The 254,396-nt window shown below is 42.2% G+C and overlaps 1 protein-coding gene across 2 annotated transcripts; it reads left to right on the top strand.

The window, feature by feature from the left end:
- The first annotated feature begins 19,703 nt into the window (after positions 1-19,703).
- On the top strand, positions 19,704-111,899 carry LOC149457808 (solute carrier family 2, facilitated glucose transporter member 9-like). Of its 2 annotated transcripts, none has more exons than XM_089683274.1 (12): positions 19,704-19,944; positions 36,350-36,448; positions 48,819-48,979; positions 57,179-57,303; positions 61,210-61,355; positions 64,959-65,091; positions 77,497-77,684; positions 80,059-80,169; positions 95,602-95,703; positions 97,402-97,477; positions 106,245-106,348; positions 109,441-111,899. In XM_089683274.1, exons 1-12 carry the CDS (start codon positions 19,897-19,899, stop codon positions 109,666-109,668), a joined length of 1,521 nt encoding a protein of 506 aa, XP_089539400.1. In that variant the 5' UTR covers positions 19,704-19,896; the 3' UTR covers positions 109,669-111,899. The 2 variants fall into 2 exon arrangements, with proteins under 2 accessions (XP_089539400.1, XP_089539399.1); XM_089683273.1 differs by having other exon boundaries at positions 19,705-19,944; positions 106,221-106,348.
- The last annotated feature ends 142,497 nt before the right edge of the window (positions 111,900-254,396 follow it).

The following is a 254,396-nucleotide window of genomic DNA, read 5'->3' as shown; positions in this document are numbered from 1 at the left end:
TGTGTGTGTCACTTACTTGGGGAAGAGATGGCACCAGGATACTGTATGGAGAAAGGCAAGCCAGTGGAGACAGTGTGATGCTTTGGGCAATGTTCTGCTGAAAAACCCTGGGTCCTGCCATTCATGCGGATATTACTTTGACATGTACCACCTGCCTAAACATTGTTGCTAACAAAGTACACTCTTTCATGGAAACGTTATTCCCTGGTGACAGTGGCCTCTTTCAGCAAGATAATGCACCCTTCCACACTGCAAAAATAGTTGAAGAGTAATTTGATGAGCACAGCAATGGGTTTTAGGTGTTGATTTGTTCTCCAAATCTCAATGCAATTGAGCATCAGTGGGATGTGCTGGAAAAACAAGTCCGATCCATGGAGGCCCCACCTTGCAACTTACAGGACTTAAAGGATTTGCTACTGATGGCTTGGTTCCAGATACCACAGCATACCTTTAAAGGTCTAGTGACGTTAATGCCTCAATGGGTCAGGGCTGTTTTGGTGGCAAAAGTAGGACCTACTCAATGTTAGGTGGGTGTTCACAAAGTTAAGACTGATCACAGAATAGTGTAATACGCCTCCAATTGAATAAATGTTTGTTTGTTACGTACTCAAAACCTCCCTTGAACAGGTCCATTGATACAGGCAGGCTAATATATGCTTTGTGTGATCAACTTTAAAGTATAAGTCCAACAAAAACTTTTTGTCTTACATTGGACAGAGTAGCAAAGGAATAAACCTCCTATCAGGTTTTTGCTGCCTTAATAACATGGGACTTTTGCAAAATGTATTTAATATTTATTTCTATAGGACTTTTCTCCCAGGGGACCTAAAGCAGTTAGGAGGTGAGGCAGCCACCTGGGGTGCACTCAGTTGAACCCTTTAACATACCAGCATTCCTAACTTGGAAGAAAACCATGGAAGCGCAGGGAACATGCAAGCTCAATTCAAACAGTGTCCTGGATTTGAACTGAGGACCCCAGAGCTACAAAGGCCAAAATGCTAACCACTAAAAGAACAAAACTTTATTTCTGACAAAAAAAGATTCTTTAGTGATCTGCTCAACTAATACTGACCACTTAATATTAAAAACACTTAAAAAAGAAAAAGGATAAAGACTAGAGATGAGCGAATTATTCAAAAATTTGATTCGGCTGATTCGGCGAATTCGCGGAATAAATTTGATTCGAGTCAAATATATTCGCTGCGAATTTAACTTATAAAAAGGGTGTTTCTAGGCTTCAGAGAGCCTTTATATTAGTGCAGAACACTGTACCTTTAATTTAAATGCCCTTGGAGTCTGCTGGGGAAGAGAAATAATACTGTCAGTCAGTATGACATGCAGATGAGTGCCGTCGATCTTAGAATCACCGCACACTTCACTCATTTGGGCAGTCACGGGGCCAAAACCAGAGTGTGGAGCCACAGTGTGGCGGTGGAGGTAGCAGCAATGGGAGGCCATACAGCACCCTATGAAAAAATGGAACCCACCAGCAGTGTGAGGAGACCTGAAAGTGGCACATGGCAGAGTGTGGCGATGGAGACAGCAGCAATGGGAGGCCGTACAGGGACCCATGACACACTCTGGACGTGGCAGCAGCATGAGGAGGCGATACAGGGGCCCATGACAGATTACGGGCCTGGCAGCAGCATGAGGAGTCGGTACGGGGGCCCATGGCAGATTACGGGCCTGGCAGCAGCAATGGGAGGCCCGTAATCTGCCAGCACCCTATGACAAAATGGAACCCACCAGCAGTGTGAGGAGACCTGAAAGTGGCACATGGCTGAGTGTGGCAATGGAGACAGCAGCAATGGGAGGCCGTACAGGGACCCATGACACACTCTGGACCTGGCAGCAGCATGAGGAGGCGGTACAGGGGCCCATGACAGATTACGGGCCTGGCAGCAGCATGAGGAGTCGGTACGGGGGCCCATGGCAGATTACGGGCCTGGCAGCAGCAATGGGAGGCCCGTAATCTGCCAGCACCCTATGACAAAATGGAACCCACCAGCAGTGTGAGGAGACCTGAAAGTGGCACATGGCAGAGTGTGGCGATGGAGACAGCAGCAATGGGAGGCCGTACAGGGACCCATGACACACTCTGGACCTGGCAGCAGCATGAGGAGGCGGTACAGGGGCCCATGACAGATTACGGGCCTGGCAGCAGCATGAGGAGTCGGTACGGGGGCCCATGGCAGATTACGGGCCTGGCAGCAGCAATGGGAGGCCCGTAATCTGCCAGCACCCTATGACAAAATGGAACCCACCAGCAGTGTGAGGAGACCTGAAAGTGGCACATGGCAGAGTGTGGCGATGGAGACAGCAGCAATGGGAGGCCGTACAGGGACCCATGACACACTCTGGACCTGGCAGCAGCATGAGGAGGCGGTACAGGGGCCCATGACAGATTACGGGCCTGGCAGCAGCATGAGGAGTCGGTACGGGGGCCCATGGCAGATTACGGGCCTGGCAGCAGCAATGGGAGGCCCGTAATCTGCCAGCACCCTATGACAAAATGGAACCCACCAGCAGTGTGAGGAGACCTGAAAGTGGCACATGGCAGAGTGTGGCGATGGAGACAGCAGCAATGGGAGGCCGTACAGGGACCCATGACACACTCTGGACCTGGCAGCAGCATGAGGAGTCGGTACGGGGGCCCATGGCAGATTACGGGCCTGGCAGCAGCAATGGGAGGCCCGTAATCTGCCAGCACCCTATGACAAAATGGAACCCACCAGCAGTGTGAGGAGACCTGAAAGTGGCACATGGCAGAGTGTGGCGATGGAGACAGCAGCAATGGGAGGCCGTACAGGGACCCATGACACACTCTGGACCTGGCAGCAGCATGAGGAGTCGGTACGGGGGCCCATGGCAGATTACGGGCCTGGCAGATGACGACGAGGCTGCCAAGTGCGATCAGCCTCATCATCATCAATTAGGGTCTCCGCCTCACTACTAGCCCCCTCGGCTGCGTGTGGGTCAGGAGACAGACCTGTCTCTAGACCGGCTACCGAGCCACTCTCCTCACCAGTACTTCTTCGCCTGGCTGCTGAAGAGGCGGATGTCTCCCCCCGTTCCTGACCGTCCTCTGTTAGCTCTTCCTCACTGTACAGTGGGGCTAAGCCCACAGCATGCGATACTTTGCTTGGTGAGGGAACACCAAAGGACAGGGGCAGGTAGAGGACACGTGATTTCAGTGGGCTTGCTCCCGGGCCATGCCAACTAACGGTTGTGTCTGACGTACCCACCGACCGTTGGCTGTAGGTGTCAGAGGTGACCTGGGAAGAGGAAGACGACCGAGCCAACCAATCGATGACGGCAGGGTTGTCGGTGGAGACACGACCGCTGGATGACACCGGGAGCACTGGCCTCTGGCTGTGACTAGTGCTGCCTCGACTCCTTCCTCTGCTGCCACGTCTGCTCGCTCCTGAAACATTGCCTCCTCTGCCACTCCTCTGCGTGTTGTCTGACATACTCTTTAATTCAACGATTCTCTGTCCCTGAGTAACGATTCTGTGTCCCTGAGTAACAATTCTGTGTCCCTGAGTAACAATTCTGTGTCCCTGAGTAACGATTCTGTGTCCCTGAGTAACAATTCTGTGTCCCAGAGTAACGATTCTGTGTCCCTGAGTAACAATTCTGTGTCCCTGAGTAACGATTCTGTGTCCCTGAGTAACAATTCTGTGTCCCTCAGTAACGATTCTGTGTCCCTCAGTAACGATTCTGTGTCCCTCAGTAACGATTCTGTGTCCCTGAGTAACAATTCTGTGTCCCTGAGTAACGATTCTGTGTCCCTGAGTAACGATTCTGTGTCCCTCAGTAACGATTCTGTGTCCCTGAGTAACGATTCTGTGTCCCTGAGTAACAATTCTGTGTCCCTGAGTAACAATTCTGTGTCCCTGAGTAACGATTCTGTGTCCCTGAGTAACAATTCTGTGTCCCTGAGTAACGATTCTGTGTCCCTCAGTAACAATTCTGTGTCCCTGAGTAACAATTCTGTGTCCCTGAGTAACAATTCTGTGTCTGTCCCTGAATAACAATTCTGTGTCCCTGAGTAACAATTCTGTGTCCCTGAGTAACAATTCTGTGTCCCTCAGTAACGATTCTGTGTCCCTCAGTAATGATTCTGTGTCCCTGAGTAACAATTCTGTGTCCCTGAGTAACAATTCTGTGTCCCTGAGTAACGATTCTGTGTCCCTCAGTAACGATTCTGTGTCCCTCAGTAACGATTCTGTGTCCCTGAGTAACAATTCTGTGTCCCTGAGTAACGATTCTGTGTCCCTGAGTAACAATTCTGTGTCCCTGAGTAACAATTCTGTGTCCCTGAGTAACGATTCTGTGTCCCTGAGTAACAATTCTGTGTCCCTGAGTAACGATTCTGTGTCCCTCAGTAACAATTCTGTGTCCCTGAGTAACAATTCTGTGTCCCTGAGTAACAATTCTGTGTCTGTCCCTGAATAACAATTCTGTGTCCCTGAGTAACAATTCTGTGTCCCTGAGTAACAATTCTGTGTCCCTCAGTAACGATTCTGTGTCCCTCAGTAATGATTCTGTGTCCCTGAGTAACAATTCTGTGTCCCTGAGTAACAATTCTGTGTCCCTGAGTAACGATTCTGTGTCCCTCAGTAACGATTCTGTGTCCCTGAGTAACGATTCTGTGTCCCTGAGTAACAATTCTGTGTCCCTGAGTAACGATTCTGTGTCCCTGAGTAACAATTCTGTGTCCCTCAGTAACGATTCTGTGTCCCTGAGTAACAATTCTGTGTCCCTGAGTAACGATTCTGTTTCCCTGAGTAACAATTCTGTGTCCCTGAGTAACGATTCTGTGTCCCTCAGTAACGATTCTGTGTCCCTGAGTAACAATTCTGTGTCCCTCAGTAACGATTCTGTGTCCCTCAGTAACGATTCTGTGTCCCTCAGTAACGATTCTGTGTCCCTGAGTAACAATTCTGTGTCCCTGAGTAACGATTCTGTGTCCCAGAGTAACGATTCTGTGTCCCTCAATAACGATTCTGTGTCCCTGAGTAACGATTCTGTGTCCCTGAGTAACAATTCTGTGTCCCTGAGTAACAATTCTGTGTCCCTGAGTAACGATTCTGTGTCCCTGAGTAACAATTCTGTGTCCCTGAGTAACGATTCTGTGTCCCTCAGTAACAATTCTGTGTCCCTGAGTAACAATTCTGTGTCCCTGAGTAACAATTCTGTGTCTGTCCCTGAGTAACAATTCTGTGTCCCTGAGTAACAATTCTGTGTCCCTGAGTAACAATTCTGTGTCCCTCAGTAACGATTCTGTGTCCCTCAGTAATGATTCTGTGTCCCTGAGTAACAATTCTGTGTCCCTGAGTAACGATTCTGTGTCCCTCAGTAACGATTCTGTGTCCCTCAGTAACGATTCTGTGTCCCTGAGTAACAATTCTGTGTCCCTGAGTAACAATTCTGTGTCCCTGAGTAACGATTCTGTGTCCCTGAGTAACGATTCTGTGTCCCTCAGTAACAATTCTGTGTCCCTGAGTAACAATTCTGTGTCCCTCAGTAACGATTCTGTCTCCCTGAGTAACAATTCTGTGTCCCTGAGTAACAATTCTGTGTCTGTCCCTGAGTAACAATTCTGTGTCTGTCCCTGAGTAACAATTCTGTGTCTGTCCCTGAGTAACAATTCTGTGTCCCTGAGTAACGATTCTGTGTCCCTCAGTAACAATTCTGTGTCCCTGAGTAACGATTCTGTGTCCCTGAGTAACGATTCTGTGTCCCTCAGTAACAATTCTGTGTCCCTGAGTAACAATTCTGTGTCCCTGAGTAACGATTCTGTGTCCCTGAGTAACGATTCTGTGTCCCTGAGTAACAATTCTGTGTCCCTGAGTAACGATTCTGTGTCCCTCAGTAACAATTCTGTGTCCCTGAGTAACAATTCTGTGTCCCTGAGTAACAATTCTGTGTCCCTGAGTAACAATTCTGTGTCCCTGAGTAACAATTCTGTGTCCCTGAGTAACAATTCTGTGTCTGTCCATGAGTAACAATTCTGTGTCCCTGAGTAACAATTCTGTGTCCCTGAGTAACAATTCTGTGTCCCTGAGTAACGATTCTGTGTCCCTGAGTAACAATTCTGTGTCCCTGAGTAACGATTCTGTGTCCCTCAGTAACAATTCTGTGTCCCTGAGTAACAATTCTGTGTCTGTCCCTGAGTAACGAATCTGTGTCCCTGAGTAACAATTCTGTGTCCCTGAGTAACGATTCTGTGTCCCTAAGTAACGATTCTGTGTTCCTAAGTAACGATTCTGTGGCCCTAAAGTCTCTTTTGCCCTAACTCTGTCCCTAATACAGACAGGTCGGTCTCTCTTGAATGACCGGAGGTTAATGGAGAATTGTAAGATGGCCGCAATTTATAGCTCCACCATTACACAGTGCTGGCTGGCTGGCTGCTGATTGGCTAATGCGATCACATGTCATGAATGAATGCATTATGGGTCAGCGCGCCTTGTCTGTGCGCCTTCCCAGAGATCCCCGCTCCGTCGCTACACATGTCGCCGCCATTTTTGGGAAAATTTGATTCGTGCATCCGAAGTTTGCTAATTTTCGGATTCGGTGCGAATCGAATTTTTCCTGATCTTCGAAACGAATTCCACTTCGCCATGTTCGATTCGCTCATCTCTAATAAAGACCACACTTTAAGGAAACCCCTAATAAACTGTATCACAGTATAGTCCACATAAACATCAATGTGGATAAAGTCCAAAATATCTCTTCTAACTTTGCCATACAAGAGTCACCAAAACAAAGGTAACTCAGAATATCTATTCTGATCTTTATTCCCACCCTAGCAGCTTCTAATCTGATGTCAAACCAGACCTTTATCTCTCAGAAATGGTCATTGGATGTCTAATCTGGCTCTAAACTATGCTGGTTATTGAGCAATGGGTTAAAACTAGCTATAGAATTCCAGACCAGTAGAGACACGGTTAACTAAAATAACAAGAGCTGTATATAAACTCTTTTGCAATAAATAGATTTGCCTGCTAATGTATTGGAATGTGACCACTTCATACATACAGTAGCACAGACCTAGCTATCTGGCACTGTGCATGTGAGATTAAAACAATAGGAAAGATATATGCCTGTCACAAGGATTTAGATACACACTCAAGAAGCTATGGGCAACTGCAGTTAAGCTATCAGAGCATAGGATAACTTATCTAATAGTCTGTGCTTCTGGTCTGGGTGAAAATACAGCAACAGCTCCTGTTTGTATAAGGTCCTGTAGCTCCGTTCTCTGTCTTCCTTTCCACTTCCTCCATCTGGGGTTTCTGAGCCAGACACACAGAGACAGGAAGTGATGTACATAAACTCTGATCATTAAGCAGCAGAGCCAATTACCGACAGTAGAGGGAAGATCCCTAACAAGGTTAGTCCCTTGAGTCCCAATTGTCAACTGTGGCTGCAATAAAGTTGATCTGTGACAGAAAAGCTTAATGTGATTTGAGCCATATTAGAGCACTTGCAATAAAACAGTTGTACTTTCTGTGATACTTTTTGTTGTATTAACAGTTACATTTTCAAGACCAGCTTTTAGGGTGTAATCTCTCAGACCTTAGAAAAAGGAGATGTGCCCCAAACGCTTGTCTCAAATGTAATTGTTACTTGTTTCAGGTCAGTGGTTCACCACAATGTCCAGGCATCCAGCATTTGTAGACAGAATGGCAATGACAGCTACCATACCACTTTTATGACAAGTAGAACAAACCATCCAGAGCCTCTCACAATACTGGGACTGAGCTGTCAGTAATACCTGTTAAAGGCTGTTTGATTTTTCATGAGGGTCTGGAACCAGAACTGCTGGACATGCAAAGGCTTTAACATTGTAGCCAATTTCAGTAAACTTAGAGTAAGACATAAGTAGTGCTCAAGGTAACAGGAAATGTGGCATGCAAATTAGAAGTTTGTTTTAGGCCCCCCTCACATTGGTGCATTACATTAATTTGTGTTTTACCGCATGTTACTGCAACACATGGCAATTTGTTTGCTGTGTACCACGTTGCATTGAACTGCATTGTCATTAATTTTCAATTATATTAATTTTGAATGGTACCCCAACACACTGGTATAATAACAGGCAATACACCCACACACTGTGGTGCACTACAATGTTCATGTTTAATACCACACTAACAATTGCTGTTCGATGTGTTCCAAAAAAAATGATTAATATGCAATATTTATTGCATACACCGATGACACCCAAATCTATCTCTCTTCCCCTCAGCTCACTCCATCAGTATCCTCTCACACCACTTATTTACTAACAGATATCTCAGTCTGGATGTCACACCACTTCCTCAAACTCAATCTATCCAAAACCAAACTCATAATATTTTCTCCCCCACGTGCCCCTTCCCCTGGCTTCTCTGTCAGGATAGATGGCACAACTATCAACCTGTCCCCGGATTCCAGGCTGCTAGGTGGAATCCTGGACTCTGAACGCTCCTTTCAGCCCCACATCCAGTCAATCTCCAAAGCTTGCTGCCTCAAGCTCCGAAATATTCCCAAAATACACCCCTTCCTAACCAATGACACCACAGAGCTTCTTATTCCTTCCCTGGTTAACTCTCACCTCAATTACTGCAACTCCATCCTCATTGGCTTACCTTTAGACAGGCTATCCCACTCCAGTCCATCATAATTGTTGCTTCCAGAGTCATCGACTTTACCAACCGTTCAGTGTCTGCTACCCCTCTCTGCTATTCCCTTCACTGGCTTCCACTCTCCCAACGAATTCAATTCAAAATACTAACAACTTACAAAGCCATCCACAACTCTGCTCCCACCTACATCACTAACCTGGTCTCAAAATACCAACCAAATCGTTATTTTTGTTCCTCCCAAAACCTCCTGCTTTCTAGCTCCCTAGTTACCTCTTCCCATGCTCACCTCCTGGACTTCTTCCTGGAGCCTCTCCCATCCTATGGAACTCCCTACCACAATCCGTCTAACTATCTCCTACTCTGTCCTCTTTGTCTGAAACCCTTTTCTTTACAGAAGCCTGTTCTGCCCCCACCTAACAACTGTACTTTTATTTCTCCATCAGCTCATCCCCCACATTTATTGCCTTTTATAACTCTTGACCCTCCCTCTTAGACTGTAAGCTCTAACAAGCTGGGTCCTCTGATTCCTCCTGTATTGAATTGTATTGTAACTGTACTGTCTGCCCTTATATTGTAAAGCACTGCTGGCACTATATAAATCCTGTGTAATAATAATATTTAGCTTGGTGCGCTGTCAGCCCATTCAAGATGAATGGGTTACGTTAAAGTGGTTGCAAAGGCTCAAGGTTTTTATTACCTTCATGCATTCTATGCATGAAGGTAAAAAACCTTCTGTGTTCAGCAGCCCCACCAATATTCACCTGAACTCTATCACGATCCAGCAATGTGCACGAGAGTCTCAGTTCCCCTAATTGGCTGAGACAGCAGTGGGATCCGGAGTCAACTGCAGCCAGTGAGCCAATAAGGGGAGAGTGGAGGCAGGGCTGAGCCATGGTGTGTGAATGGACATGCAGAGCAGAGGCTCAGGAGCAAGCCTGCTTGGGTGTCCCCATAGCAAGCTGCTTGCTCTGGGGCACTAAGCAAGAGGGAGGGGCCAGGAGCGCTGAGGAGGACCTGAAAAGAGGAAGATTGGGGTTTCTCTGTACAAAACTACCACTAACATGTTTGGGTTTTTTTTACCTTTTAATATCACTTTAATACAGTTCATCTTGATGCAAGTGTTGCCTTAATGAAACGCATAATGTGAAGTGGAATTTTTGCATCTATCTTTGATTGCCTCAGTATTCAAATAAAGGGCACATGGCTTTTGAGGATGTGCAACAAATAGTTAAACAAATATTTAAGAACCTTTCTTTGTCATAATCAATAGTCACTCTCCGCTTCCTTGATTAGTTGGCTTCCCTGATTTTGCTAAGTGGGAAAATGTTTTTGGTGCCACACTGTCAGAAGAAAAAAGTTTAAAATATTGAGGATATCTCACACCTCTTCTATCATCTCACATACAGAGAAGCTGAACTTTAACCGTTTCAATACCGTGCAATTTTACACCTTCCTGCCCAGGCCAGTTTTCAGGTTTCAGCGCTCTCACACTTTGAATGACAATTGCACGGTCATACAACATTGTACCCAAACTAAAATTTGATCATTTTCTTCACACAACTAGAGCTTTCTTTTGGTGGTATTTAATCACTGCTGGGGTTTTTATTTTTTGCTAAATTAACAAAAAAAGACCAAAAATTTTGAAAAAAAAACACATTTTTCTTTGTTTCTGTTATAAAAGTTTACAAATAAATAATTGTTCTTCATAAATTTAGGCCGAGATGTATTCTGCTACATGTCTTTGGTGAAAATAACCCAAATTAGGATGTATTTTTTAGTTTGTAGGAAAGTTATAGAGTTCACAAACTATGGTATAGATCTGAATATTGATCAATCCTGAAGTACTGACAGCCAATCTAATATCTTGAGGTCCAAGAATGTCAGAACAGTACAGATATCCCACAAATGACCCCTTTTTGCAGAGTAGACAGTCCGACGTATTTCATAAGAGGCATGGCGAGTTTTTTGAAGTTGTATTTTTTTGTCATAATTTTTCAGAAAATTAAAAAATTAAAAAAATTATTTTCACTATTTTTTTTTTTACATACTGTCACCAGTGCAGTACAGCATCATCATATAACTGGCATGGTGGTGAACAGCGACACTGACTGGTGACAGTATGAAAAAAAAATATATATATATTTTTTTTAATTTTTTTTAATTTTTTTATTATATTTAATTTTTTATTACATTTTTTTTATTTTTTTTAAGATTTTTTTTCATATTTTACTATGACCAAAATAGTACAATGTTACCATAGTAACACTGTACTACTTTGGGGAAGTGATCAGTATTTTTTTTTTTTTTTTTTTTTTTACACAATTTGCTTATAGCAAAGAATTACTTTGCTATAAGCAAGCATTTACCTGAATGAAATCGATTTTTTTTTTTTTTTTTTTTTTGTGCTTAGCTGTGATTTGGTCACAGCTAATCACATGACATGTGCATGTGATTAGCTGTGACCATTCACAGCTAGGCACTAGTATACAATGGATGGCATCATGAATGAAGCCATCCATTGTATACAACTGTCATGTGACCTGCTGTGATTGGTCACAGCAGGTCACATGGTACCGGCAACGGGAGCCGGTACTCGGATCTGTCATCGGCCGTGTCCGAGGTGCACGGGCGGTGACAGATTGCACTGCTGCGTCGCTCTGCAACCGCGCAAACCGCGCATGTGCGGGAGCACGCCAAATGGCGTGCACCCGGAAAGCTGCAGCGCTTTTCAAGCCGCCAAACGGCCATTGGCCGGGCGGCTAATGGTTAAACTGGCTGCACAATGACATCTATTCCTTTCACATCTCTAACATGTATTCATTTAACTATTGGATATGTTATTGAGGGGTCTGTTGGGGGTATGTTGCACATACACTATATTGCCAAAAGTATTGGGACACCCCTCCAAATCATTGGATTCAGGTGTTCCAATCACCTCCATGGCCACAGGTCTATAAAATCAAGCACCTAGGCATGCAGACTGCTTCTACAAACACTTGTGAAAGAATGGGTTAATCTTAGGAGCTCAGTGCCTCCAAGTGTGGTACAGTGATTGGTTGCCACCTGTGCAATAAGTCCATCTGTGAAATTTCCTTCCTACTAAATATTCCACAGTCAACTGTTAGTGGTATTATAACAAAGTGAAAGCAACTGGAAACAACTGCAACTGAAGTGCACAGTGCGCAGAAGTAGCCAACTGTCTGCAGAGTCAATAGCTAAAGACCTCCAAACTTCATGTGGCCTTCAGGATTAGCACAACAACAGTGCATAGAGAGCTTAATAGAATGGGTTTCCATGGCCGAGCAGCTGCATCCAAGTCTTACATCACCAAGTGCAATGCAAAGCGTTGGATGCAGTGGTGTAAAACATGCCGCCACTGGACTCTAGAATACTGGAGACGTGTTCTCTGGGGTGACGAATCATGCTGCTCTGTCTGGCAATCTAATGGACATGTCTGGGTTTGGCAGTTGCCAGGAGAATGGTACTTGCCTGACTGCATTGTGCCAAGTGTAAAGTTTGGTGGAGGGAGGATTACGGTGTGGGGTTGTTTTTCAGGAGTTGGGCTTGGCCCCTTAGTTCCAGTGAAGGGAACTCTTAAGGTGTCAGCATGCCAAGACATTTTGGACAATTTCATGCTCTCAACTTTGTGGGAACAGTTTAGGGATTGCCCCCTCCTGTTCCAACATGACTGTGCACCAGTGCACAAAGCAAGGTCCATAAAGACATGGATGAGCGAGTTTGGGTGGAGGAACTTGACTGGCCTGCACAGAGTCCTGACCTCAACCTGACAGAATACCTTTGGGATGAATTAGAGCGGAGACTGTGAGCCAGGCATTCTCACCCAACATCAGTGCCTGACCTCACAAATGCGATTCTGGAAGAATGGTCAAACATTCCCATAGACACACTCCTAAACTTTGTGGACAGCCTTCCCAGAAGAGATGAAGCTGTCATAGCTGAAAAAGGTGGGCCAACTAAATATTGAACCCTACGGATTAAGACTAGTTCACGTGCATATAAAGACAGGCATCCCAATACTTTTGGTAATATAGTTTATATGGTGACTATATCCTATTGTTTAAACATACTGGAAGAATGTAGTGGGTATCATACAGGGGTGGACTGACCATTTGGCACTGCCCGGGGGCCCAGGGTCAGTAGGGGGCCCCATGAGATGCCCCTGGTACCTTTTTTATAGGCTTTTTTGAGTTTGGGCAAGGACATAGGGGCCCCATGATTCCCTATTGCCCGGGGGCCCCATGAGTTGTCAGTCCGCCCCTGGTATCATATCTAAATTTTCTGGATGGATGCCAATTTTGGACCCCTGGATCTATCTTTTCCATTGCTATGCTACCCTCTGGCCCATTATGAGATTTTATCCAACCCACAACTAGGGTAAGGCTAGGTAAGTGGTGTATCTTGAGACTGCCACCACAGACTATGGATTCAAGTTTGGTTTTCTCCTCTTCTTATGTGGACTCTGATGGAGACCCTAATGTAATGAGGAACTGCAATGGGAACTCTGATGTGAGGGGCCTTTTGAAATGTGAGAGGGGGGCTCTGATGCTATGGGAGCTTCTGATGTAAAAGAAAGACTCTAATGTGAAATGGGGGGTGGGCTTCTGATGTTAAAGGGGGGCTCTTATGTGATGAAGGGGTTTCTGATGTTAAAGGGGGGCTCTGATGTGTGAATGAAGGGGCTTCTGATGTGAAGGGGGATCTCTGCTTGTGTGATGTGAAGTGTACTTCAGATGTAATGGGTAGGCTGGTGAGGTAAAGAGGGGGACTTATGATGGGGGCTTCTGGTGTGAAGTTTTTTTTTTGGAGTGTGTTTATTCGTTTATTTAAATTTTATTAATTCATTTATAAAACGGATTTGTTTTCAGTCCATGAATGTTTGTAAAATATACAATGCGGCCCACATACTAAAATGTTTGGAGACCCCTATGATAGATCATACTTTGCTTTTGTAGGAACTAACGCAATGTAATCTTCTATGTTGGACTCCAATATTTGGAATCCTTGAAAATAATTTAAAGCCCTGTACGTATGGGCTGAACATCGGGCAGTATTGAGCAGTTCAACATTCATGCGTACAGCAGCCAATCTGTTCAGGGGCATGATCAAAAAAGGCCTGCCAATCAACTGTCTCAGCCAATAGCTGAAAGCGCTGACTAGCGTGTTCTGATGAGGGCTGTCCCCCCTATCAGAACACAACAGCACAGCGGGGGAGATCGCAGTAGTAACATTGCTTGTGTCAGTACAGCAATCTGTTGGGTTTTTTTTCATTCAGCCCACTAGGTTGAATGACAAAAAACTGATAGTGTGTATGGGGCATTAGAAATGTATGGACTACAGGCTGCTGTGTTCTCCTGACTTTGATTAATCTGACCTGATGTGGGGAATCAACCTTCTCTTCCCTTTTCATTTTTTTTTTCTCTCTTCTTTCTTCTGTATTTTTTTTCCCTTAACTCTTACAATGATAAAATAAAAGTGTAATTTTCTCTGGTGATTTTTGTTTTGATCTTAAAGTTAGATATATCTGTCTTATTATTTATGCATAAAAATGTTCTTTAAAAAATTGTAATGAGTATAAAAAACATATTTTAAAATATATAAAACTCAGTTTTGAGTGTCAGCATGTCGTAAACAGTGGAGATGTTATATATTCCAGTTTTCATGTATCATCCTCCATGGCTGATGTCAGAGCAGCATGTGACAACTGAAATAACACGCTATTAAAAGTTTTCAGTAGTTATGAGTCTGAGCTTTGTGGATCTACATGTCTAATTAAAGGAAACTTTTCAGGACAAAAAACAAATGCTGACCTCCTGCTCAAAATCCTATTAGCGTGGCTGTTTCTGGCTCACTGACCATGAACAAGCATGTAGATTACGGGTTCTGACTTCACTTGATGCACGCAAGTACAGTTTCAAGATCAGAGACAACTAGGAAAGCAGTGTTTTCTGAAGGAAATCAACATTGAGAGCCCTGGATTTCTCTGATGACATGGGACCTTTAAGATATAACTGCAACACTACCCCCTTAGGAGTCATGAGAAGATTTGGGTCCCGATATAGTCCTGAACAGCCAGACATCACACATTTCCACAAGAGCTTGCATCCAGAGTCAGAAATCAGTCCTTGAGCTTTGGTTTTGTTGTTTTATTTAGGGGATTTGAACTGGAATAGGGTTAGGGGTGTACAGGATGCCCAAGTGTACTGATAAACTGAGGACAACTTCCTGAAACTATTTACAAGCCTTCACTGCAACACAGTCTCTGTTGGAGAGCTAGCCAGTGTCTACTTAGTGTACTACCTCAGACCCTAGATGAACTTCTCTTCACCCAGCAATCTGGAGGTGTCCCTCAACAGGGGATCCAGTTCCTCTCACTTTAGGAGGTAAACAGTCACTGGTAGATGGCTAATCTGATTTCCCACCACTGCTCCTTCCCCTATCCGCTCAGGAGGTGTAAGTGTACTCACTCAGATCCTCTCCTGTACCTCTTGTGGGTTGGTGGCTGCTACCAGGCCTATCAGTTGGGCCGCTGCTTCCCTGCCGCACAGGTGGTCCTCTCTCATGGGGCCAATGAGCTCTGAGCTTTCCTTCTTTCCAGCTCCAGGCTTACAGGTAGGCCCCATCCTACTTGGCCTCCTCACAGCCTCCTTCCTTTAGCCTCACATCTTCCTCTCTATCTTCCACCTGATCTCCCCCGCTACTGGGCAGGTTACAAAGATTTTAAGGGTGTCCCAGCAAATTGCATACCTCCTGTTGGATTTTGGCTAGGAACCCTCAAAAGTGCAGCCAGTCACTCCTCAGATCCACCCACTGCCCCTAGGGCCTTCCTCCAAAGCCCTAGAGCAGAGGGAAATTCCAGAGAGGCTGGCCTGCAGAGCCTCTCAGCCCTGACCACAATTTGACCCCACTCTGGCTATTATACCTGGGCTGCTACTCAGCCCCTGTCTAACCATTAGAGTCTAGCTCCCCCTAGCTACCTAAGAGGGCAGTACATATCTAAAGGCAAAACGTTTTTGTGTGTGTAGAGTAGAGATAGTTTAGAACATCTGCCAGGTGCTGTCTGTGCCCCCTTTAGAGAGATTCGCTCTCACTATTTGTCCTGTTTACCATTATCTGCAAAAGTGAAAGTGATACAAAATTCTAAATTTTGGATTGTCACCAGAACAGGAATAGAGGGGGAAATCTTCCATTGGGGACACTAGTTATGGTGACCCTGGTGACAACCAGGGATTCCCTGACTTTTGAGGGATTTCCTCTCACTTCCTGTTTGGCTATGGGACAGGAAGTGAAGGGAAATCTCCCCAATGCAACACAGGTGTCAAAAAACTGATGGGATTAAATCCCTCCCTTATTCAATCCAAAATAAATAAAAATTTTTGCCTTTAGTTACATTTTAAGTAGGAGTGATTTGTGAAATTTAGTGCTGTTAGGCTGTAATCAGCCTAAGCTGAAGTCATATGGGGGTATGATGCATAATTTATGGTATGGATATTTTGTACATACAGTAATTACGTTGTTCCAGCTTGGATCATTGTATGTATATATATATATATATATATACATACATACATACATACATACATACATACCATACCTGACCAATGCCCCTGGCAGCTATAAATCGCTGAAGTAGACACTGCTACTCCAGTGATTTCCACTTGCTTCTGGGTCCCGTGCTGAGCTGCTGCCCTGCTGCATTGTGAATGAACAAGGTTGGCCACTTGACATGGGCACCATTCATAGAACTCTATGAAAGAATAGTAAGTGTTCTCTGATTGAAAGCTGTAGAGAGGCAGGGCAGTGTCTTCACACTCACCACCTCATCCAATCAAAGCATTCTCTGAATGGCGCCCATGCTCAGCAGCAGATTGTTCAGCACTGGACCCAGAAGCAAATGGAGATTACTGGAGTAGCGGTGTCTACCTCAGTGATTTCCACCTTCCAGGTGAATTGACCAGGTACTAAGTTGCATTTGTCAAAGCTAGATTAGTGTAATCATGCATAACATATACATACCTGCTTTAAAATGGACCTTATTTAGAAAAATAAGACCTGTTAAATCACTCCAGACTGGCCCCTTTTGCAGGTATAGCTATGTAAAACATTAAAAATAAATGCCTGTACTATTTAAATCCAGTACCACGCTGTCTCATCCTGCTCTGCACATGTGCAGTTGCTCTCTATTTGCCAAAACTGTGGAGGGCGTTCTGCTGACAGGTTAAAGATTTACTGCTGCTCATGGGTTCTGGGTTTCAGCAAAATGGCAGCCTCTGGCAAGAAGAAACAGAAGTAATGCTGGAGGCAATTTACACCTTAGGTTCACACCTAAGCGTTTTCTGCAGCATTTTGCAGAAATGCACTACAGTCCATTTAACATGATTTCCTATGGGACACATTCACATCTCTGTGTTTCACCCAGTGCGTTTTTTGGAAAGGGTCATGGCCTTTGTGAACACAAAAAGTAGCATTTTTGGTACTATAGACTTCAATTGAAATGCTGCAGAAAAGCATGTAGTGCGTTTTTGCTGCATTTTGCATTTTAAATCTGCCTAGAAACAAGAAAAAAACAAACCGCAAAACGCATAAAAAACACAGCAAAAAACACATAAAAGACGCAGGTGCAAAAAACACAAAACACAATGCAGAAACGGGTTGAATGCAAACTGCATAGGTGTGAACCTAACCTAATTTTGGTAGCATAATTGTTAATGTGTAATGTATGTTCATTGCTAAAGAACATTATTTTTTATCAAGTTGTTATAAGTAAGGTTCTGCTTTAAAGTGATTGTAAAGCCTCATGGTTTTTTACCTTCATGTATTCTATGCATAAAGGTAAAAAGCCTTCTGTGTGCAACAGCCCCCCCCAACCCCCTCAATACCTGAGCCCCATTGCGATCCATCAATGTGCACAACAGCCTCGGCTGTCCCGGGTCTCTGCCTCCTAATTGGCTGACAGCAATCGGGAGCCATTGGCACCCTCTGCTGTCAATCTCAGCCAGTCAGCCAATGAGGAAAGAGAGGGGGCAGGGCCAAGCCATGGCTCCATGTGTGAATGGACACACGGAGCAGTGGCTTGGGAACACGTCTGTTCGGGTACCCCCATAGCAAACTGCTTGCTATGGGGGCACCCGACACAGAGGAGCATCCAGGCTGTTCTTTGTAAAACCACTACACACAGCAGGTAAGTATAACATACTTGTTATTTTACAAAAAAAAAAAGAACCTTTAGTATCACTTTAAACCTTGAGTTGTGTGTAGAAGTGATTTGAAGGTCCCTTCACACTTGTATATAAAACCATAAGGCATGTGTTTTTATGCTTTGAGGTGTTCTGCTTTAAGGTGGCCCATTCATTTCTAGTGAGCTAGCATCACCTTGGCACACAAAGAAAACATCCGTGAACCATTTTGTCTACAGCACAGGTGTGTTGAGGTTTCATTCTTAGACCCCGGTCACACTGGGTGCGACTTGGCATGCGATTGCCTGAGGAAGTCACGTGTGGAGTGTGACGCAACGCGTAAATGCGCGGTGACGTAATTCCGGCAGACGCCATCTTGGTATACCCAATTCATGCAGAGTACACCCATTACATGTAGTGTGATTGCCTGTTTATATCTGCAATCAAGTGAGTGTAAATTTGGCGTTTTGTTTTGATATACACTTGGAATAAATAGTGTTACACTATGGAGGATCTCTCTTCTTCTTTTATGGCAATTATTGTGATCTGTGTGAGTAAGTTGGCTGTATTGCAGTACCTATCTCTGGAAGGGGAACCTTTGATGTTTGTGAGCCACCATTGATGGGGATTTTCTCTGGAGATCGTATATTGAGGAGTTTTTATGAAGGATCCTGGTGTGATCCGAAAGGCGTATTGGCCCATTGGGTCATGGTAAGGAGGTGAGGGGGCATTTTAGCCAATTAATGATTCACATCGACTTGTGTACACATGCACTGTATCACCTGCATGTCCTGGAATATTGAAGCACCTCTAGCAGTTTTGCACTATATTGGATGTTTTTTATATATATATTTTATATATTTTCACCATTTGATGTATATTTCATTATACAGTTTTTTCACATGCGAATTGTTGAGATTTTTACAGTGTTTCTCATTATGTTTTTCATGTGCATATTTTATTTTGGAGTTTGAGCACTTGTCACTTTATTTTAGGATTTATCCCGCATTTTGGGAAACACTGTTTATTGCATTCGTCTTATGTTTTTTAATCCCTTTTCTGGGATTTGGGGGTTTCATTCATTATTCACCATATATTGGGTCCAAGTTCAGGACCAAGTTGTCATATTCACAAATTCACAGTTTTGTGGCACATACCAGTATGTCCTAGATCCCTGGAGGATCTGATCACAATTTATTTATCATTTATTACTGATTTTATTTGCTTATGTGTTTATGTTGCATATTATAGTGCTACACCAATTTATTTATAATTTTAGGCTGGCCATACATTATACAATTTTGCTTTAGATTGACCAAAAACCATATAATAGGAGGTCAAACCTTGCACTACATAGTTGAAGGTAAATCTAAAGGAAATTGGGCAGAAATTGGACAGAAAATTGTATAGTGTATGGCCAGCCTTACTGCCCATCAGACAATCAATGAGCAATTCACACCAGTTATATATCCTTAAACACAATAAAAGTGGACATGTCATGTTCATACCCATAATCCTTTGCTCCGAAGGGGCCTTTGTGCTGCAATCACACAGTCATGGCAAAAGGAGCTCACCCAAAAGACTCCGTGTAATGGAATCCTTGTACTTCCAAACATGACATGTCAGCCTACGTCCCCCATAAACATTCCGATTTGGCTGCAGTTACTCCTGCAAACATTTATGTTTCCACTTATGCAAACAAGTGTGTCAACTAAAAAGAAAATTGTGTGCTGTGACATCTTCTCAGAAGATCTTCAGCCGAACATGTGATTCTCCCCGCATTACATACCGCAGCTACGTTTTTTAGGCTATCCCAGTTTAACAAATTGATTAGAATTTCCTTCATAAAAAGCCAGATCATGTGAGATCGTCCTTTCTCCGCAGCTCTCCCACCAGATAAAGACTGCTTACTAAACTAGACTTTTTTTTCTCAATGGACATAGACCTCACGTAACCTGCACTCAGAGGAACCATTTACATATTACTTGTTTCTTCTTTTAGAGTTTTGGAATTGTTCATTTTTGTTCTTTGTAAATCTACAATTAATCCTCACAAGTTCTGCATTATAGATGGATAATATTAAGAGGACAGCCTTCCCTGCGAAGCATATAACTGGGGTAAGTCTCTGTAATGCTGGGGAACAGTAAAGGGATTGTTCCCATGATTTATAGATGCCGTCTATCAATGTAACCATTTCTCTGTATATTGTCATTGTCAGCGATTAATCAAAGTTGTATCGAAGTTTTCTACCTGTATTAAGTTAGTCATTTTATACAATATCAAGCCATATATAGAAACAGACCTGCATTTTTTAGTGACACCAAGCTATATCTTTACTTCTAGGCTCCGTTCACACCAATGCGTTTTTTAGTGCTTTTTGCAGAAACGCACTACAGTCCATTTAACATGGTTTCCTATGGAACACGTTCACTTCTATGCTTTTTTGAGCTGTTGCGTTTCTGGAAAGGGTCAGGGTTTTTTTTTTTTTAAAGCAAAAAGCATTTTTTCTACAATAGAGAATCTGCTGAAATGCATGGTAGTGCGTTTTTGCTGTGTTTTTTGCATTTTTATTCTGCCCAGCAAAAAGAAAATTCCACTTAAAAAAAAAAAACTGAACAAAACGCAAAAACGCATGTAGAAAAACGCAAAACAAACTGCAAAAAGCACTGCGAAATGGACAAAAAGCAAACTGCATAGGTGTGAACGGAACCTTAGTCACATTTACACTGGTATTGACAACCTGATATTTCTTAAAACGTATACATGCATGTAATGATTTCAAATGGAGTAATTCACACTATGCATTTGTGCACATTTACATGTGGTTGGTTTATCCACATTAAGGGCTCGTTCACACTTGGCTGTTTTACCAACGCTTGCCAAACGCCCCTATAGCGTTTGGCAAGCATTGGTCCGGCATTTGCGGATCGTTTTTTAACACTCGGCAGATGCTTCGCAAACGCCGCATGCGCGGTTTAGCAGAAGTTGCTGAGCGTTAATAACACCCCACAAACGCCTATAATGCAGTTTGAGTGGTGTTACCGCTCTGCAAACGCCCCGCAACCGCGTCGCAACCGCCAGGCGTTTGCGGAGCGGCACCATACACAAGAATAGGAGGCTTCAACGTCTCCTGACTCGACCAGAGACGTCCATTTTGCCACGACACAAAGCGACGCGACGCAAACGCTCCCGTTAGAACAGCACCATGTGCTGTAATGTGCAGAATTGGAAGAGGCATTTGGGAAGCGGTAAAACCGCTTCCCAAATGCCTCTCTGCCGCCTGCACACAATGCTAGTGTGAACGTAGCCTTAGAGATATTAGAATTTCATGCATCCAGGGGCAGACTAGATACAGTGAATGCACATAAATTAAAGTAAACTCAGGAAAAGGCAAGTACCTGGCGGGTGCCATTAATTCTAATGGAAAGCCGCCCACACTGGAAAACGCAACCAAGGTTCCTGTGCGGGCTGAGTTTTCGGAAGAAGTGCAGGGACTTCTTCTCTGCATGGCACGGGAGTCCTTTCAAATGAATGGGCTCTTGTACCCGCGCAAAACGTGGCCCGCACGGCCGCATATATGTGAATCGGGGCTAAATAACCTGAACGCAGGAGTGCTGGTGTTAGGTGTGCAGTACACCAGATGCTATTGAATTTATTTTTAGGCCTCATGCACATTGGGCTAAAGAAATGCTTCTTTTACAGACATTTGGTGGCTTTTTTTTTCTTCAGCCTGTAAAATCACGTCTTTGTTAGTCTATGAGGTAGATGTACTAAACATTTGTGCACACCAAATCTGGTGCAGCTGCACATGGCAGCCAATCAGCTTCTAACTTCAGCTTGTCCAATTAAGCTTTAGCAATAAAACCTGGAAGCTGATTGGTTTCTATGCAGAGTTGCACCAGATTTTGCACTCTCCAGTTTTAGTAAATAACCCCCTAGGCATCCATGCACACATAGGTGTTCACAGGCATATTGGAAGAGGAGTATTTACAGGCTAAAAAAAAACAAAAAAAAAAAAACAATAGCGTGTTCAGGAGAGAAGCTGAAGAGCAGAAAAACACTGAGCGCATATTAAGGCGTCTAAGCGGTAGCCACGTTTAGGCATGCTTGAGCATTAATGCATTCCAATGGCCAGAATTAATTAACATTCCAGCCCATAGTATCCTATAATCCTCAAATGCTTCATGCCCCTAAACACATGTGCAGTATGTTTTTCCTGCCAGGAGTTCTGGCATTCAGAGGAGAAAAGCAAATTCCCTGTGTGCAAGACACCTTAAATGCATTATGAATGCATATACATGAAAAATTAATGCATTTTAGTGCGTCTAGTTTACACCATTATGGAGCTTTCATATATATTTATAAAGACAAATAAAAGTTCAGCATGCTGCATTTTTTTTGATTGTAAATGTACCAGAACAGGGGCAGGCAGACTGACAATTCATGGGGCCCCCGGGCAATATTGGATCGTGGGGCCCCTGTGTCCTCGCCCACACTCAAACCACACCCAAAAAGGCCTCTGAAAGGCACCAGGGGCATCTTATGGGGCCTCCTACTGACCCTTGGCCCTCGGGCAGTGCCCGAGTGCTCGAATGGTCAGTCCGCCCCTGTACCAGAATGCACATTAACACACAACAAATGCATGTAAATGCAACTCGGTTAAAAAAAAAAAAATTAATGAAGTGTGACATTTCCCCTATCTGGGAACATTTAAGGACCCTAGGTTCACACCTAAGCATTTTCCACAGAGTTTTGCAGAAATGCAGTACAGTCCATTTAACATGATTTCCTATGGGACATGTTCACATCTGTGCGTTTTCACCCGGTGCGTTTTTTGGAAAGGGTCAGGAAGTTTTTTGAAAGCAAAAAGTAGTGTTTTTGGTTTTATAGACTTCAATGGAAACACTGCAGAAAAGCATGTATTGCGTTTTTGCCATGTTTTTGATGCATTTTAAATGTGCCTAGGAACAAGAAAAAAGAAAAAGCAAAATGTGGCAAAAAACATTTAAAAAACACAACTCAAAAGGCAATGCAGAAACGGCTCAAATGCAACCTGCACATTAAAAACGCAGCAAGAACACAATACATGCTTTTCTGCAGCATTCCCTTTGAAGTCTATAGAGCCAAAAACTTAATGTTTTGCATTAAAAAAAAGTCCCTGACCCTTTCCAAAAAATACACCGGGTGAAAACACAGAGATGTGAACCTGTCCCTTAGGAAATCATGTTAAATGGACTGTATTGCGTTTCTGCAAAACGCTGCAGAAAACGCTTAGGTGTGAACCTAGGGTTAGGCTAGGGTCACATTGATGCGGCTCTGTGAGCCACGTTTAGCATGGGCATGGCAGCCCTTTCATTCAAATTTCCTAAAACACAGGGAAAGGTCCCTGTATCATTTCTGGAATATCAGTCCGCATGGGAACTGCAAGTGCAGTGCAATTGCCAGTGGCGTGCTATTAGGATAAATGGCACCCACACCCATCTCTTGAGTTTTTCTGTGTGGGTGTTGCGGCTGCTGGAACAGGTGGGGAGTTTAATAGACCCTAATATCTCCATAAAGAGTATCTGTCACTTCTCTAATGCTATCATATTGGGATTTATTAATCTCTTGTGTCAAAAATAATGTTAAATTACAAAAAAATAAATAAAAAAAAATAGAATTGAATAAAAACATATGTGGTGATTGAGAGCAATAATTCTAGCACCATAGCTTTCAGTTAACTCTAAACTGATGAATGGTAAAGGCTTTTAAAGCATCACCTATGAAAATATTTGGGTACCATATATTTTTTTTGATTATCACAGGCGCATGTAATTTTAAGACTTGACATGTTTGGTATCTATTTACCTGACGCAACCCAATCTTTTCTACTGTACCAAAAATTTGGGTTTGGTATTATTTGTGATTGCACTAAAATTAATTTTATTATATTTTATTGGGAAAAAATGTGTTTGATAACAGCTGTGCAACATAAATTAAAACTATCTTTTTATTATACGTCATCTGCTTTCAAAAAATATATAATATTTTAAAACATTTTATAGCCCGAAATGCAGATTTTTACATTTGTTCAAAAAATTTTAAAAAATTGCTCTAGAAAGTGTTTAAACGTGGTGGAGAGGCAGGGCAGTGACATCATAATCTCAACCATAAACAATATACATCGGTCTTCCTTAATAGGGTAACAGTCCAAACTTAAAGTAGAATTCTAGCTTTCCTATTGTAGCGGTATCCCATAGGAGCCAGCTTTTAAATGGATCCCTAGCAGGGGTGGACTGACAAGTCATGGGGCCCCCAGACAATAAGATATAATGTGTCCCAGGCAGGGGCGGACTGACCATTCAAGCACTCGGGCACTACCCGAGGGCCCAGGGTCAGTAGGGGGCCCCATGAAATGCCCCTGTTACCTTTTCATAGGCTTTTTTGGGTGTGCTTTGAGCATGGGCAAGGACACAGGGGCCCCATGGTCCCCTATTGCCTGGGGGCCCCATGAGTTTTCAGTCCACCCCTGGTCCCAGCCTACACTCATGCCACACCCGCACAACGCTCCACCTATATATTGCAGCTCAGCTGTATAGAAGGGACAATTAAATATTTACTGCAACAAAGACTGCATGAATGTTCCCGGCTTCTTTCCATAGAAGCCACTGGGAACTTCCAGGTTTAAAGATGGCTGCCATTTGGGGGAAGTGAGAGAGGGAGAGGTGGGGGGGTGAGAGAAAAGAGAGGAGGGGCGAGAGAGAGAGGGTATGTTTTTGAATTGCTAAAAAAAACTGGGTGTGGCTTAAAAGGTCTGTGGTTAAATAGTGTCTGAGATGACTTGCAGAGTGTGGTAATGTTAAATAGGGAAAGTACAGTGTGGAGTGTGTGACAGTGGGTAGTATGTACAGGGAGAGGAGTGCGGAGTGTATGGTGATGGGTAGTATGTGCAGGATGGTGTCAGATTTATTTATGTTTTTTTTTTTTACAATTTTAATGTTTTATTATTTTTATAATTTTTTCAAAATGCTTTTGGGTGGCCAGTGGATGATGTCAGTAGAGAAATGGTGTGGGTGTCAGAATTTTTTTTATTTATTTCATTTTTAAATTATGTTTTACATAATTTACATACACATTTACACGTAATTTACATACATGTGTTTATATTTGGAGTCACAATGATTTTGTGGGGGCAGTGGACAGCCTCAGTAGGGAATGAACAGGGAGCACTAGTATATGTGGGGCTGTCACTAGATTGGGAGTAAACAGTGAGCACTAGTATATCTTCGGCTGTCATTAGATTGGGATGAATAAACAGAACCTGTATCCCCTTATATCAGGAGGAAGGGAGGGAGGGAATGGATGGAGGAAGGAAAGGAAGGATGAAAATGGTGGGAATGGTTGGAGGAAGGAAGGAAGGAAATGGATGGAGGAAGGAATGAAGGAATGGGAGGAAGGAAGAAAAGAAGAAAAGGGGGGAGGGAATGGATGGAGGAAGGAAGGAAGAGGAAGGAAGAAAATGAAGGAAGGGGATGGAGGAAGTAAGGGAAGGAAGAAAAGGGAGGGAATGGATGGAGGAAGGAAGGAATAAAGGAAGGGGAGAGAAGGAAAGAATGAAGGGAATTAAGAAAAGGAAGGTAGGGAATGAATGGAGGAAGGAAGCAAGGAAACGGATGGAGGAATGGATGAAGGAAGAGGAGGAAATGGATGAAGGGAGAGAATGGATGGGGGAAGGAAGGAAATGAAAGGAGGGAAGGGAGGGGATGGAGGAAGGAAGGGAAGGAAGAAAAAGGAGGGAATGGATTAAGGATAGAAGGAAAAAGATGGAGGAAGGAATGAAAGGAGGGGAGGGGAGGGAAGAAGGAAGGAAGAAAAGGGAGAGAGAGAATGGAGGATGGAAGGAAGAAAAGGCAGGCAATGGATGGAGGAAATAAAGGAGGGAGGGAAGGAAGAAAAGGGAGGGAATGGATGGAGGAAGGGAGGGAGGAAAGGAAGAAGAGAGAGGGGATGAATGGAGGAATGAAGGAAGGGAAGGAAGAAAAGGGAGGGAGGAAATGCAGGAAGGAAGGAAGAAAGAAAAGGAAGGAAGGAATCACATGGATGGTTCTTGGCTTACTGGCACATTCAGAACATTCAGAAGCATCACAGAGCTTCCGGCTGATCGACACAATTTCCCCACACAGCCTCGTCTCAGAAGCTGCTTGGACTTCCAGTGTGGATGGGGACAGGGGAGGCTGAGCAGATCTGGGCTCTCTCCTCTGCTCTGCCATTATTGTGGAGGATGGGGGGAAAGGTCTGGGCACTGCCAGAGAAGATGAGGCACCAGAGACCTGCAGGGGGGAGGATGGAAATCTGGTGCACGGTTAGGGATGATCAGTGCAGCGGAGGGACAATAACAAGCACCGATCTCCCTGTATGGCTTTCAATGAAGCAGCTGGAAGCCGCATCTGTCCTATGCTTTCAGCTTCTTCACCGATCACCCCTGACTTTGCTCCTAACACATGTCATCCATGGGTGCAGGGTGAGTGCAGTGAACACCTTGCACCCATGGATGATACTCCACTGCTTCTCACCTTCTCACTTCCCACCGTCTCCATCACCAGCAGCATGTACAAGGCACTATCACTGCCCGGGACCCTGACTCACTCTGCCACTATGTGAAGTGAAAGGTGAGCTACTTCTGCGATCTGAGACTGCCTCCTCCTCTGCTCCCTGCACTGTCACCAGACAGCGAGCCTCTCATGGGGCTCCCTACTGATCCTGGGCCCTTGGGCACTGTCCGAATTGTCAGTCCACCCCTGGTCCCTAGGGTCTTTTCCCATCTTCTGCCCCGCAGACAGGCACATGATTACAGTCACTCTTTGGCTCAATAAGCCATCTAGGGGGATTTTTTTTTCTTTCTTTTTTAGGTAACTTGGATAGGAATTAGAGAAAAATGGGATGCTCCAAGGAATTATGTACAACTGAGCACAGAACAAGGTGGACTAGGCTCTTAAGAATACCAGCTGGTACCCCCTTTTTTTCTGCACTCACAGCTGACTCTCAAGCCCCAGAGGGTTGGGTGGAAGCAGCCCATAGACTTAATCTCTGGGATTTCCCACACAGTCTGTACTCACAAGGCCCTCATACAAATATATGCCTCCTTTCAATGTCTATTAGTAGTAGTCCCAGACCAGATCCACGATGAGACCGTCTCTCGGCTTCTAGACTTCTCGGCTTCTGGGCCTCTCAGTTAGCCCAGCTGAGGGCTCATGAACAACAAGCACATTGCAGGGTTGCTTGGGAGAGCAGTGTACCCTATAGGCTGGACTTCCCCTCTCCAGGACCAGACGTGAGTGCTCTAAAACCAGTAAGCTAAAGCTAAATTTACCTAGAGCAAAAAATACAGCCTCATTGGCTACAGCGAGCATTAGTCTTTCTACTTTTAGTACTTATCTAGGAGGGTGCTACAATATCACTTTAAATAGTTAGTTTAGACCAAGCTACTAAATGATATGGCCGCATTGCGTGCTGTAACATATTGGGGTAGCATTGGCTACACCAAGTAAGCAGCGGTAATATGGACAACTACTCATCTGCTGGCGAAACAGCAATTGTATCCCAGGAACAGGTATCATAAGGGGGTGCAGTGGTGCTCTTAGTCATACCACATCATAATTGCTGCTTTGTTATAAGGGCCTGAGGCCCTGTCACGTATGTTCCTCCAAGGAGGTGTGCTCCAGGTTGCGCTTCATTTAGCAGGCCCATGGCCATGGATGCAAACCCAACTCGTCCTTCACCACATATAATGTACGGGATACTCTTACACATCAGGTTGGTAGCATTACTCAAGAAGTACAGTGACCCCCAAGTTTTGTCCCTGTCTTTAAGTTGTGCTCCTCTACATGGCCACTGATAAAGGTTACAAGCTGCCATTTCAATACACATTACACATACATGGACCACTATTATCATCATCAGGAAACCCATCCTAAGAAATGCCATGCAGCCATCATTGGAGTACATATAGACAGGAAGTAAATGCAAACTGCTTCCAGGAAAACAGCTGTAAAGGATATGAAAAAGAAGAAAACCATAAAAAGGCAACAAACTTCATGTCATTCAGATGACTTTACCTATACTTTGTGGTTCTTTTAAGGTGTTTATATATTAAGCTGCTTTGAAATTTGTTAGGTCTCAGCAAGAGTTAATCTAATGTGCCCTAAATGCAGATAAATTCAAGCTGCATAATGCAATTTCTACTTTTATAAGAACCTTTCGTAGAAACATTTTGAAACAACTGGTGGATTTAGAATTATCAAATTGTACTTTTTTATCAAATGCATGTGATAAGTGGAGAGGATGTTCCAGAGTTAGTGCATAATGAAATTATTGTACTCAGGATAGAAAACGCGCCATCACTGATGAGACCCAAGTTGGTATTTGCTATCATTTATTCTACTATTTCTTGTCAAATTAAACTCCCATCAGGGCCCATTCACATTTGTTGGCACTGTTTTAATGCACACACAATGTGAATGGGCTGCCAATACACCACAACAGATGGGTACACTGCAGTGCATTGGACTTGTACTGTACTGGGGGTGCCATTCACAATGAAAAAGTGTGGGAATAAGTGTGTGTTGCCACAACACACAAATGTGAATGTTTGGGTGGGTAGAGTATGTAGCACTCACCCCCAAAAGGGCCCACTAATTTGCCACAGGTTCCTCTCCCAGGTTAGTTCAGCAACAGCAAAGCACACAGCAACAATCACTCTTTCTGGCTCAAAGAACAGTCTAAGAGTTTTTTTTGTTGTTATTGTTTTTTTGTGCACGTAAGAAATACCCCGGACCAAGCAAGCACTGGCACTGATGCACAAGGGGTGGTAGCAGCACACAGTCGCTAGGATCCTACACTCAGGTCTGTATTAAATGTCCCTATATGATTGGATGCCTCCTTTCTATATCAGACAGACATTTACTCAGTGAAATCTCTTAATTAGTTCTGGAGATTTTCAGCAAGACAGGCCCAACAGCTTAAGTAAAGCTGGAACCTCAATGAGCACATGTAGAACTTCAGTTGGGCTGCTTAGTAGGGCTGGGAACTTCTCCCCCTGGACAAGAACAGGGCAGCTCAATGTCCTCCCTAACCACCTACTGGACACCTTCCCCCCAGGAATTGGTCAAGGCAACATCAATATTCGGATTGTGGATCTACCTTTTTAGCCCACTACATTCTAGAATCCTCCAGAAGGCAGGGGGAAACAATCAAACCCACAAGTCCAGAAGAGCCCAAAGCAATTACACTCTGCTCCACTCATTACAGAGGAGCCAATGGAGCTAAATTTACCTAACCAACCTAGCAACCTATCTAGAAAGGTAATACGAGTATATCCTACAAAGCACATGGTGGTTATTTTAAGGAAGTGCTGGAAAAAAACTACCAATGAAACATACCAATGAAAACACCCTGCAGGTAGGAAGCACAGAGGAAGTCTTTGCATTTGATGGTACTAGTTTTCTGGCTGTTATGCTGCCTAGAAGCTCACTAGGGATAAGTATGCAGGTTAGGAGTTCACTCTGGAGCCAGAAACAGGCAGGCAATTGACATTTTTAGAAGAAGATATGCAGTGGTACTATATCTATCCCAATATATGTTTCCTTTTAGAAAAGTGTAAGGAGAAACTGTTATGAATGTTGTACAGTATAGGAAGTCTGAGAAATATTGCATTCATTTAGGGATCGGCATGGGATTATTATAAATAAAACAAATCTGTATAGAACTCCAAATATTTCTGTACCACTCTTCTAGTTTAGGTTTTGGATTTGGTATAGTTAGGTTAAGTATAGCTGTTGGGAAAATCTAGTTGGGCTGTCTGCCTAATGGAGTGCTGTGATGGATTAGTTGTGTCTGCTGTTGCTGAGTTTGCCTTGAGTTTTGCCTGCCTTCTGGAAACTGAGAGCCTTCCAGAACCTAGGAGGCAACTAGGAAAATGAGCAGCATGAATATGGATACAGCCCTGCCCAATTGTAGGGGAGGGCAGTCCCACTGCATGCTTGGAGTGGTATTTATGTTCTGTGAACACATGGGTTCAGTGGCTTTCCCAGGAGAGGATTGAACCAAAGCAGGCTGGAGGCAGGTTTGCCTCGCCTGGCACTGACTGCCATGCTGGCCTCAGGTGGTCGACCGAAGGGCCTGAACTTAAAGAGGGTGATCCTGGTTCTACAGTATGCTGACTGAAGGGGGCTATCTGCCAAAGCTCTGTCTGGAATCACTGGAGGGTTTCTCTTGGAAGTTTAGAAGGAGGCTACCATTCTGTCCTTGGGCCTTGTGGGTACTTTCATTAAAGGAATTTGGGGACTCTGTGTGCTTGTTACCCCCCCTGTACTTGATGTGTTCTGAAAAGCTAGTCTAATTGTCTGCTATCTACTGTCAGCCAGGACTTCAAAAATGCTTAACTAAGAGATCAGCTACAGTAGATGTCCTCAGTTTGAATAGTTCTAATTTTGGAGTATCCTATTAAATCCCCTATACCTATCCCCAGTTCTACAATCAAACTCCTAAAACAAACATCCCCTATACTAATCATTGAAGACAGCAATCGAACGTGTGTGTGTGTGTACCTGGCTGTGGAAAATACCTTCTGCCTGGCTGCAGGGCAAAAAAGGGGGAGATCTGGGCAGGAATACAAGCAGCCCTTACGAGGGTGGCGCTACATATCATTAACTAATTTACCTATCTTTTTTTTAAAGATACTATTGATGATTGATATATGTACAGTAGACTACCATTACAGACCACCTTCTAAAAATGCCAGGTTCCTGTTGATCCACTAACTTTAGTATGGAGTCACTGACCCAAAATAAGTATGTGATTAAGTTAGAATTCTTTATCTTCATACTAGTTCTGAGGCGATGACAAAAAGAATTGAAGTCAGAGGGTCAGTATGACAGGGGAAGTATTAGATTTGTTTTTTTCTCAGAAGGTCTCTAAAGACAGGCTGGCTCGCTTATCATTGCAACACAGTACATTGCCTTAGTACTTGGAGTACCATACAAAATGAATGACACAGGAATGCACCATTTGGAATGACAGGACCCTCTGAGAGGAAGTCAGATCACAACAGCAAAAAATGGATATTTAGAGGCTGATAGCAATAAAAGGGAATTTTTAAAGTTAGGAATACTTTTTTTTTTCTTCTTAAACCAGAGTTTGGTGTCACTCTTAGATTGTAAGCTCCAAGGAACAGGGCTCTCCTAACCCTCTTGTATTGAACTCTATTGTCTCCCTTTATATTGTAAAGCACTGAGCAAACTGTTGGCGCTTTATAAATCCTGTATAATAATAATAATTTTTAGCCCTTGCCATCAGACACATACTGGAGTCACAGCTGACAGTAACAAACTGCTTTACTGCTGGAAAAACTGCCAAGGAATATACCTTGGGATATCCATGAAGGGATGCACAGACCTCTACAGGCTAGATAATGGCACCCTGACTGCCATTAGGTATCGGAATGAAATCCTTGGACCCATTGTCAGACCCTACGCTGGGGCAGTGGGTCCTGGGTTCCTCCTGGTGCACGACAATGCCCGGCCTCATGTGGCAAGGGTATACAGGCAGTTCCTGGAGGATGAAGGAATTGATACCATTGAATGGCCCCCACACTTACCTGACTTAAATCCGATATAACAGCTCTGGGATATCATTTTATGGTCCATTTAACACCGTCAGGTTGCACCTCAGACTGTTCAGGAGCTCAGTGATGCCCTGGTCCAGAGCTGGAAGGAAAAACCTCAGGACACCATCCTCATCTTATCAGAAGCATGCCCTGACGTTGTCAGGCATGCATAAAGCACGTGGAGGCCATACAAACTACTGAGCACCATTTTTAGTTGCTGCAATGAAATTTCCGCAAAATGGACTAGCCTGCTGCATCATTTTTTCACTTTGATTTTCAGGGTGTCTTTGAATTCAGTCTTCTGTAGGTTGATTTATATTAATTTCCATCAAATGATGGGTCATCCTTATGTTCATAACACATTACCCAGTCCATATAAGTATAGATATCCAGCATGATATTTTAGAAAAAGAGAGGAAGGCGCCTCTAAGTGCAGTATTGACAATTTATTCAGTAAACAATGGATAAATTGCACTTACAAGATAAACGGTTAAAAAGACTCATCGTGTGGTAATTAGATCCAGGTGGTCTGAAGAAGGAGCCTATTGAGCATGCTCTGAAATGCATTACCGCCCCCTTCACCTGCTACATCTGACTCTGCCCCGCAAGCTTCATTTTTGATGCACAGGCACATCCTGGACTCTACTTCCTGATGCTATAGGCATAGTCTGCTGCTGGACGGCTGAATGTCCCACCTGGATCTAATTACCACACGATGAGTCTTTTTAACCGTTTATCTTGTAAGTGCAAATTTTCCATTGTTTACTGAATAAATTGTCAATACTGCACTTAGAGGTGCCTTTCTCTCTTTTTCTTGTTACTGCATTAGAGCTTTGCTTCCACTCTAAGAAGAGCTGCCTCAGTGTTACTGCTCCAATCCATGCATCCATCCAGCCATCACTGATATCCATCTGGCACCTTTATCTTACAGCTACAGAGGTTGGGCTCCAACAAGCGCACCTTATATAATATACATTTTCTAGCATGATATTTTAACCCATTGAGATCTGATGTGTTTTCACAGTGTTCCTTTAAATTTTTTGAGCTGTGTGTGTGCATATATATATATATATATATATATATATATATAAAATGTGTGTATATATATACATACATACATTCCACAGTTCTCTCCTCCAAATACTGCCTGCCAATACCCACATACTGGGGTAGATTTACTAAAACGAGAGCACTCAAAATCTGATGAAGCTGTGCATGGTAGTCAATCAGCTTCTAACTTCAGCTTGTTCAGTTAAGCTTTGGCTATAAAATCTAAAAGCTGATTGGTTTTCATGAAGAGTTGCACTAGATTTTGCACTCTCCAGTTTTAGTAAATACCCTCTACTGTCTACTGTAATATCCTCCCCACCCCTCTATACCCTCCTTACTGCTTACTTCCAAATGTAGCACTTACCCTGGAAGGTCACGTTCCCTGTTCCCAATTCCCACACTTCTCTAAGCAGCACTGCACTCTCTGACACACTAGGGCTGAAGTGTGGATATTTATTGCAACAATGCACAATAATTCAACATAGAATGGAAATTGGCAATAAACACTTCAACAAGTATGTGAAGCAACATAACCTGTACACTTGGTACTTGGTAATAAACAAGCAGACCTCTTATCCTTTGGGTGGTCTTGTCTAAGGGCAAGGCTAGGACCGTAAACTTTCCCCTACTAGCTAGTGCATTGGGCCCCAAACCTGGAGTTGGAGAGCTCAGAATTAAGTCGCTCCAAACCCTGGTGCAGGTGCCTGAACAGTGTCCCCAGCAAGCAATACTTTAAGTAGGTGTGGTAGGGTATGGCCAGTGACCTCTCAGCAGCTCCTAGGGTGATGACCTGTCTCCTTCATCTCTGTCCAGGATTTAATGATGTCAGCTGCAGTAATGTCCTCTTCTCCATCAAGCAGCGACACCAGGCTCAACAGTGACATTCCCACAAACCAGGAGCTGGTTTGCATCTTTTAAGCCATTCATGCTTTCACCGGTAATGTTTTTCTGATACTATGTGGACTAGTGTAATGGAGTTTAGCCTTTGTGGTGAAAGTTAATGGTCATAGGTGAGGCAAATCTGCCTGTCAGCTAAACAAATGCGTTCTGTTGTCCTGTTTATGCATTCTATGCATTACATTTGCTTATCCTTCATTTAATACTTTTACCTTTATTAATCCTCAAGTTGCTTGAGGCTTATTTTCTGTGTACTGTTACAGAGTGGTAGAATATTATCACTTAAGCAGGGCTTTTTTTCTCCGAGAATAGATGCAGGAACTCCCCCCCCCCTTTATAAGTCACCCCTTGTATTCACCCCCTACCTCATCTACGAGCACCATCCTTTGGTTCCATCACCTACCAGTACCACCCCTTTGAGAATAAAGAACCAAGTATCATTTTGTGCTCTTAAGTCATTTCTATAGAATGTGCTAAAGATAACAAAAAATAGATCCCCTGGTGCCAGCAACAAAATCACCCCCAGGAACAAAATACCCCCTCAGCAACAATAGACCCACTTCAGAAACAATAGATCTCCCAACAGCCAGTAACAACAGTCCCCTCCCTCAACAGTAGATCCCTCCTAGCAACAAATCACACTTCAGCAACAATAGACTCCTCCCTCATCAAGAGACCCCCCCCCTCAGCAACAATCGATCTCCCAACAGCCAGCATCAATAGACCTTCCTGCACACCCCTGCACCCTTTGCCATTACATACATTCAGTGCTGGAGATGCCAGAACTGTGTTCCCCCACGTTCCTGCTAAAAATGGCCATGCACTTAAGTAACATAGATGTAAGTAACTTATAACCGTGTGTGTCGGTGGGGACTGAGTGGGCTACAGAGTCGTGGCAGAGAACAGAGGACTCATTAAACCAAGCGGTTCCTGTGGGGGTAGCGCTACACTAAAATCCAGCCTGTAGGTCAATTATCTTGGCTCATTTTTCTACACCTTCATATGTCTCTTAACTCCTCCATTGGAAAATAGTGTGATGTTCAGAAGAGTTTAATAGCTCAAGCTAAAATGTACACAAATCAACTTTTTTTCATTTTTTTTTGTTTCTGTACTTTCAACATTTTGAAGTGATAAAACATGGGGAAATGTGCAAATATGGCAAAGATATATGAAATCTTTATATTTTTAATTTTTTTTATTTCGTCCTGACATACACTTTAATGTGAACCCATGAAAGATATAGGAGCTACTATCAACTTTGTTTTTAAAGGTCCAGGCTCTGGGACTGCTGATGTTCCTGATGCTGGCTCCACTACCTGTGGGTCACTAACAGTTCTTGAATAGCAGCAAGGGTCATCTCTGACATGCTCAAAAGTGCTTTTGCAGTACTGAGTCAATAAAAGGTTTGGTGTTCTATCCCTACAGGTGCCAAGTGATTTAAGAAGTGGGGAACTGACCAGTATGGAAAGTGATCAGTTACTATGCAATACATTCCCTTTCATGCCACATAGTGAAAATACATTGGGCAGTGTTACTTCTTGCTTGTATCACAGAAGTGATTACTACCCTCTATATAAGAGGAAACTGTATTGGCTGTTTGAGCATTTGTCAGAGCACAATGGGAGACAAAAAATGAAATGGCATTAATATTTTATTTGCAGACCTGTGTTCAGGGTGCCAGAACACCATAATGCTGTTCTTAGAAGGCCTCTTGAATCCGGATTACATCGAAAACATGAAAAATGGTCGTATTTGTTGTTGGTTGTTTGCCCAAGTCAGTTGCCTCTTTCTGAACAGAGTTTCAAGTTGTTGTTCAAAACTAAAGTTTCCCATAAATACCAGAGAGGAACTAGTGTGGCACAATGTGACTCAGCTAAAGCAGCATTTTATTGTCAAAGCCGAAAGGAGAGGAGCTAGAGATTAGCCAAAACCAATGTCCCTCTTGAGAGACACTGGCTGGCGAGTGCTATTTACCAACAAAGGCCTACAATTATTGCCCACTTTGGTTGAAAACAGGGGTGGACTGACCATTTGGAAACTCGGGCACTGCCCGAGGGCCCGGGGTCAGTAGAGGGCCCCATGAGATGCCCCTGGTACTTTTTTCATAGGCTTTTTTGAGTTTGGGCAAGGACACAGGGACCCCATGATCCCCTATTGCCCAGGGGCCCCATGAGTTGTCAGTCCGCCCCTGGTTCAAAATGGTTTTGTTAGCTGACTGTGACCAAATTGTTAATAGAACTTGTTATGCATGAAGAATATACTGTAATATCACTGGTTCTAGCCCTATTCTGACAAACCATTTTGGACAATTGGTCTTTTTAATATTGTATGGCAATTTAGTGCCTGGACGGGTTGCAAAGTGGATATACAATTGTTCTGCAAATGCGACCATGATCATCAATATTCGATGACAATCCCTCATGTTCCTAGCTGGTTGAGCAGTGCTTTCAATGATCCTGATAAAACACTGAGAGCTTTGCTCCCAATCAAAATAACATTGTAGCCCATTCATGAGGTGCCACTATGGGCACAGTTACCAAAATCCTGCATGTGAATGAAAGCTTTTAAATGGGAAGGCAACAGGAGCACAGAGTTTTAAATTGCTATAAACCTGTTTTCCCACCACTATCACTACTGTCTACATGCTTTTCCTCAGACTACCTTTACATTTCCTAATCTCAGCATTTTGATTTTATTATGGGAACAACCAGTCTTACTTCTGCTTTGTGATTCTCTGGTTTATTCAAGGGTTGGTGTCCCATGAAGTCTTGGAAGGCTTCAAGTTGTTCCTGAAAATAACTGTATATTTCTCAATCCAAATTGCTTAATCTGGTTATTTACCTGTATTCTTCATCTGTGATGTTAAATGCTGGATTGATGGATAAAACAGTTACTAATTTATGTAACACATATTTATTTTTTAATTTCTATAGCAATTAACGTTTCCTTTGCTGGCTGTGTCCCTGCTCTCCTCTGTTGGGTCCTCTATGTTGTATGGCTACAACCTAGCAGTGGTAAATTCTCCCTCTGAGGTATGTATGATGGTTATTAAAAATTAATTAATGTTTATGGCTTAAATAACAGTTTAGGTGGCAAGCACATAATATTGTAAAATGTAAAAAATTGTTGTAAAATGAATATTTTTAAAACTGAAAACTAGTCTGTACAGGTATTGTAGTGAGTGTTGTCCCCTCCAGCATCAACCAACATTTATGGGCAACTGAAGTTAAAGGTTTTTCATTCTTCTTGGGGTTCCCTGTATTGGTTAAATTGGGTGTTGTCTTGACACCATTCAGGGATAACAGTTAATTATTTTATCACAGTCTTGAAACACTATTCTCTATCCATGGCCCTTTTTCATTCTTTCAAATAATTAGAAAAGTAAAGGTTTGAGCCACCCTTTGCCAAACTAGGTATATATAGCAGCCCTGGAATACAGAATTACAGACAATATTTTCACATTTGACCAAACTCTGCTACATTTAGTGATGCTATAAAGTTTATGAATGCCCATCACGTTTGACTTCAGGAAGTACTTGGTTCTAGTGTTGGGGGTGTTTGCTTCTCAATTTTAAACTTTTTTTTAACATTTTCAAAAATACGAACAATAAACAGATTACAAAAACGGAGTCAGTAAAGATTTTCTTTGGAGAAAAAAATCATGTGATGAAAAATAAAATTCAAGAGTGTAATGGTGGCACAGGTAATTTTTCTGTGGCTAAACATGAGGACAGTAAACAGCTTGCTAAATAATAGGGTTTAATAGCATGCATTAAACTCTGGTAAAACATGGGATCATATCAGCATAATTTGATAGTGAGAGGCCTACAGGGGTCTATATTATGGTAATATGGTGCTCTACAAAACTGTGACAGACAACTAATGGACAATAGTTACAATATGTGGACAATGGGCAATTTTGAGAATATATTGCTAAAAAGTTCCCCCACCCAACGTCCATCAAGCACAATGAAGGAGATATTGAAAGGGTGCTAGCTTCATACTTTCCTCATATACACAACATATATTTCAAGCACTTAGTCTGTCATGATACATTAGAAAGGTATTATTAAGCATGTGAGCAGGTTTTAATGGGGAGAAGAAATATTTAAGTGCACACACCTTTATTGTGCTAACTCCCCATCATCACCATGTGTTAATTTTGAATTTCTTGGCTTGGCTCTGTGCAAAACTGCATGTGTTGCAGGGTGTAAGAGCTCAGATATTCTTCTGGTGCTGTCAGGGATCCCCTCGATCCCTGCCGCGATGGTCCCGGCGCAGGCGCACTGCTCCGCTTTGTACACGGGCACTAGGTCCGGGCCGGCCGGGGCGTTCGAGTTCGCGCATGCGCAGTAGAAGCCGTGGCCGCCCGCTGGGCACCAATGGCAGCGCAGGGCGGGATATTTAAAGCTCCCTGAGCTGTCATTTCGTTGCCTTCTGGTCTTACCTGCTTCCTGTGATTCTGTACCTGTGCCTTGTAAGTTTATTGACCCGGATTGTTCTTGACCTGCTGATTTCTCCTGCCCAGACCCTTGCTTGCCTGACCTCTCTCCCTGGATGCCCCTCATTAGATCTGACCTCCTGTTGCTGGCCTGGCATGTGACCCGACGATTCTCTGCCTGCTCCCTTGTACCTTACCGTCCTCTACGTTACCGACTCGGCCTGTCTGACTTCGCACTTGCTCAGCCATCCATCCATCCATCCCATCGGGGTCACCCGACCTCCTCACATCTGGCTCTCCCTGGTTGGAGCCCCTGGCGAACACCCCTACCACTGACAGGTGTGCTCAGTAGTGGCGACCTGGTCTCGGGGTACTACAAGTCCATCCCCACCATCAGGGGCCCTGGTGAACAAGTACCCTGGGGCTTAGACTCCGCGCTCTGGGCACGCCTGACCAGTGGAGTGCTAGTGGTGCCGCTCGGCGGTCCCTCACAGTACCAGAAGGCCATGACTGAGCCTCGAGGAGGACCCTCCCCGTTGGAGGAGGTTTGCAGGCACCTGGCTACCCTGACGCAAGCAGTAAACTCTTTGCAGGACAGATGTTTGCAGATTGAGAATCGGTTTCAGGCCTGCACCATATCTGCCCCTGTTTCACAGGCCCCGGCTCCTGCACCTCCGGTCGCAGCTGCCCACGAGCCGGCTCCTGGGCCTTCCACATCACTCCCTATGGCGGAACCCCGAGTACCCTTACCCGAGCGCTTCCACGGGGATCGCACACGCTTTCGGTCATTCCGTGACTCCTGTCTGCTCTACTTTGAACTGCAACCACGGACCTTTTTGACGGAATTGGTGAAAGTGGGGTTTGTTATCTCCCTGTTGCAGGGTGAACCCCAAGACTGGGCCCACCGACTAAGGGGAAATAATGATCCCCATCTGGTTACGGTTGACAACTTCTTTAACGCTATGGCCATCTTATACGATGACCCACAACGGGCGGCCTCGGCCGAGGCCACATTATACGCACTCCGACAAGGTCGGCGAGCGGCTGAGGAATACGCCTCTGACTTTAGGCGCTGGATGGGAGACACTCGCTGGAACGAGTTCGCACTTTTGCACCAGTTCCGTATGGGCCTATCTGAGGCTCTGAAAGACGAGCTCGCCCGGGTAGAGGTGCCCGAGACATTAGAGGACTTGATTGCACTCACCATTAAAATTGACCGTAGGCTACGGGAGCGCAGATTGGAGAGGTCTGGTCAGGGTCGCGGAAATACCTGGGGGTCATTCCAAGGATCCAGTCAACATACTGGGCCAAACATCCAGAACCTGCTATCTGAAGATGCTCCCGAACCCATGCAGCTAGGCCTGGCACGGCCTAAACTACCGCCAGAGGAACGCCAGCGCAGACGCTCCCAGAATCTGTGTCTCTACTGCGGTGAAGCAGGTCACATGGTACGTTCCTGCCCGCAGAAACTGAGTAAGTTCACCTCATCTTCTTTATCTATTGGCAATATGAATCCGTCCCAATACTTAGTTGTTCCCCTCTCCTTTCAGCTTTCAGAAAGGACCGTGGAGGTGACGGCCATAGTTGATTCGGGGGCATGCAGCTGTTTTGTGGATATCAATTTTGCTCACCAGCAGGGTATCCCCCTCCGTCCAAAGGAGAAGGGGTTTCACATCTTTTTGGCTGATGGGTCCCGGATAAAGTCAGGGGTGGTTAACCAGGAGACCCCTTCCATTGTGACTTCCATTGCCGGTCAGCACCGGGAACTCCTCCGCCTGGATGCTATTGCATCACCCCTTTTCCCAGTCATTCTGGGGCTCCCATGGTTGCGGGCCCATAACCCCCAAATTGACTGGGAAACTGGGGTTGTCTCGTTCCCTTCCCCATACTGTCGGGAACTGTGTCGAACTTCGGGCCCGGAGGTCCCCCAGGTCCTCCTGTGCTCTGAAGGGGATGCCAGCCTAAAACAAGTGATTCCTGCAGCCTATCATAAGTTTCTTGATGTGTTCAGTGAACGGGGAGCAGATGCTCTACCCCCCCACCGCCCATATGACTGTCCTATTGATCTGTTACCCGGTTCTGAAATTCCTTTCGGGCGAATTTTTCCCCTTTCTGAGCTAGAATTAGGGGCCCTGAAGGATTATATTGAGGACAGCCTCCGGAAGGGATTCATCCGTCCCTCCACTTCCCCAGCAGGTGCAGGGATCTTCTTTGTAGAAAAGAAGGACAAGACTTTGAGGCCGTGTATTGACTATCGGGAGCTGAATAGGGTCACAATTAAAAATCGTTACCCATTACCACTGGTACCTGAATTATTCCAGAGCTTAAAAGCTGCAGTAGTATTTACCAAGCTGGACTTAAGGGGAGCCTACAACTTGGTTCGCATAAGGGAGGGGGATGAGTGGAAAACGGCCTTCCGCACCCGTTTCGGCCATTTCGATTACCTGGTCATGCCTTTCGGGTTGTGCAATGCGCCGGCCACCTTCCAGCACTTTGTAAAGGACATCTTTAGGGACTTCCTGGACATCTTTGTCATCGTCTACTTAGACGACATTTTGATTTTCTCATCCTCCCTGGGGGAGCACAGGGTACATGTAACAAAGGTGTTGGGGCGGTTGCGGCAGCAAGGGTTGTACGCTAAAGCAGAGAAATGTTGCTTTGAACAGGCTAGTGTTACATTTCTGGGTCTGATTATCTCCACCACGGGGGTCGCAATGGACCCTCAGAAGGTCTCTGCGATCCTAGATTGGCCTGAACCCACGGACAGGAAAAGCGTCCAACGTTTTATTGGGTTCGCAAACTTCTACCGGAAGTTCATCAAGAACTTCTCGGGTCTGGTCTCCCCCATCACTCAGTTAACCAAGCTTGGGACGCGATTCAGATGGACGCCAGAGGCACAGGAAGCTTTTGAAGCACTAAAGAAGTTATTTACCTCGGCACCCATTCTGGGTCATCCCGACGCCTCCCTGCCCTACATCTTAGAAGTAGATGCCTCAGAAAACGCGGTTGGCTCCATCCTTTCCCAGCGAAAGGGCGCCAAGGAATTACTTCACCCAGTAGCATTTTTCTCACGGAAACTTACCCCTGCGGAGAGGAACTACGACATTGGGGATCGAGAGCTACTGGCTATCAAGACCGCATTAGAAGAATGGAGGTACCTGCTGGAAGGTGCCTCCCATCCCATCCTGATATTCACGGACCACAAGAACCTGGAATATCTGAGGACGGCCAAACGTCTGCGCCCACGACAAGCAAGATGGGCATTGTTCTTCTCGAGGTTCCAGTTCCACATCACATACAGGCCGGGTTAAAAAAACACGAAGCCAGACGCGTTGTCGCGCATGTACGAGGACACCAAGGAGATCCCAGTACCTGACACTATTCTTCCTGCAGGAAACTTCTTGGCCCTCCAGACGAACCTTCGCTTCGAGATCCTTAGAGCGTCCACAGCGATGTCTACCTCCGATGGGGCGCCCCTCCAGAACAAGGGGGGACTCCTATGGAGGGAGGACCGGATTGTGGTGCCGGAGGATGCCCGAACCTTAGTCTTGGGACATTGCCATGACCACCCGATGGCAGGACATTTTGGCCCGGTCAAGACCCTGGAACTTCTCCGACGTTCCTTCTGGTGGCCGGACATGGCCAAGGATTGTAAAAGTTACGTAGGCTCCTGTGCCATCTGCCAGCGGAACAAGCCTTCAAGAAATAAGGCGTGGGGCCTGCTACGTCCATTACCCATCCCTGAACGGCCCTGGCAGAAATCTCTATGGACTTTATAGTCGAGCTTCCACCTTCACTGGACCACACAGCAATTCTCGTGGTCGTGGACCGCTTATCCAAGATGGCCCATTTCATTCCTTTACGGAAGACTCCATCAGCAGCCGAGACGGCGCAAGTTTTTATTCGAGAGGTCGTTAGACTGCATGGGGTTCCCGAAGACATCGTCTCGGACCAAGGGGTGCAGTTTACCTCGAGATTTTGGAGGGCATTGTGCAAAGCCCTGGATATCAAGCTATCCCTTTCCTCGGCATTTCACCCTCAGACCAATGGTCAGACCGAAAGGACCAATCAGACCCTAGAGCAATACCTGCGATGCTACACATCATTCTCTCAGGACGAATGGGTGCCACTTCTCCCTTTGGCGGAATTCGCGTACAACAACGCTTGCCATTCAGCAACTGGGCAGTCCCCGTTCTTCTCCAACTATGGGTTTCATCCTGTCTTCCTCCCGGATTTAGTCCTGGAATGCCCAATTCCAGCGACACAGGATGCACTAACCTTTTTCACTTCAAACAATAAAAAACTACAGGAAGCCATCCGTCAAGCCCAAGAAGACTACAAGAGGGCTTTTAATAGGAAGCGAAGAGGGGATCTGGTGTTGCAGCCCGGAGAGAAGGTTTGGCTGGCTACATCGAACTTGAAGATGCTCTGCCCATCAAAAAAGTTGGGACCTAAATTTATAGGCCCTTTTTGCATCAAACGGATGGTCAATGAAGTGGCCTATGAACTTGTTCTCCCTGAGACACTCAAGATCCACCCTGTCTTCCACGTGTCCCTGTTGAAGCCGGTAGTCCCTGATGCCTTCCCGGAACGGGAATCCAGGCCCCCGGAGGCCGTAACGGTTGAAGAGGAAGAAGAATTCGAGGTGGAGGCAATCCTGAAGTGCCGACGAAGGGGGGGCCAGACCCAATTTCTCATCAAGTGGAAGGGCTACGGCCCTGAGGACAATTCGTGGGAACCAGCCCGTAATGTCCATGCACCTAGACTTGTCCGGAGGTTTCTTTGTGATCACCCGTGGTGGAGAGATCGGGTGGGCATCCGGAGGTTGCCCGTAGGGGGGGGGCAATGTCAGGGATCCCCTCGATCCCTGCCGTGATGGTCCCGGCGCAGGCGCACTGCTCCGCCCTGTACACGGGCACTAGGTCCGGGCCAGCCGCGGCGTTCAAGTTCGCGCATGCGCAGTAGAAGCCGCGGCTGCCCGCTGGGCACCAATGGCAGCGCAGGGTGGGATATTTAAAGGTCCCTGAGCTGTCATTTCGTTGCCTTCTGGTCTTACCTGCTTCCTGTGATTCTGTACCTGTGCCTTGTAAGTTTATTGACCCGGATTGTTCTTGACCTGCTGATTTCTCCTGCCCAGACCCTTGCTTGCCTGACCTCTCTCCCTGGATGCCCCTCATTAGATCTGACCTCCTGTTGCTGACCTGGCGTGTGACCCGACGATTCTCTGCCTGCTCCCTTGTACCTTACCGTCCTCTACGTTACCGACTCGGCCTGTCTGACTTCGCACTTGCTCAGCCATCCATCCATCCCATCGGGGTCACCCGACCTCCTCACATCTGGCTCTCCCTGGTTGGAGCCCCTGGCGAACACCCCTACCACTGACAGGTGTGCTCAGTAGTGGCGACCTGGTCTCGGGGTACTACAAGTCCATCCCCACCATCAGGGGCCCTGGTGAACAAGTACCCTGGGGCTTAGACTCCACGCTCTGGGCACGCCTGACTAGTGGAGTGCTAGTGGTGCCGCTCGGCGGTCCCTCACAGGTGCTACATAGTCACTCCAGGGGCTAAGGTGGCAGAAATATACAGACACACCATCTGGAGGCATATCCATCTGGCTAACGTAACCAGAACCAGTGTGCTATTTATTGGTTCATCTGGGCTCAATGATATGTGTTGAAACTCCATTGGAGACAGCAACCCTGCAAGTGGAGGTAACTGGTGAGGATCCCTCTTCCTTTTTTTTTTTTTTTTTTTTTTTTTTCCTTCCCTACAAGGTGTGCGACTGCATTGGAAATGGCAGCCTCTGTGTTTCTCTCATGGTAGTTGTCATTAGGGCTTTTTTTTCAGTGGGAACGTGGGTGAACGCAGTTCTGGCACCTTCAGCACTGAAGATATTTGATGGGGTGTGCTGGAGGGTCTATTGTTGCTGGGATGGACCTATTGTTGATGTTGAGGTTTGTTGTTGCTGGTGAGGGATTTATTGTTGCTGAGAGGGAGTGTAATGTTTATGACTGCTTGAAAGTCTATTGATGGTGGCTGCTGGGAGACCTATTGTTGCTGGGGTGGATCTATTGTTGCTGGCTGCAGGGGTTCTATTTTACGGTTTCTTTTTATCATTACCACATTCCATACAATTACTTTGCTCTAAAAAATAATACTTGGTTCTATAGTCTCTAAAAGGAGCGATACTGGGGGTTGGGTAGGGAGTAGAACCAAGGTATGGTGCTTGGAGGTGGGCAAGAGCAGAGTGACTAGGAATGGAGGAGTACCTGCACCTATTCTCCAAGGGAAAAACAAAATCCCTGGTTGTCATTTATAGCCTCAATCATAAGTGAAACTTAACAACTTGCCCTCCAGAGGATTTACACTCTTTCCTGACCAGGCCATTTTTTGCATTATGGCACTGTTACTTTAACTAACAATTGTGTGGTCATGCAACGCTGCACACAAATTAACTTTACATTCTTTTTTTCCCATGAATAGAGCTTTCTTCTGGTGGTATTTGACTGCCTGTGCATTTTTTTTGCTCTATAAAAAAAAGACAATTTTTTAGAACAAAACAATATTTTTGACTTTTTGCTCTTAAACATGTCCAGTAAAAAAAAAATGTAAAAAATAAAATCTTGGCATAAATTTAGACCAAAATGTATTCTGCTACATGTCTTTGCTAAAAAAAAATACCAATACATGTAAATTAATTGGTTTATGTGAAAGTTGTAGCGTTTCAAACAGCGGTATATATACCAGGTTTTTTGTTTTTTTTAGTAATGGCGGTGATCAGTGACTTATAGAGGGACTGCGAGGGGAATTGACATCCCTAGATACACCAATACAGTGATCAGTGCTAATAAAAAGCACTGACACTGTACTAATGGCACGGGGCAGGAAGGGGTTAACGTGGGGCAATCAAAGGGTTAACTGTGTGCCGTGTGTTGTTTTTCTGTGTGTTGTTTGTGTGCTTTCAACTGTAAGCACACTACTGTGCATGGCTCTGCTATGCAGAACCATGCAAAACAGTGTGCAGGAGCTGACAGGGGAGAGAACTGTATTGTTTACATACAGTTCTCTCCCTCCGTCGGTAATGCTCCTCAATCGCCGGCCGGGACCCGGTGATTGATAACCGAGGCCGCAAATACCTGGAAATGCAAAATCATATGTATATACGTGATTTTGCGCACCTGTGCCTGTATTATTGCTATAGGGCAGATGTGATGAAGTTAAAGTAGAACTAAAGGCAAACCTTTTTTATTTTGGCTAGAATTAGGGAGGATTAAAACCCCTATTAGTTTTCTCATAGCTAAAATGGGAAGTGAGAAGAAAAGCCTCCAAGTGAGGGGATCCTTAGTTTTCAGCACAGTCACCATAACTAGTGTCCCCATTGGAATATTCTTTCACATCACTCTTGGTGATAACAATAAACAGAACAATAGGGTGAATCTCCCCAATGGAGGCACAGACTATAGTGAAAACCTGAAAATTGTTCTAATCCCTCTGCACTCTATCCAGAACTAAAAAAAAAAAGAAATTACTTTAATTATACTTTAAAGGTGACCTCCAGCCCATATATTTTGTAGACCTTTTAGTGGCATTGAGAAGGGCTAGAATTTCCTTTTAGATTTTTTTTAGTTTGCTTAATCATCACTGGGGAGACATCTCTTTACAGACACTAACAACTCACTATGATTGCAAACCTTCCCTGCTGTAATTACTTGTTAGCAGGAGATGTTGCCTGTTATTGAGCTCTATCTAAGTTCAAATCATTGGATTGCAAGTAAATCTATATCCCAAAGCCAACATTTTTTGGGGGTAAAATGTGCTCAAGTTCAGATCAGAGTATTAAAAATAAACACTTTTCAATGATGAGTTAAAGCTTATCTGAAACCAAAGCTCTTTATTTTAGCCTGTTGATGGCTGGACCACACATTGGGAGGTAAGCGGCGAACATGGTCTGGACTGGGCTAACACAGACCGCAGTTGCTGCTTACCCCCCACTATGTGGCCATGCCTAAAGCAGGGCTGGCAGGAGGTGCAGAAGAAGACTGGAGAGATGGCTCCAGAGACTTGCAGGAAGCGCCTTCAGAGGACACATGTCTCATTGCTATATGGGGATGTCTCCTTGCTGGACTGGGCCATCTCTTTGCTGAATATATAGGGGTCACTGTGATTAGAGAGAAAAGGGGGGCATGATTGCAAGGGGCACTGTGATGGGGGGGCTGTGATTGCTAGGGGCACTGTAATGTAAAGAAGCACTGTGAAATAAAGGGAACTGCACTGTAAACAGGCACTGTAATAAATACAGAGCCAATTTACAGTGCAGTTCCCTTTATAGCACAGAAAGCCTTTACTTGAGTAAGATTAGGGAATGGATACCGCTAAGAACTAACACCAGGAATCAAATGTGTATGGTATATGGCGTGGCCTTAGCCACCGCTTTAGCCACGCCCTCGTATGTGTTTCATCCCGTCCGTCAGGGACTTGGTCACATAGGCAGGGTGACTTCTCTTCCTCCTATCCAGCTTCAGAGCGGCACCACCAAGCCTTATTCACGGTTCCCATGCCCCCTTTACATTAGAGTGTTGGGACCGACTCCGTGAATATCCCGTTAATAACTGCCCCTGTAAATCCCATCCCCCCGGTCTCTGGAAAAATTGGCTGCTCAGTCTAAAATGCCCGGGCCTATTGTTTGTTCCAGTCCAGACCTGGATTGGACCCCTATAAATTCTTTTTTTCCCCACTATCTGTGGGGAGATTTTTCAGACACAAAAGGCTCTTTCCAAAGTAAGAGAAATCCTTTCTGAAATTTCCACTGTAACATATATCCTCTTTGGAACACTTCCCATTCTCCTATTCAGCTGACAAACTAAAATGTTCGACTTCACTTTCAATCCTGGTGACACTGGTCACCAAAAACTTCAAAAATGAAAGTGTATGTCAAGCCAAAAATGTTTTTCCAGTTTTAGATAGAATGGGGAAAAAAACAACTGTATTTTTTTTTCTGCTACCCAGGGCTCCATAAGAGAGGATCAGGCTCACTTCCTGTCCTGCTGACAATGTATTACCAAACAGTAAGTGAGCGGAACTCTGAACAGGGAAAAAGGCAGAATTAAAAAGCTGACATGTTCTAGCCTTCCTCTACTCTATTAAATAAAAGCACACTTCTTTCTAACTGTGTTGCTGTTGGAGAGTTCCCATTACTTTTGGTTTGGTAAAATGGAGTCCGCAGGACAGGAAGTTAGGGTAATCTTTCTAATGGAACTCCAGATAGCAATAAAAACCTGACAGGGATACTTGCCTTTCCCCACTTTATTCAAAACTAAGAAAAAAAAGTTTTGACATATACTTTAACTACAGTATCTGTTATAGTTAGGTCTGGAAACCCAAATGTTTTTCATTTCAGAACAGTGGTTAAAAGACGCAATTGACTTGAGAATGCCTTACCAATATCAATGTCCTGAATAAAAAGCTTTGTTCCAGATCTGGCTGTAACAAATTGTTTTTTTCCGATCTCTACTGATGTGCATTTCATGGGTAGCTCCAGCCTTTAATCTATGCTTGAGGTTAACTATGACCTTTGGACCACCAAGTCATGTGTGGTCATGCACACTACATAAGCTTACCAGGTGATGATCATGCTTGTTGAAAGACCTCTAAACTTGCATGCTGGCTTTTCTAAGCAATATATAAAGAAAAAAGTGTTGCAGGATGTTGGTAATTAAATATAGTTACAATCAAAGAAATATTCTAGTATGCAGTTAACTTCTAGCATTTAAACCTAATGATGAATTATGCCAACTGACAGCTTTAATTTTCCTTTAGCTTAAGGGTTCGTTCACATCATACGTGCAAAAGAGTGGCAAGCACAGAACAAAAGCTATACAAAACTATATAACTATCAGCATTTCTGTTGAGGGCACAGAGATATTTTTACATACACTTGCAAATAAATGTTATCGGTATGCCTTTCCTATATAAGGTATCTTTTGTTCCTGTTTAGTGAACCTTTAAGTTCTGGATTTTTATCTGTCATTTTTTTCTTTTCGATTACATTTCTAAAGCTATTGCTTTCACATGTAAATTATGTATCTGGTCTGTTTTTGTTTAAAAACTAGGGAATACATATTACAAACGTGTCCTATAGTAACCAATTTTGATTGTTTTTTATTATACCTTTTCATTATGTTTAATATCTGGAGTATAATTTAAAAAATACCATTATGCATTATGTAGAATTAAAACATTGATCGTCTAAGGCTCCATGCACATTAGCATTTTTTTTTATTTGTTGTGGGGGTTTTTTAGCTGGGAAAAACGCTGGATAAAAAAATGCTGGTAATAGCTTTTTTGTAGCATTCAGAAGTGATTAGGAACATTAGCGTTTTATTAGCGTTTTTGCAGTACATGTAGAGGGGGGGGGAAAAAAGCTAGAAAAAAAAATCTGTTAGGAGCGTTCTAGTAGCGTTTTTATGTTTTTTTTTTTTTTGTTTTGTTTTGTTTTGTTTTTTTTTTTTTTTTTTTCCTGCTGGAAAAAAGCTCCAAAAACTCTACAAAAACAATTTTTTTTCTGCTTCTAGATGCGGAAGCTCAAAAATTCTAATAGCCTCAAGTTGTGTGCATGGACACATAAGATAACACTATTTAGCTTCTAGGAACAGAAAAAAATATGCTGATGATAACTTCTAGGAGCCTATAAAACGCTAGTGTGCATGGAGCCTAATAGAACATTACACATTTTTTGAATATTCCTATTACATCTAATTACATTCAATTCTGCATTTGTCTGTGCCGAGTGACTTAATGGGGATTCTTAGACAGTTATTAATTATAGCAATTGTCTTAATGAATTAATATTTTACTTTGTTTTAAGAGCAGCCATATACTAAAAAGAGGTTCTTCATCTAAGTAATTTGCACACCAATTACAATATCCTATAATCTTAATAATTCAGGGTTTTCTATTTTGCAGCATATTAAAGCATTTTACAACAGTACCTGGCACCAGCGATATGGAGAATTTCTTGAGCAAAGTCCATTAACCATTTTTTATTCCTTCACGGTGTCCGTGTTTGCGCTAGGTGGAATGTTGGGCTCTCTGTTTGTTGGAATTCTGGTATCAAGATTTGGAAGGTATGTACATGATAAAAAGATATCTGTGTGTTTTTAGTATCAGGTATGTGTTATGTATTTCTTGGGAACAATAACTTGTATGAATTTTGCAGCTCATGTCTTTTGTAAATTATTTTAAGATTTACAGGGTATGTCCTACAAAAATGTTTTTTTTTTTTTAAATTTTGGATAAAGTTGGGAAGGATTGGAGCCACTTCCAGCTTTGTATGTGTAGCACTACCCCCTTAAGGGTTGTTTAGTAATTTTCAGGTTCCCTGTCAATCTGAACCTCTTGTTGAAAGCCCAACTTTTGCTGACACCACCGTGCTCCCGTGCCCACAGTAAATCACAACTTTAAAATGGGCTCACACAAAAATTAGTGTAAACCAATATGAAGTTTTTATTGGAATTGAAGGTAACTTGGTCAAAAATAACAAAATGACACTGATATACGCAGAAAATATAATCACTCTTGGTAATTGTGAGCAAAATTAATGACAATCACCATAAAGCAACGATAACTGTTGGCAGGCCTGCTTTCTGAAATAACCCACTGCGTCCAATCTGAGGAGACTGCTGAATCCCCAGTGAGCAGAAACAAGTATCAAGAAACAGGTAAGCTCAGTGTGGGTCCCTAGAACTAGATAAGGATTAGATGTGAAGGAAAGAGAATTCTCATTTGAAATTGAGCACTGTTGCTTTAAGAACACTACAGTGTTTTCTACGTGCTTGTTGGGGACCAGTTGATATGAAGTTGAGATAAGGTGTGGAATATAGTTCCTTGGGATAGTAACACAAAAATAGTGAAGAAACTAGGGAGATTTAACACTTTTTCTCTTGATGGTAGCGAATTGGGGTGGGGTCCTCTTTAAAGCACTAAACATGGGCAGGCTTGAAGTAATGGATAGCAACAATTGGCATAATTGTCTATGGGCAAAGACAGCTCCCTCTGAATATCAAAGTAGGGGCCAGTAGGGAGTTGCACATAATCTGAAATCACCACAGAACCCTTCTCCAGCTCTCCTTGCACGAGCCATAAGCCATAGGCCCTGATGCAAGCAGTAAACTCACTCTTGGAACGAGTTATGCAAATATCAAAATGCCTTGAAGGGTGGATGCCATTCTGGAGGGATCCCTAGGCAGTGCCCACATGTGATGCTGAGCCTCCATGATAGAACTGAAATTCAGTGAATTAAAAGGGGCAGTAAGTCTGGGAAGGAAAGGGCTACATGACCTATCTGACTTGCTACAATTTCTAATGCACACTCCAAAAAACTAATGCACTGGGGTTCAGCTTTATTCACTTTCTACTAGTGCCAACACACTTTTAACTGCTATAGTAGCCAAGAGTTTAAATTTTTTCCACCAGCAACGGGCTTTCAGGTGGAATTGATTTGGGTGGCTGTAAAACCCAAGGATGTAGCTTGAAGCTTGTGAGCCCTGATACAAAAGTTGACCTTGGGCCCCCTACTACCACCCACCACATGCCAAGATACTCCCACCACGCAGCAAAATACTCCAAACGACTAAAGAGTTATAAGACATTAACTAACAAGGCCTAGCTAAGTAGTAAAGAAAACTTAGAAAATATTATAAAAGATAATACAAATATCACTATATAAATATAAACTTAGCCGACATTAACAGTGGACAGTGTCAGTTAGTAGGGCAAGGGACAGTAACAGTAGTTTTTGTTTATTTTTTTACAATTTTTTTTAGGATCCCCATTTGGGTCCTTTGGTGAAATATCAGTCTCAGTATGACATGGCCTTCAATCTCCATCTCAGGTGCTCAGAACGAATAAACATGAATAGCTCTGTACAGAACTTCCCATTCATTCACAAACCAAAGCACATTAAACACTGTTTATTGTACTTCAGTTATGAATGTACACAGGAATGACTGGTACTGATTGCTCACTGTGTTCATTCAGAAAAGGAAGAGGCTGGTAAATTACATATTTACCGGCCCCTTCCCTGCTTTCCATCCTGAAACATCCCTCTGTGTGCCTGCAGCAGCTGGCGGAGGAGAGAAGAGAGGGGGGGCTGGTAGTTCTGTGGGGGGGGGGGGGGAGCGAGCACACAGGAGACCTGGGCAGCAAAAATTAGAGTACGCTGGATAGGAGGGGTGGCATATAGAGGAAGTGATCCCCCTCCATTTTCCTCCTGCAGCCGCTGAATGCCTGCAGGAGAGATATGAGGAAAGTCCAGCTTTCAGCAGCTGCAGGAGGAAAATGGAGGGGATCGATTCCTGTATATGCCATCCCCACCGCCCCTCCTCTCCAAGTGTAGAATCGAATGTGACATGGAGGCAGTACAGGCACTGGCGCATAGGTGGGGTCACCATTGTGGCCCCTGTGAAACTTGATGCTACACCAGTATTGGGGTCTCTTCGTGCCAAACAGGGGTCCCCCTGATGCCTGCACACTACAAGTCCCAGAATGTCCAGGACTCACCCTCCCCCATGCTGGCTCCTGCCACTCCCTCATATATGGGATTTCCCCACTACAGGGGGAATCCTGGGAAGTCTCAGTCCCCCTCAATGTACAAGTCCCCCTGTCCTGTGTCTCGGACTGTAGAATGTTCACATCCCCCCACATGGCTTGATGAACTTACGGTCCCTATAGGATTTCCAGGGCACCTGGACCAGCTTCAGCTAGAGTGCATGTACATCCGCCCAGGCCCCGTCCGCTACAGAGGACAGGCGGGGGTGGGGGGTGCAGGATAAGAGAAGAGGGAGGCAAGGAGAGATCCACAGGGACTGACTTGGGGGCAGAGGTGAGCAGACAAGGGGGTGGGACCCGCTCACAGATGGGCAGGGACTTGAGAGGACTGGGAGACAGTGGAGAGAAGTCAGGATGACACACTCTGAGCATGCAGGAGGGAGGAAAGTTCCCTCATTGTTGCACTACTCTTATCATTCCCCTCCACATGTGACTTGCCTCCTCCACTCAGCAACCCCATCCTGCCTGACATCTGTGTGGAGGGGAATGATCTGTCCTAGCCCATGCTGGCCTCTCAGGTGACCCCGGTCCCTCACACACAGGAATGCTGTGCTCTATGATACAGTGACATAAAGTTCAATGTGAGAGTGGGAGCTGCACGGACCCCTTTGGATCAGGGGCGAGGTCGCAATTGCGACCCCTGTGACCCTGATGCTACACCAGTGATTAAATCAACCATTCACTCCCACAGCCCACCAGAAAACCAGACTCCACTGTCCCACATGCATATCTGGGACCAGAATGGTTGGGGGGAACAAAGGGAGACCAGTGAATGCCTGTTTGCTGATCTCCCTTTTGCTTAATGTTCTACATCACTTCTGGGTTCAGCTGTCACTTTTCCTGGCTGCTGTGGCAGAGGATGAAGCTAACGGAGCATAATATGTGCTTCATTAGCTTCACGTAGAGGGAAGAGGTAATTGTAAAAAAATGTAATTACATACTGTGAAAAAAATAATAAATTACATATTCCTGCAAACATTGGAGGGAAAGCAATGAATCTAGGGCCTTCATTCATGATTAACTCTACACTGATAACCTGTAAAAGCTTTTAAAGTAACACTTATGGACAAAATTTGTCACTGTTTTATGGGTGTCAACAAGACTTGACATGTTGGGTATCTATTTACTTATCACAACTTCATCTTTTTGTATTTTACCAAAAATTAGTTAACAAATTTTGTTTGTATGCGCTAAAATTATCTTTAGTGTATTTTTTACTAAACATTTGCATTTTAATAAACGTGAGCTTAAATTGTGTGACATAAAAAATTATAGTTAGCATCATTTTATTATCTAATTTTATTTCTTTCAGAAAATGTATATTTGAGAATGGGGTTAACTTTGGGTCTAAAATGTGCATTTTAACATGTGTGCAAAAACGGGCTCTGGTATGAAAGTGGCAAAGTCTTTGCACATGGCCAGTGAATGTGCTATTTAACTAGAGCAAATGATAGATGGTGAATGATTGGCAAACCAAACACTGCAGTTGAATACATATTCTCCTTTGAGACATCAAACATTCTCTAAAGGCAGTTTCATACTTCTGTGTTTTGGTGCAGGATTAAGAATTTAGCCAGACACACCTGTTTCCAGCAAAACCCACCTTTCCCAAGAATAAATGCATGTGTTGAAAATACAAGGAGCCTGCAGTAGGTGTGACTGAATTACAAACAGGTAAAGAATTGGGGTTCCCAGGTCACTAGATCACTGACAAAAAGATAGTGAGGTAGACTGATGCACTACCACAATGCATGGACCCATGTAGGGAAATTTCTGACAAAGTAGGCTCTATTACTTGAATGCAGTTCAAGAGTTAGTCCAAGAAAAGACTAACTATCTATTTTAACCACTTCAATACCAGACACTTTTACCCCCTTCCTGCCCAGGCCAATTTTCAGATTTCAGTGCTGTCACACTTTGAATGACAATTACTCAGTCATGCAACTCTGTACCCAAATTAAATTTTGGTGGTATTTAACCTCCCTGGCGGTATTCCCGAGTGTAGCTCGGGGTAACATTTCAGTACCAAAAGCGGTAACCCCGAGCTACACTCGCGAATACCATGCGGCGCTGCTCCGGCATGTGTTCTTCACTTACCTTACCCTGCACTCCCACGATGTGTCCCCTGCAGCGTCCCCGGCCATCTCCTCCGGCCGATGCCGGCATCCGGCTTCTGTGTCCTGTCCCTGTGACGTCGGGACGTACGGGCGCCGCCGCCGCTGGCTGCGGGAAATTTAAAAATTTTAAAAAATGTCTTTTTTTTCATTTTACACAGTAAAACATTGCTGTTTCAACCTATTTCACATACATATTGTCCCTAGTGCTTTGTCCTGCGCCCTGCCTGCATTTTGTCTGTTCTTTCTGCCTGGAAACTGAGAAATGTCCATGGCGTCCAAAAAGTGTCCCTTTAGGTCAAAAGCGGTTTAGATCAGCTAGAGAACAGCGATAGTAAATCAGAACCACTTACAGAATTGAGTGATAATGATTCGTGGGGGAAATTCGTCATCAGAAACTGAAAACAATTTTGCGACTGAGCTCAGCAATGTGCGAACTTGGCGCTCTATTTCACATTTCAGTGTTTTTGGTTTGATTATATTATGGAATTAAATTTTTTATTATTTTTATATTATTTTTATGATTATTTATTAAATTATAATTTATGATTTTGTGTTTCAAATTTTATCATACCCGGGATGTTTACTAGACTCTTGTTCGGACAGATTTCAGTGAGTTTTTCCTAAAAATTACAGCCTACAATAAAAAAAATACATATTTCCATGCAAAAAAATGGTACCGCTTTCAGCACCAAAAATCTGAAATAATCATACCGCCAGGGAGGTTAATCCCCACTGCTTTTTTTTATTTTTTTTTTGCTAAATAAACGAGAAAAGACCAAAGAGTTTGAAAAAAGTTTTGTTATAAAATTTTGCAAATACGTAATATTTTTTCTTCATTGATGTGTGCTGAGGCTGCACAGATGGGCTCTGATGATGCTGCACAGATGGAGCTGCAGTGATAAGCTGCACTAATAATCAGGGCACTGATGAGGCTGCACTGATGATCAAGGCATTGTGTATCACCTTAAATACTGTACTACCCTTCACAGATCTGGCTTTCCTACCCTAACACGCTGTATCTGTGTGAGGAAAGGAGAGCAGATAACAAACAGTGTTTGTTTACTCTGTGACAGCTGTGATTGGACATAGCTGATCACATGGCAAAGGGCCACTGTGATTGGCCCTTTACCCCGATCTGTGATCTGCTGTGTCCAAGGCGTACAGCGGACACAGAGCACTCCCAATGCACGCCCCAGGGAGAACTGGAGAGACACACTGTAGCCATTTATCCGCTATAGCACAGTGTTAAAGTGGTTAAAAAAATATACCCTTCACCTTGTTCATACCTATCTTATATATAATATATATATAAAAGATATGTATACTTACTATTTTAATCAACTGGTCCAATCATGCATTTACACCGTTTCAGCTTCCCTGTGTCAGTGAGCTCCGGCTACAGGGGAGAGGAAGCGCTGACAATGGCTGTGCTATGGGAGCCTATGGGTGGTGTCAAGGATCCCAGAATTTAAAGTTGTCAAGTGCTCCCATACACAGAGCTGCAAGATCATTTGACTGGACCAGAGGATTAAAAATAAGTACACAGATTTTCTTATACAGATTAGGCAGGATAGGTAGGAGTAGGGGGAGGGAACATTTTTAAGAATGCTTATAGTTAGGCTTTTCTTCCAATTTCATTTTCAATTCTGACTGCAGTGTACCTTGAAATCATGTTGTTATTCTGGGTAATGTGGAACTCTGGTTGTTTGCAAAAAGCCAACAGATTTTTATTCCAAACATGAGATGAAGATAGAAGAAATGCAAAGCCAGTGTTACTGCCCTCCAGCATCTGACTTATGTAAAGTTGAGTATTTGAGTAAATCTAGTAATTTATGATAATGCTCCTCAAATGCTGATAATTCAAGGGTTAATTGAAGGGTAAGACCTCATTGGATGCCACTTAAAAGTTAAAGTCCTTCATCTCTGTAGGATTTATTAGTTCAGTGCCATTCTCATTCACAGTAATGATCACACACAGACAATTAATATCCATGGGATAGCCAAGTTGCTCACATCAATAGCATGGCTGTGTATATGATGAGAACATATTGTGACTAGCCGAGCAGAATATAGTTTACTTCAAACCTCATCCAAGGCTGCCTGCTATCTTCCATTCCAGATTAACCACTTTCTCACACTATTAACCCAGGCCTTTTCATTTACATAATGGTTTTCTCTTAATGGCAGGAGCTTGCACTTCTACATAATAACACTTTATACTGCTTTACCCGATCAGGCCTTATGTTTGTCTAACACACATACATTCTAATTGTAGTACTACCCCCATAGGAGCTGCTGATAGATGATGAGGTTTCCTACAATTTCCAGTGATGACCATAACTAAAACTGGACCCAACAACCCACCAATACATCAATGCTGATAAATGGGCTCTTTATTAAAAACAGAACGGTGGTTAGCAGGCTTGACAATAGTAAATGCAGTGGTTTAATGAGAGTAGAAGAATTCCATATCCCATCAATTTGAAGAGTATTTGTGTTCATTTTCTGTATAGCTACTGAAAGGCCTTGCCCTAAATGCAGTGGGCAAGTGGAGAAGTACCATACAACAAAAATCCAAGGGCCTACCTGCAAGTTACTAGACCCTCACTTACTGCTGTCCAGTGGCTAAATCTGTCACAAAGTCTGCAAGTGTCTGTGCTATCATCTGGGCAACCATATATACAAAAAAAAGCCGCCTCCTTCCTTTTGTTTAACTTCCCAGTCTCCCAACATTTTGTGATACCTCCAATGGAAGAAACTTTACAATCATTTGAACTGTATCTTCTTTTTACAATAATGCACTTTCCACTATATTTTGGAACAAAATGGAGAAAAACTTTATCCCTACTTGGTGTACTGTAAATAATGCCCAAAGGATACTACTGTCAGAAAGTCTGCCCGTGGTGGGGCCCCTTTAAAGTTAACAGTGGAGTGCCCTGGGAGAAATGTAAGTATGGGTGAGAGACCAAGTACAGCTTCCTAGTATGGAGAACATACGAATCAATGTCACTGGGAGTAGGTGACAGATTATTTAGCTGGTGGAGTCTAGTACAGGCTCAGCAATGCTGCACAATACAGAGAGAAGAAATGTATGAAGTGTATTGAACAACTGTTATCCGTAGTGCATAGAGTGTAAAGAGAAACTGATATTCGGAGCGAACAATGTAAAGAGTATAGAAGTTGGTCCACAGGTTACAAGGAGTTAATTGTGTCCTTTCGGAGAAGCGTTGCTTTTCAGTTGGAGTGCTGCCCTAATGCCAACCTTGCGTTAGAGAGCAGCCTTAGCCCACATTAGGGGCACTAGTGAATACTTTCTCCGCAGTGAGCCCTGTCCATAACAGAGCCACCTAGGCTGCCTACAGCTAGGTCCAATGACCTGGAGAGGTAAGCACTAAAGTTACAGTATAGTAGAGTATGATTCCTAGTATGAGGGAAAGGGGGGGGTGTTTAGCAGGGTTATATAGAGGAAAAGTTCTCAGCGTTATTTTGACTTCACAGTTGCTGATCCATACTTTTATACATAACATCAATTGTTTCTGAAGCTCCTAGTATAAGTCCATTTGCTGGTTAATGGTCAGTACTGTTAATTATGTCCTGCAGGAAAGGAACAGTGATAAAGAGCTCCCCACTGGTCTTCATAGCCGGTGCTTTGATGGGTTTCAGCCGGATTTTAGGATCCCCAGAGATGGTGATCATTGGACGGTTTATCACCGGCATTCACTCAGGTAAGGTTTCCTAATTGCTTGTAGCACATACTCATAAAGCAAAAACATAACCATTTATTGTGTCCCTTCGCTGCAGTGATACTGTAGCATGGATTCTGAATGTCTAATAAAATTGCTTTTCAGTCCAGATACTGTCATCAAGTGTTATAACTCAAACTTGGCTGACTCCTGGACCTGTGCAACTTATTTGAGAAGGCAGAGAGCAGTGTGTAAGATGCAGCAGCCTATAGCCAGTGAAAATTCTCTTGGTCCATCAGTAGTAACCTAAAATTTAAATGGTTGATGTGGGTTATTCCATTTTACATTACTGCTCTGTGCAGTCCTTTTTTTAAAACAGATTATCTTTTCTTTTTTTAAAAGATGAAGCCTAAAGCCAATGAAAATGTTGATCGACTTTACAGTACAAAACATGTCTGTAAGAGTTGATTTACTGAAGGCAAATAGACTGTGCACTTTTCAAAATGCAGTTTCACTCTACAAGTGAAGTTGCTTCAGAGCTAAGTAAATGAGCAGAAGCTCTGCTGACTTCAATCACCCAATCATGTGTAAGCAAAATGCTGTTTTTTATTTTCCTTGCACATGATTGGGTATTCTTTGCAAATTGAATATTACTTGGTGTTCTTGTCTTTTAATGTCCCCAAAAGCAGAAGGAGAAATGCTGTGTATATATACTAATGTATAAACATTAGTTTATACATGTAGCACTTAGCCCTGAAGGGTCCTGAAAGAATGTATCCATGTCTTTCACAGTGGTACAGAGGCTATCAGTCACACAAACTAATGTGTAGGCAGGTGAGGTCTACTTTCTCCACTGCAGATGGCACTTAACCTCAGTGGCACTGCAGAGAGAGAGAGGAATCGAGAGGAACATGGCTCTTCTATGGTTTTCTGTGTCACTGGGGCAGTGATCCAGTTGGATGCTGGCAGCCCATGTGACTCTGGCAGCCATCTTAAGTCAGGCAGAGTCTATTTAAGACCCTGGCTCCTGGGATTGGCACGCAATTTGAGTGTGGGTAGTGTAGGGACAGGTCTCCCATCTGACAGGGACAGTGAACTGTGGTAGAAAGAGGTTCCAGATGAGTAGGGAAAGAATAGACATGCAATCCTTCCTAGAAGCCTTCCTACTTAGTTCCAGATTGGGCAGGTCCCATTCTTCCCTTAAAGACAGACACTATCAGTACATCTGAGACCTGCTCTGCTACACATTGCTGTCATGTTCCGTGAGTGTTCCTGATCAGCTGCCTTCCCACTGGGCCTATTATGGTTTACTTTACATCTTTAATGCAAGTTCTGTTCTTGCAACTGGACTCTGCGTGTTTACTGCCTCCGAACCATGCTGCACCTACCCACACAAGCACCCTGACAATTAAGGCTTATTCTAGGGGATGTCTTTTTAGGGTTTATTGCTGAAAAACTTTAAGAAGAGAGGGGTTTAGGGTCACAGAATACTCCAAAATGATCAGTAACAGTAGGAGGAAAAGCTTGTCTCTCTAATCTTCCTCTATGCAGTGTTTCTGGGGGTAGCAGAGAATGGTAAGTGTATATTAGGGCCCTACACCAGTAGTCCAAATAGCAACTTCTGAAAACTGGTTCCATTTTGACACTTGTACAACTATTAGTCCCCAGGAGCTGTCTGCCACCCAGCACCCACAGGTAGACCCCTAGTGAGATTGCTAACAACATCCTTCTCCAAACTGAAGATTTTAGTGCAGTGCCTTCTTGCAAATGTAATCCTCAGGCAATCTTCTCCTAGGCCCTCAGCCCAGCAGCTGCTGAGGCCTAAACTGCAGCTTCTTGTCTCTCTGGCTATCTCCCAGGGGCAACAGCCCCCCCAGGAGACTGAAACCCACCATGACTAGGAAAGAACAATCTGCTCAGGGCTCCTGTACATTTATCACCTCTCCAGCCACCTTCTGGATGCTTCCTTCCAGGGATTGCCTGGAGCATGATGAATAATCAACTGGTCATTTGAATCTCCCAGTCCTATGTTCTGGAAACCTCTTCCAGAGGCAGGAGGAAGTAACCAAACTCTCAGCTCAGGAAACCCGAAGGGGACCAACACAATCAATCAGTGCTTCATTCACTACAATGGAGCCAAAAACAAATTTTACCTAGAAACCTATCCAGAAGAGGGCACTACATACAATATTATTCTTTTCTCATTTTCCTCACATAAGCTACATTTTCCTCTGCTTCTCTATGAAGGGATTCCCTTCCCTTGTAATTGTTTACACATACTTACCCCATTGTTTATGCATGCCCCCCACTTCCCTCACTCTGTTTACTCTTGCCCCTCTCTTCTTTCCTCTTGTTTGTAAATTAAGCCTATAGTAATGACATTAAAGACCAAATCCTTGAGAATACCTAAAAACAGTTTACTCTTGGTTCACTTTTTTTGTTCTTAATAGTTAATGCAATTACCTGACGTTCGTGCCCCTATTGGGATCTCATAGGTTACTTAAGGTTGAATTCAGGCTTCTATTGGTAGTGCCTGAATTATGTTTTCCTGTAGGTGGCAGTAGGTATTTAGAAGAGAAGAGACAACAGTCATTTTGGTGATTCATACTAGTAGTTTCGATGATCAGGACAGTGGTGGCAGAATTTCAAGCTTGTAAAAGTTAACTTTTTACATGAATTTTGATATCCAGTTTACAAATTGTGGGTAGGTAGGGGTTTTTTAAGGGTTTTAGCAAATGTTATCTGTAAAGAGGCAACATCATTGCTTGGATACAGTATTTTGGTCTCGTGTAGGACCTGTTATAGTCCTAAAACCATGGATGGGTTTGAGTCTCTGTTAGATGTTTATTACAGCAAGCTTTCCTTTACTTCTGTTGGGAAATGAATGGAAATCTAGCAGGGATACAGACAAAAAAATATAGGTAGTAGACTGAGGAGGGTTTAGAACTTCTGACAAGGGTTTTCTTGTTCTTCGTGCCCCAGGAGGAACAGCTGTCTCCCTTATTTGTATGGGCATCACAGGACTAGGAAGTGAGGGAAAAATACCCAACAAGGTCACAGATGGGAAACCTGACCATTTTAATTCTTCCTCTCCGTCCATTCCCAAACTAAAAATCTTAGGAGGAACTGGGCTTTATTAATGCTCATCATCTTCTGTCCATATAATGTTCTAACATCTTAAACTCTACTGCAATAAAAATGATTTGTAGCCTGACTTGTATATTGTTGCTTGATCATTAGGAGAAATGGTTTTGGTTAGCCAAGTAAATAGCCATTGGAACAATTGTTTGCCATTGAGTCTATCTAAACCCAAGAATATTTAATATATTGCAGCTTACTAGTCCTTGCTGTGGCTTCATTAGTTTTCACATTTCAGGCTAAGTATATTCTCTACAGAAAAATAAAACCCGGTAATCTGCCTAAAATGCAGAAACTTTGTCACTTCTTGAAAGCTAAACTCAAATAATTCCAGACTTTCCCAGGTATCTTCTGAGAACTACAGACCCCCTCCCCCAAGTTCTAGATATGAACAGTTTGCTTAATTACATCTAAGAATTTATAAATTGCAATATACCACGTTTGTTCTTAGGTTATATATACAATTTCCACTAAAACTGTAATCTGTAAACTCTTCACACATGCACAAATAAGAACCCAAGGTGAAGGACTTGCTTGCAGACTCTGTCTGCACAGTAAAATGTATGTATTCCATTTTACAAGTTGTATAACTTACTGATGTCTAGACTCAGTATAGTAAGTGCTAGTGTGCTTCTTCCCTGTGTTACTAATACTTTAATCAGAAAAGCATGCATGGAATTCTACAAATACCTGCTAAGTGCAAACATTCAAATGACTCGATCTTGCCGATTCTACCAAACTTGCAACTTTGTTGGGTAATTGTTAGGTTTGTTTTTGTATTAACTTCTCATTGCATTATCTTGTTTGCAGGTATTTCCCTCAGTGTGGTTCCTATGTATTTAGGTGAAATTGCCCCAAAGAATCTTCGTGGATTTTTGGGTCTGATGCCAAGTATTTTCATCTGTTTGGGAGTGTTTGCTGCGCAGGTTCTTGGCCTACCAGAGATACTGGGTCAGGTTTGTTGGTCATGTGTATTTGTACTTTTAAAGGATTTGTAATTTTTCATGAGAAATATGGAACTTTGGTAATGGACGTCTTAAAAATAGGTTGTTTAGTTTAATGTGTTCACTTAAATTGAAGTCCAGGAATGGACTTTTCTTCATACTTGCAAATGTAAATATCCATGTCTGATATCTGTAGGGATGCTTGGGTTGCTGAAAATCGCTGTAGTAGTTCTGTGCTACCTATAGTGATATCCATGATCTTTTGGGTGCTGCTCAAGGAACTTCCCCTCTGCACACTAAACAGGGAATTGCTTGCTTGGCACTTCCGCCATTAGGAGCAGGCCTTGGAGAGGATGATGATGTTACAATCTCCACCTCTTCTATTCAGAGAATGACTTTTATCCATTAAGATAAATACAAGGCATTCTCTGTATGGCCATGGTGCCAATCCCTGCAGCTGGTGTGCGGATATCAGATATGGATACTTACATTGAACCAAGCTAGTTCAATATGAGTTTGCAAAATAAGAATACCTGGAGTTCTGCTTTATGCTACTTTACTTTCTAACTGTTTTGTTAAAGCTGTTGTTCTGTAAAGTAGATGTAAACCCTACTGAATGACTTTTAGTTTGCTAAAGCACTCTATCACAAACTATTGCCATTTTTTTTTCACTTAAAATACTTTTTTCACCATATATAATTTTAATGAAAGCTACAGATTTAGAAATATTGAAATTTCTTTTTCAAATTACAACATGTTGAGGGTCAACCAGAGATGGTGTCTAATTTCTTCTGTGATACTCACATTAAGGCTGTTGGTGAAGACACTCCATTTTTATTCTGCCATAACTACAAGTGCTAGAATAATTGTAATAATCAAGATCACAACACTCTCTTCCCAACCGCAGGAAGTAACAGGGCTTACTTTTCTTGTATTTGCCTGGGTTGCCATATTTTTGTGAAGACTTACGGAATAGTATACCGCTTCCTTTCTGGGGCGCGCATGTGAGCTCTGGTGGTAGAATGTGTATGCTTTCTAGCTGCTATAACTTTCTCCAGTTAGGAAAAGCCAAAGAAGTGGAACTGGCACAGGAACAGCTTGTGAATAATGGCCACCTTGCAGTGGTAGCAGAGACATGCTGATAGAGAGAATAGCACAACATACTCAAGGAGGCACTGGAGACTTTTAGACTTGCATGTGCAGTCAGATGAAGAATAACTTCAAAAAAGCCTAATAGCACTGGTGAGCCAAGGCTTCCGTGGGACACCCAACAATAGTTCAAACCATAAAATACAGAAAGAAGCACCAGATCAAAACCAGATGAAAGAGTACAAGATACTTTTTGGTAAAAAAATTATATAAAAACATCCAACACATTTCAGGGACAACACCGCTCCCCCTTTATCAGGGCTCAACACAGGATAAAACTTGGATGGAAAACAGTGACTTCACAGATCTGTATTACAACAACCAGTATTGAACTTTCCCCATGGAGTAACAATTTGACAGCAGTTGCCAAGCTGCTCCATAGCAATCATCTGGTTCTGGTCAGGTGCTAGTTTCTGTATTTCTATACTGATGATCAGAGATGCTGAGGTCCAAAGATTCTGAAAAGGGAACCATTAAAGCCAAAAAGAGGACTAATAATGCTGGAAATGAGAAAGTAAGTCTTCATTTAGTGAAGCAGAACAGTCAAAAGAGCTTCTACTCAGAGTTGAAGTAGTGTGTATAAAAATACAGCAAGATTACTGCAAATTTTTATTTAGAAGAACTAGTTTTGGAGTCTCTTTAGTTTGAAAGGGAATGTAATAGGACAGAAATATGGAAGCTACCATTGCTTATTTGTTTTGAAAGGTGCATGCTCTAGGCTCACAATCCCTACCCTTGCCCTATTGTCAATAAACCCTGGCTTACCTCCCCAAACTCTACCTCCCACTATGCCAAATAAACACTTTACTCAAAGAGGGATTCTGTGGCCGTAAGGCTTTTTATTATACATGACGTATGAATAAATAATGAAAACATAACATTACAGATCAACTTGGGGTGGAAGTCCTTGTACCATAATTTTGAAACATTGTGCCTGTGGCACCCACTAGCTAAGTTATGCCCCCAGATGCAAGATATCACCTTGGGGACAATCCCAGCTGACCTCAGACACATTACAGGTCCACCACCACCTGGTCACTATTATTATTCCACACTAACTAGAGGGCACCATACCAGTGATGGTTACCCACCTATTTTCCCAAAAAAACAGATTTTCAACTCTTTTAAGGACCCCATACAGCAACAACGTTATAACCTACCTCCAACACAAATTAACCAAAACAGATAGGGAGGGAGTTCTTCCTACAGCTTCAATCCCTCAACTGATTCTGTCACACCCTTCTCTGCAAACTATCCTCCTACACTCCTCCCCATCACCCTGTCTCTTCAGCCAACCCAGTAGACACTGTAACTTTCATACCACTTTAAACAATTAACCCCCACGCTGCCTGGTTCCCCTTCCACTTTGCCATGTATGCTCTGTGCCTATCCATTTCTTTCCTCCGGGCCTGCCTTTATTAAGTGTGTCTGAGACACAGTGCAAGCAAGTGTGTTCATCAAGCATTCCATTAGTTACCGTATCAGTCTCAGATAGCCTATATTGTCCTATAGCAACCAATCATGTTCTTTCTTTTGCTGTACTGGAAAATGAAAAGGTAAATCTGATTGCTTGCTGTATTGTAACACACACACTAAAAATGTCCTTTTACTGACTCGCTTTGATAAAAGGGGACCTGTATGAAAAGAGTTCAGGTGTCGTTGTGGAATGTAGTACCTGGCCTGCTTCCAGGTGTTGCAGCCTCAAAGATTTATGGAAGATAAATACAGGCAACAAAACCTTTCTCTAGACACAAAGCTAAGCAGGGTAATAACCTCAAAACAGAAGATAGCAACCTTACAGGAAGACCTTAAGTCCAGAAGAGGCTAGAGAAGAGCAACTAAGCTGATAAGGAAATTGGGGACCTCAGTTATGAGGAACAGCTGCAAACATTAAACCTATTCTCCCTGGAGAAGAAACACTTAAGAGAAGATATGATTGAAGTTTAAAAATATCTAAACAATGATTCTAGAATAGGGAGAAAACTATTCAGTCTCAGGTCACTTAAGAAGACACGTGGCCACTTAATGAAGTCGGAGAAAAAGCCGATTAACCCTAAACTATGTAGGGGGTTCTTTACTGTTTGAGCGGTAAGGATGTGGAACTCTCACATTTGGTAGTGTCAGCAGGGAGTGTTGAATAATTTAAAAAAACTTAGATGGGCATGTTAGTGAGCATAATATATAGGGATATGGGGATTGAAGAAGTCATAAATACATACACACTCATACATCCACACAGGTTGAACTGGATGTCTTTTTTCAGCCTTACCAACTATGTAACCCTCTTATGATCCAATGAGTAAAAATAGCTAACCAACTTATAAAGGAGTTAATTGTTAATTGCCATGGTTGGCAATACTGCTTTACTTCAGACTCCGTCTGCTTGTGATCTAGAAGGTATTTTTGCTTGCATGTAAAATACTCTGTGCAGTCCTTTCCTATTCTTATGAGATGTTGTCTCAACAGGATGCAAGCTGGCCCTTGTTTCTTTCCTTGGTGGTGATACCCACTTTTGTGCAGATCTCAGTGTTGCCTTTTTTCCCAGAAAGTCCTCGCTACCTTCTCATCGACAAGGGCAATGTGCACGCTACAATAGATGGTGAGAAACAAACCTTGTTACCCTCTGAAGAAACTGGGAGGGGGGGTCATTTGTTTGAAAGATGACATTTGCAAAAAATGTATTTGGCACCTCTATGTAATCTTTAATGTGTTACAGTTCAAAGATTGACAGATAATGAAAACTGCTGATATTAGGAGATCTAGATTCTGGAATTAACTTTTTGCTCATGTTGTCTTTCTAAAATTTCCCTTTTTGTACACTGGTTAGCTAAAAAAGAAAAAGACAAGAAAAGCAATTTTCTTAGGTCTGTAATCAGATATGCCACTGTTGATTTGTATTATACAAACTTGTGTGAAATTGTATTATGAAGTGTATGTTCATAAAAAAGCAGACCAAGCCTGGCCTTGAAGTGGATATGGTGGATGGTGCAGTGTTGGTGTTTGATTTCTGAGCTTTTAAAGTTGAGCTCCATCCAAAGGTCTTTTTTTTTTTTTTCAGGATTTCGATAGAGTTAGGATGTTAGAACCTGTTTCTGGTTGGGAACATATTGGATTTTATAATATAAGGAGATATTTTACTTATGTGGACACAAACCATAGAAATGAAGATGTTCTAACCCAGGGGTTGTCAACCTGTGGCCTGCGAGCCTCATGTGGCCCTCTGAGCCCTCTGTTGTGGCCCTCATCCTCAAAGCAGGGAAGTGCACTTCTATTATATCCTCTGGGTTTGGTGCTTTCTGAAAGTGCACCAAAACTCCTGAATGCAGGAGTCTTGGTGCATTTTCAGAAAGTGCACCACACTTGCTAGATATATTAGAAGTCTATGGCAAAATGCAGCTAACCCACAGGAAAGCCGCAGGTGCACTGCTCTGCACCTGCAGTGTGAGTAAACTGTAACGTATCTCTGTGAAAGCAACTTTATAGGGGGCTTAAGACAGTATGAGCGTGTGTACATTTACGGTTTGGGGATGGTAAAAACCCATAGTTGAGACATGTTTTTACCACACCCTCCAACCACTAGTGTAGCCCCAGGGGTTTTACACTTGGACAGGAGGAGCGGTGGGGGTGGCATATACAGGAACTGAACCTCTCCATTTTCATCCTGCAACCGATAAGTCAGCTTCTCCTCTTGTCCCTCCCAGGTGGCATTCAGCGGAAAGTGTTCGGAACCATTTAAATGTGGCTTGTGACCGGCTACCAAACCATTTAAGTGGCCTTCGTGCTTCAAAATGTTGAGCACCCATGTTCTAACCCTTATACACTCTGTGTGTAAGAGTGGCCTTTACAAGTCTGCCTGACTGAACAAACTTTCTGGCAATTTGTTTTGCAAAATTGCAATCTCCGATATCCAATTGCATCCCTAAGGCTAAGTTGATATTTGGAGATTTGAGGAGCTTTTGAAAAGTGATTCACTGTCTGGTGTTCAAGAGTCCAGCCACCTCCTAAATGCCAATTTTTTTGTTTGGCGGCATGGCCCATTAACTTGAATGAGTGAGTTTTGACAGGTAGTGTTGTGTTGCCTGTCAACTATAAATACATGTATGTCACCTTATAGGTGGCCGGTCAAGGGGTTGTTAAACTGTCCATTTTTACTGACCCCTGGCTGCCATGAAAGAGGTCTGATGGCGTAAATGGGGAACCTTCAAGAAGTTTGAATAGATATTTGTTAGGCTGCATTCAGCCTGTGGAATATCTGCCTATCTAATTTTCTGCTTTCAGAGACAGATAAACTCTGCCTCTGGACACAGCAACACTCTTTGCAATGGCTAAAAAAAATTTTTTTAAAAAGACTCGTGAGCCAATATAGTGACTTTCACCTTCAAAATGTGTAACTATTCTTTAAAAAATGAATAAAAACATAAAATAAACCAAAAATAAAATAAAAATAAAAACAACATGTGGCTTGCAAACACTTCACACCCAACTCATATAATAGTGTATATAATAGTAAATAAATAAATTATTGTGCTGCGCTCCCTAAAAACAAAAACAGCATGTGCATATATATCAATTTTCAGAAACATGCAATGACCCTCTTAATTGTGTTCCACTAAAAATCCACCCATGTAGCAAAAACATCCCAATATAATACACAAAAAATCCTCATAGAAAATCACCCATGCATCAAAAAACATCCCAGTGTAATAAACAAAAGTCCTCTTTCCCATAAATCAGCTTCAATCAAATGGATTAATTCCAGGTTTCCAAATTCCTTATAGCAACACTGCTGGTCTATTATGTGCTCACCTATATTCACAGCCTATCAGGCTAATAAACGCAGTTTATCCCACCCATGCATCAAAAATCATCACAGTATAATAAACATAAGTCCTCTTTCCCATAAGTCAGCTTCAATCAAATGGATTAATTCCAGGTTTCCAAGTTCCTTATAGCAACACTGCTGCTCTATTATGCGCTCACCTGAATTCATAGCCTATCAGGCTAATAAACGCAGTTTATCCCACATGAGGATGAAGAATCCCTTGGATGACCACCACCTTCTTTGGATCTCTCCACACTTCAGTGTTCCTAATTCACCACCTGGACACTTAATCCTCTTCTACGGACATACGGATAAATGGATATAATATGCCTCTTCCACCCCTCCCGGGGAACGATCCTCCTAAAGATTACTCCAGCATTCTCCACATGTATGGTTATAAAGGGAAACAAAGAATAGTGCTTTATCCTTTTAAAACACTTTATTGCAAAACTAAGTTTGCCACACTCACATTGTAACAGATAAAAACAAGCCCATCAGTAAAAATAACCATCAGTGTGTATCACACTCTCTCTCAGTACTCGCCGTATCACAGCAAAGCCGATCGAACGCGTTATATATATATGCACATGCTGTTTTTGTTTTTAGGGAGCGCAGCACAATAATTTATTTATTTACTCTTTGCAATGGCTGCATACAAACTGGCCAATCACCTAGGGCAAATTTGTGCGTGGCCAAAACTCTGCACAAATACTGACCTCAGACTCACACTGGCTGCGTCCAGGGTTGCACAGAGGCTCTATTCGCATGTGAAGAGCAATGGCGCTCGCCATTGATTTGTACGGAGCACAAATCTGAGAGCCACCACTGGTTTCACACAATGTGTGCAAGAAGTGTTTACAAAAGCTAGTAAGAATCTGCTGATTCTTGCTTACTGCTGTTCCTGGCAGCAAATATTTGGCCATTGGAATGTGGCCTTACTCCGCAGCACCATTGTCCACATAGCTGCCCAAGTGCTGCCGTATACAGACTTAACGCAGATTATGGGGTAATGTGTTACTCCTGACAATAACTGAACAGTGGGTTTTTTGCCCTTGTCTTTTTCTGGTGGCACCAATATCAGCAGATGCAATAATGGCACAATTGGAACCAGACTTGGGTGCTGTTCACACCAGGGGCGGACTGACCATTTGGGTACTCAGGCACTGCCCGAGGGCCCAGGGTCAGTAGGGGGCCCCACGAGATGTCCCTGGTACCTTTCATAGGCTTTTTTGGGTGTGGTTTGAGTGTGGGCGAGGACACAGGGGCCCCATGATCCGCTATTGCCCGGGGGCCCCATGAGTTGTCAGTCCGCCCCTGGTTCACACCATACTATACAGCATACAATAGAAATTACTAGTGGTCTCCTAGTACTGAGGGAATGTAAAGCATATGTTGAGGTAAATAAAAAAACAACAACATATTTTCTCATGTTGTATGCCTTAAAACATGCTGCAAATAGAAGAACGTAACTGATGTGCCAGAAATATAGTGTGCTCTTTCCTTCCTCTTTGACAGCTCTGAATTTGTAAGCATGTGGTTTCATCCCTGCCCACTTCATTTCTGATTGGTTACAAAGAACACAGACTCTCACCCCCCACCCCCCAACCTCATCTCCATAGGGAGGTCCAAATATTTCTGGCAAAGTCAACAGGTATTTTCTGCATTTATTGCACAGAAATAATAAACCGTGTTCAATGGTATAATTAAAAGAGCACATGGTAGAACATAGAGACATAAACCTTTCCTGAGGCCTTGCTCACACAAATAGAGATATATATATTGGAACAAAAGTGGGTACAGCAAGTTTTTGGAAGTTTTCAGCAACAGGACCACTGTCCCGTACAGTGGCCAAACTTTTCCAGACATTTCTAGAACATGTTCACTTTAGGCATTTAGTCTACTCAGCTAATCTCAGATTTCATCTGTGTGAAAAGCCATTCGATTTCTCGCTTGACAATAAAGAAGCTTTCACCTTACAACCTGGACATTGGCTGTCTTGTCCTCCTGACAGGACGTGTTCTAGTGCTACAGACCAACTCATGCTCTTAGGAAGATGGATGGGTGATGTCCCTCACAGTCTTGTCTGTCACTTTCATTGCTTCCCTCCGGTTACCAAAGATACCTGTGAATCTCTCCTCTCTCACTTGTCTTTCTGACTGCTTGTTGAATTGCCCAGCTCACACAAAAGCAATGATCATTTGATACGGAGACAACACTGTTGGCTATTATAATGACTCATAATCACCCGGCTGGAAGTATGAGACAAAATGAATGGGAGGGATTACATGCTCTTCTCATTCTGCTAGTAATAGCTGAAGCTTGTCGAAAATCAGTTTATCTTTATTTTTCCATGTACCTAATACACAGTACAGCATGATTTTCTATACTTATCATACAATACAAATTGTGTCTATTGTTCACTGCGCTATAATAATTAACATTCTTTTTGTTTTTTTGTTGCTTAATTTGGTATTAAACAGAGAGTATAAGGAATATGGGCACACATAACAAACAAGGCACTTTATGTAAAAGAGTTACCAGAACGATTTGCAAAATTATATGGAAAAAGACAACACCTAAAAATGTGCAATTTGAGAGTGTATTATTATGCAGCCTGCTGTTCTATATAGCAAGTTATTTTAGCTTTAAGGAAGCCTTCCAATGGCAGTTGGCAATATCCATGCATTACAGTGCTCTACTATGTTTTTTTTCTGTATATTTTCATTTAAATTGTAACAGCTATGTGATGTTTGTGTGCAGGGTCATCTCTTCTCAGTGCCACATCAACATGCTCGACTTCAGATCTAGGATAGTGTGAGCTTGATGTAGCTTACAGTAAAATAAAAACCTGTAATAAATATCAAGGCTGTTATTGCTGACCTGTGCTTCAGAAAATGTTAGTTGACTGGCGATCTTGCTGCGCTTTAGCACTGTCCATGTCCTGAAAGTATGCAGACCTGGAGTTTAGACTTGAATGGAAGCATATTTATTCCTGGTCAGTAATTCCAAGTAGTAAAACTACAGACAGACAAAGAACTACCGGTAGTTTATTTTAGAAACTCTGTGCATATCTGTTGGTGCAGATTTCCTTTAAAAGATAAGTTCACCTTTAATAAAAATAATACATGCACATTTTTATTGCAGGTAAATAAAAATGTGCATTTACTATATTTTTTTCTTAGGAGCATGTAAAGCATTACAGATCAGCAGATTGCAGGTGCAGTGTCAGGATCCTGCAGACTTTCAGTGTAGTGGTCTGCCTGTACCACCAATATGGGCAGGTAGTTACTTCACTTCAGGATGTCAGGTTCCTACAGACTTTCATTGTAGCAATCTGACCGTACCTCAAATATGAGCAGGTAGCTACCTCACTTCAGGAAGCTCAATGGACTACAAGAGCTCCCACAAGCACCCTCAAAGTTCATTGAGAACTACATCAACTACAGCAAAGGCTGATGGTACTTATAGGCATTCATTCACAGAACTCTTTTCAAACTGTGACCGCAGAAGTGGAGAGAGGATTCTCAGCTTGCCATCACAGAGAAGGGGCAGTCGGCTGGAGAGCTGCAAGAGCGTGAACATATTACATGTTCCACCCTAATAATGGGTCGAATATGTTCCCAAATGTGAACTTATCCTTTAAAGAATATCTGCGAAAGTACTTGAAAACCTAGCTCAACATTGAACAACATTGGGCTACCTTGCATACAGTAAATTTATAATCCGTGAATTAGGTATACCTTTGCACCAGTGTGCAGTGTTGATATCCTCCTTCTTGTTGTTTCAAGTGGGAAATGTTGGACCATGCACACAAGCTGCAGAAGAGTGGATGGGGTCCACCTCAAGCTGGTTCCTAGAGCTGGCCTAGAACTAGTAGAATTTTATTCAAAATTGTTTTTTTTATGAATGCTCATTTGATTTTCTAATCCATAGTAGAGTCAAATCAATATTTGTTTTCGGCTGTAGTGGCAAGAAAATTTAAAGAAGCAGGTTGGAAAAATATTCTTGAATTTCTAACCGTGAATGTGGTTTTCATTCCAGAAAGTCTATTCACTCTAAAATCAAATGTTAAAAGAAAAAATTTCTTAAGCACTTTTGAACAACATTCGTCAAGTCATCGAATGTACTGATGAGAATTTTTATATGAATGTTTGTACAAGAATACTTGTTCAAAAGTGTGTGAGTGTGTGTGTGTGTGTGTGTGTGTGTGTGTGTGTGTGTGTCAAACCTTACAAAACTGAATGTCTGACAACTTTGTATGAAGGGTAGCATAGGGGGGTTCTAAAACTCCATTCCTACCAGAAACCTGGCCAGTTGCAGTTTTTTTTTTCCTTTCTGTCACAACAAAATCAATTGAGCAAATGATCAAAGGCTTGAATGCAGTAGTGAAGAGAACAGCAAGTATTCAATTTGTAATTCACTAAATCTAACTCAACCTGGCCCCTATAGAATGAGTATTACAAAACTGACCATCCGATAACTCTGTATGAAGGGCAGCAGAGGGTTGTTCTTAATCTTCATTCCTACTACAAACTTGGCCAGTTGCAGGTTTTATTTCCCTTTCTGTCACACCAAAATAAACTGAGCAAATGATCAAAGGCCTGAGTCTGGTAGTGTAGAGAACTGCAAGTAATCAGTTTGTAATTCCCTAAATCTGAAAACCATAATTAGGCTACTGCCCAAAATCGCTGGCTGTCCATCAAACAAATATTATATCACAAGCTCATATGCTTTATGACTTATTGTTGTTTTTCTAGCATATGCGTTGCACCCATAAATGGTATAGTTAATGTAGTGCTACACCAGAAAGAGCTGCAGAATTTTGGGCCCTTCCCCCACACAGCACCCACAACCAGGCAACAGGAATTTTCCACACTCTCCAAATGGCTACAGAAAACAGTCTAGGGGTTTTAGTTTTTTTTGTTTTGTTTTATTTTTGGGTAGAACTTGGATAGGGATTAGGGGTGTATGGGATGCCCAGAACTGAGGAACTTGGATAACTCTTGAGGACTTGCTAATTTCTCTGGCTACTAGGAACTAACTTCAACGTTGCTGCCCACTCATGGGGATGATGATGCAGCTTAAAGAATATCAAAAAGGTTCAAAATTGAAGGTGCAGGTGCTGCTCCTGGGAGGAATACCAAAGCTGCAAAGCAAACCAAAAACAGAAAGCGCACCAACCTTGCGCATTACCTCAGTAAACCAAACTTTATTAAATACAGAATGATACTCACAAACAGCAAAGCAATTCAAGCATGTAAGTCCTCAAGGGAACTTTAAGATAGTAGAACCTGCACGAGTCCCATCATAGGGGTAGACACTCAGGATACAGCTCAGGATACAGCTGACATGTTTTGAAGGGGGTCCCTTCTTAATCAGAGCTGACTGAATACTGAGTACTCTCTCCCATACAGTTGTGACCAAAATTATTCAACCCCCAATGCTGTAAAGGGGTTTAGGGACTATAGTGTACATTTGGAATTGTATTCAGAATCAAATCCTACAAGGACGTTGTAACTACCCAAATGCAACTAAAATGACATCAATTGTTTATGTAATACAGTAGTAAATGGTTCTTATGTGGTTTCTTCATTGCCACAATTATTCAACCCCTTAAAGACTACCACTCTGAAGAACAGAGGTTCATACAGGTGCTTTCCATCAGGTATTGAAAACACCTGTGGATGTCACCGAGCAGCAATCAAGCATAATAAGCACCAATTAGGCAGCTTTAAAATGACTGTGATACTCAGCTCCTTCTAGACATTTACTGGTGTGGTTACAAACATGGTGAAGGCAAGAGAATGGTCCAGGAAGACAAGAGAAGAGGTGATTTCTCTTCACAGGAAGGGCAATGGCTATAAGAAGATTGCAAAGATGTTAAACATACCAAGAGACACCTTAGGAAGCATCATTCGCAAATTCAAGGCAAAGGGCACTGTTGAAACGCTACCTGGTCGTGGCAGAAAGAAGATGCTGACTTCGACTGCTGTGCGCTACCTGAAGCGTAGAGTGGAGAGAAGTCCCCGTGTGACTGCTGAGGAACTGAGAAAAGATTTGTCAGATGTGGGTACAGAAGTTTCAGCCCAGACAATAAGACGCACACTGCGTAATGAAGGCCTCCGTGCCAGAACTCCCAGGCGTACCCCCTTGCTGTCTCCAAAGAATAAGAAGAGTCGACTGCAGTATGCCAAAAGCCATGTGGACAAACCACAAAAGTTGTGGGATAGTGTTCTGTGGACTGATGAAACAAAATTAGAACTGTTTGGGCCCATGGATCAACGCTATGTTTGGAGGAGGAAGAACAAGGCCTATGATGAAAAGAACACCTTGCCTACTGTGAAGCATGGTGGAGGGTCAATCATGCTTTGGGGCTGTTTTGCTTCTGCAGGTACAGGGAAGCTTCAGCGTGTGCAAGGTACCATGAATTCTCTTCAGTACCAGGAGATATTGGATGGAAACGTGATGCAGTCCGTCACACACCTGAGGCTTGGGAGACGTTGGACCTTTCAACAGGACAATGATCCCAAGCATACCTCCAAGTCCACTAGAGCATGGTTGCAGAGGAAAGGCTGGAACATTTTGGAGTGGCCATCGCAGTCACCAGACTTAAATCCGATTGAGAACCTCTGGTGGGACTTAAAGAAAGCAGTTGCAGTGCGCAAGCCTAAGAATGTGACTGAACTGGAGGCCTTTGCCCATGAAGAATGGGCGAAGATACCCGTAGATCGCTGCAAGACACTTGTGTCAAGCTATGCTTCACGTTTAAAAGCTGTTATAACTGTAAAAGGATGCTGTACTAAGTACTAAGATTGAATGTCACTTGGGGGTTGAATAAAACTGATAATGCTGTGAGCACAGAAAAGACATTTGTGGTTATTTCATTATAACTGTTATGTTATATTTGTCTGACCTACAAGTGCCTCTTTAATGTAAATGTAAGCAAGATGACTGAATGATCAAAAGCAATGTCAAACTGGCCAAAACACTCAATTTCAGTGGGGGTTGAATAATTTTGGTCACAACTGTATATGCTCTAAAACTAAAGTAAGACCCTCCCTTCTGAGTTGGGTCATGTCAGGCCGGGAGGAGAGGCTACGGTGTCAACAGAATATCTCAATGGTGAACATTAGTTTTACAATCAATGGTAATAATACAGTACATATACATTTCCAAACTTGATAAAATGGCAAATATAAAAACATGAAAAATGCATGTAAAATCCATACTAAAAAACAATTAAAAAACCTTATAATAATATTATTATATTATTATTATACGAACATGCCTCAGATATGAATGATGACTGTTTAGTCATGGTATATGTATGTGAATTTATATCCGTGTAAAGTATTGGGGTCCCACTACAGGGAAGCCCCAGTGACTGCATCTCACGCGTATAGTCTCCCATCTCTTCTGCATATATTCCTCCTGAAAAGACAGTGACCCATGCAGGAGGAAGGTACACATGCCATTTAACAACATTTTTAAACATGCCATTAAAAAAAATATATAATAATAAGCAGCGCAAAACACAAAACCTCCTCCCCATATACTAACATCCATCAACATCAATAATAAATACATTTATTTATTTGTTTATTATTGATGTTGATGGATGTGAGTATATGGTGAGGAGGTTTTGTGTTTTGCGCTGCTTATTATATATTTTTTTAATTGGTGTATTGTACTGTGTTTGTGTGGGTTTCCTCAGGGTACCCTATTGTCCTCTCATACTCCAAATCATCCTAGTCAGGGCTTTTTTTCCTCAGAGAATAGGTGCAGGTACTACTTCTTTCTGAGTCACCCCTTGTCTAAGCCCCCTACCCACTTCCAAGCACCATCCCTTGGTTCCACCCCCTACCCACTTCCCAGTACTACCTCCTTTTAGAGAATGCAGAATCAGTTTGTAAGGAATTTATTAATGGTAACTAGAAAAGCAATAACATGCAGCCAGCAACAGACCCTCCCAGCAAATAATAGATTCCTCCCAGAGACACTAGATTCACCCCAGCAACACTAGACCACCACCAGCAACAATAAATTTCCCAGCAGGCAGCATCAATAGACCCTCCAGCACATGCCAGCAGCCCTTGCCATTACATACTTTCAGTGCAGGAGGTGCTGGAACTGAATTCCCCCATGTTCCCACTGAAAAAAAGCCCTGATCCTAGTAGGTTTACTGGCTCAAATGAGGGTGACTAAGAATGCTGCCTTGCCTCCTAGGCTAGTTGGGTTCCCAGGCACAAAAGCACTATAGAAATACGTAGCTTGCTGACTGAAATTTTACTGCAGCATCTGAAAGTGGTTTGGAGCACTTTCTGACTCTGGTCTATCAGATGTTATGGGTTTAAAATGCAAGTATGTCTCTAATACTGTCTGTAATGTGCAGGCTTTTTTTGTGGATTGCATACTATTCCACGGGAGCATACTAAGATATTGAATTTGGGTCAGAGCTCACTTATGAGAAGTGAACATTTTTGTTTTGGGAAAGATGTTTGGGAGTACAAGGTACCTGATTTATATCTGCTGCAGTTAAGGAACAATTATAGGTCTTGTCCCTCCCCCAGCCTGTAACTGAACAGTGAAAAGGGAATCTCAGAGCCGCCGCTTGGTCTCACCCTTTTCCTCTCCTTATTGGCTCACTGGCTGTGATTGACAGCAGCAGGAGCCAATGGTTCCCACTGATGCCTTAGCCAATTAGGAGTAAGAGTCCCTGGAGAAACAAGGTTCTAGTGGACAGTGCTGGATTGAAGGGGGCTCAGGTAAGTGATGGGGGGGGGGGGGGCTGCTACACACAGAAGGTTTTGTACCTTAATGCATAGAATGCATGAAGGTAAAAAACCTTGAGATTTTAGAACCACTTTAATGTGCTGAGCTGAAGACACCACTAGTAGGCTTCAAGCCTTGCTTGATGCCAGTGTGGACCCTCACTTCCATAGGAAAAACTACACTCTGTATTCTGGAACATACTGTATTCCTGGCCCCTAAACCTTAGGGTCCCAGGAAAGGAGACCTCAAACTAATCCAATGACACAGTACAGCCCCTTTCTGGAAAAGCCAGGTACATACTTGCTTCTCACAGAGTCCATGTTACCCTTGTAGCTTACTAATACTTTGATTCCTTTAATCTTTCTTTAGTCAATGGACTAGCGAAAGAGTAGAGGTATTTGATATGTATACTTTCCATCCCCTCTATTTATATTCCTTAATGTACTATATGACCATCAAGACATTTTTAAATTGGCAGGTTCTTGACTTGGATGTCCATTTGGCATGTGATATTTGCATGTTATCAAATGTGTTAATACAATTGAAACATAGTAAAAAACATTTGTGACTAAAGTTTTTTTTCTTGTGCACTATTCTGGTACGTGAGCAAAACATTACATTTCATTCAGATGTTAAAGCAGTCAACAGTCATGGTAAAAAGTCTGTTCTCCACTGTCATGCAGCTGAGCTCCACTGCTTCTGTGTGAGCAACAGTCTCTCTGCTGCAGTCCCAAATGCCCCTTGTGAATCAAAACTGGAGCCCTCCAATTGGCAGGGATGAACAATATTTTTTTTCTGCTTGTGGTTTTAAATAGGAACCACCAACAATGGCCCTGTCTATAAGATGGCCTTGTTGCACAGAATGGCCTGCTTTACAAATAAGGAATTGTGCTTTGCTTGGTTTGGGACTTAAAGAAAGCAGAGTGCATTTTCAGATGAAGAAAAGAAGCTGGGAGGAGGAGATTCTGGTCACAGTTTGAGTAGTGCAGCACTGTCTTTCTCCTCCCCCTCTAGGCTGTATCTGGCCTTACGTTGCCCAAATCCCGATATCGGCCATTACGGTCTCCCATCATTCAACCCACACAAAGAATGAAATGGTAGGCTCACACTATATGCTGGAGATTAAATAGAGGGTTTAACTATTCACAACTTGCAGGTAGCAGGAAAGTTGTTTCCTGAGTCAGAGAAAATGGTAGAAAAAATGGGAATTACCACCAATGTTACAACAAATGCTCATGACACAAATCTAAGTGCTATCTATAACAAGAACTTACCATTTGTAAGCATCTCTGGCTAGCAAAGAAGTCCCATTGGCTGTAAACTAGTGAACTTGTTGGTGGGCTGTGACAAAAAATAAAGTAGATTGCAATTTAAAGTAATGTTTGATACTCATCAAGTCTGTCTACTTAGCTCTTAGGTGTTTTCGTGGAGAATATGATGTCCAAGACGTTGTTGAGGAGATGCAGGAGGAGCAACAATCTATGTCCTCTGTGGAGGTGGTCTCTGTTTTCCAGCTACTAATAGACAGAACTTTGTTCTGGCAGACTCTGTCTGTCATTGTGATCAATATGGGTATGCAGCTGTCTGGAATAGATGCTGTAAGTCATACATATATCTGCACATTAGTGTAAAAGATGAACTGAAAACTAGATAGCACAATTTATGTAGCATGACGATTTAAAGGAAACAAAATACAAAAAGTGTAGATTTACTCTGCAGGCTGCAGATTTAGATGTCTGATGACCTCATCTCAGGTGTAGTATGATATTCTCATGTCTCTGATTTCAATATACAGAATTAGGCACATCAGCTTCATCCCTTGAAATGTTTAACCTAGAAACATCTCTGGATTTTTGTAATGTCTAAACATTTGCCTTTAAAAGTTTTGTATTTTTAAATGTTACTAATTAACACAGTGAATAGTGCAGCGCTACAATATTAAGTGAAAACACAACATATATTAAAAATTAAATCTAACAAATTCCAATTTTCTTCATTAGAGTACTTTCCTCCTTCTGCAACTATCAAGTGCTTGAAAACATGAAAATGCAAAATTCCACCATGTCTGCTGATTTCCAGCAGTGTGACCTCACATATTATGTTTGGTCTAACTGCACTTTTGGTCCCAAAACGGACACCGAAGATCACCTTGATGGATTCCAACTATGGTTCGGACCTTGTTCGGAATACAACTCCCACCACCACATCACTGGTCAAGGTATTTCAGTGGTGTCAGCAGGGGTGGATGTCTGCCCAAGGCTTGTTGAAAAACAAAGAACTCAATTCTTCTAGCAGCTCCTTGGATGCAGACCTGGGTTCCAGTTTCTATAGGTAGCTGTACTCATGGCAGCCTTCAGCAGTTGCTTGTATTATTGCTTTCCCCATACAAAAGAAGAGGCTATGGCATGTGGTCTCCGACTGAAGAGCAGCCAGACTGGGTCCGTGTTGGCTGTAAGATCCTGAGACTACATGCCATGGCCTCTTCTTTTGTGAGACCAAACTTAATATTAAGTAAGGACACTGCTGGAGGAGAGCAGACATCTGATGGAATTTTGCACTTTCATGTTTTGAAGCACATGGTGGTTGCAGACAGAAGAAAGTACTCTAATGAAGAAAATTTTACTTTTTTTTTTTTTATATTTAATTTTCATTATAGGTTGTGTTTACACTTAATATTGTAGCGTTGCACTGGTCACTGTGTTAATTAGTTTTGTCTTATATGGAATAACGGTAATGTGCAAAAGCAGCTACCTGGATTACTTATTAATTATATATATATAAATATATATATATCACTTTTACGCTGAGATAATATTAATAATATTAGGAGGAGGGTTATTGTTATCCATAGAAGTGCGCAAGATTATATATATATATATATATATTTCAAATGTTGCTAGTTACTGTCCAATGTGCATGTCTGGGCTTTTTAAAGTGTAAGTCGAGGCACTAAAAAGATATAACTCCTTAGTGAAACCACCGATAAACACATTTAAAATCTTCACTTATAAAAGTAAATTTGTAAAGTTTCATAGGTTTTTCTTCTAAAATTGGAGCACATTACCTGGATAACATGCTCCTATTTTAAAAGTTGCAGTCTAGGTGTAAGGATTGCTGTGGAGGCTCAAGTTGATGATGTGATGTCACATGACACTGGAAGATTTGCTGTTCAATACACTATAGAGGTACAACACAGGGAGATATTACATGGTCACTCATTCTCTAGAGTGGGGGGAGAGGTGGGGGAGGCAATGAAATATCAATATTGCTGCACGGTTCAAGCCCCATGATCATGGTGGCATCAGAAGTAGATTTTATGCCATTTTGTACATTGCTACCACTACAGGCCAAAGAAATCCCTACAGATTGCTGCAGAGAATTAGTGTTTGAGATATAAAAATGTAAGGCTCATTGATTTAGGGACACCCTTTACATCCACTTTCATGCCCAACTCTGGAAGACTTGAAAATTATGCAGTGCAGTAGGACTTGTTTATTCTAGGAGAGCGTAAAAGCACTTTTACTTGCCTAATCCTCCACTCTCCTAGCTGGCAGTGCTCCTTTAAGCTCCAGCAGTGGACTATCCCTTGGCATCATCATGTCCAATGCAGAGCTATGGACCCTGGATTGGTCTTGATGTCCTCAGGACCTTAGACTGCTGGAGCATGAAGGAGAAGACTCTGTACGGACCGGTGCAGGTAAGTAAATCTTTTTTTATCAAGCCCCCTGGACTGAATTGAGCAATTAAGCAATGATGAAGGTCCCTTAAATTGGGCTTTAAGTTTGTTCATCTACTAATAAGCAACAATTTTACGTACAAAAAAATGGTATGCATAGCACAATTCAGAACATAGAGGAATGGCAGGCTTATTCATCTCTAACACTGATTTTTTCCACATGTCCATATAACCCTTTTCATGTAAGCCGTTACAATCTTTGGATGACTGATTTCTGAAGCCATGTTTATTTGCAGATCTGGTTCTACACCAACTCTATATTTGAGAATGCTGGCATCCCTTTACCTGAGATCCCATACACAACAGTGGGGACTGGGGCTATAGAGATAATTGCTGGGATGGTTGGGGTAAGTGTGCAAGGTAAAGATTTGCTTAAATGTTGCCTTACTGTACATCATGTAAAAACTATGTCCCACACCAATCTGTAACCCTTGCCCTACCCCTCTAGAATATTTTTAAGACCTAACATTTGTTACCTTCTCACAAAATTATATGCTTGACTGTAGTGAAATAAAGGAATTGTGTAAAAGTCAACCTTCCAGACCTCACAAGTTCACATCTAGCATGCTTCCCTTTTACAAATGAGTTTAAGCAAATGACTAAATACACAAATAAAAATCAATATGGGAACTGATTCAGTCGCCAAATAATTTGTATTTCTGTCCATCCACCCCTACAGGGATGTCCTCTCTCTAATTCCAGCCTGGTGATTGGGCAATGAAGGAGCAGAGAGGGTTCATTATTTCACATGATCCTATGACTAAGGTCTGGTGGGCAGAACAAAATGCATCAGGGTGTATGGTTTGGTGGAGACTTGTAGACTGAGGCCGCTCCATAAGGTTTATTCCTCTGGGCTGGACAGTGGTAGTGGAGATCCTTTGCTGTTTTATATTTACTAGCGCTCTGGATTGGTATTAGGACAAGCCTGCACCTCATACTCTAACACAGGGATATGATTTCATCTCTACTTTGAGCAATGCCAAAAAGCTCTATTATGTTTCTTGCCAACATATTTGTATGCAGCACACCTGATCACTAGATTTATTTAATGATTTCTTAATGATTACAATTCTGTCTTAATTTGTGTTATTTATATCTGCCTGGTGTTCAGCTTTAATGGTGACGTGTGAAAAAATAGCTAACACATATTTTAAATAATTAGCTGTACCTTTTGCCAAAAAACGTTGTGTGTGTATATATAACTGAAAGGAAAAAAGGAATATTTCTTTAAGCTTGCATGATTACTTTAACGAGAAATGTATTACTGTCTACCATGTTTAAACATAGTGAGATTCTATGCTCTGCTCATGAGATGACAATCTAAAAGAGAGGGTCAAGTGATAGAAAAGGTAATAACTGTGGGGGATGAGCTGATAAGGAAAAAATGTACAGTTATCAGGTGGGGGCAGGATAGGCTTCTTTGAAGAGATGGGTTTTCAGGGATAGTCTAAAAATAAGCAGAGTAGAAGACAGTTGGATAGATTGGTGTAGGGAATTCCATAGGTTGGGAGAAACTTGGGAAAAGTCCTGGAGGTGAGCATGGGAGGAAGTGACATGGGAGCTAGACAGTAGGTGGTCTTGGGAGGAACAAAGATAACAATTTGAACGGGCGCATGCGCGGCCAGGGACGATGGCGGCTGCATTTTAGCTGAGCTCCGCTCATCCCTGGCCAGCACGGACTCACCCGACACGCGCCACTGCTTCCCTGCTAATAAGGGTGAGTCACACCCACTTGGCACGCGGCCCGGCTCCAGGGAGAGACCTGTATGGGGAAGATAGGGCGCTGGAAGCCCCCCTCCCCACAGCCACAGGATTTGCGGCCCTCGCCGCTCTGGCGGTTCCTGTCCAGGCCGCAATCCCCGGCCTCCAGTATGCCCAGGAACCCAGGGAGAGATCCCGGCCCCCCGGTGGTCACGGAAGGTACTGCACCCTCATGCCTGTCAGCTTCCATGCCTACCTCTGGCCTGACTCAGCCCCAGATGGAGGACTCTGATCCCCAGCATATAACTGGGGGGGCTGCAGAATACTCTGCATCGGGAAATCATCCTCCCTCCACCCAGATATCTCAGCAAACCATACCGTCTCCTTCCCTCACAATTTCAGCGCTAGGTGACAAGCTGCAAATTTTTCTACACAATATTACCGCATCCATATCCACTGAAATTGGAAAGCTGGCATTAGATCTCAGAGGGGAAATAACTCAGATTGGAGACCGCGCGGATAAATTGGAGACTGAGTTTGATGATTTGGTGCAATACGTTCATGTTTTGGAGGAGGACAACGCATATTTGAAGCATTCCATGTCCCAAATGCAGCTCCAGCAAGAGGATTTAGAAAACAGGGAACGGCGCCAAAATATCTGTATACGCGGTATGTCCGAATCTATCGCTGATGCGCAATTGCACCGTCACCTTCTGTCCTTCTTTAGCGCAACTGCTCCATTGGTTCTGGAAACAGATTGGCGAATGGACAGGGCTCATCGCTCACTGCGCCCAAAACCTGTCGAAGGCACCAGATAGTTCGCTTCCACTTTTTTCAAAGCAAAGAAGCCTTATTATCAGCTGCTCGCCACAAATCATCTCTGGAATTTAAAGGTGACAGACTCCAACTCTTCTGCGATTTGTCTCCAACTACCTTGGCCAAGAGGCGAGCCCTGAAGCCGATCACCACACACCTTCAACAACATCATGTCCTTTACCGATGGGGGTTTCCTTTCCGGCTGGTCGTAACTAGGGATAATACCCAAGTCGTGCTTCATGATCCTCATGAGGCGGATTCCTTCTTAAAGCGCCTGGGACTTCCACCTTTGCCTGAAGATGTGTCCCCTCTGCCACCAACTCCGTCTCGTCCTTCCGCCACCCCCAACAAGATCTGGACTCCAGTCCGCGGAGGTCGGAAGAGACTCACACGTACCCCACAGCGTCCACGTCACCCTCAGTAGATCGATCCGTCTGTATGATGATTCTCTGGGGTGACCTTTCGATGTGTTTCCGGTGATGACCCTTCCTTCCTGGGTTTTTTACATAATTTTTTTTTCTTTTCGGGTTTCTCTTTTCTGTCCGGCCGAACCATTGTTGGGTGCATTTTTTCACTTCTGTTTTGTCTGGCCGGGCATGACGATTTTTCTGATGTCTTGGTTGTCGTGCTGCTCCCGAATTTGTCTAGCCATAGGCCTAGACGACTTGGGCCAATTGGTTGTTCCCAAGTTTATATCCTCACGGATACTTATGTCAATTTCTGTGTTTACACCTTTCTGTGTTACTTTATTGTTTTTTGGTTTTTTTTCTATTGCATCGATGGTATTTCATTTCTTTTTTATGCTAACACATTTGCTTCAATTTTTGTTATTTTATAATGGCTTTGAGGTTTCTGTCGTATAATGTCAAGGGCCTCAACTCCATTCAAAAAAGGTGGATGGCTTTGAGGGAATTTCGATCCTCAGGAGCAGACATTGTTTTTGTTCAAGAGACCCATTTCAAATCAGCTGGCTCCTTTCGTTTTGCCTCGAGATTTTTTCCCCAAGCCTATTCGGCCTTTGATCCCTCCGGGAAGGCTGGGGTGGCAATTTTGATTGGGTCGCACTGCTCCCTTCGGATTGTTTCCTCCAAAGTTGACCAAAAAGGTTGTTTCATTATTCTGGAATGTATGCTGGGTAACACTCCCCTTGTTCTATTGAATTTATACGCCCCCAATATGGGTCAATTGCAATTTCTTTCCCAAACACTCGCCGCTTTAGATTCTTTTTCCACTTCGCATGTGATTGTGGGGGGTGATTTTAATTTGATTTTTTCTCCCCATAAGGACAGGAAAGTTCTTTTTGAGTCCACACCCTCGAAGCGGCAATGCTCCGCTTCAAAATCCTTTCGTAGACTGATAAGGGAGCATCGTCTCTTCGACGCCTGGCGGATTAAACACCCCACCCATAAACAATTTACTTTCTACTCCACCCCTCACCGTAGCTTCTCCCGCTTAGATAATTTTTTCATCTCTGTCCCACTGCTTCCACTCTTGGTCTCTTCTGAAATTAACCCCATTACCTGGTCTGACCACGCCTCTCTGACTTTAAACCTTTTCTTTCCTCCCGCTATACCCAAACCATGTCATTGGCGCCTTAATGAGACCTTCCTCTCCACAGATCATCTTAGGGATGAATTGTCTCGGGGACTTGATACCTATTTTACCCTCAATGTTGGCTCCGTAGCCTCTTCCTCAATTTTATGGGAGGCCCATAAGGCGGTATTTCAAGGACTCTGTATTTCTATGGGTTCTCGTTTAAAGAAATCTGCGGCAAGTGCTAAGGCCTCTCTTGTACATCAACTATTTTTGGCGGAGCGACGGTTGATGGCCAAGCCGTCCATTTCTGGGCTCCGGAGGGTAACATTTTTACGTGACCGAATTAAAACCCTCGACTCCAGTAAGTCTGCACAATCCCTGCTGTGGGTTAAACAGAAATTTTATGAATTTTCCAACAAACCCCATCGTATGTTAGTCAATCGACTTAAAGCTCAGTCTCCTTCCACGATGCCTGATCTTTTAATCCAACCAAACGGCAGCCCTACCTATGATCCTCAGGTCATGGCAACCCTTTTTGGCTCCTACTATGAGAAACTGTATAACTGTTTGATCCCAGACCTTCACCCGCCTCTCACACAGTTATCCTTTGACAATTTTGTTGATTCCTTGTCATTTCCGAGTCTATCACCCTCAGACATTGCCATTCTTAACTAGTTGCCGACCGCAGATAGCCGAATGACGGCTTCACTGCGGCCGGCCAGTTCTGGGTGGATGTCATATGACGTCCCCCCAGAACGCGCTCTCCTGCGCGCCCCAGGGGGCGCGCACCCGGCGATCTCCGTGATCGCTATGTCCTACGGACACAGCTGATCACGAGATGTGGTAAAAGGCCGATCATACCGGCCTTTTACCACGTGATCAGCGGTGTCCAATGACACGCTGATCACAGGGAAATGCAAGTGCCGGTTCTCGGCTGCACTTTCCTCACGCTGTCAGATCGTGAGGAAAATACTGCCGAGAACCGGCAGTTGTCAGAGCGAGGATCGGCACCGATCATCAGGGCCACTGGTGATCAGTGCCCTGATGATCGGTGCCCAGCAGTGCCACCCACAAGTTCCGCCCACCTGTGCCCAGCAGTGCGCCCACTAGCTCCGCCCACCTGTGCCCAGCAGTGCACCCACCTGTGCCCAGCAATGCACCCACCTGTGCCACTCTGCAGTGTCACACACCTGTGCCCAGAAGTGCCACCTACCTGTGCCCAGCAGTGCCACCCACCTGTGCCTATCAGTGCCACCCACCTGTGCCCACCAGTGCCACCCACCTGTGCCCACCCACCAGTGCTGCCCACCAGTGCCACCCACCAGTGCAGCCCAGCAGTGCTGCCAGTCAGTGCCACCAGTCAGTGCCAAGCGGTTGTGCCAGTCAGTGCCGCCAGTCAGTGCCCAGCAGTGATGCCAGTCAGTGCGATCTATCAGTACCCATTATCAGTGTCACCTATCAGTGTCGCCTATCAGTGCTGCATATTAGTGCCGCCTATCCGTGACACCTCATTAGTGCTGCCTATCAGTGCCGCCTATCCGTGCCACCTCATTAGTACTGCCTATCAGTGCCCTTTAGTGCTGCCTATCAGTGCCCATCAGTGCCGCCTATCAGTGCCCATCAGTGCTGCCTCATCAACGCACATCAGTGAAGGAGAAAAAATACCTGTTTGAAAAATTTTATAATAGAAACAAAGAAACTTTTTTTTTTTTTCAAATTTTTTGCACTTTTTTAATTTATAGCGCAAAAAGTAAAGCGTCCAGTGGAGATTAAATACCACCAAAAGAAAGCTCTATTTGTGAGAAAAAAATGATCAAAATTTCATATGGGTACAATGTTGCATGACCGCGCAATTGTCAATCAAAGTGCGGCAGCGCTGAAAGCTGAAAATTGGCCTGGTAAGGAAGGGGGTATAAGTGCCTGGTAGGCAAGTGGTTAATGCTGACATTACGATAGAGGAATTACTTGATACAATTAAACATCTCCCTTCTCGTAAGGCCCCGGGTCCGGATGGTTTACCCTACTCCTATTATAAATCCTTTATTGGTATCCTGGCTCCCCATCTCCTTTCTCTTTACAGAGATCTTTTTAAGGGGGTCACACCCCAGACTGAATTTTCACGAGCCTATATCTCGGTTATCCCTATTGTCCTCTATTCTTGACAACTACCGTCCGATTGCCCTACTTAATTCCGATTACAAGATTTTCACAAAAATTTTAGCCAACCGACTGTCCGGAATTATTTCCAAACTCATACATAGGGACCAAGTGGGCTTTGTACCTTCCAGACATGCTGCGGATAACACCAGGAGATCTATTGATCTGGTTGATCTGGTTAATCGATCCTCCACCCCTGCTGTGTTATTGAGCTTGGACGCTCAAAAAGCTTTCGACCGGTTAAGTTGGCCTTACATGTTTATGGTTTTGGAGAGATAGAGTGAGATAGAGTGAGATATACAAAGTGGGTCCCTGTATAGGGATATATAACTATATCAACAGGTGATCAGTGTAATAACCCACATTTAATATTGAAACAAGTACAATCGCCAATGTGTATGGAGGAGTAATTGAAAGTGAAGGAGAGACCATTAAGGGGCTGTGGAACCTGACTAACCTGGAGAGTGTGTGCAGGATCCGTGGAGATCCGAAAAGCATGTTGACCCTTGTGGGTCGCAGCAGCTTGCACCAGCACTGGAGCACTCTTATGAAGAAAAGTAATTACTATTTATTTGTTATTAATAATGATTCTGGTTTAATATGGACATTGGCGATTGTACTTGTTTCAATATTAAATGTGGGTTATTACACTGATCACCAGTTGATATAGTTATATATCCCTATACAGGGACCCACTTTGTATATCTCACTCTATTATTTTTGGGTTGGTCCCATTGGGGGACAGGTATCATCACTTATTAAGGTTCCAAATTGGACCATATATTGCACTATTTACCACCTATAAGTCACCTAATAGATCCTGTCAGATCTTACACAATAATAGGATTTATTTGTTATTGTATATATTGCCAATTATATTTTGATTTCTTTATTTCCAATTACGGTGGTCACAACCCATTTTCCTTTGTAGATTTATGATATAGCGCTACACCATTTTTTATTATATTGTATTGTCCGTATATAGGTATAGGATTAGGTGTCCGCTGCTATAATATAGATATACTCATTCCCAGCAGCGCAGAAGGATTTCCATAACATTTCTGAAGCAGGAATAGCCTATGTAGAGGTAAGTTAGAAGCTTTGTGGTGCCATTGGTTAGGAAGAGGTGTATTTTGGAGATGTTGTGTAGGTTGAGGCAAGCTTTGGACAGTGATTCAATAATAAATACTGGTCAAGCGAGCGCTTCTGAAATAATAGCAGCTAGCATGAGGATAAAAACCCTAGATTCTTTAAAAATGTATAGAACTAAAATGCAGCGCTAAAATATAGTGATAAGTGGTATATTCAAGTGCCAATAATGAGCGCCATAAAGTGACAGCAGTGTATCGTCTTGTGTATCGATGGCACGAAACGCGTCAGAGGGGAGCCTACCGCGCTGACGTCACTCACTGCCAAAGCCACATGCTAGGCCGGTGGCCATCTTGCTGTCCATTCATGAAAAAATAAATACATTTTTCTGCTGAATTAAGCTGACTTGCTGTAAGCACATCACCACTAGCTAAATAAATTTACTACATTATATCAGCTTTTTGTTTGGTGACTTATTCTTTGAGCTACTTAAGGTGGATACCCACTGTTGCTGACATATTTTGATGCCGGGTGTAAGTGATACCAAGGAGCAGTCCCTGTATGCTGTTAGGGTCCCACTGAGAGGTCTGGAGTCCTTCCCTGGGTGTGTTGAGTACCAACGGAGTGCCTCATCCCTACCGGTTCCTAGATGACCACAAGTGTCCTTCTGATTAATACATACATGCGCAATATTATTGTGCGTCTGGGGAGTACAAGCACACCTCTTTTCCTTACCATGGAAGTCACAAGCACCTTATTATTCATACATTTCCAGTGAGAACGACTTGTATCCCCAGACACTGGAGTGTCGTTGCACCTATGTGATACTTTCAGTGCAATTATCTTTGGACTTTAATTTACGTTATATCATGTTTTATAGTTCACATTTATGGCACTTTAATCGTCGCAAATAAGACGATACACTGCTGTCACTTTATGGCGCTCATTTTTGGCACTTGAATATACCACTTATCACTTTATATTTTACCTATATTTTAGCACTGCATTTTTGGACAGTGATTGCTTGTGGGGCTTAATGGATAGTTCAGAGTCCATGATAACACCTAGCACCTTGGTATGTGGGGACAGGTTGATAATTGTGCCATTGATCTTGACAGAGAAGTCAGGGTAAGAGGCACATGGGGGAGGAAATGATAAAGTCGTTCTTGGTTATTATTATTATACAGGATTTATATAGCGCCAACAGTTTGATGGTAGACATTACAGTTACAATACATTTTGGTATAAGAGGAAACGGAGGGCCCTGCTCATTAGAGCCTACAATCTAAGAGGAATGGTTGAGTGATACAAAAGATAATTGTGGGGGATGAGCTCATGGAGGAAGTAAAAAACTGTTTACTAGTTAGAAGCAGGATAGGCTTCTCTAAAGAGAAGGGTTTTCAGGGATCATCTAAAGGTGGATAGATTAGGAGATAGTCGGACAGATTGGGGTAGGAAGTTCCATAGGATGTGAGAAGCTCGGGAGAAGTCATGGAGGTGAGCATGGGAGGAGGTGACATGGGAACTAGATAGCAGGAGGTCTTGGGAGGATCGAAGAGAGTGGTTTGGTTGATATTTTGAGACCAGGTTGGTGATGTAGCTGGCGGCAGAGTTGTGGATGGCTTTGTAAGTTGTTAATATTTTGAATTTTATTGGTTGGTCAAGTTGAAACCAGTGGGGGGATTGGCAGAGAGGGGTAGCAAACACTGAATGGTTGGTATGGTGGATGAGCCTGGCAGCAGCATTCATGATAGCCTATGAAAAGGTAAACCAATGAGAAGGGAGTTGCAGTAGTCAAGGCGACAGATAACCAAGGAGGGAATTAGAAGCTTTCTGGTATCATTGGTTAAAAAGGGGCGAATTCTGGAGATGTTGCAGAGGCATGATTTGGACAGGGATTGGATGTGGGCCTGAAAATATAGCTCAGAATCCAGTGTTACCCCTAGCACCCTGGCATGCGGGGATGGGTTGATAGTTGTGTTCTTGTTTTTGAACGAGAAATCGGGGGAAGAGGCACATGTGGGAGGTAAAATTATGAGCTCAGTTTTGGATAGATTGAGTTTTAGGAAGTGGTGTGACATCCAGTCTGATATGTCTGTTAGTAAATCAGTAATCTGCTGGGCAGTAAGTGAGTTAGAGGGTGGAGGTAATAAAGGACGAAATAGAGAGTTAAAGGTAGAACTAGTGATGCATGTGGAGACAGATTGAGTGAGCTGAGGAGTAGAGAGATATATTTGGGTGTCATCAGCATAGAAATGGTATTGGAAGACATAGGAGGTGATCAGCTGACCCAGGGAGGAGGTATAGATTGAGAAAGGGAGAGGTTCATGAACAGAATCTTGGGGGATTCCAAAGAGCAAGAGGAGTGGATGAAGTAAAATAGTAATTTAAGCTGAAGATGCAGTGGGATAAGTAGGATGAGAATCAGTGAAGAGTGCAATCATGGAGACCAAACGAATGGAGCTTTTTTTTTTGAGGTGGGGATGCTCCACTGTGTCAAAAGGCAGCAGAGGGGTCCAGGAGTAGGAGTACAGAATAGTGTCATTTGGTTTTAGCCATTAGTAGATCATTTGAGTTTTAGGAGAGCAGTTTCTGTGGAGTGTTGACAGCGAAATGCAGACCTGAAGGGGATCAAGAAGGTTTTCCTGTACCTGATAGCGGTAACACAAGATTCCAGCTGATACTTTCTACTTTAGGTTAAAATAGAAAATTGAGCATTTGACTGCTTACTCATTATACTAAGTAGTAGCAGTAGTAGTATTTTTGTGGCCCATGACAACCATAGTGCAATTATTTAAATCTGTGCTGAGAGAAATACATAGAAAATGCTGCTGGCTGGCTTGTATGCTAATCCAAAGGCTTCAGTGATTTTTGGGCCACTGATTTAAAACTTTTAACTTCCAGGTTATTGACTCAGAGAATACTAGTGCCAAAAATAGCCAGGCAACTAGCAATTTTTTTTTATAGAAAAAGGTAAAAGATCATTTTGCTCCTTCTGTACTTCTCTCCATATTTATGTCTTTTGTAACCTAAAAAGAGGTGATGTTGACCAGAAGTCTGTAACAAGATATAAATTAATATAAAAGAGGCCCAAGGTGACACAGTTATTCCCAGTAGTGTATCAATCAGCAAAAGTTATGTGAGCGGCAACAAGTAGATAAAATGCGCACTCACCAGATACGCAAAGATAATGCGCAATGTATTAATCAATGGAGGTCTGCCAGTAATCCCTCTTTAATGTGGTGCAGGAAAAACAGCCCAGGATAGGTGAATATCATCAAAGTGGCGTTATATGCGGAAGTCCCCTTTAAGGACGTGTGTGCAGCCTCTTCTAGATACAGGGATGGTCACCAGGGGGAGCTCTGGGGGATTTAAAAGCTCACGAAAGAGCGACAAAGGGAAATGCCCATAGTATAGTAAATTTATTATCCAAGTTTATTAAGTATATTAATGATGATAAAAGATTAAAGATAGGTTCATACATGTAACAATATCCTTCAAAAGCAAATCCTTGCAAAATAGCAAAGCAGCATAAAGCTGCTGTGAGCACTGACCAGCTGGTAGGAGATAATGGCCGCAGGACCTCCGTGATCCAGTGGCGTGACATCAAGGTGTGCAGGCTCCTCCAAGATGATTTTTGTATACACGTACTTCTTCAGTAGGGGAGTTCCGGATATAACGCCACTTTGATGATATTCACCTATCCTGGGCTGTTTTTCCTGCACCACCTTAAAGAGGGATTCCGGGCAGATCTCCATTGATTAATACATTGCGCATTATCCTTGCACATCTGGTGAGTGCGCATTTTATCTACTTGTTGCCGCTCACAGAACTTCTGCTGATTGATGCACTACCGGGAATAACTGTGTCACCTTGGACCTCTATTATATTAATTTATATCTTGTTAAGGACCTAATCAGCTTTAGTAATGGTCTCATTTCTTTATATGCTTTATAGTGGTAAATGCTCGATGAAAATTCTGAATTGTCCATTGGCAACCAATCCAATTGCTATTTTTTTTTTATTTCAATAATGATATAAACACACTTATCTGCACACTTGAATGATATGAGTTAATCTCAAAGTGCTTAATTAACCTATTTCAATGGTTTATACTAAATTTAAAGGGCCAAGATAAGCCCTTACAATGCCAATGTTGACATACCAAAAACATTGCTTAAACTATGCAAAGACACTGCTCCCTCTGCTGCTTTTTGTGAAGAAATAATATACAATGAATATTGTTTTCAGCAAGGCTGGTTGTAATAAACATAGTATCATTCCTATACAATAAGATGAATTTTAATAGTGATGTGGGAAGACACAGATATTCTCTCTATATTTTATTGCGACTTGAGGCATACTGGAGAACGGAGAAGGGTGTTGGCCATTAGGCCTTATAAGCACAAAGAAAAATTGTCACCTAACAAGCTGATTACTTTCATGTCGCTGTCTTGTCCCCTCTTGATCCCATCCCCGACCTCCCCCCTGCAGCAGCCTCTTGTTCTGAGCCATTTATAGTCTCCTTATCTAAGAGTTACCTCAGTGGAGAACAAATTTATAACAGTGCGCTCCTTCCATATTTTTAACCCAGGGCTGGCCTGTGCTACATAACACTAAATTAGATTTTTGACAATTAGAGAGACTAATGTGAGCCATCAGCTCCCAGGAGCAAAATCTCACAGTACGGCCTTCCTTTAATAAACACATCGCAGTAAAGAAGTGAAAGCCTATAACCACCCCCATCCTGCTTATTTACCCCTTTTCTGTCTTACTGCAAATCCCCCCTCTTTATTCCACTGTACTCTGACCTGCTAAATGGTCCTCGCCCTCACCATCCACTACTGAGCAGTAATAAAAGTGCTCGAAGTGGTGCAGAAGGAACGGGCTGTGCAGTAACTGGTTCACATTCACTCAGGCAGACTCATAGCTCTGTTCATCTGATTGGTCCTGAGTGGAGACAGAAATGGCACCCAATGGACACTGGGAGATTGGTTATAAAATTACAAGCATTTGTTCTGCTGTCAATATTTTCTGCTGGTTTTGCTCAAAGCTTTTTTTTTTTTTCTGCATCTCCTTTTCCAGAGGGGAGAAAGAAAGTTGAAGCAAGTGCAGCTCTTCGAAGATTCTTTGTTATGTAGTTTATATAAAGCCTTCAGTTTATTTGATCAATTGTAAAGAATGGAAGATGGCATTTAAGTTGCAGTTTATTTTCTGTTTGATTGTAGTCTTCCTTGTTTTGTTTAATGTCCTTAACCAGGGGCATACCTGATAACAATCTGAGATAGAAAAGAGGGAGGCATTTTATTGTCAAAAATTTAGCCAGAATATATACCATTGACACAGCCCCAGTTATTACTCAAACATTTCATAGGAATGACAGACCATCCATGGTTCATATGCCATAAAAGAATTTCCATGCAATTACATGTAATTTCATTTCATGTTTTTAAGCTTTCTAAATCAACATTTTATTAAAATAATGCCCGTTGAGCCTGCCGTAAATGGGTTTGTTTAGGCACTTTGTTATGCAGTTACAACACTTGATCCCTGTCACCCTGCCACATGTGCTTTTAGTTAAACAATAGGTGACCACGTTGATGCTCCCTGTGCAGGCAGGGTCTGTTGGTTTTTCTGAAAGAAAAACACATGGCTATTGTTTAATACATACTGCTTTAGCAAACTAAATACCATCTAATAAGAGTATAAATCTGCTTTAAAATTGCTGGATTTCCCACTACTTGTGGCCTCTCAAAAATTACGGAATAAAGACTAAATTGTGACCATATTCTTAACAGACTTCACATATACTTCTGGATGTTTACAGCTCTAATAAGCCCCAGTCTCGCCAACCTCCTTAAAGACATTCATGGTGCTTTGAAAGGTGTCTGACATTTTTTACATTCATTTTTTTCTGAAGTGATTTACCAAATGCCATTCCAGTCTCGTAAGTCATCAGACTGTTTTAGATGCCAGGCCCCATATTGGTTGCAAGGTCGGATAAGACGATAGTTACAGCCTTGCTATTCACTAAATGACTGGGCATAGTTTCTGACACTTCTGTGTTGTGTATTATGGTATGGGATTCCAAGCATCCAACACCAAACCTGACAGCTACTCTAACTGAAGTGTATCTAAAGATAGCTTTTATGGAAGGAATAGTGTAGAGATGGGTTGGAACCTTTGTGTGCACCTGTTAGGGAGATGCAGCCTCATTTTCTATCCATTTTTACTGGGACTAACAAATAAGGGAAATCTAACTTATTTAGTTGTCACTAGAACAGGAAATTTGTCAAGAGTACATACATCTGGTGACAACTGTCTTAGGAATTTCTTCACTTTGGAGTGTTTTACTCACACTCTTGTTGTGGTTACAGAACAGGAAGTGAAGACAAATCTTTAAAAAAAAAATTAAAAAAAAAGCTTGAAATGCGCTAACTCTAAATTAATTCTAAGGCTGACCATAAGCTGAGTGAATTTCGACCTGTTCCTGATGGAACTGGCAGAAGTCCGTTCAGTGGCTAGCTCTATTGGTTCCCTCCTGTCCAACATCCCGAGTCTAGTGGAAAATTGTTAAAGGAACAGTGCCTGCATCGAATCAGATGCAGTTACTGTTTGGGTATTTTGGAGTCTATTTTTATTGAGTTTGAAGTATAGAGAGAGTTATAGGCTCCAATAAGCCAACCTATGCAAGGGAGGTCACTGGTGACTCCTGATGCACAATACAATTAACAATAACAAACCTAATGTGATGGCTCATGCACTAGCCCACAATGCCAGGAGTGTGTGGTGGAACATCTCTACTAGAGACACCTGAGAGGGAAGCCTCCAGAGAGGTCAGGCAGGCATATATCAAGGGCCTAGGTCAACAGCAATGGATAGATCCTCCCAATGGTTTTACCCAATCATTGTGAATTTTATTCTTCATGCCTCCATTTTCATATGTATCCCGGTTTTAGAGGAAGATTCAAATTCATTGGCCTTTTCCAAAAAAAGAAAGAGGAGGAGTTGCTTTCTTCTAGTGCATGGTGATTAGATTTTCTTGCATAGAAAAGTAACAGTACCAAGAACATTCTTTCAGCCACAATGGGGGCCATGTCCTCCAATAGGCACAATTTAGACTCCAGGATAACATGGGCCTCAGCTACTGAATTGGTTATGTCAACTACCCCCAAAACCAAAAGATAAATGGACGGGTCCAAAAAATTTTAAAAAAATCACCATCTGAATGACTACATGTCTCAGGAGAGGGACAGAATTTAACCTAGGTAGCCTGTGAGGGGTGAGGAATGCTCTATGGAGGATTTTGAACTGTATCAACTGATCAGAGACCAACTGTCTAAAGGGAATGTCCCAGATATCTCACCAGTCCTAGTCATCCATATCGGGTATTCCCCTCTGCCATTTTCCCCGGAGGCCTGAAAGGTCAGAGACGCTATTAAAGAAGACTTTATGATTTAGGGATGAAGCCAGTTTCAAAAGCTGGTATGTACATTTCCAGTGCAATCCAGAAAATTTTCCAGTGGGGAGCACCGTAAAGATCTATCCTGATGAGGAAATGGCTGTGGAAGGCGTGTGAAAGATGCATATTTCCAAACCTGTAGAAAGCTCTTAAGGTCTTAATTTTGAATTTGGCCCAGCAGTGAGGGTAGGGGATCATGAGGAGGTGAGGCAAAGAATGGTTATTCCACAGTGGGGTGTAGGGGGAGAAAACAGACTCCTGTGCTTCCCCTTGGAGCGTCACCAACCAGGCTTTGATAGCAGTCTACAGGAGGGGAGTAAGCAGAAATGAGGCTTTGGCACCATGGAAAAGGAAATGTTGGAGTGCCCCTAGGGAACTGAGGGCAGCTGCCTCAAACATATTGAAAGAATTAATCAAATTTGGCACCAGTCACCAGTGGACAGTGACTAGCTGAGTAGCTATAAAGTACTTATAAAAATCCTGTATGGGCAGTTTTAGACATGTATTTTGCTTCCTGCTTCAGGCCTGGTTCACACTAGTGCAGGCTGTGTGGGCCACATTTGCGTGGGCAAGGCAGCTCATTCATTTGAATTGGCTGCTGTGGCCACGTTTCACGCAGGGAAAATGTTCATGGTCCTGTTCCAAAATGCATCTGGTTTCCGTGCAGTTCCTGCACCTGTGATTGCACTGTGGGATGAGATGCATGGGGGTGACATTCAAAAAGAATGGCATCCCTGTGCATGTCGCAAGAGAAACATGATGCTGCTGTGGGTGGGTGCAGGAATTGCATCGATACCCTCAACCAGCCTACAATGTGTGGGCTAGTGTGCACCAGGCGTGAGGACACCCTGTAAGCAACAAAGACATAGGGCTGAGATCCCTGACCCAAGTACAATCTACCGATGTTCAGCCTAGTTTAATTTCCTTTTATCCATGTCTAATCACCACCAAATGTCCTTATTTGGTATTCTTTGGCAAAAAGTCATATTGAAAATTAAATTTTTTTCCCTTTTTACAGTGTTTTACAGTGGAGAAGCTGGGCAGACGGCCTCTTATAATTGGTGGATTTAGTTTCATGGGATTTTGTTGTGCTGGTATAACTATGGCTCTAGTATTTCAGGTAGGTTGCTAAAAAGTAACAACATAACCATTTATAGCTATATAAAAAAAAATCATCCTTCCTGCATTGTTGGTGTGAATACCAACAAAAGGCAATCGAGCATACAGGCAAAATCCAACAATCCTCAGGCCTCAGTATTGTGGTGGCTTCGTACATCTGCAACAGCCTGAGTTGCATGCTTAGGCTATGGAGAAGGAAGTAGAAAATTCAGTACTAGCTGGGCCTGGTATGAATTTCGTTCCCTCCTAGACCTACTGTTTTTTTTTTTACTACCCCCTTCTACCTCCACCAACTTGGAGTAGGTGAATACTGGCTATGTTATCACACAAACATAGCAGAATGTCATAGCTGCATGAGGCACACTAAGGCTGAGGGTGGATGGGCTGTAAAAGAGATTGCCCATTCTGCATCAGTACATCTACAACTAATGAAATGATAAGTAGAGCCCACTGTCATCCAACCCTACTAACAGCAGTTTGGATGTAGGTATATAGACAAAGAATGATTGGACATGCACAGTCCACTATTCCAATGTTTCTCCACTGCAGAACTCTCACCAGGACATATTTTATTTTAATTCATCTTCCACAAGTGATTGAGTCCATAGCCCCGGCTCAAGGATTACTCCAGATGGCTCATCTGATAGGAGCCTGACAAAATTACCTGTTGTGGACCGAAATTGAGACCCTGAACTGTTCCACCAGTGAAAATCCTCACTGTGCAATAATTAGAAGCCAGCTTTATTTAACTCAAAGCACAAATATAGGCAACACTCCAAGCCAAACCTCAAAAATGTCATTACGGTAACCATCTTTAGGGTGAAGATGAAGGTGAAAAACATGTTCCATGAAACAATTTTATCTTTACATTTGAGATAGTAACCTCAAAACATTTTTGAAATTTGGATTTTTTTTTTCTTTGAACTATATGGTATCACCATTAGCTGTGGACTCCCATACAGTGGCATTTTTGATTTGGTGTTGAATAGATTATTTCACAGCCTTTAACTGACATGCAGGGCCACAGTCTAGAACCTTTTTCAACACGGGAAAGTTTACTGAAATTTGGCACCGTGATGTGTAGGTGATCACATGCTGCCTCTGGGCCATGTTAACGATGCAGAAATCCAGCACTGACTATGGGATAACTCCAGTAATGGTTTATTATGGTGGAAACTAGAATTTTAACATTTCCATAATTCAAACCTGATTGTAAGTTTGTTGCCTGGTCTGACTGACCAGTGTCGTGTTGTAAATATGGGTTCCTTACTTGTTCTCATAGCTATAAGAGCAAGTTTTAAATAACTACTTTGCTTACTTTAGATTGTGTGATTTCTAAACTGTCAACAGGCCTCTCCAGCATTACATATTTTGTGGTTCTTTTAAAAAATGCAGGGAAATCTAACCACCTAGTTCAGTGATTAATTTACCTACCGAGGAAATCCATATAATATCTGAGGGTGAAGCCTGAGGAAAGGTCGGAGAAACTATTTAAAAAAAATTCCTTATTAACATCCCGCAGGAGCTTAGATTTCTATACTTTTTATAAGAACTGATTTTGCCAAAATAATCCTCAAATCTAACCCTGCAATGGTTGCAGAATGACAGTCTGACTGAGAAATACAGCTATATCTTAATTTAGTACTCAGGTAATGATCCTCTGGACGATAAAAGGTGATATGTTTATTTTCACTTTCAGGCAAGAATTGCTTGGATGCGGTATGTTAGTGTGGTTTGTGTCATTGGAATTATAGCCGGTTTCTGCATAGGTCCAGGTAAGTGCTTGTTTCTATGGGTATATTTACAAAGCTAATTTTGCTTTATAAGATAATAAACTAAGGGTGGAAACATTATAAATGGACCACTGGTCAGTCATCTGGATCTAATGGTAATCTCACTTTTAAGGCCACTGCAGCTCATAGGGCAATAATTCAAAAGCCCCTGAAATAATTTTACAAGCTTGATAATAATGTCAGGGGGTAAAAAAGCTGTTTTCTTAGTACCAGAATACTCTAAAACAGTGGAAAAGAATAAAAAAAAAATACAGAGACATGCTTTAAAGTGGGAGAGGTTGTTTTGAGAGGATATTTGGGTAATGTCAGAAGCCCTTATCTGTATACTTTTTTATATTACATAACACTATAGCATAACACTCAAGCAGCAGAAAGTGTCAATTGTAGCCTCAAGGACTTTTTGGGAGAAAATTTGCTTTAAGATGTTATAGAATGTTTAGGTATTTTAATGGAGAGTTGTTTGGATTTAAAACCCCACTCATAATTTTTCTGGTTATGCTTTCTCAAGTTATTTCTTATATATCTTTTAATATGCTATTTACATAACAATACATGTTTGCGCAAACCCACCTAGAGCATGATGTTTCAAGGCAGCATAACTAAGAAAGAGTTAAAGCTGTATTTAGATGCTTTGCAGAGTCTATCTTAAAATGATGGATGAAGACTGGGGTGGTTTATCCCATTGATATATTAACTGTGCCTCCAACAAATCTATAATTCATTTTCAGCTAAGAATTTATTCAGTGTAATTACATCTTTAATTAGGATTTTTATGGCTCATTGTTCATAAACAATGATGAATATGACTTTAAAGCATCTAGGATTAGGAAAAAAAACTGCATCAACACCATTCCACAGTCTCCATGTTCTGCATGAATTTTTCTGCATTAAGAGTCCTATATGTGGCATGATGTCGAAATAATGAACTGGTATCTAAACTTGCTTTGGAAACACATTAAGCTAATTACGGCAACAATGGGCTGCCAGTGGAAGATGTTCTATTAACGTTGGTCTATAATCAGTTGGTGCTCTAGGATTTGATTAAAATGCTAAGATTTGCCATTCCCGCTGAAGTACTAACCGCACAGAATGGACATTTATATTGTTTGACTTCTCACAAGCAATATTGTCAAATCAGCCTGTGAATTATTAAAGATAATTTTCACTCTAAAGTGCCAATACAAGAAAAAAAAAGATATTTCAGTTTTGAGTTAATACTGGTGTCTTGAGTTACTATCTGTGTATACACCTTGAAGTTGCCCATGTTAAATTACCCCTGCCATAGTTGCAGTTGCTGGCTTTGCTCTTGGCCATCTTAAAAGCCTACACTTTTTCAGTTTCCAATAACTTAGATTAAAAAGGTAACAGGAGGAGTGGGAACCCTTTGTAAGAGTTGCTATGGATGAGGAAGTCTGTCATCTCCATTATATAAATCTAGCTTCTCAAGTAATATGCAAAACTGTTGGTTTAAAACTGCACTCCAAGCTCAAAAATCTTAATGTGAATATATTCCTCAATAGTCACAGAAGATATAAATCCACTTTATGTGCACCAAATATCTTTATGAACCCAGCCATTACCATATAAAAACAACAGTGATGGAATAGAATAACTGTGTTGCACATAACTGTATTGCGGGCAGAGCCGTGGCAGTGACCGAGTACAACCACCGATAACAGACAAACTACTGGTTTCATAGGTCGGTCCTGCTTTCTGCTTTGCATTCTTACAATGACTTTGCATGACTAAGGCAAATCTGATTTGGCCAACAATATTGTCATGGATGGTTGAAAAAGGGCCAATGTGTATGCAAAAACTCGCTCTACTCTTCAATACTTCAAGCCTAAACATTTTTTACCTTAATGCATTCCCTCTCTTGATCCAGCACTGCGTCCATCTTTAATGGCTCTGTCTTCTCTCTCTGCTCTCATAGGTTTTTCTGAGACAGCAGGAGCCATTGGCTGCCAGTCAAATCCTGTGGCGGGGGCAGGGCCAAGCTGTACTGCCTGTGTCTATGGACGCAGGCAATGCGGCTTGAGATTGAGTCTGCATGAGTGCCTGTATAGCAAGCAGCACTTGGAAGGGAGTAGGAGCGCCAGGATTGAACCCAAGAAGTTGCACAGAGAAGGTAAGTATAACATGTTTGTTATTTTAAAAAAAAAAGCCTTTACAGTCACTCTAAGGCTAGGTTCATACCTATGCAGTTTGCGTTTGATTCGTTTCTGCAGTGCATTTTGTGGTGCGTTTTTGCACATGTGTTTTTGCTGCATTTTTCTTTTTTTTTTTTACTTGTTGCGGGGCAGATTAAAATGCAAAACACGTCAAAAATGCACTACATGCTTTTATGCAGCATCTCCATTGAAGCCTACACAACCAAAAGTGCAATGTTTGGCATTAAAAAAGTCCCAGACCCTTTCCAAAAACCGCACCGGGTGAAAACGCGGAGATGTGAACCTGTCCCATAGGAAATTATGTTAAATGGACTGCTGTGTGTTTCTGGAAAACACATAGGTGTGAACCTAGACTAAGAATGTGAAAGGTATACCAAAAATTACTTTTAGCATGCCCATCCTTTTCGCCTAGCTCCTCCATTCATAATTCTTAAAAGCTGTAGTATAGCTTCTATAAAAAAAAACGGATATATGAAGGGAGGGAGCAGACCTCTCAATCATTGCTCATCCTCAATTCATAGATTAGATTTCATTCATAGATGCTATAGTTATGGCTTCTATGAATGGAGTAGCTGAGCGGAAAGGGATTGCATGGTCGGGCACTCTTGATGAATGCCTATCACTGTTCCCTCAGTTCTATTAACCCCTAGAAGATTACGGCAGCAGGGGTGGAGGTGCATTGGACTAGAAAGTTTTCACCTAAATGAGGAGACAGCAGCACAGGCAACACATTACACTAATGGTAAGTAATTTTCCTTGTTCTTATTTTTTAATTATTTCTTTTTAACCTCATCCACCCATAGGATATCATATGACGTACGTGGGTTGATGTGGCTATATTGAGATAATGCTTAGGGAGCCCAGTCACAATGCGAATGGTTCGGTCTTATTGCCAAGGAAGAGAGAAAGGAATGGAAGTTCCTACACCTGTTCTGTGACATTAGAAAATGGAAGCATTGAGCGTTTCATCACTTACTGTTTTGATTAATTGTTGACAATTTGGTACTGGTTTGTGAAAGCATCTGATCTTGGTTTAATCAGATGTGTGGAAAGCAGAATAGATCTTGGTTTAATCAGATGTGTGGAAAGCAGAACAGAGATATGGGGTCCAATAGAGCCCAGATCACTCCAAAAAAGAGAACCATAGTTCTAGCACCAGACCACCTGTGCAACTCTATACTGGTAACTTGTAAGTGTTTATAAAGAGTCATCTATGGATAATTAACATACTGTAGTCTGTCGCCATTCTAAAGATGTGTGGAATTTTAAAGCGTGACATGTTTCGTATCTATCTACACGGTGTAACATCTTTTTATATTTTACCAAAAATTGAGTATTGTATTGTGTTTCTGTTCACTAAAATTCATTAATGTGTATTTTTCCTCCAAAATTTACTTTGAAAAACTACTGCACAAATACCATGTGACATAAAAAAATTGCAACACCCACCATTTTAGTATCTAGGGCCTTTTTTTAAAAACTATATATATAATTTTGGGGGTACCTAAGCTATTTTCTAGCAAAAAAAAGCAGATAGTTACATGTATGAGAGAAATGTAAATTGGTCAGAATAGAAAGGGGGAATCCTCCCTAACGGTGGCATAGACAACAATAAATATCTGACAGGTGTTCTAAACCCTCTCCACTTAAAGTTTTGCCTGTAGTTGTACATTAACCATAATTAAGAAAATACACTGTACATTCTATTTATGTGGATCTTTGATTCACACCTCTCTGCATTATGACAAAGTGGTGTCTATTCATATATTTTACAGTCCCCTAAAAACGACCGTGAACCTGAAACCATGAAAATGGTTGCATTTTTTAAAAAATTTTTTATAAACAAGTGATTTTATTTTTTTTTAGTTTTTTGCACTTTGTACAAAATGCATTGTCAAAATGAACAAACATCAAATGAAGAGACACAATTAAAGAGAAAATAAAATAAAGTGCTATAGAACATACAGTGAAAAACCATTGTCTCTAAGATCGTGCACATTTTAGATACAAGATTCAGTAAGCTAGGACAGTTATCCCACAACAAATAACTCCTATTTATCACGCTAATATAGTCTATGCTATTAGATGCAGTACAGCCATTACAGATTTAGTAAACTTTTTTTAACATATTTAATAGGCAAATTTCAGATCTTGATTCAAAAAGTGCCTACAATTAAAAGTAATATGTGGACAGCACAGTGGCTAAATGGTTAGCACTTCTGCCTAGCAGTATTAGGGTCATTGGTTCGAATCCCAACCATGGCACCACCTGCCTGGAGTTTGCATGTTCTCCCTGTGCCTGCGTGGGTTCCCCCCACACACCAAAGACATGTTGGTAGGTTAATTGGATCCTGTCTAAATTGGCCTTAGTATGTGTATGTATGAATGTAAGTTAGGGACCTTAGATTGTACGCCCCTTGAGGGTTAGGGACTGATGTGAATGTACAATATATATGTAAAGCGCTCTGTAAATTGACAGCGCTATATAAGTACCTGAATTAAATATAAATAAATAATAAAATTTAATAAATGACATGGAAAATTAACATGGTGAATTCATTTTCACTGTCTAGAGTAACAAAAATGCACATCTGTCATAAGGAAAAAGTAAGTACGCCCCTACATCCATCTCCACTTCTAATACATGAAATTAGAATTTGATGTTCCAGATTAAGCAACAATGATTAAAACCACCTTATAGGGAATATGCAGGTGGAACCCATTTTAATTAACCTTTACACATCTAGGGTCTGGTGTTCTTTGCTGTGTATGACTTTATCATGTTCAATAGAACTCTCTAAGCCCCCAGAAAGAAAGCTGTAAATGCCTATAAGCCTGTCAAAAGATTTATAAACATTGCCAGATGAGTAGAAATCAGCCACTCCTCTGTAAAGGAAATAATCTCAATGGCATAGTTTTCAAACAATTGCTAATTTGTTCAGGATGGTCAGCCCAAAAATTTCAACCCAGGAACTGACCTTTCAGTGCTAAACGAAGTCTCCAAGAAGCCTTAAATTACATCATGGGGTGTTCAGGTAACTCTTGCAACAGTTGGGGTCAAAGTGCATCCATTTACACTCAGAAATAGATTGGAATTCAACTTGCTTGAGAGGTGTGTTGAGTAAAAGCTCTACTGTTCAAAAAGAACACTTAGAGCAAGGTTATAATTTGCCACCAAACATAAGCAAAGACCGTGCCTTCTGTAACATTCTAGTGAAGACTGATCAATCAACAACAGAGTTGTTTGATAACAGTATATTTGCAGCAAACCTATTTCAGGTGAAGGACCTCAAAACAACTGTGAAGCATGGTGGTGGAAATGTATGGATTGGAATTGTTTTACTGTATAGGTAAAAGACACACAGTGAGCGTTCTCAAAGAAACAGCAGCTGAACATCCAGGATAAACGCATATAAAAATCCTCAGTAAAACATATACATGTAAAATGCAGTGCTGTAAAATGATCAAATCATGCAAATCAACACAATAATAGTCCTGAAAAGGTGCTCATTACCTCCACATGGCACCGGCGGCGTAGTGTTAACAATGTCCACAGGCTCCCTATGACGCGTTTCGTGCGCACGCACTTCCTCTGAGGTAGAGCAAGGACCTAGCCCGGGTTCCATTGAAGAGGAATATCCTTTCCTGGGAGCTTCCTGGCCTGCAGGATTTCGCTTTTCCACAAGAGGGCGTTATCATCATCCATTTCAGCACATATCCATTTTCTGACCAGAGGGAGAGAGGGGAATCTCCAGGATTTCTTACACACATGCATACTTTAAATGCGCTTCTGGTTAGTTTGCATTCTTTCCATTGACACTGGGAATTAATGATCACCTTTTCAGGACTATTATTGTGTTGATTTGCATGATTTGATCATTTTACAGCGCTGCATTTTATATGTATATGGAATTGTTTTACTGCTTTAAGGCCTGGGCAGCCCAAATTCATCAGGTCATTTATACCTTCTGCATCTTGTGTGCTTGATGAGAATGTGAGACCATCTGTCCAAAAAGTGAAGTTATACCAGAGATGGTTAATGACCAAAGCTCACTATCAATTCCTTCATGGGAAGGATCAAAATGATATAGAAAATTATACACTGCCCTTGTCCAAGCCCTGATTTGATTTCGATTGAAATGTAAGGAGATTTTGAAACAACAGTTTATCCATGGGAGCACCTAGATATCTTAAAACTGAAGACATTTTGCATGTAGAAGGGCATAAGAAAGAGACAATGTTAGACTGGTGGGCAGTCATACATAATATTTACAAGAAGTCATTTCTGTTTCTGCTACATGCAGCATTTCCAGCCTTTATTGCCAATGGCATACTTACTTTTTCCACAGTAAACCATTACATCTATTGATCATTTTTTAAAGAAATAAATGAAAAGACAAAATCTTCTAGTTTAGATTCACTATTATGTGTCACTTTTATCTGCAGGTAATGTTTGCATAAAAATCCAATGTTTTCCTGTTTTAAATATGTTGAAAAATGACACAATTTCCATGGGGTATACCTAATATTTTACATGACGGTGTATGTATTATTTGTACTTAGTGTGTTAACTTGCCTGGGCTTCCATTTCAATAGTAAACTATAAACTGAAGGTGTCTGCCATCTCCTGGCCAGTACAAACTCTGCTCTATATTTATAAACATGCAGCAATAGGATGCAGCAGACTAATTAGTACCAGTTCCATAGGAATTCAATAGGAAGTTTCAGACCCAAGTCAGAAGACTGGGGCATATTTATTGAGTGTCAAATGATGATTGCAATATTTCACTCCTCATCAGTTGTGTGTATATATATATATATATATATATATATATATATATATATATATATGTCAATGGTTTTCATACCTCTCAAAGGTTTGTGACATTTTGGCATTGATATTGAAAATATGACTGAACATGCCGAAAGCTGTCTCTTTTATGTAAGGATAGTGATCATATGAAGCCATTTATTATCACATAATTGTTTTGGCTCCTTTTTAATTTATAATAATAGCAGAAACCACCCAAATATCCTTGCTCAAAATATGCACAAGGTGACACACACAGGTTAAAATGGCAATTAAAGGTTAATTTCCCACATCTGTGACTTTTTTAAAATTGCAATTGGTGTCTGTGTATGAATAGTCAGTGAGTTTGTTAGCTCTCATGTGAATGCACTGAGCAGGCTAGATACTGAGCCATGCTAAGCACAACGGAACTGTCAAAACACCTGCATAACAAGGTAATGGAGCTTTATAAAGCTGAAAAAGGCTATAAAAAGATATCCAAAGCCTTGAAAATGCCAGTCAATACTGTTCAATCACTTTATTAAGAAATTGGAAGGTTTGGGGCATCTCTTGATACCAAGCCAAGGTCAGGTAGACTAAGAAAGGTTGCAGCCACAACTGCAAGAAGTATTGTTTGGGATACAAAGAAAACCCCACAGGTAACCTCAGGAGAAATACAGGCTGCTCTGGAAAAATGCTGTGCATTTTTTTAAAGTAGCACAATACTACGATACTTGAACAAAAATGAGCTGCATGATTGAGGTGCCAGAAAGCAGCCTTTACTGTGCCAATGCCACAAAAAAGCCCGGTGGGGCATGTCAATGTGTTGTCGGGCATATTTTAATCACACTTTTTTGTTGCATTGGCGCAGTAAAGGCTTTTTTCTGGCACCTCAGCCTGCAGCTCATTTTTGAGCATCTTCTCAACATTCAAATTTCAAAAAGAATAGAATAAAATAATAGAAAAGAACAGAGAAAAAAACAGAACAGAATAGAAAATAGAATAGAAAAAATTTGAATATAACCATCTTTCGAAATTCGAATTTTGAATAGAATTTGGATCAATTTGATATTTTCAGTTCAAATTTGTTTCAAATCCAATTCAAATACTTTGAATCCATTGGAAAAAATTTTAATACAGTCGAAAATGAATAAACAAAACCGAGTCTAAACAAAACCAATTTCGTTACAAATCAACAAAACAAAATTAGTAGCTTAATGAATCGATACAAAACAAAGTTCTTCATTCTGCACATGTCTAGTTGCTGCTGCAGTGATCGCCTCTGGCTTGCTCAATGAATGCAAAGCGTTTGCAGATTGGAAGAGGTGGAGATTGACATCACTGGCAGCTCCTCTCCACCTCGTCCATTCGGAGAAGGTATTGCATTCACTGAGAAAAGTGTTATCTGAATAAGACCTGGAAGCTAGCAGTGATCACTGCAATAGCAGAACTAATAGTGATTTCCATATGGAAGCTATATCTAAACTTTGGCTTTCATGGAGCCACCAAATCTGGTAAGCTGCAATATATTACATTTCTGTTCTTGGGTTTGGATATCCTTTAACATTTTACCTCTTTAAATTAAGAGTTTAATTGAGTAAAGATGATCTTAAACTTTCATTAGATTGTTTTGTCAATGTATAGTTGTATTTTATCTCATTACTTTACTTCCTTTATTGTTCTGCCAGAACGTATATGCTATTTGATGACACAGCTCTGATTTTAAAAATGACGTTCTCTTTTGTTTTTTGGGGGGTTTTTTCAGCTGGATTGCCTTTTATAATCACAGGAGAGCTCTTCAAGCAATCTCATCGTCCAGCAGCATTCATTGTCGGAGGAACTTTGAATTGGTTTTCCAACTTTACAGTTGGTTTTGTGTTCCCCTTCCTTCAGGTATTGTAATTGTCATCTGTGAGACTTCACGGTGTTGGGTAAAGTTGTAATCATATTTCATGCTGGTGGCTTATATCAGAGCACTGAAGAAATGTACTTCTCATGCCACAATTTTCTTGCTGCTGTACATCACACTATAGACTTTATATATTATGTATCATAAGTATATGACTGTTTTATACAACAGCAACAGTTGACTACCTGAATTTACACAAACATGACATGTGGGGTATTGAGTAATTTTGCTGTAAATCAGGTGCTCAGCATAAATAGAGCCTATTTGCTACCACCAGCCAACATGTAAATATTAATGATGCCTTGACTGTTTTTTATCAACATAGTCAAGAAAAGAAAAAATGACTTTTTAAGCACCAAAACTACAAAAAGAAAAAAGATCTTTATATAAAAAATACAAATGTATTGAACATAATACATCCAATGAGAAAACAGACACAATACACAAAACATAATTTTGATGTGGATGGCGATGATTAGGCTATATATCACCAAAGAGAAAAACTCCAACGCATTTCAATTTATTGAATTTATAATTTGAATCTTCTTCAGGCGGAAAGCTGAGATGCCATAAACCGTATTCTAGAAAATTAATAAAGTAATCCAGTAAAGAGAAAATAAAAACACACACCATATGAAGAGTGACTCGCATTGCCATTCATAAAAACAGAAATTCATAGGATCCTTTCTAGTTAATTCCAGGCATCGTCTATGCAAACAGACCCCTCAGTGGTCCAAGTGAGTGAATGAATGCTAAACATGATCATAAAAACCATAGATTAGATATATTAAGTCTATTGGCATTCTATGTAATATATGTGAGAAAAAAGAAAAGGAACTCGCATAACATTGTCTAATGGAGGTCAATAGGGAATTGAAAATAGTAGGCAAAAATATAAAAAAAACAGCCTTGTCCTAGATGAAATCTATAATCCACTTAAAGTATACAGATAGATGAGTCAATAAAGGCAATAAATATACCTGGACTAGATCACTGATGAGCTTTCCCTGTATGAAGTATCAAAGTATGGAACCAACAAAATGTTTCCACAAATGGTCTCTAAAAGGTATACAAAAAATAAGATACTAAATGTAGCTACTCATAAAGATCAAACAAGCTAATAGTCACAGATGGTATACCTCTATCTTATACCAAGATGGAAACAGCCCAGAGAGCTGCCACAGTTACAGCTCCCACATGCAAAAAGTGAACTGGGACTAAACTGCTTATATAGCAGTTCGAGATCTGAACTGAAAAAGCACACCAGTTTCTCATTAGGTAATCAAACACTTAGTCAATGGGAGAAATTGTCTACCCTCACTAAAGATGTCTGCCACCAACATCCGAGCTGGCATAACATCACTTCCGATGCATGTGCCGTGTCAGAACGTCATTTCTGGTCCGGCATGATCAGCGCTGACGTGTGTGTGTCTCAGTGTTGCAAAGCAACATATCTCCGATGGAAAGTGAGACAAGGAAACAAACGCTCAACCCAAGCAAAGGAGAGACGGGACCAAAAAGAACCCCCATTCCACGAGTGATTGTGTATGGGGGCCACACGTGACGGACACAAGGCGATGCCATAAGGAAGACCAGTAAGGATAACATCAAAAAAACACACACCATATGAAAAGTGACTCATATCTCCATTCATAAAAACAGAAATTAAAAACAAAAATAAAGGAAATTTTAATAACTGAAGCAATATACAGACAATAATGTAAAAAATGCAATATAAACGTTCTCAAAAGAGATAATAAGGTGACACAGCAAAAGGGAGATAAAGGGAAAAGAATTTCCCATTATCTTCCAATACAGGGCGGTCACAGACAAACCACAAATTATCCATAATTTAAACAGAAGAATACAGAAAATAATATAAATATAGAAATCAATTCCATTTTATATAAAACCAAGACACACAATCCAGGGCTCCATAATTACAAATCATGTTCCTTTTTGCCAGAAACAAAGCCTTCCAGAATGGTTTAAAGCTTATTTTTTCATTTAATAACAGAAATACATTAGATTTTAAAGGATGAATCCATTTCACTTGTTTTTGTAAAATAATCTTATTGATATCACCCCCTCTGTTATTAAAGAATACCCTTTCCAGGGCCCAAAATTTTAGGTCTTGCATTCTATAACCATGTGATTTGACAATATGTCTACCGAATATATATTGCAACTTGATGCAGCATGTGTATGTTCATATATCCTATGCCAGAATTCACGCATTGTCTTGCCCACATAGAAGGCTCCACAGGGGCAAGACCTAATATAGACAACCCCCCTTGTGAGGCAGTCAACAGACTGTCTCGGATGGAAAGTCTTATCATTGGTTGATGCTGAATATAATAAAGCCCTTATGTTTGGACGTATTCTCTTTGTTGCCTTCACAATGAAATGCTCATCAATAAATATCAACATGCCGATCAATAAATATTAACAATGTATAGCCAGTGCTGCAAACACCCTGATTACACACTATTGGTGTTCAATATATACACGTAAGTGTGTAATCAGTGGCAAAGGCACCGTTGGGTACACATTGTTGATACTGACATGTTAGCTTTGACAAGTGGAAATTTTAGAGCCCCAGATAGAGCAATATTACACTGCCAATGTGCAGCTTTGTGAATTGGCCCATAGATTTCCATACTGCTGAGTTCAGATGCAGCACTGTTAACGCCCATTTGAATGAGTAGTTATACCTGCCTAGAGTTCGGCTTTAGGATTCCCAGCTCTTAACTCCTAATAGAAAATGTTCACAACTAAAAGGATTTGCAAGTTTGGCTTTAGGATTCCCAGCTCTTAACTCCCAATAGAAAATGTGCACATCTAAAAAGATTTGCAATCTCTCAAACACGGGGGGATATATAAGATTCTACTGAAATCCAAATAAAACCAGAGAAATTCAAGATGTGATCCTTCCAAGTTCTTGGTTTCTGTATATCTCCCATCACATTTTCGCACTCTTTGTGGCTCTGGATAGACTTCCAGTATTTGTTTCTATGAAAGCAGCAGCACATATACTTAACAAAGAAGTCCTAAACTACTTTTGTTTGTCTTCTAGAGCTCAGCGGGAGCCTTCTGCTACCTGGTATTTTGTGGGGTCTGTGTATTTGTAGCACTTTATGTTTATTTTGTGATCCCGGAAACAAAGAATAAAACCTTTGTAGAAATTAGTGAAATGTTCTCCTCTGGAAAATCCCTATCTACACCCGTTGCAGCTGTAGACAACATGAAACTGAAGAAGATGAATGGGTATGGAGCTTTAGAAAGCAGCTCTCTGGAATTTTAATTATCCTGAAAAGAGACTGAACTATAGACTTGATTGGAAGACAGTCAAACTCGCACCAAATGTGGCCTCTACAAAATGAGAAAAAATTGGAAATATCAGTATTTTTTATGATTAACAAGTATCCGTCTTGGGCTTCTGATAAGAAATATGGCAATTGTTGTATATAAATACCTAATACTCTGAAATGTTGTTAAAAATAAATCATGTTGTCCATAACACTGGTAACATTTTAAGTTAACTTTTTATTAGCAAATGTGTGTCCATTACTGGATAGGGTCATTTTTAAATTTGGAAAGGCTGATTGTCATGATTTTGAGTAATGTTTCTTGTAAGACATTAATTTTCCATTTTCTGTATGTAAGAGGTATGAAATACATGTTATATCTGAGGCAATTATTATAGCAAAATTGAACAAAATGGGGAAGAGTGGTCAGGAAAACCCTGATCATATGAAATTGTTAGATATTCTGTACATAGTCCTACAGAACAGACAGTGCTCACTGCACATGTGTATATCTGCTGCTTCTCTGCTAACCGAAAACAAGAACTTTTATTATAGAGCGAAGACGTGAACTCAGCTACACACTTTTAAACACTGCCATCAATTGGTTGAAGAATTTATCTCTACTGAACACTGAAGTACTTGTTGCAAAATACATAAACAATGTATTCGAATGCCCCACTCAACAACTACTCCTTATATTAGTCTCATTTCGGATCTCAGTTCTAGAACTCTATAGCTCTGAAAGTGTCTGTCTGCAGTTCACTAAGAGATGTAATCTCTTCATCAGCAGCTCTGGTCCACTTTTGCTTCTCATGGGTTGAAAGTCTTTGCATTTCATATCATGGAACTGGCTCTGGTTTTATTGCTACATAAAGCAATATACAGTAAGTCACACATTTGGCTGGGATGCCTTTATTGTTTCTGGTGGATTTTCTGATTGAAGCCTCTTGTGGTCTGGTTTTATCTCTTACAGTATTTGGATTGTCTATGTAATTTCTTTTTCTGTGTCACTTTGTTGCTTATCTTCATGTGACACCGATGTTGTATTTCCCTCAGTTTGAAGCTTTTGTGTTCAGGAAATTTTGAACAAACTGAGGTTTTATTGACAAATACACTTTGACTGATGGTTACTTTGCTTGTGTCTTGGAATAGATGCCATTCTGTATCCCTTTTGAGATTCACAGTACCACACATCTTCCTTTGCGCATGCATGCCATTTTGTACATTTTTCTTTTGGGATGTGCACGTAGGCTTTGCTTCCAAAAATGTTTAGATGGTTCAAATTTGGGGCTTTTCCATTTCACAGTTCATATGGAGTCTTCTCAGTTGATTTTCCTGGTAGTCGATTTTTTTATGTGGTCATAATTGTTTCCCATCACCAGTTTATGGTTGGCATATCTGCATCAAACGGCATGATTCCTCCATTCTTACATAGAGTACGGTTTATTCTTTCTGATACCCTGTTTTGTTCTGGGCTGTAGGGTACAGTAGTTGAAATATTATGCCATGCTTTCTGAGAATCACCTTTGTGTTATCACCTGTATATTCAGTTCCATTGTCTGTGCACAATACACTCTGCATTTTGCCAAAGTTATTGCTAACTTGAGCCAAATACAGCTCAAGTTCTCTCGTACTTCACATTTGTTGTGTAACAGATATAGTGTAGTATATCTGGCGTAATCATAAAATTTAGAAAATTTCCTGGGGTCAATTTTTCCATTGAACTACAATCTGAATGAATTAAGTCCAGAGTTGTTTTTTAGCTCTTGTGTAAGTTTGGAAAGGCTTTCCTCGTCATTTTCCTTTTACATAGCTGGTGCATTTCATTATTTGATTACATGGACTAATTTTATTCCACTTGCATAGTCATTCTCAGTGTGAATGCAGTTTGAATGTTTTTCCTCCTTGGCTCATTGCACTTCAGCTGATACAGTTCATCTGTAATTTTAGCCTTTGCAAGTAAGATATCCCTTTTTGTGATGACACAACTGTCACCTTGGAAGGTCACTACATTTGCATTTTTGTGTGATCTTCACTGACAAAAGATTAGTTTCAAGAGAAGGGACATACAAGGACATTTTTCACAGGTATCTTTCTGGAGACATTCTGGGAAATAGGACAGTAAAGAAAACCATCTCCTATTCCTTCTGATTCTATTATTTGCACATTAGCTGTGGTGATTTCTTCTGTTTTACTCTGGTCGAGGTGAATAAAAAAAGTTTTGTAATTTTTGTCTTGTGATTTGTAGCTCCTGAATCACCACACCATGGGGTTTATTTACTAAAACTAGAGCGTCCAAAATCAAGTGCAGCCATGCATAGAAACCAATCAGCTTCCAGGTTTTTTCTTTTTTTTTGGGTCAAAGCTTAATTGAATGAGCTGAAGTTAGAAACTGAATGGCTACCATGCACAGCTGCACCAGGTTTTGCACTCTCCAGTTTTAGTAAATCAACCACCATGCCTTTAAATATGAGGTGCAACTTTTGGACTGAAAAACCTTATCTGAAGAAAGATCAGTTTCTTCCTTCACACTTTTAGCCTTTTGTAGTTCAGTTTGTTTTTGCATTGTAGCTTTCCAGATTCTGCAATCCTGCTTTTAAATGGCCTTGTTTCTTGCACACAAAGCATTCCTGTGTTTCTTGTTGCATGTTATTGTTTTTATTCCTAATTTTCACAGTTAAAACAGACTCTGCAATGAAAGCACCGTCACTAATAATGCTTTCTGTTTTATGCTTATATTCATCCGTAAACTTGCCCTTAACATATTTCAATGTCGGTTCATCATTTGGATGTGCATCAAGTGCTGTGACAAGCATTGTATAACTTTCTGGTAAACCACTAAGTAATGGTCTGCAACATGAAAATATTTTATTCTTCTATACTTCTCAGATGTTTAACCATTTCCAAGGTGTGCCCCATATAATCCTGTATATCCTGGCCTTTAAGCAGTTTGGTTTGGTATAGCTTTCTATTCAAATACATTTAATTACTGAGATTAGCTCTTGCATGTACCTTCTGTAATCCTTATCACATTTCTTGACCAAATCATACATACAGTATATGTATGTGTGAAACTGCTAAACCTCTATACTTAGAGAGATTGTGCTCAGAGCTTTCTGCTCTTTCTCTATCCATACATCTGAAGGGTGTTCTGGCCTGAGTTCATTTATACATTTCCACGTACCTTCTCTTATTAACAGCATTTTTCATCTTGATTTTTCAAATCTGGTAGTTATGGATTGTCAGTGTTTGCAAATGAAAACTTTCTTGCACGTGTGTCACTATCCATTTTCTTTTATACTTTTGCAATCTTCTTCCTGTTGCTGTGTCTTACACTTATTTTGCTGTAGCAGGCTATGACTGGGTATGTTGGCAGATGTCTGGGCCCGTAACCTGTTAGAGATTCTGTATATAGCCCTGCAGAACAGACAGTGCACAGTCCACATGTGTTTATCTGTTGCTGCTCTGCAAACAGGGACTTTATTATAGAGAAAAGACATATAGTGGCAGCACAGTGGCTAAATGGTTAGCACTTCTGCCTGGCAGTACTAGGGTCATCGGTTTGATTCCCAACCACGGCACCACCTGCCTGGAGTTTGCATGTTCTCCATGTGCCTGCGTGGGTTTCCTCCGGGTACTCCGGTTTCTTCCCACACTCCAAAGACATGCTGGTAGGTGAATTGGCTCCTGTCTAAATCATCCCTAGTATGTGTATGTATGAATGTGAGTTAGGGACCTTAGATTGTACACCCCTTGAGGATTAGGGACTGATGTGAATGTACAATATATATGTAAAGCGCTGCGTAAATTGACCGCGCTATAGAAGTACCTGAAATAAATAAAAGTAAATATAGTCATAGATGCAGCTACAAACTTATAAGCACTGCCATCTACTGGTTGAAGAATCTACCTCTCCTGAACAGTGAAGTAGTTACTGCAAAACCATGTATTCCAACAGAAATGAAATATCACAATAAAGTCCTCCGTAAAGGCAGCTTCTGGGGAATAGTGGCGTTTCACCCCTCTATTTCTCCTGGTGACCATTGTCACTGAGACAAATTAAGCAGAAATCCCAAACATTTTGAGTTTTCAATAAAGCAAAAAATTAGAAGTCCCGCCACCTACAGCTATCTAAGATGGGAATACAATTCACTTTGGCAAGATTTCTTTTCATTCTGTAAATGGAAATCTCCCCAGCAGAAAATAATATTCTTATAGGTGTTAACTCTTCCCTAATAAAACCATAGAAATGTTCTGACACTACAAACACCTTAATAGGAAATACAGCAATCACATTTTCCCCTATCAATTATGTGACTTAAAGGAAAATGACTGGCGGGGAAGTGTGCTCCCATAATACCGTTTATTTAAAAAGTTGACTAAGGGCTCATTCACGTGGGCTTTTAGCCCCATACAACATGAATAGCCCTTTTGTTTAAATTTTGTCAAAGCACTGAGTTGTACGCAGGCAGCCCATATTAGTGAATAGTCTGCAGCTGTATAAACTCACCTGCACATTCAAGCTTGACAGGTATGCAGGGATGGGTAAGCAGACCTGGATGTGAAGGCTCTGCGGCATGGTCCATATGCCCTTCCCTGAGTACCTATCAAGCCCAGCTATGCAGGTGAGGCTGTACAGCCAATGGGTATTTTTTCACCAACATGGGCTGCCTGGAAGCAGCTTGGCGCTTGGACAGAAAAGTTAAAAAATGGGCTCTTCACTCTGTACAGGGCTGACCACCCCATAGCTCTAATAGTGACTATGGAGCACTCTGTGACCTTCTCAGCAGAGGGCATAAAGTGATCAACAAGGAAGGCATGCTTTTCATACATAGGGGTTTACAAAGCAGGAACATGATTCCATCTCAGATCCACCAGTTTGTTCAGTGTATAATGGCATGTCAATCCATGTGGTGTGCAATGTTCTTATGAGTACATATTACAAGGCTAAATTATTATTATTATACAGGATTTATTTAGGGCCAATAGTTTGCTCAGCGCTTTACAATATAAAGGGAGACAATACAGTTCAATACAAGAGGGATAGGAGGGCCCTGCTCCTTGGAGCTTACAATCTAGGAATCAACATTTAAGGCAACAGATTGATGATTACAGTTTTACATGCCTACAAAAGGATTTGGCTAAGCAGTGTTGCAGATATATGTATATCACAAGACTGGCTGTACAGACAGGTGACCAATGTGTGAGAAAAAAGATGTTGAGAATGAGCAGTTGAACATTTTTCCTCCTACCTCACGCTTTGCAGTCTTTATAATCACATTTCCATCATACCTGTCCTGGCAACATTAAGCATTCAACACCACTACCCCTCTCCACCTCAAAAAAAAAAATATGCATAGCTTCTACTTTTAGATTTTTTATGTTTATCTAGAAGAAGACTCCACTGGCTTAGTTGCCCACTTATGCCCCCCCCCCCTCCCGCTTATGCAGAAATTTCAGGAAATCCAACCCCAGTTAGTCACTATCTGTTATTCTATTGTCCCAGACAGCGCAGTATTTATTACATTTAAAGAAGGAAAAACCAAAGTGGGTAGATCCCTTCCTTTGTTTACAGTTTAATAGCGTGGTCTAGAGGGCAAAAACCCCAGTAATGGAACAGCATGGGTGTTATTTCACAAGAGACCAAAACAAGATCTCAATGAGCCCTGGCCACTTTTCTCCCCCTCTCTGTTCAGAAGAAGCCTTGGAACAAATCTCCACTTCAACTAGACAGAATGGCCAAGAATTTATTTTCCAGAAGTAGAACCTTATGGTAAATGAGAAGTGGAGTATTTTTGTAGTCTTCCTGTCTAACTGCCCCCTATGCAAAACTGCTGCATGCAAAAACGAATTTCATGTGCCACTTAAAATAATGGAAATAATATTTAAACAACAAATTCATTCTAGTGGTTACAGGTTATTTTAAGGAAAATGTGCCTTGAGATTATTTTAAAAAAAATCTTGACTCTGAATTGTTTGGTAAATGTTCTTTTTACAGAATAATGTAATTCTCAAGTGAGCAAAAAAATGTCATTGAGGTGAGATGAATTAGACGGCACATGTGAAGCGGTAAAGATAGGTGATTAATGGCACAACAGCAGTTTCATTGAGTTGACTGCCATCCGTGAATTGATTAAATACAGCATGTTATGCAGTTTGTATAATGATGAATGGGAAGCCATACTTTTACCAGCCTCTGGGTGCAACTTTAGCAGACTTTAAAAATGGTTGAAATTAACTGTTGTCTAAATGTTACATCTCTGCTCCACCACAATTCCTACAGATGGTGGACGAGGAGTAAGATACCATGGTTCAATCACATAATTATTGTGACTTTAACTCTACTATATCTTTAACAGGCTTAAAGGAGAATTAGGTTTGAACCAGTGTTAGATTCATAAAAAAGACTCAACTAAGAAAACACTCTCATCCAGGAGTGTATGTGAACACCCCTGCTTATCATTGTGTTCTGGTGGTTTCAGGGAAGGGTTCTATTAATGCAACAAGATACAAAGACATTTTATACAATTGTGTGATTCCAAGCTTGTGACAACAGTTTTGGGGGAGACCATTTTCTGTTTCAGCATAAGGATGCCCTTGTGAACAAAGCCCAGTCCATATAGACATTGTTTGATGTTGGGGAATACGAATGACCTGCACAGAGCCCTGACCTCAGCCCCACTGAAGACCATTGGGATGACTTTGAACAGTCTGTGAGCCAGGTTTTCCTGGCTGAGCTCAGTACTACAGTATCAACAAAATCTCTCAGACACACTCTGAAATTCATGGAAAGCCTTCCCAAAAGACGAAGAGCCAGGTGCCCACAAAATTTTGGCCATATAATGTGCAAAGTTACATGCTAACGTTAATAGGTTTGCAAAAAAAACAGTTGTCCAAGTGTAAACACTGTTTTTAATTGTACAGATGTATGCATCCCAACGACACCTCAGGCTTTACAGTAGACTATTTTATGTTGATCCATTCTGGCTGACATGTCATTGAAGTGTTGAGTTCTCCAAACCCTGCTGAAAACACGAGTACTGAGTAAAGACTGCCTATTGGAAAAAATGCTGTGCACACATGTGGGTAAATGCCAATGCAACAAAGCATCAGCTTTTACAGTTTACAGGGGTGTACAGCCATTCACTTATATGACAGAGTGTATGTCCCATTTGCAGGTCCCTAGACATGGAAAAACAGTAGACTTTTTTGTATGCTAGACATACAGTATTTAATGACTATATACATATACAGTGAGTACCGATTTATTTTTACTCTGGAAAATGTCTTTGAATCATTTTAGTCAACTTGGATATTACAACGATTTGCAGGGATACAAAGAGTGACTGTGTTTGCTACACTGGACTGCATGCGCTTCTAGCATCTACCCAAAGCTGAGATGTCTTCTTATGATGGACACTCCTATACTAGAGAAAACACCTAGACCTATGACAAACAGCTACTAGATATGTCATCTTCAAAGAGCACCCTTGCCCACAAAGAGCATCCTTCTTTGTTTACTGTTACATCTATAGCATAGGCAATAAGAAAGAACCATTCATGATCAGGGATGAAATAATCTGTCTGAGCTCAGTCTGTGGGCCATTCATCTAAGCTATTGTAAAATCTGAAAATTGTGAACCTAAACACAAATCACATTGAAATCTATTGGGGAATGAATCTTGAAAGTCAACTTTGGCTATTTTCAAGGCAAATAGGCCTTTGTAAAAGAAAAGGCATATGGAGAAGGGGGGGGGGTGGAGTTGTGTACTGACATGGAGGACATGTACCAATGCAAAAATAAAAATGTATACATATCATACAAGAAGGAGATGGTGTTACACAGGAAAACACAACTCTTTTATATGTTTGGGAGATGAATTGAAGCTTTATGTAATGTCATGAAGAGCATCAGCAACACCATATTCTGGCATCACATATTTTGCATGTTTAATTAATTTTTTTCATTTGACAATTACCAGTGGCTTAAATACAGCAGCAGCACCCCAACCTGCTTCACTTCCATTTGGAGTAAAAAAGGTTTTTCTTAGGCAGTGTTTGCTGCAATGCTTTTTTTTTTTTTTTAATTCAGCTCTAATAGGCCTGAATTGATCAATGGAGGTAGCAGCTACAACCAACCAATCTATAGGCAAGCGTACTATAAAATAAATAAAGCCAAAGCCTTCAACTGTGTACCAATTGGCCAGTAGCAAAACTGTTTCATGCATGGCAGATCACATCCCTGACCAACATTGATGGCTTACTGCTGTTAGTGCAACCATGAAGCAAGGCATACCAGCTGGAAAAAGGCAAGGCTGCAATTTGCCTGGGCTGTTGTGCAGGCTTTTTGTTGCTTGGACTCTTGGTTGGGTGAATTAGTGGTTCTGAAGAGTCACAGGATAAGGCCATTGAGGTGAAAGGGGTAAAGGTGACTACTGTCACCATTACCAAGATGCAGGACATGAAGTGACACCACAAGCTTCAACAGTGTGGCCTATGTTGCATCCTTAACAACCACCAGCATATTTACCTAATGCACAATTAATAAGATTTAACATCTTTTACCATGCTTTCAGGACCATGTGTGTGTGGTCATGTGAACCATGCTGCTGAGGGAGTTCTAGTGACATGGAGACAATGGCTTCCACATGTGGGTGGAGAGAAGGAATGGCTTTCTGGGCAAAAGAATGGCATCTGGGTACCTGTCAATGTGGTGAAGCACAGGCCACAAAGTTGTGGTAGGGGAAAGATTCCACTAGCTGGAATGGGAGCAGCTGTAAATTCAGCAATTATACCAAGCTGGCATTGAGACTTGGGGTATGAGAGTGATTGGATGACAATTTTTTCTTTTACACCAGCCAGTAGGGATGAGGACTGCTTAGTCAAGGATGCTGCTGGAGATGGCAGGGTGTGGTTAGGAGACTTAGGGTAGGGGTTATGCCTACCCTCAGTACTACTCTTTGTGCTGCCTCAGAGATCACATAATGTGCCATAAGGTAAGCCTCTTCCTCCCTTGTCAGCCTTCCATCATTATCACTTGAGGCTGAAGATCTTGCAGAGGATGAATGAGGAAAATCATGTGGAGTGGTGCAGAAAGGTGGTGAGGAAGGAGTGAGAGCCAGACAACTAGCAGGAAATAATATGTATGTATGTATATAGAGTATGTACTGTAAACCTTATCAATGAACTTTTTTTTATTTTCTCCCTTTTCTTCTGGTAAAAGTATCAAGGAAAGCATTTTGTTCTATCTTTTCGATACCTTCTGATTTTGGCTGAAATGTAAAGCCATCCATAGATGGATGGAATCTCAGCCAGTTCAGCAGGGGCTGGCCTAGATTCGATCTATCTATGGGCAGGCTCATCGTACTGAAGTTGATCCATCAATCGACTTTAGTACAACCAGCCTGTCTTTTTTTTCCGTGCGATCACTGCCAGCAGCTATAGCCACTAGCAGCAATCATTGTGTTCTGCAAGCCAAAAGGTTCCCCACTGGGAGAACAGAATAGCACTGTGTAATGGATTACCCCCATCAACATTAATTTTATTGATGGGGGAATCAAGCAATTTTCTTTCCTTCAACCTGTAGTGGAGGGAAAGAAAACTGCATAATCTATGTGCTGCATAAAGCCTTCCTGTAGACCAGGGGTCACCAAACCTTCTAAACAAAGGGCCAGTTTTTTGTTCTTCAGACTTTAGGGGGGCCAGATCATCGCCAGTGCGGATAGAAAATGTCCTGGCAATGTCCCATCTTTGGTATTGAGGGAAATACTAGTGCACCATTGTTGGTGTCAATAAGAGGAATAAGTGCCCCAGCGTTGATGTCAGTGGGAGGAATAGTGTCCTATTGTTAGTACTGGAATTATTGCTCCATTGTTGATGGCAGTGGGAGGAATTGTGCTGCATATCAATGGGAGGAATAGTGCTCCAAAGGCTAAGGTTAAAGATATATATATGCAATGGATAAGATAAGATATGCATAGGGCTAAATTCGGACCTTGGGCCACAGTTTGGAGACCAATACTGTAGGCACTTCCTGTCTTATCTCTTGGAGTCCTTTTAGTTTTTTTATTGCACAACAGAACAATTCGTCCCTATGCTGTGGAAATTAAGAATGGCTGAGATTCAATAGTTTAACAGACAATTGTGTAGGGCTGACACAAAATCTTGGAATTTTTGGTGTGGTGTCATTCACAAGAGGAAATTAAAAGCGGAGTACATTTCTAGCAAATCAACAGATATTTTTCCATATAGTAAGATAAAACACTGGAAAATGTAGTGCTGAGGTGCACTTACATTTCTCTTTATATTTTGTCCTGACTTAGGCTGGCCATACAATATACAATTTTCTTGAGAAATTTACTTTAGATTTACCAAAAACCATATAATATGAGTTCAAACCTAAACAACACTTTCAATTGTATCCAATTTAGGCAGGCCCTTGCACTACATAGTTGAAGGTAAATCTAAAGGAAATTGGACAGAAAATTGTATAGTGTATGGCCAGCCTAACACTTTAGCTCTGTGACATTGGTGGTTAGATTAGGCTAACAATGTGTCCATGCCTGTCCCACAGTGGCAGGAAAAACATCTGAAAGATTGCTGTTTTTTTTTAACTAGAGTCTGCTATAAGCTTAATTGCTATAAGATTTCCCATAATGCAATTTAGAAACTACTTTAATCAGAGTAGTAAAAAAAAAAGCATACTTTGCATTTAAATAATAAAACTAGAAAGTTTTCTCTCCCACAATTTACCCTCATCTCCATTATGTGGTGATTGTGCTTTTTTTCTGTTCTGCAGACAATTGTAATAGTATATTGCCTACGTACAACAGAGTGTAAATAACTAAAAAGTGTATTGTAAATAGATTCCAAGTTTATCCTTTATTAATGAGGCACTGAGTACCCCGCTGTTTTACAGCACAGAGACTACCATAATATCCAAATCTAAATTACACTTGTGTTGCTTTGGCAAAGCACATGGAGCTGAATAATATGCAGAGCTTCGCTCTATTTAAAGTTATGAAACAAATCTCCCTATCTCTCTCTCCTATTTAAAGATGCTCGGAATAATACCGAGTATAGGAAATAAATTAGATTATAATAGTTATTTCTCAGCAAAATGATTGGGATGTTTATCAGGAAGCAATGCTCTCCCGTTGGGTGTTATATATATTTATATATCAAATGTATTAGTGGGATTTATGTTCTATAGAAGGTGGAATATTCATTCCAACAGACGGTAAATTACTTTCTGCATCATTTTTTCTAGGAAAATATTTTTTGTCCAGAGAACAGTACTTTGTAAATAAATAATTTAAAATTTGTTGTTTTTGCTAATAAGCTAGTGCAGATCTATGAATAACACATAAGGGCTGATCTAATGCACCCACTGTGGCCATAGCATCCTGTGGCAACCAGAAAGGGCTCACTCACTCCAGCCTGCGTGCTGGTGTGCATAATATAGGGGCAGTGTTTACTTTTTTTAACTTTATTGGAGTGTCACAAAAGGGTACATGTTTTCTATGTGCCTTTGTGTTAATCAATACAGATCAACCCAGGTCAACAGACAAGGTGTAAATGAGCCTTAAGAGTCCAGCTTTTGTCAGTTTAGCTATGTTACAGCTGGGTCCTGCAATGTCCAATAAGGTTAATGATCCAATTCTATGGGTTACATAGCTCATTGTAGCTTCATTTAAAGTGTCATTAAACCCAGACTATGAACAACTCTCATTACATGTTATATAACAGTGTGTGCATACTCACAAAGCCAAAAACTGTAGATTGAAATACATCTGGTTGATAATGCCTTCAGATGTCCCTCCCATCTTCTCTGTGTCCTCATTGCAGGCTGAGATTATGTAGATCAGCTGGTGTGCTCTATTGAACATGCTCAATCTCTGTTCTCTTCTAATCTCTCCATTTCCTCCTGCAGTCTGCGTGACTATGTAGTAATACATGTGGGTGTATACACAGTGGTAAATGACACTCTCCTCCCTCCTCCTCTATGTCCTCCTATTGCTAAACACTATGGGGGCAGGATATAGTATGCTGGTTGATTAAACTAAGAAACTCACTAAAAAACTTTGTTTTAATATCGATCAGTATTAAATATAACAAAGGTACTGTAATTGCTAATACATGTTGGATGCAGATGTTTTCTGAACAAAGTGAAAGCTAATGTCAATCATCTGTGGTTTGCCTACACCATATTAGTGCAGAAAAAACACACATTTGATGTTCAATAAAGATTAATAGGGAGCTATAAAACAGTTTTTTGAGATTTATAATTTAATTTGAATTGCTTTTTTTTTTAGTCATGGGACTGGCACAGCACTATTAAAGGCTGTGCAGACACAGATGCATAATGTAGTAATAGAAGCCCCTCTAAAAGATCTTTCCCTGCAGATACCAAAGACCAGGGAAAGATCATGTGACCACACAATAATGCTGCAGGAATAAGGTACTTAAAGGATTTTAAAAAACCCCCACAAAATATTCAGATAGTATTTGCTTAGTCTGGAGCACTGTTTCCTGGCAATGGGACGAGGACTTTCCGTCTCACTCCCAGAACTAAATCAAGTCTGACTGAGCAATATTCAGCCATTCATAGGAAGTTTTGTATTTTCTGAATGAATGCAAGGCTCATTCTGTCTGGCTGCAGTGGAAAGGCGGGCGATGATGTTACAATCTCCACCCAGGAGCGGACTGACAACTCACAGGGCCCCCGGGCAATAGGGGATCATGGGGCCCCTGTATCCTTGCCCACACTCAAAACACACCCAAAAAAGCCTATAATAGGTACCAGGGGCATTTCATAGGGCCCCCTACTGACCCCGGGCCCTCAGGCAGTGCCCGAGTGCTCGAATGGTCAGTCCGCCCCGATCTCCACCTCAACAATTCAGAGGAATCCTTGTACTCATTCATAAAATACAAAACATCCTGTGAATGGCTGAGCAGCACTCAGACTAATTTGATTTTATTCTGGGAATGGGACAGGATGTCCCCATCCTGCTGCAGGGACACAGCACTGTATAGTGTTTTAGCTGATGCTACCCACAGTTTATACAGTGCTTACAGGAGGCGCATCTGTTATTGAAAGTAACAGTTTGTTTGGACTAGCTTGGTCCAAACCAAGTATTTTCAAGTGACAGAAATCTGGAGTTAGGCTTTAATAATCACAAAAGAATAACACAAAATGTGTATATTAATGTTAAAAGAAAAATGTAATATATTGCGCCTTACCAGCCCTTAGATGTGACGGTAGCACTCATTTTCTTTTTCAGGGTTTTTTTTTTCTTTTTTTCTTTTCTTTAAGCACAACTGTTTTCCTAGAGTTGCGATGCTCATGCAATATACTGAGCATTGTGACCATAGGCCTCTCTCTTGATTTGGACTACAGAAAACTTTCTCCTCATCTCAACGACGTTACATACAGTAGATGGATGCTGTCAGAATAAAGCAGGGCAGGCAGATGTTTTCAGATGACAGTTCAGTGCACAGAATGTTCCAAGATTTCTAACTGGATCAACAATTGAGTACCCTATGTGATACTTTTTTTAATTTGAACTAAGATAAAATTTTTCTGGACAAGCTTTTGGGGTGTACCCCTTGTTCAAGGTCCGAGCAGTACTAATACACAAAGTTTTAGTAGAATGTTAAAATAAGACAATCTTTGAGCTTAAAAAAAACAAACAAATGTACACAGCCATGGTAATTGAACTGGCATAGTTAGTGAGATAAGACAGAGAAAGAGCTATAGTATAGACTGGGGGGAGGGAGAAGACAGTCACAGAGTGGGTTGTAAAACTGTTGGATAGTGATTTGGAAAACCTAGGTCTAGAATAAGGCCATTATCTTTTGGTCAAATAGAACTATCTTTCTTAGTTCAAAAGTTTTCCATTATTGAAAAGTTTTGAAATTCCCTTTAACTACTTGCCGACCGCAGATAGCCGAATGACGGCTGCACTGCGGCTGGCCAGTTCTGGGTGGACGTCATATGACGTCCTCTCAGAACGCGCTCTCCTGTGCGCCCCCGGCGATCTCCGTGAACGCTGTGTCCTTCGGACACAGCTGATCACGTGACGTGGTAAAAGGCCAATCACAGCGGCCTTTAACCACGTGATCAGCCGTGTCCAATGCCACGCTGATCACAGGGAAATGCAATTGCCGTTTCTCAGCTGCACTTTCCTCGCGCTGTCAGATCGTGAGGAAAGTACTGCCAAAAACCGACAGTTGTCAGAGCAGGGATCGGCACCGATCATCAGTGCCCTGATGATCGGTGCCCAGTAGTGCCACCCACAAGTTCCGCCCACCTGTGCCCAGCAGTGCCCCCACCTGTGCCACCGAGCAGTGTCACCACCTGTGCCCACCAGTGCCACCCACCTGTGCCCACCAGTGCCACACACCAGTGCCCATCAGTGCAGCCCAGCAGTGCTGCCAGTCAGTGCTACCAGTCAGTGCCCAGCAGTTGTGCCAGTCAGTGCCCAGCAGTGCCGCCAATCAGTGCCCAGCAGTGATGCCAGTCAGTGCCACCTATCAGTGCTGTCTATCAGTACCCATTATTAGTGTCGCCTATCAGTGCCACCAATCAGTGCTGCCTATCTGTGACACCTCATTAGTGCTGCCTATCCGTGCCACCTCATTAGTGCTGCCTATCAGTGCCGCCTATCAGTGTCGCCTATCAGTGCCCTTCAGTGTTGCCTATCAGTGCCGCCTATCAGTGCCCATCAGAGCTGCCTCATCAACGCACATCAGTGAAGGAAAAAAATTACCTGTTTGAAAAATTTTATAATAGAAACAAAGAAACTTTTTTTTTTTCAAATTGTTTTGCACTTTTTTTGTTTATAGCGCAAAATGTAAAGCACCCAGCAGCGATTAAATACCACCAAAATAAATCTCTATTTGTGAGAAAAAAATGATAAAAATTTCATATGGGTACAATCTTGCATGACCGCGCAATTGTCAATCAAAGTGCAACATCGCTGAAAGCTGAAAATTGTCCTGGTAAAGAAGGGGGTATAAGTGCCCGGTAGGCAAGTGGTTAAGAACGAAGACATTGAGATCTTTCATATTGTGGTCCAGTTGTAAAAAATGATGTCCCACAGGCAGGACTGCTGTTAGAAACCATGGGTCCCCTTACAGACAACCTGACAGGGCCCCCCTCCCAAAAAAACTGTTTACTAGGCTTTAGTTATGAATGAACACAGTGAGTGATCGGTACTGATCACTCATTGTGTTCATTCAGAAAACGAAGGAGCTGATAAATGTGACATATTTACCAGACCACTCTCCATCCAGAAGGATCCTTTTGTGTGCTTACTGCTGCTGTTGGAAAGGAGAGGAGGGAAACCGGCAGCACTGTGGGGGTGGGCCACACAGGGGGGACCTGGGCAGTAGGGGTAAATGGGAAGTGCACAGGGAGGGTGATGGGTGTGGTGAGGGGTATTACTGTAACCAATCCCCTGTATGGCTCTCTCTGCAGTAGCTGAGAGCCAGTGGGAGGGAGAGAAGAAGCCAGCTTTTAGCTGCTGCAGAGACAGACATACAGGGGGTCGGTTCCAGTAATTGCCCCCCCGCCACACCGGTCACCCTCTCTGCCCACAACCAATTCACTGGATTGGTGGTACCCCCTTATCCTCGACCCTGCCTACAGGTGTGCAGAAACTATCTTCCTTATGCTCCTTGATGGTGTGTCTGTGCAAATTCATCCTTGTTTGTAACTTCTGTCTGTTTTGTCAACATGAGATCCTTTGCTACATTTATTTCACTGGATGAGATACACAATATTACTGGAGGTGCAGCTGTATGATCCAATGATATTATAGGTCCCTTTTGTGGGTGTCTGACACTTGTTGATGGATTGATTTGGTTGCACAGTATAAATAAAAAAAAGTATCACAGTTATACTCAATTGTTTAACAATTGCAATAGGTGCACTAATATGGCTACAATCACCCCTAACAGAATCAACAAGATTTTTTTCTGTATTTGCAGAAAATGTACTTACTGTGAAAAAGAAAACTAATGCAGCCAACATATTAGAGGACTGTGGAGTTGCAATATATACATTTTTCTCTAGCTTTCGTTATCCTTTAACAATATTTTCTAAAATATTTCACAAGAGCGCAGGTTGTACTTTAGGTGGTTGTTTGTTCCTACTATAAAGTGTGCTGTCCAGGGTCAGGGTCCTGAAATAGACATTGGCAAGCATTAGAGTAAGTACAAGCAATGAGCATTCTGAAGAGTGCAGCAATCAGAAATAAAACATCGCTGCTAAGTTGACTAATCTGTAAAGGTGCAAGTTCCATGCCAAGCAACTTTACATCTCTATATTGTGAGTCACTGATATAGAATAAGTATGATGTAGTCCAAGGCTTTTGCAGATGCATGTTTGTTTTACATCTACAAGGACAAAGATGACAGTCATGGATCCTGCAACTTCAATAGCCAATCATTAGTACCAGCTTTTGTATTTCCACCTTGGCCATGTCCCTTAAAATTAATGTTGCATTTACTTAGTGATTGAAATGTCTGCACACAGTGTAGCCAACAATTTTCACACAAAAAAAGTCAAAAATACAGCTGCCAACTCATTAAATGTAAGATATGTTGTGGAAATGTTTGCACTGATTGTTTTCTGTTTCTAATACACTGATATCATTTATTGATAGAATATACTGGCCCACCCAACAAAATAGCAGCAGGAGGCTGGTTAGATGTTAAAGCCCACCTTCAGGAAGTTGCAAATTTCCTCCCTTGCAGTGCCCCCCTCCCCACACTGCAAGGGTTAATTACTTGTTAAGTCTAGGGCAGCCTTTCTCAACCTCTTTAATACTGTGGAACCCTTGAAATAGTTTTCTTATCATGGGGAACCCCTGCTTTAATGTATTGTATCTCTAGCTCACTGCACATTGGCACAGTCAGTAAGCTTCAAATATAATGTATAAAAGAGTAATGTAGAACGTGGTGTATCTAGAATATCTCAATAAATGGTTAGCACTTCTGTCCGGCAGCACTAGGGTCATTGGTTTGAATCCCAACCATGGTACCACCTGCCTGGAATTTGCATGTTCTCCCTGTGCCTGTGTGGGTTTCCCTCCGGGTACTCTATTTTCCTCCCACACTCCAAAGACATGCTCGTAGGTTAATTGGCTCCTATCTAAATTGGCCCTAGTATGTGTATGTATGAATGTGAGTTAGCGACCTTAGATTGTACACACCTTGAGGGTTAGGGACTGATGTGAATGTACAATTTATATTTGTAAAACTCTGACGATAAGTACCTGTAAGAAATTATAATCTTACAGCCAGTTTCTTTTTAACACTCCACATATTTTACTATAAATAAAACTTGTTTCAGTGGCAATCTTGAATTGGAGGAAAGAATAATAATGGCAAGAAAAGTAACACTAACAGTGAAAATTGTAGTATTCCATTGGTGGTCAGTGGAAAAGTGGATTCTTGTATTGATAGTCAATGTAGTGGTCCCATACATTAGTGGCTACTGGGAAAGGACCCCTTATATTAATGGCCAATGGGAGAAGGGCACTCTTACATTGTTGACCAACAGCCTACTAGCTATTGTTAGACCCTCAAGTCAGTTGGTTCTTATGCTCAAGGTCTGGATTGACAGGTCTTGTTATTTGTGAAAAGGACTGATATGTTCAGTGGATGTTATACATATTTTATCAGTTATTATTGTTTACAATAAAGTTAGTAGTCAGTACACCTCTGAACAGATACAGAACAGGCAAGGAAGAAGGTGCAAATATATCTATCTGCATTGGCACATACAAATGATTGCCTCCATAGGTGTTTGGCGAATCGGCATCCAAGGCTAGCGAAGTCTCTTGCAGACAGAACCACCTGCAGTAATGTGGAAGTGTCAGCTGGTTTAACCACATGCCCTCCAGAGGATATAACCCCCTTCCTGGCCAGGCCAGTTTTTGTGATATAGCGATGCGTTACTTTTAACTAATTGTGCGGTCATGCAACGTTGTACATAAATGAAATTTGTCATTTTTTTCCTACAAATAGAGCTTTCTTTTGGTGGTTTTTGATCACCTGTGCGTTTTTTACTTTTTGCGCTATAAACAAACAAAGACTGAAATAAAACATATCCAGAAAAAAAAAATTTGAACAAAATTTCTTCATAAAATTAGGCCAAAATGTATTCTGCTACATGTCTTTACTAAAAATCCCAATACGTGTAAATGAATTGGTTTACGTGAAAGTTATAGCGTATACAAATGGCGGTGTATATATACTGGAAATTTTTTTTTCTACTAGTAATGGCGGTGATCAGCGACTTATTGCAGAACTGTGGGACTGCGAAGGGCATTCTGACATTGGGTGGGAACGGACTAACTGCCACTGGCATCCCAATGACACTAATACAGTGATCAGTGCTAATAAAAAGCACTGACACTGTATTAATGGGCAGGAAGGGGTTAACAATTGGGGCAATCAAAGGGTTAATGGTGTGCTGTGTTTTACATAGTGTGCTGTGTGTGTTTTACTGTGTAAACATGCTGCTTTGCATTGCTCTGCTATGCAGAGCAATAAAAAGCAGAATGTTGGTGCTGACAGGGGAGATATCTGTGTTGTTTACACACAGACCTCTCCCCTGTCAGCTCCGCCAATGATCACCGAATCCCGACCAAGAATTGGCGGCTGAGACCCGGTGATTGACATGCCAAGGAGCCAAGAGCAGTGCCCAGAGATGCAAATCACGTATATATACATGATTTTGCGCATCCCTGCCACCCTGTAGCAGTACTTCTGCTATAGGGTGGTCAGAAAGCTGTTAATCTTTCACAATATGAACATTTTAAACCATAGACCCTAGTTTAAATAGGTGCCTTACTGTTACAATATTTTTGAGTGCTACCTTTAAACCTTTTAAAGTATTTTACTACTACACAAGTATGCTATACCATACAATACTATAATTCTTAAGAAAAATTACTAAATAACTAAAAATGATATTGGAAACAAAGGGAAGAATGTACATAATGTTATGTAAGCTACCACCTGATAAAACAAAGTAAACATTTACTAAAGGATAAGGGATTTAAAGTAGAATAGATGGCACAATTTGGATTCAAAAGGAAATTAAATGAACCCATAGAATGTGTTTATACTTTACATTTTTAAAATTTATTGTGAGCATATTAAAGGGAAGCTCAAGCTTTACTAAAAAAAATTTCCCCTTCCATTTACATTGCAATAATTTAAGTGAACTTTATTGGGGATTCTAAAGTTGTCCATGCATTATACAATTTTCTTTTTCAATTTCCTTTAGATTTGCCTTCAATTATGTAGTGCAAGGACTTGCCTGAGTGCATACAAATTGAAAGTGTTTAGGTTTGGCCAGCTTTAGTTTTTGAAGTTTTGGAGATATAGGTGTAAGTCATGCCAGCACTTTTATTAAACTGATGGCTAAATGGAAGAGTCTGCCTTCAATGTTACCACCTGAACAGGCTCACTGTTTTAATAAGTAAAGCACCAGCTTCTGCATCCCTTTAGGCTAATGCTACATTGGATATATAATTCCCTTGCTACCAACAGATTTAATTTTTGCTGGTAGTCACCTTAATAAGTTGAGGCTACCAGGATATTTTTAGCAGCTCAAACCTGCTACTAAAATTTCTAAAGATTTAAAGTAGAATCTTGGAGTTAATGGACCTTTAATTAGCTAGTTTGGGCCAAGCTGGCCCCGTTTGGACCAAATGAACTATTTAAAATGAAATAAAACCTGGATTTCTACTTTAATCCCTAGATATTGCGAATGAATGCTAAACTAATGGAATATTTATTCCTATGGAGCAGACTACAGAAGTAGTATGTAATAGCGATCAATCTCTGAGCTCTTCATTCATGTGCAATTGAATGCTATAAGATGCTACTTCATGCTACTAGTGTAGTTTTGGCCATAGGGAACCATTTGCTCCAAATATTTTGCAATCGTAAATCGCTGGACATTTTGTAACAGTTTTTATTCCTCTATCATTTCCTGTGTAGCCTCAGCCTATTCAGGTGACCACAAGCAAGTAGTTAAATCTCTTAGTAACAAGAGATTTAAATTGCCAGTGAAGCCATAGCCTTATTTATTTATTTCAGGTACTTATAAAAAAAAATGTCAATTTATGCAGAGCTTTACATATATATTGTACACTCACATCAGTCCCTAACCCTCAAGGGGTGTACAATCTAAGGTCCCTAACTCACATTCATATACTAGGGCCAATTTAGTCAGAAGCCAATTAACCTACCAGCATGTCTTTGGAGTGTGGGAGGAAAATGGAGTACCTGGAGGAAACCCATGCAAGCACAGGGAGAACATGCAAACTCCAGGCAGGTGGTGCCATGGTTGAGATTTGAACCGACGACCCTAGTACTGCCAGGTGGAAGTGCTAACCATTTAGCCACTGTGCTGCCTTCTTATTGTCAAACTATTTTAAATGACCTGTTATTGCAGGGAATTACTGTAATTTGTTTTTAAACTCACTGCAGCCCTCCAGGAAGTCAAGTTAGCCAATCACAGGAGCAGGAAACCTTATATCTGGGGGTGTTTTATACACATTGTACAGAATGCTCACTGTTTTTATAGTCACAGAAGCAACTTTTGACATTCTTAGCAACTTAAGAAATTCACAGCTGGCTGCAGGTTGAACTGGAAGAATGATTTATAAAGTGTACTGTATGACCAGCAAACAGAAAACATTCAAGCAGGGCTTTAATTATGTGTGGTCCCGATAGAAAACAATTAAGGGCCCCTCTGTCTCTTTAATCTTCACCTCAAAGGCATTTCCTTTTTTGATATAAATCGCTTTCATTGTATAGAGGTTGACAAATTACATTTTAATTTTATCCAAATGTGTTTGTCACATGCTATTGTTATATTAGTCTAGTGTATAGTCTATTATATTAGTCTAGAAAAATGGTGACAGGGTAGGGAGCTCCAGCAGACTGACAGCCTCAGCTCTTTTCCTGTGAGCTGTGTCTATTCCCTCCAATCAGCTCTGAGAGTTCTCCTCGCTGGGCTTTGCAGAGTTCAATTTACGCTCTCCACCCCCTTTTTTTCTGACGGCTCAGACAAGCTTTATAAATTCTGAACTTTGAATAGCTGTAGAAAATAGAAGACTGCTGATAAACGGGTACAACTTACGTAGGGGATTTGTTTCTTCTCTGTTTATTCTCTGTGTATTACCTGAGGCCAGTCACTTTACTGGGTATATGTAAGGGTTTACCAACCACTTTAAACTCCATAGTGGTGTTCTGTATCTAACTGCAGTGATCATGGTGCTTTCTTCTCCATCAATGGTTCTGCAGCTGTTGATTTGCTCTGTTATGGTAATATTTAATGAGAAAATTTGTCTTCTGTGTTCTGAATAGTGCTGCCCTTACTAGACTGCATCCATTGTCAGTTATTAGCCTGTTCCTACTAGACTTGGACTACCCATGGGACACTTCTGCCAATACAGACATTCTATTTGTGAAGCCCTGGACTGCAGTTCTGTATTTTGGAAAGTGTTGATGCATTTATACTTGGGCCTCATGACTCCCAGGGGCACTGACACAGCTGCACTCTCTGCATTCTTTGCTATCACACCTTGCCTTTCCAAATGTCAAACCAGTGTTATATGCTCAAACCTAACATTTGTTTCCAAATTCAATTTAAACAGTCTTGCCTGAGTCAGCCAAACATATCCAAGATCATGCAAAGACTTGTAAAATAATAAAGTCGACCTCAGGGCTCTCATCCACTCATCACAAAAAAGTGACAGCACAAGACTTGGGCCCTTTAGCAAACCTGGCACGAAATACGTCATTGCATACAACACATTAGGCTGTTTAGCCTTAGAGCCGGCTGTTCTTCTAATGCCCAGATATCATTGGTTTGGTTCACACAAGATAAGCACTTGTCATATGCTGGAGGGAGCAATGTCAGCAGTTGCCCTTAAATCTCTGATGAAAGGGTATTTACATAAAAGGATTGCCTTTGATGCCTCCCCAAGGTTGTGTACCAGCAGACAGCCTTAAACAATTTATGGCTATAGCAAGCTGCCTCTCGGAATTCACTCATGTAGTGGATGTCCTATTATATGGACAGTTGAGCTTAATAGTCATTGTGTACTTAAGCAGAGCAAAACAACAATGTAGAGGAAGAATGAAAAAAAAAAAAACTTTCCCGTACGTTGGAGGCCCATTTGCCAGCTTGCCAGTCTATTTGTGCAGTAGATTAAAAATATGAATCACAGTTTTGCCACATCCCCTAACACCCGTGTTGTCAAGAATTACATTGTGTTCATTTGTATTACCTTAATTTAATGTTAATTATGTTCTTCATTTGCAAAGAATAAGCAATTCAGATAACATTTGGGAATTTCCCCTCTACATCTGACTCTACATTCTATTTGCTTGCAAATATATTTGTTTAAGGGCTCCAGCATTCAATGCATTGCACCCCTCTAATTTGGAGGATTTTTCCAGTGATTTATCCTTGTGTGCTTTTTTGTCAGAAGTGATTGGATATACAATATGATTAAAGCTGAATTCCATTACATGTATTTTTTGAAACGCAAGCAATGTTAGTACCTGAATTTCTATTGGTAACAGTCTTTTTGCAGTCCCTCTACAGTAGAGTTCAGACTGTGAGCGGAAGAAGCAGCACAAGGTGCTTATTAGTTCATCTGCTGACACAGAGCATGTTGGTAAGAGGAGAAAGCAAAGTGACAAAGAAATGAACTCATCACTGTGCTGCTTCTTAGAAATCATGACAGCTTGGCCATAGAGGACATGGCCAAAATTCAACCTTGAAGACTGAAGACATCCAGCGGCAGCTCCTGGGGCAGACGAAGACAACAAAATGTATTTTTTATTTCATCTTTTCATTGGCTAATCATTCTTTAGGCAGGGTGTCTGCTTTAAAAGCATATGCATTTATATTAATACAGTGGCTACTAATTGATATACAGTTTTTTATAAAACATTATAGCTTAACCCCTTCATGACCGTCAAACACATATACGGCATCCAGGAGGTAGGCTTTAAAGGATAAGTTCACCTTCTCTAACATGCTATACCTGTATTCAGGGTGTAACATGTTACCACTGCAGCTGCCCCCCACCCGAGTCCCTGCTGCAACAGTAGACTGGGGATCTTCTCCCCGTATCTGCTGTCACAATTAAAAAAAGTTGTGTCTGTGTGCAGCTTCACTCACCAGACTGCATCTTTCATACACAGAATTCTGTTAATGAAAAACTGTAAGTCCCAACAGCCTTTAAGGCTGTCAGCTTGTAGTTCTCACTGAATTACCATGGTGCTGTTGAGCGCTGTGGTAGTTTATTCTTTCTTCCTATCTATGTATATCTGCCTGCTTCTACAAGATACGAGCACACAGATATACAGACAGGTCTGCAGGAATCCTGCATGGCGCCTGTGATCTACTGATCGTAAGTGCAATGCTTTCTAGGTGGCTCCTAGTAAAAAAATAATAAATGCACATTTTTTTTTACCTGGAAAAAGATGTGCATTTATTTATTTATTTTTTTACAAGGATGACCTGATTCTTTAATCCTTGGCACCCCATATACAATATATGTTCTATGTTTGTGCTGGAAGGGTGACCGTTTGTCGTTTTTCCCAGCATAGAGACCAGGCTGTTGGTGACAGTCCCAGGTCTCCTACTAGCAATCCAGTTCCCTCAGGTCTCGATCACATGAACACTGTGATATTCTTTCATTGGCTATCCCATTGATCATTCACCTTGTATGCCACCCCAATTTTGTTACTTCTCTGTGAAGAGAAGATACAGCAGACTATTCCTCTAGCACATTGGTCTCCAATCTTTGGCCCTTTGCTTGCTTTTATCCAGCTATTGAACCATTATCCCCCCCCCCCACTGTCGGCAACAGTGGGACATAGTTCCTGCCACTGCCACCAGAGCACTATTCCTCCCACTGACACCAATCATGGGGGACTATTCTTCCCACTGACACCAATAATGGGACACTATTCCTCCCAGTGACACCAGTGATGGGGCACTTTTCCTCCCACTGACACCAATGATGAAGCACGTTACTCCCACTGAGACCAAAGATGGCATTCTCTTCCTCCCACTGAAACCAAAGATGGTATACTATTGTTCCTGTTGACACCAGTCATGGGGCATTATTCCTCTTACTGACACCTAAGATGGAACACTATTCCTCTCCCTAATACCAAAGAGGGGACACTTTATTCCCACTGACACCAAGGCATTTTCTATTCCCACTGGCTACAGCTCAGCCCTCCTAAAGTTTGAAGACAAAAAACTAGCCCTTTGTTTAGAACTTTTGGCGACCCCTACTCTAGCAAGTAGGAGAAGATACATTGTATCTATTCCTTCTTGCTAGAGAAATCCTTCTACATAAGTTGTACCTTGTATAAGAGTTTCCTTCACTGGAAGTAAGGGGCCAAGCTCAACCCCTGAAAAAAAAACCCCAAACCATAATCCCCCTCCAGCAAACTTTACACTTGGCACAATGCAGTCAGAGATGTACCCTTCTTCTGGCAAAAGCCAAACCAGACACATCCATCGGATTGCCAGACAAAGAAGTGTGATTCGTGACTCCAGAGAACACATCTCTACTGCTCTAGAGTCCAGTGGTGGCGTTCTTTACCCCACTGCATCCGACGCTTTGCATTGTACTTGGTGATGTAAGACTTGGATGCAGCTGCTCAGCCATGGAAACCCATTCTATGAAGCTCTCTACGCACTGTTGTTGTGTTAATCTGAAGGCCACACAAAGTTTGGAGGTCTTTAGCTATTGACTCTGAAGACAGTTGGCGACTTCTGCGCTCTGTGTGCTTCAGCATACACTGAAGCACACAGGAAGGTTTGGATGCAGCTGCTCAGCCATGGACACCCATTCCATGAAGATCTCTACTCAATGTTGTAAACTAAGCTAGAACTTTGATACAAAGTTTGTTAAAATCCTTGCAATGTACAGGGATGCTGATAACTCAGAGGGCATTGTGGGTTTTTTTCTCAGCAAAAGTGGACTTATGGTTTAAAGTGCTTCTGATGGCTCAAGATTTTTTTACCTTCATGCATTCTATGCATGAAGGTAAAAAACCGTTTGCTTGCAGCGGCCCCCAATCCTTATCAGAGCCCCTTCCAATCCAGCAATATTCACAATAGCCTCGGCTGTATGGGGACTCTCCTTCCTTGTTAGCTGAGACAGCAGCGGGAGCCCATTGGCCAGTGAACCAATGAGGAGAGAGTGGGGGGCAGGGCAGAGCCGCAGCTCTATGTGTCTTATGGACACATAGAACAGTGGCTCAGGGGAAAGGAACAAAGCAGTGTCCCCAGGGCAAGAAGCTTTCTCTCGGGGCACTGCTCAAGGGGGAGAATCCAGAGTGCCAGCAGGGGACCCAAAAAGAAGAGGAACGGGGCTGTTGTGTGCAAAACTTATGCACAGAGCAGGTAAGCATGACATGTTTGTTACTTTATTAAAAAAAAAAGAGAGAAAGCTTTAGTATCACTTTAAGTCAAATATTTTCTTTTTATTGGGGTGCCACTCTAAGAGAGAACTGGTTAATGATTATACAACCCATTGTAGGCATACATACTGTACATTCACTTGGCAGGAGAAAAGCAGTTAAAAAAAATGCACCCAAAGCTGCAGTTTGCAAATGCATTTAAAAGAAAAGAAACACAGAGGCACCTCTAAGTGTAGACCGTTGTGCATTTATTCAAAACAAACTGTGTTGGATTTGGTTGGATAAAACAGGCATATCAATAGTCAATCTCCGATGGGGTGAGGATTGGAATTCGTGCTGTAGGTGTCACAACCACCGCTCAGCTGGATCCTGAAGCTGGCTGTGTATGGATGGGAGCCAGAAGAGAGGGCTAGTGGAGCGCTGCATTGAGCTCGATGATGTCACCGGACATATCACGATGCCTTTCTTATAGAAGAACTTCATTAAAATAGTCAGGGACTGCTTAGCTACCTGCATCAGATCTCTTGATGTAAGAAGGACAAAGGTCAACCTGCTTCATAACTTGAAAGCCACCCCACACAGTCTCTCCCTCTAAAATTCATTTAGGCACGTCATGCACTTCGTTCGTTCCATTGGCCAGAATTTTAATTTATTCTGGCCTTTGAATTGAATGAACACTAAACATGCCTAGAGTTTAGGTGCATTTAGATGCATTTAGAAATATTTAGACACGCTAAGCATTGTTTTTTTTTCTTCTGCTCAAACACTCCTCTCCTGAGCGTGCAAACAATGTTTTTCTTTTTCAAACATAAATTCAATAATAGAAACTCTCTAATGTCCTTCTCTGCATTTCTTGTAAGATAAATTTGTGTGATTTTGTAGAAATGATTAAATATTATAGACACTTAGACCCAATGCAACCACAGTCCATTCCTTTCTCTGCTTGTAGCAACCCCTGGGAATCCCTCTTACTTCCCCTTATTCTCTTCTCCCTATTGCTACCTTCATTTTGTTGTATCTCTCTTCTCAATAGCTTGATTTGCTGATGCATAGATCATACACCCACAATCTGAAGGTCCAGCCTGAAGGCAGAATGGATGGATCAGGAATTTTAGATTACTCTCATCTAACACTAGACCTAGCTAATTGTATTGTTTGGCTGGATGGCTTATTGAGGTTGAGTGTCAATTTTCTGTTATTGTTTATCTGATGCTACTCTCTTTGTACAATTTGTCATGATGCTGAAAAATAAAAATAATGAACAAGAAAAAATATAGACATATTCAATAGAAGAAAAAAAATAACTGTTTGCTTTGCAGGGAGATGCTCTTTTCAGTTTTTGAAACCAGTGACAGAGCTGCTTTAACGTGATAATAAAAGTTCAGATTATTATCCTTTAAAACAACAAACAAACATGTTATACTTACCTGCTCTGTGTAAGGGTTTTGCACAGAGCAGCCCCGATCCTCCTCTTCTTGGGTCCCCCACTGGTGCTCCTGGCTCCTCCCTCCTGCTGAGTGCCCCCAGAGCAAGATTTCTGTGGGGGCACTCATGCATGCTCACTCCCAAGCCAGCCTTGTATGTCCATAAGACACACAGATCATTGTTTGGCCCCACCCTGCTCCCACCTCACTGGCTGTGATTGACAGCAGCAGGAGCCAATGGCTCCCATTGCTGTCTCTAAGCCAATGAGGAGTGAGAGAGAAGAGAGAGCTGAGGCTCTCGTGCACATCACTGGATCCAGATGGGCTCAGGTAAGAAAAAGGGGGGGGGGGGGTGGGAGCTGCATACAGAATGTTTTTTAACCTTCTGCTTATACAACCACTTTAAACTGCACTGCCATGCCTGTATTCTTGTCCTCTTGCCTTTTCTCTGTTGCAGAGAGATGACCACGGCTACATCATCTCTCTACCCCAGCCAGTTATTGGACAGCTATGGATCAGCAAGAGACAGATGAGGTCATCTCTCTGTTCTCTCTTCCTTGCTTCCCACACCATCAACCATCCTTCTTCTGTTCTTGCACATTATCGCTTAGTAAGTAATTTTTTTTAATGTATTTCCTTTGCTGTGTAAAGTTGAAAATGCATTACTCGTTATATCATTAGCAAGGACCGAACGTCTGTTCTTTGTGGCTGCTGGAAGCAGGTTTCTGATGAGTGATGTAGCTAAGGAGAGGAGCTGTCAATCATTCCCATACGATATTTTTAATAATAGAAACATAGAAAAGTGACAGCAGAAAAAGACAGAGTGGTCCATCAAGTCTGTCTGTTTTGGGTTTTTTTGTGGGGAGGGGGGTTGGTTTTTTTTGTTTTTGGGGTTTTTTTTAACTTTTTTGTATAGATCTATGCTTGTCCCAAGCATGTTTGAAACTATTCACTGTTGACTGGCTTACTACCTTTGCTGGAAGTTCCAAGTTCCAAGCATCAACTACTCTTTCAGTAAAATACTTTCTGAGATTAGTTTTGAACTTTCCTCCAGTTCGTTTAAGGTCCTGTCCCCGTGTTCTTGATTTTGGTTTTGTGTTGAAAATACTTCCCTCCTGAACCTTATTCACCCCCTTGCTGTATTTAAAGGTTGCAAAAATGTCTCTCCTTTCCCTTCTTTCTTCCAGACTGTACATGTTAAGTTCCTGAAGACGCTCTTGATATGTTCTTTCCCCCAGACCTTTCACCATTTTTGTTACCCATCTCTGGACTCGTTCTATCTTATCAATATCTTTTTGTAAGTGAGGTCTCCAGAACTGGACATAGCATTCTAAATGAGGTCTAACTAAAGATCTATATAGGGGAATCAGGACCTCCTTCCTCCAGCTGGTGACCCCTCTAGTGATGCATCCTAGAATTCTATTCACTTTCCCCACTGCCTGGCCACACTGCTCATTTTGCAGTCATCTGAAATAAGTAGCTCCAAGTCTGAAATAAGTACCCCCAATCAGGCAGCATTGGCTTGAAGACATCTGCTCTGCCTGAACTATAATTAATAGTGGGGTTGAGGTGACTGGTCACTCCTGTCTGCTCCCTATGCATTCTTTTCAACACCCGCTTTTACTTTCAGGAAGTGCTTGGATCAGACTGTCTGCATGTGGGCAGATCCACTCTGTATACCATACATGTGTGGGATGTGTACAGCAGAATATCTTGCTCAGTGAACAGAGCTTTAGGCATGTGACCAATTCTTCTGCCATGCTCTCATTTTACAGGTACATGGATGCAGGCCATAGGCCACACTCTTTCTCATCCTAGTGATCATCAATGTTTAATCCCCTATGTGCCCAGCTAGCACAGGCCCATTTCTTTTTGTTTTTCAGGTTAACATGCACAAGACAATCCTGACACTCGGGGGCCCATGTGACATGGGGGCCTGAGTCATATGACACTTGCAACCTGTGGGGATTATCTCTCGCTATCAGGAGGATAACAATGTTGCTTCAAACACCATCCAATTTGTGGGCCATCAAGTGTGCACAAGACAATATGTTACTTCCCTGAGACAGTAAGGAGATGTTTGGGTGACATTTGAGCCATGAAGCAATTCCTAGGGGTGAAAATCAGAACTACAAAAGATTGTTCTTTTTCCTATTCAGAAAGAGGATCCTAAATGTTATTATGTTCATACCAGCTGATTGGGAGAGAGAATCAGGGGATCCCAGGGAAGCAGGAATACGACTGAGGAATAGATGTCTCAACCCTGTCATTCTTGATGAGACATCTACCTATATGATGAGCATAAAATTGCAGTGTCCTGGGAGAACATGAATTAAAATTTTACCCATGAGGATGTGCATGCTACACTTTAGCTTGCAAATTATGGTCACAATACACATTTTCAATTAATTGATTTTGTAAGTATGTCTCTTTAAACAGTCTGATGTGCATTTTACTATTTACCATTTACTATTTACCAATACCCTATTCTCATAAATGGACACAGGTAATGTGAATGCTCCATCCGATCCGTACTCCGCATGCTTTAAATGGCGTACTTAACACATAATATGAATGTCACCATTGTGTGCAAAATACTTCTAAGGTTTCAAGGTACAAATTACAAAAATGCTTAAAACACTTAACTAATGGAGCAGAATAAGCAATGATGTTAATTTAACAAGTATTCATTAATGAAAGAATTCAGCTGGAAAATGAAAACTGGTGTAGTAGCTATGTTATATGATCCCAAAATAGGGCAAAAACAGCTGCCTGTACAAGCAGATTTCTTAACTAAGGAGAGATATGTAATCCGATGTTTGAAAACAATTTCATTCTATAATTTGTCATTTGCACCTCATAAGTTACATAGTTGCATAGTTAGGTTGAAAGAGACACTAGTCCATCTAGTTCAACCAATAAAAAAAACACACACAAATAGTAACCTCCATACACACAGTCCTTTACACACAGTTAATCCAGAGGACAGCAACCCCCCCCCCCCCAATAAAGCATGATCCAATTTGCCCCTAGTGGGGGAAAAATTCCTTCCTGATTCCCCATAAGGCAATCAGATGTTCCCTGGATGAACTTCTCCTGTCGTTATTACCTCTAAATATTATTACATAGTTATACAGTGGTTAGACAAAAGAATGGAAACTCTACATGGAAACACGATCACCTGACCAGAGGACTGCGTTTGAGCTCTGCAGTCACTTTTCCAGCAGTTGTTTTCTTATTCCTGGTCACAATCCTGCGCAATGTTCTTATGTCTTTTTTGGTCAGTTGGTCATGTGAATTACAGTTGGTTATGTCTTTTTTGGTCATGTGAATCGCACTTATGCTTCTCAAACAATGTTTTCCCGGAACCTAATTTGTACATTTAGGAATACAACCAGCCCCTTTTTAAACAAATTTATTAAATAATTTATTAAATGTACAGTATATTTACTAGGAGTGTTGAAGGGGTCTTATTCTATATATTTAGTAGGCTATACAGTTGCAAGAAAAAGTATGTGAACCCCTTGGGATTATGTGGAGTTTTGCATGAATTGGGCATAAAATGTGCTCTGAACGTCATCTAAGTCACAACAATAGAAGAATACAGTCTGCTGAACATAATACTACACAAACATTAGATGTTGCCATGGTTTAATTGCACATAACATGTAAACATTAACAGTGCAGGGAGGAAAAAGTATGTGAGGCCCTAGCTTAATGACTTCTCCCAGAGCTAATTGGAACCAGGAGTGAGCCAACCTTGACTCCAATCAGTGTGATGATATTGGATGTGTTGCTGACAGCTGTCCTGCCCTTAAAAAACACACACCTGTTTTGGGTTTACTGGTTTCAAGAAGCACTGTCTGATGTGAACCATGCCTCGCAGAAAAGAGCTCTCAGAAGACCTACGATCAAGAATTGTTGACTTGCATGAAGCTGGAAAGGGTTACAAAAGTATCTCCAAAAGCCTTGATGTTCATGTGTCCACGGTAAGACAGACTGTCTACAAATGGAGAAAGTTTAGCACTGTTGCTACTCTCCCTAGTCGTGGTCGTCCTGTAAAAATGACTGCAAGAGCACAGAGCAGAATGCTGCATGAGGTAAAGAAAAATCCCAGAGTGTCAGCTAAAGACCTACAGAAATCTCTGGCACATGCTAACATTTTTGTTGACACATCTACAATAAGGAAAACATTAAACAAGAATGGAGTACATGGGAGGACACCACGGAGGAAGCCATTGCTGTCCAAAAAGAATATTGCAGCACATTTGAAGTTTGCAAAAGAGCACCTGGATGTTCCACAGCACTACTGGCAAAATATACTGTGGACAGATGAAACCAAGATTGAGTTGTTTGGGAAGAACACACAACACTATGTGTGGAGAAAAAAAGGCACAGCACACCAACATCAAAACCTCATCCCCACTGTAAAACATGGCTGAGGGAGCATCATGGTTTGGGGCTGCTTTGCTGCCTCAGGGCCTGGACGGATTGTTGTCATTGATGGGAAAATTAATTCCAGAGTTTATCAAGACATTTTGCAGGAAAACGTACGACCATCTGTCCGCCAACTGAAGCTCCGCAGAGGATGGGTGATGCAACAGGACAATGACCCAAAGCATACAATAATTCAACAAAACAATGGCTGCAACAGCACAGAATACACCTTCTGGAGTGGTCCAGTCAGAGTCCTGACCTCAACCTGAATGAAATGCTGTGGCATGACCTTAAGAGAGCGATTCACACCAGACATCCCAAGAATATTGCTACACTGAAACAATTTTGTGAAGAGGAGTGGTCCAAAATGACTCCAGATCGTTGTGCAGGTCTGATCTGCAACTACAGGAAACGTTTGGTTGAGGTTATTGCTGCCAAAGGAGGGTCAACCAGTTATTAAGTGCAAAAGTTCACATACTTTTTCCTCCCTGCACTGTGAATGTTTACATGTTATGTGCAATTAAACCATGGCAACATCTAATGTTTGTGTAGTATTATGTTCAGCAGACTATGTTCTTCTATTGTTGTGACTTAGATGACGTTCCGAGCACATTTTATGCCCAATTCATGCAAAACTCCACGTAATCCCAAGGGGTTCACATACTTTTTCTTGCAACTGTACTTAGGTAAATATATGGGTGTCAAAATCTACAGGATTTAAGGTTCAATTTTTTTTATGTACCCAAAATAAGACCCCCACCAGACTATGATTATGATGGTTGTGTTACTTTTTATGAGCTTCCAGAGCAGATAAAGAGAGTAGCAGAAAGAGGATCTCCCAGACCTTGACTTTTTCAATATGAGTGACATTTGAAAGTTTTATAAGATCAGTGGACATTATTTAAACTCAATTTACTTCACAAAACAATAGTGCAGTGCTTGTGATGTTTATTATACTATCTATTATGGTATCATGTTAGCTGCCATGTTTTTTGACACCCAACGGAGTCCTAGCACTTTTTTTTCATTCTCAAGCACAATTTACTTGACTGAAGTCGTACTGTCCCACAATGTATTCTTAGTGGTTGCTATAGACATTTAGCATCTTGCAACTTACATTATTTTATTGAGTAAACCTACTCATCTTGCAGTAGGAGTTATTCTGTGAATGTAAAATTAACTCATAGGGAGTGTCACAGACCACAGAGGACAACTTGGCCATACCTGAGGGTTTTTGGGGTTCTCACAGCAGAGGAACCTGGTGACTGATGCACTGTAAAATGTCATGACATAGCAAGAATGGGTGTCTGGAATCTAGAGAAATAGAGTTAGCAGATCAGGGAGCAGATCAGGGAGCAGTTTACACAAACTGGGGCTGGAAAGCATGTTAAAGGTCTGTGCAAATGAAAATGAGTGTTCTGTTGCCAGCAGGTTATGGAAGGCACTCATTGTGCTGCAGGCTCCAGAAGTGCCTGGTCTTCACCACAGTCCTTAGTGGTCAGGGTGGATTTGGCTGTAATACATCTTCCAAGCTGTGGCCCTCAGGACAGCAGAAACTACAGACAGGTTCAAATAAAGTAACAGTAGCAAAATTGTATGTCAGGACAGATGTCAAGGCAGGCAGCAATCAAATGTAATCATAGGACCAGGAAGAGTGGAAACCAGGGGCAACAGAATATATAGGAACCAATCTATATCACCAGCAGGCTCAAGCCAAATTCAATATACACTATATTGCCCAAAGTATTGGAACGCCTGCCTTTACACGCACATGAACTTTAACCAATTGCCCTCCAGAGGATTTACCCCCTTCCTAACCAGGCCATTTTTTGCGATATGACGCTACATTACTTTAACTGACAATTGCACGGTCATGCAACGCTGTACATAGCTTAAATTTATGCCCTTTTTCCCCACTACCAGAGCTTTCTTTCGGTGGTATGTGATCACCTGTGCATTTTTTATTTTTTGCGCTATAAACAAAAAAAAGACCGACAATTTAAAAAAAAAACCCAAAATAATATTTTTTACTTTTTGCTATAAAACATATCCAGTAAAAAAATGTAAAAAGTCAAATTTCCTCATAAATTTAGGCCAAAATGTATTCTGCTATATGTCTTTGCTAAAAAAAAATCCCAATACGTGTAAATTATTTGGTTTACGTGAAAGTTATAGTGTATACAAAAGGCGGTATATATACTGGAATTTTAATTAATTTTTTTTAACTGGAATTAATACTAGTATTACTAGTACTAATAGTACTAGTAATATGGCGGCGATCAGCGATTTATAGCGGGACTGCGGTGGGCATTCTGACACTGGGGGGGAATTGACTAACTGCCACTGACATCCCAATGACACTAATACAGTGATCAGTGCTAATAAAAAGCACTTACACTGTACTAATGACACTGGGAGGAAGGGATTAACATCTGGGGGCGATCAGAGGGTTAATGGTGTGCTGTTATACATAATGCGCTGTGTGTGTTTTACTAGGGAAACATACTGCTGTGTATTTCTCTGCTATGCAGAGAAATATACAGCAGCATGTTCTTGCTGGCAGGAGAGAGACTTGTGTTGTTTACTCAGCGATTGCCGGGTGCCGGCGGGGAATCTCCACCAATGCAGGTAGGGCAGTGCGCACCCCCTACCTGGAAATGCAAATCACGTATATATATATATATATATATATATATATATACACATACACAGTATATATATACAGTATATATATATATACTGATTATATATATGTGTGATTTTGCGCAGCCCTGTCACCCTGTAGCAGTAATTCTACTATAGGGCGGCAGGCAAGCTATTAATGGCATCCTAGTCTTAGTCCGTAAGGTTCAGTATTGAGTTGGCCCAACCTTTGCAGCTATAACAGCTTTATCTCTTCTGGGAAGGCTGTCCACAAGGTTTAGAAGTGTGTCTATGGGAATGTTTGACCATTCTTCCAGAAGCGCATTTGTAAAGTCAGGCACTGATGTCAGATGGAAAGCCCTGGCTTGCAGTCTCCGCTCTAATTCAAACCAAAGGTTTTTTATCGGGTTGAGGACAGGACTCTGCGCAGGCCAGTCAGGTTCCCCCACCCCAAACTCGCTCATCCATGTCTTTATGGACCTTGGTTTGTGCACTCATGTTGCAGCAGTAAGGGGCCATCCCCAAACTGTTCCCACAAAGTTGTGAGCATGAAATTGTCCAAAATGGAGTTCACTTCACTGGAACTAAGGGACTAAGCCCAACCCCTGAAAAACAACCCCACACCATAACCCCCCACCTCCACCAAACTTTACACTGGGCACAATGCAATCAGGCAAGTACTTTCTCCTGGCAACCCAGCAAACCCAGACATGTCCATAAGATTGCCAGACATAGAGGCGGGCTTCATCACTCCAGAGAACACGCCTCCACTGCTCTAGAGTCCAGTGGTGTGCTTAACACTACTACATCCAACACTTTGCATTGAACTTAGTGATGTAAGACTTGGATGCAGCTGCTCGGCCATGGAAACCCATTCCATGAAGCTCTCTACACACTGTTGTTGTGCTAATCTGAAGGCCACATGAAGTTTGGAGGCCTTTAGCTATTGGCTCTGCAGACAGTTGCCAACTTCTGCGCACTTTGCGCTTTTGCAAGAGCTGACTTTGCTCTGTCATTTTATGTGGCCTACCACTTCATGGCTCAGCTGCTGTTATTCCCAGTTGCTTCCACTTTATTATAATGCCACTAACAGCTGACCATGGAATATTTAGTAGCAAGGAAATATCACAAATGGACTTATTGCACAGGTGGCAACCTATCCTGGTACCATGCTTAAATTCACTGAGCTTCTGAGAGTGACCCATTCTTTCACAAATGTTTGTAGAAGCAGTCTGCATGCCTAGGTGCTTGATTTTATACGCATGTGGCCGTGGAGGTGATTGGAACACCTGAATCCAATGATTTGGGTTGTCCCAATACTTTTGGAAATATAGTGTAGGTTAGGTCAGGAAACACGAATGGCAGTAGAGTGAAGACCACATACAGCAAAAGACAGGTTGGGATGGTGAATTCAGACCACGCTCAGTCTGATGAGGCTCCAACATTGGCTGGTGAACAAAGAGAAGGAAAGAGCTAATCAGAACATAGACTGCAATAAAATGCAATAAGTAAGCATGAAAAAGCGTTTATTAGAGGTAAACTTATCATTCAATTTTTAAATTGTTGATTTAGGAAATTTCAAAAGCCAGTATAAATGAATAGTAATGGTAAAAAAAGCACTTGGGCTTAACCAATAATTTTATGTATTCATTCTCCTTTTAAGGGGGTGTGTCCTTTGCCTGCATGAAAGCTTGTGGGCCCCGAGGCAAAAGTTGACCTGGGGCCCCCTCCACTACCACTCACCGTGTCCACTTCACTCCAAGATACTCCCATTACATGCCAAGATACTCCAAATGGCTAAAGAGTTATTTCAGGGCATTTTTTACATATTGAGAGGGTAATTCAAAAGATTTTGTAGAAACCATCCTAGTAATAACATGACTTCACCCCCTCCCCCCCATCCTAGTAATGACATGACTTTGCCCCATCCCCTACATCCTAGTAATGACATGACATCGACCCCTCTCCCCCATGCTATTAATGACATGACCTCATCTCCCATCCATCCTTGTAAAGACATGACCTCGCCCCCCCATCCTAGTGATGACATGACCTCGTCTCCGCTCATCTTAGTAATAACATGACCTCATCCCCTCCCCCCATTCTAGTAATAATATGTCCTCGCTTCCCCATCCTAATAATGACATGACCTCACCCCCCATTCTAGTAATGACATGATCTTGGCCCCCCCATCTTAGTAATGACATGAACTCATCCCCCCTCCATCCTAGTAATGACATGACCTGGCCCCCCCTCCCCAGTAATGACATGACCTGGCTCCCCACCCCTTCCCAGTAATGACATGACCTGGCCCCCCTTCTCAGTAATGACATGACCTGGCCCCCTCCCCACATCCTAGTAATGACATGACCTTGCCCCCTCTCCCCCATGCTAGTAATGACATGACCTTGTTACCCCTCCATCTTAGTAAAGACATGACCTCGCCCCCACATCCTAGTTATGACATGACCTCGCCCTCCCTCCATCCTAGTAATGTCATGACCTTGCCTCCCTCCCTAGTAATGACCCGACCTGGCCAAGTAATGGCATTACCTGGCCCCCCTCCCCAGTAATGACATGACCTGGCCCCCCTTCCCAGTAATGACATGACCTGGCCCCCTCCCCCCATCCTAGTAATGACATGACCTTGCCCCTTCCCCACATCCTAGTAATGACATGACCTGGCCCCCTCCCCAGTAATGACATGACCTGGCCCCCCTCCCCAGTAATGGCATGACCTGCCCCCCTCCCCAGTAAAGACATGACCTCCCCACCATCCCAGTAATGACATGACCTGGCCTACCTCCCCAGTAATGACATGATCTGGACCCTCTCCCCAGTAATGACATGACCTTGCCTGTCCTCCTCAGTAATGACATGACCTGGCCCCCCTCCCCATGACATGACCACAATCCCAGTAATGACATGACCTCACCACAATCCCAGTAATGGCATGACCTGGCCTACCTCCCCAGTAATGACATGACCTGGACCCCCTCCCCAGTAATGACATGACCTGGCCTACCCTCCTCAGTAATGACATGACCCGGCCCCCCTCCCCAGTAATGGCATGACCTGCCCCCCCTCCCCAGTAATGACCTCAGTAATATCCCAGTAATGACATGACCTGGACCCCCTCCCTAGTAATGGCATGACATGGACCCCCTCCCCAGTAATGACATGACCTGGACCCCCCTCACCAGTAATGATATCACCTGGACCCCCTCCCCAGTAATGACATGACCTGGACCCCCTTTCCAGTAATGACATGACCTGGCCCCACCTCTCCAGTAATGACATGACCTGGCCCCCTTCCCCAGTAATGGCATGACCTGCCCCCCCCCCCCCTAGTAAAGACATGACCTCCCCACCATTCCAGTAATGACATGACCTTGCCTACCTCCCCAGTAATGACATGATCTGGACCCCCTCCCCAGTAATGACATGACCTGGCCCCCCTCCACAGTAATGATATGACCTGGGTCCCCCCCCCCAGTAATGACATGACTTTTACCCCTGCCCCAGTAATGGCATGACCTGGACCCCTTCCCCAATAATGACATGACCTAGCCAACCTCCCCAGTAATGACATGTTCTAGACATCCTCCCCAGTAATGACATGACCTGGCCCCCCTCCCCAGTAATGGCATGACCTGGCCCCCCTCCCCAGTAATGATATTACCTGGCCTTCCCTCCCCAGTAATGATATGACCTGGATCCCCTCCCCAGTAATGACATGATCTGGCCCCCCTCTCCAGTAACTGCATGACCTGGCCCCCCCTTCTCAGTAATGACGTGACCTGGCCCCCCTCCCAAGTACTGATGTGACCTCGCCCCCTCCCCAGTAATGACATGACCTGGACCCCCTCCCCAGTAATGGTATGACTTGGCCCCCCTCCCCAATAATGACATGACCTTGCCCCCTTCAGAGAATCTTTGTTAGGTGAGTGAGCAGAGCAGTGTTTATCTCAGCTCATTTATAGCGGCCCCGGCTCTTCTCCTGCCTCAGCACACTACCATGCTTCTCAGTCCCAGGCTGCTCTCAGTCCTAAGTGGCACTCTCCTGCCTCATGACAGACAGGCAGCTCACTGTCCCCCCACTGTTGTCAGCAAACTGCCATGCTTCTCCAGGCTGCTCTTGGTCCTCCACTCTGTTCAGGAAACATGGGCACACATGGCTTCTCCTCAGCCAATGAGACCAGAAGAGGGATGTGGACTAAGGAGAAGGTAAACGACTGGAAGCTGATTACTAGATTATAGAGCTTGGCTGGGGTCCTGGGGGACACAAGGCGGATCGTAACTGGACACCTGCTCCGGGATTTTGTGGGGAAAATGTAATATGACAGCAGGGAGTGGAGCCATGGGCCCCATAGAGCTAAGGGCAGGGTTGCAATTGTGACCCCTGTGACCCCTGAACCTACACCTGCATGCTGTTTCTAATAGGTGTTCCTCTTTCCCATTTCAGAAAGGTGGGAGGTATGCTTACAATATTACTCTAATCTTTACATATCGAGGGGGAAGTCTTCATACACATACAAGCACAGTACTATAAGCACTATCAACCAACCTTCCTCATGTGTGGTCCATTACGTTTGATTATAAAGGTTACTGCACTATGCAAATATGATATTTCATTAATAGCTACCTTTCAGTATACTTCAGAAAGATTTCTTCATTTGGTATCCATGGGGATCACTGTTTTACATAGCCTGTCCTTTTCCTAAGATTAAGTAAATAGGTATTTCTTATGTCCTAATTAGCCCCATATGCATACAGTATTTAATTTATTCCAGCAACCTTCACAACTACCTGCACTGAACGCTCAGCTTAGTCCCTGTGTTTCTGACCATAAATTAACAGACAGCTACAGTCTACATTGTTACACATATGTATCAGGGTATATACAACTTCCCTTTTTTGTCTCTTATTTTTGTGAGCTACAGGACAGCCAACACAGATGTGATTACAATTACTTCCCAGCTCCCTGAAAGGAGGCTTCTAATAAGTAGGGTAGAGTTAACTGCTTGCAATGAATAACTCTTTCATTGCCAGAGATAATGTATTTTGTTCATTTTGTGTACACATATACCTATACCTAGTGAAGTGACTGGCCTCACCTTAATGAAGGTGCATCTTTATTGGGTGAGACAAAGTAACAAATAGAATAAAATTTGACCAGCCTGAAGTGTACAGTGTGACTCCAATAGATGGCCCGGCTCTGAAGGGAGCTGAGATCTGAGAATGCTCCTGTCAAATTCAAATCACGTGGTGTCAGCGTACCGGCGTCCCAGGTGGTGTCACCATGGCAAGCGAAGGCAGTGTCCGGCGTTGGCTTCAGCTGGGAGCATGTGTAGGGTTACCAAGACGACATGTTTTGCGCAGTTGCGCTTTGTCCAGTCAGCAGCGGTGAGCTCATGATTAACGGTTCACATGTTTCCACCTGGAGTGGCCTCTCTGCGCTCATTTGTATGAGTTTTTGAAATCATAAACTCAGTTGTATCTTACATTTGGTGGGATTTTTAAGAGAACCTTAGAGTGTATACAAAACAAACAATTGTTTAAAAAAAATTACATTTTATTTGACACATCTAAGCTATTCTTAAATGATGGTTAGTATTATCAAACTTAAGTAATTCAATATCTTTAGTAACCTGTCGTACAAATAGAGCAATAGCTGGATTTTGGTTTAATGAAGGAAAAATATGAGATTTCTTACGAAAGGTCATATTATGTGTCTGTGTATCCTCATCCATCTGTTCCAATACACTTTCACACATTCGATTCACTTTACTCTAGTAGCAACGTTAGATCTCTAAGTGCTTTAAAGTCTGCTGCTGTCAAATTAGACTCAATATTTTCAGTTTGATTAGTATGTTTAACATACAAGCTTCTAAAAAACTATTTCCGTGCAAAGAGAGTCTTTTATTGTTTCAAACTTATCCATTCTCTTATTGGGGAAATAAGATAGTCCCAAAGTTAGTACTCGTTCCTCATCTCTTGATAATGTATAAAATGAGAGATTGTTAATATTCAATCTCCCTTCTGTGTCATCTTTACAGTGTATGGTTCTATCCCTCTGCCTGTCTTGGGTGAAGTGCTCAAATTTTGTCTGTCTAAAAAAATAATCTTTTTTCTTAGGGACAGTACCTGTGTCAATTATTTGTGTATGTTCCTGAAATATTTTGGATTTGGTAGTTGAATCATTTTGTATACCATTAGTTGCAAAGTGATTTTTGGTCCCACCACCTTTTTCCAATTGTAAAATTTGTGTATTTGAGAGTCAACTATATGTTTCTTTGTACTTTGTTCCACATCCACGTCAACCTGATGCTGGATGTGTAGTGAACTCTTCCACCTGCGGAAGGAGTGACCCGTTTGTGATGGAAAAGAAGAGAAAGAAGCAGATGATGAATTGGATAAATATAATTATTAGATATATTGTTAGCTTGTCTCCTAAAGCGTAATCTTTGCGCTCCAGGCCATTTGTATGCCCTATTTTTGCTAAAAGCTAGTCTATCTCTTCAATGTTTCTTATCTTTCTTTTGAAGAACTTGTTTATTAAAACTTTCTAGATGTTCTTTTATTTATTTTTTTCAAGATGATATATTGAATGTGAGTTTTTAATGGTGTTAGTTGTATATATAAGGCTTCAATATCTTTATCTAGATTTTTTTGTTGCATAAGATATTCTTCTCTTAGTAACAACATCAAATTTTTTGAGCACTCATTAAGTTTTTCTTCCCAACTTTTTTTAAATCCAAGCAGATATTGTCTAATGATGGAAAAATTTGGACTCTGAGTTCAATTGGATTGATGTTTTCCTGAATAGATCTCTCAAAAGATTTTATGTGCCAGCGGAGAGAAGATTTTTTTCTCTAAAACTTAAAAAAAAAAATAATTGGATTTAGGCTGAATACACTTGTAGTCCTAAAACCTGAGGTTGCAAGATGGAAATCAGCTTCAAAGGATACCACTAGCTATTCAATGCAATAACCACAAGTATTGTAAAGCAAACATGTTGTCAAGAAATGCTACACTCGATTGATGAAATATGTGTTAATGTGTCAAATGTTTTGTATACACTCTAAGGTGGCCTTAAAAATCCCACCAAATGTAAGATACAACTCTCTCTATTATGAAAATGGGGATGATGGCAACCACACCCTAAATTACACCGGATCATTTTTTATTTGCCAATCATAAACTCTGCCCTCCCCATCACTACTTTTCTCTTGGTGTCACGAAAACTGAAAATATGATAAAGGACATGGGAGGCTGAGCACTGCCATGGAGGACAGGTACTGATGCAAATTTTCTTTAGCTGAGTGTTTTCATGCACCTTTAAGAGCAACATTGAAAATACACAAACCCTTTAAAAAAACATGCTTGAAAGATGCCTGAAAGCTGCATATGATGTTAAAGAATAGTATGATGTGGTCCTTTAAAAGTAGCAAGAAAAAAACAAAGGTTCCCTTAAAATTCCAACTAGGCCCTTACCAGGTATGCAGTCTGGGTGGCTAGGAAAGGAAAAGCAGAGTGTCCCCCCCCCCCTCTTGAACTATCCCCACTTTGCGTATCCTCCCTCACAAGAGACCATTTACCAATGTTAACCCACCACCCCCACCCCCAGTGTGAATCAATCACCAACAACATCATTTCATCATCGTAGATCCATAGTTAATAACAATGACGCAGCTCCCAATGATGTTTACCTGCTACTACAACAACCTGCTGATGGTACATTTTTCTTCTTTTATTATTAAAATTTATTTTTTTACAATTTTTCTTTTCTTTTAATGAATTGTATTGCATTTACAAGGGGGTGACAGACTCTCTACTCGATAGCATAGTGCAAGTGACAGGTTTCCCCCCTCTCTTGGATTTTTTTGGAATACCAGTACAATGTTGAAACTTTTACTTGGATTGCTCAAGCCTCATCCTAATTAAACGCTTTTGAGTGAACTAATGTTCTTCTCAGTCTATAGATGAGTAAGAAGAATAGATCTATTTAGAAATTTGGGAATACATAAGGGATGTGTTCAGAAAGAGGAAAAAAATGATGCCCCATTCTCTGTTATTTTTACACTGGTAATACTATTTTTGATGGATCTGCATCTTGGGCAGAATATATTAAAGATGGCAGTGTGGGCAATATGACAAAAAGACATATCAATAAAGAGGGTGGTCATAAAACAGATGAGATGCTGCTATGCTTTCATGAAAAAATATTATAAGGGGACAGGGCTTATTCAAAAATGGGTAGCTTTGGCACCGATAATGCTTCTTAGGCCTCTTGCTTTCAAATTGTCAGGACAAGTTTCAGCTATGAGAATTTGAGAAGGAGTGGTGACAAAGCATAGGCATCTACCATCTGCAATTTTTTACATGACAGGATAGCATAGCCATCATTGTGTACAATTAGTGCAGACAAAGGCAAAGCCATGGAGATTTAGACACATGTTTAGATTTTTCAAGTCCCAAAGGACATACAAGTTCTAAAGAGGCAGATGATGACAGCAAACCCATCCTCTTTCTTTTCCTCACCGCACGGATTACTATTCAAAAACCCAAACCAACATCATTCAAATTTGCTGCTGATGCCAAGGATACTTTGCATGAAGGACATAAAAAAAATCTAAATTGCAACTTTTGTTATGCATGGTCAGTCTCTCCTGAACAGAAGCAAATGCTTTTCTTTCCTACTATGGTTAATTGTTTATCGTGGGGTGTCTGCTCATGGATAAAAATAAAATTAGTAATCTGATTGCCCCATTGCACTGCAAAATTATCTTTAGTGTTCCAGCCACCATGAACTGCCTCTACAACTCCCCAAAGATCCAATGCAAATATCAACTTGTGAGATTTGCATATGGCTGGGCACACTACCATGAACATGATACTGCTTTGGTCTGCCAACTGGTCGCTCAGGCACCAAGTGTATCAATATGTGGACTTGGAGAGGTCTATATGTCTATCTCATACCAGAAAAAAACTGGGTCTTTGTTTCAGAGTTGCAGCAGCAGATTGGGTGACATACAGTACAGTAGCACTAAAGTTAAAATATGGCAATGTAGGCACCTGCTGTGCAGAAGGGAGTTATTTGGGAGAAGGTGACAGGATTGCTTTAAATTCATTGTTGCATTGCATTCAGGCTATATACACCATTTACTGTTTCTTTCAGCACTGCTGGAAATAAAAAAAAAAATTAACAAAATCTGAAATAAACAGGACAGTAATTCTTTTCAGACATCTCCAGATAATTCGGCTGTAACGATCTGTGCAATTTATTTTCTTAATTACAAGTCGACAGATTTTCTTTGGGGCATTTCATAACTTATCCTTGGCGCTTCTTCTCCTAAATAGACTCATGGCTTCAGCCCTGGGTGACTAATCTTACGCATTCTTTGAAGTTAAGCATCCGCCTGAGTTCCCAAAGCGGTAAAAGAATACAGCAGATTTGCTGTCTTTAATATTTTTCTTTTAAAGGACTTAGATAGTTGTTTAAGAAAGAATAAAAGTTATTTTCAGTGCATTCCTCTGTTGTTTTACAGGAAAAATAACAAACTGTGGAATGATGTTGGGTTGATGTAGATTGTTTCTTGAGAAGTAACAAATCTAAATACAAAAGTTGAAATTTAAGAAAAAGTTGCTTGTAAACTACTATTTAAAGTTACTAAACAATTACAGAATATATAGAGCTCAAGCAGCTATAGGCCATACAGACGGTAAATGTTACAATTATAATCTGTCATTTGATCTCCATCTTGTGTACATGTGCATGCAGTTAAAGTGGTTGTAAAGGTTGATTTTTCTTAAATAATACAAATGTTATACTTACCTGCTCTGTGCAATGGTTTTGCACAGAGTGACCCCAAACCTCCTCTTCTGGGGTCCCCTGATGGTGCTGTCCGCTGTTCTTCTGTGTCTTCCCCCCTAGCAAACTTCTTCCTGTGGGGTTAGACATGCAGACTCACTCCCTGAGCTGTGTGTGTCCATAGACACACACAACACAGCTCAAACCCATCCCCCACTTATTCCTCATTGATTGACAACAGCAGGAGCCAATGGCTGTTGCCTCTGTGTCCTAAGAGAAGAGAATGGAGAGAATGGGCACAGCGCTGGATCGAGATAGGTAATTGAGTAGGGTGGTGGGGGGGGGGGGTGATTCAAAAACTGTGACCGAAACATGATATGCTACAGGTGTTCTATTGAATTTAAGTCAGGCAAGTGTGGGGGCCATCCAATGGTATCAATTCCTTCATCCTCCAGGAACTGCCTGCATACTGTTGACACATGAGGCCGGGCATTGTCGTGCACCAGGAGGAATCCAGGACCCACTGCACCAGCGTAGGGTCTGACAATGGATCCAAGGATTTCATCCTGATACCTAATGGCAGTCAAGGTGCCATTTCCTAGCCTGTAGAGGCCTGTGCATCCTTCCATGAATATGCCTCCCCAGACCATCACTGACCCACCAACAAAACGGTCATGCTGAATGAAGTTACTGACAGCATAACGTTCTCCACGGCTTCTCCAGACCCTTTCACATCTGTCACATGTGATCAGGGTGAACCTGCTCTCATCTGTGAAAAGCACAGGGCGCCAGTGGCGGACCTGCCAGTTCTAGTGTTCAATGGCAAATGCCAATCGAGCTCTATGGTGCCAGGCAGTGAGCACAGGGCCCACTAGAGGATGTCGGGCTTTCAGGCCACCCTCATTAAGTCTGTTTCTGATTGTTTGGTCAGAGACATGCACACCAGTGGCCTGCTGGAGCTCTTTTTGTAGGGCTCTGGCAGTGCTCATCCTGTTCCTCCTTGCACAAAGGAGCAGATACCAGTCCTGCTGATGGGTTAAGGACCCACTACGGTCCTGTCCAGCTCTCCTAGAGTACCTGCCTGTCTCCTGGAATCTCCTCCATGCTCTTGAGACTGTGCTAGGAGACACAGCAAACCTTCTGGCAATGACACATATTGATGTGCCATGCTGGAAGACTTGCTGGAGAATTTTTCTCCTTTACTGATGTGCGTTGATGAGGCAGCACTGATGGGCACTGATAGGCGGCACTGATAGGCAGCACTGATGGGCACGGATAGGCAGCACTGAAGGGCACTGATAGGCGGCACTGATAGGCAGCACTAATGAGGTGGCACGGATAGGTGGCACTGATAGGCATCACTGATGAGGTGGAACGGATAGGTGGCACTGTTAGGCGGCACTGATGATGGGTACTGATAGACAGCACTAATAGGTGGCACTGACTGGCATCACTGCTGGACACTGACTGGCAGCACTGCCAGGCATTGACTGGTGCAACTACTGGGCACTGACTGGCACAACCGCTGCGCACTGACTGGTGGAACTGACTGGCAGCACTGCTGGGCTGCACTGACTGGCAGCACTGCTGGGTGTCACTGGTGGGCACAGGTGGGTGGCACTGATGGGCACAGGTAGGTGGCACTTCTGGGCACAGGTGTGTGGCACTGCTGGGTGGCACTGGTGGGCACTGCTGGGTACAGGTGGGTGGCACTGGTGGGTGGCACTGCTGGGCAACGATCATCAGGGCACCGATCATCAGTGTCCTGATGATCGGTGGCGATCCCTGTTCTGACAACTGCCGGTTCTCGGCAGTGCTTTCCTTGCGCTCTGACAGCACAAGGAAAGTGCAGCCGAGAACCGGAAATTGCATTTCCCGGTGATCAGCGTGCCATTGGACACGACTGATCACGTGGTAAAAGGCCGCTGTGATTGGCCTTTTACCACATCACATGATCAGCTGTGTCCGTAGGACACAGCGATCACGGAGATCGCCGGGTGCGCGCCCCCGGGGCATTCTGGGATATACGTCATATAACGCCCTCCCAGAACTGGCTGGCCGCACTGTACCCGTCATTCGGCTATCTGCAGTCGGCAAGTGGTTAATTCACTTGATGCTATACTCTGATTAAAAAGTGTTCCTTTATTTTTTCTGAGCAGTGTATTAACTAGTTGCTGACCACAGGTAGCCGAATGACGGGTGCACTGCTGCCGGCCAATTCTGGGAGGCTGTCATATGACGGCCTCCCAAAATGCGCTCTCCTACGGACACAGCTGTTCACGTGATGTGGTAAAAGGCCAATTACAGCGGCCTTTTACCACGTGATCAGCTGTGTCCAATGACACGCTGATCTCCGGGAAATGCAATTGCCGGTTCTCGATTTCACTTTCCTCACACTGTCTAAGAGGGAATCAGCAAGCCTAAGAAATGACGAAGTTCTGGCCCTGAAGTAGAAGGATAAGAGAGACATTTACATCCTGTATACCATCCACAATGACACCTCGGTGGAAATTACTGGAAGACACGGTTCCATTCAAATGCCTTCAACCATCCAAGATTATAATCTCTACATGGGGGGGGGGGTTTGCTTTCAACGATCAGATGTTGCAGCCCTATTTAGCAACAAGAAGGTCACTTTCCGGTATAAAAGTTGCAATCTATTTATTCCTTTGGCTTTTTATAATGCATATGTCACCTACACCAAATCCACAGAAAGACCTACTGCCTTCCTTACATTTATAGAAGAAATTGTCGTATCCATTATCTACCAGCAAGGATCCCCCAAGAAGCATTTGTTCCGATTCTGTAAGCAGACTGCAAGAGCGCCACTTCCCTGAGAGCATCCTACCAACAGAAGCAGGCTGAAGATGCCAAAATGTTGGTGATGTTGGGGATGCAGCAGAGGAGGAGTTAGAAGAGACACAAGTTTTCATTGTCCCCAGTGTCTCTCCCAACCAGGCCTGTGCATCAGAGACTGCTTCCGACGTGTTCACGTCACTAAAATATTAGACCATATTTCAAACAGCCTGCCATTTCTCCGTTTCAATATCTTGCTGATCATTTACCTGCATTGTTTATCCACCACGTTTCTGCCTTCCACCTGAACTGATCCTGGCCTGTTTATTGATTATGCTTCTTCCTGCCATCTGGATTATCAGCCACGTTTATGCCTTCTTTCTGGACTGATCTCGGCTTGTTAATCGACCATGTTTTTTGCCTGCTGCTTGGATTGATATTTTGCCCTGCTACTGTAGTAGTGGGATTCAAGATAACACAGGGGTCTCACATATGTGAGGGGCTTCAGAGTATAGAGGGGCTGACCATATCTCTGCCGACTGCCTGTACTGACCCAGGACCTTTTATGGGCCATGTTCCTGCTTGCTGCCTGGACAAAAACTTTGGCTGTGCTGACCATATCTCTTCCTGCTGCCTGTAATAACCCAGAACATTTTATGGACCATATTCTTGCCTGCTGCCTGGACAAATATCTTGGCATTGCTGACCATATCTCTGCCTGCTGCCTGTAATAACCCAGAACATTTTATGGACCATATTCTTGCCTGCTGCCTGGACAAATATCTTGGCATTGCTGACCATATCTCTGCCTGCTGCCTATAATGACCCAGGACATTTTATGGACCTTGTTCCTGCCTGCTGTCTGGATGTCAGCCTGGTGCCTGTACTGACCTGGACCAATGCTCTCCTCAAACCACAGGTAATCTTGTTTACATTGTTTTCTATACAGTGCTCGTTTACTTTTGTGTTACACATGTTGCAACGTTGAGCAGACGTCGTCTGTACAGATGTTGAAAAGGTCTCACACATGTGGTATCCCCACAATCAGGAGGAGTAGTGGAATGTATTTTTGGGTGTAATTCTTGGTATGTCCATGCTGTTTGTTAGAAATATCTTACAGATTGACAACTTTTCCGAAACACTAGTGAAAAAAAGTGACATGTTCAAAAAACTTACTATGCCTCACAAAAAAAAAAAAAACATTTGAGTGTTTGCTTTCCAAAATGGGGTCATTTTGTGAGTGTTTCCTCTGTCCTGGTGCTCCAGGGCCTTCAAAAATGTGATAGGTTGTCAGGAAATTAGATGTGTAATTTTTGCTTCGAGAACACCTAAACTTGCTACTTGGATGTTGGGGCTTTCTATGTGGCCAGGCTGTGAAAAAGTCTCACACATGTGGTATCCCCATACTCAGGAGGAGTAGCAGAATGTATTTTGGGATGTAATTTTTTTATGTATGTGCTATGTGGTGGAAAAATCTTAGAAATGGACAACTTAGTGTAAAACAATAAAAGAAAAAAGTTTTCCGTTTCTTTCCACATTTTCCAAAAACTTGTGGAAAAAAATGTTCAAAAGACTCTTTGTGCCTCACAAAAAAAATATGTTGGAGTGTTTTCTTTTCAAAATTGGGTCATTTTGTGGGTGTTTCCACTGGCCTGGTGCTCCAGGGCCTTCAAAAACATGATAGGTTAGATAAGGAATAAGATGTGTAATTTTTGCCCATAGAAGGCCTAACGGTGCTACTTGGATGTTGGGACTCTCTATGTGGCCAGGCTGTGGAAAAATCTCACATACAGTATGTGGTATCCCCATACTCAGGAGGAGTAGACAAATGTATTTTGGGGTGTAATTTTTGGTATATACATGCTATGTGTTTGAAATATCTTATAAATGGACAACATTGTGAAAAAAAGTTTTCATTTTCTTTCCACATTTTTCGAAAACTTGTGGAAAATAATTACATGTTCAAAAGACTTATTATGCCTCGTAGAATATACGTTAGGGTATTTGCTTCACAAAATGGGTCATTTTGTGGGTAATTCCATTGTTCTGGTTCTCCAGGGCCTTCAAAAGTGTAATAGGAAGTAAGGAAATTAAATGTGTAATTTATACCCCTTGGACACCTGATGGTGCTCCTTGCATGTCGGGCCTCTCTATGTGGCAAGGCTGTGAAAAAGTCTCCCATATTTTCGAGCAATTTTAAACTGGAAAAATGATAGAATAATATGTTTAGTATGTTTAACTTTTTATTTGCAATAAAGCTTTCTGCCCAGCTGTTGACATCTTCAGGTGGCTGGCTTTTGATCACCAGCTGCTTTAATTGGATGGGTCGGGATGACATCACTCAATCGCATGTTCGGGTGTTCAAAACATGTTTCTTCTGCATTAAAATTCTTGCCTTTTCACCATTTTTTAATTTTTAACCTAAAGTTCCACTTTAAACGTATACCGGCCAAACTAAAAAATTTTTTTTTTGTCTAGAAATTATATATAGCAAATCAAATAGGGTTTTCAAGACAATACTGTCAAAAGAAAGCCTTGTTTGTCCTACAAACTATGCACATATTACGTTACTCCGCAACCTGAACCCGGCCCCTCTCCAATCTGCAGCCGCCCGTCTGTACGACAGTATCCTTCCACTGTCATGCCCTGACCTGGCCACTACTACGTATAACGACTCGCTGTCAGATGCCTTAGACTCCTTAGCACCCCTAACCACACGTAGCATTAGACCCCAACCACTTCAACCGTGGCAGAACGACCACACTAAAAATCTTAAACGTTGCAGTCGCGCGCTGGAGCGATTATGGCGCAAAACCAGATCCCCTAGAGCGTTCTCCCTCTACAAATCTGCCTTCCTCACCTACACCTCCTCCCTCCACGCCACCCAAACAAGCCTACTTCGTAACCCTCATCAACACCCTCTCCACCTGTCCTCGCTGGCTCTTCTCCACATTCAACTCCCTACTCTCTCCCCTCTTACCTCCACCCAGTACCTCACTCACCGCCCACGAGATTGCCAATCACTTCCAAAATAAGATCGACGCAATCCGTATGGACATTGCCAATGCTCAATCTACGTCCCCACCTAGCCTCCCTCCCACCATAACCCCATCAACTCCCCCCTCCTCTGACCTTGCAACTGCCCTGCCCCCCACCACACCTAACACCCCACACCACACCTAACACCCCACACACTATAACCTCCCCAACACTCTGCTCCTTCAGCCTTGCTACCACTGAGGAGGTCACTAAGGTCTTCTCAGAAGCCCGCCTCACCACTTGCCCCCTTGACCCTGTCCCCACACAACTCCTCCGGTCACCCTCCTCCTCCAGCCTACGCTCCCTCACCCACATCTTCAATCTCTCCCTCTCTACTGGTGCATTCCCCTCCCCCCTAAAGCACGCGCACATCACCCCCATACTCAAAAAACCCTCCCTGGACCCCACCGACCTGAACAACCTTAGACCCATCTCCCTGCTGCCATTTACTTCCAAGCTCCTTGAGCGCTTAGTCTACAATCGCCTAAGCTCCCACCTCACTGACAACAACCTCCTCGATCCACTACAGTCTGGCTTCCGTCCCCTATACTCCACCGAAACCGCCCTACTCAAAATCACTAATGACCTGCTATCCGCCAAAGCTAATGGCCACTACTCAGTCCACCTACTCCTCAACTTTTCCACGGCCTTCGACACAGATGACCACCCCCTCCTCCTTAATAAACTACACTCCCTTGGCATCAGAGACTCCGCTCTCTCCTGGCTCTCTTTCTATCTATCCCAACGCTCCTTCAGCGTTACCTATAACGCTACCACCTCCCTCTCTCTCCCCCTCTCTGTTGGGGTCCCCCAAGGCTCTGTCCTCGGGCCCTTTCTCTTCTCCATCTACACCTCCTCCCTCAGCAAACTGATACACTCCCACAGCTTCAACTATCACCTCTACGCCGATGACACGCAAATTTACCTCTCCACCCCTCACCTCACCCCTTCAGTCTCCGCCCGTATCGCCCACCTACTGAACGACATATCAGACTGGATGTCGCTCCATTTCCTCAAATTGAACCTTTCCAAAACCGAGCTCCTAATTTTCCCCCTAGCCCGCACCCCCCCCCATCCTCTCCATCACGGCCAACATCAGTCCCACCCCGCAAGCCAAAGTCCTAGGTGTCACTCTAGACTCAAACCTGTCCTTCCAACCCCATGTCCAATCGTTGGCAAACTCATGCAGGCTCCACCTCCGCAACATTTCCAAAATACGTACATTCCTAACCCCAGACACTACTAAACAACTCGTTCACTCCCTTATTATCTCACGCCTGGACTACTGCAACTCCCTTCTCACCAGCCTACCCCAACACAGGCTATCCCCACTTCAGTCTATCCTGAACTCAGCGGCCAGACTCATCCACCTTACCAACCGCTCCGCTTCTGCCACCCCCCTCTGTCATTCCCTCCACTGGCTTCCGATTGCCCAACGCATTAAATTCAAAATACTAACACTGACATACAAAGCCATTCATAACGCTGCCCCAAACTACCTCACCGACCTGATACCCAAATACCTCCCAACCCGTAATCTTCGCTCCTCACAAGACCTCCTACTTTCTAGCTCCCTGGTCTCCTCCTCTCACGCCTGACTGCAGGACTTCTCCAGGACTTCCCCCATCCTCTGGAACCCACTACCCCAATCCATCAGACTGTCACCTACCCTCCTCACCTTTAGGCGCACCCTGAAAACCCATCTCTACAGGGAAGCCTACCCCACCCTCACCTAACAGCCGATCTCCTCCACTCCTCCTACCACTCCATCCCCCACAGCCACTTCCTCCTGTACCACTATCCCCTCCCTCCTAGATTGTAAGCTCGAAAGAGCAGGGCCCTCGAACCCCTCGTGTACTGTTTTGTTACTGTATTGTCTCATGTTCTGTCCCCCACTATAATGTACAGCACTGAGCAAACCTTTTGGCGCTATATAAATACTGTATAATAATATTTCAACTTATAACAAAGCAATTACTGAAAAAGCAGGTTCATAGTGGAAATGTAAATATTGCTATGGTCCATAAGGGGTATAAAAGTATGAGAGCTGAAGTAGTTAAATTAATTCAAGACCTTTTGCACTGCATAGTTATTGGTAAATCTAAAAAAAAAAAAAAGATTGTAACGTGTGAAAAACTTAACTGGATTTCATGCAATGTCAGGTTCCCAAGCAGCTGGGCAGACTTTGCACATAATGCCAACAGCAGCTCTAACTGGCACCTACTTTACAAAGTAATGGCTCACACACCAGTTTTGGCCGTGTGCATCTTTACTGCTGTAAAATAACTCTTCCTTGAAATCACAGCAATGATTGTAGTAATTGGAAAACTGCAGCTTTATAGAGGTATAGAACAAAGAGATCTCAGAGCACAGTATATAAATAAAAAAAAAAATTTTTAGACTACTTTTCTAAATAGTAATCTATAAAAAAAAGTCTAAAGTACAGGGACAAGACTGTGCATAAAGGACAATACATAAAAAAACCTGTTGTGGTCTTGGAGGAAAGCCTTAGAGGCAGTGGGTGGATCTGAGGAATGGCTGGTTGCACTCGAGGGACCTCAGCCAATCCCCAATAAAAGGATTGTCAAGAGTCTTGGATTCTCTTAAAAGTGTTGGAGCCTGCTTAGTAGCAGGAGTGTGGAATGCTGAATGGGGAGTGTGGAGAGCCAAGAGGAAGATGTGAGGTTGCAAGGACTGCGAGCCTGGAGCTGGAAAGGCAGAAATCTCAGAACTCACGGGCCCCCTGAGGGAAGACCACCTGTATGGCAGAGAAGGAGCAGCCCAGCTGATAGGCCAGGTAGCAGCAGCCAATCTTCAAATGGTATAGGAGAGCATCTGAGTGAGTACACCTGCACCCCTTGGGCGGATAGAGGAAGGAGCACTCTGGTGGGAAATCAGATTAGCACCCTACTAGTGACTGTTACCCTATTTAAAGGGACAGGAGCAAAAACCCTGCCCAGGAAAGACCTCCACAATGCTGGGCGAAGAGGAGAATTTCATGTAGGGTCTTGGGTGGTACATCCTGGAGATGCTGGCTAGCTCTCCAATACAGACTGTGCTGCAGAGAAGCTTGTGAATAGTTCTAGGAAGTCTATCCTCAGTTGTCGGTTCCCTTGGATATCCTATCCCATCTGAACACACACACACACACGCACACGCACACGCACACACACACAAACACACACACACAAACACACACACACACCCCCAAATTGGAGGAAGGGTTTAAGAATTACAGCTCTTAAGAGTAGCCATCCCCCCTTTTTTAAGGGACCAAAAGTAATTAGACAATTCCCTCATGGTCACAGGGTTTTTTTTTTTATGCTAACCAACTCACAACTGCATCTACAAACATCTTGCCAAGCTTGGAATGAGGTGCTACTGACCATCTTTGATACAGTATAGTACAAGATCATCCCCTAATCTAAATGCAGTCTTTAAAGTGCTTTAAATATCTATAGACATCAGGTACTTGTAGCTCAACCCTGTAGTTTTTGGCAGTGACATGCCTATGGGCAGTGAAGGGACATGGTCATCTAGTGCTCGGGGCGAAGATGACAAACTTCGCCCCCCCCAAGATGTATGAACATTATGTGTCAGAAATATCCCCTCCACTCAAAAAAATCAAGCACTAACTTGCACACTTACCCCCTCAGCATAATTTCCCTTTGCAAGCTGTAATTCTCCCCAAACAAAAAATCCCCTCCTTCATGTAAAAATCCCCCCTGCCCCCACTGGAATCATCCTCCCAGAACATGAGTCTGACAGTTCTGGTCCAAGAGCAGTGCAACAGTAAGAGTGCGGTTCTGGGGGGGGGGGAGAGCACAGCCTGCACCTCTCCTCCTCCAAGGATTTGGCTTGTCACTACCCACACTAAGCTGACAGTTGTAGCATCAGGAACTCTTGGTGCCCCACCTCCATCTCACTTGACACCAGCGCCCAGGGCAATGCCCCTTCTGCCCACCCCTTGTCTCGGCCTTGCTTATGGGCACCTTCACACCTAGGCAAACAATCACCAGAATCTCCTGTCCCCCTGAGATGAAGGGGTTTTTGAGGATTCCAAACACATCTACAGTGATGCAGTATGAATGTGCATGTCTTTCTGGATGTGACGTAGCCAGAACTCAGTTCAAAGTCAAGTCAGATCATTTTATAGCCAATATTTGATTTTAATTGCCAGCATTTACAGTACAAACTTTCTCCAGCAGTTTTGACTCTCTTACTAGGATGTTCACAGGGTTAGAAAAATCCCTATTCATATATAATATGTCTGCTTCATGCTTCACCTGTCTCTTTTTGAACCTAATAACCAATCCAAACTAAGCCCATTAGGGAACCGCAGGAACTGCCCACCAAACTGGAAGGGGTGGGGGTAATTTTTGTTGTATGGCTGCCTTTGAAATATGGGGATGGGGGGTGTTAAAAATGTGGCTCATCTGCTTGTTACATGGATTGAAATTTGTCCAGTCTCTGTTGAAGCTGCCGAATTTTGATTCCTGTGTGGCCACTGCGGTTGTACAGAAGTTGTTCAGTTTTGCCTTGTCGGTATATTTTTTTCTTGGTCAGCACCCCAGCAAACAGACTGCAGTTCTGATGAGTGTATTCCGACGGCGGAGAACTCTCCCCACTTTCAGAATACAATGACAGCAGGGAGGATTCCCGTATCCACTTTGAACACATGAATGGGGGAATTGAGTAATTTTTTTTTCCTTTTAAACCCACTGATTGAATGAAAAAACGTTAGCTCCATCAAACTAATGTGCTTTTGTGCTGCTGAAAAGCTCAAGAAAATAGCAGTTAAAATATTGCCTTTTAAATCCTATGGAACTCTTCATACAAATGTGCTGCAGGTGCGGTGCATTTTGTAAAGTCCTGCATGCTGCATTTTTGGTGCCCTGTTTCAAAAACGCATCAAAAAACACCTCCCAATGATTTCTATAGGAAATACACCAAACGTGCGTTAAAAATGCACCCTGAGGCTTTTGTTGCAGTTTTTGAGTCACATGTCCAAGGTTCACAGGTGCATGCAGTGAGTCAGAAATCCAAAAAACATATCAAAAAAGCATTGAAAATGTGATATGTGTTTTTTTATAACACATGCCACGTTTTTAAGAGCACCAGTGTGAATGGGCCATAAGCTGAATTTGTAACTAGGATTGAGGTGATACGCTGACTGGCTACCATGTGAAGGTTCTGAGTAGACCAGCTTTAGTAAATAAATCCATATAAGTTCACCTTTGGAACATGTTACATGTTCCACCAGTTGCTAGGGTGGAACATGTAAAATGTTCCTGCAGCTGCACCCACCACCCCCCTCTGACAGTACGGCGAGAAGTCTCCCTGAACTGCCAGATTTGAAAACCGTGTGGCTGTGCGAGGCTCCGCCCGCAGGGCCGCGTCACTCATTCACAGAGTTCTGTGAATGATTGCCTACAAGTCCCGGCAGCCTTAGCGGCTATCGGCTTGTAGTTTTCAATGAACTACCACAGTGCTGTGGAGCCCCGTGGCAATTCATTGAAGCTTCCTGTCAGAATATCTGCTTGACCGTACATCCCGTACATCCCATATGGCAAGCAGATATTCTAACAGGTCTGCAGAAGACCTGCATGGCATCAGCAATCTACTGATCCTGGTGCAATGTTTTCCAGGCTCCTTTGGACAAAAATATTAAATGCATATTTTTTTACCTGCAAAAAAAATTAGCATTTTATATTTTTTGTCCAAAAGGTGAACTTATCCTTTAATTACCACCTTAATCAGCCACAGAACCTGTGTAATTAATATGTGTTTGGTGTTAATGGGATGAAGTGGTAAATATTGTTGTAACTCAGAGGAGCAAAGTTGAACCTGATGGCAGTAGCTAAGCAGGCATAGCTACTTATTTAACCGCTTCCCGCATGCCCTATAGCAGTAATACTGCTATAGGTTGGCAGGGGTGTGCAAAAGCACGTGTATATATATGTGATTTTGCATTTCCAGGTAGGGGGCGCATGCCCTACCCCCAGTGCTTTTTGCGGTCTCAGCTGTCAATCACCGGGTCCCGGCCAGTGGTTACTCGCCAGTACCCAGTGATCGAGGAGCGTTACCAATGGAGGGAGAGAACTGTATGTAAACAATACAGTTCTCTCCCCTGTCAGCTCCTGCACACTTCTTTGTATGGCTGTGCATGTGCGCTTACAGTTGAAAGCACACACAGCACAAAGTAAAACAGCACACAGTTAACCCTTTGCTTGCACCTAATGTTAACCCCTTCCTGCCCAGTGCCATTAGTACAGTGTCAGTGCTTTTTATTAGCACTGATCACTGTATTGGTGTATCTAGGGATGTCAGTTCCCCTCACAGTCCCGCTATAAGTCACTGAGCGCCGCCATTACTAGTGAAAATAAAATCCCGGTATATATACCGCCATTTGTAAATGCTACAACTTTCACATAAGCCAATTAATTTACATGTACTGGGATTTTGTTTTAGCAAAGACATGTAGCAGAATACATTTTGGCCTAAATTTATGATGAAATTTGATGTTTATATTTTTCTTACTGGACATGTTTAATAGCAAAAAGTCAAAAATATTGTTTTTTTCTCAAAATTGACGGTATTTTTTTTCTTTTTATAGCACATAAAATAATAAACGCAAAGGCAATCAATTACCACCGAAAGAAAGCTCTATTCGTGGGGAAAAAAAAGGACATGAATTTAATTTGGGTGCAGTGTTGAATGACCGCGCAATTGTCAGTTAAAATAACGCAGAGCCATAATGCAAAAAAATGGCCTGGTCAGGAAGGGGGGTAAATCCTCTGGAGGGCAAGTAGTCAGATTTGGTATAAAGCCATTCCACTACTCTAGTTTATGTTTTATGCGTTTTATCATTTAGATAATAGTGTCCCTTAAATCCTTAGAACAATTACTCTTTAATTAAAATTAAAAGAACACTTTATATTTCTTGTAGAGATCGAAATAAAAGTGATAAGAACAGATTTATAGTGTTCTAATTTTGATCATTTTTATATTATTATTCTAAACCTCTTTTTGATTCACACATATTGTGACAGCAGCACCTCTGTCTGCTTTTCTCTCCATTTTATTTTTAATCGCAGGCTTGTGTTTTAGAGCATTCTGAAGCCAATTATGACATCAGAGGGGATTTTACAGGTGCAATAAATCATTAGCTGTCGTTCCTAAACTAGCTTTCTACACCATTAAAAAGACCCTGCAGCATATCACTAATCAGATCACTCCATCCACCTGTTATCTCCTGTGCAGTTGTTTCTTTGTGCAGATGAATGGCAATCAGATTGTTCCACTCTGCGAGGCATGCGATATTGACTGTTTTAACTTCATTAAAATGTAAAGTGGAGAGATTATGAAACACCTGCTTGCATGAGAAAGGTAGGTGTTTGTGAGACATCTCCTGTTAATCTGCAGAAGGCTGCAGTCGAAAAGTGACTTTCTTGGTGTCTCTTTATTCTGCACCGGAAAACGTTCTTTTGATTGCATAGATGTTTATTTTCCTCATTTTCCATTTATGCGGAAGTCTGATAACTTTCAGAAATTAAAAACGGACTTATAAAAGACAGTGGAGTGGATCAGGTTACATCCTACAGATAACCATTCCACCTCAGAAGTCATTATGTTAGAGAGTAACTTTTACCAAGAAAACGTTGTTTGTTGTGTGCAGAGTGACTCTGAATGGGAGTGATTTTTCATTACCAATCAGCTGAGGCACTTGCAGTGTTCAAATGAGGAAAGTTGCAGTGTCTGCATCCCTTTAGAAGTGATTAACCCTTTTAGGAGTATCTCACCAAAAATTAAATTTTTGTTTAAAAAATTTTACCGGGCACTTTCACCCCTTCCTGCCCAGACCAATTTTCAGCTTTCAGTGCTGTCGCACTTTGAATGATAATTGCGCAGTCATGCAACACTGTACCCAAACAAAATGTGTATCAAATTTTTTTTCGAGACAGAGCTTTCTTTTGGTGGTATTTAATCACCACTGGGTTTTTTATTTATTGCTAAACAAACTAAAAAAGTTTGAAAAAGACTTTCGTTTCGGTTATCAAATTTTGTAAATAAGTAATTTTTCTCCTCCACTGAAGTGCGCTAATGAGACTGCAGTGATGGGCACTGATGAGGAGGCACTGATAGGCGGCACTGATGGGCATTGACAGGGATCACTGGTGGGCTCTGAAAGGCAGCACTCATATATGGCACTGATAGGCGGCACTGAAAGGCAGCTCTGATGGGCACTGGTATGTGGCATTGATGGGCACTGACAGGTGGCAATTATAGGCACTGACAATCAGTGCCCTGAAGATCAGTGTAGATGTCCTCCCTGAGGAATGCTGCTTATCGGCTCTCACAAGCGCGAGGAGAGGACTGCCAATAACCAGCATTTTCCTTTTTAAATGCGATCAGCTGTGATTGGACACAGATGATCACATGATAGAGCCTGTGTCACCCAGGGACACAAGCAGCTCCGATTGCCGCACGCCCCCAGGGGCACACATACACAGCTAGAGTGGGGGGACATCATATGACGTAATTCCAGAATGAAAAAGCGGGCGGGAGGCAGTTAAAGTGGCAATAAACCCACTTTGTTAATTTTTACCTCCAGGTAAGCTTATAATAAATCGTACCTGTAGGTAAAATAAATATCCCCTAAAAGTGTACCATTTAGGAGATATTCTGATTTTCTTTTTTAGCTGGCACATGCACTCTGAAGGAACAGAATATCTGTGCCGCTCCTTCAGAGCAGTGTGCCGTGGCCCATGATTCGTGGGAGTGACGTCATCGTGGCTCTGCCAGTCAGCTGGCTGGAGCTCACAAACCTGGAAGGAAGACCGGGTGAAGATGGAGGCCTTTACACCTGTGACAGCGTGCTGCTAGAGGGCTTAATTTTAATGGTAAGTTTCACATCATGGGCTAGAATGCGATGCATACTAGTACATTATGCCATTGCCTTGCAGGGAGTGTTTTGTTTTTTTGTTAAATCTCACTTGTATTTTAGCGCAGACTTCTGGGAAAATGAAAATGTCCAAGTGGTTTGGTGATCACCGGTTTCTGGAGCAGCTCAGGTGTCTACAAGAAAAACAAGAAGTAGGTTGGAGAGTCCCTATAGCGTAGTTAGTTGGCCCAAAATCTATGATGATGGGATCAAGAGATTAAAGCCAGCTGTGGATTGTTCGAATCCCAGCCAGTTCAGCAGAGATTCAAATCATATATGGGAAGGCTTATTGTACCCAAGTCAATTTGTTGTACGACTTGGATACAACCAAAATGTCAGTTTTTTTATGCGATTATTATTGATGAGCTGATCAGTACAGTGGGGAGACTAGGTTATGTGCGAGAGCTTTGCCTAGGGGATATCCCGGCACTCTATTACTACTGCTACCTGGCCAAGCTCTTCCTGTGTTAGTACCTGCATGCTGTAAGGCTACTTTCACATTGACTCACTTATCTTCTGCTTTTGGGTTAAAAAAAAAACCCCGAAGAAAACGTGTGAACATGTATTCCGATAGAACTCTTCACACTGATCCGTTGCAGGTCAGGTGTGTTTTTAAAGTCCTGGTTGCTGCATTTTTTGGCCCAGGTTTGGCAGGATAAAAAAAACAAAAAAACACCAAAAATACACCTCCCATTTCATATCAATGGAAAAGGTGGCAAAATGCACCTACTGTGCGTTTTAGTGCAGTTTTGGAGCCACATGTCATATTAAAAACGCACTGTAAATGCGGGAAAAATGATGCAAAAATGCATATGCTTTTTTGATGTGGATCAGTGTGAAAGTAGTCTTAATTCCAGGGGCAATGCACCTGTTCTGCAGGAATCCCTACTATATCAATCTCAGGCTCTCGCCTTTCAGTCAAGGTGCTTTTCAGAGGGCATTTGACAATGCAGTGTAAAGTGTGATATCACCTCCTCACCACCTGATTTAACTCTATAGTGCAGCAGTACCATGCTGCAATCACATGCATTGCACACGGTTGTGACATGGCTTCAATGGATTCAATGGGTGAGTTTGACTAGCAACTATTTGTAAAACTGCAGATTGGCCGTCTGTTTTTTACCAACCCCCCCAACTGCCCATCTGAAAGACCTATTTCATGAGCAGTTATACCTATTATTCCTAGCATCAGGTGTCTGTTACATACCTGCGGGCCTTCCCAGATCCAAAGTTATTACTGAGCAGAATTAAGTTTGGCCCTTTAGAACAGTCCCAGTTTCTCATGTGGCCCCCTGGGAAAATGAATAGCCCACCCCTACTCTATGGGGTGAAAAAACATGACCTGTGTGTGCAGGTGGAGAAAAACCTGTCTCTACACAAGATATAGTTATTCTCAATGCCAAGAACTAAGTGAATTTATAGGGGTCTAAAAAAGCCAGTGGTTTGATCGGCAGAGGTGCCTGTTGTCATATTTCAAAGGATAGGTCGGAGTTCCTATTTAATGAACATTGAAATACTTTATTCCAACAAAAAATTGTGTTTCATGACTTTAAATTGCAGCTTCCTTAGTTCAGGGTGATACAGTGATGTCTTGTTTTGCAGTGACGCTGTCACTGCTGTTACTGCTCCCAGCACTTCCATCTTCACCTGTTCTTCCTTTCAGGTCCGTGTTCCAGCTGTTTGAATGGCTGCAATGGAATGGATGTGATGGCGTCACTCCTGTACATGCATACAGGAGTTACAAAAGCTGTATAGTGATCTTTGCATTGACAGCTGACAGTGTGCCCTGAATGCAGAGCTATTGCACATGAGCTGGTGGAGTCTCTGGCTGCACCTGCAGTGCAGGTTTAGAAGATATTCACAGAACCTACAGGTAATATTTATTATAAGCTTACCTGTAGGTACAAGTGTAATACAAGACTTTACTAGAACTTTAAATTATAAGATCGATGACCTAGATGGTGAGAGATCAGCTCTAATCAAAATGTGATAGCAAGGCGAGCAGTGGAGCTACAATGTGGATGTGGCATGATTGGCTGAGACAAAAGGAAGTCACACAATGCTTCCTCCCTTTTAATGTTGGCCTTGGCACTGAAAAAAAAAATTGTCTCCATCTGACAGCTGCCAAACCTTCATTTTCAGACTATATTTTTGTAGTGTGCCTGGGAAGGGAGGGAGCTCCACAGCACTTTTTAGGAAGGGAGAGGAAGAGATTTGATAAATGGTGCTATTTTATCTCACTGATACCAAAGATAGGACTTTATTTTAAGATAGGACTTTATTTTTACTACAACAATGATGGGTCCTAGGCCACTGGGGATAGTACTCCTTCTCTGTATGTTGCTAACCCGACTGCTTGCAGCAATCCTAGGCTCCCCTACGGAACAAGAGAGCCTGGGAACAGTGGCTGAAGATGGGAGGCTCCCTTCCGAACCCTGTAAAAGTGGATGGGCTACTGTACAGCTGCAATGTACAATCATTTTTACAGTAAAGCCGATAATCTTTTGGACCTCTGTCTCATTAAAGAGAAACGATCACCAAAAATGCATTACTTGGGTTACTTTTTGACCATTATGTGTTGAAAATAAAGTTTAGTTGTGGGAACCCCACTCCCACATATATGCACTTACAAATGTAAATGCCAGTGTTGGGGGTGCCTATGCAAGAAAGCTTTGATTGCTAAACTCATTTTACATTTCACTGCATATGCCAGAGTGAGAACAATGATTCTAGGCTGTTCTACTCGCGGATAACTCTGCAGTGATGACCTATGGGGACTTTTAAAGCATTGCCTAATGAAAATATAGGGTACTGACGTTTGTTGCCCTTTCATGACTGCACACAATTTTAGGGCTTGACAAGTTCAGTATCTATTTACTTGGTGCCACATCATCTTTTAAATTTTGAAAAAAAATTGTGTAATTTATGTAATTTTTATGTCCTAGAACTCACTTGAATATCTTTTTTTTACATAAAAATTGGAAATACCACCATTTTTCTCTAGGCTGTCAGCTTTCAGAAAATATATATTTCTGGGTTTTACATAATCTTCAAGCCTAAAATTATTTCCTAAACTTTTGCAAAAAAAGCAGAAACAGTGCTGGCAGCAAAAGTGTTGTCATAAGTTGATTGCTATTGATTTTATTAACCATAAATCCTCTTCTGGGACAAGGTCTCTCACACGCTGGAGCCATAGACCTGCATCCAGCACAGTACCATTTGCAGCTGTGGATGCCATGGTGACTTCCTAGGCACCGCAGCTCAACATACTCCACCTCCTGCACATGTCAGAACCTGGCAATCACAGAGTGAATGGTTTTTTGAAAAATGCCTCCTTCTTCACTTTGGTCTATCCTGCTGTCTAAGCCAAGTTTGTGGGGAGGGGTGCCACCTAGCATCTGGGTTGTTTAACCAGTTCCCAGACTTACAGGAAGGACATCAGCAGCTTTGCAGGGATGGTGAGCAGAATACACATTTAGTATCACACACAGAGTCAAAAGACTTCTTATAATTGTTTTACTTTAACAAAATTCTTCATAACAGTCAGACAGGGTACATGTCTTCAGAGTACATTTTAAGCAACTAGGAAAGCTCTGTGCCGAGATATCATAAGTCCCAAACATATGGATAGCATCCATAGCTATAGTGGAAACATGTAAAATTTATAACTGGTCCTGTCTCTAGTAGTGCTAGAGATGGTGGTTTAAGCTGGTTCCATAAGGTCACAAACTTTTGGTATCTGTTACTACTAAGCCACAGGCCTCACTACATGCACTGCTCAATAGTGGTCTGCACTTACCCTTGTCTGTTTTTTTCCCTCTTATCCATGCTCTCTTGACCCATTCAATTAACTAGCTCCTTCCCCATTATAAAATGGGCCTACTATCCATGGCCAATCAGTGGCAGAAAATGAACCGACCAGGCAGTAACCCCCTCTTACAAGCAGCCCATAACAAGCAATCAGATCTCATTTCACAGATTATTCTGTAGTAGTCTGGAAGATGCTTGCTACTAGGGGTTTCTGCACTTACATTTGCTTATTTTCCTACATGAATTTCCAAAATCTCAACAATTCTGTGGTTATGTGGTGCTAGAATTCGGCAGGTGTAAATACTTATGTAACACCCTCCAGGTTAGTTAGGTAGTTCTTTTGTTAGACAGAGGTTGAGTAGCAGCCTAGGGATGAGTCAGCCTGGGCAGTGAGGGAGTGAGGTTGTGAGGTTAGGGAGGCTTTCAGGTCAGGGCTTCTGGAGCCATCCCGCCTTTTCAGAAACCTGAGAGCTTTCTGGATGAGGGGTGGAGGAGGGGAGAAGGCCCAGATCTGCATGTTTAAGGGACCTTGGCTAATCCCCCTAGCAGGAGGTTGGACATGGTGACCAGGGCAACCCTCAAATGTGGCAAAGCTGGGGAAGAGATGTGCAGTGTAGGGTGGAAGATGGATTGAGGAAGACTGGAGTGTAGAGCCCAGGAGATGACTCCAGGGAGGGGAGCCCACATAAAGGCAGGTTGCTGGAAAAGAGGATCTCCACTGCCTCAACATCTCGTGGAGAGGACAGCCTGTATAGCAAGGAAGGAGCTAGCCCAGGGTAAGGCCCGTAGGCAGCCACCAACCCACTAAGCTAACAGGAGAGGACAGTGTGAGCACGAGTGTATTTACCACAAGGCAAGCAAAGCATTTGTCTAGGATGGCATTTTTTAGGGGGGCAGCACCACCCCCTGAAACAAGGGACACTTGCAGCATGGGGGCCAGGTGGGTACTGAGAGGCTGTGTGCTGCTTGATGGTGTATGCGAAGCCCGACTCTCGTTCCCAGGGATGTCCGAAGCTGTGAAGGTGAGTGTCTTTCTCACCGGGGGGAAATGTGTGTTAGTGGAAAGCTCTCTTGGGTGCGGGGGGGCATGGATGTTATTGGTCAATGTCAGGCTCTCTCCGCTGGGGCGGGGGGGGTCCAATTTTTGTGTTGCCTAGAGCACTGAGTGTGAGTACTCTTACACCCCCTGGGCCAGATAAAGAGAGAGGGTGGTCAGGTGCAAGACCCAACTAACTTCTCATCGGGGACTGTTTATGCTATATTGGCAGCTTCTGGGCCCCCTTGCCCAGGGAATATCCTCAGTGCAGCTGGGTGAAGAGGAGCAATCATCCAGGGTCTGAGGAGGTACACTAGGAAGAGTCTTTGGGGCTGTTGCTATCCTCATTTTTGTACATAGTTGATAAGAGGTTTGTCCTCAAGTTCTACAGTGCCTCAGGCATCCCGTATTCCCCCTAGACACCATCCAAGTGTGCAAGTGCAGAAAATGTGTTGCCTGGCTGTGCAGATCACTGGGGGACCCAAATCAAATCCAGTGGCCTCATGAGGGTAGAGCTACACTTATAAACATTGACAGACATGAGAACCTCATTACATTCAGATCTGTAAGATTTTCAAAATAAAAAAAAAATTAGAAAAAAGATGTTCTGATTGTAGTGTTACTGCATTTCAAAAGGGGGTACAGTTATACAAATACATTTGAAAGGTTGCTAGAACTGTGATAGTATGCATGCTGACAATATTTATAAGTTTTTTTGGACACCCCCCAACAAATATCAACTATATGTTCGAAAATTTTCTCATACATGTGCACCACATTACACTTTACAAATATTGATAATGCAACCCCTGGCAAAAAGTATGGAATCGCCACTCTTGGAAATGTTCATTCAATTGTTTAATTGTGTAGAAAAAAAAACAAATAAGCAAAGACATGCCTCAAAACTATTTTCACTTAACATCCCAACCTTCTGGCTTTAAGAAACACTTAAAAAATAAAAAGGAAAGAAACCTGAAGTCAATTGCAACCGTTCATGCAGATCAAGCAGAGGAAAAAAATATGGGATCACTCAATTCTGAGGAAAATATTATGGAATCACCATGTACTTTGCAGTTCTACAACAAACATTTGCATCAGATTACATCTGCTAATTAGTTTGCAGTTAAAGTGCTTGCACACCTTGGTGAGCTGTTGCACCAAGCTGATTGACTTAAATCATGGCTACAACATGAGAGATGTCAGTTGAAACAAAGGAGAGGATTATAAAACTTCTTAAATGGAATACTGCAAAAGATGTTGGTTGTTCCCCTGTGTCTAAAATCTGGACAAAGTACAAATCAAATGGGAAGATTGTAAAAGGGAAGCGTACTGGTAGACCAAGGAAGACATCAAAGCATCAAGATAGAAAACTTAAAGCAATATGCCTTGAAAACAGAAAATGCCCAACAAAACAAATGGGCAGAAACTGGAGTCAATGTCTGTGACTGAACTGTAAGACATTGTCTAAAGGAAATAGGATTTACATACAGAAAAGCCAAACAAAAACCATCATTAACTACTTCCCGTCCACCCTATAGCAGATATACTGCTACAGGGCGGCACGGGTACGCAAAATCATGTGTAGAGTATATATACGCGATTTCTCATTTCTGGTTAGGGGGCGAGCTCCCTATCAACACCGCCATTCGCTGCTGCGGCTGTCAATCACCGGGTCCCCGCTGGTGATTACAAGCTGGCGCCCGGTTATTTACCGACGGGGAGGAGAACTGTTTTGTTTACTAACATTTCTCCTCCCTGTCAGCTTGGGCACACTACTTTGGATGGCTGTACACAGCACAGCTGTCCAAAGCAGTGTGCTTACAGTGAAGCACACTGGCACAGCCCCTTAGTAGAACACTCCCAAGACACAGTTAACCCTTTGATCACCCTTCATGTTAACCTTTTCCTGCCCAGTGCCATTAGTACAGTGTTAGTGCTTTTTTTTTTAGCACTGATCACTGTACTGGTGTCACTGGGGATGTCAGTGACACCAAGTCAGTTCCCCCCAGGGTCAGAATGTCCACCGCAGTCCCGCTATAAGTCACTGATCACCGCCATTACTAGTAAAAAAAAAAAAAAATCAGTATCTATACTGCCATTTGTAAATGCTATAACTTACATGTAAACCATTTAATTTACACGTAGTGGGATTTTTTTTTAGCAAAGACATGTAGCAGAACAGCCTAAATTTTATGACATTTTTTTTTTTTTAAAATTTTTACTGGATGTGTTTAATAGCAAAAAGTCAAAAAATATTGTTTTTTTTCTCAAAATTGTCGTTATTTAAATTTTTTATAGTGCAAAAAAATAAAAAACGCACAGGCAATCAAATACCACCAAAAGAAAGCTAAATTCATGGGGAAAAAAAAGGACGTAAAAGTTCATTTGGGTGCAGCGTTGCATGACCGCGCAATTGTCAGTTAAAGCAACGCAGCGTGGTAAAGCAAAAAAAATGGTCTGGTCAGGAAGGAAGATAAATCCTCGAGAGGTTCAAGTGGCTAACACCTATAAGAAAAAAAATAAGGTTACAGTGGGCTAAATCATCATGACTATGGATGACTGGATGAAAGTTATATTCAGTAATGAATAGCGAATCTGCATGGGGCAGGGTGATGATGCTGGAACTTTTGTTTGGTGCTGTTCCAATGAAATGTATAAAGACGACTGCCTGAAGAAAACATGCATATTTCCACAATCATTGATGATATGGGGTTGCATGTCAGGTAAAGGTACGGGGGAGATGACAGTCATTAAATATTCTATAAATGCACAAGTTTATATTAAGATTTTGGACACTTTTCTTATTCCATCAATTGAATGGATGTTTGGTGTTGATGACATCATTTTTCAGGATGATAATGCATCTTGCCATAGGGCAAAAGCCATGAAAACTTTCCTTCAAGAAAGACATATGTCATTGGCATGGCCTGTAAATAGTCTGGACCTCAATCCAATTGAAAATCTATGGTGGAAATTAGAGATGAGCGAATTATTCAAAAATTCGGTTCGGCTGATTCGCTGAATTCGCCGAATAAATTCGCTTCGAGCCGAATATATTCGCTTCGAATTTAACTTATAAAAAGGGTGTTTCTAGGCTTCAGAGAGCCTTTATATTAGTGCAGAACACTGTACCTTTAATTTAAATGCCCTTGGAGTCTGCTGGGGAAGAGAAATAATACTGTCAGTCAGTATGACATGCAGATGAGTGCCGTCGATCTTAGAATCACCGCACACTTCACTCATTTGGGCAGTCACGGGGTCAAAACCAGAGTGTGGAGCCACAGTGTGGCGGTGGAGGCAGCAGCAATGGGAGGCCATACAGCACCCTATGACAAAATGGAACCCACCAGCAGTGTGAGGAGACCTGAAAGTGGCACATGGCAGAGTGTGGCGATGGAGACAGCAGCAACGGGAGGCCGTACAGGGACCCATGACACACTCTGGACCTGGCAGCAGCATGAGGAGGCGGTACTCTGGCCCATGACAGATTACGGGCCTGGCAGCAGCATGAGGAGTCGGTACGGGGGCCCATGGCAGATTACGGGCCTGGCAGCAGCATGAGGAGGCCGTACAGGGGCCCATGGCAGAGTGGCGGAGCGTAAGCAGCTAAAATTGAAGGCCATACAGAGGCCTATGTTAAAAAGTCCCCCCAGCAGCAGCGTGGGAGACGACTATCAAGAGTCCAATGGCAGAGTGGCGGAGCAGAAGCAGCTTCAATTGAAGGCCATACACAGGCCTAGGTTTAAAAGTCCCTCACAGTTAATTCCATTAACGAACTCTACTCCTCCGTGCAATCTACTTACGAGACCCTGGGCAGGTCTGGGTCCAATTTCTGGTAGAGACTGGTTTTGTTCAGCCATGCTTGAGCGAGTAATAACAGGTCTGTGCTGCCCTTTGGTGTCTGGCTTAATGCGCACAACACTGAACGTCCCAGCGTTTGTCAACGATTTGCCGTTAAGTGATGCAAACCCGCTGAACCACGTTCATGAGGAGCCGGTACAGGGGGCCATGAATCAGTATGGACCTGGCAGCAGCGTGAGCAGACGACAGAGGCACATGGCGCAGGGTGGCGGTGTAGGCAGCATTATTCTGAAGCCATACACAGGCCTAGGTTAAAAAGCGGAAGCCGTCAGCAGCGTGAGCAGACGACAGAGACACATGGCGCAGGGTGGCGGTGGATGCAGCAGTATTCGGAAGCCATACACAGGCCTCGGTTAAAAAGCGGAAGCCGTCAGCAGCGTGAGCAGACGACAGAGGCACATGGCGCAGGGTGGCGGCGGAGGCAGCAGCAATGGAAGGCCATACAGCACCCTATCACAAAATGGAACCCACCAACAGTGTAAGGAGACCTGAAAGTGGCACATGGCAGAGTCTGGCGATGAAGTCAGCAGCAATGGGAGGCCGTACAGGGACCCATGACACACTCTGGACCTGGCAGCAGCAAGAGGAGGCGGTACAGGGGCCCATGGCAGAGTGGCGAAGCGTAAGCAGCTTAAATTGAAGGCCATACAGAGGCCTATGTTAAAAAGTCCCCCCAGCAGCAGTGTGGGGAGACGACTATCAAGAGTCCAATGGCAGAGTGGCGGAGCAGAAGCAGCTTCAATTGAAGGCCATACACAGGCCTAGGTTAAAAAGTCCCCCCAGCATCAGCGTGGGGAGACGACTATCAAGAGTCCAATGGCAGAGTGGCGGAGCGGAAGCAGCTTCAATTGAAGGCCATACACAGGCCTAGGTTAAAAAGTCCCCCCAGCAGCAGTGTGGGGAGACGACTATCAAGGCCTCCCTCTCAGCAGGTGTGAAAAAGGCCACCATTTTTGAACGGTAGCGAGGGTCCAACAAGGTGGACAGCCAAAAGTCATCCCTCTGTCTGATGGTTATTATTCGGCTGTCGCTACGCAAGCAACCGAGCATGCTATGGGCCATTTGTGCCAAGGAATGCGAGGGACTCCCTGCCTCCATCTCCACAGCATACTGCCACGGTGCGTCTGGGTCCTCTGTCTCCTCCTCCTCCTCTACCAGATGCTCCTGCTCCTCCACTCCTGTCCGCTGAGTGGAAAAACCACCCATTTCACTCAATAATTCCTGAGCACCAATGTCCTCCTCTACCTCCTCCTCTTCTTCCTGTCCTGCCCCCACAGGGGTCATGTGGCGTTGAGATCTGTGCGCCACGTCTACCGCAACCTGACCAGCCATTGTTAACAGCATTTGTTCCAGGACGTGCAACAGAGGAATGACGTCGTTCATCCCATAGTCCTGCCGACTCACGAATAGTGTGGCCTCCTCAAAGGGCCTGAGCAAGCGGCAGGTGTCACGCATGAGCTGCCAATGGCTGACATCTAAGTTACACAGGGGAGTACCTTTATCCGCTTGTAACATCAGGAAATCGATGATGGCCTTTCGCTGTTCGTAAAGGCGGTCTAACATATGTAGGGTTGAATTCCACCTTGTTGCAACGTCGCAGATCAGGCGATGCTGTGGAATTCCGTTCTGCCGCTGCAGCTCAAGGAGGGTGTGCTTTGCGGTGTAGGAATGGCTGAAATGCATGCAAAGTTTACGTGACATTTTAAGGATGTCTTGCAGTGGGATGGTGGATTTTAGGAACCGCTTGACAACCAGATTGAACACGTGAGCCATGCATGGCGCATGGCACAACCTTCCTTGACGCAGAGCAGACACCATGTTCTTTCCGTTGTCGGTCAACATGGTTCCGATTTTCAGTTTGCGCGGAGACAGCCATCTGTCGATTTCTCTGTTCATTACACTCAGCAGTTCCTCCCCTGTGTGACTACGTTCGCCAAGGCATACCAGGTGCAGCACAGCGTGACACCGTTGCGCCCTGCACATGTGATATGCCGGTCAGGTAATGGGACTTGGCACGGGGGTGGCGGCTGAGGACACGGCGGAAGAAGAGGTGGTAGAGGCGGACATCTTTGCTGGACCAAGGACGTGCAAACGTGGAGGCAAAAGCGGCGTGACCTGTCCAAGTTGCTGGTGCGGCTGTGCCGGCACCACGTTCACCCAGTGGGCCGTAAATGACACGTACTGTCCCTGACCGTAGTTACAGCTCCACACGTCGGCGCTGCCGTGCACTTTGGCAGAGACCGACATGCTCAAAGACTGGCCCACCATCTCTTCTACATGTGAATGCAGGGCTGGCACTGCCTTTTTGGCGAAGAAATGCCGGCTTGGCACTCTCCACCGCGGCTCGGCACAAGCCATCATTTCTCGGAAAGGTGCTGAGTCCACCACTTGGAAAGGGAGGGACTGCAGCACCAGCAACTTGGACAGGAGGACGTTCAGCTTCTGCACCGTCGGGTGCGTGCTCGCAAACTGTTGTCTCTTGGAAAGGGATTCCAAGAAAGACTGCTGACGGAATCCGTGAAGAGGAGTAGCAGGAGAAGGAGCATCTGAACGAGCGGAAGATGCCAACGAGCGACAACTCCCCTCAGCAGAGGTGTTGGAGCCTTGACTGGCTGATAGAGGGCGATTGAGGGAGCAAGTAACGGAGCGGGTGATGGAGCGGGGGCTGGGGCAGGCAGAACCGCCGTATCTTTATCACGGTTTTCCCAGGCCACCAAATGGCGACGCTGCATATGCTGACGCAACGCTGTAGTCCCAACATTGGCCCCCTGGCCACGCTTGACTTTCTGGCCACATAGTCGACATACGGCTACGTTTACTTCCTCGGGCGGCTTGACGAAAAATTGCCACACCGCCGAGTAGGAAACTTTGCCCCCGCTACTCCTCACTGGCTGACTGCTACTTCCTCCGTGCACACCGGCACCACTACTGGCCGTGGTGGTAGGCTGCAGTGGAGCTGGTGCTCTACTTTGTGGCCGTTTGGCTCCACTGACACTGCTGCGACCCTGCTGCCTCCTGGGCAACCCACCGACTGTTTTGCTCGCTGCCAAGCTGGCACCCTCTTCTCCTGATGATGCGGAAGCAATAGCCTGATGACGACGAGGCTGCCAAGTGCGATCAGCCTCATCATCATCAATTAGGGTCTCCGCCTCACTACTAGCCCCCTCGGCTGCGTGTGGGTCAGGAGACAGACCTGTCTCTAGACCGGCTACCGAGCCACTCTCCTCGCCAGTACTTCTTTGCCTGGCTGCTGAAGAGGCGGATGTCTCCCCCCGTTCCTGACCGCCCTCTGTTAGCTCTTCCTCACTGTACAGTGGGGCTGAGCCCACAGCATGCGATACTTCGCTTGGTGAGGGAACACCAAAGGACAGGGGCAGGTCAAGGACACGTGATTTCAGTGGGCTTGCTCCCGGGCCATGCCAACTAACGGTTGTGTCTGACGTACCCACCGACCGTTGGCTGTAGGTGTCAGAGGTGACCTGGGAAGAGGAAGACGACCGAGTCAACCAATCGATGACGGCAGGGTTGTCGGTGGAGACACGACCGCTGGATGACACCAGGAGCACTGGCCTCTGGCTGCGACTAGTGCTGCCTCGACCCCTTCCTCTGCTGCCACGTCTGCTTGCTCCTGAAACATTGCCTCCTCTGCCACTCCTCTGCGTGTTCTCTGACATACTCTTTAATTCAATAAGCACCCCAAAAATAAAACCGGATTTAACTCTTTGAACGTACAATAGTGGTTGTGAAGCAGAAAGTCAGTTTATTGTACACAATCGGTCATTGCAGCTTACCGTTGGCTGGAAACTGTACGTTTAGGTCACTGGAATGCACTAATCACCCAAAAAATATTACCGCCACCCGGCGTGTAAATGGATTTAACTCTTTGAACGTACAATAGTGGTTGTGAAGCAGAAAGTCAGTTTATTTAGCACAATCGGTCAATTGCAGCTTGCCGTTGGCTGGAAACTGTACGTTTATGTCACTGGAATGCACTAATCACCCAAAAAATATTACCGCCAGCCGGCGTGTAAATGGATCTAACTCTTTGAACGTACAATAGTGGTTGTGAAGCAGAAAGTCAGTTTATTTAGCACAATCGGTCAATTGCAGCTTGCCGTTGGCTGGAAACTGTACGTTTATGTCACTGGAATGCACTAATCACCCAAAAAATATTACCGCCACCCGGCGTGTAAATGGATCTAACTCTTTGAACGTACAATAGTGGTTGTGAAGCAGAAAGTCAGTTTATTGTACACAATCGGTCAATTGCAGCTTGCCGTTGGCTGGAAACTGTACGTTTGTGTCACTGGAATGCACTAATCACCCAAAAAATATTACCGCCAGCCGGCGTGTAAATGGATTTAACTCTTTGAACGTACAATAGTGGTTGTGAAGCAGAAAGTCAGTTTATTTTGCACAATCGGCAAACTGCAGCACCAACTGTGCACGACAGCCACCAAAAAAAAAAGGGTGTATGTCACTTTAAATTTTCGATTCTTTGATAGCTGTGGCCCTAAGTAACGATTCTGTGTCCCTGAGTAACGATTCTGTGTCCCTGAGTAACGATTCTGTGGCCCTAAAGTCTCTGTGGCCCTAACTCTGTCCCTTAATACACACAGGTCTGTCTCTCTTGAATGACCGGAGGCTAATGGAGAATTCTAAGATGGCCGCGATTTATAGCTCCATCATTACACAGTGCTGGCTGGCTGCTGATTGGCTAATGCGATCACATGTCATGAATGCATTATGGGTCAGCGCGCCTTGTCTGCGCGCCTTCCCAGAGATCCCCGCCCCATCTTCTCTGTCCATTTTCTCCGTCGCCACACATGTCGCCGCCATTTTGGGAAAATTCGATTCGTGCATCCGAAGTTTGCTAATCTTCGGATTCGTCGCAAATAGAATTTTTCCAAATCTTCGGAACGAATTCCACTTCGTCATGTTCGATTCGCTCATCTCTAGTGGAAATGAAAGAAAATGGTCCATGACAAGGCTCCAACCCTCAAAGCTGATCTGGCACCTGCAGTAAGAGAAATTGGAGCCGGATTGATGAAGAATACCGTTTGTCGATAGTTAAATCCATGCCTCAGAGAATTCAAGCTGTCATAAAAGCCAGAGGTGGTGCAACAAAGTACTGGTGGTGTACTGTAGTGTTTTGGGTTTTTATTAATGATTCTATAATATTTTCCTCAGAATTGAGTGATTCCATATTTTTTTCCTCTGCTAGATCTGCATTTTTTTTTAAGTGTTTCTGAAAGCCAGAAGGTCGGAAAGGTAAATGAAAATAGTTTTGTCTGTGATTAATTTTTTTTATCAACACAATTCACTAAACATTTTCCAAGAGTGGTGATTCCATACTTTTTGCCAGGGGTTGTACTCTAAACCATCTTGTGGGATCTTCTAGTACCATGCAGGCCTCAACTGAATGCAAAGTGGGGGGGTTTATTTTTTTTTTCTTTTAAAATAAAGATTGCACATAAATATGTTATATTTGCATTTTAACCAGGAGGTGGTTTAGAACAATTGTTCAGGCTATTGTATGTTTTTTGAAAAAAAAAAAATACTTGGACTGCTTGGACTTTGAAGAAGGGGACATACCCTGAAAGCTTGTCCTGAAAATTGTATGTTAGTGTGAATAGAAAAAGTATCACAGACAGTATTCAATTGTTTCTGAAAAAAAAAAAAAAGATTGTTTGCAGAGCTCAAAAGCTCAAGCTGAAAGTTAGGGATCTTGCATACAGCCGTTACTTAGGTCGTATGGCCATACAGAGTAAATTACACCAGTATTTGTGGTGCCACAGCTGCTGCATAGTTTTTCCTCATTGACTTGCATTACAATATACGCTGTGCTTGTGTATGTAAATGCAAGCGCCGATATATAAGTACATATATCCACATAGCATATTGTGTAATGCAGGTCTATGTTCAAACTCTTGTGGCAGTTATGGCTCCCAAGTGCCAAGAATAGAGGCATATTTTACTCTGCATGGCCATGCAATCTAATATTTGGCCTTGTGTCAGAGGACTTAAACATGCAGCTGAATGCGTCAGAGCAGTGATTCATTTCCTTCTTCTCTCTTCAGAGGGTTCCAAAGTTTAAATTTCATAGTCTGAAAGGAAACAGCCTCTGCATGTTCTTTTAGGAAGAGCACACTTTTCTGTATATTGTGCGCTATGGGTACACCCTGTTTTAAATGTTCATTTAACAAACCAGGTTTAACATATGCGGTAAAAATTATATAAAACATTTTTAATTCTTGTTCAAGGAAATAATTAAGAGAAAAGTCATGTATTTTATAATAATTTGCAATAGTAATTTTGCTGTATAATTAATACATCTATATTGGAAAAAATATAAATATTTTCTATAAAATATTACATTCATTAAAAGGAAGTCTGCTTTATGCTTCTGAACAGAACAGTGTTCAGCATTTAAAGAACTTTGTTGCCACTGTTTTAACTGGCCAAATAACCTAACCCTGAATAAACCCACAGTCCTCTATGGAATGACCTAAATGTTTCATTGTATAAATATATCACCGGTGGAATGACCCAAATGTGTTGTATGAATACAGTCCCCTATAGAGTGACCCAAACATGGCATGTACACTTTCCTTTTTGAATTACTTAGACATTTCAAAGTATAAATACAGTTGCCTGAGAAATGACCCAGTAAAGGCATTCTCTACCTACAGTCCCCTTATAGAATGGCCCGTATGAGTCACTGTATACATACAGTCTCCTATGGTATGATCCACATTGAATACATACATTTCCCTATAGTCTATCCAAAAATTGTGTCATGGGTGTACAGTGCTTTCATGGCACCAGATATACTGTAATTCAAACATCAAAAATTATATAAAAAGAGAGTTGATTACATCTGCATTACAGGACATAAAACCAGATCTCAAAATATATACTATAGGCTTAGACCATAAGGGAAAAGAGCCCTATATGCAGCTCTCATAGGTTATGGTCTTGCTGTAAAGGCCTCCCGATGCTTTTCAAGTATCACTCTCTTAGGAGCATAAATATATCTGGCTTTACAAGAATAAATAATAATATTAATAATCATAATAAAACTGAACAATAAAAGTATTTACAAAATACAACATGGTACTCTGAATACGCACAAGCTCATACCAAGCTTAGCAGTTACAAATCTGCAGATGAAAGTTAAAAACAATAAGCCTGGTGTTGTGGTGGAGCGATCCCGTGGTGAAAGGGTCCCAGGAGGGGAAACGGAACAGCTGTAAATGCAATGATCCAGATGGCAGCTGAAAGATATGTAAAAAATATGTATACACATGCTGACCATAGGGAGGACCCATAAAAACAAATATTAAAAATAATTTAAAAAAGCAAACAAATTGACATTACCCACAAACCAAACTGGATTTATCCAGGAGCAACACTCCAACACCAGGGAAGATGCAGACAACTATGCCTCTAGGGATCTCCCTTTTATATGGCACAAAGTAGAAAATTGCTGAAGGTGGAACTAACAATACCATAAAGAACACAGGAAATGGACCGAATGTCAACTAAAGTTAAAATGTATGTGTCCGCCTGATTTACTGCCTTCTATTGAACCACCCACCACACATGGGCAGGATGTTCATCATCGCCAAACCAGAAATGATGTCACCACATATGTGTAGTGGAAGCACATGGAGGCCATATTGGAATGTCCATTGGAAGTGTCCAAAGCAGCCATTGATCAGCCAGCACAGAGGGGAGGGCATAACGGGGCCAGATGGTCATCTGCACACCAAACAATGCATCCACAGGAACGTTTAACCGCTTCCCGACTGCCCTATAGCAGAAATACTGCTGCAGGGTAGCACGGGTGAGCAAAATCATGTATATATACACGTGATTTTGCATTTCCTGGTAGGGGGTGCGAGTGAGTCGTGCGCGCGCCCTACCTGCGCCACCATTCACGGCCGCGGCTGTCAATCACTGGGTCCTGGCCGGTAATTACTCGCCAGCGCCCCGTGATTTACAATGATTACCGATGGGGAGGAGGACTGTTTTGTTTACTAACAATCCTCCTCCCTTTCAGCTTGGGCACACTGCTCTGGATGGCTGTGCACAACACAGCCATCCAGAGCAGTGTGCTTACAGTGAAGCACCAACACACATCCCCCTAGTAAAACACTCCCTGCACATAGTTAACCCTTTGCCTCTCATGTGAACCCTTTCCTGCCCAGTGCCATTAGTACAGTGTCAGTGCTTTTTATTTTTAGCACTGATCACTGTATTGGTGTCACTGGGGATGTCAGTGACACCAAGTCATATCCCCCAGTGTCAGAATGTCTACCGCAGTCCTGATCACCGCCATTACTAGTAGAAAAAAAAATTCCAGTATCTATACTGCCATTTGTAAACACTAGAACTTTCACGCAAACCAATTAATTTACACGTATTGGTATTTTCTTTTTAGCAAAGACATGTAGCAGAATACATAAATTTATGATGAAATTGGATTTTTAAAAAAAAAATTTACTGGACGTTTTAATAGCAAAAAGTAAAGAAAATAGTTTTTTCTAAAAATTGTCGGTATTTTTTTTTTTATAGCAGAAAAAATAAAAAAACACACAGGCGATCAAAATACCACTGAAAAAAATCTCAATTCATGGGAAAAAAGGACGTAAATTTCATTTGGGTGCAGCGTTGTATGACCGCGCAATTGCCATTGAAAGTAACGCAGCACCGTAACGCTAAAAAATGGCCTGGTCAAGAAGGGGGGTAAATCCTCAGGAGGGCAAGTGGTTAACTTTCATCTGTAGGCTTGTAACTGCTAACCTCTCTATGATCTTGTGAGTATTTAAAGTACCATGTTGTATTTTGTAAAAATGCTTTATTGTTCAGTCCTATTATGTTTTATTATTATGTTTTAGTATTGTTATTTATTATTGTAAATTCAGGTATATTTATGCCCCTGAGGAAGAGTGATACTCAAAAACACGTTGGGAAGCCTTTACATCAAGACTGTTACTCTTGAACCTTTGAGAGCTGCATATGGGACTCTGGTCTAAGCCTACAGTAACTGTTTTGAGATATAGTTTTATGTTCTGTAAAGTTGTAATAAACTGTGTTTAATAATGTTTGGTGTTTGAATTATATCTAGTGCTGTGAAAGTTCGATATACCCATGACACAATTTATTGGATGGACTATTTATGGGATGTTGGCACCCAAGTAGCCTCCAATTACACTAGTTATCATTTGACATTTGCTTTATAGAATGACCCAGGTGTCTCCTTATACAGTATATATACACAGTCCCCCATAGAATGATTCAGACATGTCATTGTATACATACATGCTCCTGTGGAAGAAATCATACATGTCATTGAATAAACGCAGTTGACTGGGAAATGACCCAGACGTGTCAATGTACTGTATACATACAAGCCTCCTTGGAATGACCCAGACAAGTCATTGTATAAATACAGTGGCCTAGGCAGTGAACCAGGTGAGTCATTGTCATTGATGCCAACTGTCCAAGATTTTCTGGGCCCAGGACAGTCCCTCATTTTGGGTCTCTGTCCTGATGATGCTGTGTCTTGGAATCACAGCATCTACCTTATTTGAGTTACTGAGAATGTGCAGTAACTCAAAAAAGGGTATTAACAAAGAGGATCATGGTCTCAACTGGGCAGTTCCCACATATTTAGGGGAAGGTGGGAGCGTCAAGTGGGGGTTCTGGGCAGGGGTGACTGTGTCCCATGGCCTGTCACTAGTTATACAGTCCCTTTTAGAATGACCTAGAAATGTCATTGTGTATATATACAGTTCCCAATAAAATGATCCAGTAATGTAATTGTATACATATAGTTCCTGATGAAATGACCCAGACATGTATTTGTAAACATAGTCCACTAGAATAATCCAAATGTGTCATTGTACAAATACAGTTCTTAATGAAATGACCCAGGTGTATCATTTTATATACATTCAGTTACCCATGGAATCACTTACGCATATTGTATACATATAGTCCCCTACTAAATGACCCAGGTGTGGTAATTTATACATACAGACCCAGATGTGTCATTATACATTGTATACATACTTTCCCTTATGGAATGGCCTAGATGTGATAGTGTATACATATAGTCCTCTATGGAATGACCCAGATAAGTCAAATAAAGTTCCCCATGGCAATATCCAAGTTTGTCATTGAATACATATATTTCCCTATGAAATTACCCATATGGGTCATTGTATACATACAGTCCCCTATGAAATGACCCAGGCATATTGTATACTCAGACTTCCCTATGGAATGACTCACATGTTTCATTGTATGCATACCATAGACTTCCCTATGGAATTACCCAAATGTGCCATTGTATATAGTCTTCCCTATGGAATGACCCAAATATAGTCCCTTATCTAATTTCCCAGGCATGGCTTTGTATGCATACAGTACACTATGGAATGACCAAATATTTTAGCAAAATTGTGTTACAAATTAGGATAGTAACATATTACAGAAGAAATCTATCAATAGGCCAACATTGTCAGATATAATGTAATGATAATAAACGTAAGGTTATTTATCTAAAACGTGGTATTATTACTGTCACCAAGCATTTAGTATAATTCAAAATAGGAAAACAGAACTAGAGAAGGATTTAGGAGTACTGATTAACTGCAGCCACTCAGCATAACTCCATGCCAAGCAGCAAATGCCAAAGCAAATAAAATCCCAGGATGCATAAAAAGCATATAAAGTATAGTATTTCTGGACTAGCTCTTGTAAACTCATGTTGTGAATGTGTGGAACCACACTGTGAGATGGACACTGGAAATTTGGAGAGACTTATAAATTAGTGAATTAACAAAAGAGATGCAAAGTCTCATTCACAATGGAATGCTAAAATTGTGGAGCTTATTAAGTTTGTAAAAAGCTATCCAGTTGAAAACAAATAAACAAAACTAAACTAAATTAATTTAGTTACAAATGTAACAAAACTAAATTAGTAACTTAATGAATCAATCTGAAACAAAACAAATGTTTTTGTTCTGCACATGTCTAGTGATAGTCGCTGTCCTGTGTATTTCTAGACCGTGATTAAATAATAACTAACCTGTATGGATGGAAACATTACCAACACAGGCCCTACAAAGCTTTACAGAAGCACAGTCTTTAATATACTATACCTCATCTATACACAAACGTTAACATCTCTGGCCCTCAGGACTTCGATGGCTTCATGGCCGCTCTCCCCATTCTGGCCTTGCTAGCAGAACACAGAGAGCTTATGGAACAGCCTATTACAGTTACTGAGATGTTGTTGGCCATCAAACAGGCCTAGGTGGGTAAAGCTCCTGGCCCAGACGGCTTTAGTGCATTACACTATGAAAAATTCTCATCACTATTGGCAACTCCTTTGACAAATTACTTCGACACCATTCAGAAGGGGGAGCTCTGTGAACAGAGCATTCATTACACTCATCCCGAAACTCCATAAAGACCTCAACGGTGTAGCTAATTATAGACCTATTTCTTTAATCAACAATGATTTAAAACGGTTCACCAAAATCTACAGCAATCGATTGTTGACCTTTTTAGACAGGTGGGTTTCCTACCCCACAGACAGGCGGTAGGCCAAGTGTGTCGAGCAGTTGATCTTATCTCTCTTTTACACTCTTTGTGGGATAGGGAGGGTGATAGACATAGGATGTTATTATCCCTGGATATATGCAAGGCATATTATTCCCTCTCATGGTCCTACTTCTTTCGGCTACTGGAAAGATGGAATTGTGGTCCCAAATTCTTGGTATCTATCCACTCACTATATAGCAATCCTATGGCGCAGATTTCTTTGCAAGGCCATAAATTGGCACCATTTGATATCTCCTCAGACACTAGACAGGGATGCCCGCTGTCGCCCTTACTGTTCATCATAGCAATAGAGACCCTCGCTATTGCGATGCGTCAGGACCCAAATATACTAGGGATCATGAGTGGGGACCGACATCATAAATGTGCACTTTTCGCAGACTATTTGCTCATATTTGTCACCTCCCCTCATACTACTCTCCCTAACTTACTCTCCCTATTGGACCATTTTGGTCAGATTTCGAATCTCTCGATTAGTCAGAACAAATCTTGAAGCCATGAATGTCAATTTATCAGAAACAATGTACAGAAGCCTTCAAGCTCAGTACCCATTTATGTGGCAAACTGCTTCCCTTTCCTATTTTAGAGTTAAGTTAACTCCTCACAGCTAGTCTCTCTATAAGGCGAACTACCCGGCCCTCTTTCATAAATTGCCAGAGGACGTGAGGATCTGGTCATAAGCAACCTTGTCCTGGATGGGCAGAATCGCTTCTGTGAAAATGACAGTTTTGCCAAGGATACTTTATTGTTTAAGGACCCTACCTATTTCAGTACCAGTGGAGGCCTTAAGCCAGTTTCAATCAAAATTTTCCATTTTATTTGGGGAATGAAGGATAGCAGGTTAGCTCGAAACACTACAGTATGTATGCTTCTAGAGATATGGGAGGGCTAGGGCTACCTGACTTTCAGAATACAATATTGCAGCTCAACTCACTCAGCTTAGCCAACTTCACCATACACTCTATAAACTGGATTGGGTACCTTTAGAAGCCCAGGCCTGTTCCCCCATGCCAATAGATATGGTCCTATGGCTCCCTTCAAAACACCAAAGGGCCACTATGTGTCCTATGCTTTCACATTCCATAGCTCTATGGGAGTCGACATGCCGACATTGGTCTCTCAGTTCCCCCCACACACCTATGGCTCCTCTCTTCAACAACCCATTATTTCTGCCAGGTATGACCCCGGCTCAGTCCCGCTGGTGGACAAATAAGGGCCTCTATCATATAGGACAATTTATAGATCATAAGGGGATACATCCTTCTTCATACTACTTACAGAAAATGCAGCTGCTGCCTTTGGAAAGTTTTCACTTAAGACAAAATCACCAGTTTCTTAGCACTCTACAACAGAAGAGTCCTGATCTTTCAGTTCGTACACAATTCGAAAGCAAATTTTTACAAGTGACTCTCACGAGGGGAAGTATTTCCATTCTATATAAATCCTATGTCTCCCCATCATCGAAGCTTCCCTAGCAAATTGCGTGGGAGCAGGATTTGGACATATCTCCTGAAGTGACGGTATTTTGAACATGGTCTATACGAGTACATAGGGGCATAATGTACGTGGTCCTAATTAAAGCAGCATACAAGGTGCTCCCCAGATGGTACTTGGTACCCGAGCATCTTTCTAAAATGTATTCGGGGTCGTCTCCCTCATGCTTTAGGGGATGTGGCCAAATAGGCTTAGCTATACATGTATGGTGGTTTTCCCCCAAGGTTTGACGATTTTGGATACAGGTTCATTTATTAATTTACTCGGTTACTATGGTTAATATTCCCAAAGACGCTCGGACCGTGTTACTCCATGAACCTGTGGACAATGTTCCAAGACTCATACAGACCCTGATATATTTCATGTTTCTAGCCGCTGAGATAGCTATTGCTACTGCTTGGAAAAGCCCTGTGATTAATTTGGCCTTAGTGAAACAGAAACTAACCTGGATTATGCTACATGAGAAACTAGTCAGTGTTTTACAGGACAAACAACCTCTGTTTGAAAAAGTATTGAATTTCTGGCTATCCTACCTGCATGTACCAGACACTTACGATTGTCATCGCGTCAATCGCAAGGCAGACTTCTCAGATGGATGTGTACCTCCTTTAACACTCTCCTTTCCCTTTTTTCTTCTTTTCTCCCCTCTCATCTTTTTTGCTCTCAACTTTTCTCTGTGAATATTTTTGGTCTGTGTTACGGACTTCTACTCAGGGTTTATGTTTCAATATTTTTATTGAAAGATTTTAGTACAAAACAGGATACGAAAATATGGTTCATAGTCAAGTACAGTAATACATTTTGTGCAAAATAAATTCCCCACCATTTGGCTAGGGACATTATAAACGTAACTCACATTGACCTGAGAGGTATGCTCGGTTTGGTGTGAACCGTATATGGGTGTGTATGTTATATAAAGGGGGTAAGGAACAGGGATGGGAGGGTATGGTGGGGAGGGGGTAGGGAAAAAAAAAAGGGGGGGGTGGCAAAGGCACCAGTCTAGAGTAAAGGGTCTTAGTATTGTACAATTAATTTATCAGCATTTTACGGAACAGTTTGGGTTCTGTAGCCATCGAGACCATTGGTATTTGAACGTGTGGTAGGAGGAGTTGTTGAGGGCTGATCTTCTTTCCATATCACATTGGGAGTTAAGATCTGTTATAAGTGAAGTGAGAGAGGGAATTTTGGAAGAGTTCCATAATTTAGTAAGGTTGGTCTTAGCAGCTGCTAATGTGTGGATAATAATACGAGAATCTCTAGGGTATTTGTTAATTCCAATGTGGAGGAGTGCAAGAGCAGAGTTTGGTGTTATTGGGGTTTCAGTTAGTGTTGAGATCAATTGGAAAACGCTGTTCCAGTAAGATCTGAGAGATTTACACGTCCAAAGTATATGGAAAGTTGATCCTGTTTCACCGCATTGTCTCTAGCAAGCGGATGAGTGTTGAGGGTAATATAAAGAGAGTTTAACGGGTGTTAAGTACCATTGGTGTAAAATTTTCATGTACGATTCCCAGTGGGAGCTACATAGAGAAGGTTTATGGGTGATGTTAAAGTTTTTTTCCCATGTGTGCGGTAGTATTGGTTGTGAGAAGTTTCTCCCAGTTGATTAGAGAGGTAGTTTGTAGGGTAAATTGTGAGCTGGTTATGTATGTGTAGAAAGTTGAAATCCCTTTTCTCGGGTATTGTATTTTGTTAAAGAATTGGTATGCAGTGGTAGGAATTGTCAAAAAATGTGGAACGTTTACCTTTTGTAGGGAGTGAGCTATTCCCAGGTAGGTGAAGTGTTCAGTGTCGGGGAGGTTAAATTTCTTCTGAAGAGTCGAAAAGGAGTCTAAGTTGTGAGTTGTATAGAGATCTTGTATGAGAGATATGCCTCGGTTCTCCCACTGTAGCAGGTTTAGGGAAGGAATAATGAGGTGTAGTGTAGTGATTGGGGTAGGTATATGTTTGGTACTATCTGTCAAGATAAAGGTTAGGAGATCATACCAAGCTTGTAGGGAGGCTTGAATGCATGGGTGTTTGAGTAGAATTTTGGTCTGAGGTGTTTGTGGTGAGAACAGTATGTTAGGTGGTGTGATGTGAGAGTGTTTCCATGGTAGACCATGATTTTTTTTTGATTGGGTGCCACCAAAAATAAATTTGGTCTAGAAGACTGGCATTATAGTATGATTTTAAATGTGGGAGACCTGCTCCTCCTCTGGATGTTGGGCGTATTAAAAGATTTGTAGTACATCTGGGTTGTTTTGAATTCCAGAGGAATTTGGCAAGTATTGCTTGTAGTTTGGAGAAGGTATTGGGGATGGGAATGGGGAGTGTGCGGAATATGTAAAGGATTTTGGGTAGTATGTACATTTTCAGGTTTGCTACTCTTCCTAGTTTCAATAGTGTTGATGTGCGAAGATTGTTAAGTTCTCGTGGAATGGATTCGAGTAATAGTTTGTGGTTTGAGGCATATAGCTGATCTGTCGTAGTGGTGAGTTAGGGGATGCTGTGTTGTTCCCAAGAGAAGGGGAATTGTTTGATTAGTACTTTTTGTGTCTTAGTAGGCGTGTGGAGATTTAGGATAGAAGATTTGGGTTCATTGAGTTTGTAATATGCTACTTCTGAATAACTTTGAACATGTGAACAAATCGTTTGGAGCGATTTGTATGGGTTAGTTATCATTAGTATGATGTCATCTGCAAATAGGCTAATTTTATGTTCTGTTTTAAGGTGGGCGATTCCTGTGAATGTTGGGTCATCTCTGAGTTTTGAAGCTAAGGGTTCAATGAGTAAGGTAAAGATTATGGGGGATAGGGGGCAACCTTGTCTAGTGCCGTTGGAAATGTGAAAGGGCTGTGAGAGTGTGCCATTTGTTAATACTCTAGCTGATGGGTTGGAGTAAAGGGAGAGGATTGCAGAAAGCATCCAGTCTGTAATTCCGAATTTTTTAAGTGTTAGTTTCATAAACTGCCATTGTATTCGGTCTAATGCTTTTTCTGCGTCCAGGGATAGGAATAGAGAGGGTTGTTTGGTGGTTTCTAATTTGTGGAGGAGGGAAATGAGTCTTCTGGTTGTGTCTGGTGCTTGGAGACCAGGGATAATTCCCACTTGGTCTGGGTGAATTAATGTAGGAAGGTGGGGAAGTAGTCTTTGGGCTATTATTTTGGCATAAAGTTTTATGTCTGTGTTTAGCAGTGAGATTGGTCTGTAGTTTTGGACAAGTTGGGGGTCTTTGCCGGGTTTTGGAATAGTTGTAATTATGGATTGTAGCATTTCATTGGGGAATTCACCCATTGAAGCGGCATGGTTGAAGAGATCGGTTAGGTGTGGTGTAAGATCAGGGGCAAATGTTTTGTAAAATTCATTAGTGAAGCCATCATTTCCTGGTGATTTATTAAGAGGTAAAGTTTTTATGTTTTTTTATATTTCTGTGGGAGAAATTGGGGTAGAAATAGAAGCGAGTTGTGATGGAGTAAGTTGGGGGAGATTCGTAGTGTTTAGGAATTTTTGTATGGATGTAGTTGTTGGTTGGGTTGTGTCCGGGTCATCTTTGATATTATATAGTGTTTTGTAGCAGGTGGCGAAAGCGTGGGCTATGTCTTGCGGGTTTGTGAGAGATGTATGTGTTATTGGGTTTTGAAGAAATTTTGGATTTGAGATGTCGTTGTTTAATTAGTTTAGTTAATAGTGAATTTGTAGGTTAAGGTCATATTTGTAAAGTAGGAGGGTTCGGAGTTTATTTCTGTCTGAGGCTAGGGATGCTGATGTGGAGGGGTTTGGGTTTTTTTTGTTTATTTCTTCTTTTAGTTTTATGGATGTTAGAAGTTGGTCAATTTGTTGGGTTCTTTGTTTATTGATGTGGGAATTTAGTTGTATGAGGATACCTCTCATGTATGCTTTGTAAGTGGGCCACAGTGTGGTTATAGAGATATCAGGTGTGGCATTAAATTCAAAAAATAAGTTGTGAGCTTCTAGCAGGTGCTTCTTGTTATCTGGGTTCTTCAATATCAAAGAATTCAGTCTCCAGATGCGGGGGATTGAAGAATGTTGATTGTTGTCCAGGGTTATGTTGATTGGAGCGTGGTCTGACCAGGTTTTGGTGCCAATTTTGGATGACGTTACATGTTGTAGAGTCCATTTGTCTGTAACAAAGAAGTCAATTCTGGAGTAGGATAAGTGGGATCGGGAGTATTAGGTGTAGTCTTTTTCCGTGCTATGCTGACATCGCCAGATGTCATAGAGATCATGGTCATGTAAGAAACGGTGGAAATTATGTTTGGGGGATCGTTTGTTGGAGGAAGAGTCCAGAAGCTGGTTGCCAATGACGTTGAAGTCTCCGCCAATGAGAAGTCTGCCTTGTTTTTGAGAAGAGATGGTGGAGTGGAGTTTGTTGTAGAATTGCATCTGATTGTTGTTAGGACCGTAAACGTTTACTAGAGTATAGGGGATATAGTTGATTTTGCAGATTAAGATATGGTAGCGACCTCGGGGGTCTGCTATTTCTGAGATGTGGTGGAATTTTGTAGTCTTTTATGGCTGTAATGACACCATTTTTTGGAGTTAGTGGCCATATAGATGTGAGAGAATTGATGCAGATGTAATTTAGGAGTCTTGGTTGATGCAAAGTGTGTTTCCTGTAGGAAGAGTACATCAGCATGAAATGTACGGGTTTCCTTTTGGAGCATTGATCTCTTAAAGGGGGAGTTTAAGCCACAAACATTAAGAGATGTTATGTTAATCATATTGCAGATCGTTGACTTGGTTAGTTGAGGAGAGTTGTTTCTTGGTTTGTTGAGAGAAGTTGGTTAGATGTGGTCATGGGAGGAGAATTTCCAAAGGCATGTTAATGTGGTATTGGTTCGGTCGTTGAGTCAGGGGATGTATTCCATGTTGTTTTGCAGGTTTCAGTTAAACAGTTGATTCGGATGGTCGACTGGTGGTGCAGGAGGGGAAGGAGGTGAAGGGGGGTAAAAAAAAACTTGCTGAAAATGCAAGTAACGTGAGTAGCGTGGTGTGCTACTTCAAAATAGGGGGGTGTGAACAAGCATTGACAGTGGAAGAGGTCATGCCAAACAGTATCTTGTAATGTGAAGATATTCGGTAAAGGGTCGTTTGCCAGAGATTAGCAGGTTGAGGTATAGTGCCTGAGGTGATATGTTTGAGGTGGATTGAGGGTGTAAGGTGTCAGAATCACTCCGCCTCCATTTGTTGCATATTGGTAGAGGTGGATTGGTGGGATTCCACGGGTATTATGTTCCAGGTCTTTAAAAGATCGATGCCTGCTTCTAGGTTTTTGACTGTATATATTCTACCATGATGTTTGACGGTCAGTTTTGTGGGGAAACCCCATTGATAGCCTATTCCATGGTTTCGTAAGGCTTTGGTGATGGTGACCAGCTTTTTACGGTTAAGGAGTGTGGCCTTTGACAAATCTGCGAATAATCTGATATTTGCATGTGATGGCGGGAGTGGAGGGGGGTTTCTGGCTGCCGACATTATTTTTTCTTTTACGTGGTAAAAGTGGATGCGAGCCAGAACATTAATTGATGGTGATAGGAATGATGGTTTGGGTATTCTGTGTGCTCAATCTATGGCGAGCTCCATATCTGAGAGAGATGGGATGAGATGTTTCATATATTGTTGGATATATGGCAGTAGTGTGTCATTGGCGATATTTTCAGGAATGCCTCTGAATTTGATGTTGTTGCGTCTTGAGCGGTCCTCTAAATCCGCTAGTTTCAGATTTATTTGCTCGATATCAGTTGTATGGTCTGCGCGTGCGTCAGTTAGGTCGTTATGCGCTGTAATTATTTCTCCCATTCTGGTTTCAATATGGTGTAATTCTTGTTGCTGAACCACATTGGAGATCAGGGATAGTGATGCTGTCAAATCGCTATGTAGTGTTTGTCGCAGGAATAAGAGCATGTTTTTAATGCATATTTTGGTGATAGGCTGGTCAGAAGCAGGGAAAGATTCACTCACAGATGGATCAGTATTGTGATGAAGTGATGGAGGGATGAGAGGCTGACAGGCAGATAGAGAGTCAGTTTCTAGTCGGGGTCTACATTTGGCTGGGCTGCTTGTGGTGGGAGACAGGGGAGGAGATAACTCACCCGGGTCCCCAGGGAATAGAGGAGATCTCAGCCTGACGTCTGGATGCTGGGATGTGTTGTCCCCCTCATGGCTGCTGTGTCCCTTAGCTGTGCAGCCAGCGCCATCTTGGATCCCTACTGTGACAGCAAGGAAGAATTTTGTTAATTTCCCTGGCTGTCAAGGGGTTTTGCGGCGGCGAGGCATGGCCATTGAGGGTTGTACACCCTTTAGCTTTGTACTCAGTCGGTTTATGTCCCTCGGGGCCGGGGTGTGCCGCGATATGTCTGGCGGGTGGACGGAGCGAGGATCAGACCGCATCCATCCAGGAGCCGGACGCTCATGCGCCCTCTCTACTCAGGGTTTAAAACTATAGTCTAGATTATATGGGTGTTCCACCCCTCAGAAGGAACAGACGATATAATATCTGACTGGATAGTAGTGCAATTACGTTCTTTCCCCCTGTTGTTCCTTGAATTCTTCATTTTGAGGTAATATCACTCTGGTCACCTATGTATGCCTCATGTTGCTCATTGTTTCGATGCTTTGACACTGTTTTGTTATTTCAAAATCAATAAAAAGATTGCAACAAAATATACTATACCTCTACATTAAGAGTAGTTTAAAACTATGCCTTATTGCAAAGAAAAAGCCAGATCTCTGATTAAACAGTACAAGCTGGTTGGTCTTTCCAATGTTTAGGTCACTTAGTTACAAGGAGGTTAGTGCTACAGCTAGTAGAGAGCTCCACCAATCAAAAAAACACCCATTTCTGTACCATCATTTGATGGCCCAGCTCCTGCTCCCAGATCCTCATCAGCACGATCTAACCACACTCTAGGCACCAACTCACAATTGTGTAGCCAACAATTCCTCTTCCATGAGCCTTCCACCAAAACTCTCACCTCCCTTCAAGATCACTTTCACCTGATAAAATGTCTTCCCTGAACAAGGTTCGTGTACTTCATTATATGGATTTCCAGTGGCTACGACCACATTTTTGAGCATTTAGTTAATTTTTGTATAAATAAAAGTGAAAGTTCTGTTCATCCTCCTCTTCCACCCCTATTCTATCAAAATTAGTGTTTTCTGACAGGTACCTGCTCCCACTTCCATAATTCTCGTCTAGTCAGCTCTGCCCAGTCCCACCTGCCCTCAACCTACTGGGATACATGTTCCAGAAAGATGTGCGACCAGTCTGAAAGTGCTGCACCTCATGCATGCGCAGTAGAGAGCCAAGTGTGAGACATGAGGAAGCCACATCCAAGATGGCAGTGCTGGGGATCCGAAGCCCAGAAAAGGATCAACTCCAGTGAAGACAGCACTGGACTTCTGCACTGCTAAGTGTCTACTGAAAGTCTGCAGGTAAAGTATTTAGGAAAACTGTGTCATTGAGGAAATCTGAATGAAGCCTGTGCCGAGCAAGCAACCTCTTGTGTTCACTATGCAGTAGGCACTGGTACTGGAAGCCAGCAGCAATCATTGTAGTAGCTGTGTCTACTACATTGATTTCTATCCTCCACTGGGATCGGCCAGGTATGACACATACATAGTTACATTGGTCCAAGGTGGACCAATGTGACTAAGTAAAAATAACCATATATGGAATTAAACTTTACGGAGGATAAAAAAAGACTTACATTATTTCAGCTTTGTATTCAGTATTACATCATTAAATGCATATTTCAAATGCAAGCAGCATAAGTACTTGAATTGGACTTGGTATCAGCCTTGCAGTCCACTGTACAGCAGAACTTGGACTTGGAAAGAGAGAAGCAGCACAAGGAGCCAATTAATGGTATTGAAGTGCTCATGTGCTAACAAGGAGAATGTTGATAGGGGGAGAGAACCTAGTGACAGAGAGATGAGCTCATCAGTCTGCAGCTTATCCTTTTACTGTCCACTCACAGGCTGGCAAAGGGACAAGACTCGTAAGGCTAACAAGTTTAGCAGAGGTAAACTGGATCTCCTTTCCTGCCAGACTGGACTGGACTGTGTGGCAGAGCTGTGTCAGGACTGGATGTGAAGAAATGCTGTAAAGCACAGGTGTTCAACTGACAGCCCTCCAGCTGTTGCATAACCAAAAGTCCCATGAGGCTTTGCAAGGCTGACAGTTACAAGCATGACTCCCACAGGCAGAGGCATGATGGGACGTGTAGTTCTGCAACCGCCGAACAGCTGTCAGTTTGACACCCCTGCTGTAAAACAAGAATGCTTTCAAAAATATATATTTTGTTTATTTTTATCACTTTACAAAATGCAAAGTGAGCAGAAGAACAGACGAAAAATCTAAATCAAATCAATAGTTGGTGTGACTCCCATTTTGGCTTCAAACCAGCATAAATTCTTACATTTACACGCTTTGTGCACTTGCACACATTCAGAGATTTTGTAGAATTAGATTCGGGGCATGATTAGCCAATTATACCAATCAGGTGCTAATGATCATCAATTTCATATGTAGGTTGAAACACAGCCATTACCTGACACCGAGAGAGCTGTGTAGGAGGCTTAAAACTGGGTGAAGAACAGCCAAACTACTAAGGAGAGGTTGTGGAAGACCGTTTCACATTATTTATTTATTTATTTCAGGTACCTATATAGCGCCCGTCAATTTACACAGCGCTTTACATATATATATTGTACATTCACATCAGTCCCTAACCCCCAAGGGGTATACAATCTAAGGTCCCTAACTCACATTCATACATATACTATAGACAATTTAGACAGGATCCAATTAACCTACCTGCATGTCTTTGGAGTGTGGGAGGAAACCGAAGTACTCGGAGGAAACCCACGCAGGCACAGGGAGAACATGCAAACTCCAGGCAGGTGGTGCCGTGGTTGGGATTTGATCCAACGACCCTAGTACAGCCAGGCGGACGTGCTAACCACTAAGCCACTGTGCCACCCTATCACAGGTTTTACACCATTGCAAGGCTGAGCACAGCAACAAGACACAAGGGGGTTGATTTACTAAAACTTTAGAGTGCAAAATCTGGTGCAGCTGTGCATGGGAGCCAATTAGCTTCTACCTTCAGCTTGTTCAATTAAGCTTTGGAAATAACACCTGGAAGCTGATTGGTTTCTATGCAAAGCTGAACCAGATTTTTAGTAAATCATCCTCAAGGTAGTTATGCTGCATCAGCAAGGTCTCTCCCAGGCAAAGATTTCACAGCAAACTGAGGCTTCAAGATGTGCTGTTCAAGCTCTTTTGAAGAAGCACAAAAAAATTGGCAACGCTGAGGACTGAAGGCGCAGTAGTCAGCCAAGGAAACCTAATGCAGCAAATGAAAAACACATCATGCTTACTTCCCTTCAACATTGGAAGATGTCCAGCAGTGCCATCAGCACAGAACTGGTGGAAACCAGTGGAACCCAGGTACATCCATCTATTGTCTGGAAAAGTCTGGCCAGAAGTGGTCTTCCTGGAAGAACTGAATGGTCAAAAAGCCATGCCTCTAATGTGGAAACAAGGCTAAGTAACTCAAGTATGCAAGAAACATAGGAACTGGGATGCTGAAGGGCTGTAAAGCAGTACAATAATGAGTGTCTGCAGGCAACAATGTGGCATGGTGGAGGTTCTTTGCAAATCTGGGGATGCATTTCTGTAAATGGAGTTGGAGATTTGGTCAGGATCAGTGATGTCCCCAACCTATCCATCATGGTGTACCATCAGAGAGGTGTGTGTGATTGGCCCCAAATTTATTCTTCAGCAGGACACCAACCCCAAACATACAGCCAATGTCATTTAAGAACTATCTTCAGCATAAACAAGAACAAGGAGTCCTGGAAGCAGGGGCGGACTGACAACTCATGGGGCCCCCGGGCAATAGGGGCTCATGGGGCCCCTGTGTCCTTGCCCAAACTCAAAAAAGCCTATGAAAAAGGTACCAGGGGCATCTCATGGGGCCCCCTACTGACTCCGGGCCCTCGGGCAGTGCCTGAGTTTCCAAATGGTCAGTCCGCCCCTGCCTGGAAGTGATGGTTTGGCCCCCACAAAGCCCTGAGCTCAGTATCATCGAGTCTGTCTGGGACTACATGAAGAGGCAGAAGGAATTAGGCAGCCTACATCCACAGAAGATCTGTGGTTAATTCTCCAAGATTTTTTGAACAACCTACCTGACAAGTTTCTTCAAAAACTGTGCGCAAGTGTACCTAGAAGAATTGATGCTGTTTTAAAGGCAAAGGGTGGTCACACCAAATATTAATTTGATTTAGAATTCTCTTCTGTTTACTTACAGTACTTTCCATTTTATTAATTAATAAAAAAATTAATAGCACTTCTATTTCTGAAAGAATTCTTATTTACAGTATTTTTTCACACCTGTCTAAAACCTTTGCACCAAAAAATAAATAAAAACACACACACACACACACACGTTTTTTATATATATATATATATATATATATATAATCTGTGTATTGTATTTAGCTGATTTGACTTGAGCTTTGTCTAGTTTTCATACATATAGGGACATTGTTGAGGCACCCTGGAAAGCAATTCAAATGAACTGGACTAAAGCCAGCCCATTAATTTTGGTATGATATGATGGCTAGATGTCACGGAACACTATTTGTCCCAGGTGTCATGGAATCCCCAAAGGGTGAAATGGATGCTTGCTGAACACCCTTTTGTATCATCAGTGTGTATGGGGTCTTTCAGTAAGTTTTGTACATTTTGAGGCTGTTTTTGCGTTTGTTCCCGATATGGTGTATGCTCGGCGGATTTAGAAAGAATTATAGAGCTGTCGGTTAAGCTGACATTTTATATAACACCTGCTCACTCTGAGCCAAACAGACTCCATGCTTGTGCCTGACATCCAAACCTGCACAAACATTCACAAGTACTGATATGGCACACACTAACATTTTAATTAATGACAAGACATTCTTTTTTTTTTCATAAGTGCTTTAATGTGTGTTCATTGCAGCAGCAGTCCCCACAGTCATGGAAATATTATGTTGACGGATGTGCTCTGTCGCCAGCGTTCCCTCAACGGGGCCAGCTGTCAGCTCGAGATGATGACATTAACACGGAGAGAAAGTGATGACAAATGCCCGTTATCAGCGAACGAGGCCGGTGACAAATCGAATGGAGGCTCCCGAGCAGCCCCATTACGCTGTAATAAAAAAAGATGGATGGCTCTCTCTGGCGGGGCCCTGCGTTAATGCGATTTTGGCTAGTCTCTCTGGGTTCCAATTAAGGAAGAAAACAGAGAGAAGAACAGGCGCCTTAGAAAGGGGGGGAAATTCAGCCACGCAAGCTGCACTAATTGAGTCTGAACAGCCAAAGGCAATCCCTCACCTATAAGCTGCAGTCAAGTCGTGGAGTTACACCGCAAGCCATCATATTCCCATGTTGCACTGCATCCAGCGGTCATGTGTCTGTGTTTGTTTCTACATAATATGTAGGACAGATAGTAGATATACTAGATAGATAGATAGTTAGACAGACAGGCATGTGCATAGATATGCATTTTTGCAGTTCATGTGAATGTTGTGTTTTTTGGCGGGGTTTTTTGTATTCCCACATGCACTTCTGCACATTTGTGGTTCCTGTCTGGTGTAAATCTATAAAGAAATGTCAGATGATAATGCTGAGGATATGTTTTGACATTGTCATGACCAATCTGCACTTTCAGGATACACTTTAACAGTGTAGTCACCATCTTGCGATATACAGTATACACCACTGTAAAAGAGACCGTTTGTTTTTAGCATGACATCACAGTCTGGGTAGATTTCCAGTAGATGTGAAATTTGGTTTGCCATGGCAGATATTGAAATTGTATTTTGGAGTATACTGTAGAAAAAAAAATCTAAGGGCACGTCTATATTGTTACAATTCTGTGAACACTTACGTGTGGTGTTCTGTTTAAAATGTTGCGTTATGCATTGACATACGTCCTTAGATCCAGTCTGTCCAGACAGTATGGTCACCTGCTGACCTGGCACCATCTAAAGCCAGCTTATCTTTTCAATAAAAAACAAAAGTCAAATTCAACAGCATTTTTACTTCACAGAAGTGCAGTACAAAGGAGGTTTTTCCAGTTTTGTGAAGTGTAATAAGACAATGGGGTGGATTTACTAAAGGCATGCAGACTTTGCAAGTACAGTTGATCTCATGTTCCCCAGAGCTTAGTGAATGAGGTAAAGCTCTGCTGATTTCCGTCATCCAATCATGCGCAAGCAAAAATGCTGTTTTTTTTATTTTCCTTGTAAGAGTATTCTTTACAAACTAAAATGTCACCACATTCATCAAGCACTGGATTTGGTGCAACTGCAGTTGCAAAGTACATAGTCTATTTGCCTTTAGTATATCCACTCCAATGACTTTCCTAAGCCCTGTCTCTGAAAATAACTAAAACTGACTGAGGGAACATGAATGAAATGGGAAGGGTGAAGCTATCACTGAACTAACTCAAACCAGGAGGGGTGGACAGAGAGAAACCAAAATCACGTTAGTAAACAAGTTGCAGTGTCTCAAAACTGCTACTAGATGTCAGAATAATACAGAAAAATAATAACCTCATGCATTTCAATACAAGACATATAAAATATGTGAAAGAACAGTTGTAGTACAGTGCTACATATAAAAAGAAATACTTCCATAACCTAGTGACCTATGTAATAAATGTTTAGGCAGAAAAAAAGAGAAAACCAGGGGTGGACTGACCATTTGGAAACTCGGGTAGTGCCCAAGGGCCCGGGGTCAGTAGGGGGGCCCCATGAGATGCCCCTGGTACCTTTTTTCATAGGCTTTTTTGAGTTTGGGCAAGGACACAGGGGCCCCATGATCCCCTATTGCCCAGGGGCCCCATGAGTTGTCAGTCCACCCCTGGACAAAACATACATAAAGTAACACTGCTGTTAGGTCAAAAGGAGAAAAAGCACCACCTGCAAAAGAGGGTTTCCACTCACCTACCTCATCCCCAATTCCTCCATCCTGCTCTCTGTCCACAAGTTGCAACTTCTGGCAGAATCTACACATTCGACATTTCTAAGAGTGTCAGATGACCATTTCACCTGCTTTGTGTTGTGGTTCCTTTCCTTGACACCTACATCACATGAGCCAGCGACAGGAACCACAGAGTGCAATGAAGGACCAGGCATCCGACACACCTAAAGGCTGTGGCTCTGCAAATGAATGAAGACCAAGACCTCTGTGTACCATTGAATAAATAGGCAAAAACCAGACCTTCTGAAACAACGTGCTGTGAACTGATGAATCAAAGAGTTTTCAACCACAGTAACCGTAGATATGTTTGACTCAAACTGAAAACAGCATTTCAAGAGAATAACCTCATACCAACTGTGAAGCATGGTGCTGGAAATGTTACGATTTTGGGCTGCTTTGCTGCTTCAGGGCCTGGGAAGCTTGCAGTCATTGAGTCCGTTATAGATTCTGCAACATTTCAAAATATGCTTGATAAGAACGTGAGGCCAGCTGTATGAAAGTTGAAATGGACCTTTCCACATGATAATGTGAAGAACTCAAGTAAGTCACCAAGGGATAACTCAAAAAGAAGACATTTCAGGGTTATACACTGGTCTAGTCAAAGTCCCAATTAGAATCCCATTGAAATTGTTTTTGGGGATTTGAAAATGGCAGTTCACACATGGAAATCCACAAACATTTTTCAAATGAAAAAAATCAAAAATTTCACTTAGTCAATATCAGAAACTAGTGGATATTCATGCACATCTATTGATATCTTTGTTGAATAAATGATTGATAATGCTAATTTTCCTTGTGTTTTCATTCAAGCATGTCACTTTTTATACAGTATATAGGTAATGTTTAAATGAAGATCTAATATTTGCTTGTTCAAATATGTTGAAATAGTCAATAATATTCTTGGGGTAGAATTACTTTTTTTACGTATAAGCTCAGCAGTGTTCAAATTCTACTTCAATGTCCAATAAACTGCTGGGGACAGGGAAGTGATCAAGTTGTATTGCTTAAATGCAGAAGAGAAAAGTTAGGTTATCCCCCAAGCTGTGCTATCTGGCAGAGCTGTGTAAATGTCTAAATAAAAACAAATCATTGGTAAAACATTGTCCCTAGATATATTTCAACTATGCATTTCGAGTTTTTCCTGGTGCTCAGCAGTGTTCATATGCTGTATGTATTACTCAGATCAGATAGGGTAATTTTATTTATTTATTTCAGGTACTTATATAGCGCCATCAGTTTACGCAGCACTTTTACATATATATTGTACATTCACATCAGTCCCTAACCCTCAAGGGGCGTACAGTCTAAAGTCCCTAACTCACATTCATACATACACATACTAGGGACAATTTAGACAGGAATCAATTCACCTACCAGCAAGTCCTTGGAGTGTGGGAAGAAACCGGAGTACCCGGAGAAAACCCACCCAAGCACAGGGAGAACATGCAAACTCCATGCAGGAGATGCCATGGTCAGGAATTGAACCCATGACCAGGGGCGGACTGACAACTCATGGGGCCCCCGGGCAATAGGGGATCATGGGGCCCCTGTGTCCTCACCCAAACTCAAAAAAGCCTATGAAAAAGGTACCAGGGGCATCTCATGGGGCCCCCTACTGACCCCGGGCCCTCGGGCAGTGCCCGAGTTTCCAAATGGTCAGTCCGCTCCTGCTCATGACCCATTTACTGCAAGGCAGAAGTGCTAACCATTAAGCCACTGTGCTGCCCACTGTGCTGTAATGGTATTGGTTTTCTTTTTTTTTATATATATTTTTATGTAGTTCCCTGTCACTGAACGGTTTTTGGTCCTTTGATGAATTTTGTATATTAGCTTAGTATGTCCAGCCCATGGTGCCATTGATTTTAGCACTGTGTAATTCATGTGTGATAGACCACCTCCTACAGAACGAAAGTTGAACTGATAATACATTGGGGTTGATTTACTACAACTTGGCAATGCAAAATTTGGTGCAGTTGTGGATGGTAAGCCAATCAACTTTGAACTTCAGCTTGTTCAATTAGGCAATAAAACCTGGAAGCTGATTAGTTTCTATGCAGAGGTGCACCAGATTTGGTACTCTAGGGGCTCATTGACACTTGACTAAACCTCTAACTCTTCAAAAACACCCCTATAGAGTTAGTATGGGCTTAGACAGGTGTTAATGAGCTTTGGTATGGGCGTTTTACAAGCATTAAAAACACTACCCAAATGCCCTATGCCCGATTTTGAGGCATTTTACAAGCATTAAAACTGCACTACAAATACCTATATTAAACTAATATAATAAAACTAATACTCTAATGGTATTAATGCACCACAACCGCACTTCAAATGCGCATTTGTGCAGCATCACCATAGCCTTGAATGGGAGGCGTTGAAAAGCTTCAAACTCCTCCAGACTTGGCATGAGGCTTCAATTTTGAAGTGATGCTGATGCTTCATGTTTTGATAATGTGAACAGCACTGTGTGCTGTCCATAGTATCATTTTGCATAGACATTTGAGGAGCATTAAAAACACCCCTCAAACACCTGCTTTCAATGCCAATGTGAACTAAGCCTTAGTCCTCATGCACACTGGACGTTTTGATAATGCTGGTAACATTAGCTGTGTAACGTCACATTAAAAACATGAGTTTTTAACCTTTTTTTTAGCGTTTTTGCATTAGCATTTTGGGTCAAAAAGTCCAAAAACGCCAGTCTACTGCGTTTTTCAGAGCATTTTTACAGCTAAAAGACTCCTCTAAAAACCCACTAGTCCTGAGTTTTTTTTCCAGCCAAAAAACGTTGATTACAGTTTATGTGTGCATGGACACATAGGATAACATGCTGGGGGGTTTACTAGCTGTAGAAAAAAAATCAAAAGCCAAAAACAGCAGCTGTAAAACCACCCAGTGTGCATGAGTCCACACTACATTTCTGTGTGAATTACATACAGTGTCTGTGCGGTGTGATTTGTGCCATACATTTTTATGCACCAAAAAGGTTCAGGACCCATTTTTTTTACCCGCACATGAATCGCATCACATGGGTGTTCTCACCCAATGCAATGAGATTTCTGGCAATTGCATCACATTTTGCAATCTGTTTTGGGGTGTCATTAATTTAACATTGACACCCGCACCATATGAACACCATGCAATTGCAATACACACACAGGATTCACAGCATTTCCCGCACCGCATTAGTGTGGTCTAAAGGTTTTAGTTGATCCACTTCATTGCCTTGTGTTTCTTTGTTTGATACTTGGGGTTGATTTACTAAAACTGGAGAGTGCAAAATCTGGTGCAGCTGAGCATGGTAAGCCAATTGGCTTCTAACTTCAGCTTGTTCAATTAAGTTTGACAAAAAAAACCTGGAAATTGATTAGAGCAGAGCTGCACCAGATTTTGTACGCTCTAGTTTTAGTAAATCAACCCCACATTGTAATCACAAATGGAATTTGCAGCTGCATGTCTGGAGTTTAAGAACCAGAGAAGGGGTAGAAATTGGGTACACCTTTACACAACTGAGATCAAATTGTATGAAAATTAACAACAACAAGATTATCGGTAATGCAAAGCTTGGTAACTTTTAAGCCTCGTACAGACAATGGGAATATTGAATGAATAATCATCCTTTTCTTTTTTTTTTGCATGCTAGTCTCATATTGAAAACGAATAGGGTATTAGAGTTACGTAAATTCTCAGAAGACAGAATACAACTTCCCATGATAATGTAATGCATTCTTTTGTTTCCAAGCATGTGCGGTTTGCTCACTTGATTTTTTTTTTTTTTTTTATGGACGAATACTGTACTGAATAAACGAAAATCGTTCATTCTGTTGTCTTGCAAGAAAACTTTTCGTGATTGTCCCTACGGATAATTTCACATGAACTGTCGTGATCAGCTCTTGAAAGCTGTATATTAATGAGTAGAATAATGGATGATCACTCCGAAAATGTTTTTTTCGTCTGATTTTCTCATTGTGTGTATTAAGAGCCATGTGGCCTAGAGCTACCTGAATTTAAAAGATAGCTGTACTTCTGATAAAATGGCAAAAATAAAAATAAATTATGTTCATCTCTGTATTGTAATACCATACTTTTGGGGGAGATTTACTAGATTTGGTGCACGCAGAATCTGGTGCAGTTGTGCATAGTAGCCAATCATCTTCCTTGTTTTATTGCCAACGCTTATTTAAACATGCTGAAGTTAGAAGCTGATTAGTTACTATGCACAGCTGCAGCAGATTCTGTGTGCACCAGTTTTAATAATCCTCCCGCTTTGTGTAATAAAAAAAAAAAAAAAAAAAAAAACTATTTTAGAATCCACTTAAAACTTTCTGAAAATAAGATTTTTTTGCAGTTTGAGCCATCACAGCTTGTCTTTTGTTTTGAGGGTACCCAGTACTAAAGTGAACTAGTTTCCCATTGTGCTGCAAAACATGCTATTCTCTGCTGAAGATTCTATATTGTATGAAATAGTATATTTTAGAAAATAATGCTGTGAAATATATAGATTGGCAATTACGGCTTTTGAAGTTTTTGGAACATGTAAAAATGTGTGTCATCTAAAAACAAAAATTTCCATAGCTCGCTTATGCCATGGAAGTACAGATGTCATATGGTAGGTCTGGTTTTTTCAGGCTTTAATTTTGCACCAATTGTTCCATGTCCCTGGACATTTTATGCTAGGATAAAATTATTTTTTTATGTAATGATTTGGTTTTGAATAGAAAAAAACTATATCATCAAGATCTTTTTACCTCCAGTACTTCTGTTCTGTGCTCTCTCTATCAATCACCTGTAGTAGCTGTCACTCTATACCAGGGGCGGACTGACCATTCGAGTAGGGGGCCCATGAGATGCCCCTGGTACCTTTTTATAGGCTTTTTCGGGTGTGGTTTGAGTGTGGGCAAGGACACAGGGGCCCCATGATCCCCTATTGCCCGGGGGCCCCATGAGTTGTCAGTCCGCCCCTGCTCTATACATGCATTACCATCTTGAATGATAGTTTAGCTTTGTGCCTTTTTGCCATCTTTCGAAATCTTTAAAAAATATAAGCCCTGCTCCGGTATTTAACTTGAACCTAAGTACAGTACCTGTTTTTTTTAGTCACGCTAAGTACCGGAATGTTTGTCTCTTTCCCTTTTATAGGACAGTGTTAGTTCAGGTCCTGCTTCTTAGGTAATCAGGAGCCATTGTTTTAAGTGATCTATGTAATTCTTAGGATTTACAAAGCAATATCTAACAGGAGATCGGGGTAGGGCAGAGTTGAATATCCGGAACACAGTTGTATGCCTGAATATAAGTACTTTTTTGTTTCCAGACTCAGTCTATAGCTTAAAATGAACTTAATGGTTTCCACAGAACACCAGACGACTCAAACCCTGGGTACTCTATTATGCAAAAAAAAACTTCAGGATCTGAACCTGTACCTGGCTCATCCCTGTGCACTATTTGTAGGAAGTGGTTAATTTATCACCCCTTTAACATGGGAATTTTTCTTAAGTCTGCCCAGGAAGTGAGGTGAGCTCACTTCATTCCTGGAAGGATCATATACATTCTCTGGGTGGGTCTCTGGGTGTTCAGTTGGCTGAGGGGAAGAACAGAGCCTGGTCTGAGAAATAGGTTAAAGATTTAAAATAATTTATGACTGCCCCCGGATAGGCACTCCAAATTAGATTGTGCCATGCAAAGGGCAACTGTCTTATGGCTGAAGGAAAGTATATTCATTTATTATGGACTGGCATTTGAATGATCTCAAGTACAATAAAATGGAGTTATTACCATTGGAGATTTGATTTGAGGCAGCACTCCTCTTGTTGAAGTGCTGGCCCTCCTTTATGTAGCCATAAGCTGTTCAGCAAACTGTCTGAGCCCTATCCTGTAACTATGGAGGAGATGTCTGGCCCTAGTCAAGAAGTGTCCTCAGACTTAGAAGGGTTGTTGTTATCGGTGACCAGGAGTGTGGATATGTTTAGGACTTGTAAGACATGCTCACTAGATGCAGAGACAGAGTTCTGTATAGGCTGTGGACTGTGTGTGGCCGGTGTAAAAGGTCATATTCAGCCTGTTCTGAAATGGACCCCCCCCAGTGGATTGTGTATGGATGGCCCTCCTTTCAGTTGCATTTTACTTTATAATGCTGTATATAAGTGGTATTAGCCCTGGTTCACATATATGCAGCTGCAGGGGTGGACTGACAACTCAGTCCGCCCCCGGGCAGTAAGGGATCATGGGGCCCCTGTGTCCTTGCCCACACTCAAAAAAAGCCTAAAAAAGGTACCAGGTGCATTTCATGAGGCCCCCTACTGACCTCGGGCAGTGCCTGAATGCTCGAATGGTCAGTCCGCCCCTGTGCAGTTGTGAAAGCCGTGTTTTGCGTGGGCATGAAAGCCCATTCATTTGAATGGACTCCTGTGACACGCAGGGAAGAAGTCCCTGCTCTTCTTTAGAAACTGCAGCTCAGATGGGAATCTCAGTTCCCAGTGCGGTTGTGATTTCCAGTGTGGGCGGCATGCCATTGGAATTAGGTCCACATTCCTCTGTGCGGGTGGTGCGGCTGCACGGATTTTCATGCGGATCCACAGTGGCACCACCCGCATATATGTGAACCAAACCTGAGTACAGAAAACAGGTTCCAGAAAGTGTAGGTATACTCCTGATTATACAGCACTAATAATAAAGGAGTCACAACTTTCTGTGGATAAGTATGCATGCCACTGAGAATAAGCTTGTCCATACTCATAAAATTATGGTACTTTCCTTCTTATTCACACACAAGTATACTGTAGGCTTTTCATTTCCAAGACATATTAGCCATATTGGGAATAAAACATATGGCCAAGCCTATTGTAAAAAAAAATATATATATATTTAATAGCCTATTGTACAAAAAAAAAAAAAAAAATATATATATATATATATATATATATATATATATATATATTTAATAGCCTATTGTACAAAAAAAAAAAAAAATTATATATATATTTTCAGACTGGTTTACAAATATGTTTCCTACCACCCCGTTATCTGGAGTACTTGAATATGTCATACATATAATGGATATTGGCTGATGTCTTATGGCTTTCTATTGAGACATGCTTTAATGTTAAAATAACAAATGTGTGTCTAATGGCTCCTATCAAGGTTAAGAAGGATGGCCTGTAATTTTGAAGCAGGTGAAGATCGGTAGTTAATTTATCATATAAGCGAGATGCCAAGGTCACCTTTACAGGAAAATAGCAAAGATCGGGATGCTCCGAAAACATGGAGTTAATAGAATGATCATGGCCTAGAAGATTAACCATTTGTTACATGATGTGGACAGATAGGGAGAGGTGTGCAGAGACAATGTCAGAGACTGTGGCGGTGATCAGATTTTGCAAAGAATAAATTGCTGTGGGAATACCCAGCCCCAAAGTGACAGTGTGTGTTGTCGAGTGAAATTCATGAACGGTCTTTCATAGTGGTCCCCTTGTAAGATTATTGCTTGTGATGCTAAGATGCCCCCTTTGGCTACATCTGTTATCTGAACAAGCTTTTGGAATGTCAAAAAACATGTCTTTTTATTGATTACATGCTTTAGCATATTGTGCTTTTTTGGTTATCTAGATGACAATATGATTTCTTGGTGAGAAATTGTTTTTGTTTCCTATTCATGATATGTCCTGCATGCTGGGGTGATTTGCATCAGACTAGCCAGCATATGGTGTCAACACTGGGAATTCCTGACAACTGCAATCATGATTGATCCGAAGGGTCAGTTGATATTTAACTTAGGGTGGAAGACAGGAGCACCCACTTGATGATTATATCTTTCAGGATCTATAGTTTTAAGCTGATGCTACTTGCTGCTCATATCATTGTAAAGCTGGTCATACATTACACTTTTTTGTTTTGTCTTTTTTGTTCAGCCAGGCAGCTGAAGGAGAAAAATTAGGCTGAATTCTCCATTTACACATTTGAGGTATGTAAATCCTCCCCACTGTGTCATTGTTTTGTGATGATTGGACTCTCCCGCTGTCAGAGTACACCGATCGGTGCTGCATGCACTGATTGAGCACAGACTTTCCAACAAGCCTGTTCATGAAAAGTCAATCAATCTACTTCTTATAAACAGGAACAGCCATGTATGGATCAAACCTGGAACCAGATGAATTTGGATCCATTTAAGGCCAGCTCAAGGCAACAGGTTTGCTTTCATCCCCCCTCCACAGCATCATATACTCACTTTTCCTTTGTGCTCATGTCACCAACAGCCGAAGAAAATAAACAAAACTTCTGAATATGAAGGAGTATGTGCCAACATTGGGCCAATAAGTACTGTCATGTGGACTACATGTGTGAACTACAAGGGCTTTTCTTTTGCTGCTGAAGCAACAGGGAAGGGAAAGTTAGGTAAGTATATACATCTGGTGAAGTCTGGATTAAAGGAGAAATAACAGAAGAACTTTTTTTTTTTTTTTTTTAATTTTGAATAGAATAAGAGAGAGTTATAATACCTGTCATTTTTATTTTTGTGCCATCTGTGACCTACAGTGGAGATTTCATTTCACTTCCTATCACATATCCAAAATAAGAAGTGAGAAGAAATCTCTCCTAAGTGAGGGAATCCCTGGTTATCCTCAGGGTGACCAAAACTAGTGACCCCATAGGAAGATTTGAACTCCTGTTTTGGAGACAACTCAAAATTTGGGATTTTCTTTCACTTTCACTCTTGGTGATAATGGTAAACAGGAAAATAGAGAGGATGAATCTTCTTAATGGGGGCACAGACAGCAATAAAGCATTCACAGGGTTGTAATACCTTTCCTGCTCTGTCCGAAACAAAAAAATAAAAAAAAATAAAAATGGAGAGCAATTGGTGTATGTGTGTATAAATATATATATATATGTATATATATATAATTTTTTTATTCCTCCCATTGTATTGTGGCAGCTGGAGACTATGGTCCTGGCTCCTTTTGTACCAGGAGGGTGGCTTTAGTGGAAATGTTCTGTAAGATGGCACCCATGCTTAACGTAATATTATGCTAAGTAAGTAATTTTATAATATGCTATGAAAAATATTTTGTTTTTTTTTGTTTTGAAATTGCTACGTATATGTATTAAAGACTGTTGCAGTTATAAATGAATCTTTATATTAAAGCATGGTATTATATCCCCAAGGAAGAAGTTATAGAGAGAAATTTTGGAAAAGGCTGACAAACCAACAATCAAGATGTTCTGGTTATGTATATGTTTAAACATGCCAAAAGGTTTGTTGTCCTCTTTTGTGATCTGAAAAGAAATGTTAATTACATATTTCAAATATGTCAGCACATTGTAAAATCCAATGATTTTATCCAATTATTGTCTGTTTAATTAAAAAAAAAAAAAAAAGATGTGTGTTTGGTTGCCCTTAAAATTCCATTTAAGAGGTTGGTAAAAATGTAGTTAAGGATGGTGGCAACCCCACCCTCAGCCAAATGAACCTTTTTTTTCTTTCTACCATAGCTTTATGAATACCCCCCCCCCTTAGTTTTGAATACTGTGTGAAAGGATCAGAACCCTGTTCAGTTAATTGCTAACCCGGGCCTCTGTTGGAGAGATTTCTTCTAACTTACTCATTTGGCAACATTTACCAAATGGGAAGATAGAGAAAATCTCTAACAGCAATGTAGACAGAAATAAAAAAAACATATTGGCTGCTCCCACTGCAAGTCATGCAATTAGTATTGTTTATGATAACTAGTGCTAAGGTCCATGAAGTGCTCACACACACATGTTGCTAGGAGAATACATTTATAGTTGAAGAAAAGGTAAAAATTAAAACAAATGCAGACATCATATCTAAGGATTGGTAAAGTGCAATATAAATACATTTTTTGTTCTTGGATTTAGTTATACTTTAATGCTAGTTTTCAGTTCTGTAGGTCATCTCATCTTTAAATGGTTGTATAATGGTTTTTTTTTCTCAGAATAGGTGCAGGAACTCCGCCCTTCTAAGTCACTTTGCCTCCGCCCCCTACCCACCACTGAGCTCTGGCCCTTGGTTCCACCCCTACCCACCTTCTAGCACCGCCCCTTTTAGAGAACACAGAGCTAGTAATTTTGTGGTATTAAGTACTGGTAATATGTATGGAACGTGTTAATAACAAGATAATTCATAAAATAGATACCCCACAGCCAGCAGCAATAGACCCTGCCCAGCAACAATACATTCTCCCAGCAACAATACATTCCACCCCCAACAACAATGGACCCTGGCAACAATAGGCCACCAGCAGCAACAACAGATTTCCCAGCAGCCAGCATCAATAGACTCTCCAGCAGCTAGCAACAATAGACCCCTAACTTAACAGTAGATCCCTTCCAGCAGCAACTGACCCACCAGCAACAATAAATCTCCCCAGCAACAATCAACAGCCACACAAAATAGATGCCTTCCAGCAACAATAGACCTCCAGCAGCCAGCAACACGAGACCGCCGTCAACAGTAGATCCCTCCCAGCAACAATTGACCCCCCCAGCAAAATAACCCCCCAGCAACAATAGATACCCCACCAGCAACAACAGACCTCTGCAGCAACAATAGACCACCATTCAAAAATAGATCTCCTCCAGCAACAATAGACCACCTAGCAGCCAACATTAATAGACCCTCCAGCACATCCCAGCACCCCTTGCCATTACAAATATTCAGTACTGGTGTTCCCACTGGAAAAAAAAGCCCTATATGTACAATACAGCAGTTACATTTTTTTTTAAATAATGGAATTCAAACTTTCAATAAACACACAGCAGAAATTAAACTGTACACAATGGATTACTTACAGCACTGCAGGAGCACCAAAATACATACAGATCTGGCTTGATTAGACTAAGAAACATGCCTTCAATTTAAACCTTACAGATTTTTATTTACTGATTTAATATTGATTTAACATAAACCAATTCCCTCCCTCCAACTCTGTAATGAGCAGGTTATGTCCATATAGAGGATTTGAAAGACTTTAGCTAAATGTCATGGTGATTTCCTCTCCTTTGGTGGTCTCATATGAAACATAGAAATGGCTAACGTGATATTAGAAACAGCATTCAGATTGCTAGTTGTTGTGGACCCACTCCCCACCCCCTCCCCGTTTTTGTTTGTTTTTAGTTTATTTCCAAACCTGATTTTTGTTGGGGGTTCTATAACAATTAAAAAAAAAACAATGTGGAATAAAATCTTTTACAATGATCAATAATATATCTATGACATGGTATTCATGCTATATAACATGGAGACCCTAATGAAAGATTTTGCAGACTCTATGTAAAGTCTTAAATTATTGCAAGTTCTCTCAGCTGAAGTCAAGCAAATCCTGGAATGTAATTTAAGTAACACTGTACTTCAAAAATGCAGTTCTCAAACAAGAGAAACGTGCATTTCTATCACTAGGTGGCACTGCAGGGGAAAGGCTCCAGTTTAATTTGCTTGTGGGCTCCATCTTGTACCTCTTAAAGTTGTATGATTGTTGGGGTTCAGTAGATAGTTTTTCTCCTCTCAGGCCTTTTTTTTTTTAAATAACAACCATGTCATACCTGCTCAGTGCAGTGGTTTTGCACAGAGCAGCCCGGATCCTCTTCTCCGGTCCCCCGATAGTGCTCCTGTCCCCTCCCTCCTGTCAGGTACCCCCACAGCAAGCTGCTTGCTATGGAGTCACCTGAGCAAGCATGCTCCGGAGCTGTGGCTCTGTGTGTCCATTCACACACAGTTGGCTCCCACTGCTGCCTCAGCCAATCATCAGGAGTGAGAGTCGCCAGGGAATCGAGGCTCTTATGGACATTGCTGGATCAGGTTGGGGCTCAGGTAAGTGTTCGGGGGGGGCTGCACACAGAAGGTTTTTTACCTTCATGCATAGAATGAGCTTTTACAACCACTTTAATTGACAGGTAAGAGGGTAAATTTGTATGACACACGTATGCAACCACATTGTTTTAGTTTTTTTATGTTTACTTCCCCCCCTAAAAGATTTCATTTTGTTTTTCAATTGAGTTGAAAAAGTTCTGAAATGATTTATCTTTCTCATTTTTTTACATCACATAAGCCTGACATTTTAACAGGGGTGTGTAGACTTTTTTTTTTATATCCATTGTGTGTGTGTATGTATGTATGTATGTATGTATGTATGTATGTATGTACCGTATTTTTCGCTCCATAAGATGCACTTTTTTCCCCCCAAAAAAGGGGGGAAAATGTCAGTGCGTCTTATGGAGCGAATATGGAGTGGCCGGTCCAGTATTTCCACCGCCGCCGTATCAGAATACCGGGCCGGCCGCTCAGCTCTGCAGTGGGACCGTACCTGTTCCTCTATCCAGCGGCGCGCTGTCTTCCCGGCTTCTGTAGTGTGCGTGACAGCCGGGTCCCAAGTGCGCATGCGCAAGAAGCGGTGCTCTTTGTGAATGGCAAGGCGGTACCTGGGACACATGACAGATCCCAGAATCTGCCGGACCAATCACAAAGCGCAGCGCTTCTCGCTCATGCGCACTTGGCACCCGGCTGTCATGCCGAGCGCCGACACTACAGAAGCCGGGTAGACAGCGCGCGGCTGGATAGAGGAACAGGTAAGATCAAAGGACAACTCCGCGGAAGTAAGAGCGGGTACCTGTCAAATTCAGGTACCCGCTCCCCCCCCCCCCCCCAAAGGTCAGCAGTCATCTCCTGTACTGTCCACAGTCTCTGGTCATCCCTGTGCTGTCCGCAGTCTCTGGTCATCCCTGTGCTGTCCGCAGTCTCTGGTCATCCCTGTGCTGTCCGCAGTCTCTGGTCATCCCCTGTACTGTGTCCGCAGTCTCTGGTCATCTCCTGTACTGTGTCCGCAGTCTCTGGCCATCTCCTGTACTGTGTCCGCAGTCTCTGGTCATCTCCTGTACTGTGTCCGCAGTCTCTGGTCATCTGCTGTACTGTGTCCGCAGCCTCTGGTCATCTCCTGTACTATGTCTGCAGTCTCTGGTCATCCCTGTACTGTCCGCAGTCTCTGGTCATCTCCTGTACTATGTCCGCAGTCTCTGGTCATCTCCTGTACTATGTCCGCAGTCTCTGGTCATCTCCTGTACTGTCCGCAGTCTCTGGTCATCTCCTGTACTGTCCGCAGTCTCTGGTCATCTCCTGTACTGTCCGCAGTCTCTGGTCATCTCCTGTACTATGTCTGCAGTCTCTGGTCATCTCCTGTACTATGTCTGCAGTCTCTGGTCATCTCCTGTACTGTCCACAGCCTCTGGTCATCCCTGTACTGTCCGCAGTCTCTGGTCATCTACTGTACTATGTCTGCAGTCTCTGATCATCTCCTGTACTATGTCCGCAGTCTCTGATCATCTCCTGTACTATGTCCGCAGTCTCTGGTCATCTCCTGTACTATGTCCGCAGTCTCTGGTCATCTCCTGTAGTCTGCAGTCCATTAGTTCAGAATTTTATTTTTTTCCTGTTTTCTGCCTCTAAAACCTAGGTGCGTCTTATGGTCAGGTGCGTCTTATGGAGCGAAAAATACGGTATATATTGCCAAAAGTATTGTACACCCCTCCAAATCTTTGGATTCAGGTGTTCCAATCACTACCACTGCTTCTACAAACATTTGTGAAAGAAGGGGTCACTCTCAGGAGCTCAGTGAATTCAAACATGGTGCTCAACTGTTAGTGGTATTATAACAAAGTTGAAGTAACTGGGAATAACAGCAACTCAGCCATGAAGTCACTTTGGAATAGGAAGGGGCCATCCCCAAACTGTTCCCACAAAGTTGGGAGTATGAAATTGGCCAAAATGTCTTACTGTGCTGACGCCTTAAGAGTTCCCTTCACTGGAACTAAGGGGCCAAGCCCAACCCCTAAAAAAACAAACCCACACCATAATCCTCTCAGGAGCTCAGTGAATGCAAGCGTGGTACTGTGATAGGTTGCCACCTGTGCAATAAGTCCATCCATGAAATTTCCTTGCTACTAAATATTCCACGGACAACTGTTAGTGGTATTGTAACAAAGTGGAAGAAACTTGGAACAACAGCAACTCAGCTATGAAGTGGTAGGCCACGTAAAATGACAGAGCAGGGTCAGCGCATGCTGAGGCGTACACTGCGCAGAAGTCGCCAACTGTCTACAGAGTCAATAGCCAAAGAGCTCCAAACTTCATGTGGCCTTCAAATTAGCACAACAACAGTGCATAGAGATCTTCATAGAATGGGTTTCCATGGCCGAGAAGCTGCATCCAAGGCTTACATCACCAAATGCAATGCAAAGCATTGGATGCAGTAGTGTTAACCACGCCGCCACTGGACTCTAGAGCAATGGAGATGTGTTCTCTGGAGTGACGAATCACACTTTTCTCTGTGTGGCAATCTAATGGATGTGTCTGAGTTTGGCAGTTGCCAGGAGAACAGTACTTGCCTGACTACATTGTGCCAAGGTGGATTATAGTGTGGGGTTTACTTTTCAGGGGTTGGGCTTGGCCCTTTAATTTCAGTAAAGGGAACTCTTAAGGCATCAGCATACCAAGACATTTTGGACAATTTCATGCTGGTAAGAGTTTAGGGATGGCCCCTTCCTGTTCCAACATGACTGTGCAACAGTGCACAAAGCAAGGTCCTCAACTCGATAGAACACCTTTGGGATGAATCAGAGCAAAGACTGCGACCCTGGCCTTCTTGTCCGTTATCAGTAGGAAAATGAAACAATTACTCCTGTGCATAGGTGTGATAGACCAGGGTAGATGGGGATCCCATCTATGGACTCACATTCAGGGATACTGAGGCCTTGCTGCCCTCCTACATTGTAGTACATCTGACATCAGTGCCTGACCTCACAAATGAGCTTCTGGAAGAATGGTCAAACATTCCCATAGACACACTCCTAAACCTTGTGGACAGCCTTCGCAGAAGAGTTGAAGCTGTTATAGCTGCAAAGGGTGGGCCAACTCAATATTGAACCCTACGGATTAAGACTGGGATGCTATTAAAGTTCATGTGCAATTTTGGCAATATATATGTGTGTGTGTGTATATATGTATATATAAATATATTTATACACTGCTCAAAATTAAAGGAACACTTTGAAAACACATCAGATCTCAATGAGGAATGATATCATGCTGGATATCTATACTGATATGGACTGGGTAATGTGTTAGGAACGTAAGGATGCCCCATCCTTTGATGGAAATGAAAATTATCAACCTACAGAGGACTGAATTCAAAGATCCAAAAATCAAAATGAAAAAATGATGCAGCAGGCTAGTCCATTTTGCTGAAATTTCATTGCAGCAACTCAAAATGGTACTCAGTAGTTTGTATGGCCCCCACCTGCTTGTATGCATGCCTGACCATGTCAAGGCATGCTCCTAATGAGACGACGGATGAGTTCATGATACACCCAGATCTGGACCAGGGCATCACTAAGCTTCTGGACAGTCTGAGATGCAACCTGACGGCATTGGATGGACCAAACATGATATCCCAGAGGTGTTCTATTAGATTTAGTTCAGGCGAGCAAGGGGGTCATTCAATGGCATCAATTCCTTCATCCTCCAGGAACTGCCTGCATAAGGCTGGGCATTGTCGTGCACCAGGAGGAACCCAGTACCCACTGCACCAGTGTAAGGTCTGACAATGGGTCCAATGATTTCATCACGATATCTAATAGCAGTCAGGGTGTCTAGCCTGTAGAGGTCTGTGCGTCCAAAATAGTCATGCTGAATGATATTACAGGCAGCATAACATTCTCCGCAGCTTCTCCAGACCCTTCTGTCACATGTGCTCAGGGTGAACCTGCTCTCATCTGTGAAAAGCACAGGGCACCAGTGGTGGTCCTGCCAATTCTGGTGTTCAATGACAAATGCTAATTGAGCTCTATGGTGCCAGGCAGTGAGCACAGTGCCCACCAGAGGATGCCTAGCCTTCAGGCCACCTTCATGAAGTTTGTTTCTTATTGTTTGGTCAGAGAAATTCACACCAATGGCCTGCTGGAAGCCATTTTGTAGGGCTCTGGCAGTGCTCATCCTGTTCCTTCTTGCACAAAGGAGCAGATACCAGTCCTGCTGATGGGTTAAGGACATTCTACAGCCCTTTCCAGCTCTCCCAGAGTAACTGCCTGTCTCCTGGAATCTCCTCCATGCTCTTGAGAAATGTGCTGGGAGACATAGCAAACCTTCTGGCAATGGCACATATTGATGTATCATCCTGGAGGAGATGGACTGCCTGTGCAACCTCTGTAGGGTCCAGGTATTTCCTTATGCTAGCAGTAGTGACACTGAGAAAAGAGGAGTAGGGAAAAAAATGTCAATGGCCTCCACCTGTAAAACCACTCCTGTTTTGGGGGCGCCTCATTGTTGCCCATTTAGTGCACCTGTTGTTAATTTCATTAACACCAAAGCAGCTGAAACTGAATGACAACTCCCTTTGCTACGTAAACTCCTGGGATATTGATCTGATCAGTTAATTGACCTGATGATGATTAAAAAGTCTTCCTTCAATTTTTTTGAGCAGTGTGTGTATGTGTGTATGTACTGTATGTGTGTGTGCAGTATACAGGTGAAACTCGAAAAATTAGAATATCGTGCAAAAGTTCATTTATTTCAGTAATGCAACTTAAAAGGTGAAACTAATATATGAGATAGACTCATTACATGCAAAGCAAGATAGTTCAAGCCATGATTTGTCATAATTGTGATGATTATGGCTTACAGCTCATGAAAACCCCAAATCCACAATCTCATAAAATTGGAATATTGTGAAAAGGTGCAATATTCTCGGCTCAAAGTGTCCCACTCTAATCAGCTAATTAAGCCATAACACCTGCAGAGGGTTCCTGAGCCTTTAAATGGTCTCTCAGTCTGGTTCAATAGGAATCACAATCATGGGAAAGACTGCTGACCTGACAGTTGTGCAGAAAACCATCATTGACACCCTGCATAAGGAGGGAAAGCCTCAAAAGGTAATTGCACAAGAAGTTGGATGTTCCCAAAGTGCTGTATCAAAGCACATTAATAGAAAGTTATGTGGAAGGGAAAAGTGTGGAAGAAAAAGGTGCACAAGCAGCAGGGATGACCGCAGCCTGGAGAGGATTGTCAGGAAAAGGCCATTCAAAAGTGTTGGGAACTTTCACAAGGAGTGGACTGAGGCTGGAGTCAGTGCATCAAGAGCCACCACACACAGACGGACCCCTGGACATGGGCTTCAAATGTCATATTCCTCTTGTCAAGCCGTTCCTGAACAACAAACAACGTCAGAAGCGTCTTACCTGGGCTAAAGAAAAACAAACCTGGTCTGTTGCTCAGTGGTCCAAAGTCCTCATTTCTGATGAGAGCAACTTTTGCATCTCATTTGGAAACCAAGGACCCAGAGTATGGAGGAAGAATGGAGAGGCACACACTGCAAGATGCTTGAATTCCAGTGTGAAGTTTCCACAGTCTGTGTTGATTTGGGGAGCCATGTCATCTGATGGTGTTGGTCCACCGTGCTTCATTAAGTCCAGGGTCAATGCAGCCGTCTACCAGGAGATTTTGGAGCACTTCATGCTTCCTTCCGCAGACGAGCTTTATGGGGATACTGACTTCATTTTCCAGCAGGACTTGGCACCTGCCCACACTGCCAAAAGCACCAAAACCTGGTTCAATGACCGTGGGATTACTGTGCTTGATCGGCCAACAAACTCGCCTGACCTGAACCCCATAGAGAATCTATGGGGCATTGCCAAGAGAAAGATGAGAGACATGAGACCGAACAATGCAGAAGAGCTGAAGGTCGCTATTGAAGCATCCTGGTCTTCCATAACACCTCAGCAGTGCCACAGGCTGATAGCTTCCATGCCACGCCGCATTGAGGCAGTAATTGCTGCAAAAGGGGCCCAAACCAGGTACTGAGTACATATGCATGCTTATACTTTTCAGAAGTCCGATATTGTTCTATGTACAATCCTTGTTTTATTGATTGCATGTAATATTCTAATTTTCTGAGATTGTGGATTTGGGGTTTTCATGAGCTGTAGGCCATAACCATCACAATTATGACAAATCACGGCTTGAACTATCTTACTTTGCATGTAATGAGTCTATCTCATATATTAGTTTCACCTTTTAAGTTGTATTACTGAAATAAATGAACTTTTGCACGATATTCTAATTTTTCGAGTTTCACCTGTGTGTGTATATATATATGTGTGTGTGTGTGTGTGTGTGTGTACTAAATGGTCATGTGTGTGGATAATTGTGCAGAGTAAAGATACCATCATTCCCTCAGTGTGTGGGAGGGGGACTCTGCAGACAGGTCCACATAGGCCACACAAAGAGAATGCCAGCCTGTGCTGCACCCAGGCACCCCTAGGTGGCAGTGCACCCTAGGCAGATGCCTAGTTTGCCTAGTGGAAGCACCTGCCCTGGATGAAAACCATAATGAAAGTTCAAGGAGCTTTTGCCTTTCCCAGAGTTCTCTTTCCAGAAAAAGTCTTTCAGCTGCTTCTGGACTGTCACAAAGTGTTTTTACACCAGCAGCATCTTCAAGTAGGGAAGTGTTACAAACCGCTGCCTCACAATATACACACTCCCTTCATTTATAGATAACATGAAACCTGAAAATTAGGAGAAAATTGATCAAGCTTTTGCAAGTGAAACATATGCTTCTGGATATGCATATTGGCAGGAAGCTTTGAAAATATTATGACCATCATATGATTTGCCAATACATTCCTTGAGAAAGCCTCTGTTCAATTTGTAAAACTACTAAACACTTAATTTTTTTAAATTGTTCCGAAAATTTCCACTTATTCTGGAAAAAAAAAACGGGAATTTTTTTTTTTTCTCATGGCTTTAACATTTTTGGAAAGATTACATCTCTATTTGAGTCTCTTGTTATTTCACTTATGTATGTTATATCTGGAAAACACCTTTCAAATGAAGAAATGTGTAGTCTGACCATCTTGTTGATATTCTGATTTAGGGCCCTTTCTCATGGGCAGCATTGGTTTTAGTCAGCAGGGGATCCATGAATCGGAGCAGAATGGAACAGATGTCACTCTTCCTCTAGTCTGAAACCTGACGTATGTTAGGTCCATGGGCAGGCTGATGTAAACTGGACCATTTACATCTGTATACCTCTGATCCACCAAGTTTAGGTATACAAAAAGGAAAAGGATGCAAACGTTTTCTAGTTTTTTTTTTTTATGGTCCTAGACGTGTTCGGAGGAAATCGGATGTGATCAAATGCCCAATCGTTTATATCTGCCTGACCTTAGGTGGTGTCTTTGTGTCCCCAGCTATCTATAAAGATAAGCCTCTAGTTCCGGTTACCCTTTCCTGGTCTGAGTTTTCCATCGACAACCTGGCACTAATTGATTCTGGGGCTGCAGGCTTGTTCATAAATAGTGCCTTCGTGTTGAAGCACTTGATACAGCTGCAGCCTTGTGCCTCCCCACTTGCCATTGAGGCTATTGATGGGAGACCTCTACAGCCAGCCCATGTGACCCATGAAACGGCACCGTTGACCATGGCTGTATGGCTCTTCACCATGACATAATCCAATTCTAAGTCATTTCCTCACCTCATTATCCAGTTGTCATTGGTTATCCTTGGTTACAGAAGCACAATCCTTCATTTGATTGGCATAGAGCCGAGGTTCTGTCATGGTTGCCGCAATGCACTAATACTTGTTTTCAGAAAGTGAGTAGGGTCTTGCTCACGTCTTCAGTCTCTTCTTTGCCAGAGGATGTCTGATGTCTTTGACCAAGGTCAGGCTGGTATTTTGCCACCACATCAGCCTTATGAATGCACAATTTATCTTCAACCTGGTGCTGTTCCTCCTTGTGACTGGGTTTACCCTCTGTCTGTCTCAGAGGATAAGGCTTTGGGGGAGTATGTTGCGGATTCACTCTCGGGGGGGGATGGGGGTCATCTTCAAATCCTCTTCTGCCGGTGCTGTTTTTTTTTTGTAAAAAAGAGTGGTGAACTGAGACCCTGTATTGATTATAGGGGTCTCAATACATCTCATTACAATTAAAACTGCTTATCCAATCCCATTAATAATGGAATTATTTGACAACCTCAAGGGAGCAACGGTCTTCACTAAGCTTGATTTGAGAGGGGCATACAATCTGGAGAGGATTAAAGAGGGCAATGGATGGAAAACTGCATTTAATATTAGGAGCGCACACTATGAATACCTCATAATGCCCTTTGGTCTCTGCAATGCTCCTGCAGTTTTCCAAGAATTTATTAACGATGTCCTCCAAGATATGCTGTGGTGGTTTACCTCAATAATATTCTCATATATTCAAAATCTCTAGAGAACCACCTTACAGTCCTTTCCTGTGTGCTACAGAGGTTGAGAGTGAACAACCTGTATTGCAAGTTGGAAAAGTGCGAGTTTCATCACAAACAGGTTAAATTTTTGGGTTATGTCATATCTGCTGCAAAGTTTTCGATGGACCCAGATAAACTGTTTGCAATCTTACAGTGGCCTCGACCCATAGGTCTACGTCCTCTACAACGTTTTCTTGGCTTCAATGATTATTGGAAATGTATTCATAATTTCTCTTCTCTGGTCAAACTCTTGACTGATATGACCAGAAAGGAGGACAACCCACAGAATTGGTCTCCGGATTCCATTAAAGCCTTTGAATGTCTCAAGGCCACTTTTGCTGTAGCCCCAGTGCTGGCATAACCTGATCCTATGCTACCCTTCATTCTTGAGGTTGATGCGTCTGAGACTGGAGTAGGCACTCTCCTGTCTCAACATCCTACCCCTGTGGACCCTATGCCTACTTGTGGATACTTTTCTAAAGAATTTTCTCCCACAGAATGCAATTACGAAATTGGGGACAGAGAATTAATAGCCATTTAGCTCTTAACAAATGGAAGCATCTCCTCGAGGGTACTACTGTGCCGGTCCTTAATTGGACTGACCATAGCAATCTCACATTCTTGTCTGAGGCTAAACACTTATCTCCTAGAAGGGCTCTGTGGGTCCTTTTTCTGTCGAGCTTCAATTACATAGTCTCATTCTCATCCAGTATGAACAATATAAGGACAGATGCATTATCGTGCCAGCTTTCCTCCTCTTCCAAAGTGGAGTCTGTTCATACTCCGGTGATACCTCTGGACCACATTTTGGCCACTAGTCTCACTTCACCTTTGAGTGGGAGAATTCTGGCTTCTCAAATCCATTCTCCTCCTGGAAACCTCATGACCGCTTCTTTGTTCTCGAGAGGCTCTGCACTGCTTTGCTCCAGACCTACCATTCTTCCAAAGCAGTTGGGCACCCAGGGGAAAATCAACTCATATGGTCTATGTCTCTACATTTCTGGTGTCCTAGTTTCCGCACTGATGTAACCACCTTTGTAACTGCTTGTCCTGTGTGTGCTCAGAAAAAAACACCTTGACACCTTCCAGTACGCCTTCTACAACCCATACCCAGTGGAGAGAGACCTTGGACCTACTTGTCTATTGATTTTATTGTGGATGTGCCCAACTCCCAGGGCAATACAGTTTTTACTATGTTGGTTGATCGGTTTTTGAAAATGTCACATTGCATTCCACTAAGGAAGTTGCCTGCGTTCAAAGAATTGGCATCAATATTCGCTCAGGAGGTTTTTTGGTTACATGGCTTACCTAAAGTTAACATCTCGGACAGGGGTAGCCAGTTTGAGTCAAGGTTTTGGCGAGTCTTTTGTGCACATTTAGAAATTCATGTTTCCTTCTCTGTGACATATCACCTGCAGTTCAATGGGGCCACAGAACGGGCCAATCAAGCCTTAGAACAATTGCTACATTGCTATATTTCAGACAACCATAAAAACTGGTCAAACCTGTTACCTTGGGCAGAGTTTGCTCACAATAACGCCATCAATGCCGCCTCCCGATTTATCTCCCCTTATGGCGAATTATGGGTTCCAGCCATCCGTGTTGCCTGATACATTCGTTCCACAGGGAATTCCTGCTTTAGAGGAACATCTTCGAGAACTCCATTCCATTTGGGTGCAGATCCAAGAATCCTTGCAACGCTCCAGAGAGAGGTACAAACTCCATGCTGACCACTGATGCCTAGCTGCACCCTCCTACCAAATTGGGGAGAGGGCCTGGCTGTCTTCCTGTAACCTCCGACTCCATGTTCCCTCATTAAAACTGGCGTGTCGGTATATTGGGCCTTTCCACATACTCCTTAGGTTTAACCCTGTGGCATAAGCATCAGATCTTCCTTCCAACATGTGTATTTCCATGTATTCCATGCTTCCTTATTAAAACCTTTGGCATGTAACTGCTATACCACCTCCGTACTAAACCCTCACCAGCTCAGAAGCTGCTCACCTGTAGGTTAATTTCCAGCCACTCGTTGCCTCCACAGTGACTCACCTGGATACCATTACCTGCCTCATTAGTCCAGCCTACGGCCAGACCTTTTTGATTTTTTAGCAGCTTAGCTCATTTCCTCTTTGCTTTTGTGTGGTCTATGATCTCCAGTGTGTTCCTGCCTGTGTTCCTGTGTGCAACTCGGTCTGGCGGACTTTTCTTCTGATTCCTGTTCCTGATTTTTGGCTCCTGACTACGCTGACTTCTGGTTTCCTGACTCTGACTCGACTGATTATCCGCTCTGGCATCCAAACCCTGGCTTCTGTTTTGACTACGTTTCTGATCTATGTTATTATTGCTATTTCATTAAATGAGTTATTTTAACTGCACATTCTGTCTCCGCTTGTTTTATGGTTTGTGACACAGCTCCACTTTAAGGAGAAGTTGTATGACAGTCAGTCACACATGCTGTTAGTAGGAGCCTTGTGGACTGAATGCCAGGGTACAAGTAATCCCAAGTGAAGTGTTTCAAGCTGTATCCTTTGCAAATGGGGTTCTGGGGTAGTTTTCTTCCCATAACCTCACTTAGATAAGTGCATTAAAATGCTGCTGATAAAATCGATGATAGAAAACTCCTTAGCAGATTTACAGGATATAGTATAAATAAAAACTAGACCCTCTTTCTAAATTTTTTTACTTTTATAGGCAAGCTCAGCACAGTGGCTAAATGGTTAGCACTGAACCCCAGCCACAGCACCACCTGCCTGGAAATTTGCATGCTCTCCCTGTGCCTGTGTGGGTTTCCTTCAGGTACTCAGGTTTCCTCCCACACTCCGAAGACCTGCTAGTAGGTTAATTGGATCCTATATAAATTGGCCCTAGTATGTGCCTGTATGAATGTAAGTTAGGGACCTTAGATTGTACGCCCCTTAAGGGTAAGGGACAGATGTGAATGTATTATATATATATATATATACAGTGGGGCAAAAAATTATTTAGTCAGCCACCAATTGTGAAAGTTCTCCCACTTAAAAAGATGAGAGAGGCCTGTAATTGGCATCATAGGTAGACCTCAACTATGAGAGACAAAATGAGAAAAAAAATCCAGACAATCACATTGGCTGATTTGGAAAGAATTTATTTGCAAATTATGGCGGAAAATAAGTATTTAGTCAATATCAAAAATTCATCTCAATACTTTGTTATATATCCTTTGTTGGCAATGACAGAGGTCAAATGTTTCCTGTAAGTCTTCACAAGGTTGGCACACTGTTGCTGGTATGTTGGCCCATTCCTCCATGCAGATCTCCTCTAGAGCAGTGATGTTTTGGGGCTATCGCTGGGCAACATGGACTTTCAACTCCCTCCAAAGGTTTTCTATGGGGTTGAGATCTGGAGACTGGCTAGGCCACTCCAGGACCTTGAAATGCTTCTTACGAAGCCACTCCTTCGTTGCCCGGGCGGTATGTTTGGGATCATTGTCATGTTGGAAGACCCAGTCACGTTTCATCTTCAATGCCCTTGCTGATGGAAGGAGGTTTGCACTCAAAATCTCATGATACATGGCCCCATTCATTCTGTCCTGTACATGGATCAGTTGTCCTGGTCCCTTTGCGGAGAAACAGCCCCAAAGCATGATGTTGCCACCCCCATGTTTCACAGTAGGTATGGTGTTCTTTGGATGCAACTCAGCATTCTCTCTCCTCCAAACACGACGAGTTGTGTTTCTACCAAACAGTTCTATTTTGGTTTCATCTGACCATATGACATTATTATTATTATTATTATACAGTATTTATAAAGCGCCAATAGTTCGCTCAGCGCTGTACATTACAAAGGGGGACAGAACATGTGACAGAACAATACCAATACAATGTGATACACGAGGGGTTCGAGGGCCCTGCTCTTTCGAGCTTACAATCTAGGAGGGAAAGGGTGGTGGCACAGGAGGAGATAGCTGTGGGGGATGGGGTGGTAGGAAGAGTGGAGGAGGTCGGCAAGTTAGCAGGGGGTGGGGTAGGCTTCCTTGAAGAGATGGGTTTTCAGGGTGCGCCTAAAGGAGAGAAGAGTAGGTGATAATCTGATGGGTTGGGGCAGGGAGTTCCAGAGGATGGGTGACACCCTGGAGAAGTCCTGGAGGCGGGCATGGGAGGAGGAGACCAGGGAACTAGAGAGAAGGAGGTCTTGTGAGGAGCGGAGTGTGCGTGCTGGGCGGTACTTGGATATTAGGTCAGTGATGTAGTTCGGGGCAGTATGGTGGACAGCTTTGTACGTCAGCGTTAGGATTTTGAATTTGATCCGTTGAGCAATCGGAAGCCAGTGGAGGGATTGGCAGAGGGGGGTGGCGGAGACAGAGCGGTTAGAAAGGTGAATGAGTCTGGCAGCCGTATTCAGGATGGACTGAAGCGGGGATAGCCAGTGGCGAGGCAGGCCAGTGAGGAGGGAGTTGCAGTAGTCGAGTCGTGATATGATGAGAGAGTGGATGAGCTGTTTAGTGGTTTCTGGGGTTAGGAACGTGCGGATTATGACATTCTCCCAGTCCTCTTCTGGATCATCCAAATGCTCTCTAGCAAACTTCAGACGGGCCCGGACATGTACTGGCTTAAGCAGGGGGACACGTCTGGCACTGCAGGATCTGAGTCCCTAGCAGCGTTGTGTGTTACTGATGGTAGCCTTTGTTACGTGGTCCCAGCTCTCTGCAGGTCATTCACTAGGTCTCCCCGTGTGGTCCTGGGATTTTTGCTCACCGTTCTTGTGATCATTTTGACCCCACAGGGTGAGATCTTGCGTTGAGCCCCAGATCGAGGGAGATTATCAGTGGTCTTGTATGTCTTCCATTTTCTAATTATTGCTCCCACAGTTGATTTGTTCACACCAAGCTGCTTGCCTATTGCAGATTCAGTCTTCCCAGCCTGGTGCAGGTCTACAATTTTGGTTCGGGTGTCCTTCGACAGCTCTTTGGTCTTCACCATAGTGGAGTTTGGAGTGCGACCGTTTGAGGTTGTGGACAGGTGTCTTTTATACTGATAACAAGTTCAAACAGGTGCCATTGATACAGGTAATGAGTGCAGGACAGAGGAGCCTCTTAAAGAAGAAGGTACAGGTCTGTGAGAGCCAGAAATCTTGCTTGTTTGTAGGTGACCAAATACTTATTTTCCACCATAATTTGCAAATAAATTCTTTCCAAATCAGCCAATGTGATTGTCTGGATTTTTTTTCTCATTTTGTCTCTCATAGTTGAGGTCTACCTATGATGCCAATTACAGGCCTCTTTCATCTTTTTAAGTGGGAGAACTTGCACAATTGGTGGCTGTCTAAATACTTTTTTGCCCCACTGTATGTGTATATATATATATATATATATATATATATATGTGTGTGTGTGTGATTTTGTGCAGCCCTGTCACCCTGTAGCAGTAATTATACTATAGGGCGGCAGGCAAGCTATTAATGGCATCCTAGTCTTAGTCCGTAAGGTTCAATATTGAGTTGGCCCACCCTTTGCAGCTATAATAGCTATATTTCAATTAATATCTAAAATAAACAACATTTCGATAGCCCCGAACCCCCCATTAGCACTCCTACACATCGGAATCGAGAAACTCCCTCATCACTCCCGAACAATTATCACCCACATACTCTTTGCCGCCAAAATTAATATCACTAGATTATGGAACACAAACAATGCCCCCTGAATCACTTCACTAATTACTGACCGTAACACTCAATGTCAAATGGAAAAATTATCACTTCTTCCTATCACAAATTCAATATCCAATGTACCCAATGGCTAAAATCACACCCCATACCAAGACTGGTATCTCCTCAAATACCTAGTTACATCCCTCCTCCCCTCAATCCTATCCTCCCCCACCTCTCTACCAAAAACCCCTTAACACCCCAAACTCCTCACCAAGGTTCATCAATTGCACACGAACACCTCTGATGATATTGCTAAACAAGACCAACAGCTCATCCGTCCAATGGGCGGAACTACAACAAAAATAATCAACCATATTTTGTCTATTGCAATATTATATGTATGAATGAACCATATCTCTTGTCCCTGTTTTTTTCCTGTTTATCTCTGAAAAACTAAATAAAAATATTGAAATATATAGATAAGGTGCTGCGCAAATTGACAGCGCTATATAAGTACCTGTAATAAATAAGCTTATTTAATGAGGAAGTACAGTACATATAGTGTATTAAGTACAGTAACTCATTGCAATTTAGAAGAAGTCAGGCCTCTAAGATCCTTAGGCCTCTTTCACATGGACATTCCGTATGTCCGTTTCTCATATGTCCATTTATGGATGAAAAACGGACACACATGTATTTCTATGGATTAGCGGTTGTTAATGTCCGTATCCATTAACATCAGTTGTTTTGAATGTTTTGAAAAAAAACAAAAAAGGATGCAAACTGATGAAAAAAAAGGATGTAAACTGATGAAAAACGGATGTAAACTGATCCATTTTTTTCTTTGAAAAAACATCACTGAACTGATAAATGAAATGGAACGCCTATGTGAAAGGACCCTTAAACCACAAACTTACAGTTGAGCTCAGAGGTTTACATACTCTTGGAGAATTGGTAATATAGAGCATGTACCTTTTTTAAAGAAAACATGAGTGAGCAGGCAAAACACATTTCTGTTATTTCTTACGGGGCTCATATTCATCTGTACGTCATAACAGAATGGCACAATTATAAAACAAAACATGGAAAAAAGTAAACAAATGAAATGACCCCTGTTCAAAAGTCTGCATACCCTTAGATCTTAATACTGTGTATTGCCCCCTGTAGCATAAATGACAGCATGCAGTGTTTTGTAATAGTTGTGTATGAGGCCCTTAATTTTTACAGGTGGTATAGCTGACCATTAGTCTTGGCAAAATGCCTTCAGCTCATGCAAAGTGTTTGGTCGTGTTGCATGAACTGCACATTTGAGATCTCCCCAGAGTGGCTCAATGATATTAAGGTCAGGAGATTGCGATGGCCGCTCCAGAACCTTAACCTTTTTCTGCTGTAACCACTGGAGGGTCAACTTAGCCACTTGAGAGTCATTGTCCCGCTGGAAAAAACAAGAACATCCCATGCGCAGCTTTCATTCAGAAGAATGCAAATTGTCTGCCAGTATTTTCTGATAACATGCTGCATTCATCTTGCCATCACTTTTCACAAGATTCCCCATGCCTTTAGAGCTTACACACACCCAAAACATCAGCGAGCCACCATCATGATTTACAGTGGGGATGGTATTCTTGTGACTTATGACCATAAGAATATATGCTTATGACTGTGACCATAATGCTCTATTTTGGTCTTGTCACTCTAAATTACAGTGTGCCAGAAGCTATGAGGCATGTCAAGGTGTTGTCGGGAATATTGTAACTGGGCTTTTTTGAGACATTCATGCAGTAAAGGTTTTTCTGGCAACTAGACCATGCAGCTGATTTTTGTTCAAGTATCGTCGTATTATGCTTCTTGAAACAACCACACCGTTTTTCTTCACATAGCCTGTACTTCGCTTGAGGTTACCTGTGGGTTTTTCTTTGTATTCTGAACAATTCTTCTGGCAGTTATGGCTTCAATTTTTTTTGGTCTACCTGACCTTGGCTTTCATTTAAGAGATCCCCAATAGTTCCACTTTCCCCTTTTTGGATATCTTTTTATGTCCTTTTCCATCTTTATAAAGTTCCATTACATTGTTACACAGGTTTTTTGACCGTTCTTTTCTGCTCCCCATGGCTCAGTATATAGCCTGCTCAACAGAACCTCGTGAGAACTAACAAACTCACAGACTATCTATACACTGACACTAATGATAATTTTAAAAAGCTCCAGATGTGGGATATTAACCTCTAATTGGCATTTTAACCCGTGTGTGTCAGCTTGTGTGTCTGTACCAAGGCCGCATATTCCAGAATATGTAAACTTTTGATCTGGGCCATTTGGGTGATTTCTGTTATCATTATGATTTAAAGAAGAGCCAAACAACTATGTGATAATAATTGGCTTCATATGATCACTATCCTTAAATAAAAGACAGTTTTTTTACATGATCTAGATAGTAAGCTCCAAGGAGCAGGGCCCTCCTGTTCCTCTTGTATTGAACTGTATTGTTGCTGTATTGTCTCCCTTTATATTGTAAAATGCTGAGCAAACTGTTGGCGCTGTATAAATCCTGTATAATAATAATAATATATAAATCCTGTATAATAATAATATATAAATCCTGTATAATAATAATAAGTCATATTTTCAATATCAATGCCAAAATGTCACAATTTCCACCAGGGTATGCAAACTTTTGAGCTAAACCGTATATCTACTTGATTGCTATGGTTTATAACGCTTGCACTTAACATCTAGCCACTGTGCTTTTCAATAACATACTAAAAACTATTATGTTTAACTTTAAGATATAAACACTCTAGGGGGGCTCATGCACGGCATGGAACGGAGCAGTGGCTAGTTGGCTCAGCTCCGCACATCGGCCAGGAAACCTGCTATGTTAGAGGGGCTTCAGATCAATCATTTCACTTTTTCTATCACCCCCTGGATCATCAGATCCTGTGCATGCCTGCCTCAAGGAGAAAACAGCACAAGAGTACTCAGAAATCCCTAACTCAATACCTTATGCGGGAACAGGAAAGATCACATATGGCTCAAGATGGCGCTGGCAACCTCTCAGCTTCTCCTATACTGCCTTCATCAGATCATGATACAATAATCACTCCACAAGATCGTGAGTACTCTAATTCTCTCACTAAAGTTGACCTTGACAAGAGGTTAGAGAATATGCATCATAAAATAGCAGCAGCTAAATTCCAATCAGAACTGCATAAGACTTCCAACACTCTCTCACAGGAGTTAGCTGCTCTAGGGGGCCGAACTGACAGGCTTGAGATGAAACATGATGAACTCAGCTTAGCTTATAAAGATCTCAGCAGAGAACATGTATCCCTTTCACAGGCCTTTTTATTAGTGCAAGCCCAAGTTGAAGATCTTGACAACTGAAACAGAAGAAACATTCTCAGAATTCGTGGAATCCCTGAATCAGTTACAGATCTGATGCCAGCCACAATTAAATTATTCAAATCCCTATTACCTGACCAGGATCCCATGGCCTTCATTTCAGGATACAATTGCCTTCACAGGGCTCTTTGCCCTAAACTGCCACCAAATAAACCTCCCAGAGATCTGGTTCTGTGTATGAAGAACTTTTTAAGTAAAGAAAATATACTAAGATCTGCAAGTAACACCCAAAACATCTTCTTAGATGGCTTTAAAATTCTAATTTTTCCAGCTACATTAGAGAGACGCCGGCAAATAAAAGAAGTGACAACATCACTTGCATCAGCCAGGATCCATTTATAGATGGGGTTTTCCTTTCAAACTCATCATTCCACATAATGGTTCTATTTATGAAGCCACCTCTCTGCAAGAAGGACTTGATATTCTAGTCAAGCTTGGTCTTCGTGAGGCTGACTCTTCACCTAGACCACCAAATACGTCTCATCCAACACCAATTTGCTTCACTCCTGCTTCCAGGCATGACAGACGTCGTGTTCACCATGAGATTGGATGAATAATCACTACAGATCACTACATCATTATGACTAATCTTGAAGTAGAGTGGTGAAAGTTTAGTTGATTAAAATGGAGAGAAAAACTATTTTTTTGTCTTTTCTCTTCTTCACACAACAGCTATATGATTATGGTCTGTCCCCCTGGTTATACCTTTCATGATTTATAGCTTGATGCTTAATTTTATGTTCCTTCTCTATTAAAATTTACGCTCCCTATCTCTAAGGTGCATCAGTTTATAGTTAAGGCATTGCACTTATATGTTGTATAATTAATTTCTTTTTTTCCCAGTACTGCCTGTTCATTCCGCTGTAATGCAGCCCTATTCAAACTTGGCGTATTCGCTCCCTAGAGTCTTACCAAGTTTGAATTTGGGACTTATTAGTCCCATAAGTAACAGATTGTTATCAAGTGTTGAAGAGATCCCTGATCCATTATTTTTGTTGTATTCATGTTGTCTTTTCTTTTCTGCTAGCTTTTTGTTCTTTGCTGGCTGTCTTTATAAAGTTTACAAGTTATTTCATATATTGTTGAGGCTTCTGGGTAATGCAAATGTCTTAGGCTTCAAGATCCCTATTTTGTATTTTATTTTCTCTTTTCGACACAAGCTAATACAGGTTTATAAATGAATCTCCTCAATACCTATAGAGGTCTCACAAATTTTTGAGAAGTTCTATAAGTATCTGCTTGCCCCTCCTATTCATAGAATACCTGATTCAATATTAGAATGGTTTAATTATATCCCCCTCCCATCAGTTATAAAGGCCGAAAAAGATATATTAAATTCACCTTGAACAGAAGCACAGAAATTATTAAATCTTTAACACATTCTACAGCTCCAGGCCCAGATGGATATACCTCAGCTTATTATAAGAATTTTGCCACAATTTTGGCCCCTAAATTGTCATCACTTTTTCAATTTCATTCTTCAGGGTCATCATTTTACTGACCAAATGTTATTGGCAAATATGTCGTTGTTACCTAAGCCTAAAAAGGACCATCTTTATCCTCAAAATTACAGGCCAATTTTGTTGATTAATAATGATCTAAAAACATTTAGTAGAATTCTAGCTGACAGATTGGCCTCCATTATTCCATCTATTATATCACCGGATCAATCAGAATTTATTCTGAACAGGCTAATTACGACCAGTATAAGGCTGGCTACTGATGTCATACAAGTTGCCAATCTAAACTCTAAAGAGGTGGTTATATTAAGTTTAGACATCCACAAAGCTTTTGAAAGTGTGACATCGCCCTATCTTAACACTCTACTTCATCAATTTGGTTTGGTTGGGGAATTTACTCAAGGCTTTCAAGTGTTATACCACTCCTCCAAAACAAGGATCAAAATTCCAGGCTATAAGTCAGAAATTTTCTCTGTGATAGAGGCACTCGTCAGGGGTGTCCTCTTTCACCCCTAATTTTCGCCTTGGCGTTGGAGCCCCTTGCTAAAGCAATCAACAAACATCCAGATGTTGCAGGATATTCTAATGGATTTCAAGAATTTAAGCTTTGCTTATATGCAGATGATGCTCTACTATTTATCACTAAACCATTACTCTCTTTACCGAACCTTCTATCTACCCTTAATAAATTCTCCTCCCTTTCAGGTCTACAGGTCAGTCTATCTAAATCTAATGCATTACCAATTAATATATCTCCTCTCTTGAGAGAGAGACTTAAAATCTCTTTCCCATTTCAATGGTCTAAAGATTCGATTCCCTATTTAGGAATTGATTTGACCCACTCTTTTAGTGACCTATTCCATTACAATTTTCATACTATCCATACAAAAATTATTCTTAAACTTTGGAAAACATTCCCTATATCATTTTTGGGCAGAGTAACAGACATTAAAATGAGTATACTTCTCAAACTACTGTACCTATTTAGAGCCCTCCCAATAAAAATCTCTAAAGCATTTCTAGATAGCATTCAAAGGGAGATAAATATATTTATATGGCTTGGCAAACGTCCAAAATTCTCTAAAACAATACTTTATAACTCACAATCCTCTGGCGGGTTAGGAGTTCCACATTTATGGTCGTATTATCTTGCCGCCAGATTTACTCAACTGGCACAATGGAATATCCACCACTCTAAGGTCCCTTGGATTAGATTTGAGTCCGGATCAATTTATCCATACTACCTGCCTGGTTTGCTTTGGGCATCCAGTTTATCTCATACAATGACTGCCCCATATAACTCTCTGCTTGCACAATCTATACATCTATGGAACTCACATACAAACAAATTTAACTTGATCTCTCAGTTTTCTCCGTTGATTTCCTTTTTGGGAGATCCTAAATTGGGTACCGCATTCTCCTCTCCAAAAATTTTATATGGTGGGAAATCAAAAAATTGATTACATTATATTCATTACAAACTAGTTCTGGTTTTATTTCATTTTCGAATCTTCATTTTCTTAACAATATCCCCCATAGAGAACTACATAGATATCATCAAATTAAACAATTTTGTGCCACAAATTATTCCTTATCAGCCTCAAAGGATATGACTATTTTTGAAAGGATGTATAAATCTTCTCCTAGAGGTAAGGGTATTATATTGACTATCTACAAAGTTATACAAACATCACCTAATCAGGATGAACTTCCTTACATGTTACAGTGGGAATGGGAATGCGGTGCCCAATACTCTTTAGTGGAATGGTCTAACATGTTACTGAATCTCCATAAATGCACTCATTCTTTTTCCATAAGGGAAACAGCTATGAAAGTAATATAGTAATATACTCTTTCTAGAATTCATAATATGTATGTTGATTCTTCAGAGAGTTGTTTTAGAGGCTGCTCAGTGGTGGGCTCTCTCTTACATATGTTTTGGGATTGTGAAATATTGAAACCGATATGGCTGAGAACATGTTCCTTAGCTTCTCATTTAGCGTCTGGCCCAGCAGTCTGTCTCTATCGATATGTTTATTATTTGCACCAATTCTGGGCTTACCTCACATTGCAATACAACTGATCCATACTATCTGTGTCGCCACACAGTGGTCCATAGCCTTTAATTGGAAAAGCCCTTTGGTTCCCTTCTCACATATTGTGGATAGAGCTGACTGTGTTATGCTGTCTGAGAGAATTTTCCATATGACTTCTGAAACCATGCATATGTTCAATGCAAAATGGGAACCATGGCTCTCTATCAAAAAAACACTCAGTGATTAAGACCTCAATTTGTTTGTTTCTTTATTTTCCCTTTTTTTTTATCTTTTCCTTTTTTAATGTCAATAGTATATCAGTGATTCATCATAACAGTATTACATTATACACTGTATCAGTGACTTAAACTGATTTCAGAATTTTTGTTATACGAAATGTACATTATATCTCTTTGTACAAAGATATTTTGTTATGCTTTTTGATATTACATTGCATATGACTTATGTAATGGCCTATCTGTTGTAATGTATACTTTACTTATTCAAACCTTTTCAAATAAACAGTTTGTAAACAAAAAAAAAGATATGAACACTCTAAATATTATGGCTCATCTAATTGATTACAGAATCCCAAAATAACTTACTAAACATGCCAAATATGAGCAGACATACACTATGGGGTTGCATTATTAAAACTGGAGAGTGCCAAATCTGGTACAGCTCTGCATAGAAACCAATCAGCTTCCAGGTTTTATTGTCAAAGCTTAACTGAATAAGTTGAAGCTACAAGCTGATTGGCTGCCATGCACAGCTGGACCAGACTTTGCACTCTCCAGTTTTAGTAAATCAACCCCTATATGAGCAAAGGTTTGTGAACACTTGACCATTACACCTACTATATACTCAAATGTATGTGAACAGCCCTCCAAATTATGGAGCTCAGATGAATCCAGTGAAGGGTATTGTTAATACTAACTCATGCAACGACATTCTGGACATTTGTGTGCTTCCAACTTTGTGGCAACAGTTTTGATTCCAGCATGGCTGTGCCCCTGTTCATAAAGAGAGCTCCATAAAAACATACACAAAGGTTTGGTGTGGAAAATTCGAGTAACCTGCATAGAACCTTGATCCCTACCCTAGTGAACACCATTCGGATAATTTGGGATGCCTATTCGGAGCCAGATCTTCTCATCCAGCACCTGACCCCACAAAAGTTCTGTTGGCTAAATATAAATGGGCACAAATTCCCACAGACACACTCCCAAAACTATTGAATAGCTGGCCCAGAGGAGTGGAGGCTTTAAAAGTCAGAAAAGGATGGCCAATTCCTTATCAACACATGTTTTTGGAATGGCATGCCTGAAGATCTCTGAACAGTGGGATGGTCAGTTGTCCACAAATGTTTTCCAATACAGTATATTGAGGTCTATTTTTAAAGTTTTCTAACAAGATTCACACAACTTTATCCACGATTCACACATTTTCTAATTGGATTCAGCTGGAAAAATATATGGGTCTTGGGTGTAAATATTTATAATTAGATCCCTAATATGTTCACTATAATCATTAAATTGACTTGTGATTAGATTCCAGAACTCTCAAAGCATTGGTGATCTAATGAGACCAATTGAAAGGATAAGTTCACCTTTGGGAACATGTAACATATTCCACCTGTTTTTTAGGGTGGAATATGTAACATGTTCCCATAGCTGCAGCCGCAACATCGCTCCCCTCTCTCTGACAGATAGTACAAGGAGACTTCTCCTTGTACTATCTGTCAGATTTGAAAACAGCATGGCCATGCGGGGCTCCGCCCATATGGTTGCATCATTAACTCACAGACTTCCGTGAATGAATGAACTGCAAATCCCGGCAGCCTTAGCGGCTGTCAGCTTGTAGCTTTCAATGAACTATCATGGTGCAATGGATCTCCATGGTAGTTCATTGAAGCTTCCTGTCAGAATATCTGCTTGCTTGTACATCCCGTACAAGCTTTCTAGGCTCCTCTAGACAAAAATAAAAAATGCTAATTTTTTACCTACAAAAAAATGTGCATTTATTATTTTTGTCTAAAAGGTGAACTTATCCTTTAAACCAAAGCTCCCTAACCCAACAAAATAAGGTGCATGGATTGGTCTTCAAATGACTATAAAGGTTACATTTTTATTTTTTCCACAAGACCACTTTAATATAAATTAAGTCTAAGTACTTTTCTTCCCTTTTTGCTTTTAAAAGGACACAAAAAATTACCATCTACATTGCAACCCAGCAGCATGTTGGTCTGGAGAAGACTAACGCGGTATGAGAGGAAGAAAAAAAATGACACATTTTCCAATACAGAAAATTCTTTGATTTCCCCCCAGAAATAATGATGTCATGAAAATTGCAGTGCGCTGTGAATTGACAGTGGCATCTGTTGTGTTAGGAAGAAAGATTGTAGCTTTGCCTTCACTGCAGGTCAATATGAAACACTGACACACAGGGGAGACGATCTATAGCTATTACATTGTAGATGAAGCACTTTAATTTAAGATGTGAATTGCTCAAATCGGAAAAGAAACCTTCACTATTTCTCCATGGGAAATTATTAATGTAGATCTCCCTATCTGAAATCATTTAACTAGTCCAGGTGTTTGAGTTTCCATGGGACATTTAACTGTTTCTGAATCCTAATGGACACAAATAATCTGTAACAACCATTGACAAATCTAGACAGAATCTTGTGTTCTTTTTTCATATTCAGAATTAGTAGCGCTGTCTCTGGTGGCTGCTTCCTTTTCTATGGAATTATATTTCACAGTTTGGGCTTAAATTCCTGTGCTGGAAAGCTTTGCTTCTAGAAATAATATCACATTGTACATGTGTAACAGAAGTAAAGATTATTTCCAAACACTGAAAAAAATAAAATATGGAGGTGTTGCTTATAACTCTTAACTTTCATCTTTTTGGACCTAAATCTATCTGTCCATCATTCACAATTGTCTCTCCATAATGATGTTTACATCTGTGTAAATTAGGGTTTAGGAAATTCATATAGAATTGCATTGTGAGAAGGAACATTTTGTTGGGCTACAAAGCAGGAAGCAGAACCTACTGTATATTCTATATGTAATGAACAATTATGGCTGCCCCATGAAGATGTATAATTAACAAATTGTATATAGAAATTAGAATTTTAGAATATAAGAACAAATATTGCTGAAATTATATACTGAGATATTATTTCAATATCTCAATATTTCAAAGACAATACATTCCCTTTAAAGAGACTTTGTGACTTTGCCCATTCAGATGTGAGTAACAGGTTCTCTTATAACAAAACCCCCCCAGAGAAAATTTGTTTTGAAAATGAACTGTTAAGTGGGTTAACATTTTGCTAGATAGGTGCTGCCAGAGATGGGAGGGTAGGGATTAATGCCTATCCCAGTTCTTTGGCTTTTGGCAGGATTGTTGGGTCTGACCCAATACTCCTGTGTATATCAAAAGGGACAGTGGGCCAGGTCTGAGAGCCTTACCTTCCCTTTTTCCCAGTTCCCCCAGTAGGAGTTTGAGAGACCTATGGCTACTTCATCTGCAGTGTTCTGTGAGGGATCCAGCCAGTGAGGAGACCTTAGGATAAGAGAGCCGCCCAACTTGAAGTTCCCCCCAAAGATACCAGCTACTGGAGGATGCTACTATTGGACCATGCTTGACATGGACTCTATCTCAGGTACGCCATGGCACCACAGAGCCTGGTTAGGAGAAGGGACTAGATACTTAGGAATGTTGTCTATTTTATTGAAGTTCTGCTGGACTACCTTGTCTGCTTGGACTATTTTGTAATGTTGCACTTTAACTCAAGTAAAGCATTAAACTTTGCCTTTAGCCTGGTCTGAAGTCCTTTGAAAGGGGTGCACTGCAAGTAACTGCCACTATTGCGCACTTAGTCTACAGCTTGGGTACTAGTACATGGGATATGAAGAGTTAACATGCTAAGAGTCACCTTAATGCAAGCTATACATGTGGTTGCCATGAAGCAATGGAAAGTACAGTAAGAAAGCAGCCTGTTATACCTGTTATAGGTGGAATTGCCATCCTGTACAGAGGTACAGAAGTTCAAGAGTTAAAGTCGAGTACACGCTTGGAGCCCATGCAATGTGCATAGTGGGATTCCATACTGCTACCAGGACTGGTAGTGAGAAACCCTGGACAGGTGGTTGTGGTCAGTGTTTGGCACGGCCTGTCTAATTGCAAGCTACAGTGGGAAGAAGTACAGTTGTGTTCAAAATAATAGCAGTCAGACATCACTAACCTGATTAATCACTGTTTTTGGTAGAAATGATATTTCTACATGGCAAATAATTTACTAGCAAGTGTAGTAGAGTAATAGAAATCCAACAGACCCAATAGTCATGACATACATGCTGCTGATTCTGTGTCATTGAATCACTAATTGAAAGGGGCATGTTCAAAATAATAGCAGTGTGGAGTTCTATTAGTGAGGTCATTCATTCTTTGAAAAACAGGTGGCAATTATTGCCCTTATTTAGGGAAGGAAGGCAGCAAATGTTGTACATGCTTGTTACAGTGCATTTCTCTCTGAAATTCTGAGGAAAATGGGTTGTTCCAGACATTGTTCAGAAGAACAGAGTACCTTGATTAAAAAGTTGATTGGAGAGGGGAAAACATATAAAAAAGTGCAGAAAATGATAGGCTGCTCAGCTAAAATGATCGCAAATGCTTTAAAATGGCAGCCAAAACCTGAAAGACGTGGAAGAAAGTGAAAAAACTACCATTCGAATGGATGGAAGAATAGCCAAAATGGCAAGGACTCAGCCAACAATCAGCTCCAGGAAGATCAAAGAAGGTCTAAAGTTACCTGTGAGTACTGTTACAATTAGAAGACGCCTATGTGAAGCCAAGCTATCTGCAAGAAGCCCCCGCAAAGTCCCACTGTTGAAAAAAAGACATGTGCTGAAGAGGTTACAATTTGCCAAAGAGCACATTGACTGGCCTAAAGAGAAATGGTGCAACATTTTGTGGACTGATGAAAGTAAGATTGTTCTTTTTTGGGTCTAGTGGCCGGAGACAGTTTGTCAGACGACCCCCAAACACTGAATTCAAGCCACAGTACACTGTGAAGACAGTGAAGCATGGTTGTGCAAGCATCATGATATGGGGATGTTTCTCATACTACGGTGTTGGGCCTATTTATCGCATACCAGGGATCATGGGTCAGTTTGAATACATCAGAATACTTGAAGAGGTCATGCTGCCTTATGCTGAAGAGGAAATGCCCTTGAAATGGGTGTTCCAACAAGACAACGACCCCAAACACACCAGTAAACGTGCAACATCTTGGTTCCAGACCAACAAGATTGACGTTATGGAGTGGCCAGCCCAATCCCCGGATCTTATTCCAATAGAAAACTTGTGGGGTGACCTCAAAAATGCAGTTTCTGAGGCAAAACCAAGAAATAGAGAAGAACTGTGGAATGTAGTCCAATCATCCTGGGCTGGAATACCTGATCACAGGTGCCAGAAGTTGGGTGACTCCATGCAACACAGATGTACAGCAGTTCTCAGAAACAGTGCTTATACAACTAAATATTCATTAAGTGATTCAAAGGAAAGCAAAATCTTCAAACATTTTTCAGTTTATATAGTGAATGTTTGAGTTTGTAAAGAAGAATACAAACACTGCTATTTTTTTGAACAGTCTAATATTCACTTTTCTTCAATTTTTTTAGAGGAACAACCAAATTTGATATATTTTTCTTCATGTTTTGATTTGGAATAGAATGTGTAGTGTTCCCAATGCATTTGTGTGTATGAAAATAAAAGCTATTAGAAGGATTTTGAGCTTTATTCACTTTTTTCAACACACTGCTATTATTTGGAACACAACTGTATATTTACAAGGGAACCTGAGAGTAACTGGAGAAAAGCTGTGCAAGTGTACACTGTGTATCAGTCATCTCTAATGTCAGAGGCATGCCTTAAAGTGTTACTAAACTCACAACAGTAAAATCAGTATGTATATGCAGTAAAGCATGCTTGTTATACTCACTGTGGAACTTAAGGGGTTAATAATTTGCATTGTGTAAACGCTGTTTGATCCTGAATCTTTGATCCTCCCCTTCTTCCAGTGCCACCCTCTTATCTCCTGATAAGACAAATCATGTGGAGTCACTCTGCACATGCTCAGTTTGGTGTGTATTGCTAGACAGGGTTTTTTTTTCTTGGGAGAGTGCATGTGATCAGCACAGGGCCAATCAGCACTGTCCAGACAGAGGTCAGGGGTTCTTCATCCTCCTAGAGCAAAATGAAAACTCCTCCTACAAGCTTTAACCAGTGCTCGGCTGGACACTGATAGAAGTCACAAGACTGCTCTGACTGCTGAAAAAACGATGAGAAAAGGTATTTAGCAGTGTTTATTTACTAAAACAATTGCATTTCCATGTTGTGTGTATTGTGCGAGACCAGATATAGTGAATGCAGGGTCCTGGGTTTAGTAACACTTTAAAGTCAAGTATTCCCTGATGAATACCTCAGCCTTGTCCCAAGGCAATGATGAAACGGCACAGAGTAAAGGTACCCCATGTGTGTGAAGTAGAGTTACCCTGTTTTAGGTGCCTAGCGTAGCCCAGAAGAAACCCACCACAGGGTAGGCCTCCTATGTAACCCACACTTGGTGCCCAAGGAGGAAGGGAACAGGGAGGAAGTGTCACCCACTTGCCTTACAAACATGTTCTACTACTTTAGTTAATCAACTCCCTCCCCCATGTATGACCAAGATTGAGCGCTGGATCCTTATTTTGATGTACAAAACACATTTACTAAAAGTGGATACAAACAAGTTAAGATAACTGAATATATGCGAATAGCGTTCATGCAGTGGAGTACCAAGGGTGGGGTGACAATTCTGCTCCTAACAAGGTGTTACCACACATGGGGTACACTGCAGGCACTTGCATCGTTCAGACATTGAGGTCACTCAGCAAAACTAGCAGCACTCACACCAGCTACAGCATGTATTTAGTTCTTACTTACCACCAACAACATAACAGGACACTTCCCCACTGACACCAATGTAATGAGGCATTTCCTTACTGACACCAATGTAATGAGCACTTCCCCATTGACACCAATGTAATGGGCACTTCCCCACTGACACCAATAGAATGGACACTTTCCCACTGACACCAGGGTAATAGGACACTTCCTTACTGACACCAATGTAATGGGCACGTCCCCACTGACACCAATAGAATGGACACTTTCCTACTAACACCAGGGTAATGGGACACTTCCTTACTGACACCAATGTAACAAGCACTTCCTCACTGACACCAATATAGCAGAGTACTTCCCTACTGACCCCAATGTAATGGGGCACTTCCCCACTGACTCCAATGTAATGGGACACTTCCCCACTGACTCCAATGTAATGAGGCACTTCCCCACTGACTCCAATGTAATGGGGCACTTCCCCACTGACACCAATGTTATGGGGCACTTCCCCACTGACACCAATGTAATGGGGCACTTCCCCACTGACACCAATGTAATGGGGCACTTCCCCACTGACACCAATGTAATGGGGCACTTCCCCACTGACACCAATGTAATGGACACTTCCCCACTGACACCAATGTAATGGACACTTCCCAACTGACACCAATGTAATGGACACTTCCCAACTGACACCAATGTAATGGGGCACTTCCTCAGTGACACAAATGTAATGGGGCACTTTCCGACTGACACCAATGTCATGGGAACTACCCACTGACACCAAAGTAATGGGAACTTTCCCAGTGACACCAATATAATGGGGCACTGTCTTACTGACACCAATGTAACAAGCACTTCCCCAGTGAAAAAATGTAACAGGCCCCTTCACCATTGACACCAATGTAGCAGGGTACTTCACCACTGACACCAATGTACCAAGCACTTTACCAGGGACACCAATATAACAGGTTACTTCACCACTGACATCAGTATAATGGGCCAGTACACAATGGACAACAATAGAATGGTACAATTTGACACACCAATGTAATAGGGCACTACACTAACCACCAATGTAATTGGCACTTCCCAATTGACACAAACACAGTGGGGCAATTTACTACTGATTACCAATGTAATGGGGCACTAAACTGTCCAGCAACATAGCAGGGCACAACATTGACCACAGATTTAAAGAGAGTGCTACACTGACCACCAATGTAATAGGAACAGTACGCTAAACACTGCAGTAATGGGAGCCCTATGCTGACTGACAATGTAACAGGGGGCACTACAATGACCACCAAGTAAAGTGTAAAGTGCACTGACCACCTATATATCAGGGGCCACTACTCCATTGGTCACCAATGTAAATTAGTTGATGCAGATAAATGTAAAGCAATAGACCTACTGTGTTGGCTGGATTCAACAAAAAACTGGAAGTATGCACATTAGGCCAGAGCAAGGGGCTCCATTCTTCATCTGTACTTGTATTCAGGTATATGGTCTGTAAATGTATATTCTTACTGTAGAAAGCAACTGCCATTCAGTTGTGATCAGTATATAAATTAACAATCACTAGCATATTATAGTTATTTTATATATTGTAATAAACCTTTCTGTTTATAATGCTATCAGTGTGTCTATAAAGACATGGATTCTCATCCTTTGTGTTTGCTGTATGATGCCTGCCTGTAACCATTTGATTAGGATTATTGCAAAATCTTGTCTTTTGCATAAAAAATAGCTTTTGAAGATTTTCTTCTTTCTTGGTTAAAATGTTGGGGAAGATGGTACTGTTCATATGAGGTAACCAGTCATTTTAAGAGCCTCCCAGTCAGTGATAAATATCAGATTGTTGCAGATGATTGCTGATTGGCTGCCAGTTACCCTTTCCCCACCTGTGTCAGGTACTTGAAACCATACTTTTGTTAGAGCAATCAGGCTTGATTTTATTTTTGCAGGCTAAGTTCAATTTAAAAAAAAGCTAATTTTTAGCAGGTAAGAAAATGTGCATTTTTATTATTTTTCTTCGTAGGAACCTGCAGAACATTGCACCTGCGATCAGCAGCAGGTTCATCATCAGCTTCCTAAAGAAACTCAGCACAACTGTCTGCATGTACTGTACCTCCAGGAAAGAAGAGTGATAAATTATGAGGGCGCTCATCAGCATCCTCGTAGTTCATTGAGAACTATAAGATGTGACAATTTAATTCCTGGAATGAACTGTAAAAAAAAATTTTGTGTTTGCTTATCTGCACACTAGCTGTTGTCACCTTCAGAGCTGATTCACACATCTGTGGTGTGGTCTGAAGCTCAGGTTTCACATCCAATTGATACAGTAGCTGTTCAGGTTTACTTTACATCAGGTTCAGGACAGGATTAGCTCAGGATCCTATCCTGTTCACACACACGTGGTTTACAAATGGATCCCATATAAGTCAATAGCCTGCAATCTGCACCTGAACCTGAAGGCACTGCTCAGAAATCATACATGACTGTTTTTCAAATGGCACTGTATCTGCACCGCCAGTGCACCGGACATATGTGAACAGGCACCATAGGAAGCAATGTTTTTTCACATGTTATGCAGACCACATCCAATCTGTATATATGTGAACCGGCACTCAAAGTAGTCTCCTTGTGAAGCAACTCACTTTTTTAGATGACTGTGCCGCTGCCAGAAACATTCTTGTAATTTGATTTCTGGAACGCTGCACAGTATCTTTGTTGCAGCAAGCTGCATGTCCAGAATGTCAGCAAGTCTGTCAGCAAATTTTGGAAACAGCCAAAAGTCATAGGGTGCCAAATCAGGGAAATAGTGTGGTTGGTTAATTTTTTATTAAATTTCTGGGCCAGGAACTTGTGAACATTTAACGCATCATGTGTAGGAGCATTGCCATGGTGGAGAATCCATTTGTCAGGCCAGAGTCCCAGTAAGCATGTGAGGATTCACATTCTGTGCACATTTGCATCCTTCCTTTGTGTTTTTGGTTGCCCACTTCTTGGGTCATCACAAACATCTTCCTGCCCCTCCTTAAACAACCTTGGATATTCAAAAAAATTTGATTTCTTCATGGGCTGTTCCCCCAAAGTCTGTTCTAGCAGAGCTAAAGTTTCACTCACACTTTTGCAAATTTTCACACAAATTTGATGTTAATCCAGTTTCATGTCACTCATTTTCTGCCAACAGCACACATACACTTGTTATTTCTTCTATTACTCCATAAAGACTGAGTCAACTGGTCTGAGACCCAGGTGAGTGCAAGTTGGAACATGTCAGAACACACGCGAGTGCTAATGGCTGTGTGAATCCCCACCATAGTGATACGCTGCAGGCATGACTGAGAGACATGCAAAATATCGAGGCTAATACTTACCACCTAACCAATAAAACAACCACCCCTCAACCTTCTCCCACCTGAATTAACCACGCAACTCTCCTTTTGGTGTAAAACCAGCCATAGCAGTCCATTTATTTAACATAACACTTCATACAGTACAATCAAATAATAACTGACCGTAATGATCCCAACCGGGTCTAAGGTCTTCGAAGGCACTGTTACTCACATCAATAACTCGGCTGTGTCTGACACCAAATGAAAAGGCCCCCAGCCGCTACTGCACCGCCTCGGGGACAATACTACAGCTACCTGTCCCAGATACAGCCCATTAACTACCACCTTACCAACGTAACCTTATAATTGGGAAGGAAAACCCATACCTACGATGGTCCCAACGCAAAATCCACCAAATTGTCACTCCAGCACCGCCTTCAAAGACCCAGCGACCCCTGCCAGCTGCCATGACAAAACAAAAACCACCAGACAAACACCTCAGGACACAAAATGCAGATCAAGGAAAGAAAACAAAATCAAGGAACCCACACAAAACCAAACAACATGACAAACACAAAGGACAAGACCAATAACCAAATCAAAAACAAAACAAAGAAACAGGTCCATGGAGAGAGGGTGGGAGAAACCACACCTGTGCTGGCACAAGCTCCGACTGACACCCGACAAGTCCCAACCCCTCTCCTCATCCTGGAAAGACCACCCTCAAGCTCGAATACTCCAATCAGGTGAGTAACCACCCCTGCCTACTGAATATCCTCCCACCCAAATCCAATCTCCGCCTCGTCTGCAAGCCCCAGTCATGCTGGCTCTCTCCTTAGCTTCACTCAGTCCAGGTCATGACTTTTCAGGAGTTAAATTGTCTCACCTCGTACAAGCCATCTGCTGTGGTGGTAGATAGGACTTCATTCTATTCTTGTGAATGAATGATGTGGCTGTGTAGGTGCACTGCCATGCTGGTTTTTAAATTGTGACAGAGGGTACAAGGAGAGGATCCCCTGCCTGCTCTCACAGGGTGGGATGTGGGGGAGGTGTATTGGGCCGCTGAATTAGTAACATGGTATATGTTACACCTTGAACACGGATGTAACATGTTGCTAAAGGTAAACTTATCTTGTTCTGTGTTCTATCAACTGTAATCCTTTGTGTCAAATTCTCATTATTCTTGCACATCACCTGAAATTTAAAGGTGGAAGTACCTACATATTGGTTGTTTAAATCCAAGAGAGAGAGAGTAGAAGATGTGAAAAAAAAACTGAATCCTTTTACATCAGTGTCTACAACCATCTTCAGTTCAGTTTCCTTCACTATATATCCATTTTTCACATGTTCACTTTTTGTTGTTGAAGAAAATAGTTATAAGTGGACAAAAGTCAAAAAAAAATCAAAACCGCTAACATCAATTTATGTCTAGCAAACACAGGAAACAACACGACTTGGATGTACATCCTTTTACAGCTACCCACCCATAGGCATACATTATGTAAAAACTGATTGGTAGGTCCAGATTGAAGGCTCATTGGAAAGGGCCCTAAAGTGTAATAACACATAGCAACCAATAAGATTTCAATTTTCCAGAACCTTGACAAATGAATTCTGATTAGTTGCTTTAGGTTACTGCACTTAGCACTTTGCTCTATGTCTATACCTGGCCACGCACAATACAGTCTTAGGCTGCATTCACACAAATTCATAATTTGGAATCATGGGCAGAATCAATGAAATTCAAAAATCCCACAATTCCAAATTGCAATGGCAATTGCTGCACAATGCACAACATACGTTTGGGTGGCATTGACGTTTAATAGCACCCCAAATACGATGTAATTCTGCCACGGTTGTTGTGCAGCAGTCACCGCAAAACAAGCAATTAAAAGTTGCACAAAGCCTGACACTCAAAAAGGAGCAGGAGCTTCTTTTTAGGTGACAAACGCACATAGGCTGGCCCTATGTGACAGGCAGAATTGCGCTTTAAAAATGTGCACAGATGGATTGCTACATGATATGTGAACAAGTCTTATTTTGTTTAACATCTATCCTCTCTTTTTAAATTTACCAACACCTTATCACAAGAACCTACCACAACAATCCATTTAGTTTACATCCATTACACACAGGGGTGTCTAACTGATGGTCCTCTAGCTGTTGTGGAACTACAAGTCCCAACATGCAGCTGCCTGTTGGAGTCATGCTTGTAACTGTCAGTCTTGCAATGCCTCATGGGACTTGTAGTTCCACAACTGGAGGGGCGCCAGTTTGACACCTGTGTGAGTACATACCAAGTTATGTGTTAGTGTAACACTTAACTGCCTTTGTTTTTTTCTACAGAAGGATGCCAGCAACCTTGTTCAGGCATCATCCAGCCTTGGCATCTACTGAGATGGTGACCCAAAAATGTGTGTCCTGGTGCCAGTGAAATTTCTTGTTTTTGTTCAGAAATGTCTGACACAAATCATCCCTTGTTGCAGTCCCTTGCTTTTACAACACTTAACAATATTTTTTGATCCTTTTCTCAAAGCAAAAATGTTGCTTCCTTCCATCACACTTCTGTGGTCTTTGCTGGCAGAGCTGAGTAACAGCCACACCTCTCAGCACAAGGGTCCTTACACAGACTTCAGAGAAGTAAAGGAGGTGTGTCTGACCAAGTCCATGTGAAATATTTAGAATTGCACCTATTAAGCAAGCCATAGATGATGGAATTTTCTTTCTTGCAACCACGGGTTACAGGAATAAAAATTGCTTGAATACCTCATCGACACAGTTAGTGTGAATTGGGGAATCCCTCCCACAGCACTACTCTGTTCTGCTGAAGGGGAGCCCAATGCATGCAAATTGATCAATAGGTCAACTTCAGTACAAACAGCCTGTCCATAATTGGATCGAATCTCAGTCAGTCCCTGCTGACCTGGCTGGGATTCGATCTTACTATAGCCAGCTTTAGACTAAACAATTGCTGGAACAGGACATCTGGCATCCATACAGCAACAAGCCTCTTTAGGTAATACAAAGTACAATTGTATGCAAAGTGCAGTATCTCATAACAACCAAATGTCATTTTATCCTAGACAGACCAGGAGATGATGAAATCTGGCTGGGTGCTCTGATTTATTGAATAGGCTCACTACAGTACTTGTGTTAGATTTTTCCCTTCACCTTACTCTTACAATTTACTCAGCCTTCAGGATGATTCTGTGTAAAGTGTAGCAATATTGGCAGGTTTAATTTTCTGCAATTCAGACCCTCCTCTGTAACCTTCATTCTCCATATCCGAAACCCCCACCCAGTTCACTTTCACTGTAGCTTTATTGACCTGCCATTAGTTATAATGCCTGAGCTAGAGTGCAAGGTCACCAGCAGCTGGCCTGACTATAAATCAACTAATACTGGCGCACAACTGAGAGGAGGGGTGGATAGCAAAGGTGACAGAGACAAGGCCAAACTAGCATTGTTAAGATGTTAGCTGCTAGTACATTTATATTCTTTTAAACAAAAGACAGAGAGCAAAGCTCTGATAATCGCTTCAAACGATCCGAAATTGAGCTTGACAGATTCTGGCAGGTTATTTCCGGGCATAGAAATTTCCATTTGTTCTGATCAGAATGTGTTATAGAACTGCCAGGCTGACACATCTCAAGTGGGTGACAGCCTCAGTCTACGGCACTCTCTCTAGCCTTTGTTTCGTGAGCCACAATCAAACACCCTGTAAAGACTCAGTTCCGCTAAGAACCAGCTCAACATTCTAATGAGAAATTGAATAAACTCTAGCTAAAAAGCCCAGTTGTATCTTATATGGAGGAGATCTAAGGAACATTCAGTAAGTGGTCTACAATACAACCCCAAAGAGGTCTTAAAGACAAGCCAATACATATGATGCCAGGTGACAATGGTCCTATCCTTAGAGCCCCAGGGCAAATAATTAATAAAACATATCACCGTCAGGACACTGGTTGTTATTCATCAAATTCTTAAGGTTCCAGAGCCTGCCAGCTAATGAAAACAGAGCACGTTGCTAACAGTGAAAACACATAACTCATTAGTGGGACAGGCCTCTGAGGGGGAATTCAGAGACCAGCGATGGTAAATATGTTCCTCAAACCCCCATTAATATAATTATCTAGCAGACAGTGGCAATCATATTGTTCTGAAGAAGTGTGCCACCTGATTTCTGGAGCTTGAATAGGGCAGCATAGTACATTTTGATTTCACCCTGAAAGGTTGGACCTAAAAATGGACAAACATGAACAGTATTTCAGTTTTGATCCCCGACACTATGGTGTAAAGAAACATGCAAGAATGATGGCAAAGAAAGATCAAGATTTTTTATTTTTTTTTAAATTTGGGGTTTCTTTTAGGTGCATTATTTATATTAAGTACTTATATAGCGCCATCAATTTACGCAGCGTTTACATATATATATTGTACATTCACATCAGTCCCTAACTCTCAAGGAGTTTATAATCTAAGCTCCCTAACTCGCATTCACACATATCCATGCTAGGGCCAATTTAGACAGGAACCAATTAACCTACCAGCATGTCTTTGGAGTGTGAGAGGAAACCAGAGTATCTGGAGGAAACCCACGCAGGCACAGGGAGAACATGAAAACTCCAGGCAGGTGGTGTCGTGGTTGGGATTCAAACCAACGACCCTAGTACAGCCAGGAGGAAGTGTTAACCATTTAGCCACTGTGCTGTCCCTTGGTTAGTTTTTTTTTTAGTTTCTTTACATTTTTCATCATTTTTGAGTATGGACTTACCAGGCAAGTTTAAAAGTTATGCTCACCAGTAGGTAAAATACATTGTGCATTTTTGTTTAATGTAAGTGTATACCGGTAGACATGCGCGATCTGCTTCGCTACAAATCAAAATTCTGACAAAATTTTAGTTATTCGGAGATTCAGATGTATCTGAATTTCTGAATCACAATAGTAATAAATTTCAACAAATCCGAAATAAATTATAATGAAAACAACAAATTCATTTTTATTTACTTGTTTCATTTGTTTGCAGCTTCAGAGGCGTTTGTAGGTTCGATCATATGTATCACACTCTCTGTATTGTTATGATTAACCAAAAGTCGCAAAACATGAAAGTTGAAAGCAAGTCGCATCAAAATCACAAGCAAGCTTCAAGGCATCCAAGTCACATCAAAGTCGCAAGCAAGTTGCAATGCAAAGTCACACTGGAGACATAACAAATCCAAATCTTCTAAAACAACTTATGAAAATATGAATTGATTCGGCACAACGAATATATAAAACGGATTCTGTAAACCAATCATTCTAACATAAAGAATATGACAAAACAAAATGATTGACTTTACAAATGAATCTATAACTAAAATAATTTTTTCATCATGCACTTCTTTGGTACCTGTAGGCCGTTTCTGCCCCCCAGCCCCAGAAACTTGGCCAAATAAACTGATATTTCTGAAGCACTGAATACATTGCTGATACTTTATACTGTAAATATCTGTAATAATAATAGTAATATTGTGTCCTGGCACACTTCAGCTATTAGAGGCATCAGAGGAGCTGGAATGTTCCTCATCCAAATCCCACAGCTAATTTTACAGCCAAGCCACAACTGCTACCTAGGGGGTGGGGCCGGCACAGACACTGGTTTATAATCTGGGACTTCTCTGCAGAAATTTGAATGGGGATCTCTGCTCCTGTGATGCTGAGAGCGAGCCTCTAATGCAGTATTTCCCAACTAAGGTTCCTCCAAAGGTTGCTAGGGGTTCCTTGAGCAAGAACAATTTCTGCCACTCAGATAAATTCCCACTGAAACCAATGATCTTTTTCGCTATCTGTAAGAAGGGGATTATTTCCACTGACCACAAATATTAGGTACATTCTTTCCCTTGACAATCATATTAATGTACAGTGAGTTGTAGATAATACTTTTTATCAGGTGTTCCATGAGGCTGGAACATTTCAAGGGTTCCTTTGTATTAAAAAGGTTGAAAAAGGCTGCTCTGTCCAGGAACTTGGACATGTCAACACTAACTGGAAGTTTGTTGACCAGGCTTCTGGTGGAAATGGGGTGGAGGGAAATGGCCTACAGGTATGCACCTACAATATTTATTGGAAATAAACATTTGTTTTACCTACTGGGACTACTTGTGTGCATAGGCCATTTTCTAAAAAGGGAGAACTTTGCCCTTTAATTCACTTTCTGTAGATAGATAGAGCAGACACCTATCTCTTAGATGCCCCATTGGGATACCACCATCAAATACATCAGTTAGTACCCAAGTATAGCTACCTAAGGTTCCAGTGCCATCAATCTACTAATTCAAGGAACACACTTTCTGTCCTAAGGTGAAAATTGTACTCAATTTTCCGGTGATTCGACTAGGAAAACTAGGTAGTCGCCTAGGGCACATTGTCACCTAGGGTGGCTGGGCGCAGCACAGGCCAGCACTCTCTCTGTGTGGGACGTCACCACATCATGAATTATTCTTCAGCTGAGGAAAGGGCAGCAAAGGGGGAGGAATAAAAGGACAGAGGAATATGTTTTGGGCCAGTGTAGCAGCTAAGCTGCCGCTCCTTCAAGTGTTCCTCTCAGGCTCAGTCCCTTACTGCAAGCTGGCTCAAGTTCAAGCTGTTCTCTTCCCATTCATCAGAGGAGACAGAGCTGCACCTGCGAAGGAAGGTAATGTCTGATTCTGATGTCTCATATCTGTGTGATTGTGACCCGACTGGTCATCCATCACATGTGCAATGTGTCAGTGAGTGATGACATCATCACGATCCCACAGCCTGCTCTTCTTGTGCCTGCTGGGCCTGCTGATCTGTGTCAGTGTTTGGTGGTGGTGTGTTGTGTTGTGTTGTGTTGAATCTGTCACTGTGTGTAGTTTCATGTTTTGTTGATTTAATATTTCCTAATGTTTTTCATTTTTTTTATGCTAACTGATAACTGTCTGCAGATGAAGAACAATAAATTATCTGCTCACAAGGTTTGTGATTGAATGATCTGACCAGCTATTTTTTTTTTTTTGCACTTGTCAAACAGATATATCAAATTACTTTCAATGGTATGTTAAGACCATAAGGAGGATATTAGGAGACATTTACTGTTTACACTTTATAGCATGGATCTCCAAACTACAGCCCCTGGGCCAAATCTGGCCCACTGCAAGATTTTATCTGCCCCGAGCTAAGGTCAGCAGACTCTCACACAGGTCTCTGTTTTTCCCCAGCAACCACAACCTCCCCTCCTCCAGTCTCCAGTGCTGTCATAGTATCATTGTTTGTTGCTAGGACTGCCAACAACAATGTGTTTGCCCCAGCATTAACAGCAAGACATCATTTCCTTTGTCCAGACCTGCTCCTCCATCACATGCTGCTACAGCCATGCTCCTGGGCTCTTTGGGCTCCCTGACACGCTGTAAGTGTGTGAGGGAAGGTTGGACTCTGATGAAGACCCTGTTGTAAGGGGAATCGAATCGGGACTCTGATGTCGGGGGGGGGGGCTCTGATGGGGCTCTCATGTAAGGAGGCACTCTGATGTGGACTCTTGAGTAAGGGGGGAGTTCTGATGGACTCTCATGTAAGGGGGATCTCTGATGGGGATTCTTGAGAAAAGGGGGATTGTGATGGGGAGTCTCATGTAAGTGCTGAAATGGGGGGATCTGATAGAGACTATTATGTAAAGGAGACTCTAAAGGGCACTCTGATGTAAGGGGGAACTCTGATGGGGACCCTGATGAAAAGAGAGTCTCTGATGGGGACTCTGATATGAGGGGGACTCCAATGGAGACCCTGATGTAAAGGGAGACTCTGATGGGAACCCTGGTGAAAAGAGAGTCTCTGATGGGGTCTCTGATATGAGGGGAATTCCAATGGGGACCCTGATGTAAGGGTGGAATCTGATGGAGACTCTGTTGGGGACCCTGATGTAAGGGGGGGCTCTCATGTAAGGGGGGGGGCTCTAATGTTGGGGACTCTGATGGGGGCTGTCATTTAAGAAGGGACTCTGATGGGGACTCTTGAGTAAGGGGGATTCTGCTGAAATGGGGGAATCTAATAGAAACAGTTATGAAAAGGGGACTTTGACGGGCACTCTTATGTAAGGGGGGACTCTGATGGGGATCCTAATGAAAGGAGAGCCTCTGATGAGGATTCTGCTAAGA

This window comes from Staurois parvus, unplaced genomic scaffold, assembly GCF_062004578.1.
Source record: "Staurois parvus isolate SC_StPar_1 unplaced genomic scaffold, SC_StPar_1.0 ptg000303l, whole genome shotgun sequence".
Lineage (NCBI taxonomy): Eukaryota > Metazoa > Chordata > Amphibia > Anura > Ranidae > Staurois > Staurois parvus.
The sequence above is the reverse complement of the archived record's forward strand: the minus strand, read 5'-3'. Positions and strand labels throughout refer to the sequence as shown.

Coding starts and splice junctions, on each gene's coding strand:
- LOC149457808 (XM_089683273.1), top strand. CDS start 19,897: ATGGATAATATTAAGAGGACAGCCTTCCCTGCGAAGCATATAACTGGG. Junction 48,980..57,178: donor CTGGTATCAAGATTTGGAAG/GTATGTACATGA, acceptor TATGTCCTGCAG/GAAAGGAACAGTGATAAAGA. Junction 95,704..97,401: donor CTATGGCTCTAGTATTTCAG/GTAGGTTGCTAA, acceptor TTTCACTTTCAG/GCAAGAATTGCTTGGATGCG.